General features: G+C 35.6%; 1 protein-coding gene across 1 annotated transcript; it reads right to left on the reverse strand.

The window, feature by feature from the left end:
- Positions 1–55,726: 55,726 nt before the first annotated feature.
- GPM6A (glycoprotein M6A) lies at positions 55,727–176,723 on the reverse strand. Its single transcript, XM_053976512.1, has 7 exons — positions 176,180–176,723; positions 94,278–94,470; positions 81,102–81,258; positions 67,285–67,438; positions 65,363–65,439; positions 63,985–64,050; positions 55,727–57,981 (listed from the first exon to the last, which is right to left on the reverse strand). The coding sequence occupies exons 1-7, from the start codon at positions 176,214–176,216 to the stop codon at positions 57,829–57,831; spliced, it is 837 nt and encodes a 278-aa protein (XP_053832487.1). The 5' UTR covers positions 176,217–176,723; the 3' UTR covers positions 55,727–57,828.
- Positions 176,724–228,945: the final 52,222 nt, after the last annotated feature.

Below are 228,945 nucleotides of genomic sequence, written 5' to 3' on the forward strand. Positions count from 1 at the left end.
CATCAGTTTTGTGTTCCTTACAAATCCTGTAAGTAGATTTTGTTTTACAAATTCTGTTTTAATTTATTCAATTAAAGAGGTAAAATGCTATGCAGGCAGAAAGGATTCCTTCGGCAAATTCAATGGTTTCACACAGGGGCTCTGCAAGTACAGAGGTCTGCAGAGTCATACACAGCAATCTGCAGATGAAGAGCAGTTTATTTTAGTGCTACAGGCTTCTAGAAACTGTTACCACCTCTGAAGTTGACAGCAATTCATTTTCCACATTAGCTGCAGTACAGCAGCAGCACCTACTTACAGGTGTAACTGGCAAGCACAATATCAGGCACTGTTTCTGTTTTCAAGAATTTAGCAGCTGAAATTCATGCAATATTCATATATGGCTCCAAACTCTTCTGTAAAATGACATTTTTTCTGCATTTCAAATACCTACTATATATTTGATACTTTCTATTTGAAGCTTTTGAAGTGAAATCAAAGGTGAAAAGTAAATATAAATTCTAGTACTTCTGATAGTAAGAGAAATACTACTCAGTATAAAAAAGTACTTTTGCTGTAGCACAATAAAAGATGATTATGAAAGGGGAAATGTATGTTTTTTTTTGTTTTCTTAAACTTAGTTATAACAAATTATATTCTCACAAGCTATGTTTGTTAGGACCAAGGATCAAAAGATAAATGAATTTGCCATCAAAATTCAAGAAGTTCCCCATACATTGCTTTTCAAATAGTCCTTTTTGTCTTTTATTTTAAATTAATGCAGTCCCTGAATGATAGCTGCTTAGCCGAAGTTCTTAGATATCTCCCCTAATGCAGAATTTTTCCAATAGTTTGTAATTCTTATTTTTTCTTCTGATTTGTGATGAATTTTCCATCATAAACAGTGAAATCAATTGAAAAGATTTGTTTAAACACATTAGCAATATAATGCAAAGTTGTTTCACCTACAAGAAGTCAAATCACTTGTTTCATATGCCACTTCAACCCTCTAACACATCCCTGGATGTGCTTCCAGTCCTTAAGCTAAGTTCTCAACAATACTAGAAATTGGAGCACAAAATTTGGCTTTAAGGAAGTGCTACTAAATATAAAGCTTACTGCTCTAATTTCAGAATATGTTTTTGACTAGAGAGCTTTAAAAATTCATTGAATTTTTTCCCATTTTTCTAGTAGCTTAACACCTTAATGTTATTGTAATTAACCAGAATATTACATACACAGAATGACAATACAATTGGCACTTGGGAAACAAATGAGGAGTATGAACTCAGCTGTTATGACAGTACAGAAGGCAAAAGCTCTAGTTCACCATATGCATTTTCTGTGCTACTCACAAAGCACAGAAAAACTATTGCCTACATTGCATTGTATGAATACCTCCACAGGTGTGTAAGTATTTGTTAATTAAACTTCTTTTAATCCCACAGTATATTCAAAGGCTTTCTGGACGTGGCCCAGATAAAAAAAACTCAGGAAAACAAAACTTTAAATCTGAGTGGTTTAAAGTTTTTCACTCCTGCCTGGTGCTGCCTCCCTTCACTCATGCATCCATGACCAGCGTAATAAAGGACAGCACTAAAATACCTTGAGACAAGACAAAATCATCTTTAGACATTCCAGGAAAGATACAGGGTCAGTTCTTCTTGACACACTTTTCCATCCTGTCACAGAAGCTCTAGATCATACTATCAATTATTGAAATTCTAGGCTGTCTTCACAGCCAGAGCCACAACTTGTGTCACCATTTAAATGACAAACAAAAGTAGAAAATAAACTTGAAAACCTGGTGCAGCTATTTTCTTTTATCTCAGCTCACTGTTCTCTCTGCTGGACTTATCTCCAGAATTAGCCTCAAGATGTGCATTATTTGTTCTTTTTAATTATCACTGCTGTATGCCAGGATTCAGGCAATCCAACCATTAGCACCAGTTTTCTTGGCACCCATTGGAATGGCAAATATTCCCATCCAGGCTTTTCAAGAGTAGTTGACAGATAAAGAATTTACATCCTCGCCCTGACAGTACACAGTGAGGGGTATGGGCCACACAGGGACAACCTAGAAAAAAAATTTCTTCCTGGTTGAGAATAGGTGGTTAGAAAATCCTCTCATCTAGCACATTCACCACACTTTATTGAACAAACCACTGCATATGTGGCAAGACAGGTACTACATTGTTTTAGAGAACCAATAGATCAAAACAACATTTCAGTTGTTGCAGAGACTACGCATAAAAAAAAAAAAGGAATCTATATCCGATAACTAGATTTATTTTCCACACTAAAACCTAGGCTCACTATTCCCATTCTTGCTTCTGCTCTACGAGAAGACAGAGTGAGATCTCAGGATGGCAATAATAACTTATTTGTGAGCTCCCTCTTTATGTATATTTTATTTTCTGTCTGACCTATGTTCACACTTACTTCACATTGCATTTTTCTATCAGGGTGGAGAGAAAGGATGACTCCTAATCATGCTGCTGTAAATCTATAAAAAGTCTGTGAGGATTAGTAAGGTACTTTTTTGAGGTGTCTTCAACATTTAGAATAATCAAAGTACTCTACAGATATGCTCTGTAAAGGCATTCAGAAGTGCTGAGACTATGCAAACAAGTCTTTAATCTAAAGATAAATATTCTGGCTAATATAGGCAATATCTATGAGACTGACAGACTGAGTTCTGCTTCATTTTCCTGTAAGGGTTGATGATACTGAAAATCAGGTCTCTTCCATCATACCATGGGGGGCATGAAAGGTAGAACAGGGAAGAGAACACAAGGAGGAAATGGAATTAGTGGTCCAGTACGTGAGAGCAGAAAGGCTATGTCCTAGGTCAAATTTCTAGAGATATTCTGCAATATGGGCACACCTAAAAAAGAACAGTCCCATAGTGTCTCCAAAATTATGAGATATTTGCAGTGCAGTGCTCATAGGTATCATTGATATTTGACTTTCTCCTATTTAAAAAATGTATTTTTAATGAAAATTAATGTTCTTGGAATCAAAAGCAAATATTCTGCCTCATTGCTATAGGTATATTTCCTGTATTCAGTTAGACTTTTAACAAAAGCAAAACAAAAACCAACCAAACAAATCCCTTTTACATTTAAAACTCTATAAACAGTATTAGATTACTGATTCATTGGGAGATATCTGGTGTTTGAACTATATCTAGGTTCAACAGGCAAACACTAAATTAGATTGTATAAATTTTATATTAATGATGATGAATTTTCTTGACATAAAATATCTGTGTAACAGTTAAGTTGATCTTGTTCTCATGGGAAGTCTGTTTTCCCACATAACTCCCTCTCACTGCACCTTGCCCCAGTAAACGTCTGTAAAGAACTGCTAGATTGTTCTGAAAAATTAACTCTTCTTAATGAAGCCTTCAGGCTTATTATTCATAAAAACTTCTAAAATTTGTTAGAGATAATGCTTATTTAGAAGGTCCAAGGGCTCCCTGTACATGTATGCTAATATATAAAAGTTTTGGGATTGGTAACAACGATCACATAATAGTGCTCTTGAAAAAACAGGTAAGTAACCAGTCCAGCCTGAATTTGCTCACTTGTACATGGTGTGAACAAGAGTGAAATAATTTAATTTTTTTTTAAGCAAATTCTTTAGTAGTGACACATCCATGCATTAGTATAAATCCTTTCTGCCTCCTCTCACTCTTCTGTACAGAACAGAGAAATCAAGCAGGCGGGTGTAAGGAACTCTGGGAGGCAGAGCTCTGAGGAACGGACATATTAACTATTGAGAGCCTACACCTCACTGGAACCAAAAGTTCATGGAAATTGGAAAGATGTAATAAATATTGCCTCCTCCTCTAATCTTCCACCCTCCCCCTTGTCTCTTGCTCCCCTGAACAAGGCTACAGCAGATACATTGCTTAATTTTAATGGAAACCCTCTGTTTCAGGATATCATAGTCTCAGGCCACAGAGCAGATTTTACAGTTGTTTACTCTTGTATCCTTGTTTCTGCTGGCAACATGAGTCTCACAGGTTCAAGTATGTGATGAATACCAAAAGTCTGACTCAGACTGTGAGAACTTGGAGTAACAGTGGCTAACAACACGCCATCCCCAAATGATGAAATTATGAAGTTATTAGTACTCTAGCTTTCAAAACCACAGTCAACAACAACTTTTTGTTTCAAAATCCACTCCTCTGTGTTTTGTTAATTTGCATATCCTAGTTATTTGCATACTAGTACTATATAACCTCATTTGGATAGTCTCACAACCTAATAGCTTCTGACTCACATTACTAGGTTCCAAACTGTGGTTTAGTACTGCCCAAAACCTTCTAAATCAAAATGCAATTTATGTAGAAATGTTTCATCATCAAATACTAATAAAAATCTGGCTTAATGTGGGCTGCAGTATTACCTCAACTTCCAGTAGAAATAAAGAGGGGAAAAAAAAAACCAAAGGACCTCCCTCACACCATTGTTTTCTTAAAAAATTCTTTTAAGGAAGCGGAGGAAAGGAAACTATAGAACTAAATTAGAATGACATCATTTGACCTTTCAGAAAAACGGCATTTGCTGTATTAAAAAGAAAAGAAAATTATGAGCTACTACTGACATTTTTAGAAGTAGAAACAATAGCTCTCTAAGCTTCTGATAAGCTCATTTTTTTTACTCACATGTCAGGGTCAATGATTGTTTAAAGAACCAAATCTAGCATCAAAGTAATAAGTTGTCCAACTTATGATGAATTAGAATCTTTCTACTTCACCATCTCCTTTAAATTTCAAAATATCCTTAAGCCACAGGCAGACCCCGAGCCTTTTGGAACTATTCAAAGGTCATTTCAGCTACATACTCTATCATGCATATTACTGCACTAACCAGGGGATAGGACTCATTTTAATCCAAAACTGAAGTACATGTAATGAGACGTGGCCATGGGGCCTGCACACTGAACAAAGAGTTTACATGCGTTCAGTCAGAAACTGATGTATTTGCCGGCTCAAGAAAAATGAGGAAAAAAGACACCCCAATTTCAAATTAAAACAGACAGGGATTAATAATTTCATACTGGTGCTTTACCGTATATTCTGGAATATTCTTAACATTTACTTTTAACTGGAATTTTTTTTTCTTCTGAATACCTAATCTTTATCAAGCATTTATCAAGCCAGTCTGAGGAGCAAGACTAACAAAAAGGCAAGCAGGAAAATCTGTGTTACATACACAAAAAAGTGTACAATATTTCACTCTATGGGAAGTGAACAATGCTGACATTTAAGCCAATAAAGGGAGGTTTCATTTGTCAGCTTTAAAGGAGTTAGAAATTAGGACGATGAAATAAAGCTTTTTTATTTTTTTGTTTTTGATACATTAAGATAATAACAATTATTTTAGTTAAAATTTAGAAAGAAATTGTTTAGTCAAGGCCTTCCTTTCAACATGATATTTGACACTTCAAACAGTGACAATAGCAGGCACAACAAAGTATTCAAACCAACCTTGTCAAATAAAGACTCACGATAGGTTGTGTTTTGGGGAATAAAACAGTGCCTTGCAGCGATACTCAAGAAAGTTCCGCTCTCATAAGCAGGAAGCATCTTAGAACCACACTCCTCACCGGCTAATTAGCCTTGTGTCATGGCTCACCCCCAGCCAGCAGCCAAGCCCCACGCAGTCACTTCCTCACCAGAGAGATCAGGGAGAGAACTAGAACAGTACAAGCCAAAGAACTCATGGGCTGAGATAAATACAGTTCAATAAGAAAATCAAAATCTGTACACACAAGCAAAACAAAACAAAGAATTAATTCTCTGCTTCCATGGACAGGCAGGTGTTCAGCCATTCCCAGAACAGCAGGGCCCTATTATGGGTAATGGTTACTTGGGAAGACAAAAGTCACCGCTCTAAATGTTCCCCCCTTCATCCTTCTTCCTTCCACTTTACATACTGAGCATCACGTCACAAGGTCTGGAATAGCCCTTTGGTCAGTTTGGGTCACCTGTCCTGGCTGTGTCTCCTCTCAACCTCCCAGCACAGAAGGAAGAAAAGCAGAAAAGGCCTTGGCCCTGCCCAGCAATAAGAGAAACATCCCCACATTATCAACCCTGTGTTAAGCACAAACCCAAGACACTGCCCCTACCAACCACTGGGAAGAAAATTAGCTTTACCCCAGCTGAAACCAGCATACTCTGTTGTAGCAGTTAGCTTGCTTTCAGGCATTAATGAGTATTACATTAATGGTACTATATTGACACTATATCAGCCAGCCTGTTCAGACATTGCAGTGCTCACAGCTGCAAGTTAAAAAGCAACAAGTTTAAAACAAACTTAGTTTGATATTAAAAAAACATTCACCGGGACCAAGAGTGTTTGTCTCTTTTTTGTTGTACAAAGGAGAATAAGTTCAGCAACAATGACAGATACATAGATTCCCATGGATCAAGCAAGATAGCACAACAGCTTTGACATTAGGGAAAGGCAAACTGCATTTAAATAATCCCAAAACAGAGGGAAGAAATAAACCAGAACTTTGCACTCTGCTATACTTTCTTCTAAATAATTAGATATATATGGGCATCCTTTCTTCATGTTCTCTTCAGTTCCTCACTCTGTGATTCCGGTCTGAGAAAAAAGGTGAGATCTACAGAATGAGGGGCCCTTAAGGACCCCATCTATTCAGAAGTTCCCACACAGTTCTTCGGGTGTTTTGTGGGCAATAAAAATGCATGACTAGGAACTGCATGACCAGAAGGTATGCAAATATTTAGCACTACTATTAGTCCAGTTCAATGTCCCTTTTCAGGAGAATGCTCCTGCTGAAAAAAACACCCTGCTAAAAGGAGTGGGTTTTATCACTGATTCAAGCAACAATGTTCTCCCTGGGTCCCCTAAGCATTCTTAATTCTCAGAACAAAATAATTTTTGTGCAGTATTTGATTTGGCACGCTTTAGATTAGTTAATTCAAGACATTTTTTTTGTTTCTTTTTCTCAACATGAAGGGCTCCCTGCAGGTTAAACCAAGAAAGTATGGTTGTTATCAGGCATGCAATGTCTTAATATAAAATGCCATCTATCAGCTTGGAAAAAACATTTAGCTTTTCATTATTTTTTAAATTTTTCTGAAGGATAAGTCTGATATTTACAAATAAAGTGACGAATCTCAAAAATAGCAATGAATTTCAGAAACTGTGTTTGCATTTTCAGTATAGTTCTACATTAATTAAACACACAAGGTATTTGCTGTTTTTATAATTGAGATGGGTGGTAAGTTCTGCAGGTGAAATGTTAAACAATATGAGCTATTCATATAGCTCAAACAACCACCATGCAGGTCTATTAAAAATACACTTTCCTGTTATCCTTGATGTTATAAGATGATATGTGTGCTGAGAGTACACAAAAAATAGGGGTTTATTTACAAGCTTTGTCAGTACTTATTTACAACCAGCAATAACTTTTTCCTTGATATTTGCTGTAGTTCAAGTTTGCATGGAAAGCAAACACTTAAGGCCATGCCTAACTAAATGCTACTGCTCATTCCTGTCAGGATAAGCACAATTACAAGTTGCATCTTGTAATTCCAAAAAAATCTGATGCTCTTCTCTCTTCACTTGACATTCTGCATAAATAAAATTCTGATCGTACCGCATTCCAGTCAAGACACATGAAGACTATAATTAAAACTAACATTAATGCAATTTCTTTCAAAAACAGCTGGAATCCCACTCTTAGTATCTTGAGTGGGAAAGTTTGTTGTGGCTTTTTAGTGTGCTGTACCTGGATTACAAAATGGACTGCATCGAGCCTTCAGGGATTTATTGATGACAGGATCACCTATTGAACATACATATAAACCATTTAGCTACAAGTTTACTGATATAAAAACACCTCATGAGTAAAACGTGCAGGATCAGACTATGTTATAAAAATCTATATTTACAAAATTCTACAGGGCAGAAAGTAGACCGCTTTCTATACCCAGCTCATCATGAAAACAACAAAAAAGTACACACATTCCACATAAATAACTTAAAGGTAGACCAATTAAACCTCTTAACTCTGAAAGTATTACTGATGCACTTTATTGAAATAGATTACTGATATTTGTACCTAGGTATAAAACTATTTTAAATATTTTTATGCAAACTATTTGTGTTACAACAGTTGAATAAATAGTGATAATTAAAATCTCAAACAAAGTTGGTCTAATACATATAACTATTTCTCCAGCCATTGTTGAATGATTTGGAACTCAAAATTTCAGGCTAACTACAGGTTCCAGAAGTTCACCCTTTAAATGGCAATCTGCAAAGAAACTTAAAAAAATCTTTGAGAATTTGTTCTTAGCATATACAAAAGGAAAATTATTTGTGTTTTAAATTGATTTTTCTCACATAAATAATATGCAAGATATATTCAACTTTATTTCCCTTACTATAATAGCGCAGGGAGCTTGTGAAAATCCAGTCGAAGTTCTAGAGTTACAGAGAGACCTTAGAAAAGACAAGTAAGATGAATGTCCCAAACAGCAATGGAATGCTTAGATTTAACTCAAGGACAATAAATGTGATTTACACGGTTTTCATTGAGTTTGCATTCAACCTGTGATAATTTGTATCAGCTACAGTAAGATTAATCACCTTGAAAGCTTGTTTACCTTCTCTATTTTATGTAAAAATGTCAGTTTATTGGTGCTTCTTAGTGAAACAGTATATTTATCCATATATTTTGTTTTATCAGTAGATAAATCAATATTTTGCAGTTTTAGAGGGATACTGCTTTTCATATTGCAGTCCTGGAAGGCAGTTTAAAAGCAACACACTGTGATGCAAAGGTCTTGGCCATCATGAATATCAATTGCTCAACATCCTAATATTCTGTGAAATCTTCTATGCTATAAACACTAATTTTGCACTAATGAGCACCTGTCTGTTTCTCTCACTGAAGTATAAATGACATGGGGAAACCAGAATAAACAGAAGGGAGAAACAAAGCAATTACATTTTAAAAATAAGTATTTAAACACAGTTGTATTATAAAAAAAAAAAAAATACTAATTCATCACTGATGAAAGAGAAAAGAAAATTTAGCAATGCAAAAAAGGAAGGTCATTCACTATGACATTTAAGGAAGTGGGCCAAACTTGTTTATTAAACAAGTATTGTGCCCCCAACAGCTTAATCTGCATAGCCAAAACTGGAAGGGAGTGAAGGTTAACAGTATGCTTCACCCATTTCTCCAGTAATATGGTAACTTCCCAGGGAGACTTTTAGTTAGGCTGTAGCTCTATATTAATCTTGATTAACTACCTCATTTAAGCACAAGTGAAATTCCTCACAAGAATATTCAACATTTATTCATGTCTGATAATGGCACAAGACTGAGGGTTAAGAGGTAGGTCACTGGTAGCAGCATTAGCTTTTAAAGAAAAATAGTAAATCTGGACTCTTCCTTTCTTTTCTCTTTTATCTATCCTGAAGTAAGAAGATAAAAGATCATGATCATGAAAGCAAGATCCTTTAAAGCATTCCATTTAGTCTAAAAAAATGTCAGCATTAAAAACATGAATTATCCTGGTTCTGCAAATGTAGCAACAGTTCTGGAAGTTTTTAATCTCCTTCCTTACAGCCACCAGGCAGAAAATGTGCAGCTTTACCCTCTCTGTACAGATTTCTGTTTCAGACAAAAACAGAAACATCAAGTGATTTGCTTAATTAACCAGTGAAGTCAGACTCACAAATGGTAATCCCAGTAAATTTACAAAATTAATCTGCAGTGCAAGAACTGTTTGCTGGAGAAATTAATAAATTTTTATTATTTAATAAATTTTATGTTGTTGTATTTCAGAAAACTTCCAGATGGTGAGAAGTGGGAGTACAGTTATTGAACAAATTATTCATCTCTGCCTAGCTGCAGAATGTGTCAACAGTCCTTGGATACAATACTTAGAAGCCTAACATTAAGAAAGACTATATATTCTTATAGGAGGTCAGTGTAGTTCTTTGTTACCTAAAAAAACCCCAAACCCCAACAATCTTGTTATTATTCAATCTGTAAGCGTCTTTTTCTTTTTTTTTTTCTTTTCTTTTTTTTTCTGGAGGAACATTAGGAACTTGTTTTTCCTACTGTCTGATTTTCAGGCAAAAGAAAAAGATATTTTTTTATTTTCTTTAAAGCATTATTCTGAATCATATTTGATACAGCTGGAAAGAAACAAGTGTTTTTCCTTAATCTAGAATCCAGACTTTGAAAACCACTTAAACACACAAATAAATGTGACAAATAATATGCAAACAAGTATGCATATATGTATCACTTATACAGTCATGCTTCTCACACTTCTGCCCCAGAACTAAAATATTTAATTCTTGTTTCTTTCCATTTTTTCACTATTACTCTCTTACATCTATTTCATATCACAGACTATTCTGAGATGGAAGGAACTCACAAGAATCAAGTCCAGCACTGAAGTTAGTTGTTCATATGGGGATCAAACCCACAATGCTTTAACCAAATGAGCTAATTTTTATCTCTGCTGTGACATTGAGCAGATACCATTAGTTAGGCTACTCCTACAGTGTAGTGTTAGAATCTCTGCTAAGGTTTTCCATCATAAAGGAGTTAATTGAACACTGCATGACTGGTCTATAAGGACTGGAAGTTTATCATTACTTTGCTAGCACAGAGGAAATCATGAGCTTTGCAGAAGGTTTATATCTGGTGCTTTTTCCTGAAAAAAATAATAAAAGCATGCTTTCCAATACTGCTCTTAAGTGACTTTAAATATAAACATGCATTTTTAATTTTTTTAGCAATCCTATGCCAACCAACAGGTAGCATTCATTAGCAAGTTAATAAGCAGAAAATGTCTTTTTCTTTGCCATCGGAATGGAATTGGACTTTAAAATAAGGAAGGAAGTGAACTCTTCATCCTTCACCTATTACCTAGCAGCTAACCAGTGTTTAAAATGAATTTCCAGTTTGAATCTTAGTATGGAGGAATACCACACTGATACTGGAAAATATTTCAGGGACATCTGTAGATTAGCAGGGAAAGAACTGAACACATACCAAGAAAAAAAAGGGAAGAGAAAAAGTACTGGGCAGGAAAGCATAGGTGTCATTTCCCTGGCACCAGTTGCTATAGGGTGAATGCCTTTGAAAGCAGACAGAACAGTTTTGTTGTGGTGCATGGATGAAGTATTAGGAGGAAATGAAAATATTTTCAAAGATGAGAGCCTTGGAGCAAATTAATCTTTCTTTTTCCTGAGTGAGGACTTTATTTAATGACAATTACATATGACTACAGAAATATAGAAGTTAAACTGTTCTGAGCATCATTTGATGCACTAGAATGCTCATTGCCATTTCAGTGATAGAACTGGCTTCAGTTCCCAAAAATTCTGAAGACAGCTTTGCATACTGCTGGCATTACCTATCAGGTCTGGGTATTAAACAGCTACAGGATTTGCAAGGCTAGGCAGTACATCTTAGGTAGTGAGTCTAGATAAAACATACAAATTCTCAGATTCTATATCCTTTCTCCAGATATGTTGAGACATTCTCCTAACAAACATGTTTTGATGAATGCTTAAGAATCAGATGCTTTTTAAAAATGCCTGTTTTCTACAGCACAAATGAAAACAGACAGGGAGGTCACTATGCTGAATTTGTACCAGTGACAGGTCCTCTCATCCCACAAAATTTTCCTGAAGCAGAGAAGGTTACTTGCTATACAGAAATAGAATGAGACATAGGATAGAAAGATAAATTGTTTTTAAAATTAAAATAATGTTACGAAGTTCAAAGCCTACTTTCTCTTGTTCATGCCAATCATTCTCATATTTGCTGAGGTCTGCTTCTGGTTCTCCAGTTGAGTTCTGACATGTCCTTTCCAATGTTAAAATTTTTGTTTCTGCTTAAACTACCTTTACTATATTTCTCCCAACAAGTGTTTTGTTTTCAAATGTATTTATGCAATAAAAGTCAAATTTTCAGTGCCACGGTTATGAAATTTCTTCATATAATAGCAGCCATCACTAACACAAAAATCAGTTAGACTTGTGACTGCAGGACTTTGCATGACTGGACCTAGATATCTTAAAGACCTTAAAATTGCATGCTTTGTAGGCTCACAAAGACAGATATGGATATGATTCATCATTTTTCTGTTGCAATAATTACTTTAAAATATACCATTAACAAAATACCCACTTATAGAGCAAAAATGCCTAAATGGGTTGATAATAAAAGAGTATATGTAAATTGTCCAAGATGCCCAAAAAGATCTGGTATTCTTGAGGTAGAATTAACATTTCAACAGAATGATTAAAAGACACCTTCAACTGTTTATTTTTGTTGTCATTTTAAACCAACTTGGTTTGTCATGCTACTGTTGTAGTATTTTAGCAGGTATTGAGGCACTGATCTAACTCTGCAACTTTCAAAAGCATTTCATCATTACAGTTCTATTTCTCCAAATAACATTTGAAATTCCAGATGCTGGAAAGGCAGTAAAGATGAAGAAATAATATTAAAATTTTATTTTCTTCCTTTTACATCAGTCAGAATATCAATTAGCATTTGGTGAACTATGAAACAAAAATTTAAGTATTTTTTCAAAACTACAATTCAGAGTATCACTTTGAATTCTACTGGCAAAACACAGATTCTGGAAACAGCTGTCCAACAAAATTGTCCCACACACTGCTTATAGTCTTATTTATTATGTAGTTTTCAGTGTGACTTTATAACTGAATTCCAGAGTTTTTATTTCACTTTTACTACAGATCTCATAGCAATTTCCTCAAAAATTTGCAGAGCATTGTTTTCAATAGACTGCCTATTTCAACGTATGAGATTGTAACTTTAATTTTTGACTACCAACATGAAATAAAAGCAGAGGGCTATACTTTTTTCTTTCTGAGTTTGACAGATTTAGCTTGGAACAGAAAAATAAGGATTAATTCATGCTAAAATTAAAATGACTGTCAAGAAAAAAAACTAAAATACAAGGAATCAGTAGAAGTCTAAGAAGAATATGTTAGTGTAGACTATAGAACTCAAAATTCTTTTTTAACTTCAACAGTAATTTTCTGAAGTTGAAAATTTTCTGTATTTCAGAGAATATAGCTATTGAATTTTGACCCTCTTAAAATATTAAAAAAAAAAATTCTAAACTGAAAAGTAATTTCAAAACATGAAAGACATCAAAAGTTTTATTTAAAAACTACCAGCATGTTTTTACTCTTTTAAATTAGGGTTTTTTTTCCATTTTGGAATCCTATCCCCAAATTTAGTACTTGACACTAATTCACAGACTATTGAAAAGCCACTTGAATTGGTTACTGCTGAAAATCCTTCTTTTTTAGGAATGAATCTTGATTGAAAATGAAAAAAGCTTTCAACAGTCTGAGTTAGTCTGTAAGGCATCTAGAATCTTCAGAATATTTAAATATACCCCAAGGTAGAAGTTTTTCATACTGAATTGATTTCACAAACTAAATGTATCCCAGACCATTTGTTCCCTGCTTCTTGGGAAATAAGCAGAGATAACTTCAATCATTAAGGAATTTCTCTGGAAAAAAATGAAATAGCAAATGGACTCACAGTATTGCACATTCTATTATAATTAACCTGCAGCACACAAGTACGCAAGGCATTCTACTAGCAAGCTGAAATATTTTTATTAGATAATACATCTGAGAATATAACACCAGTAAGCTTTTTAAAGCTTGCTTACTGCCCATTTCTGTAACATCATTCTCTGCCAGATTCAGTGAAATCTTAAACACATCAACCTACATGAATCCAGAGCCTGTATTCTCCTGCTGCCTCTAGCTTGACCCAATTAGTTTGAAAACCTTGGCCAAAACCTGTCCCTTGATGTTTTGTAATCAAAAGCTGCTACCACCATCACTTTATGTGTACTCAGGAAGGCTGTTTGTTTTAAAAGGCTCCAAACTGCCATGATAAGCAATTATCCTGTCATTTTCTTCACCTTCACAGAAACCCAAGACAAAGGACAGTACAGTTGCTGTACTGTCTACTTTGCAGAATACAAATAACTTGCCAGTTTATTGGAGTAGGGTTTCTTTAGACAGAATACAGCTCTATAAATCCTGAATTTTTACATCTATATGCTTTGACATTTTTTTGCATATCTGAAGGAAAAATTAAGCTAACCATGCAGTCCCTAATAGCAGAAAAGTGAGATGACATATATAAGAAGTCAAACAAAAGAAACAACAGTCCAGAATAAGAATTTGTGAAGAAGAAGCTTTCATGGAAAGTACTTACTTTCTGGAAGCATTAATGAAAAAGTGTAGTTAAAAGTGTATCTTAATTATGTGGAATATTTGCAAGTCTATATACAAACATACCATATGAACATTATTTTCCTTTTACTGCTGCTTCATAATAAAGCTCATATCCAACTACGTCCTACATTTTCTGTCTATGTTCCATCTTTCTCTGAAAATTTCCCATGATTTATGTTATAGAAACTGTATTTTGCCAGAAAGCTGCAACAGAGACACTGATGTTTCAGGTGTTAGGATGTACTTCTTCGGTCTTACTGAACAGTAACAAAATATGTTTATGCTAGCACCATAAACAATTTGTCAACAGATGTTCTGACGCAGTTATTTTTATGTCTAGTATTTTCCATTTGGGAAAGAGTTTTAATGGAAATGAGAGAAATTCTGCTTAGACTTCATATTGAAAGTTTGTTGGTTTTCCTTAGTGTGCTCTCCTTCCTGCCTCTTCCTCCCCTTTCTGAAGCCTTTTGAAGGTGTCTTATCAACAAGAAACAGCAGTTAAATAATTGCTTAATGCATACACCAATAGCTATTAAATTTTTCACATTTTACAGAAGTTTGTCTTATCAACTGCTTCTAAATTTTCAGTGAGTGATTTTAGAATTGTGGCAGGCTATGAAGATAAATTGAAAATTTTGTCTATCCGTTGCATGAAGTGAACCAAAATATTCTGCTACATCTCAATGCACTATTTCAATTTGGCACAGACAGAAGAGAACCTCATGAGCTGATATAAACAAAGTCTGTTTAAAAAGAACTGAGAGATAACCTACTTCCATTTATAAATAAACAAGCACAAAGATCTTTAAATGCTTTAGAAACCAAGAAAACCATTCCTCATAATTTGAAAGAGATCAGATTCAACCCTCCCCAAAACAGAGCAGGAAGGAATTTGCTGAGACACTAGACAAATAAATCACCTATCTCTTCTCAGTAAATACAAGGAAAAACCCATAGCAAAGGAACCTGTTTTATAAACTGCAACAGCAAATAGTACAACTGCAAATTACAGAATTAGAGTAAAATTCTCTCCTGGGTGTCCACTTAGGAAGGCACCTATTAACAATCCTGATGCATGATTAGTTAAGAAAAGATCTCACTGGCACACAGTTACTCTGGAATTGCATTATGAAACAAATACCATTGCTAAGAGAAAAGCCTTTTATTAATTAGCTTATCCCTGAGAATGTTTGATTTACAGCACTGCTTTTTTCAAAATCTATGTGGGTTACAGAAGTAGCAGCTCCTCTTCTCATCAGATAAAGATTTTTCAGAATCATACCCAGAACCTTTTGAAAACAGGCAATAAAAACTCCCCAACTCTGGGTTAGCTACCACCATTTAGCACTGCCCAAAACTGTGGCACTCTATGAAGATGGTAAATTGAAAATTTTGCCTATCCAGTGCATGAAGTGAACCAAAATATCCCTCAGTTTCCCAGCCTCTCAATGCACTATTTCATTTTGCCACAGAGAGAACATCCCAAGCTGATCTGCAGCTACCACCAGGGAGTCTTTACATTCAAAGGATTGTCCAGATTGAAACAGAAATAAAGAATCCCTTTTCTGGATAGGTGGGAAGAAGAAAGTCAAAGACTTTTGCTTCCATGAAGCTTCACCATCCACCCAAAGCCCATCTGCTCTGACAGGAGAGAATGTGGAGAGCAGCTATTCTGTATAAAGTACTTGTGGGCAGCAGGGGGGCATTGGGGGGTTGGCATGCCAAACCTTTTACTCCTCTGCAGGCTCATATGTCAGCTTTTCCTCAACAAGACAAGAACAACTACTGGAGTCAAGTTCCATGAAATAACTAAGAGGTAATAGGCAATTTCCTCTTTTCTTTCCAGTTCAGGTGCCAAATGGGACACCAAATACCAGCATCCCATACATTTACAGAGAATCTCCTTTACCATCTCTGGTTCAAGGTCCAACCCAGGCTGGAGCACACCAGAAGAGACACAGGAGGTGGCAAGACAGAGAAGGAAATGCGGGTGAGGAGAAAGCTGGAAGCAAGGAAAGGAAACTCCTGACCAGAAGAAGGACTGAAGCCATGGGAGTTCAGTGGGCAGAAGGTACATGAACAAGTGAATAAGCCAGGGCCTTTTCCCTCCTCCCATTACCCCATAGCTGACCCATCTCTCCCTGCTTTCCCTCTGGCCTAAACCATGACCTGGTGTAGCTCAAACTCCACCAGGCTGCTGGAGCTTGCCTGAAAGGCCAGCCCAGATCTTGGCCCTGGCAATCTCCCTTCCTGCAAGGGCCAGACAGCCCCACAGCTGCCACCCATCTGACCCCACTGGAGAACCTGGGCTGAGGAGACAGAGCAGGATGAAAGGAACAAGAAAGAGCCAGAGAGCCCCAAAAAATGGATGGAAAGGATCCACTAGGTATAGCTGGGGTGTTCCTGGGGAAAGGAGCAGGCAAGGGGCAGGGCTAAAGAGAGAGGAAGCCGTGAGGGAGCCAGGGAGGCTCACCCAGATATTCACCCTGCTTCACAGAGTGCAGCCACACCCAGACCCCACTGCCTGTGGGTCATTTAATCATATGTTTCCCTGAATCCCACCACACCGTAGTAACTCATTGCTCTCCTCATATTGGAAAGAAAGGGGAGAAGAGCTAAGACTTCTGAAATGCATTTCCTTTGTCTCCCCTCTTCCCAGCTGCCTTTGAAACCAGACATAAAATGATTTAGTCATTTTGAATAAAAATGGTTTCCTAGAAACAGGATTTGCAGTATTGGTCTCTGAGGAAACTCTCCTCGATGTTTTTAAGGCTTTGCCAGTTTACTAATATAGGAATAAAGGTACTCACATAATATAAATGTGATTTGTTTAAACAAGGACAAGTCTCTACTGCTTTTCGGCAACAGAGGTGTTGCAAAGGATGGTGTTAAAAGAGCTCATGTACTTGCAAAAAAGCAAGAAAATTCAGATCTTTATAGCAACTACCTAGCACACCTTCAGCACATATAATTTCATTTAATCATTCAGTGTATTATACCCTCTCCTACAAACCTACAAAATTCTATTTCAAAACACAAACTTATGAGTACCTGTAACTGAAGAACAGCTAATCAAAATTCAAATAAGTTGTAAATTAGACAAACCTTTTGATATTACAACAGAAGAGGCTACAAAAGATATTTCACTTCTTCAGCATCAAAAGAGCTAGGAAAAAAGATCTTAGCAATCAGGGAGAAAGAAACAGAGAACAGAAAATAAACAGAGCACGGAAAGGTATACATCCATTTATTTGTAATTGTTGATGTGAAGGTTTGGTTCCCCCTTACGAGAGAAGATGTTACTGCACTCGCCCAGAATCACAGGATTGGGGTTTGAAGGGACCTCCAGAGATCATCTAGTCCAACCATAATAAGCCTAACACTCTTAAGTCCACCATGAAACCATGGATCTAAGGGCCACATCTTCAGATCTTTTACCTCCAGGGTTGGTGGCTTTACCACTTTCATGGGCACACTGTTCCAATGATTTAGTACCCTTTCAGGGAAGGAAGTTTTCCTAAGATCTATTCTAAAAATAGCCAAGGTAATCAAGACTATAAAATGGTTTTCATATGAAAAGCAAGTAAGAAGACTCATCTTCCAGCACACACCACATTGTGAAGTCTGTAAGGAAATTAGAAGCTGTGTATTTTCCATAACATGTTGTAAAGGCAAGCTCATCCCTCATGTTAAAACTGGCAGCTATAGGAGCATCCTTCACAGCTCTTATCATCCATGTCAGCTTGAAGATTGGAAGGCTCTCCTGGGTACTCAGGTAAAATCTACCTACCAGGAGAATTCTCTGCTCACCTTTTAAGAGATGAGCATCTGAGACCCTTCTTCCCTGCAGCAGTCTCTGAGCCATCTGTTAATCTTGCTTGACTTCCTCTACAATTGGCCTGTACATCAGACAGCAGAGTATTACAGACTTTTACAATCTAAGTTACATTAGTTTAGAGTGTGCTGGGTGATCCCAAGCTGTTTTCAATTAGCTATTGTCAGTTATTAAGTCATTTAACCCAAATAAGCATTGCCAGAAGTAAATATTTACCACCTGGTTGTAGCTGAATGAAACACCAAATCTGAAGCTCAAAGAGGAAGAAATTGTAGACAGTATGATTAGCCATTCCCACCATGAGAGGAATTGGTCTTATGTTCATGTTTCTCTAAATTACTGCTATAGGTTTGTATATAATTTAATGGAGTTTTAATTCCCCTGATTCAGCACTCAAAATACTTTGCGGTTATAGATCTTTGCAGTTTATAGATCACTTCTGGCGTCTTGTTCACCATCTAATTAGAATACTGTAAATGGGAAGGACGTCCCAGTGTTTTGCCTTTATTTTATGAATAAGAAATGTGTTTGGCAAAATCCAAACACATTCCGGGAGATCCAACAAATAAAAGCTTATTACATGAAATAAAGTGGGTTTGCCGCTGGCAGCTATATCAGTCTGGCTAATTTTCTAAAAAATCATGGTACTGTAAGCTTCCTTCCTTTAATTATGTATTCACACTTCTTACCATTTATTATACAGGCAAGAACAGTTTCTTGCTGACCACATTTAAATTGGCCATATATTTTTTATTTATGATTCATAGAAATAATGAATTTTTATCTGAAATGCTTCACATTAAAAATTCATGATGCAAATATGGCACTTTTATATAGTTAGCCAAGTTCCTGTTCAGAATCACTGCTTCATTTTCCATGGAACAGCCGATTCCAGTTCCCATCATTTCAACTCACTGGCTCAGCTGCCAGCAATGAAACAGAACCAGCTTTGTTTAAACAGCATTAGTACCATACTGGCAGATTGACAACTGGCATAGAAAGGTGCTATGCAAAAAGCTGACTGTTCTTTTCACTGGTCATGTAGAAAACTGACTCAAAATTAAGAAAATTGCTTCTATGAACTTCTTGAAACAAGCAAACAAAATAAACAAATAAAAAACATACAAAAACTGTTTGGAGTGAACAGAAGTTGTTGCTCCTCCAAACAATGTTTCATTTTCAAGGAAGGAAGGAAGGAATCAAAAAATGTTCAACAACTTTTACTCAAATTTGCAAATACTGCTAGACATGAAAACACAATTATTGGCTAAGGTTTTGAGCAAAAAGCTTTCACATGGCATTGGGTATCATCACAGTATCAAATACTTATACTATGTTGTTCATAGAGCTGGCAATTTTTCCTGTATCTGCAGCACAGATTTGAGCATCATCATTCATAGTTAATTAGCTTTAATAATGTGATGTTGTTTTCATTAAATAAGAAAATACAGCCATTCCTTAGGAAGCTGAGACATTTTAATTCCTCATTGCTGCATGCATCTGTACCTATGAAAAAATAGAGCTTGGTTCAGTCAGGTGCAATGCACATAAACAAGAAAAAATAATAGTAAATAGCAAACACAGAGAGAGAATTCTTAAAAAGGAATGCTTAAATCCTCATTTTACAGACCATGGGTTGAGAGACTTGAGACTCAGTCTGTGTCTGAGCTATTACCTGAATACAGTGAATCCAAGAGAGGGACAGACAGGTAAGATATATTATGACATTCTGGAAGCAAGACTAGTGATCTAGAATTATATCCCCGATGTTGTGTTATGCATATTTTATATCTGCAATTTTGTTGTTGAAAACACCGTATTGCACTGTTTTTCGATATCTGTTTGAAGAACACCAATCCTTAATATTTTTACAGAATACTATATCTCAACAATGTTGCTGTCTCTGAAGACCTGTGCTTTAGTTATGCTTGCTAAATAGAATTTTAGACTCAAAAGGACATGATGTGAATGCTGTTTGCAGCTCAACTAATCAGAACAAAATAGTTGCCTCCTCTCATAAACTCCTGCAAACCTTTGCTATATTATAGTTGAAAAAATATTTGCTGGATTTCTGAAGACATGCACCTGTACATACTTGTCTAATAATGGCTGTGAGAACAGCAATTTGACATTCCAGTTAGACCTGAAGAAGAAGACTGACTCTATTCAAGACCAGGGTTAAACTGTTACACTGTTTTTACTGTTTCAGATTTATTGTTGTGCATTAATTATTCACTACAAATCCTGAAGTAACCATTTTGAATTACTTAGAAAGCAGGCAAATAGCCTTCATTCCAATATGCATGTTTCTGCAATATATGTTTACTAATATTCTGTTTATAGGACTAGATGTGATCTGAAAGAAGAAAATATTTTAAAATTATGGTTTAGGCAAAATAAAGACATATGGAACCTACTTCCCACTTATTCTTTAGTATGAAAAGAAAAAATTACATTACAAAGGGCACAGGAAGGACTTTGATCTTTTAGTAGAGCAAGTTCAGAGGAAGCCACCAAGATAATTAGAGGGATGGAGCACCTCTCCTACAAGGAAAGGCTGAGAGAGTTGGGGTTGTTCAGCATGCAGAAGAAAAAGCCCCAAAGTGACTGGATTGAAGCCTTCCAGTACCTGAAGGGAGCCTACAAGAAGGATGGAGAGACAATTTATATAAGGGCATGTAGTGACAGGACAAGGGAATGGTTTCAAACCATTGCAGAGTAGGTTTAGATTATATACTAGGAAGAAATTCTGTACTGTGAGAGTGAAGAGGCGGTGAAAACAGGTTGCCCAAAGAAGTTGTAGCTGTTCCATCCCTGAAGGTGTTCAAGGCCAGGCTGGACAGAGCTCTGAGCAGCCTGGTTTAGAGAAAATTGTCCCTGCCCAGGAACGGTTGAGACTGGGGAGGTTGGAGCTATAGGAACTTTATGATCCTTTCCAACTTAAACCATTCCAGGATTCTATGAATAAAGAACAAAACATTCAGGAAAAAAAACTCTGGATAAGATTTTATATTACTGGAAAGGATGGTAATTATTAAAGATGTGAGAGATTCTTGTAAATCTTTATTAACAGTCTTTATAAATCCATTAAATGCAAACAGTAATATTCCCACGCAAAATGTTCAGAACAAATTAATTGCATAATAACACCCTACACATCATATGAGCAAATGTGTAGACCAGTGAAACAGACAAATTGGCCTTTAGTGTCTATATACATTAAAGATGGCTGTGAAACAAGCTCTGGTTCATTGTTTTATCTTGTACTTTCTGTACTTCATGACTAGGATAGTAAGTGGGTAGGATAGTAAGTGGATCATTCCCTCTAAAAAGGTGAGGGGAAAGTAAGGGATCTTTCTATGACACTGATCACTGGATATATCCTCAAAATAAATGTTAAAATATTTATCATATCAGTTCTTACAGAACGAATGGTCTACAGGGGACTAGACTAACAGAGACAGGAGAATGGTACAGGATGGGCAGTCCTGTAGACAAAAGAAAGAAATGTTCATTTACTTCAAGGCAGCCAAGCTCCCTGTGACAGTTATGAAATGTCAACATCAAAGCTGGTATACAAATGTAATTTGCTAGATCATTGGTTTTGCTCCCCACTTAAAAGCTGAGACAGAAACAATAAAAGTTTTATACTTACCCCATGGGACATGATTTCGTGACAGTGCCTTGTTAGAAGTACACACTTTAACAGCTTATAAAGGAAGGCTGTTAGAGGCATAACTTGAAGACCATAAATCTTTGGTCTGCCATGAAGCAGCACTGTGAATATACTCCATAAGCTGCAGTTAGTGCTGTTGTCTGGCAAACACAGTGTTGTCTGACATTGCAACACTGATAACACTGATGGTTTTGCTCCTCTCATTTTAGAAGGATTTAGTTTGAAGTTCATAAATTCTATTATTGGTTTCAGTGCCTATTGAGATCAGAACTGAACACTTCTGTGGGAAGCCCACCGCTCTTGCTTGGCAAGTGAATACTTTCAAAACAACACCTTTCCTTCTCTTTTGTTTAGCATGTCTTGACAGTGAGTACAACAGTAAATTCCTAGTTGTCGGCCTGTATTACATACTGCATCACCACTTTCAGTGATTCAACTTGAAACTGCACCTCTGGGGTTTCAACTCATATACCCACTTTAGAGATGACTAAGCTATACTTACATATAAAGGCCTATGTGCACTAATTAACACACAGAAAAAAGAATATAACAGCAGGCCTCCTAAAATATCTCTATATAAAACGTTACCATGACAGTGAACAATTTCAACATCTATATAAGAAGCCTATCTTTTAAAAAAACATATCAAATTAAAAAGCTTGAGTTGAGGGTAAAGAGTAATACATATATCTGATAAAAATAAGCAATTCTATCAGCTACTTTTTTTCTGAATTATTCCTATCAAATAGCTTTAATCTTCTGAGTAATCCACTGTCTGATATACCAGGAGATCTAGAAAAAAGAAGGAACCTCATTCACTTCAGGGTTAATTATATTATCAGTTTATTTTGGAATTGCTGTATAAATTTAATTTTGCTTTGTAACTACATAAAACTTTAGAATTTGTATCAATTTATGTAGAACTATAGTAAGACTATATAAAATTTGCATTACTATATATAAACAAAAATCTAACACCAACTCTAAGCTACTGATGAAATTTTCTCATGTTTTCTGTTGATAATTAATGACCCACTTAGCTTTTGTTGGAGAACACTAGCTCATTACATTCTTTTAGGAATTGTATTTTAAATGTTATTTATGAGAAACATGCTTAATAAATTTCCTTACGTCAGGAGTAATTATATAGGGTCTGCATATTGCATAGTGTTCTGCTTTGTCCTCAGACATGTTCTCATAGATCACAACTTCCTGTATATAAAATTCTAAATATCAAATAGCTTATTCAGCTATAAAAAATAATGTATATGTCTTCCCAATGTTAGCTGAAATTTTCTTCTTTTGTTAGTTTTTAGTAAATGTAGAAAAAATACATTCCATTTTAATTCACTCTTTTCTCATATATACATAAATGTAGTAAATATGATAGAAGACGAATTAAACTGAGTTAGTCATTTTTTGAAAGTCATCTATAAAGCCCTGAATGGTTCTGGAACAACCTGGACTACTTCTAGCATATATAGAACCTAATTCCTGAGTAGTTCCTTTTGGTGTGTCCCCTGTCCTTTTTTCCTGCAGAAGCCATATTTCTCTGCAGCATAGAACTGTAGAGCTGAAGATAAATTACTATAATTTCTAATTCCTGCTTTTTTTTTTTTTATCATCATTTTCTGTGTTCTTTATACCTTGTTCTATCCAGAGAGTAGGAAAGTATACTGTATAAATTACATGAAGACAATTAGTAGTAGTTAATTATTAATAAAGAGCAAAGGGGTAACTTTCAAATTTAAAAACACTTATTTGTTTTGAGCAGCTCTGCAATTAGAAAAATCTGAAGTTATTACAAAAAATAGATAAATCCTCTAACAGTTCTTTAATGTCATTGTCACAGAATGTCTTACAATCAATTATGAAAACTCTTTATTTTTCTGTTAGCTGTATGCAGATAATGCTTTTTTAATCTTGAAATTAATGTTTCACATTAAAAATAATATGGGTTTTTTTAAAATATTAATTTGCAAAATGGATTCTGGACACCTATTATTACTTTTCTACACTTGAGTAAATGCAAATAAGGAAGGATGTTATGGTTGATTTTTGCACAGTTAGTTTTACTAAATTTCACATAGAAATTATGGTCCAGGAACTACTTCCTTCCAGGGTAAGAAACTTAGCCACTGCTTGGACACAAGTTTCTGCAATGAGGTTTTCATAGCTCCAGATTTTTTATTACTGTAGAGCTGACAGAAGCAGTTGAAATTGTGCAAGAACTGGACTCCTTTGTAGGTGCTTTAGCAAAACCATTGCTGTGGGCAAAATATTCAGTGTGTTGGCAAACTGAGTAGTCACCAAATATGTTCTAATCAACTGCAGTACAAAGTTGACCTTTTAGATGTGCAGAGGCAGAGCAGAGAGACTAGGTTACAAAGCAGGGTTTTCTTTGCACCCTTCAGCACTGTAAGGGTGCTTTTATATGAAATAACATGTTCTGTTTTGACACTCATTTAGTGTAGATTTCTGATGTCTTTTAAATGCTTACTTCTTACCACAGTAATTACAAAACCAAAACAAACCATAATTGTTATAATAAAGTACCTGGCATCCAACTCACTTAGAATCAGTAGTTGTGCCTGTTCCACACAAGCATATTCTTTCAGCCTTCTAGACTATTCAGTAATTATGTTAATCCTTTCAGGATTTTTTCCAGAATGGTTGATGGTATAGATTGCATTCCCTTCTCTACTGCTCTATGACACACATAAGCAATGAAATCACTGAAGAGCCTCCAGCTCTTTACAGATGAATAAAAAGTCTTCACATTAAACACAGCAGACATATTGATTCTTCTTAATTTTGCTTCCCTGACACTTTGTTATTTTACCATCCATGTATTTCAGACAAAATTATAAGTGTCAAGTGTAATATGCAATAACAAACTCATTCAAATAAACTCACCCCTGATTTGAAAGTTAAGGAACAAGAAAAGACAAAGGAAAAAAATGTATAAAATAAATGTTATATGTCCTTATATCATTGATGAGCAGCATATTGAAATTAGCTTTTAGGGGCATACTACAACATCTTGTCATTCATTGTTTTACCTCAATATAGAAATAAATATATATTTATATAGTGAGTTGAAAATTTCTTTTGTTTTTACATGGAAAATGTCTTATTTTTAATGCAGCATATTCAGACAAAAAAAAAAAAAAAAAAAAAAAAAAAAAGAGTGGCAGAATAACTGGAAACTAAGAGAACAAGCTGTTATTTTTCCAGGGTTGATATTATTTTGTTTGATAATGAGATATCTAGTTGTTTTTTGTTTTTTTTTTTTTTTTTCCTTTTTAGTTCACTTCAGGCAGGTAAATTGCAACCCCCTTCAAAGTTTTCATTAGAAAGCCTATTATTCCCTTGAAAGAAATCACACTCTATGCATTAATCATTAGGGGCAGCAAATCTTCAGAGCAGTCACACAGGCTGCAGTATCACAGAACTACTTAAAATTCTATGTCTTCTTCCTCCATTTCTGCTGAATGCAGTTCTGGTCTAATCTTCGTGTATAATGCAATATCTCTGGTTAATTCAGATATTGCATAGCTGAAGAAAACACATTATTTTTTATTAGTGCTGGATAAAATAATCTCACTTTTATTTATCAAATACATGTAGTTCAATCTGTGTATGACATTTTGATACCTTTATATTTTTGTTTGTTTGTTTGTTTTCTGTTTGTTTGGTTGGTTTATATTGGTGCATATTTGTACACATCCTTATGCAGTGGCTATCTAAAGAGAGTGTTTTACTGATGCTGTCCCCTGGTTACCCCTTAGAGTTTATTTTTTCCAGGAGTCTACTTTATGTGTACCTTAATAGCTTTCTGTACTAAGACTGTTTCTGTGTGCTTCCCTCACAGTTTCCTGCCAGCTGCTATTTTACACTTTATGGGGAAAACCAGTCATTTCTTCTTTCATATGTGTTAGAGGATGCCAGCTTTACAAAGTGTGTTCAAAAGGCTATTGGAGGTGAGCTAATAAAATAATTCAACTAGATTTCTTGGGTGCATGGTTTTCTCTTTATATCCTCTAGATACCTCTTCTAAACAATATAATACAAGATTAGGCAAACCATGTAAGTACATGGTACAGTACAGCAGAAAGGCCACTGCATGGAAAGGTACAGACCTTCATCCTGTTTGTGACTGGGCCATTGACCTTCCCCAAGTCCCTTCTATTTTCTGATTTTTCCCCCTCCACCCAAGACATACAAATGTCATTTCTGCTTAGCACACAAATAAGAACACCAGAGCTGTCATTTTATATCGCACATTCAAACACTAGAAAAACCCTCATCAGGGAAATTTCAGCCAGTAAAAATCCCAAATTCTAAAAATCACAAGTTGCTGATTTTTACCTCATGTTAGTCACCTCATATCAACTTCTTCTTTGCTTTTTCTCTCACTTTTCCTGTCACTGTCTTTTCTGACAACTCTCAGTTTAGCTTCTTTTAAGTGCAAAACTGTTGGGAAGAATTAGAAGGGACTCATGGCTCCTTCTAAAGCACAGTACAAAATCTGCTGATTTAACCCTTTAATACTTTTCAAATGACTGTATATGTGTTACCTAAACTGCTGACAAGGTACAGTGCATCCTTCCTGCCACTTCTGAAGCTAGCTATGTTAGCTAACACAGATGTAATTCCAAAGTACTTCTTTAGTCAAGACTAGTTTTTGCTTAAGTTATGAGATTCAGATTTTAACAACAGTCCTTTGCTTAATACTATTTTTTAAAATTTCTGATAGTATAACTTATTGCTTCTTATTGATCTCCGAATAAATAAAAACTTTGAAAAACAAGAGGATATCTATGATGCCACGTGAGCTGCTTAAAGCAAGGGATATCCTGCAAAAGATATAGAAACAAATTGTAGAGTACTATAACCCTATAAATACAAAAAAAAATCTGAGAGGGAAAAAAAGTGCAAGAAGACAGTTATGCATTAATAACTAGAAGAAAATATAGTATTATCCCTCCCCTTAAAAGAAGCAGTGATGGTTTGTGGGAGTTTTTTTCCCCAGTTTTGAATGCAAGCATGAGATGATGGCAAAATAAGTAAAGTAATTAAAACCTTCAAAATACAAATTACTCTTTCTAGCCTGAAAGCAAATCTGAAGAAGCAGAAGAAGAACTTGTGGTCTAAATTACCTCCATACATAATTTCCAAAACTAAAGCAAATAAATTCCAAATCTTATACACCAACCAGTTGTTCTGCAGATTCAAGCCATTTGCCTCAAAAAACAATTTTGTACTTTATTATCTAAGTAGACCATAATGAAGATTTTTACAATACTTACATTAAAAAATCCTATCACTATCAATACATAAACACATTTATTAAATCAAAAATTTGAATTCATATTAGAGAATTAAGAGGTTTAAAATTTAATTTTCTTCAATTGTGCATTAAAATACCAACATTATAACTTTCATCAACTACATTAATTTTGTTGCAATACTGACCAAAAATATTTCATCATTTGACATGATAAAAAGTGTCTTGAATTATATAAAAGTAAGATCATGTAGAAAAAATTTCAAAATATCAGTACAGTGGTTTTTGTTTTGTTTTGTTTTTTAATTTAGAGAACTTAAATTCTAAGTAGTATGAGGATGTGAAACAAGAATACAAGACCTTCATTTTACCCATATTTTCTGAGCGATAGAGGATTATCTACAACTCTGAGTATGGAACTGGAAGGTAAGGTCTTGAACTGAGGCAAATTATTAGTATTCATATTTTGCAGAAGATAAATTTTCACATTAAATATACAGACATTCATGTATACTGAATGTCACTAGGGATTAGCATAATATTTCTATTAGTAACGCTAGCTTATCCAACTGAGCGACACTCTGTAGTCAAGAGCAAAGTACTGGAAGGCTGAAAATGAGCTTAAGTGTTTCCAGTATGTGTTAAGGAAGGAGAGTGACCATTTCCACAGGCAATTATTCAGCTTTAACTGGACCTCCCACAAAAATTCTCTGTCCTTACAGAAATGATTGAGCTCCCTTCTTTCTGTGTATTTCAGTCATTTCTCCTTTTCTCCATCATGCTGCTCACTCCAAACTCCACCAAAGGAAATATGAAAAACTAAAATTTTATCATGGAATCAAGCAAAACTGAGACTTTTGCCTCAACCCTTGATTGTAAAAATAGCCATTGTATATGTCAGATATATCTCTTTCAATGCAATGTAATTTATAAGTCCAGCATTTTATGTTATTACTATTTGCTATTGCTACTGCAACTGAGCAATTAGCAGAAAAAATCCTTGCTTAAATGTTTTATTAAAAATTTAATTTTCATCTTTCCCACAGTTGTAATAAATATGGTGCTTCCATATAGAGATAAATAGAGATATTTAACATGGGGTATCCCCCTCTTTACCCAAACATACAAATGATATATGAACAATGTAGATTAATATACACAATGGATCACAGAAGAATCACCCTGATGTTCTCTCCTTGAAGAGAACAGTGAAAAATTTTTCTTTTTAAGCAATGGGCTTTATGTTGGAAAGATCTTTTCCAACACAAGCAAGGTATTGCTTGTATGTTTCTAAATAATGCTAACAGGCTGAAAATTTTGGTTTGAGTCAATCAGCATATTCTAAAAGCGCATTAACCTGAGTGAGAAAGGTTGAGACTAATCAGTTCAATACAGGAGGGAAACCAAAAGCAACAAAGCAAGACAAGGAGCCAGGACAGAAATAGATCAATCTTTAAAAAGTGTCTCTGAAGTGAAAAATCCTATTTGATCTCTGACTCAAAATTTTTGAGTCAAATTTTATCTGGGTTTTGTTTTTGTTTTTTTCTAAATCACATAGAGAAAAACCTTATGTCTATATACTGCTTTGTACTCTTACAGTTGAAGCAGAATAGAGAACAGTGATAAAAATACTGACAACCATAATTTTATCCATGGATATATAATACATATGCATATAGATAGAACTATCTCACTAGAGATACATATTTCAAATAAAGCTATTAGCTCATACTTGGAGAACAAGAAGTAAAAAGAACGCTTTCTCATGAGAGGAAAGAAGAGGAAATGTACTGTGTTGAAATCTGTTTCAGATAAATGTAATATTAATTATCATAGTTTATTAAACAGAGAAGTTTAAAACATGATATGTTAGATGTCAGGAGTACCCATAACAAAACAACACTTAGTTACAAATAAAATTAATTGATTCATCATATAGGTCCCATCCTGCTCCCTGACCTACACATGCTTCTGTGTCAAGTCAAATCAGATCAAATCAGAAAGAGGGAGAACCGAAACAATTTTTTAAATCATTCTCTCAAATTCCATGAACAATTCAGGAATGCAGATTTAAATTTTTTTGCAAGGCTAGAGCAGCATAATATAGCCAAACTGGTCTTCCTTGCTCAAGTAGAAAATTGTGATTAGAGCTGACAAGATATCAAAATTTCCATTCTACTTGAACTTGATGGGAAGGGCAGGGCAGGAATACTCAATTTTGTAGCAGAGAAAAAAATCCATTGGAAATTTTCTAACAACCAAGAATTTCGTTTTTTATAACTTAGCTTCATTTACAAAGTTTTCAAATAAAATTGAGCTTAAGTAAACCTGGCCTCCTTGTTCCTTACATACTCTTAGCAGATTGATGAGGACCCAGAAGACCAGCAGACAGACTTTCCAGCCCTCAGCTCTGCAACAGGTAGTATGAGGAATATGATTAATCCAGGTAGTGGATGGAAGTGTACCTCATGGAAATCCCTGTCAAGGAATAGGAACATTTTATTTTCATCAGACAATAAGCATTTGCATTGAATCAATGTTTTATGCATTATCATGAGCTCAGTAATGTGATGTCAGTCTAATGATTCATACCCTCCAGCTTCCCTTTCTCTATTTTTATTTATTATTTCATGAAGGTTTGTCCAAATAATGTATTTAATTTCTCAGCATAATCCAGGTATTTCAACCAAAAGATTTCATTCTTTCCACAATGGGAACAATCCAATACATCATTTATTTCATGGCTGACCAAGACTTACCTTATTGAGCATTCAAATGAATATTTTTATTTTGGTAGAAGTAGCTCATTATCAAACCTTCTCAACAATTAAGAGTCTTATGTGATGGATGACCAGTAATAAGCATTAGACATATTTTTCAAAAAAAAATTCATTCTATTTCTTCCTGTATTCATCTTCATGTTATCTGACAAACAGATTTTCACTTGACATCACCTCATCAAAAAACACAGGTAAACCCCATTTCCATTACTTACTTTCCTTGCTTTACCAGTGATTCAGATTCTCAGAAAACCTTATTTTTGGGAATTCCCTTCCCCACTTCCTTCACAGAAATTATTAACAATCACTGGCCTTATACATATTTTCTTCCCACTGAAAATAGCTCAAAGGCGCTACCTGTGATTTTCATTCCTTGTTTTTCTAGTGGAGATAATTCTGTTGTCAGACAACAATTCTACCAATGCCACTACTTTAAACATCTCAGCTGGTGAAATATGGGTGTCTGCCATCATTCCACATCCACATCTCATCATCCTACCAACAAGAATTCCTACCTCAACGATAGTCCCTTTGAGACTGTTATTTGAACATTCCTCCTCCTTTTCTCGGATATCTTTACTGAATAACTTTCCATAAAATCATTACTGTCTGCTGATGATTTCATTTTGATTCTGTTACATCTTGTATATGCATAGGTTTGCAGATTCTTATCATCTAGCCCAAAATATAAACAGAATTTAGCTATAAGACCCCTGCTGTGCTCCCACTGAGGTAAAAACTTTCTGTGGATGAATTTAGATGTGGGTGCAGCAAAAAAAAAAAAAAAAAAAAAAGAATGGATTTTTTCTCTAGACTCAAAAAAAAATGTATAGGGAAAATTAATTAAAAACATCCAATAACTTCTGTTTCACATATCACAGTAAAAACATTCAGGTACTTTTAATTCTAACTGTAAGTTTTTATTAAGTGCCTTACGGCTACAGTTTTCATCAGCATTCTTTCTATTTTTTTGTTTTATTAACAGATTGTAATGGTATTATACAAGAAAAGTGAGATGTCAAGGATTCTTGGCTGTTGCAAAATATTTGTCCAAAAAGCATAAAGCAACTCAATATAGTGAAAGCAGAGATACCCCTTGTTATAATGCTAAAACCATTTGTCACTCTCTGCGTAGCATTTCTATGTCGAGAAGGAATAAGTGTAACCATATCTAAATCCTATCCATGCCAAGTGATTTTTTTTTTTTTTTTTTTGCTTTTTCCTTTTCCCCACATAGCCAAAATAATTATGCTTGAAGTTTATAAAGTGTGTGAGAGGCACTGGACAAATGTGTAATTATTTAATCAGAAAAAAAGAGTTTTATTTAGAAATATGGGTCCTTTTGAAAGATCTCCTAATTATTGTCCTGGGAGTCAGACTACAGACTCTGACGATCATTCAGTTACTACGAATTTCTCTAAGATGTAACTGAAGCCTTGTTCATGAATTAACAGAACGTGGGTTAACTTAGGGAAAAACACTGAAGATTCAGCAAAGATACAGTGACCCAGGTCATGTACAGTAATTAGATCAGAAATGTCTGTGATACCAAAACAAAAATATAAACTTTACACTGCATACATTTTTGAATAAGAAAATTTATATTTTTTTATTTTTGAGTAGAAAGTTCTGATATTTCACAAATTTTATGGAATCAAAATTCTCAGAAGAGCAATATTGCAAAATCATCAAAGAATTATCTGTTCCCTTATGCGTTCCAGTTGTGGACTTTGAGCACAAGTCACTATACATCAGTGTGTTTGTGCAGGTTCATTTTCTAAATAAATATATGAAATTTACATCTGTAAGTTGATTTTGGTTCAGTTTTGCTGGTTTATTTTTCTTCTTCCAGCATTAATTTCACTGCATTTCTCAATAGTAAACTTGTTTATTGTACTTTGAAGAATGCTGACCCACAGTAATGCTGAGCTTCAAGAGTAAAGCTACATTTCTGAGTCACAGAAAAGGGCACTTCTCTCTCTATGTGGTGCAGGAACAAGTCATACATTTACTGTCATTTTATGTGTTTCAGTAATTCATCATTCACACTGAATCCCTGAATTCCTACATATCCCCCATTTCCAATCTCTGTGTTGCTTCAAAATTCTCTAACTGGTGAGACATCTAAATGTTAAATATCATAACACCTAAATTTTATTGTGGCATATTCAACATCAATTAAAGAGCCTAAGCTTCCCTCCAGATTTCTGTCTCATAATTAAATTGATCTTGAGAGTTCAACTAATAGTAATCAGATCTGAATTTTTTTATCTAATTGTACCAAAAGTAATCTTCAGTACATTTTTTAATGTTCACATTTTCGGAGAATATCATAGTCCACCACAAAAAACCTGTATTTATTACATCCTCATATTCATGAAGAACTCACCAAGAAAGAAAATCTCTGCTTTCAAGAACTTTGTGCTATATAAAATCTTAATTTTCTATGTGTGGAAATGCTCCCAAAAGAATAATGCAAATTCAAGACTGCATGAAAAGAAAGTTTAAAAACTTCTTAGCTTTCATAGTATTTCTGTAATTTTTACATTTTATTTTCTAGTATTCTATTTCTGTGTTGGTTTAACCTCATGTAACCATATGTTTCATCTCATCTAAAATAGTTTTTGCCCCAGCAGCAAATGCCTTCCAGTAGGTTGACAGTGTTAAGGTGCTGATGTGAAGAGCCCACATACTCTTCAACTACTTTGTTTTCTGTATTCCTAAGTAATGAAACAAAAACTGTGGAAAATGTTTCAAAATATTTTTTTAATATATGATAAAATAATTCTTTGTGGTTTTTGGTGTGGTTCTAATTTATACTATTTATATTTTTTCAGCCCCAACCGTGCTTATCTTAGTAGGTCCACAATGACATCTTGTGGCTATTCTGAGTTGATGACTCAATGATTAAAAAAATAAACATGTCTACTGACTTTCATGAATCTTTTAGACATGAACAGAAAAGTTATCCTCAGTGAAGATCCTGCATAAGACATCGCATGTGACAGCAGTGCCTGGTCTTTCTAACTCCTGAGCAATCGTTCCAGTTGCTCCATTTTTCTGTCACTGGAAAATTAATTAACTTTTGAAAAAAAAAAAAAAAAAAAAAAAAAAAAAACAACAAAAAAACTGTGAAAGTGGCTACGCTACACTGCATAAGTGACAACTGAAAGTCTTCAGGTTATCAAAATGTGAAAGATGAGTTTAAATCTGCAACATGAGGAAGAAGGAAACAAAACCTAAGGGAATGATTTATTAAGTCAGGTCCAGAATAAATCCTTTTGCAGAAACTTCAGAGAGTTCTGGTTTAGTTGTTTTGTTCTTTTTTTTCTTAGCTGGATGGCCATTACATTGGTTAGCCAGCTACACCTTTTTGTCAGGATCAGTCTTCAAATATTTTGGACAGATATCCATTCCAATTCTCTTCCCTTTCTTTCATACTTTCAAGTATGAATTGCAATAAACTTCTTGGGATATCTATACTTGCCTAAAGCTATGTAACAAATTTTATGTAACCACAATTGTAATGTTAATTGTCTACAGATTTCTCTGACTTAAACACCTTTGCTTCCTTGAATATTTCTTCAGTGTTTTTTTAATTTCAAGTGAACTCTTTCAGTGACAGTCTTCTTTAGATATTTATTTTCTAATAATTTGGGAAAAGGACAGTGGTCATGTTTTTTCCTGTCCTTTGCTAGCTCATAGCCTTTTAACTGAAGATTCCTGGTAAAAGTTGAGGATTCATTGCAAATGTTCATTTTAATATTTCCTCAGATCATATTTGAACATTTGCAAGGCAGTTGTCTGCTTTTGGATAGAACAGCAACTTTCTAATTTCACATATTGCAGATTGATATCTCTTCACAAAAATTATAATAATAAAAATGTCTTCATGGTTCACTGAAGAATTGTCAGCACCATAACTTGGAGTATTGGTAGATTTCAAAGTTATTTTAACTTTTTTCTCTTACTTTTGAAAGACAATTTCATAAAGGTAATGCAGAGCCCTTTCTGTATTCTCTGAAGACCAGAATTAAAGAGACAGTTCTCTTGGGAGTCCTTGCTTTTAACTTCCTGTGTTCTCAGAGGTGTGTCCATACTTTCAGTGGTCACTCTAGGTGCCAATATCTAAACCTGACTACTGATTGGTTTGACCCAACTTCTTGAAAAAAAATTCACTTCTATGTCAAACTACGACACCTTTGAACCAGATTGTAATCTATTATAAATACACACATATGCATAAGCACACACATATAGGTATATATGAGCATGCCCATATTGTATATGAGCATGTACATGCTTGAAGCCTATGTTCTTGGAGGACTGTCAGGGAATTTTGGAGGATGATCACTGCCCATCCTTTTTCAAACTTTCAAGCACAGAAGTGCTTGAGTTCCCTGAGCATTATGTGTGGCAAATCTAATTAAATGCTTACTTATTGCCTTCACTGCACACAGATAGTTTCATACAGGCTGAAGTAAGGGCTATACAAAACACAGAATTTGGGCTTGGGGGAAGCCATCATTTGGTTGAGGGGGGAAAGAAAAGCATGATAGCATTTTCAGCAGTAGAATGCAGAGTTCAGGGAAGGAGAGAAGCTGGTAAGATGGATATGAGCTGGAGAGCTCAGATTTGGCAATGGCTGAACACTCTCACTCAAGGGAATCAACTGAAAATCAGACTGAAAATAGAATAATCAGTTGCATTAAGACTTAACAGAAGCATGAGGTGAAGGATGAGACAGCAAAAGGATTTTGGCAAAAGGAGGCTGCTGGAAGGCTGCAGTACAGCAGTGAACAGTAAAAAGAAGAGGAGGCATGAGAGCACTGTTCCCTCAACTACAGTCAGCGGGGGTGGCTAAATATACCTACTACATAAAAGAGTGGGAAAGAGTGGAACGATTGGTGAACTCTCTAGGTAAACTTCTCTAAAAACCTGTTGTGCGACTTGGGTTCTAGCTCTAACATGGAATTGAACATCTGTTTTTGATAGGGAATTGAAGTTTTTCAAACATGCAGTTGATGGACTAGAAATTACCAGTTTTAATTACTTGCTGTTGTCAACAGCATTGCATTGCCTACTGGTGAGCTTTAAACTGAAAAGTACAGGCTTGAAAACCTTTGGCAAAAAAAAACCCTTCATGTGTTTGTTATGAATAATCCCATTTGTATTAGCTGCTAATGTGAGCTGATCAGTAGCATATGCAGCAATGTTATCAGATAGACACAAATCCTAGAAACAGAATCCAATATGTTGGAAGAGACCTCTGGAGGTCTTCCAATTTCAAGTTCCAGTTCAAATAAAGTCAAGTTGAAGGAGGTTGCTCCATTCTCAGTCTGAGGATGGAGATTCTACAGCCTTTCTAGGCAATCTTTGATGTTATTTCCCCAGAGTAAAAAAAAAAAAGTCACACTGCCCCTGAGTTTAGTTAACCTAAATTTCTCCATTTTTATATTTCTGCAAAAAAATTTATTAGGTCCTAAGGTAATAAATCAAAAGTCATATCTGTTTTTTACCAAATTACAGCTGTGGTATTTTTTGTTCATTTACTTAAACTCACATCCCAGCTAGAATGAAAATAGAGCAAATTTTTTCTAACTCTGCACTGGGAGATGCCTTAGACATCTGCTGGCAATCCTCACTAAGCCTTGTGCCAGAAGGTGCCACTCTTCTGGCAGAGGTGCAAATCCAGTTGCCTCAGACACTTTGAAATTCAGGAAATGAACACCTTCATTCCCTAAGGACACTGATCCAATATGCACCAACACACAAAAAGGAATTTATTTGGAATTGCCTGATTAGGCAGAAAAAGGCCGCCTTTTGCTGAACAGCCTTATACAGGGATTTCAAACTAACCCCACACTGCCACCCTCTTGTTATCCATGAACAGGCACAAGCACAGGGAGCTCTTGTGTTACAGTAATTGTTCATATGTTGTTTTGTTTTGCTGGACAATAGATTGCCACTGTCAGTTGACTGTCACTTAACATCAATCAACTCATTAGAAGCTCTTGACTTTCTCATCCAAGCTACTCACAAGGTCTGGCAAAAGAATGCAGGCAGTCCTGGGCTTGCATTCCCCCCTCAGGAAACCAGAATAGGATCCAGAGAGTACTGTGCTGGTGAGGTGGTGAAGGTTAGAAGCAATATTTAGATGAAGGCATGAGTTACCCCTGCAATCTTGAAAAACATTACTGAGGAGGAAGGAGATAGTCTGAAATTGGGTTATTGTTACTGTGAAAGAGGAGGACTAGCACCATGTATACAAACACTAAGGTACACTGCACTTGGGTACAACTCCTCCAAAAAGTGGGAAAAGGAGGAATAGAGGAAACATGGGATTTTCCTAGTCGCCAGGCCATTTGTACATCTTAGTACAGCATTATGCATTTTCCTTGTGCTACATCAGGAGTGTAGCTAACAATGTGAGTATCAGATGCCTAGGCGTGACGCCATCCCCTGCTACAGCACATACCTGAGGAGGTACAGCCTGTTTCTGGCATGTCTGTTGGAGATGAATTTTTAATTTTATTTAAATTTTAGTTAAATTTAAAAAAAAGTAGAATCTTGAGATTACAGAACAAAGCTTCAAGCCAAGTCAGTTTCTTCCCAAACCCCTGAAAAGGTTTCTTACAAAACACACAGATTTCTAAGAGATTTCCAAAACTGCTGCAACCTCCACAGGAGGCTTCCCTGTATTCTAGAATTCAAAGTCTCTCTCCAACCTAAAAATTGGCAAGTCCTTGAAAAGCACTCATGTTTGTATTTATTGTAATTCTGGTCCTAATCAGGTTCCACCATTCTTTATTACTCTAGCCATTTTCTGGAATCTTACCCAGGACACAAACTTCCAAAAGAACTGTTATAAGACATAGGTGGTTGCGAACTTGATGGGAAAGGTAGGGTTCCATAACTTTCCCTTTCTTGTGGTAAGGAACTTGTTGTGCCAAGTCAAATACCAATGGCGAATGCATACACAGGGAAAACAGGGAAACACAGAGAAAAGCTGTCAGGTTTTCTGTTGGATAAATCCAACAATTACTTTTTGGACTCCTCTTCCCCAGCAGTGGGATCTTGTGCTGTAAACACAGGCAAAGTAAAAACTAGCTGAGGTTAATCTTGCTGACTCACAATCATGTTAAAAATAAGTTCCATTTGAGACACAATATATTGTTCTCAAAGAAATACCCATGGGAATCCACTTATTTTCTATTGCTTCGTTTTAATTTCTCAAGTGCAAACTATAAATTTCATATTAGGACAGAATGGTCCCGATCTTATCTGCTTCACTCCCCAAATATTTGATATCAGAACCTAAAATCAAGCTTTCATAAGAGAGAGTGAATAATAGAATTCATTAGGCTTTATTACTATTGTAAACTGTCCTGTGGTGCACAAACTATCCTTTTATTACTTTCTTGATTACAACAAAATTGCACTTGCCTGCTGCATCAAAGTTAATGACCCAAGAGTATGAATGGAGTTGCTAGCAGCTAATAAAAATGTTATTAAGGAAGGTATGCAATTAAATAGCTTCAATTAATGTGTTTGTCTTACTGATAAAAAAAGTATTCTGCCATCCACAAAGAACTTCCGTCATGAGAAGAATTGCAGAAATTGTATGGTGATGCATCTTTTTAGAAATAGTATTGGCTGGTACAAACCATGATTCAGAAGACAAAGAGCAACACTTTTAAAATGAAATGTATAAGACAGAGCAATGATACACAGGCCTGAAAAATATGAATACTAGTTAGTAAAACCACATTATTATATGAATATTATATGAAAATATGAATACTAGTTAGTAAAACCAAGCTTGAACATATAATTTATAAGCAACTTCAGAAAAGAATATTGAAAAATATGTTTATGGGCTTAAAAACCATGAAAAGTATGCAGTGTTGTAGGGAAAGGAATAGAAAAACAAATGCAACATATCAATCTATACAGCCTGACCTAAACATATGGTGCTGGTTCATGACTGGAGTATGTCCCTAGCAACCAGATAAAATAATAAAAGCAATGAAAATGTAATGATAAAGAGAAAATGTGTAATTAATAGATGCAGGAAGAATCAATCAAGAGTCACTGGTTTAGGATTCACAGCCTCTAAATTTTTGTCACATAATAGGTCACTAGCACATGTACCAGACCTTACACTTCCTGCCTGGTCTATCATCCTAATGCAAAATAGGACCTTTGGGGTTACAAGGACATAAAAGCACAGTTGCCTGTCTCAGACACTGTTAAGGCCACAGAAAGACTTTGCCATGAGATAAGCACAGAAGGGAGGGACAGGATGGTAACAACTCCAGCCTGGAAGAGGTGAGATCTGGCTAGAACATCCTGGGTAATGCAGACAGACAAAAATTCCCACTGTGCCAAATTAGTAATGAAGTGACTGCTCGTATGCATATCACCAGTTAAACAATGACCACTCCGAGTTATGGGACAGATGGCATCTGGGACATCAATGACAACAAAACCCCCCCTGAATATTCCTCTGTGGATACCTGGAATTTGGATTTAATTTGGTAAATTAAGCCACCACAGCAGGAACTTGAGATAAGATGAAGTTGGTACTGGGTGTTATCTCAGACCTAAGGAGAGGGTAACAAAGCTGGGGGAGAAGAATGTATCACCACTCATGAACACAAAGAATGCATAATTTATGCGCCACAAAGAATATGGGCCACTAGGAAATCCAACTTAGCAACTGTGTTGAAATCAGTTCTGACTGGGTAAAAGGTAATTCCAGCAGGGGGAGATCACAACCCACCAACCCAAGAAACCCACTGACTCAAGAGAAGAGAAAGACTGAGCTTGTGTCTAACTAGCATTAGAAGTAAGGGAGTCATTTAACCAATCAAATAAGAGAACTGTATAGCCAATGAGCATTAATTTCTTTTTTTGTTAAAATGTATAGTGACCATTGCTGAGAAATCTGAGGTAAAGAAGACTCTGGATCCACAGGTAGTGACTATCTTCTAAATCTCTCTCTGTCCCCCCCCCTCCCTCCACCTCCCCATCTTTTCTCTTTTCTATTTCTTTCTGTATCTCTACATCACAATTTACTGCCAAATAAAATCTGTACTATGGACTTCAGCATATGGTCTTTTTTACACCTTAATTGAGGCTGAGGCATCTCTCAATAATCAGGTCTTAACAGATATCAAGTGGAGTTTTGCTGATGAGCCAGGCCACACCTGACCTATCAAGACCTTCAGGGGGAAGTGTTTAGTGGCTCAGCTCAACACAGAGCACCTAGCTCAACATCTGACCCATTACAAAATGATCTTTTGAAGGAGGGCCTGAGGAAACTTCAGCTTGTGTATTCCTCCCAGCAATCATGGGGATAACATTGTGAGTGTGGACATACTGACACTAGTCATGGGGATCACATTTGCAGTATGATCCAACTGTCTGTTGTAACTGTTGTGCTCGAGCTGTGACTTCAATAACTTATCCAGTCAAGTTCCTAAATCTAAATCCTGTGTAGAGTCAAGTATCTTCAAAAATGTAAATTTGGAATTAAAACATTAAACTCTTCCTATGTGAAATATCTAAGAGGTCTGTTCAGAAAGTATTGGACCATGAAATAAACTGTCACAGTTATGTATAATTAATCTAAAAACTAGAAACATGTGTGTTCAATTTGAAAACAGGTAAAAGCATGCAAGTCTCTTCTTGATCTGATTTTGGCCTATTCCTCTTAATTTAAACCATTATATGCAGTATTTCTTCAATTTCTAATTGTGTGTAACACAACATAGTTAAATTAGCATGGGTGATCAGTACTCTCATTCTGAACCCATGAAATTTCTGTTTCCTGTAGCTCTTAATTAATGGCTTAATTTTCTCCTTAACAACAAAAGCTTTTAAAATCTGTTAGAAAACAAGTGGCTGAGTTCTGAAAGAACTCAGGTCTCTGCTGAACCGAGGACTAGTCAAACTAGGGAAAACCTTCTAGTAAAAAACTTGTTAATACCCTGAATATGTAAAATCTCTTATTCTAATTATACTTAGTTCATAATTTCTCCAGATTGCATTTACATATATTATAAATTTTTGCATTTAATTTTTTCTTGTACTGTGTTGCAACAACCATTCTTATTTGGATTTAGAATTACAAGGTGAGGTTTTTATAAACCTCCATATTTTTCCATAATTATAAAACTAGAATGTTGACACTTCAATACAGGATAACAAAACATTAGGCAAAGGAAGCATAAGTTTGATAATTTTAAATCAAACAAAGTGAAAAATATTGAATTGAACCCTCTCAGGACCACTGTCAAATAATCCTTAGAATTATACTGTTCAAGTTATTTAAACAAGCCTACATTTTATCCTACAACACTCAGTGGAAACTTATTGTGCTTTCATTAATATTTTGTTTGAATCCTGAATTTGTAAGATGAAATTTCTTTTCCATAGACTTCATACAGATATGGAAACCATAAACTGAGTCTTGTAAAAGCAAACTCCTTGATATGAAACACCACTTTACCCCCACCTTGTGGAAATTTTCAGCATATGTTATTCCTTAGTTGAAAAATAAATTTGTGGGTGTGATCTGGATGATTCTAGTAATGTAGCAGAAGTACGAAGTGTATCCATAGAGATCCTCTTGCATTCACCTTGTCAAGGACTTTTATAGCTCAAAAATTAGGTTTGCAGTTAGGTAAGCCTGAGCTGAATCTGTTTATCAGACATCACCAGGAGAGAGGACACGAGGGAAAGAGAGGAGATCACAGCAGCTAAAAATTCACATTCAGGCTTTGTTCTAAAGATTGGCAATTCCAAACTTAAATCTGAAACATAGATAATAAGAGGTGAACTAAGATGGATTGATGTTGTTGGACACAGCTGTATTTCTGAGCATTAATCCCATCTATTCTAGAAACAGTTCACTGAAGCACTGAATAATTCATTTATGCAAAATGAAACTGGGAACATGGACAAATAATATAGATTAAAGAATTAAAATCTTAATTCTTACCTTGGTCTGGAATTGAGACTCACAGTGTAAAACTTCTTCAAGTGACAACTCCACTGTAAAGTCCAATTCTCCCTGTTCTCTTCTGGAAGAGAAAATATATTATCTTCTTGCATTTAATAGGCTAGAGAAATGCAGAAATGAAGAAGTGATCCCTGGCATCACTGCATTTGGTTCTCTGCTAATATTAAAAAGAGCATAGAATAATTGCAAAATTACTGCTAAATTCTGTTTAAAAAGATATTATTTATTCTCTCTCTCTCTTTTTTTTTTTTTTTTAAACTTTCGAGCCTGCACTCAAGCCGTTTAGTTTTAGGTAATTGACTGAACAATTATTTGTTGTCCGCTAGAGTTGTTCACTGTCATTCATGTTTTCTGTTAAAGGTAAGAACCAAAACCCCTCAGCCTTGGTTTTCTTGTCTGAATATGTAGTGGCTTCATGACCTCTTTTCCATTTACCTAGTCATCTTTAGAATATTTCTATGCATTTTTTTTGCAAGAATCGGCTCCTTGAATGTCAAGGTCCAGGACATCCCTCTGGCTGCCCTGGCTGTCTCGAGACCCTAGCAGGGGTCTCGGAGACTCTGGCATGAGGTCAAAAACATCTGTGACTTCGATTTTAACCTGTGGAAAGGGCTGTCAATTTTGTGTGGGGAATTGCAGGCCACAGGGGTTTAAGTAGTATGATATTTGAATTAACATAGGGTGGAAAAGTAGAATTTTGGGATTTTTAGAATGGGGTTCAAGGGGGTAGAAGATGGAGGAATTTGGGCATGTCCTAGCCTTCTTCTTTGTCTTGTCCTCCATGTCTTGCTGTGATGGTGACACTTTTCTATTGGTTTAAGGTAGAGACACACTGTCCAACATAGATGTTAGATATTGGTACATTGTTACAAACAGACTATATGTAACATTTGATATAAAAGACAAACACCGGCCAACAGGGCAGGGCAGAATGCCATGGCCTTCTTGCTAGGCAGAGCTCAGCAGGTCAGAGAAAGACTTTTATAGATAAGAAAAAATAAACAACCTTGAAAACACAATTGGACTCATTCCAGGCTCCTTCTTTGGCTGCAACGGGCTAGGGAAAGGACTCTTTATGATCTCGGGGTCACCCTGACTTTCAGAACCCCGAGAAATCGACACTTGACCTGTGCAAAGCTCCCTCACACTGTGTCTCAGCTAAGATTTTACAAAAGGCATTCTCAGCTAGTATAACAACAGAATCACAGTCCTGCAGGAATTCTGTCTACTCTATCTGTGTTCAATATGTTCAGGGAAAAAGAAAGTTTTCTTGAATTCTTTACCTTGAAGTTTTTTTCCCTCATTCTGTTGGTAAAGCTTTTCATGCGGGAGAGAAGAGAAACATTCAGCATAAAAATAAGAGAAGGAGGTTTCACATTAATTTATAGCTAAAAAATGCTGTATTTTAAATGATATATTTCCCCAATCTTCCTTTAGTGAAGTTTCAAATCCAATACATATAGTAAATAAGGTATTGCTTATTTACAAGTCCATAAAAGTGGGGCAATTTTATTAGTCATGTAAAACAAAACTCAACAAAAACAACACAGACTGAAATGTTAGACTTAATATTTTTGTAACAAATATGTTTCATTCTGCTATTCTTTACAAACTATTTTTTATTTCATCTTTCAGGCAAATAAAAAAACCTTAAAATATTAGGGTTTTTTCTAACTTTAGTGAGAGACAGTGTTTTACCTCTTGATAAAGCCTTCCAGTATGTTTTAAACATCGTGCTCCAAGCTGTATCTTAATGGAAGAATGTCAAACCTTTCAAAAGCACAGAACACAAGTTACTGACACCATAAATGCTAACAAAAGGAACATTATGTAAACACATAAACAAATAGAACAGTGCAAGGGACCATTATGTCAATATGAGTTCAAATAGTACAGACTGGCCACATCTGTGATGCACAACACTGGGCTGTGCCTCTCCTCCAGCCTGGATACGATATCTTTACAGATACAGCATAATTGGGGGTTTTTCTTGTTTTTGTTTTTTTGTTTGTTTTTTTTGGTCATTTAAACTTCAGAGTGAAAGACATAAAAAGAAAGCAATATTGCAATCCATCAGAATATTTTTACATAGGAAATTGAGGATGACTGTTATAGATTTTTATATGAAACCATGGAAAAATAACTAGCAAACTTCCTGAGGGTCTGGTCAGGGACTTCATATGATTTTTGTTTTTTTCTTTTTACAGACAAAACCTGGAACAGTCTCATCCATTTTGCTTAGTGCACAAGATCCCACAAAAACAAGCCTTGGCATTGTCAATATATCATGTGACAAACTGAATTAGCAGTTAAGCAAAATGAACAACCAGTGCTTAAGTTCACCTTTCACCTTATAGAATGCAATCTTAGGGGCAAAACACATAAATTGGCTTTCTATGGACACTGTAGTTATATTTTCAGGTATGGAAAGCAAGTACTTCTTTGGTGCACTGCTATGAGCTCAACAAAGCATCAGTGTTGGGCATAGGGCTGGTGGCAGAGGACAAAAAAACCTTGGGGCTTAGGCTTGTAATGCTTCTCTGATGCATCACAATATCAAAGATCTTTAATTCTTTTTTATCATTATATAACAGTTAGCACCTAGGTTTTATTTTATCTTTTTCTGCAATAAACTTCTAAAAGCATATTTTATATGCCTAAATCAGCAGAAAATCTGAAAGAAACTCTGACTGCATGCATCATCATGACCAGTGATCTGGAGGTATTCCTATTCAACTCTTTTATGTTTTACAGATTTAAACAGTAACCTCTTGCTTTTTATTCCTCAGTTACAAATTTTTCATTCATCCTATAAGACATTTGCAGCCTTTTGATATCCTGATAGAGAGAGGGAGAAATCCCTGCTTTCATCTCTTTGCCAAGGATATATGCTGTCCTCACTGTGGCTAAAGCAAGATTCTGACAGCTGCCTTTTGCTCTTTTTTTTTTTTTTAGTAGCACAGCTACGAAGAGGTTTTTACACGGGCATGTAAGCAAGAGATTTTGGGAGTGGCAGCTATGTAAAGCAGAGACATAAATAGACCTCCAGCTGACATTCTGGCATAGCATCTAATCCCACACTTAGTTTTTTACTCATTTGAGTATTTGCAAAGTAAAAGGACAACACAAATTGTGTATTATTGCTGTTTTTATATGTCTGTTAAATTAGTCTGAAAGTTTGGTCACTTGGGTTTTGTATTTTTTTTCAATCTCACAGAAAACTTAAACAGTGCTTGAACACTGCATCAGGTACTGAATATTTCCCCCTTGTTTACAAAGTACAATATTACAAAACATACAAAATCCTATGGGTAACTATTCCAGCTCTGTGTGACAACAGCAGGTGGCAGCAAGGGATATGGATATAGACTTTAGGAAGAAAAAAAACCATCTAGGGCAAAGCATAAACACAGGATGGGACAAGTTATTTTCCACAGGACTGACTCCTCACATGAAAATAGTTTCCTCCAACCCAAACTGCTATTTGGGAAAGTGTTGCCAAGATATTTTTGATTGAACATGAAATAAAATAGTTTGGTTTGGTTTAGTTTTACTCATCCCAAAGCTACCTGGCCTGTTTAATTCCAAATTATTTAAAAAATTCTAAGACATTAAACTGTTTCTTTCAGTAAGGACATTGGGAAAGATGCAACATGAGCTTTCCTAATCTCCTTAACGAAGCCCCTGAATGCTCTGAGAGCTGAACATCCACATTATGGAACAGCCAGCTCTGACAGCCAAATCTGCACTGTGCCAGTCCTGCAAGGAGATACTGGTGACTTCAAGTTCCATTCAAATGAGGAAAGGCAAAATAATTTGATGACTGAATAAAATACTTCAATTTCGGAAATTCTGAAACAGAATACAATAAAAATATGAAAGGACATGTTCAAACAATGCATAAGTGAATTTTTTTAGGGCTTTCTCTTTTTGATTTTTTTTTTTAATTTTTGGAATTTAAATTATTCTATTTACACACACTGAAACAGCAATATTTCTGAATTTTGCTGATTTCTGATTATAACTTTGCTCTGCCTATTTTAGTATCCTCCAGGTAATCTGAATAGAATAAACCAGAAACACTTGCAAGACACTTGGCAATGTTTCATAACTTTCATTTGCTGTGTATGCAATATTTGTGTCGCTTGGCATTCATTTTTCTGGTTGTTGCTAGACAAACATAGGATGAAAAATGCATTTCTGAGAGCTGGAAAACTACATAGAAATAAAGATGGAAAGGGCAGAAGGAAGCTAAGGGCGGTATGCACATGCTCATCTATCAGGAGCCAGATCACAGCCACCATTACCTTTTAATGAAATTCTTGCCTTTTAATGAAATTGTCTTCTCTGTTACCTGTCCACACACAGGTAACAGAGCAGATAATTCCTGTCACTTGAAACAAAAGGACAGAACAGATGCTGATAAGGGGAATTAGGATGATTATATTAAAAATAAGCAGGTATTTGAAGAAAAGTATTCCTATTGCCTTGTCCTTCACGTCCTATCAGAGAGATTTCCTGAGACTCCTGAGATGGACCTGGGACCTCCTAATGGACCTGCATTATTTCTGGCTGAAAACTAGAGAAGATTCAGCTTCCTGGGAGACCATTCGTTTCCTCCTAGCTGGACAACAGTGTAGGAAAATTAATTTTCCTTAAAGGATATGTCATAATAGAAATATGAAAGTGTAACACGTTCTGAACATAAAAGCAAATATTTGCACTATACTTGATTTCATTGGTTTTTTTTTAGGTTTATCCTTTTTAATTACTATTGTTATCCTGCTAATTAAAAACCACAAAAATAGTTTGAAGCAAGTGGTGCCAGTCAAATCACATGAGCTAGAAATCCCTTAGTGGTGTTCAGAGATACATTAAGAGTTAAGATTCAGTCATAATATAGTAAGATATTTTCCATTTCCAAAATTGTGGAGTAGAAAAGCCAACTATAGAAGACAGGGAAAACAGCAATATAAAATATGTTAGGAAATTAACATTTTTTATGGACAGAAATTCTCTTTGGGATTGTTAATTTTACTTTATGCTATGTATGCTATATACGTTTGCAATACTCTACACAACTTTTCAGAAACATGGCAGAGAAGTCCCATCACATATTTGAAATCCTTTTGCTACTTGCTATAGTTCTGATGTCACAAATAAGTTCAGAAGGAAATACCTTTATTTCATTCTCTCCTCTGGTCTCATGGGATCTTCTTGCTCAATCTCAATGACTGAGCCACTGCAAAGTTATGTACTCACAGAGGAAGATCTTGCATCTTTCTTTTCACTCTGTATTTCAGCCTTATTATAGATGTTCTTAGATGTCTGACTGTCAAGAGATATTCTATATATTTGTCTTTTAATATCTGCATTTTTTTATTTCTTATTCTTTCTATTATTATTTCAAAGTCCTGCTGAATTTATAAGTTGTGCAGAACTAATTTCTCTCTGGACTCATGTCCATGATCTTCAAATATTGCTAAATAAACTTATTTCTCTCATACCAATATGTATTTGTGAGTGTTGTTTTTTTTTGGTTTGGTTGTTTTTTTTTTTAATTCCTTCTTGCTCATTCAGATCTGTGCTGTAATCTCATATCACATTGGAAATTATCTCCATGCCTCAGTGGTTTTCCCATCCTGTGCTTGAGGTGTGACCCATCCCAGGTCTGTTTCCACTCTTGGGGCTCTCTGCTACATGGCATCGTGTTCTGAATCACTCCTTTTTCTGTTGTTACCCTGTCACCAATTTGTCATTTCTTTTCTCACATCCTCTTTGCCCCACTAGCAATACCCTTTTGTCCATTTCCCCACCAATTGCTTTGCATGTGCATCTATTCCATTGTCTGCACCAGTTCATTGGAACAGCTCTTCTCTCTCAGCACTGGCTCTGGGACAGGCACACACACACTACCAGAATGAATAACAGCCTTATGTGTGGCACACGTGGTTGTGTGGCAGTTAAGGAGAGACATTGCCACCACAAGCACAAGTATTGATATGTGGAAAATGTAGTGCATCAAATAAAATAAGTGCACCAAAATCAGATAAGTGTGTTATAAGACTGTGGGATGACAGCTCCTTTTCCTGTGTTTAGGGTCAGAAGCCAAGTTCCAGGACTCTTTCCAGACTGCAGACACTGCAGAAGTAATGATGAGATGCATGCAGGAGGATATTTCACACATTTGTCAGACGAGAGAGGGGAACTGAACAAAGTCAGTCTTTGACAGGTAACATGTTTTTAAACACTGCCAATGTTTCAACTTGAGTCAGAAATTTTACTATAGATATTCTGACTGTGCAGTCAGTTAATCTCAATGAATTACTTTTAAGAGAAAAATAAGTGATAAATACATACTTATGTACAAACAGGTTCTTGTTTTGGGGAGGAAAGTTTTTTCTGAGAAAGCTCTCAAATGAATCTTAAAAATTGGTTCAAACAAGAAAACAACATGTATTTATGCCAGCTATTATCATCCAGATTAGGTCTATATGCAAGTAAACTTAAGCATCTCCTAAAATTAAGCAGTGGCCAAGGCACATTTCCCATACTTAGCTATATCAAGAACAAATTCAGCAAGAACACTATTTAGCTTGGAATTTTCTTCCAGGGAAGGGACTATATGTTGTTAAACTGAATTAAGAAAGAACCTAGAAAGTTACATGTTTGGTAAGGCATTTAGTTCAATTATTTTTTTAAGCTTTTTCTCCTCTTATTAGAATCTCTTTTTGATAATAACTTCATTCTACATTTGGAAAAACAAAAAACAAACAAACAAACAAACAAAAACCCAGCACAAAACAAAACCACACCACAGCTGAATTGGTGTTTTTCAAAAAATATTTTCCATTTTGTCACCTTTAGGAAGGCACCAGAAAATGAAGTAACAAGGTTCTCCGCTGCCCTAATCCTACCCATTTTCTTTATTAAATCAGATATATATTTTAATTATATATTAATATATAATTAATTAAAGTTACTAATATATATATTAATGCTGTATCAAGAGAAGAGCTACACATGTGATGTATGTGCCTGTTCCTCCAGCTGGGATTGGGAAGATCCACAGGTGGATTTGAATGTGTTGTCTTCTTGCCAAGGAGCAAGACTGGAGAGTTGAGCCAGTGAGAGCTGCACAAGGCTGGCTCTGATGTCTGCCCTGTGCTGAGAAGCTCCAGCCAAAACCATGGAGATTAAGACATGCAAGACTCACCTAAGCACAGTAACTTGGTGGCATTTTGCATTCTTCAGAATGTTTGATACCCTTGACAGGGCCAGCAGGTGTGAGATGTCATGTTTGACACTCCTTCTGGCATGGTGGGTGAAGACCAGGAGCAATATCCCAAGGCCCCTAAAATTATCATAAATATCATCTGGTCTATCCCCCTCTATGTTCTAAGCTCTACTGATAACACAGCTTGGTTTTGGACTAGCTAGACATAAGGCAGCATAAAATGCAACTTCCATGTCTGCAGAGCTAGTGCCACTGACCATGGTCATCACTAGGCTGAGTGGCCCCAGGGTCCCATGGCTTTTGAACCAAACACCAAGCACAGCTCTGTTCCACAGGAATTTAGAACTCTGCTTGTCACTTTAATGCCAGAAAAGGCTTAGTTATAACTGGAAGCTGTCACTACTTAATTTTAGCACTCAGTAGTTTAATTAAAAATTAAAGATTAATTAATCATTAATTAAAAGGAATAGCTATATTAAAAATATTTATTCGAGAAAGTGACAAGTATTTCTAAAAGGTTAGTATTCCTGTTTTCCCACCAGGTAAGGTAAGTCAGCATCATAAATAGCATATTTATAAATTTTACTGTAATATGCAAAAAAAAAAATCACTGTACTACAAAAGCAAATGTCATTTGAAGTGGGGGGTGGTGGTGTGGTGATTCACACTACTATCTTGCAACGATAATTATGTACAAATGCCATTTCTAAAGTAGGTGAAAAACCCTGATAAAGATTAAAAAAAATCCTTTAGAATAATGAGCAATGCCAAAAAGTTAGGTTTCCCACTGAAATCCTTTAGTTATTCACTCCCTTTTAATTCAGTCTCACTTGTGACTGATATTTAAGGGTTGAATATATATATATATATATATATATATATATATATATATATATATATAAAGACAGAGTGTTTGAATGCTTTTAAGCTATGCTACAGAATAATTTCTGAATATACAGAAGTAGAAAAGAAACAGATTGGTCTTATGAAAGCTGTTATTTAAAAACAGACCGTCTTAAATGGACTTACTAGCCACATTCTTCTGTTTTACATAGCTTTACCACCAGATGTCGATACTCTACACCTATCAGTGTCAGATGGACCATGTCGTCATCCCCTTTAACCATTTTCCTCACCGTCATTAAAAGCTACAAAATAATACCTTACGTGAATAATCTCGTTGTGTTGTGTTTTAGGGGGTGGTGGTGGTGTTTGTAAGTAAAAGTACCTCATATTTAATGTAAAGATGTAAAGATTCATCATATTTAATGAGGAATAAGCAAGAAATCAGCATGCTTTCATTTTATCCACAATTGTGTCTATGAATAGACACTCAGTTCTGTCATATAGGCACCAAAAAAAAAAGGTTTTTCCTTCAGGATTTTCACTGATGTTTATTTAATTGTATTAGAGAGGTGTGATCATGCCCTCAGAGGGCCTGGTCATCAAAAAATAAACTTGAATACCAGAATTTTATAGGAAGATTGCTTGCAGTTATTAGTTACACATCTTGACATGCAATTCAGGACAGAAAAAAAATGTATAATATCCAATTTGTACTTGATTCTATTTTTTTTTTAAATCTAATTATTTTGGTAGAAGGAGGATTTGCTTTGAGCTTAAGGTGTTTTGAAACTTAAAACACTTCAAAAAGAAAGGATAAGTACTTTAAGTTACTTTACTTAGATTTCTCAGTCTGAACAAATTCCTAGAAAGAAATAGAGCTGAAATGATTGTGTTTTCAAAAATTCATATGGAAAAAAAATATTAAAAATAATAAAAAATTATTTTTAAATGGCCAAAAGTTTCAACACCAAACAAATTGAATGCTAATGAAAAATTATCTCTGTATGCTACACAGGAGAAATTAAGTTAGGTCACCTGTAAGTATATGAAGTCAGGATTGTACGTGCCAAAACAAAAACATAGAACAAGTAAAAATCATCTCTGAAACATTTATCAAGTTGAAATGTAGCAATAGATTATGTTGCCTCTACCTAATATCAACCCAAAACCTCACAAGGAGTAGCCAAAACAATGCTGGCTCAAACACAGATTTGTTTCCATTCCTCATTCTATAATTTTTCATCTATTTTTTTCCATTTGGATTAAAGAAAACAAACCATAGAACTGTTAGAAGGACTGTGACACTAGAAAGAGGTCCAGTCTTCTCAGTTAGCCTCCTGGGAAAACCTGTGACACAGAGTTCAACTCTAATCTTCTGGAACATAGTCAAATTGTCTGCATGTCTGTTCATAAATACCTGTTTGACAGATCTGGCCCATATACTAGTCCAGGAACTGAGTGGATTTTGTTCTCAAGAATTTAATCCAGTTAAAGAGATTAATGCAGATAACAAACTCTTACTGCTCCCCATGGCACACAGGAAAGCCTTTGGTAACAGGAGATGACTTTCACAGTGCAATGACTCCTTCAATGAATGTGGCCTTCTATAATAATTTAATAAAATTAAATAGAAATGGATATATGAATCCATGTATTTTTGCATTTTATCAAAATGCAAAAATTTTGCATTGTACACAAAGTACTAAAACATTTCTGAGTACTGTTAGTTGGTCCTGTACTTTAAAAAGGACATCCTTTTAATCTCTTCTTTTAATCAACTTTTTTCCTTGGGATTATCACCTCCTACAGTTCACTTAATTATACCCCATAAATTATGGCATGAATCACATTATTTTAATTTTTTTGTGAGCTTAGTGGATTTTGTTTTGTTTTTCATCATCAGCTTCTCTGTCACAGATGAACAACCCTCCCAGTTCAGGAATATATTACTTTGTCTAATATTGCTATTTATGATTTTGTTTGATCTAAAAGAAGAACAAAAATAAATCTTGAATATCAGTTGAAAATTATTGCATAGCACAAATTTGCTTAGCATTTACGGCAGCATGATACGTATAAATATTCTCCCACTTCCTGGTTTTCCCTTTACATTAAGAATACTGAAGGATGATAGGAATTTCTTTAAGGAGCACAGGTTTGTCTCCCTAGAGAACATCTTCTCCATAGTTCCTCCCAGGGTACCTCACATTTGGATAATGAGGCTGAGAACGTGCCAGGAGGAGCACGATGAATAACCATGTTGGGGCTTGGCTTGGCTCAGCATCCCGCTTGATCCGCACCAGGTGAGATTAATCCTAATGCCAGTCTCAGCCTCTTGCAGCTGGAGCAAAGCAGACTGGCAGAGATGAAGGAGGAAGCCAGGCCCAGTAGTGAATTGCCCAGGGGCAGTGATTGTAAAGGGAACACCGGGAAAAGGGTTAGAGGAAAGCAAGCATGAAGGCATGGCAGCTGTGGATACACTCTGGATGCTCTGCAGTGAGAGAAAGAACAGTATTGAGCTTGCTGAAGAAAGGCAGGGAAAAATATCTGCTCATGCATATATTTCCATGTGATAAATGCTGAGAATTAGGCTTAACATTTCTTAGAATGTTTAGAAGATCTGTAGGGCAAAAAAATAACACTCTGAAGGCCAGAAGCCTGCTACTACTAGAAAGCAAAACAAGCTGAATAGGCTCATGAAGAAAAGTCAAAGCTGCTATTATCTCCATAGATTATCTTATCATTTGCAATGTATCTGATAACTGTGTTAGAGTAAAATTAATGCCATTTATTGTGTGAAAAAGTTCACATAATCATTGAATTTACCATTTTTCGTTAAGGCTGTCATTATTATTACTGTAGCACACAGGTTCATTAAAAAAATCAGTTTATTGTACTATGTATTGTATGTATATGTGTATATTTAAAATACAAATACATATTTTCATATGTGTATATGAAAAATGCAAGCACTTAACATTAATTATTACATTGCAAAAACACTTGACATGTCTCACATGCAAAAATCAGATTTTCCAGACTGATCACCCTCAAATCCTTACTTTTCTTCCTTGTGTTAGTGAAAACAACCTTACTGCAGTGGAGCCAGGACTATGACTGCAGCAGAGGTCCTCTTCTGCATCATCCCCCAAGCTGCTTTAAGTGATACAAACTCTACCCTATAGCTCCATGCAGTTGCATATGTGATACAGCCGCTCTGCCACCACGTTACTCATGCTGGGAAGAGATCCTGAGAACACATGGCCAGATGACCAGTGACTAGGTCCTGCTGTGACAATTAAAGGTTTACAAGTCTCTCTCGGCCATCTGTTCCTTTCAGGAGAAGCATGGCTTTAGAGTGTCCTAAATCTCCATGTTCCAAGTAGCATTTGCTCTTTGTACCTTGTTAGAAACTCTCACTCCCCCTAAAGCCGTAGTCCTGCAAGGCATAGGTATATAATGCTTTAACTGAGGTACAGGTCTTAAGCCTGTACAGGTCTGGGGCTTACAAAGAAAGGGAAATCTTATATTTCTCTTTTTCTGCCTTCCTTTTTCCCTGTTCTCATCCCTGTTTCCAAGCATGTGGTACATCGCTACTCAGTGGCTTTGGTACATCCCCTCCTCAGTAGCAGTAAGTTTTATGTTGCTTCAGTTCCAATTCAAATCATGGCACAAGGAACAGCATGTCATGGACAAGCAAATAATGAAAGGAAAGCAGAAATATGAATTAAGTACCTTAATGAGGTATCTGTGCTCAACATGTTTCAAAAAGGCATCAATATGCAGCATTCAACACTGCCTTCTTGGGAAAGTCTCCACCTGCTCAGTCAGTTCAAACCAGGCAGCTGATGAACCTGACACTTTTCCTCTGTCTTTAATGCTGTGATTTAGTTTATTATTCCAAAAGGAATACAATGTGGTGAGGATTGTACATGCAACTAAACTAGTTGAATTGTAAAATTCCAGGAATTTATTTGCCTGCTTTAACAGGCACATTCTTTTGTTGAGGATAAATTTGTTTCCCTGTGAGATTTGTTCCAAAATTAATATTTACCCTTACAAAGAAATATATATGAGCAAAGATATTTAATAAAATACAGGACTTACAGTCTCAGAGACCAAAATATTCTCTATTAACCACAAGAATGTGATTCATGCTAAGTATCATTTTCCTGGGCAACAGAGAAGAAAAAATATTTACTCTTTGAAAATAATCTGTTTTCTGGCCTACACAGTATTTCTGTCTTGAGTAACTCAACAAGTAGAATCATAGGATATTCATGCAAGTCTCTTAGGATTTTTGTTTTGTTTTGTTTTTTAATAACTCCTAAAATAGATGCACCTGCCCTCAAACCATCCCTTTCAAACATAGGAAGCTCAGCAGTGCCAAATCAAAGACGAACTAAATGATCTTCCCTGGGGCTCACATTTATCTGACCACACTCCACTTTACACAGGGAAGGAAAGAGTCCACAGCAGCTTGTGGGCAGAACCTTTTTTGCAGGATAAATTTCTCCCTGCAGAGTAGCTGCAAATCTGGCTCAGACTACTACAAGCCAAAGATGATCCACTTCTCCTCTAGTCATCATCCCTGTTGGTGTGCCAGCAGAAACACTTACCTGTCTCCATCAATGCTAAAGCTGTTAAACACAGAAGTAACTCTGTGATGTGTTGGGATCTTCTGCAGACACCTGAAAGAACAAGAAATTATAGTTGAAAATCACAAAATTCAGAAACTGCTGCAGTTCCTCCCTTATAGAAAATACAAGTTAGAAGTTTTCACGTGGGACAGAAAGAGCCATTAAAGGCTCTGTGTGCTTTGGACTTGTTCTTCCCAATTTATATCTACCCAAAATGAAGGCAGTGATGAAATGTGAGACATAAATTGGCTTGTTGCTTAACAATATATGTGGGGTTTCTGTGCAATCCAGTGAAAATTAGATGTTGGGATTTTTTAAGAGAGAGCTTGTATAAACACCCCCTTTCCTACTGAGATGAAATTTACTATAGTCTGATCCTTTATGGTTTATAAACTAAGCCGTGCTCTTCAGAAAATCAGCTACATAAAATGCTTCTGGTAACCCAGAAGTGAAAATTTAAAAAATGCAATGAATCTTAATGATGGAAAAGACTCTATAAACTGTTGCCTTTCACTATTATAGGAAGTACAGTACAAATATATTCTGTCCTAAAATATACTACATCAACTGAAAGTGAGTTGCAATCATGGTAATGTTCAATAAATACTTAAAATCAATGCATACATATTACAATTTAAATAATTGCATTAATGTAGGACTAAAAGGACTATATATACCTGCTACTGCATACATTATTTTAAATTTATTTATATATATATATATTTCCAGTTGTAATTGAAATGCTCTTACTTTTGGTCCTGTGTGAAAAAATATAATTAACTATTTTAAAATATTAAATAGGCATATAATTTCAGTGTCTCCTGTTTTTAACTACATCACCTAACTGTATGGTGCATTGGTTTAAAAATTGCCATTCTCTCTACCAAGGTGGTAAACACTGAGCCCCACATCTGCCATGCACTGCTGTACATTGTCCAAATCATGCTGATTCAATGTTTTATCTGCTCATGCTCAAAGCAGAAAAACTGCTGCTGAGGGAAACAGTCCTGCTGAGGGATAAAATGATCTCGTGCAAAAGAAAAGGGGGTGATGTGAGTGGGAGACAGGGACTGGGAAGGATGTCTGCCTCAAATAATTTTTTTAATCTGTTTTGTAACATGCTATTAATAGTATTTATGGGGCATAGTAAACTATGATGAACATGCAAAATTAAGCATCTAGGGCTGGAATCCTCTTAAACTATACATTTTCATTTAACTGCAGCCTTTTGTCCAGCAAAAACCTGCACCAAACAGATGAACCTAAAATGTTCATTCTTGTTTCTTAAAAGCACAATAGACACAAGTTTAGATTAAGCACAGAAGAGTTTATAGAAGTCAAGATCCATGCAGCCTACCTCAGGAGAAATCAGCTTAGGCTGTCAACAAAGAGAAAAGTCTCTGGAATAAACCAAATATGCTCAGACTTTGAAGTGAATCACTTATGACTGATGTGCTGTGCTGTGGGAAGCTCCTCTACTCCCTGGCTTATGCTGCTTCTGAAAAATGATTTGCGATTATGGGCACATATTCTCACTGAGAGCACACAAAAATCTCCATAACAGCTAATTAACCGAGAAACAAACACAGTGTGAAACTGTATTTTAAATAATTTTCCTTAGTGGTATCAGGTTAGCTGGCACAGCTATAGATCTCTCTTAACCATTAAAATTACTTTACATGCATGTAAGTAATGTAGTGCTATTTTTGAGGCTTCAAAGTATTAGCTACTGTACCATCCAGAAATCAGTATCCTCAGCAATATTCGAACTGCTGTCAGATCAGTTTCTGCTGAGCTCTTCCAAATGACACTGTAGTAATGGGAATCTTTCCCATTTTTCTTTTGACTGATACGTTAAAAATATAGCAAGTATGGCTCCTGCTACCTGGCACTTCCTAGACTATGAAACTCTGCTCTTAGAAAATATTTTACTGTCTTAGTCTTAAGATATATGATTTCTGACACTAAATGCTGATTAGTAGACACATTCAAAGCAATCTGTGCAATAGCAAGGTCTGTAGGAGAAACAAGCTTCTTCCATTTCTGGTTACAGTGACCTGTCCAGTATAGGCAAAGAAAAGCTACACAAAGAATTAACAAGAACACAAAGTACACAAGTGTGTTTATTACATTTTGCAAGCACTTTGTTCTACATTTCAAAAACGCCACCATCAAGCTGTTGGCACATTTATGTACAAAACAGATTAATTGTAATGCCTGCTACAAAGCATTCTTTGTGAAAATACAAACTCTAATACCAGAGAAGAGCCAAAAGCATTAACATCATTACATGAGTTTAAAAGACATAGTTTTAAAAATCAGCACAAACATTTTAAGACACAAAACTGAAACACTACAATATAGAATCCAAAAAGAGGTTCCTAATACTTTTTGCAGAACTGTAATACCGGTACTGCACATTATCAGAAAACTTTTGACCCCGTAGGACAGCTTAAGTGTAAAAAAAAAATCCAAACCAAAACCAAAACCCCAAATCAAAAACACAACAAAAAAGCCCCAAAACAAGCAAAAGAAAAGAAAAAGAAAAAGAACTCAACCAACTAATACTACTTAATGCATTATCATGCCACAAGTAACTATAGTATTACCTTCTACTTACTACAAGAATTGTTAAAAATTACTGATGATGCATGACTAGTAATAGTACAAAGAAGAGTTTTACTCAAGAAGTTTTATTAGAAATGCACTTACACTGAGAGAGAATTCACAATGGTCCAATAAGTGCACAAAACTACCTAAGATTTTTAACACTGACAAAAATGTCTTGTCAGGCTACATCACTTTAAAAGACACTTTACAGCATTCTTGTAGCATTAGAAATAGGCAAAATAAAAAAAAAAAAAATCCAGCAAATTTGGTCCAATAATACCAACTTTTCTTAAATAGGGTTTTTTGTTCTGTTTTTGATACAGATAATTATTTCAAATTAGGATGACCTATCATTCTGATAACATTTTCATATCAAAATAAAAGTTCAAATATATTACTACACTTTGAAATAATAAGCTCTGTAGTGGTCTTTCACCTTACTTCAACGTAATACAGGTAAACCATTATGTGTAGGAAAGCTAGAAGCCAAGCTATAACATTTATGGAAGTCTCCTTTAATATATCTTTTACAGTTCAGACAGGTGCAATCCATTTAAATTTTTAAAGCAGGTAAAAAGACATCTGACTCCTATGGTCACTGCATTTTTGATATATTACTTTCATAAATGTAGCTAAGCAGTAATTTCTTACATCATCACATGGACAGCTCCAATTTAGCATAACCATCATTGAATTAAAGAGAGATTATTCTGTAGAAAACTATGAATAACTATATCACTTAATTAACAGTTGTCTATATACCATAACTCGTTAACAGGTAGCCGTGGTATTGAATTCCTTCAAAAGGCAAGTGGCCATGCATTGTTAGCACCACGGACTGCATGCTCACAATACAAACAGGAATTATCACCCATGGAACTTGAAACAAGAGAATATTCTTTAAAAACATCAATAATACAATGTTAACAAAGATAAGAAGCACTTTTTTCTTTTTTTCTTTTTTTTTCTTTTTTCACTTTTTTTTTTATTTTTTTACCCACTATTACAAATTTAGAAATTGCACCTTTGATTGTTTAAAACGTTCTTAGGACCTTCATTCAAGTTGATCAGGGTCCCTCTGGCAGGTTTTCCATATATAAAGGAAAGTCATCAGAATGTTTTCTTTATATATTGTACATCATGTACAATGGTCCCTTTGAAGTATACCTGTAGTTAAAGTAGTTACTGAACTCAAAACTAAAAAGTATAAAAAGCTACTTTTTTTTCCAAAAACATATAAGAAACAATGCAAAAGGTGTTATGCATAACACATACAAAGTGATTAAAAAAATCAAACACGTAGTTGTATTTGACAATAGTTTAGTATCCTTGACCTATCAGAACTAATTAGCCTAAAGGGATTCAGGAAAGGCTATTTAGGAGCTTTGTGGTATAGAATGGTCACACAAAGTAAGAACTAATTAAGAAACCAAGTGCTAGACAACCAAGAATTGTATGTAGGTGATATGTAAGTCACCCAAACTATCTTTTGTGAGAAGCACTTTCAATTGTTTTTAAAATGGTAGGATGGCCTTTAGTTAAACAACAAAGCATTCACGTGTTAGGAAGTAAGACAAGGTTTCTTTTATGTATAAGCATTGAGCCTCTCTTTAGAGCGAGTAGAATGAATATCATGCAGCTCTTGTTCTTCCTTTGATTTAATATCCTCATATTTTTGCATTCTGCAAGCATCTTTCACATAGGCCCAGTTGGCAGACAAGACCATGAGATAATGAACCTGAAAGAGAGGTAACACAGTGTTAAACAATAGAAGTAGTCAGAATAGAGCACATGTAAACTTGGAGGCTGTAGGACAGGGACTGGGTTCTCATCAGTAGGAGCTAGGCATTCTTGTGTCAAGAAGTAGTATAGAACCCTGATGGCAAATTCAGGCTTCATTAATTTTCAGATTACTCATCTCACAGTTGTTGCTGTCACTATAACTAGTAGTTGGTAGCAATAGATATTAAAAAAAAAAAACAAAAAAACAAAAAAAAAACAACTAAAACCTGAAAAATCCAAATTCCAAATCATCCCTGCATTATTTTTCAGCTAGTCTGCAAATGTACATGTAAAAATGCCTTCTGGTTATGTATTTATTGTACACTTTTCCCCACTGAAGAAGTTTTTGTTAAAGAAGTTCTTAAGATCGAAATATGCCAGAGACACATATTATGATTGCATATATCTAATACAATTACAGAAAGTTTTGCTTCTTAATTTTTGTTAAAGTTAGCATTTTCTTTCCATTTAGCCATGACTTCTTTCAATTACAATTCTAGCTTTATTTAACTTGCCAGTCTGGGGAAAATTGTCAATAAGGGAAAAATAAGTTTAGTTAGGCAAAATGTGACAAAACATAGTGGGAAAAAAATTGGATGCCCTGTTTACTCTGTATTCAGTCAGAAAATAAAAGTGTTCCACAAGGATATTCAACTAGTTTATGCTGGGACTCTCTAGACATTTATTACTTCCCTAGCAGGATTTCAGACACTTTCTGATGAGAGCATCTCTTTAATTTATGTTAATCCTTTTCCTCAGAAGCAATGGACAATTTTGTGAAATACAAAATATTTCACCCCTCTCTAAGAAATCAAGAAATTATACTGGGATTCAGTTCATGGAAAATAGAATAATAATACAATAAATAATAAAAAAACCACCTTGAGATTATGCAAGTTCTCTTGTTCATGTTGTACTGTTGTAGATATGAGTATCTTAGATTCATACTAAATGAACAGATCCATTCTAATTTTTTTTTTTCTTTTGGAATATTTGGACATTTTTTTGTCAGGATTGTTTGTTGGCAACTGTTGCTGATTACTACAGGCAAAACCACATTTCTTAATCTGGATAATTAAGATCAAGGAAAGCATTCTAAAGCCCTTAAAAAGACCAGATAGTTTTGCTACCTTTTTTAACCTCATGTTTTATGTCAAGTTTCCAATTAATCCTTATTTGAAGAATACTGTCTGACTTGAGGAGACATAAAGTAGAAAGGAGTTTTTCGGAGACTCTGTCCTCTAGGGAAAAAAACTAGAGAGTATTTCTACACATCTTTAGGATTTTCTTGATATCTAGAGAACAATACTAGCAAAGCAATCCGTGAGTATAGATGTTGGAGATGGCAGCATGTTGTGTGTCACTCTGGGACACTCTCTAGTCATAATTCAGTACACAGGAAAAAGAAACACCTATCCTAACTCAGCTCTTCCAAAAGCTTTCCGCTTGGGTAGTTTCTGGATCAGGCATTTGTAGATCAAATAAAAGACCCTAATCCTGGATCCCCCTTGTACTGAATGAAACACCTTAAATTCTCCACAGTAAAACTATTGAGAAAAATCAAAATAAACAGGCTGGTAATCCTAAAAGTTTTGTCATCTCAACTGCAATTTGCACCCATTGAAAACATGAATACTGGTTCATTGAGTCTGAAATTTCAGTTAAAAATACAGTCTGAACCTCAGACAGATTGCAGACATGAGAATCCTGAAAGTGGGGGCTATCTGAGCATTGTGCTCACATCTTCATGACCTTTTAAAACATATTTGCCAGAATTCCTTGCAGCTGAATAATCTTTGATAAAAATGAGATGATGTAGGCACTTTTTCTTACCCTCACAAAATATTTAGTAATGACCCAGTAAAAAAAAAAAATTAACTTAATGTCTTGCAATTTCACACAGCATTTTTCTTTGTTAAAAAAGAGACTATTTTGATGGCATATTGGTAATAGTCTGACCTTCATTAAACACCCATTCTGTGCCCATCCCTTCCTTGTGAAGTAACTGAATCAAACTACTGTAACAACTATTGAAAACACTTGGAGTTCATATTCAGTATAAGTAGGAAGACTTGCCAGGAAGACTTGCCAGGAAACACATACTTTAACTTATATAACCTCAAATGTATGTCCACGTTTATAATGACATATACATTGAAGAGTAATATCACCTTTGTTTTTTATTTTTACACTAAGTTCCTAGATAACATTGCCACACTAAGGAGGTCATTTCTAAGTGGCTGTCTAATTGCATTTCACAATTCCATGACCTGAATAGCCTGAAGCCAGTGGGGCCCTCGTGAAGGTTTATTTAAATTGAAGCCAGGCAGCTTCCACAGTCTGCCTCAGGAGGTTTCAATTACAGACATATGCAAGGCAGTGCAGGGTCTTTCCATACCTATTCCTGCTTAGATTTCTTCATAAGGTGAAAGTATGCTTCAGTGTTTAGAAATTGTGGGATTGGCTATTTGGGGTGGGGTTTTTTTTGGTTGTTTTATTTTTCCATGCAGGACATATCACTACTTCTCCAGGACCCAAGTTTAAATAACTTTAATTCCTCCCTTTACATGCATCTCACATCCGGCAGAAGAGCACAATGATGCTGGGGAGAAGAATAGACCACTTTACGCTTCCCTGGTTCCTATTTCAGGAGAACTGATTGCATCTCCACCTAACAGGACATAATTTCTGCAGCATTTAAGGCAAAAGAGTTACTAGCTCACATGGTAACTTAAGTTTTTCTACAGTGTTTTTGGGGAAACATCACAGGTAGAATGTATACTGACTTTACAATCAAATGTTGAATGCTAGAGCTTACATTTAAACCACTTCAAGTCTTCTGTTTCTGTCTAACACAACACTGACAACAGTAAAATTTATAAGTATTATTGTAATAATCTACTCCATATGCATTTGTTAGCCATTCAGACATAAGAAAGAACAGTAGTACTGCTCAGAATCATCTATAGTACAAATTAAATATGATTCAAAAGCCTGGCTATTTTTTCCATGATAAAGACTCTCAAAAAGCATTTACAACATAAATAATTCTATCAGGTTTTGGTTTTGGTTCTTTTTTTCTCCCATCTTGCATTGACATAAGAATGATAAATTTTCAAAATAAACTCTTCTACAGTGTTCTTTGCTGCAAAATGAAACTTGCCCTGACATATACTGTAAAATAGATGAGGTTTTCTATATATCAGTCCTAATACATAGGATAATTCTCCTTTTGAACCCCAAAACTAACATTCTCCTTTGCAGACTAAAGAGGTATCTAGTGAATTGTGAAAAAATTCTAACATTCATAAACAAATCTGAGACCAAGAGATATGAGGAAATTGTGATTTTGATCAAATGGTTTTGCAAGTTTTAACAAGTTTTTCAGTGGCTTTGTAAGAAATGACTACTTTTTAAAAAATATCTTATTCAAATACAGTTTTATGAAAAGTATCCTGAGTACAGATGGACTTGACAATTATGAATAAGCTGATTCTTTTGTGAATTTTGTAGAATCATATTGACATTAGAGAGTTTAAGAAATCTTCAGAAATTAAATAGTCTGGCACTTGCAAATGTTTACAAGTCCAGAAGTGAGGATATAGTGGAGTATATTGATGTTATAACTTAAAATGTCATTTCAGGAAACAGATTTTACCAATTCTGTCATTTAGCACTGATGTTGCACTACTGTTACTGGCTGGCCATAAATACAGTATACTTACCACTTTAGTCAGATGGACTATTCTGTTTTAAAATAATTGTTTGCAAGAAATCTTTTAAGAGTGCATTATATTAATAAGCTTTTTCTTTTGTAAAAGACTGGTATTTTAATCTAATTTTACTGTTGAATTTCACAAACATGTTCTGGATATACACAAAGACAAATGTCATCATTTCATATTTGTAATTATTCTTGAAGCAGCACATGCAGTGAAGAGCACTGGTTCTCCAATGACTGAAATGACTTCTGCACACTGTTTCTCTCTGCTGATGCATTATCTCTGTCTACTAATTTGAGTATAAGATCTGGAGAAAAAAAGATTTCTTCTTCATCCTGGATGAGATAGTTAGGACCCCAAATTAATTTTTCCTCCCTTAAATTACTTTTACCTTGGGAATGTAAACTACCCTTAAAGGAGAACCTTTTAATATCTGCATGTCCAACTACAAAATTCTGAATTTTCTCTCATGTCCTATCCCTTGTGTTTGGGGTACTGTGTCAAGTGTGACCACAACCTACAGATGTGGTCTGGTATGCTGGTTTTAGAAATTACATTGTCAAAGAGTGGAATGTGCTAGTCTTTAGCAGGTACCTAACAAATTGGAATGGTAGGTTAAAAACAAACAGTATAGTTACAAACTTGAAGCAACATACCAAACTGTTGCAAACATTTAATGAAACACACATCTACCAGCACTGGAACAGTATGCAATTTACTAGCAATTAGAATATCAATTTATAATTTTGTTGGAACAGTGTTATCATGTCTGCTCTTGCAGTTACAGAATTCAACAGAAATCACACTTGGATATGGCTAATCATTTAAAAATATGTGAATAAATGTGCACCATCAAAGTGAATTCAAAGGGTATTTGTGCCTGGTGTAATGCATCTATGGTATCTTTGATATACTGAGCTTCTTTTTAAAAACTTCATTGAAAGTATTATGTTTTTAAACTATGTGGCACAATGTACTTAATTTGTTTTCACTGAAGATTGTTATTTTTCATTGAATATCCTTTGGTGGCTGTTTGGATTCAAATAGCAAATTGTTTGAATTTCAAATCATTTGAAATGCAGAATTTTCATCTCAACAAAATATCTACTGAATATACTTCAAAATAATCATACAGTAGAAAACTAATGATCTTTTAGATTTCGTTTCCTAACACTAATGATGTATTATCATAATTGCTATATGGTCACCTTTTTTGGAACTATACGCAGAAAAATTTCAGTTTGAAAAAACAACTAAATTATTATTATGAATTGTATTCTACTATAGCACTTATTATTTGTGGCCTTGAAACAAAAAACTACATTGAAAATATATATTTTCCATTTAGCTATCTTTGCTGTTTGCAGGATGTCATGTAATAATGAAAAAATGGAAGAAAAAACAAAAAAAACATTGATGTAAGAGGAGTACTAACTTAATTGAACATTTTTATTGTACTTTTTTATGAATGTAATTATAAGCATAAAAATAAATCATGTCCCTATGATCCATAAAAAATTATTAGTATAAGCAGTATATAGGAATCACCACCACTAACACTAATGAATGTATCAGAACCAAGTAACAGTCACTTTTCATTTCCCATTTCAGCGTGCATAATGCAAACCTACACCAGCAGAGAATTGTGAGTCTAAAAATATCTTTATGCTTAAGCAAATGCAGCAGACAAAAGACAGAAGAGCAGGGCACTAGCTCACATACTTTTTTCTCAGTGGAACCTTCTCATTGACAAAATGTCAAAATTTAAAGCAATCTTCATTATAAAGGAGCAGAAAAAATTAGTCCTGACAGAAAAGTCAACACATTCATATATATGCACAGAACTGACAAAAAGATTCTGCTCCTAAAATAGCAGCATGGCAAGCCTATGAATACCCAGAAAGGCAGAGATCATAAAAGTATAATACTATGGTTACAACACAGACATGTGAATTCAGACACTCATCTGAATGCAGCAAGAGAACAGTAAAAATCCTTAGCATGTACTTAAAGGTGTTTTTTGAACTCAAAAAGTAATCATGATATTCTACTTTAAAGGGAATTCATCAATATATTAAAAAAAAAGGAGGAAAAAGGGAGAGTATTGGATTACAGAACTATAATTTAATAATTTAATAATAGCTTTAAGTGATAGTATGGAAATTGAACAGATGATCCTAAGTCAGAACCAGAAGGTATCAGCAATTCAGATGAGTGTAGAGTGTTGGATAGCTTACCATAGCAATGACTGCTGCTCCAGCTCCAGCAAGTGCCACAATGAACAAATGGAATGTCATGTTTAGCTGCAAAGGGAGGCAAAGAGAAGGACTTTCATGGTTGTACAGCAAATAGAAAATGAACAAAAATTCAGACTAACATAGAAAAAATAATTAACTTCCTGGTGCCACTCTTCCACAAAAGTAGTGAATAGGAATATTTTTCCAAGAGATTGATATCAATACATGTCATTGTGCTTGTGCTTGTTTTGTTACAATGTCGGGGAAAAAGCATAATTCTATTTAAATATACAGCACTTATATAATAAAAATATTAAGAAAATTAATTATTTAAAATAAACAATCCAGCACATTTTGAGGGTTTTGTTTGGGGTTTTTTATGCTACAATACTACAATACTAGTTTACAAGAATTATGTTTGTGGTGGCTTCTCCAGTGGCAGAGACAGCCTAAGAAACCCCATTTTCCCTTCATTAACTGTAGCTTTCCATCCTCCTATATTGATCCACTTTCCTCTCAAATTTCTTCATAGTGATATAATATAAACCAGGTTACTTACATAATTCAAATTAACCACCATCCTCACCTCACCTCCCCCCAAACCAAATTATTACATTTGCTTTTAATTTCAGTGAGCTGGTTTACGCAGCAGCCACAGAGAGTCAACTGCATCTCAAAAGCTGAATTTTCTTAGATGGTTTTGGTATAGGGAGGATTGTGTACCTGCCTTCTAAGATTGATTCAACAACAGTAAGACCCAGTAAAACACTTAGGAAGTATTGATCCTTCTGGCTTCAGAGGGATCAACATTTTAGCCTCTCTTTTTTTTAGGCAGATGTAATTTTGTTTGTCCTGTCTTCATCCTTTATCATTTCAAAACAAAACCAGAACCTTCAGCTGCACTGAAACAGGTGGCATTTGCCCAAAGGAAAAACTACAAAGATAAATGTACTAAGACCTACTATCCTAATGCTCAACAAGGTTTGGCCAAATCCATTTGAAATCTTTACTCTCCTGTCACAACAGTAGTCATGAGCCCTTCAATCAGTGATGCATTGTATGGACCTATCCATTGTGCAGCAGGGGCTAATGCTGCTTTCAAAAACATCTCAGTAACAAAGAAAAAGATATTGGAATTATTAAAAAACCCAAATGAACAAACCACAAGTATATTTAGAAAACAAATGGTTGGAGAAATTGCATTGACTAAATTTGGTACAAGACTAGAAAAACTACTTGCTTGACTGTATTTTTCACTGGGATTTAATTCATCACCATAGGTAGAATTAGACTGTTAACATTAAGAAAACATATATCAGCTACTTCCTACTACAACATATATTATGGATTTGTCAAAAATGCTATGATATTTATTTACCTCATTAGAGTCACACATCTTGATGAAACTTTCTGATGAGGTGCAAACCTTCTTTTCCTCTCCAATAGTTACAATACCTAGAGAAGAATAAATATTCACATTATTTGGAATTCCTGGTACAGATCAACTTCCTTTATATGAGAAAAGCTAAGAACCTATTTTAACAATGATATCTGGGTTTTGTTGACAATCAGGAGTCTGGAGCAACTCTCCTGTGAAGACAAGCTGAGGCAGTTGGGATTGCACAGCCTAGAGAAGAGAAGGTTTTGGAGAGACCTTATAGCAGCCATCCCTGGAAGTGTTGAAGGACAGGTCCTGAGCAACCTGATCTAGATTAATGTCTCCCAGCCCCGTTGCAAGGAGTTGGAACTTGTCTTTAAGGTGCCTTCCAACACAATCCTTTCTAGGATTCTATTCTATTTCAGCCAGCACACAACACAATATCTATTTTGTAAAAGCCCTAGTAAGAAACATGTAGGTAACATTTTTTCTGCCATTTTTGAAAATATCTTTATTCCCTATTTTGATCAGCACAATGGTTAAAAAAAAAAAAAAAACAGAAATTATTTGTAACCAGTTTATATACTTAAAATGTTCATAAACCTTCTCTACCCTCATGTGGAAAAATGTGCTGTATATAATCTAGTATAAAGCTTCTTCCACAAGTTATAAAAAAGCATTACACAAACTTATACTTTATTGTTTCTCTTTTCAGCAATAATAAGTAGAATCTGCTACCTTGCTTCCTTCAGCTAATGTCCAGATACTAAATGAAAGACTAGCTTGAAGAAAAAACTGCAATTAACTCAGTTACCATGAAAAATGATTCTTTCCTAACATTAATCAATTTTGAGCTGAATCTACAGGAAACAGGTACATTCACAGAATACACACTGTATATGTTAGTGTTCTATGAACATTCTAAATAGAATTAATAAAAAAGACATGGATAAAATAACAAAATAAAAGGTTATAGAAAAAAAATTAATACACTTGATGGGATCTATGCAGATAATTGCTTTTTAAACTCACCTGCCATGCTGTGTAGGGGGAAATAAAAGACAATAAAAAACCCCAACTTTCCTTCCCTCTCATGAAAGAAAAATGTCAAATATTTTATTTCAGGTTAATTGAAATGTTTACTATTATTGAAAACATTTCTTTGCCAAGAAATGCAGCATCTTTTATATTTACACATAACAATTAAAAATATACTGTGGTTTTATTTCAGGCCAAGGAAACAAAAGAAAGATAAGAAACTGTCTGTTGAGAGTATGATTATCCAAAGCTCTGTGGGTTGAGAAATTACTAAGACCATAACATGTAGAGTCAAACCAATCTTGTAGAAGGAAGGAATTGAATTACCATCACCAACACAAGAATTTTCAGGTATTTTAAGATCACAAATTCCTTTCTACCTAAATTTCACATCCTCTCAAAACACACATAGGTGCATATCCCCACATTATTCTAACTTCCACCATTCAGGCTTTAGCCCCATTCCCTCTCTATCTCTCTTTCCACCACTTTCTAAGAGTGTTACTATCAGTATTGTTGGTCCTCATCAAGGTTTTGAAAGCAATGAATCAGCAGAGACAGCTGATACTCTAGGATCTCACATCTCCAAGTCAGTGTCCTACCACAAAATTAAAAGTCATTTTCCAGATAGATGACTAATTAAGCATTTTAGACAAGTTACAGCAATTTCTGAAGAGACTAAGCCAAAGCCCATGCCAAATTTTCATTACTCTGGGGTTTATCTTTTATACACTGCCTAGACTAGTGGGTAAAAGGGCAGAGAGAGACACTTAACGATTACTTCAGAAACACTGAACAGTTCATTTCAGTTACATGGAAGCAAAGCAGTGGAATGCTTTCTTTTGTGAAATCTTACTTTCATTTAGCGCTTTTGATTTACGTACCATACTGGCGAAGATCCAAGCAGAGATTAGCTCCATCCACTACGGTGGCGTTTCGGCAAATGGTCCACAGATTAAAGTACATGTAAACAGGCAGAGAAGTGAAAGCTGTAACTCCAAGCCAGGCCAACATAAAGATGTATGTCAGCATAATAAACTGCAGCAATAAAAGGAAAACAAAACCAGTGGTAAGTCAGAACTGAACTGATTCACTATTGGAAAAAAAGGAACCTCAGAGAAGTAACAATTGCATCTATGATTGGCTTTGTCTGCTTCTGTTCTTATTTAATTTATGGTTTTGGTCAGATAATCCATTAATGATCAGGTCAAAATGATGCCAGAGCACTAATGTGACATTTTTGAAGAACAAGAATTACGTTTCCAGAAGTGCAAGCTTATTCCATGTTCCTCTCACTCTTGTGCCAACGATGGATGCAAAGCAGAGCACCTGAAGTACAGACAGCTGCACGCTCTGTGAAACATATCTGTCTCTCTCTCTCATCACCACTACTCCATAGTTAGGACAAGAGGCCCTCTGGTTCTATCTTCCACTATCAATCATGAAGTAAAAAAAATTAAAATTAAATACTGTAGGCTTTGCTTCTTTTGCTTTTAAAATTGGGCTCTTAATCAAAATGAGCCTTTATCTATGACTACCACAAAATCTCACTGGCAAATCCATTTGGCATTGAACCAATGAGACTATATTTTTGCCATTCTGTTATTGCATTCAGACAATGTTTGGGGTCTACAAGCAAATTCATCATTCAGAAAAAATAGTAAGCAAATGTCCTATAAATATGTAAACATGCTACCTTGCTGCTCCTTTGCAGGCCTGCCACCACTGGGAAACAGACTTATTAATAACAAACCATCTTTTCATTTTATGCTGTAGAAAGCATATAAAGAGGCTACATGGCAAAATGTGGAAATTCATCTCTAAATATGGAATACAAATGGCCCCAGCCTTTGGTGGCTTCACAAATGCTGATGAATCTAAAACACATTACTGGAAACAAAAACTTCCATTGCACTAATATTTTTCTAGCTGCTTGCCTCAGAAAGATATTGGCTCTGAGAATAAGAAATAAATATTTTTGAAAGCTAAATTAGCTGATCAAAAATCTGCTAAAAATTAAATCTTAAAGAGAAAATAAGGGAAAAATGGAGGATATTTTTTGGTTTTGGGTTTTTTTTTAATGTTAGATCTCTCAATTCAGGTAATACGGGGAAAAGCTTAATAGAAGTACAGATTTTAATTACGTAAATGAAATAAAGTCAGAATCTAAAACATTGTAAAATGTGCTAAAAATTGTAGCACGGTGGCTTATCCACATTGATCTGATCAGGAAAAGCAATCCAAAACAACAAAAGGTCTGCATTTTAATAGGTACCTTTATTGCTTTGAAGTTATAGAATGGATGTTCTCGAGCAATATTAAAGAGACCTTAATTTGATTTACTTTAATTCACTTCCAAATATTATTAAATAAAAGTAATTTTAATTCTGAGGAAGAATACTTACACAGGGATTTAATGTAGTTTAATTAATCCAGTTTAAAATTTAATTCAGATTAATTTTCCTGATTGTCCCTAGGTAAATGATACTTGTAGTAGTAGTTTGAAAATCTGTTTAATACTTTTGATATCAACTTTCTATCCTTTTCTTGAGTTATTACTCTGTGTTTCAATACTCATGCTTTACATCCATGCTTAGCAGCTTGAGAGTTACAAACTGTTTTAACTTTTCCCTCAACATCCAGCTAGTTTAAATGAAAAACTGGTGTGTCTAATTTATATATAAAGATTTCTAAAAATGCATTCATGCAGGTTAACAGCTGTCTTCCATACCAAATTTTCCCAATAACCCAGTTACTAGAAACCCAACTGGTAAAATAGAGAAAGTGATAGCAAAGTCCAAAATAAATACACAGCCTTGAATACTGCTGTAGACATTTCCATGCATCAGTAGCTTTATATATTGGAAATTCTATCCCATCTATTGCAGAGCAAATAGTTAACACAAGTAAATACTGCTCTGTACATGTTCCTTTTTCTGTTGTTGTTGTTATCGTTCTTCTACTGTTTTCTTTATTTCCCTTTCCATATTACAGTGTTAAAGTTAATGAAGAAATATCTGTCTCCACCCCAGGCACACACTTAAAAATAACTACTTGGAAAATTACATAGAAATGTAAATTCAGGGGTATAAATTCCCCTATAAAGTATAAAGTGCTATGTCCAATCTTAATATATTACCAATCTAAAGAGTTGCACTCATTTTTTTCTAAGGCAGGAATACTAAATAAGAAAGAAGACTGTCTTGGTATAGACTTTAAATTCTCATCTTTTCTAGAAGTGTGTTAAAAGTAAACCAGCCTCCTAGACTATATTCTCAGCTTGTCAAAACAAAATAAGTCTGAAGTCTTACTTTTGATCCTTCTAGATTTTGTTAAATAAACAATATTTAATTAATTTAATACACGTCTCGGTGTAGCACATCCACAATAATTTATTGGAGTACTAAATCTTTTGTATTAGTTACATCACTGAAACATAACAACTGTTTTTATGACTGGGCTCCATATATATTTGAGAAGCTTCCTATTTTGTGATTACCAAACGGAGAAAAAAAGACAGGTCTTACCATGAGCATACAAATTCTTTTTAATATCTATTTATTTTCTGATCTGTAGTAATGATGAAGAAGCCTACTCAAAAATTTTTACTGAGATAATACAAAGCACTAGGATAGCAAAGAGGGGGAAAACAGAGCTTATTAGCCTCTAAAAAATCTGCCTTGGGCATAAAATGGTAGAAATCTGTCAGATGATAGTTGCTGTGAGTCACAAGAGCTGCCGTCTCAGAGAGAATTGTTTGCTTGTTTGTTATGGAAAGGATTCTCTTTAAAAACATGAATCTGATTGCTTGAGTATCTCAGAAAAATTGCTCAAATGATGATTTCATTTTAAAAACATATTTTAGAAAAGGAAGAACTTCAGTTTTCCTCTGTCAGTTGCTTTCAGCTGAAGAGCCAGTGGCCAATGACATGCCTAATTTCATATCATAACAGCAAGAACACCAAGACAGAAAAAAATACAGAAGTTTCCTTTGTTTATGTAAGAATAACTAAAATACAAAACTTCAAGTTAAAGCATGTGGTAATTATTGGTTATGCCTGGAAGCTGCTATCACTGATATCAGTGAAGCAAACCACAGAAATGTGCCCAGTGATCTGGGCAGTAATATACTTCCTGCTGTAAGGACAGTAAAAAATAATTTAACCTTGTACAACAAATTAATTTTTAGCAATAGCAAGTGGTAGCTTCTTTTTTTTTTTTAAATTGAATGAAATGATGAATTATTTGATTTAAAAAAAAAAAAGCACAGGGAAGAATAAAGTCTTTTTTTAGATAATTTTCTCTGCTATTACAACCTTCTCTCTTTGCTCATGAGAACTTACAAGGAATGCTTAAGGTGCCTGTTCTCTTCAGGAATTAAATTGAGAACCCAGTCTCCTGAGATTCAAAGGGATCTTTCTCCTTTGAAGTAGCATTCTGCTACGTGACAAGCTGAAGATTTCTGAAATAGCAGTATGGCATCTTAAAGAGGTATCACAGTTTGTTCTTTAGCATCCTAGCTATTGTGTTTATAGTGAGAATTACGCTCTCTGATCAGTTCGATTTTCACTCTAAGAAGCCAAACGCATAAACTCAAAACAAATTAGAAGTGATAGTGAAATTAATCTACCAAATCATGAAGATGAAAGATCACTAATTTAAACTCACCTCACATTTGCAAAGAATAGCTGAAATGAATAATTATTTGAACAAAGAAATCTTTAACCTTTTAGTGTTTTGGTTTTTTTGGTATCATTACTGTGGTTGGCAAAATGCTCTTGCCAGATTTTGTAAGCTTTTCAGTGCCTGTAATGGATTTCTGTGCTATAAATTATCAAAGCAGGCAAATCATCAACCTTCTGGAATGATTTTTTTAATTAAAACACACCAATGTCAGGAAGCAGGTATTTCAGAGCATATTCTGGAACTGTTTGTGTGGAGCACAACTTCCCTGGTGGTCATTGCTGATTGAAATCCTTTTTCCACTGAAAACATTACTCAAATCCTATCTATTTTAATATGATCAAGATTTCAGTTACTGGTTGGTTTGGGTTTTTTTTCCCTCCTTCTTTCCTAATTTATGGGTACTTGTTCCATGAAAAGCGCATTCATTAAATTTCAAACACTCTTCTTGTTTTAGTTTTGTTATCAATAATTTAGTACCCATGAAGAAACATTGTATGATGGCTTCAATGACCCTAGGGACAGAGACAGTGAAATCTTATCTAGAAGGTACAGTTTCTACAAACAGAAATGGAATGAAAAGGAAACAAATTAAACTTCATTCATTTCATTTTATGAGGCCACTACTGCTTACAACAAGAAAAATAATACAGAAACATAACAACAAATTAAGTGCCCAAATAAAACTTAACATCAGAAAGCTCATGTTGCCATGTAGTTTTATCTTTGTTCCAAACCACTCAGTACTTACTTTTACACTTTCTCTCAATCTCATCATATATTTATTTTATATGAACTCCCTGATGTGAGCTCTCAATGCAGAGAGTTGCAAAAAGATGTGCACCTTGCTGTGTTTCCATCACATTTAGATTTATTATCCTATCACACACACAAAAAATGTTTACTTTCAGCTACATGAACTAAGAGATTCCTTCCAAACCTCTTCACAGCTTCAGAAATTCTCTTAAACAGTTTTTGGCAGAGATCAAAACCGTACCTACACAGATCATGTACATCCATCCTGCTCAAAGCCTATTATGCTTCATTATGAAACCCTGGCACTGCTGGACATGACCCAGAATAAGCCCAGGGTTAGCATGGCTGTCTCTTATGGGAATACTGGGAAGCAGCTGGCTTCTGCAGTGCAGTGTAGTCCTGGTTTTGGGTGTGTTTTCCAAACAGGAAATACCAGAATAAGGCGCTGTGTTGGATTTTTTGGCCACACAAAAGCATGAACAGAAAGATCTTTCCAATTTCCTGCTGAATTGTCCTGTCTCTCAAGTGCCTCATTCACTTTCAATTGTCCATATAAATATATGGATTTCAATACTAATAAAAACTTATTTAGTTCTAGTACTTTCCCCAACTTCAAAATCATAACTGACCTTTGCCTTTCAGGCCTTCTGCTTCATCTTGTTTATTTTACCCAGAAAAAAATTCCTCTGAGTTATTGCTACTGTCTCTGTACCCTGCACACATTCTACATAAATACATTTGCATACTCTTTTTCAATTATTCATTGCAGCTGACACATATTTTCTCAAATGATGAAATATTTCTTGATGCAGTTGTACTGGGAGAGTACTGATAGAGTGCACAGTTCTCCCTTCAGGTTACAGGAAGTCAGATTTAAAGTACTTCCCACTTCAGGCCTGTTGTTTATTTGCTTTCAATTTTCTATAATGCAGGGTTCTGACTACACCTTACATCAACAGTTCAGACTCAATAAGGGCTTTTTATCAATAAACTTTTATGATAGAGCAGTTTAATGATTAGGTATTTGTTCCTGTTCTTCACCTGTATTATTACCCCACAGGAGTTTAGTTCTTCTTTTCAGAGGTTCAGATTTAATCCAGCAGATTTTTGCAATTATTTTTTTCATTTTTAAAGAAGACTCTCTCCATAAACACTTCCACCTCTTCCCAATGTATTTTTTTTGTGACAGCATTTTACATGTATAATTCCCCATATGCAAATATGAAAGAGTAAGTAGAAAACTTGCTGAGTTCCTCTGGAAAACATTTTAACAATGCAGAAGCTCAAACAGCCTCAGCTGCTTATTTTAAAATGTTGCCTAGAACCAAAAATGCAAATAAATGACAAAATGAAAAAAAAAAAAAAATTAACAGATGTCTTTGGACATAAACATGTTTAAGAAGGACTGTTGAGTAGCTCACAAGGAAATGGTCTCTAACATTTTCATTTCTGTACTAACTAGCATCTCCAAATTCATGCCTCATTCATGGAGAGAAATAAAAAATGAAGCAAAAATATTTCAACTTGTTTCATTTTATATACAATGCTTCTGGAAGAGACTGTTGTTCTGGCATTATCACTAAATGCACTGTAAAATACAGAAAATACACACATGCAAAGTCTTTTCTATAACATCACTTCCATTGCTAACAATCACTTGTTGGACATTTATAATTGCCTCTACAAAACATGTTCATCCTCTCTCTCTCTCTCTCTCTAACATATTATCCTCCCAGGCACAGCTCCAAAAGCCTTGTGGAAACATGGATAGATTTCATGGTGTGCTTTCACTGTGATGTGGTTGATATTCCTTGGCTTGCATTCAAGTCAACTGCTTTGACAGGAAAAAAAAAAGCCAATATTGGTCCAAATTTCTCTCCATAGAGGGACAGACTTCTTAGGTTTGCCTAAGTGAAATTCATTCATATACTGAATACTACCTAATGAGAATTTCCTTTGATTATTAAAATATGTTAACATAAAAATATAAAGTACCAGAAAATTGAAATTAAATTTTGGAACAGTTTTGTTTGGCTTTTTTAAACATTTTTCTTCTACAGATAGTTTAGATGGAAGAAAAACTGATTTTGTCAAAATTAGGATAAATTCTCACTGTTGCTTTTGCTTTTCATCTGTACATATATTTTTCTAAATGTGTATTTCAAGGTTAAAATATTCCATGCATTATTTCTATTGCTTTGGAAACCATTTAGATGCATTTAAAAAACTGATTTACCTTCTGATTTATGCTGTTGATTTGTTGGTAGCAGTATTGGAGGAGATTTCCACCATCATGTCAGAAATTATTGTCTAACAAATTGATTCATTTTTTGAAATATTGCTTAATAAAAAAATTGATGAAATATCTGTTTGAAGAAGATGACTTTGCTTTGATGCAAGAAAAAAAAATACCTTAAAACGATATAATTTGTCTCTTTGGTACTTGCTTAGAAACTAAATACTCTATTTTTTTTCCTGAATTTTCTTTAGAATGTTAATGGGTTTGTAGCATTATGTTGCCTAAAGTAATCATCAGTTGTTTTATAACCTTTAGGCAAGACTATAATTTTTGTAGTTTGACAAGCTTCTGAAGCCCTACAGAAAGCATTGGATCTTTACTGCTGCTTGACAAAAGCAGAATTTCCTATTTAATTTTTTTCACAATCTTTCAAACAGGAATTATTTTTTCTCAAAATGCAGATGCTCATATTTTCACATTCACAAAGTTATCCTTTTTCTTTTGTCTTTCTTTCTGGTGGTATCTTTCTAATGCTAGGAACTACTGTCTGGGAATATAGTTAAGCTATTTGCTTTATATTTAAATGTGACTGAAGATAATGATTTGGTTTTAAAACTGGCTTTTTGAAATATGGATTAGTAGCTTTTAAAAGATGGATATCTTCATTAAATAACCTTTTTCATGTGCTCTCCTTCCTATGTTCATGCTACATAACTATTCAATTTGAAGACATTAAATAAAAAAAAAAAAATCAGTTCCATCATTACCTTTTCCCTGACAATGTAGGCTGGTCCTTGTAGTAAATTTACAAGGTTATGCTACCAAACAGCTGATACATTTTTTAGAAACCATACTCTAATGGTTTCAGTGATGACAAGTTTTCTATACACAGATGAAGATGTAACACTCAGCTGGGAAAGGATCGAACAATACAGATTATTTACATTTTTCATATTTCCAAAATTTGCAATGCAGCATTTTTTCAGGAAGTTTCCATTGTTTGTAGTTGGACACAAGGCAGTGAAGCTTAAACTAGAAAGCAGAAATAATAGTTATAAGTCTAAATAAATGTGTCACTCAAGGTTAATACTTGGCTGTCAAAAAAAAGAGTGTTTTCTTTCCTGATATATTCTTAATGGCCTTTGAGAAGCCTGTGAGAAAATGATGGGGTAGGGACCTTGATTCCTGTCTTGCCAACCATTTAAAGTCAATAACACAGCTTTTTAAGCTTTTATTGTGACCTTAAATAAATTTTAAAAATTCTCTCTTTCCTATGCAAGCAATGTCCAAAAATATTTACAAAGCTAATTATGAATTCATAAGACATCAACAGGAAGATGCAGTTCACAAGAAGAACAAAAGTATATGGTTTCTGTGGATTTTCTTTCACCATAAAAATAATGAATTTGTGATAATTCCACTGGTGTTCAAAGGCTTAAATAACTATAAAATGAGTAAGATATCTAGATGCAGTTAATAAGTTAGCCAGGTGAGAGTAAGGATCAGGGAAAACTGTCATCATCTGATGAAACATTCAAGTTAAAGCTGAGTTGGATTATCTGAACATAGGTGAAATAAACCTATCATCTTGAGCAATTTATGATGATCCATGAAAGAAAGTTAAAGCCCATGGAGAAAGTGCAAGCACTCCCAAAGTCAAGCATACCTTGGAAATGTATGACAGCAGTTTAACAAAAAATACTTATTGACTGAGCTCACATGCCAAGGAAAAAAATCTGTCATCAATGTGCAAGACACAAAGCACTATCTGAAGCAAAACCATCCAGTTTGTCCAGTTTATCACCACAGAAACAGCAAGGTTGCTGTCAGCAAGCAGCAAGACCAAGAGAAGATGAGAAGGTACTGACAAGGCACATTGCAATGTCTGGCACACCCCTCTATTAAAGGAACTAATGAATACCACAGTCAACAAAAGGGCTGCATATACAGCACATGAGAAGTTATGGGAGAAAAGAAATATCAAAGGAAAGTATGATTTTATACGTGCAATATTCCTAAGTGAGAAAATCTGGAACCTTACAATAAAGAAAAACAAAAAGGTTTTGACAGATTACAGAAATAAAACAGAAAAAAGTAGACTCAGCACATAGATATGCATAACAAAATTTCTGAGCTAATTGCAAAATATTTCTAAAAATATAACAAATAGTGAAAAAATAACTATCTTCTTTCTTCTCAAGATGCCATATGTATATTAACAATACAGTTGGGAGAGAGTGACATAAAGATGACTCTCTTAACCATTCAACTGAGTTTTGAACTGCTGCTAGGGCCTGTTCTTCCTATTTCAAGATCAAGAGCAGAAAACTACAAGGAACACAGTTCTCTAAAGAAATTCCAAGACTGGTTTAGTATCCAGGGATAAAATTAATTCCAACAACCTATAAAATTGCTGATATGTTTTCTTTCATGTACTAACTCCAGCAATGTTTAGATAGCAAATGTTATTCAGCTAAATTCCAGCTAAAGGGGCCAGGCAGCATGCATCCAACCAAATGTATATAGTTGATTGAAGAGCTTAATATAAAAGACATAACTTAAAAGACTTGAGGGTTATTCTCTTTGCATAAAATAGGATAGTAGGACTAATAAGACAAAAAATTAAATTCACCTGACAAAGTTTGCGTAATCTGCCCTCTCCTTTAACTACTGAAGGAGCATAGGCCTTTCTCTTGACAACCTTAATTAGGTGGGATATATCTGTGCCATAATATAATCCCTCTGAAGTTAACTACTCCATTAGCCTCTGGGTAATTTGTGCAAAAAAAATCATGTTTCTGGTTTTCAGTTGAGCAATCTGAAAGGTCAGAGCACTGTGAATCTCACCTTGCCCATTTCCCATATCATGGTGTGAAACTACATACAGCATACACAACTAAACATGTATGAGGAAGAGGACTTTTAGATACTTTCCCCAGTTACGATTGGTTTAGAGGATTCTGGACCCATAAGGATATCTTCTGTCTTGGAGAGAAGGTCCTGTATTTCTCACAAATATGGTATGAAGCATATTACATTCCTCACATGGAGCAGAATTTAATCAGAAGCAAGGCCTCCCTGTCTGTCAGATCAACAGTTTTCCCCCAGAATATCCATACATGGTACTTAATTTTCAGAAATGAGAGCTTCATTTCTAACATTCAGATATAATGCATCTGTTCTGGGTGGGAAAGCCAGCTGAGCCTGCACTGAACTCTTTTCCTCCTGTTACACAAATAATCAAATGTCAATATGATGCAGTTTCACTGCCTCTAGAATAACTGGTCTGGTAAGGAAAAGAAGAACTGATGAGCTCACAGATGGTTTTTCAAAGCATTTGTGCAGTTTCCACAGATTTTGCAAAAGAAAATCTGGAAATATTTTGGGAAGTTCATGTTTTAGTTTAGGCACTCAAGAAGCATATATGAAATAGCATATAGGTAATCAGGTATCCAGTTTTATTTTCAAAGGCAGAAAAATTCTTGTTAGTAATTAAATAAAATATTCCTAAAACTAAAGATACAGAAGGTATATGTAAGTGCAGTTTAGAATATAAAACATCTTTCTCTAGAGCCTTAACATGGTTCTTTGAAAAGCAAGGTACAAAGAAATAGAAATACACTGCCACTGTTTTCATATAATGTTTCCTGATGAAATAAAATGAAAACCAAACCTCCGTTCCCATTTTATAGTATAACATGAGGGGCAAAGTGTCATTGTATTTCTATTGACCCTGTGAGCAGATATTCTAAAACAAGGTGTAAACGAGGCTTTCCATGGCCAAGGGAGCTGAATATAAATAGGAAGGGTATTAAATTGCAAACACAAAAACAGTGTTACAGTTGGCTTCAGGCCTGTCTCCCATTCTTTACTAATCATGCTGCAGCACAGTTATATATGAATGTTTGTTTAATACTCTAAAAGCATGTTCAGGCATGGAAAAATGAAGCCTAGAATGAAAGCCATCCCTCCTCAAACGTGACTGGCATTGTTTTACTGCTTTTGTTTTACTTTTTGCAGTAAATTAAGTCTGCAAACGTTGCCAGTGAAAATCTTCATTGTCACTTTCACAAGGCCTCTCTCAGATGTGAGAGGCTCTACTCCATGGCAGCACTGACATGATTTGGATGCTAAGCCTCTGAATGCTCATATCAGCTGATAAGTCAACTATACATTCACTGGAAAGGTTAGGCTGAGCTATTTCTTTTTCCATTACTTCAGGCAAAAAAATTCCTTTTGCCCATTCAGAACTAGTAAGTGAGCTATTTGTGTCTAAGGAGGGAGGTCAGGAAGAGCACATGAAAAGTTCCTTCAGATCTTGGCTATCAGTGTTCTCAAAAGTCTACTTTTCAAAAATATTTCTTAAGAAAGAGAAAAAGGTGTTATTTTTCATATTTCCATATATAGAAATACAGCTTGTTCATACAAAGTTAAAATAAATTTTTCTTTCTTGAAATTTTGTATTGATTTTTTCCTACATTTTCATAGTAGGTTTAGTCACAGACATAACAAATTTGCTCCTGCAAAATATTAATGACAAACAACTGGTGGCAATGGCAAAGCTGAAGGACTTTATTTTTAGACTTTAACTGAAATGTTAAATGTTAAACTTCTATTTAGAAAGACATCAACAAATTTGATATGAAATCATAGTCACAACTGAGGTGTTTTTACAGAGGTGTTTTTAATGTGGAGCCATTTTTATAATTTTAATTTTTCAAAACAACAAATATCCTGTGTGTACATTTCTGTTAGTATTAATGCACTGCCAAAGAAATCTTTGGCAGTTTAGATTTTACAATATTTACAAAATCACTAGCTCAAAACTGTATACAAGAAAGCTTTCTTGCAACTTGTAGTATCAGCCAACCCTTTTCAATAGCATTATCTCATTTTGGCAACTGTACAGAACAAAATTTATTACAGCACTATTTTAACAATTGAACAATCTGGCCTTGACACACAATACTGATTTGGCTTCATTTACCTCTCCACTATTCTTTTTGTTGTTCTTAGGTCTTATTTCTTTATCTCATTGCATGTGTTAAGGAACTGAATAAATGCTAAACACATCTCTCTTGGATTGAAATATTTTGTAATTGCACATATATATATATTTAAATCTAATATGTTATTTTTTCCTTAATCAACCTAGTCAAAAGGATATCAAGTTTTAATTGACATATACTCTCTAGAGCACAGGCATTAAAGCCAGAATAATAATCCAAAATAACTCCAGACATTTGTATAGAATTCTTACTGACACATCATCAAAATGAGACAAGCAACCAAACATAAGGTTTGTGGGTTTTTTCACCAGGAAAAAGAAAAAACTTCCACTGACTTAAAGAATAATGACAACAAGGTATTTAACTCAAACTAACTGATGGATTATTGTACTTGTGGCCATAAAGAGTATACAGCCTTAACCTTAGCTGCACAGTGTGTATCAACCAAGGGCTTCTCAAAGTGAAACACAAATATTGCAAATTACCGATGAGGAAATTGAAGTATTGAAGGAAATAATGTCACAGATCACTAATAATTACAGTGATATTAACCATGGAATAGCTGCTTAACCGTTTGTTTCTTCCAGACACGTACTATAGAATTACAGTTATCAAAACTGTGAGAGGATGTAGCACTGCTCTGCTGCAGTACTGAGGAGCAGTACTGGCAGGCATTCATGGGAGCTGTGAAGAAAAATAGTGTTCTGCAAATCTTGCCACTCTATACAGAATTGGAACTAACCTAGTAGGTCCTCAGTGAATACAGATTAGGGACTTCTTTTCAGAAGATGAAAGCTGTGTTGGCATAAGCAATGACTGCTCTTAATTTAAAATGTTCTCAGTCTTTTTTTATATATTTATTTAAAGGTTTTAAAGCAATCTTAGTCAAAATGCCAAAATCATACAATGATAATAAGAACGAAAGAAAAGGAGACAAAACCACAGGATTACAGAGCAGGTTACATCTACATAGAGATGACATACAGACTGCATTCCCCAAATTACAAGATGCAGATCATCTGTGTCCAGTTTAACCTTAAATGTCAGGATATCCAAAATACTAGTTTTGATAGTCTTTGTGTGACTAGAAGTATCTATTGCTTATATTTGTTTAGACTGCATTCCACTTAATTAAGTGTTGACAGTTGTAGCAGAGTACAGTGGGAAACCCAACCCTGCCTACTATTTATATGTTATTTATCATTAATATAGCATAAACAATAAGTGTAACACCCAGATCTATTTAGCTGTATTTATTCATTTAGTATTGATCACAAAATACGAGGTTTTCATGCAGACTGTGTTTTCAGAAATTTCCAAATCCAACAGCTACCAGGTACACAGGCCTCTTAGCTTTGATGCAGAACAGTCAAATACCAAAAAAATTAGTTACTTACCTGACACTGAACAGAAATGTTAAAATAATCCCAGCTGAAACAGTCAGCAATTTTAGTATGATAAACTTCCATTTAAGTCCTAGTACAAATCAGAATTTTTGAATCCAAGTTTTCCAAGATCATAAGTAAATGGTCTCTCCAAACCAGAGATTAACACAGGAGTAAATAGTGGCCTGTTTGCCATTTAGAAACAAAATAGAACCCGATGTCAGGTCTCTGCTTGTTCCAAAGAGGAACAGGCAAGATTCCTAAAATAACTGAAAATATTAGTAAGAGAAATATTTAATTCCCAGTAGAGCTGGAGGCCTTACAGTTTTAGTCCTGCTCAGTACAGCTTGTGTTGCTGAGGTAACGAGCTTTCTCACTCAGCTGGTGGAATTCATTGCTCCTGAGTAGCAAGAATTACATAGCATTTAACCAATACAGAGAATATTTAAAACACTGTTCTCCTTTGCTGTAATTTGTAAACACTGAACTGAGGTAGCTCAAAATATTAAAGACTATTAATATTAATATTAAAGAAAACCAAAACCAAAAAATAAACATCACAAGGCACTAAAAATATATTTTTGACATATTGAATTTGTCATAGTACAAAAGCTTTCTTAGCCACTTACCCAGGCACTCACACATCTGCCACAAGTGGTGATTTTGAAATCTCCATAGAGATCCTTGATGGCACCAGTTGTAAAGAATCCCTCCACCATCAGCAGAATGCCATATACAAAGAATGCAGCTGCTACACCATATATCACATACTTGAAGATGTCAATCCTGTATAGGAACAGCAAAGATTAATTATCTGCATAAATATTTAAAGCTGAGTCTGAAATTTCAGGGTGAGATAATCAGACCCCCTGAGTCTCCAACTTTATGACTGACTGGAGTCAGTGTAAGTGCTGATGTGCTATAATGGCAGGTGAAGCTGAGGACAGGAATGAACTTTGAAATAAAATAGTGTTCCTATAAGAAACACTGGGTCATTTAATCCAATTAAATGTAAAAATTGATCTTTTTAGGTAAGACAGCAGAAATTGTCACATCCACTTAAAAGTTACTTTTCAGTTTTTTTTCTCTAAATGAAGTAGAAAAGAAAAAAAAGAAAAGGAAAAGGAAGCAAAAATCTGACACATCTCCTAACTCACACATTCTATCCAGCACCTAGGAGATATTTAGTTACAATCTTCAATAAAACTTTCTACACATACAAGTAGTTCTCAAATTGCAGTGTCAGTCTGTGCTAGCTTCTCATTGTTATTCTCCCACTTATTCTCCAGTGGAAAAAGTGTTTGACACAGAATAATAAAGTCATCAAGAGAGGTTCCTTACTTCAAACCAGAAATATTTTATTCCAGAAGTAATGAGGTCAGATCTGGAATTCTTCTATAACCAGGTTTTAAAACATCATTTCACAGACACACAGCTGAAGCAATGGTGGGATGGCTTGCAGTGTGACATGCAGGGTCCTAGAAGGCTCAGTTCACTACAGAGCAGATTATTTGGGTTGTATGGTTGTTCTGCCCAGCACTGTCTGTAAATTCAACATTGGCTCAAGAACACTGTGTGTTGTATTGTGTTTTTATCTCTTCGTAACAGTCCTGTAATGGTTTGTCCCTTCACCCCCCGTTGTCTCCCAATGGTTACACCCTGAGCTTTCCCGCCTTTCCCTCAATGCCAGTCTCCCTGAAAATGCTCAGTCACTCCCCTGTCCCCTCCCTGGTACCTTGTCCATCACTCAGCTCCTAATCCCACTCTCCCAAAATCTTCCATCTTGGCTATCGAGTGAGTGGACAAGGGACAGGGGTCCCTCCCGTGAACTTCCCCCATTGGTTTGTGTGTCTGTCTGTCCTTCCGCCTTCCACTCCCCTGAATCCCCCATTGGGTGGTGGGCGTCCCTTCCCCCTTGTCACCGCCCTGGTATTTAAGATGATTGTGAAAGCCACGAGAGCACTTTCAGCTGTCGGGACAATGGCATTCAGAGCTCCCCAGAGCTTGCATTAAACCTGAGACTTTTTCCCTGGCCTTGAGTCGACTCCCTCATTACCTCCTCGGATGCCGCCTCTCCTTCTTACGAGGCAAACAGCGAAGCGCTCTGTCTTAGCCGCTCCCCGAATCTCCTCGAGAAACAAGGGAGTGGCCCCGCTGCTGACCGTGCCTCGGCCGGGCAGGCGAAGCCAGGGAGCTTCAGGGTAGGCACAGTGGCAACTATGCCTCTTAAATATTCTCTCATGACCAGCATTTGGGACAAGATTTTTGATAGCACCTCGCTGCTCTGTTGTCTAAACTTGGAAACATTCCTACTGACTATAGCCTTGGATCAGCCAATTTCAAAGTTTTCTACTTCATCTTCTCTAAAAAAAACTAGCCACAGTAAATTTCCATTTTGTTGATGTGACAAGGAAGAAGCTGTGGAACTCTTTATAAAATGATAATATGCAGATTTAAGATGGTACTAAATTCCAATCTTGTTCTCCAGGTCAAGAAAGCGACACCTAACAGTGAAAGACAAAAAATAAGGCTGAGATCCATTAGGATCTGCTAGATGAATTTTGACATGCCATTACACATACTGGATATTTTCTCAAGACAATGATTAATATTTTTATTTTTATGAAAGGAAATATTTAATGATAACAATTCCTTAGGAGCACACTTTCCATCATCACTCAAAAGACAGCTCACAGTACACATTTTACATGTATAATACAATAGAAAAACTCAAAAAACTCTTAAAATGTCTTTGAGCTTGAATGGCTTTCAAAAGATTCAAAATCAGGTTCAGGTCATAAAAAAATGCAATAAAAATGCAGTTAAGCTTTTTGCATAACTGGGGATGGAAGAAGTACTAGAAATGAATGCTTCTGGAAATCAAAGAGGTTATGTTTTTCCCTAACATTCTAATACCAAAGCACTTCCAGCCTTTTTTCTTTTTTTACATTGCTTTTTGTCTCATACTCAAATGAAAACTACAGTAAGTCAATTTCTGCATGGAATAGATACTTGAACAATTCAAAATGGTGAAAAAAATTTAACACTGTAGATGGTATGAGATTATTATTTTAATATATATAATTCTGATTACATTGCAAAAATCCCATTTCCCTGATTTGACAGTAATTCAGCCATTGTAACACTTTTTTTTAACAACAAAACTGTGTTTTAAGCCTATCTTGTCAATAGTAATTTTAAAAAAAGGTTACAAAACAAATAGCAACTTTGTGGTTATTCCATAAAAACTCTTCCAATTCCTATATCATATACTTTAAACAATTTTGACCTTCATCAGCGGTTGAAGTCTGGGAGTTCTGCCAGCAGCAGCTCCCCCCAGACCTCAATGTGCTCAGTTACAAGCTCTCATTGCCCTAAAGAGATTAGGACTTTTGAGAAGTCCAGAGACTATTTCAGTCCTTACAACAGCCCTTTAAACCATCTGTGCTGAGTCTCCCACTGAGCTGCTTGTGTCAAAAAGCATACTAAGAGAGCTCTGCTTTTTCCTTAGCCTTATGTGCATCTACAGGAATGACTTTCACTTAAGCCTTCCTTTCACAAAAGGAAAAAAAAATATATATAGCCCAACAGTAGCCAAATATAGAAAACTATTTCCTCCTCATCCACTTGTTACAGAGAGGTCATAAAACCTCTATTCATCAGACTACATGGGATGAAATACTAGACTTATTCCAAGGGAAAAGGATCTCCTGTACAGCAAAGAGTAAAAAGATAAATGAAAATCATGAGACAATCACTCAACTTCCTCTTTAAAAGCCAAATAGAATTGTATTGCAGTATAGCTACATTTAGTGTCTGCGGTATTTAAAGAAAATGTATTACAAGAATAACTTTATATATATATATATATATATATATATGTATACACATACATAGTTTTGAAGATAGCATTGCTATTAAGTTATTATGCATCATCTAAAACAGTTCACATAAACTTTTATTTTCTCATTAAGTTATAATAGATAAAAGATAGACCTTATAAAATGGAGATTGCCTTTCTTTAAGATAAAATGTGATTCTTTGTGGATGAACTCATGGAGATTAATTGCCATCTGTGCTTCAGCAAATTCTCAAATGCTGCAGACAGAGCATGAGAGCAACCAGGGAGGTAGAAGAGAATGGCAGAAGGGGTAATGAACATGAGCCAATGGGCAAGATGGATAAGGACACAGAAAGAGAACAAGAAGGGCTTACATGGGATGTAAGGAAAGAGGTGGGTAATGAGCAAAGGAAGGAGACAAAACAATAAAGATAAAATTTTGTTCTTCTGACAGGATTGGAAAAATATACACTATTTTACAAAAGAATATTTATTTTATATTGGAAAAATATACATTATTATTAAAGCTACTCTGACCTAGGCTGCTGAGTAGAATGAGATGAATTATTATCTAAACAAAAAAGAATTGTGAAAAGCCTCTTGAAGTTAGTAAAAGATTTTTTTAAAAAAATACAGAATAATCTAAGCCATATATTTGTTTTAATCTGGTAGATTCTCCATGAATTATGGATCTGCTTTTCCTAACAACACTATGTTCAGAAGTGTTAAAAACATTACTGTTTTTAAATTGTGATTTAAATCAAGCTGATCCTTCAATTTTTAGTTCTTTCTCTGCTGCTAGGCCATTAATTATTCCATAATAACTACACTCCCCTGATTCATTAGTCTGAATCTGGATTCTATCCAACAAGAAGCATATTCAAAATATCTCTAGAGAAAACATTCTTCTGGCAGAAGGTATTCAGGGAAGCCATCAATGCTAACTTCTCAATGAACAGGTTGAAACTGAGAACCGAGTAGATTATCCCAGCAGAGACAAGTCAAAGGTGAGTGAAAATATTCTTAGTGAGTCAGACCAATGTTGCAGATTTCCTACTGTGTATTTTCGTGGTGTTTTGGCAAATTTTAGTGTTAAAAATTATAATAAATCAGCAAGAAATAAAATAATTTGTTAAACAAACTTGTCTATGTTCAGCAGGTTTTTGTGAAAAGTGTCTTAATATAGTTTTGGAACAATCTACATATTTGCTAGGGATATTTTTTTTTTAAGTTGGTTAATATATGAATGCAGTACAGACATTTAGTTGTAATTAACAGCTAAAGTTTACATTAATTTGCCCTGTGGCAGGATTCTTATGCTGCCCAGAAAAACATTATATTCTAAAAAATTATGTGTGCACTTCAGCCTAAACAAGTGATAAAAGCCTAATATTCCAAAGGTTTTCATTGGCCTACCCACCAGAATACCAGATATTACTGTGGGACTCATTTTCCTGAATTTATAATTCTGTCTCATGTTTCTATTCCAGAATTTATAACATAACTTCTCCAATATATATAATGATATTAAGATATAAGAGATGTTAAGTAGAACATGATTGCCAGTGAATTGTACCTATACTTTCTGAATGCGAGTAGTTTCAGGCAATTACATCTATTTCCAAGCTAAAAAACTCCCAAACATAATAAGAAAAATAAAATACCAAAGCAATCAAAGTTCTGAAATGTTAATAAGATTACCATAGTACAACATCTAATGAAAAACTGCCTTTTGTTTTTTTTTTTTGTTGGTTTTTTTTTTTTTTTTTTCAGCCTGCATAGAAAATTTAGAAGGATAAGAAATACATGCAAATGTTACCACTGGGGTAGAAGGGCTTCTCCTGTTTTGGAGGATTTTTTTTGCTTTTCAAATTTTTTTTCTCTTTCAATGACAGGGTATTTTGAATACTTGATGCTTACATCTAGAACACACAATAACCTCTGTTACTCTGTAAACCAGCAGAAATGCTGACCTCCATGCTGATCCTCTTGCCCCCTAAGGGACTGATGCTAAGAGGGTGTTAAGACACTGGATAGCAGCCTCTCCCTCATGCTGTCTCAAGCTTGTAGAAATAGTTTTGCAACTGTGTTTTTAGAAGACAGACAAGATATGAGGGGATGCTTGTAAGAGAAAAGGTCTGTTTAGGCTATGCAGAAACCAAGCCCTTGGAATTTTTGTAAAAATGTGCTCAGGCTCTCCTGCAAACCAGCTGGGAACATTTTCTTGGTGTCAGTTCATGATACTATTCACTTAAATAGATTGAGCAAAGAAGACAGCTGGTACCATAAAACAGAGGGAAATTGTTAGGAAAAGGAGGAGACAAGCAAAGACAAACTCCAGGAGGAAAACAAATAGGGAGGAAAAAGAATTTATTATAGTCATGTACTACCTGCAAAGTAAGACAAAAACCCCCAAGTAAAAACCCAAATGAGGTAAAAGAAACTGAAATATTCTCACAGTGAAGGGAAAAAAAAATGAAAGTACTAAAAAAAATTCAGCGTTAAGTCCATGAGGAATTTTTTCTAGATTTCTAATAGGGAGTCTAACTTCTAAATTTCAGGAGGGAAGAAAATAAAACTGGAGTATAGAATGTTCAACTAAAGTTCATCAGGAAATGATGAAATGATGAAATCATGAAATAATGAAAACTTTGAGTCCAAAATACTGAATTTTTAATATGACTGGCAAGACAAGGCTTCTCCTCAACATTGTTTGGGGCTTTTTTATAACCTAATTTTGTTCTGTCTAAAACTACTTAGAAACTTTTTTAGAGATGCTAATTACAGAAGAGATCAGTAGCCTTCTTTTTCTGAAGAAGGCAAAACCCCCACTGGAACTAGTGCAGAGTATTGTGCGGACTTCTGGTGGAATTACATGATGGTTGTTGTACACTATGGATACTGAATTTCCAGGCAATCTTCTGTAGCAGTAGAGTGTAAAAGATGTTGCAAAAGCATATCACAGGATTTGTGAGTGTTTCGTTAGTACAACTATAAGCTTGGAGAAATACAAAATACATACTAAAAGTGTAAGAGTGACAGCTTGCATACAGCTACTGTATGCCCAGATTGGGATCATAATAGTGAATTTACCCTCTTTAGATATCCTGTGGAACACAGAGTTAGTTTTATATGGCACATAAAGCATATTTAGAAATATGGATATTACATATAAATATATGCTTTCCATTTTATCTGTTTATGAAGTGAGCTAAGACTAAAGGGAAATAAAGGCAGTTGAAAAAGATATTTCTATGGAGATGAACCACCTATTGAGAAAGGGAAAATCACAAGGCATTAAGTGATTATAGTTAATCTAAGATTCCAGTCAACCAGGAAGGAGAGCTACTTAACGCAGTACTAAATAATACAAATGTCTGCCAAAAAGTAGGAGACTGTATTTGCACAGAAGAAGACCAATAAATTCTTTATGTAAGATCACTCTGCTGGTATTCACATTCACTGCTATGAATTTTCCAGATTATTCCTCGGGAATTTTCATATGGTACTCTGAATTTCCTTATTCAATTTCACAAAATGAGGACTACATCTTTGCAGGTAAATGCCAGATCCTGAGTTTTACTTATATAAATTCTCACTGATATTGCATTTAACAGAATACAGAAGACTGGACTACATAATATAGTTGAATAGGTGGCAAATGCGACTTTTCAGCACTGTATAATCTTGTAAAGGTCATGTTCTCAGGTGCTGATATTTTTTGCCGGATTTGATGCATCTGCCAATGATACCAGATCTAAAATCCTATGTTCTGCATCTAGTATTTAATATGCTGTATTTGCCCAGTGGTGCTATTTATATGTGACTCAATTATTCCAATGAAATAAAAACTGTTCTCCTTAAGTAACCTGAATCTTCAATGACATTGTTCTCTCTCTGGTGGTTCCTGCCAAATTATAATACTCAAAGAGGACACATGAGTCAAGGTTGGATATTCCATGCAGAGAAAACTTAATTCTTCTACACAATCTCAGTTGCTGTTTCCAAACATGCTATGGCACAGGCCTGCTTAAGTTAGCAATTATTTGATGTTTTGCTTTCCATAATAAAAATAGTATTTAAAACATAATGTATGTTCAAATTTAAGGAATACTTTTGTAAGAGATCAAAAATGTATGGGGAAAACCAGATTACTACTATTGTGTATTAAGTAGATGCCTTAAACAGAATCATCACACAGTCTAATGCAAATGTTTATAAATATCACATTTAATATCAGCTGTCCTTTACTATGGGGCACATTGTCATAACTTTCACAGTGTTCCACTAATATAAGTGTAGAAAGATTGATGATAACAGTAATATTTTAGTGCTACCAGCATTTAACTTCTGATAACAGCAAAGTCAACAACAACAACAACAAACAAACAAACAAAAAAGCATAACATCCATTTATCTACCTCTCAAAACACTGGTTTTTATCCCTAAGAGGGGAGATATAAAAGATTCTAAGCAATCTTTTTTTTTTGTTTTACTCAAAAGAAAAGTTGTGCATACATATGTATATTACATAACAATACTGTCTAATAAACCCTGACTATACACTAACAGAAAGGTCATCAGCAAGCATCAAACTTGGCCATAGCAGTACCTGAAACACAGATCTCACATCCTGAAAGGAAAGAAATTTTTAGACCTAGGAAGGTGGCACCAATACAGTGTCAATGCAACTTCCTGTAGAGAACACAGTGACAACAAAATTACAGATTGCAGCTTCATTTGGTTTACTATTTGGTTTCACACCTTTAAAGGAAGTGAATTTACAATTACCTGAATTAGCTTTGACTGTAGTAGGAAAATGGGTTTAATGTTACTATCAGGGAGATTTCTTCATTTTCCGCTCTAAGAGCATGATTCCCTTGTTCCATGGCCTATATATCACAAACATGTGACAGATGGCACTAACTGGCTTTGCGTACTAAAGAGAAAGAACTGGAAAAGGATGCTGTTGGGAAATACACAAAACATACCTTGTGCTGCTGATTTTCTAAAATCTTCTTTTGGAATTTATTCCAAACACCAGAAAAATATAAAAATCCAGCTCATGCAATACATGCTTGATAATCACGTCTCTTTCTGCTGACTTTGCAATGTTCTCAAAATCAGTGATTAAGTAAGAAAATCTAGTTATACCTGGTACTTTGCATATAGTGTTCACTGCATTTTATTAAGTTATTAGGAGAATGACTGAAAACCACATCCACCTCAAGCAGATGGCTCAGTTTTAGTGAAATCTACAGAGCTGTTAAATTGACAAAGTCAGCAACATAAAACATTCACCTCTTGCAGTTAAATATTATAAAAGTAGTTTTCAGGATAATATAAAGCATCACATGTATTTTCTTAGGCTTTGTTTGGATCACAAAATAAAATAACTACTCTACAGCCACTGAAAGTATCCACATCCCAAAAAAAAGCCTGTGACTTCTGCAAATTCCCAAACAGGCATTCCTTCACTTGGTGGAGGAGTGGGTAGAGGGAAACAGCTACCATTAGATATGGTTGATAGTGAAAAAGTCTGGAACTGTAGGGAATGAATCTTCCCAAAAGTCATTCAGAAAGCAATGTAATTAGAAGTTAGTCCCAATGAAAAGGTCACACACTGATAATTCCAAATGTCTTCATAGCCATCCAATTTATTAAAAGTTCATGGGTTTAAAAATGGTTGTCTAAAGAGAGAGGAGTCTACCATTCAGCTATGTGATTTTTGAAGGTATGTTCTCTCCATAAGGAATACCTATCTATACAGCATGTGTTCTCATGAATTTGAACACATTTGATTTATATCAGCTTTCAAGTATTTAGAGTAACTGTTTTACCTTTCTCCCCTGAAGAAACTAAAGACAAGCTATAATCCAGTGCTTTGAGACAAAATCCTTTTTAAAAAAATTATTGGCTTTTTTTAGAAATTTTTGGGTTTTGCATCTTATTACAGGCTGAATTTTGGGTTGTATTTTCCCCTTAAAAACAAGCAAGCGAAAAAGCATTCTCTCTACCCTACCCAGCATCTCTCTATGTTGCCTCCATAACTTTGGAATTATTGACCATGATCATTTTGTATTGTAACTTGGAAAGAAAATCATAAATTTGAGAAAATTTATGTAACTGACTGGTATTTATAGAATTTAAATGACAGCTACAAAACTTGCTTATCATTTTAAAATTACAAATATTTACTACGTGTCAATATTTCCACAGCAGATATGATATGCAGCTGTTATAGACTCCTTGAATTCAGACAGTAATCCAGGGAGATGGAATGAAGGACCAGTCTGCAGGACCAGCACTCAGATCACCTCTTTTATTCCACAGGGCTCTTGCTTTTGGCTGAATCCCCGAGAGGTGAATGCCCCAAGCCAACTTTGCTGCCTAATGCAGGTTCTTAATTAATTAATCTCTCCCCAAGTGTCAAGGCATCATGTGGAGTGTGGGCAGCCCAGAGCAGCCCCAACCCCGTGGCCAGGAGAGTCTGAGGTGAGGGTCTGAACCCCTCTGGCTTCACTGAGATGTGGTCCTGGACCATGGGAAGGCTGATGGGAGGCCCTAGGAGAGGCCAGGCAGGGACAATCAGGGCTGTTGATGCCTTCAGGGACATTGATATGGGTGTTTCTGGATGGCGTTTCTGGATCTAGGTATTTTGGCTTTTATTTTAGGCATTTAGAGAGTGTTTCAGATTTTGTTTATGCCCTCATTATGCCCTATTTTCCTTATAGGGCTCTGCTGCTTCTTCTAAATTATAGCCCGTAGCTGCATTGACAGAGATAAAAGATACAGGGTGGCTTGAGTTGTGTTATTTGCACAATGCAAAAAGTTAAAACAGCCTTTATCTCTTGCCACCTACATAAATAGCTCTCAGATTGGGATTGATTTTTATGCTGAATGACATTTGAAACCCAGCATGCTAATAAAAAGTATAGACAGAAACCATAAGCATGATTAAACAGAATCTAATGCACTTCACTCCAGTGCAGCATCTGCCTGGCACATTTATCACAGAAGGACAGACTCCAGGCCAGCCTGAGACACTTCACAGCACTAGAAGCATCAAGAGCCCAAATGTGTTAAATAATCTTTCAAATGTACAGTAGACTAGGGCACACTGCTATTTTTTTTTTTAAGTTCTTATAATTTTTAATCCAAAAAAAAAAAAAAAAATAGGTTTTATTTCCATTTCAATATGTATTGTTTTAAGGATGTAGGCACTACAGCATTTATTCTACTTACATATTTTTCTTTCTGGTTTTTAGTCTTTCAAAAGAATAATTACTATAGAGCTTTTGTACTGCCAGTGATTAATCAATACTTGTGAGAAAATATCAAGGATTTATTCACCCTATAAAATTATTTTAAAAGCAGTGTAATATCCACTTAAACAGGTAGAAAATTCACGTGTGCAGATTTCTTTGAGTCACACAGTTTACCCAGTTCAAAGCAATTGCTTATCTGCTTTTAATCAATATATTTGCTCCTCCTGCCTTTAAGACCTAAGTTTATATATACCTTTCACAACTGAATAAAATCAAATTTAATTTTACAATAGGTCTGCCAAAGAAAGAACTGGGTTTAATATCTCTTTAAGTAGGCAAAGAAAACAAACAGATCTAAAAGCTGCTAGCTAAGAAAAACAAATACCAGGGGGAAAAAATACAATTCCTTAACCTTTTATGGTGAAATATATGCATTTGGACTATATTCCCTGACTGATACTTTCACTTTAGTATGTGACAGAGAGAAGCTGAAAAACGTGCTATGAAGAGAAAGCATTGATTTGTGGCTGTTCTGCACTAATAGCTTCCTAGGGACTAATAAAATAAGTTAGAGCCTAATAAAATGACTGATCTTTCATTCAGGAGAACAATGAACCTTAGCCACCAAGTCAAGCCAGACTCATCATTCTAAATGACAATCCAAAAAGGCAAAGCAGAAGATACATTTTCCCCATAATCCAACATATTATTATACAAGGACATAAAAAATCCTTGATCCAAAGAAGAAATGTTAATTTAGTGTAGCAGTGACGGACTTATTTGATTCACGCTCCCTTCTGGCTACTAATCCCACAGTGAGTACACCTAAAATTTGCAGAGAAGTTTTGGAAAGGATGTTGATAACATACCCCAAGAGAAGTTAAGAAATTTCAGATTCCATTTCTAGCTCTCATGCAAATAGTGGTACCCAGTCAGATCAAATATACATGTATCTTGTTCATTTTTGTATGTCAAACAATGAATAAAAGGAAAGAGTAAGAGCAGGCAAGTCAACAGGATAACCTCCAACACTAGTCTGGCCTTTGTGACTTCCTGGGCTGCATAAGTCTGTGTGTCATTAGAAATGGATGTATTTGTTTTCCATTATTATCCAGTCTTCCCCTGGAGCCTTAAAAACTTCTGGCATCCATAATATGCAAAGAGGTTTCTAGCTTTGCTATTAAAAAATTGAAAAATTTGCTCCTGCTGAATCTGGTGCGTACTACTTTCCTCTGATACCTCAACCTTTTTATACTGGAATAGAAAGACAAAGCAATCTTGCATGTCTTATATACTATGAATTTACAGACCACTCATGAAACAGCTCTTAATTACCCCTTTTCTAGACTGAAGAATTTTCCTGTCTTCAATTTTTAACCATGTACCTCCTGTTCTATAATCATCGTTTCTTTCCGTTCTTTGAGGAACCAACATTGTATACAGTATTTATGACATAAATTAAAGATGGACTTACATAATGGCATAAGTATGTTCTCTGTTTCACTTTGATTTTTCTACTTGTTGGTACTTGGTTTTTTTGATCACTGCTAAGCCCTGAGATGTTTGTTGTAGAACTATCCATCAGAAGAGGTCAATGTTTTTGATGATCAAATCACTTCACTTTAATGAAAAATATTCATGAAAGAAAATAATTACAAATTTAAGGATAAGCTTCTTCAGCTTTAGTTAAAACCATTAGCAGCTAGGTAAGAATTTGAATTTCAAATATCTGAGAATATAATATTTTAAAGAGACAATTTTAAAGATACAATAAAATATTTCATTAAATTTCAACATACAATAAACTATTTTTTAAAATGTAATAAATTTAACAAAGATAAGTTGATGTTCAGCAAAACAAAGGTCTTCCAGAAATAGATTTTCAGGAATAGCAAAGCATGAAACCTTCAAAACAGCTTAATTCTAGAAAAACCAGAGGCAACAGAATTTTGACATTTCAGGTCTCAGGGTTCTGCACAACTCCTTGGTTACCTCTTTACTGTGTTTATTCCCAAAACTCATAATTGTTGCATAAGTCTGCTTTATCTATTCATAGTTTTGTGGCTACAGGGTTTGTTTGCTTGTTTGCTTGCTTGCTTGTTTTTTAAATGCAAGAACGCATGGAACAGATTTTTTGATATTATATGAAGTAAATTTTAGTGATAAATTAATTAAAGCTGTGGGATATTTAATAGTATTACAAATTGCTTGTAAATACTAAAAATATCAGCCTTGTCAAAACTTCATCTGCTAAGCTTATCCAAACCATTTTCTTTATGATTTTCACAAAAAAAATATATTTTCCTGAGTCAAATTTGACGTCCTGTTGAGCAGGACGGGAACAAAGAACTCCAGATCAGAAGGCTAAGAAAATGAACTCTCTCCTTTATTTCAAATGCACCGCTCTATATACAGAGAGCATCGAGAAGACTAATTTCATTGGTCTTAGAGTAAAAACATCCCACACCATTGGTAGGCAGTGAATGACTCACAGTGGCAGAACATACCTATAAACAATGTGAATAACAAGATAGATTAGAGAATTATTTACATTCTTTCCCAACTGCTTCCCAGGCTCTTGCCTGGTTAGAAAACCTTTCTCTTTCTCTCAGACTGAGCTGAGAATATCCACAAAATTTATATCTCTTGTGGAATTTTTCAGCAGTTTTAAAAGGAAACAAGTAAAAAGAACTTACAGGGTGAAGGCATCAATAACATCTCCTGCAGATCTTGTCATCTCAAAGTAGGTTTGCAGAATGTTGACAGTTCCTGAAAGTGCTTCATGTCCACAGCCACAGAACAGTGCAACTCCAGCATAGAGCAGGATGGTAGCAATCAAAGATGCGTAGGGAATGCCTCCCAGGCATTTGATGCAACACTCGAAGCATCCTACAAGAAAGAAAAAAAAAAAAAAAAAAAAAAAGGTTATATGTTACTAAATTGTATCAAAAAAGCAAAAAGAATGTTTTATTCGTGAGAAACACTTCTGAAAATTAAAGACTGTAGGCTAAAGAGAATGTAGGTCAAGTAGAACAACCCAGACTGTCAGAAAACCTGTGAAAGGTTAATCCAACTTCTGAGTTTTCTCAGTTGCTACTTGACCTATTAAATGTAGACATGCCATCTGATTAACATGAAAGGTTAAACAGTTAGTTCCTTGCAGAGCTTCATATTTTTATTCTGAGCAGGTTACAATATCAGTCCTAGGTTATATCTTTATTCACAATTCCTGCTGGTCACCTATCAGATTACTGAGGAAGACTCTTAATAACAAGAAAACCACAACAACAACAAAATCAGTCCAATTCCTTGCATCATCATATATTTATTCCAATTTTTTGGACATACACTTCTGACAAAAGAATTGCTCCTGCTCACAACACCAATTCCTTGTGCATCACTTAAATACCTCACAGGAATAAATAAAGACATCCACCAAAGAGCACAGAATTTAAATATATATATAGTTGAATTTTCTCTCAATATATTTCACTCTGTGTGATGGTTCTTAAATGAAGGTAATTGCTGTTGAGTTATAAAGGTCAGCTTCTTGTCCCACCATCACATAAAATAATGCCCAGTTCCACAAAGAAAACATTTCTTCAGTAAGTGTGCTCAAGTTTCTGGCACTACCCTGCCTAGTTTCATGAATGCAGCATCTCTGAATCTTCCAAATCTCATTAATCCCATAAGACCTATTATACCCCTGGAACCCTTCCTATTGCCTTCTGAAGGGACAGGGAAGGTGGGAACCACTGGCTGAGAGAAGAAAAACAGGCATTGACTCAGTAACCAGAAGTTGTGTTTTCTCCTAAGCACAATCAGTTCATAGCAAAAAGGACCTGGATAGAAAACAAAGTGAAGTATCTCACAGAATCACAGAATAATGAGGTTGGAAGAGACCTCTAAGATCATCAAGTCCAACCTATGCCCTAACACCTCAACTAGACTATAGCACCAAGTGCCATGTCCAGTCTTTTTTTAAACGCATCCAGAGATGGTGATTCGACCACCTCCCTAGGAAGACAATTCCAGTACTTTATTATTCTTTCGGTGAAAAAATTTTTCATAATATCCAACCTATACCTTCCCTGATGTAGCTTGAGACTGTGTCCTCTTGTTCTGTCAGTTGCTGCCTGGTGGAAGAGACTGACCCCCACCTGTCTACAACCTCCCTTCAGGAAGTTGTAAAGAGCAATAAGGTCACCTCTAAGCCTCCTCTTCTCCAGGCTAAACAACCCCAGCTCCTTCAAACATTGCTCATAGGGCTTGTGTTCCAAGCCCCTCACCAGCCTTGTTGCCCTCTTCTGGACGTGTTCAAGCATCTCAATGTCCTTCGTAAACTGAGGGTCCAGAACTGGACACAGCACTCAAGTTGGGACCTCACCAGCGCCAAGTACAGGGGAAGAATGACCTCCCTGCTCCTGCTGGTCACACAATTCCTAATGCAGGCCAGGATGCCATTGGCCTTCTTGGCCACCAAGGCACATTGCTGGCTCATATTCAAGCGGGTGTTGACCAGCACCCCCAGGTCCCTTTCCACTTGAACACTGTCCAGCCACACTGTCCCCAGCTTGTAATGTTGTAGGGGATTTTTGTGCCCAAAATGTAGAACTCGGCACTTAGACTTATTAAACTTCATGCTGTTGGACTCTGCCCATCCATCCAACCAACCTAAGTCTCTCTGCAGAGCCTTCCTTCCATCCAACAACACATCAACACAAGCTCCCAGCTTAGTGTCATCTGCAAATTTACTAATGAAGGACTCAATGCCCTCATCCATGTAATCTATAAAAATATTAAATAGAACAGGTCCCAGCACAGACCCCTGAGGGACACCACTGGTGACTGGCTGCCAGCTGGATGCAGCACCATTCACCACCACCTCTGGGCCCGGCCATCCAGCCAGTTCCTAATCCAGCAAAGAGTGCTCCTGTCCAAGCCATGGGCTGCCAGCTTCTCCAGGAGTGTGCTGTGGGAGACAGTGTCAAAGACCTCACTGAAGTCTAAATAGACAACATCCACAGCCTTTCCTGCATCTACCAGGCGGGTCACCTGGTCATAGAAGGAGACCAGGTTGGTCAGACATGACGTACCCTTTGTAAACCCATTCTGGCTGGGTCTGATACCCTGGCCATCCTGTAAGTGCTGTGTGATAGCACTCAGTATGAACTGTTCCATTTTCTTACCTGGTACTGAGGTCAGGCTAACTGGCCTGTAATTGCCAGGATCCTCCTTCCTACCTGTTTTGTAAATGGGTGTCACATTGGCCAGTTTCCAATCATCTGGGACTTCACCAGTGAGCCACGATTCCTGATAAATGATGGAGAGCGGCTTCACAAGCTCATCTGCCAGCTCCCTCATCACCCTAGGGTGGATTCCCATCTGGTCCCATTGATTTATAAATATCCAGGTGCCCCAGCAGTTCTCTAACTGCCTCTTCTCGGATAACAAGAGGACCATTCTGCTTCCTGGCACCACCTACCGACCCCTGAGGACAGTTGTCTTGAGGACAAGCTGTCTTACCTCTAAAGACCGAGGCGAAGAAGGCATTAAGCATTTCCGCCTTTTCCTCATCTTTAGTTACTAGGTTGCCTGCCTCATCCAATAAGGAACAGAGGTCAGTTATATCCTTCCTTTTACTATTAATATATTTGTAAAAACTTTTTTAATTATTATTTTTAACAGAAGTTGCCAAGTTAAGTTCAAACTGAGCTTTGGCTTCCCTAATTTTTTTTCTACATGCCCTAGCAGCTCCCTTAAATACTTCCTGAGAAATCAGTCCCTCCTTAGAAAGATGATACATCTTTTTTTTTATTTCTAAGTTCTTTCAAAACCCCATCGCTCATCCAGACTGGCCGTTTGCCTCAATCGACTCATCTTTCGGCACACAGGGACAGTCTGTTCTTGTGCCCTCAAGATCTCTGCTTTGAAGCTTGCCCATCTCTCCTGGACTCCTTTGTTTTCAAGGGCTGTTTCCCAAGGAACTCTCTGAATAAGTCTCTTAAATAGGCCAAAGTCTGCCCTCTGGAAGTCCAGTGTAGAGATCTTATTGATATTTCTCCTTATTTCACCAATTATCGAGAATTCTATAATTTCATGATCACTGTGCCCCAAGCAGCCTCCAACATCCACATCACTATTTGTGAACAACAGGTCCAACATAGTCCCTCCCCCGGTGGGCTGGCCCACCAGTTGTGACAAAAAGTTATCCTCCACACACTCTAAAAACTTTCTAGACTGCTATTTTTCTGCTGTATTAAGTTCCCAGCAGATGTCTGGTAGGTTGAAGTCACCTACAAGAACAAGGGCTAATGCTCCTGAAACATTGTTCAGTTGCTTATAGAATAAGTTGTCCACCTCTTCATCCTGGCTGGGTGGATGATAGCAGACTCCCAGTAGGATGTCAGCCTTGTTGGCCTTTCCCTTAATTCTTACCCATAGGGACTCAACTTTGTCGTCATTAGTTTCAATACCTATGGCATCCAAAACTTCCCTAATATAAAGGGCCACCTCTTCTCCCTTTTCTGTCTCTTCTGAAGAGCTTGTAGCCATCCAGTGCAGTGCTCCAGCTATGTGAGTCATCTCACCACATTTCTGTGATGGTGACTATATCATAGTTCTGCTGTTGCACCATGGCCTCCAGCTCTTCCTGTTTGTTACCCATGCTGCGTGCATTGGTATACATGCACCTCAGCTGGGCCACTGATTTCTCCCCTAACACAGTCTTGCCATCCTTGGGCCTGCTTCCAGACAGCCCAGATGCATCCCCTTCCCCCTTCAGACCTAGTTTAAAGCCCTCAACAAGGTCTGCCAGATCATGAGCTAAAAAACTTCTGCCCTTAACAGAGAGATGTATCCCATCTGATTCCAGTAGAGCAGGTGCTGTAAAGGTTACCCCATGATCAAAGAATCCGAAATTTTGCTGATGACACCAACCCTTGAGCCACTTGTTAATGATGCGAGTTCTACCATTTCTTTCAGTGTTTTTTCCTGCCACCAAAGGGACTGAACAGAACACTACCTGTGCACCTGACCTATCAACCACTTGACCCAGTGCCCTGAACTCCCTTTCAAGCGCCTTGACACTCCTCCTTTCAATTTCATCACTGCCAGCCTGGAGTATCAGCAGTGGGTAATAATCAGAGGACTGAATCAGCCTAGGAAGTCTCTCAGTGATATTTTGTACCCAGGCCCCAGGGAGGCAGCAGACTTCCCTGTGGGATGGGTCTGGTCAACATAGAGGGCCCTCAGTCCCCCTCAGAAGGGAATCACCCACTACGATTACCCTTCTTTTCTTCTTGATGTTAGAGGTAGTAATCTATTTTTCAGATGAGTCATAATTGGGTGGCTCACTGGGCAGATCATTTTTCTCTAAATCATCTGGCTGGCTCTCTAGATCCAGGGCCTCATACCTATTCTGAAGTGGCACCTGTCTAGGGGATGGGGGGCAGGAGGGATTTTTATTATTACCTCCCCGAGTGGGGATGCATTTCCACTCCCCTTCATCTACTAGGTGCCCCTCTATTGCCTGAGAGTGAGGGGCAAAGGAGTCCTCTGACTCCTGGTGGGCCTCCCTTAAAGATGTGAGGGCTGAACTCCACTAGTCTATTTCCCTTTCACTATCCCTGATACTCCTTAATCTTTCAACTTCCTCCCTAAGGTCAGCCAGTAGTGAAAGGAGGTCATTCACCTGTTCACACCATAGGCAGGCCTCCTCCACAACACTCCCTGAAGCCATTGATAAGCTCAAACACACCACACAGGAATGGGTCTGTACAGACACATCCTTTTTGAAGGGTTCCACTTGGTCACACACATTTGACCAACCACAGATTTTGACTGGGTTAAAACCATTAGTAGGAGAAAACCTGAAATCAAGCAACCAATGAAAACACCTCACCTGACTAGCAGAAACCTACAACTTTGCCTGCTTGCCCTGTCTGCGTGAACTGCTATGCAAACTGCTGTGCCCCTGTTTGCCTGCTCCTGTTCACCGCGCTCCAGGTCGCCGTGCTCCCCAGAGGTCTTTTATAATGAGTCACTCGGGAGTGAAGGAAGCTCTACCTCCTGCTCCTGAATGGCTCACAATGCCATATAGACTTTTAAATATTTATACAGACAAAGACCAATTAAAAATTACATATAAGATGTTCAACAGGTATGATTCAATATATTTTAACTTGTTCCAAAGACTTTATGCTATGGTAATCATAGTACCGAGATATATAAAAAGAAAAAAACCATTCTTTAAAGACAGTGTGTCTACTTTCATTATGTCTAAGTCTCAAATGTAGCTTCTCTATGTAATTTCATATTTTGTCCTTTAATTTGGTATATTTCTATTTCCTTTAGCGTAGATAAGCCAAGTAATGATTTCCTCTGTATGTTAAAACCTTCATTTACTGCTTTTAATGAACAAATATGAAATAGTCATATATATATATATATGTTTAGCATTTATACATATATAAATTTATACACAAGATTTCCTGAAGAGAACAGTTTAAGCCGTTTTCAAATACGTATACATTTTACCCAAATAGAAATGCCGAGCTATTTTGTAAATGTAAGTAATACTATGGAAGGCAGTATTCAAATGGCTGGATAGCTTCTGGAAAAAAATATAGTATACTAAACATTGAATATACTAAATATATAAAAGACAAAATAATACCCAAGTATGTATGCTAGTTGTATAAAAAGAGAAAGAAAGTTATAGCTTGAGACTACTTTTGTTTAATGCCAACTTACTGTATCAAAGCCAACTGTGAAATATCAGAGGTAAAATGTGCAAATCCATACATTTAAACTGCTGCCAAAGCCTTGCTGAGTAACCCGTAGTACAAGTCACCCACCTGGAGCATTCACCACACACTACCACGGGTGTAACACCTTCCAGGCTTTTAGGTGAGAGCATTCCATCTCCCTCCCACCCCCATCTCTGAGCCCATACATTACTGGGTGAAGAGCAGATTGTCCTTGCAATTCCTGCCATTCCCCTGCACTGGCAGCAGGCAGCTCTCCTCTTCAGCAGCACAAGGCTTTCCATGTCCAGGGCTGGATGACTCTTTCTCCAGTGACAGACTACAGGGGTTTTACACCCAGGGACTCTGCACTTTTCATCACTGCAAGATCTTAGGAACAGACTAGAAAAATGTATAAATGCCTTTGAAATAATTCTGCATGCAGATAACTGCAGGAATCTCTTAAAACTTCTTTGGTCCTGTTTTCTAAGATTACCCAATTGTGATTAATTCTTCAATGTTTAAAAGACTATACAAATACTAGAAAAAATAATTAGCCGGAAAATCTTTATATTAAAGGTAAAAAGCCTAAGTATATATTTGAAATAAGTTCATTGAACAAGAACTGCAGGACAATACATGACATCAGAGTTTATCACAAAATGCCCATTGCCATTTTCAGCACAGAATAACAGCAGGAAAAGCCTCAGAAAACTAATACCACTGTGTAGCTATTGACATTAGATAAGAAAGTAAAAAAGAAGGGGAGAGATGACAATAGGGTAATAACAGGAATGATGTATGAGGGCTTGTAAAGTCAATGATGAAAAAATAACATAGACCTAAATATTTTCAGGGACACGTGGACTTTAGGAAGTGTTTCTTAATATTGCAATAGCTTGGTGCAGGGAAGAGGAAGAGAGATTTTGTGAAGATTTCTTTTTCCCCTGCTGAGAAAGATGAAGTGGAAAAGCTGTTTGCACTGTTGTCTGGGAACAGCTGGCTGTGCATTACCTCCTGAAGCTGCTGCACCTCACTCTCTAGGTCCAGTGAGGGCTGAGCACACACTCAGCTGTCACAAATTCAGATATCATCAAAACCCACAGCCAGTGATATTACTTGAGCTTTATTATAGTAAAACAGTGTAAAAGTATAGTAAATAGCATAACAAAGTAAAAAGAGTATAAATGATAGATGTAATAATGTACAATCCAAGGAAAAATTTAATAAAAAATAAATCAGTTCTTTTCCCCCGTCTCTTCAAAATTTGTAAAATAACTGAAACAAATTTATAGTTTACAAAGAAGTGCTTCTATTCATCACTAGCATTAAAACTGTTCATGTTTATAAGCCTTTGAGGGAAGCTTTTCTTGGTATATTTCACCAATTCAAGATCTTTTCATTCATAAAAAAAATACTGGGAAAAAATTAATTCAACCACATGAAATTTTCAAATAATCATATATTGTCAAAGTCTTGCTCATTTATTTCAGTCTTCTATAGCCCTACTACCTTTCTCACTGCTTACCTCATGAGTAACTCCAGAGTTTTCAGTGCTGTCAAAGCAACTCAAAACTAAAGAAAACCAGTGAATCAGCACTATGATCTTTAAATGGATATTACACATCATTCATACACCACACAAGGTAATATGCTATAGGTAATATCTGCTCCAATTCTTTTCTTTCAACTGTTCAGAATGTGCAAATGGCTGTTTAATCCCAGAACAATAGAAATGCTATTTTAACCTGCTCAGTGATATTGAATCACCAGCACAGAGTGTGACTCAGCTATGAGATATGTGTGTATGTCTGTGCGAGACAGGCAGTCATTCACCTCTCCCAACACCCTCTTCACAAGGCATTTAACACATACAGTCACAGAAATAATTACTAGGAAAGATGAAAAAGATTCTATGCTCCTTTGATGTTTGTTCTCATCTCCAAATGCACTTTTCAGTACTTTTCAAACTGTTCACTCTGCACAATAAGCTTGTGCTACATAATTCAGCATCTACTGTTCTTATTTTGCTTACTTATACCAATATTTTTCCTTCAGGTAAAAAAACCAAATCTTCTGGGGCCACATATCTTTACCAAAACTGCAGGAAGTAATTGAAAACACTTCCTTTTTTGTAGTTTTTAACATGAAGGTCTGTACTGTTCTTTTTTTCTCTATTAAAATCATTCCATAGAGAAAATTTAATAATGAAATACACAGAAGATGACAAGACAAGAAATTTTATTTTATGAAGATAAATAAAACTCAAAATACTGGCTATATTCAGCTATCAAAACCCAACACATTTATGTTGCACTACATTCATCCATTTCCAGTCAACAAACTTCTCACAGACAAATACCACTTTGTTCCTCTTAGTACAATTATTACTGTCTACACCAGAAATATTCTTGGTATAGATCTCTAAACTTCCTTATACAAGCAAATCTGTGCAAATCTCTTCTATTTTTTTGGGGGTTTGGATGTAAATATTCTATTATATCTTCAATTGCATCAGCCAAAAATAAGTTGACTTTCTGTTTATACAATCTCTACATTAAAAAGGCAAAAAATTTAGATATCGAGCAGAAGAAGAAATTTTCCCTGTGATTTTGTGTAATTATGCATACAAATTGCATCACCATGATAATGTCTTTGTTCATGTGTTAATTATATGTGAACTCTTTCTCCTCATTGTAGATCATGACATATAACTAACAAATAAAATACCCAATCCATTTCTGATCAGTATATTTAAAAAAAAAAAAAAAAGATTCAGGACTTACATCTCATGCCACTTCTGTCTGTAAAAGTTAAATCAATGATATCAGAACCAGTTTCAGAATGCTGTTATGCTACTGCCTTTTACATAAATGGTTAAGAAAACCCATTCACCCCAGATATTAACATGAAGAAAATCAATATTAAAAATATACAAGAAGTAAACATAGAAATTACAGAAGGATATTCTGGGTTTCTTTTTTTTTTATCCTTTCCAACTCATTTGCAGCTGGAACACCTAAATGATTAGTCAGAGAAAACTACATCTCCAAAGAATTACTGATTAATCACAGATAATTACCTCTCCGTTGGGAACAAGTACCTCTGAAAAACATACAACATTTTAATAACATTTTTTCTTAAATTACTTTTCTTAAAGGGTTTTCTATCTAATATTAGAAGACAGGACAGCAGATTCCAAGTAAAATGGCAGAGAACTACATAAACTTGACACAGAAAAAAAAATAACAAAATCTTCTGTCTTCCATGCCTGGCTAGGCATGCATTTTCTTCATATCTAAATTTGTACCACTTGTCACACAGCTTTCATGGCCAATCAACTCAAATAGAGTTTCACAGCCCCATCATGAAACATGCAGATTCACTTATGAATTCTATTAAGCTAGACTCAACCTCAAGTCAAGCTACTGTTATGTAATATTTTAATTGATAAACACAGCCATCAAAACACAAGGTACTGAAAGAAAAGCAACACTTTTTACTTATCTCTCATTCCCTCAAATTACTTAATATGCAGCATGATTTCCTGATCTGAAACTGGACTCCAGGACTTCACAGTATAGCAGCAGGTAGAAGCAATCCAGCTCCCTCAATATTATCCCAAGAACTGAAGAAGGACAAGACATTCACAATGTGGTTTTACAAAGCTGCAAATGAGGCGCATTTGGGAATGAATCATCAAAGATCACCTCTGTACTTTGACTTGGAAAACCTTCTTAAGAAGTGCTGTAATGCACAATCCCATGTGATTTGGTCTCAGGCTTATTAATGGAATACATCCCCACTTTGCTCCACCCTCTCCCATTATACAAGATCTACTGGAAACCTGACCAGTAATGCTAACAACTAAAGCTGTTCCTTAGTCTTGTTTAGGAGATGATTTCTCATTTAAACTAACCTTCAATAAGAATGCTTACAATTACAGCATTACCTATCAAGCAACAAAAAGCAATTTTACCACAAAATTAATTCTGATATCCTGACTGCTATGACTACAGTGGAAAAGTAAATTAGACATTGAAAACCTGTAAAAAACATGATATGTAGAAAAGCAAGAATAATGCCCCAGCAAACAAAAGGATTTTAGGAAATAGGCAACTAATTGCATGACAATAAAAAAACAAATATGAAGGTATCCTTTTACACATTAAATTGTGTATCATTACTGGATCAACTTTGACTTATCTCCACAGTGTGACTGGATATTAGCTAATCAGATATCAGCTAACACTGAAAATGAAAATGTTAGTCCTGAGGCTTTTACAGTCACTCTGCTTCTGCTTCTGTTAATAGTTGCTTCAGTCACTACACTCAGTGTGGGACCAAGGCTAAGAGGAATCATAAAGACTTTTTTCTTGTTTGGATGCAAAATACCTCAAACTAAATTGACATACTTAACACTGTGCATTGTCAAAACCACTATAATGCATGTTTGTTGATGAGAATCCCGCTGGCCAAGATGACAGCTTTAAGCAGTGGAGATATAGTTTGGTTATGCTGGATCTTGGAAGCAGTTCCCACAAACCCAACCCTTCACCAGATCACTACCCTCATATTGACTTGCATTAAAAAAAAAAAAAAAAAATCCCAGAAACCACCTTTGTGGACTCGTTAGGATATCATTGCTGCCCAGGGAATTATATGGAGGATAAACATGTGCAACTTGCGGCCAGAAACTGCTCTATAACATCTCATACAACTCCTCCTTTAACTAAAAAGCAACAAAATATCACCTTTGCAACAACCATCCCACCCATGCTCTGATTCTCTAACTTAGAGAAATGTTCAGTCATAAAAAGAATATGACTTTAGATATTTGAATGACACTGGGATTATGTCACCATGGGCATATCAGGCACACAGATAGCACCCAGTGGCCCCAGGCCAACAACAAAAATTATCATTTTGCAGCATAAAACCCCACAATTTTCCATCTTCTTTACTACTACATTTTGTCTATATGTTGATACAAAGGAGTTTCACTAATATAAAAAACCCCAATAAAATCCTTCAAAGAGGTTTCAAAACAAAAATGAAAAAAAATTCAAACCTGTAATAAAGTGGTCTGAAAATGCAGCCTTAAGGGTTGAATGTGTATACCAGGAATTCTTCAGTGAAAAAAAAAAATCCCATCTTTATTGACAGCTTTAAGAGATGATGTTTTCTTATGTGGCTAAATGCTGAAATACTTGAAATTGAAGCAATAAAGGTAAAATCTTCAATACTTCAACATATTTTGAAATGCAGAAAATATTTCAAATCTTCTCTGTTGTCATTAAAGCAAAAGGAATAGTGTGGTCACAGTCTAAGGAACATAACAGTTCAGCTCAGTTTTAGCTACCATTTTTTAAAAAAATTGAAATAATCAACTGCTCTTTTACTCTGTCCTATAACAATATAAGATTGCTCAGTACTTGCACTAGGAAAATATATTGTTGTAAAAACTTTTCTAAACTGAACTTAATTCTTTGAGAAGTTTTAGTTAGAAGTTTTAGAATTCTGATACCAGTAGTCAGTAGCCAGTAGTCCAATGTAAACTCAAGGGTTTCATGGAATGCAAGCAGTTTTTATTTTTAAGTTTGTAAAACCTCCTTGTAAGCAGTACCAGTATTTTTAAAAGAGAAAATTGTGCAGCAAAATATTTTTTTCAAAAAGAAAATTACTAAGACCTTCAAAGACCTAATTTACAAATTCATTTATTAATATCTTTTGTATCCTTAGTGCATATGCAAATTTTAAAGTTCTTTCTGTCACAGTTGTTTTCATTTGAAATATGGGGAGCTGGAGATTACATGGTATTTTGATATAATACAGTACATTACACAAAATCCCTCCCTCCCTTTCTCATATGGATGCTGTCTTGATCTGAGTAACAGATAATAATTAAAGCTGAATAAGGGTAATAGAATTAGTACATTTTTGTACACTGCCTAATATTAGGTGTGATTTCATCCAGAACTGTCCCTTATTCTTGTCCCTTGTTCCTTGTTAAGCATTCAATAGTCCAGTTCAATTTGCAGTGTTTAACAAACTGCGCTCACTACAGAAAAAAAAGTAATTCAGCAAGCTCACTAATAATCATGGTACCTCCTACATCAGAAACATGGCTTAGATTTGCATTTTCATCATATGCATTGAACACATTTCTTCACTTATATTCAAGGCAAATAAATCTCAAATGGATTGCTTCTACAGGTACCTAATAATTCACTGTCCTAATGTAGAGTTAGAGTAAAATGAAACAAGCTACTTTGTCAGTGAGAAAAAATATTGCTTCAAAAAGACTTCATCTATAATACTTAGCTATTCAAATAACTACGTTTTGAAAATCCACCTTGCTAAGTGACCTATAATGTCTGTGTTACCATCAAACTGATATATCAAATTTTAAAAGCCAAATCAAAGATGTATTTATATTTGAGCTACATGGTCTTAAAAATAAGTGTTCAGCTAAGTTTAAAGACACAGCTAACGTAAAGAAACATGATTTTTATTCTCATTGAAGCCCAAAGGACGAAAAGGAAGGAAGAAGAGCAAGGAAGAAGAGATCCTCTCTTTCTCCTAGTTTAGGAGTCACATGTGTGTATTAATCCCAAGATAACAAACAAGCTTCTCTTGTTCGATCCAGCTTAACTGCTCTGAAATCTGGAGGAAAAAAAAACCCAAACAGGCTACCTACAGCCTCTTTTCCTAAATAACTGAAACATATCTTAGGATAGCTGAATGTGGATAAATACACGTATACATTTATATACACACATACAAAAATCCATTTTCCATCAAAGTGGATTGTACTCTTTTATCAATAATCAAATAGATTGTTGACTTCCCCTGTTGCACCAAAGTATTCTGCCAAAGTATTTGTTGAACTTGGATAACTCTCTAATGAATGATGAGAATCACTAGATATCACACATTAATAAAAGAGCACTGTGAAGCAATACACCTGATTAGTACTTTTTGCCAAATGCAGATCTAAGTTGTAGTGACACCAGAGAAACAGTGGCTTGGCAGTAAAGTCTCATAATGAGTCATGATCAAAGGTTTAGATTTCATGTAGTGAAGGTACATTCCAAGCTTTAGCAGAGACTGCACAACATCCTGAAAAGCTACTCTGTATTTCTTCCTGACTCTATAATTCTCAACAACAAAGGGATGCTACCTTGGATTGACTGGAAATAATTTTTAAAAGCAAAATGCCTCATTTGCTTTGCCAGTCAGAGAGGAAACTAACCTTTTCATCACTCTAGGATTGTTTTTATTTTCTTCTGTGATGGACAGATAAATGATCATTCTGCATGCTGTATGCTTCCTTTAAGGTACCAGTGCTACCTTTCCCAGCCCTGTCAATTGTAATTCTAACAAAGAACTAATTTAAGCAAAAACTCCTGGCTGCAAACCTCACCGCTTGTCAAAGAAATTGGCTCAGCTACCATTTAGGTACCTACACAAGGCTCCATTTAGTAAGGTATTGAGAATGTGCTTGGCTGAAAACCTGTGGCTTGTCCAATGCACCTAAAATCAAATTAACACCGTAACTAATAAAATCTACAGAATATGACATAGGAATCCAGAGCTAGATGACATTGCACCAGTTGATACGACACCTTCATTGTTCCACACTCATATAAAAAATATTGCATATGAGATACTTATGAATGTCCATGGTTTTGTTTATCTGTGCCCAAGGGGGTAATGCTTCTGGAGAGAAAGAAACACATTGTTAAGAAAAAATATTGGAAAAGGGATATGTACATGCTTGAGAAGATTGATTTTATCAGTATTGGTATTGCTTGCAATGTAAACCAATAGAAATTTTTCAGAAAAAGTATAAATTAAAATAATTTAATTATATATATGCGAAAATGTATATAATTGTTATTCACACCTTGGACATAAACGAATACTCATATTTTGAACGTAGATGATTACAATAATATACAGACAACTGTGTTGTGATTAGCTGTCATAGAGTCTTCAGTACATTAGGTTCATTGCTGTTTAATGCAACAGATCTCAATCTAGCAGTTAATAAGTATGAAAGTTACTGACACAGAGCAGTCACTGCCTAAAATACAAATAATTCAGGCATAACACAGTCAATCTTCATAATCTTAAAAAAAGTTTTCTGGCTGATTTAACACAGACAACATTTATCAGCTTCAAAATCGCTCTAAAGCTAAAGGGACAGGAATATTCAAACTAGCTTCACAAACATGATACAAATAATGAAGATGTGATTCAGTTAATTCAAAGACTTTATCCATTACATGTACTCCACAGATCATGTATCTAAGATATCTACATTAAATAAATTAACAATTTATTATTATTAATAAATGGGTTATAAGCATATTATATATATCAATAATACATAGACGATGGTGATTGAAAAAATTATAAGTTTTTATGGTTTGATTCAATTGAAAATAATAATTTGTAACACTAATTCCATTCAACACTTACTGCTCTAATTAGAAAGTGAATGACAGTGCCATGGATCATAAAACCAGAAAATAAGTATCCTTTTCATCTCTCTCATCTAGAGTTCATGGAATCAGTCTCTCAATTCTTTTCCTCAGCCTTGAACAAAACTCTTTCTCCCAAAGGAAAAACTTCTATGAAATATGTACTGAAATAAGATTCTGCACTATTTTTTTCTCATTCACAAACAGGTTAAATTATACTAGGCTTTAAGCTACATATTTTTTCCTTTTTTTTAGTGTATTATTCAAATCTTGAAAACCCAGAAAACATTGCTTCATTATTTTTTCTGTGCACTCATCTGTTTAAATGCAATGTTCTACAAACCTCTTAATAGGAATTTGTGACGTTTGCACACCTTCATTTTAGAGAAGGTAGCATCCTCCTTTTTTTCAGGTGTTGGAACAGAGGAACAAACAGGTTATTTGGCAAGTGACTTTTCAGTTTGGTAGTCAGAATAATATTAATATGATTTCTCAGAATACTTACATTTATATAACCAAAGCACACATTGCTGCAGTCATTTCCAATTTTTGGTGTCTAAAACTCATAAATAATAAAAATGCAAGTAGAGGTAAGATGCAAATACTTTGATCTCAGTAAATTTTCCATGAGCTGTGCAGGGCATAGTGGTAAAAAGCATATGAATAAAATACCAAATATTCAGCTTCCTTAAATGACCTTTTTTACCTCACAAGTCTTTTCACTGCTGAATAGGGTAGGGTGTGTATTTTGTACAGCCGTTAGCTGAAAGCAGTTTTCTAGAACTCAAAAAGCCCAGACTTTTGGAAATGGAATGAATTAAAACTTTAATTTAATTGGAATTACATAGACCTTTCTCTTTATTCTGCATCATACACAACTTCTGATTCTAATGACCTCATGTTTTCACATCACTTTTATCTCAAAAGCCTCCTTTTGTTTCATCTGCTCCCTTTACCCTCAGGCTGTCCTCATCTTGGCTACTCCTATTCCCTTGAACACCTATTTGCCTGGGAAACAATCAGAGCTGGTAATCTTGCTAATTCTCTTCAAAGCTGGGAGACAGAATCATCTGCTCTGGGGAATGAGCAGCAGGAACACAGCATTGCTTCCCTATTCTCTCCCCATCTTTGCTCACCACCCCACTCCAAGGCACTGAGATGTTCCTCAATGAAACAGGCATGCACAGCTTGTCATATTTACTATCCAAAAGGGTAGAACATCTTCAAATAAAGTAGTAGAAAAAGGAATTATAAAAAGCTTTAGTATGAAAGTTTGAATATTCTGAATATTTCTGTCTGGAAAGAAACCCATAATCTTTTAATGGAAGTATTTTACGACAGTCACTTTAACACATCAGAAAGGAAAAAAAAAAAAAGGAAGGGATAGATCATGATGGGGAAGATAACTGTTATCCATCAAGATATGACTACTTATGAAGACTGCTCCATTAAACTAATTAATGCCATTGTACATATTTAAAAATATTTGTATGTATAATGCTTTAAAATCTGCTACTTGAACCCTTCTATATGGTAATTAACAGCTTAATCTGATTTAAAAACACAATCCAATGAATCTATCAATAAGCAGGTTTGCAGACATAAATAAAACACAAACATAAGTATTTGTTAATAAACGTGGAATATGCAATCTGCAGATATCATTTAGTGAAAATTTACACATCCTTTTTTTTTTTTTTTTAGATAATAACTGGAAAGATACAGGTCATAAGCAAAGTCTCTGTGGACCAGTATGTTACATGATTTCCCAAGTCTACAACTAAAAATCTTAGTGATATACAACTGAAGGGTTATTTTTGGAACACTCATTAAGTTTCCTTCTACCAAGACCTCAGATTTAGTTATGTATTTCTTCTGAACGGAAACATCTGCAACTGACTTCTACTGGCTTCAAAAAGCCCATATAAATAAAATCTAAGCTATCTCCCCCTGGAGTTAAACAGCCTTTATTACTGACTCCAGAAGGAATAGAAAACTCAACAAGTATTAATGAAAAAACAACTTTTAAAGTAAAGGAATGAATAACTGTTTTGAGGAAAATGGCTCTCAACCAAACAAAATAGAATCTAGCACAAGATCAACCTGCACTAAGCATGCATTTCATTTTCACTCTCTATGTAGAGTGGAAAAGGCATTTATACTTGTACATTAAAATACTAAAAGACATTTACAAATAGTATATGGGACACAGACAGGAAAACTGAAATTATATTTCATATTACTTTAACTCACCTGCTGCTTTGCCATGAAAGACTACCTTCTTGTTTCACAGAAGTTCATTTGTAAGATACTTAGATATAATTAATTTTTTCCTCATAGAAATCTAGAGTTAGGGAACTATTTTTTAAGATGGGTACTTGAAAGCAAAGAAAGATCTGTGAAAGACCAAAGGCAATACAAGGTGGGAAATGTGTTAAAAACAAGAAGTAGAGTTGCCACATAACATTTTCATCCTAATAATGGCAAACATCTACTAACCCTTTTTTAAACCATTGGTTCCATTGATTATGAAACCAAACCAGACCAACCTAATCCTTACACAAAATTGCATTAAGACTGCAACTTACTGTTAGAGTTTTCTTTTTAAAATTTCTTTAGAAAGAAATCCATTTCAAATAATGCAGAATGAAAACTAAGTGTGACTTGCACAAAATATAAACTACAAGACTTCATGAAATTAAGCACTACCCTAACAGCTCAAATAGGTAGTTTCACCTATACCTCTAGATATAGATATCATCTGAAATCTATATATCAGTTCACCCTTCCTATGCCTTAACTTTAAAATAGGAAATGCATGCAGTTATTGAGTACAGTTTATGTTGGCTTTAGATTGTTTTATTATTATAAATTTTGTTCTTCCTAATTCCAAGGAAAGGAAAGGTTTTACATGGAACAGAAACAGACATGCCAATCCTTAAATAAGGAAGCACTGTCCAGCAGCCAGGATCCATGATGATGGCTCTATTTCTCATGCATCTCCTTTTCTGCTAGCTTGCTCTATAGCTGGAGATCTCTGTAGTTTTTATAGCTACACCACTGTAATGGAGTGCTTGCTAATCTCACATATCACAGCCAGAAATATCTACCTTCCAGTAAATGATTTCACTGAAGCAGTTCCAGAGAGAGAACTCAAACAAAGCAAAAATCAAGATGATATATCACATTTGCATAGAAACAATAGATACAATCAAACAAGCTCAAAAGACTATTTCACAGAAGTATTAGTACTTTAGCAGCAAAAACAAAGTTTTTCAAAAATTATTTGTAGTATATAAGATTTGTATTAGATTTTCCTTTTTTAAAAGATGTATAGTTATATTATTATGGTTAAACAGAAAATTTTCAAGCAGTATGTTTGCCTTTGAGATGCAAATCATTTTTCTCATACTTTCAAAAGATTTGAACTTGAAAGTTTTCTAATGTGATATATGAAATATATTGTAATATATTGCAATAAAATGTAATATATAAAGAATCTTATGAAATTTGCTGGTCATTTAAAGCAAGATCACTATAGAAAGAGAGCAACAGATACTTTAGGAACACATAGTCATTACTATTTAAATAAAAAACATTTGTCTCTCACAGACACAAATCTTTTTTTTTCCCAAAAATTACTGATATATGTCCCGTGTCGACTGTGGTCACATTTGTTGAATAAATTTATTTTCATTTTATTATCTTCAATTTGAAAGTCTTCCTACTCATTCAATAAACTTGAACAAAATAACATTAAGGCCTCTTTGAAAAAGCAGTTTAACATTATATCTAACCATTTTGAAAAAGCTTGTTTTTAGAGGAAATGAAAATATATACATTTTCTGCACTAAAATTAAAGACATGATCATTGTAAACAGCTAAATTCTTAAACTTGAAACTGTCAAAATTAATCCATTGCAGCTTTTCTGCACTAATTAAATTAGGTTTAGCACATCTATCTCCAGAAGTAAGCCATTTAGTGTTAAAAAAGGTCACAGTCTCAGGAAGTCTTACTGAGCTCCTCTACAATCTCTTCATTGCAACACTATGCTAAGAGCAATATATTTTACTCCTGGGAAATAAATAAGTACAGAAGTGAAAAGGTCAACAGAGAGGTTTAAGGCAAAAAAAAAGAAAAAAAAAAAGGATAAAACCAAGACAACTTCATTTGAGGAAAAATAATTTGCTAATGTAAAAGATATGCATATCTGTGTATCCATACCACACTTATCTGTAAGTATTTATGCAACTTAAGTTAAACTTGAAACTCAGGGTTTTCTTTGAAAAACAATTGGAGAATATGTCTTTTTTACTGTATCAATTTTTATGTCCACGGCAACTATGTCTAGGCCATTCTGTCTGGGATTTCTAGTAAGGTTTACTATGCCATTATTCTAGTCACACACCTTCACCTACATTTACATGGCAAACTCATCACTCCCATGTGAGAACAAAGCTCTGTTGTACTCCACAGCTGCTGCAGTGTGATAACAGGCCACAGTCACAGTACTCACTATGAGAATATAGAAAAAATTTTTAAAAAGGAAGAACTAGCTTCTTTGTGATTTGATATCATCCATACCAACAGCAAGTAGATAATTAATTTATTTTGACTGCCACTACACTTCTTTTTGCAGTAGTGAAGGGGCTGCACAGAGCTACACAGCCAGACAAAAGGGTTTTGACTACTTTAACAGGTATTCTGAACAATGCTTTCACTCACTTGCCCCAAACATTCCAGAAAAATGTTTCCTTAAACCAATCTGTTGGAAGGGACATTACAATTTTCACAGATTTTTAAAGTTTGGGAGATCTATTTGTTTTTAAAATGTTTTAGCATTTTCAATCATATGTGTAAATTTAAGCTACCTTTCTTTCTTTACCTGTTTTTATATAAAAGATTATAATAAAGCCAAAATTAAAATACATGTTTTTTTCATAAAGCCAAGTGATTTCTCTGAATTAACAACTAATAAAATAACTGACATTTCACAACTTTAGCTGTTTCAAAATAGAGAAGTAGCATACAGAGCGGACAAGTGATGTTCCTTGTATTTTTAGACTTTGAAGAAACAAGACAGAGGCAGGCTTTGGTTCATCGTATAATTTTCTATTTCTTTTTTTTTTTTCCATGAATTCTAAATAAAGATTAGACAGCCTTCCTACTTTGCCTCTCGCATTACCTGTTCTACCTGGAGGTATTTGAAAAGTTTTGAACTATTAATTTGAAATTACATATATTATCTGAATTCTAGACAAGCTTATTCTGATTCACTTGCCAAGTACCTGGACTTTGCCTTCTCTGAACATGCAACGCATGAAATGAAACTGAGAGTAGTAAACATCATATAGGGTGATACCCAAGGATTTGGAAGAAAGCTGTTTTGCAGACCAAATCATCAATGTATGTTAAATGAATTAGACCAAAATACTGAATTTTAAGTGAACTCCACATATTCTGATTAGATGTCAACAACATGGAGAGCCTACCAACAAGCTAAAGATTAACTTATTAACTATGCATAAGATAAATATGCAAGTTATTGGCATTTACATTTTGATGAGTGTTTACAACTAGATGTCATACATGACAGCAGAAACCAGGACACTGGATTACTATTTAATTTACTGAAAAATCATTGATTTGAGAATTTCCATTTTATGAACAGGATATAATCTAACATGGAAAGCTGCAATATTCTGTTTGCTAAGACACAAAAAACGTGAGCAAACTGCAAAACAACTCATGCATATAATGTTATAAAAGTATTGTAATTATACATATTTTGCTTCTAACGTTGCAACGCTGTTGGTATGGATTTACAACACTGTTTTCTTAGTTTACTGAAAACAAATCCTTTAGTCTTTTTCATTACACACAGCCAAATCTGACAGTGCCTGAGAGCAGATGAATGCATGAAAATTCTCTCCGTAATGAATGATCTTCCCGCCACGTGAAGATTTCAGAGCTCTGTATGCTGCAGGCAAACATCACTAGGGAGCACTATGAAAAGTATTCTAACTGCTATTGTAACAACTATAATTGACTCTAATTCCACACATTGCAGATAAATATCATGGGAAATTTCCAAAATTATGCTCAGATCACTGTTAGTCAATCCACTGCATTCTTATAAAAAATAGAATCTGACATTCTTTTCCATTTTAATGCAAGGAGCATATCAGTGTGTTACATGAGTTTTGACAATTAGCTTTCAGCCATGGGATAACAGTAACTAGGCTAGGTTACAGACACCAGCACCGGGAAAAAGAATTCAGCTGCCTCCAGGGATTTCATCTACTTCCTGGCCTAGTAGAAATTGTCAAAAGAGATGATGGGGAAAAAAAATCAGTTTACAATAAATTATTCCCTTGCATAGCTAACAAAACTCATTGAGCACTGTGAGTACAGTAGCTTTTTGAATAGCTAGAGAATTTCTGGTGGGCAAATCTCAGTGTGGATGCAGGATGCAGAGTCAGGGAGGCAGATGTGTACTTACTGAGTATATAAAAGGGTAAATATTTAGAGTTCCAGCAATGCTACAAAATTACTTTACGTATAACCCTCAAAGACTCCAAACAGACATTACTGACTAGGTTCCATAAAACAGCATGTGCAGGCACTATATACAGCACAGGCAACATCTTCCTTTTCCAGTTACATAATTTCTCATGTGTCTTTCCCTATTCTTATTCAGCATTACACACTAATGAGGTTTTACATAGAGAAATTATTTGCTTTTCTGTATTGGAAACACTAAAAAACTTTATTTAGCCAACTTGGTAGACTGAAAATTCAGGCCACTTCCAGTGGACTCAACTTTACAGACTACTGAAGAGTCTGAGTGAAGTAAAATGCTCACACTATTTACATAGACCTTTGAATAGAATTTCAATTACCAAATCAGAAATTGAAAGAGTAGTTGAATAAGCCAAGAGACTAGTTAATACAAGATACAAGGTAATGGAGATGAAATGGACACTACTTTTTTCTTTTTTATCATTTGCTAGTAATATTTGAGAGCACAAATGCTTCTCCTACAACACGATAAACTCGCTTTATAAACCAATGGCCTTCTGGATAAACTATAGTAAACATTACCTGCAATCACATACAGTGGCCTCCAGAAACCCATCTTTAGAATCAGGAAACTCACAACTAGATTTTTTTTTTTTTAAGTTCGCTTGGGCTCTGAGCCATGAAAGAATGACACATATACAGTACAAAGCAATTTGCATGATGTGAGCAAATGTACAGTTTTATGCAAATAAATTTCCATTAAAGGGCAGTTCTTCTTGGAGAGAAAAGCAAAGAAAAAAGCTGCAATTTCCATAAATTGACAAATATAACAACTAGAAACTTGTATTTGCTGCTGTTATAGAAAACACATGCTTTTTTCTAAACATTTGGTTACAAAGTAGCAAACAGTTTAATCTTGTATTTGCAAATAAATCTGACTTTCATACATTTAAAATTCTGACAAGAGAGAGCCAGCAAAACAGGGCCAAACCAGCATGATTTTTTTTCATCAGACCCTCACAGAGACTCAACTTTTCTGTAGGTTAGGATAGCACAAATACATGAAGGTTGACATTACATTTTGCCAACTAAAAAGCTCAGTAAAAAATCCTGATGAATCTTCAAATATATTCCCTCTAATGACAGAAAACTGCTCATTTTCACAAAGGACAAATGGCAATGTTTATGTGAGCTCATCTAAATGACCTTAAAAGACTTTCTTCTGTTTTCTCAAATAGTACCTTCTGAGGAAAATCACTCTAAAGAGACATGAAAAGGCCAACATAATGCTTAAGATGATGATGATAAAGAACCTAAGAATCCTTCTAAAACTTGGCCATGCCTTCAGACAGAGAGTGTACATTTCAGATGCACTCAACTAATATTTAATAAAGAAGTCAAAGACTTCAGTATCCAATATGGTGGGGCAAATAAAACAAAGGAAAACTGAAAAACACGCACCAGGGTGCACCTTCATCCAAACATACTGCATTCTAGTAAAAATCCTTTCTTTTGGAGAGCAGATGGTATTTCAGCATGGAACAATTTGCAGCTCTGGTGATGAAAGGTTTTTTTGTAGGTTTTTTTCTTTTTTTTTTCTTTTGGCCTTTTTTATTTTAAACCTTACTACAGCTTGAAAGACTCCTACCAACAAGCTTTTGAAGAGCTATGCTGGCTGAATGGGCTCCAAAATTGCACTAAAAAAAGAAGACAGTTCATTTTCTACATGATGCCCACTCCCACACACCTAAAGTTAGGATGGTAAGTGTCTGTTCATGTTCTGCTCAATGTGCAGTTTTATATCAGAGTAAAGTACAATGCCTGGGAGCCTGGTGCAACATTTATTTCTCGTGCAGCATTAAGGTACACTGTCACATATCCAGTTTCCCAGTCTTCCTGGGAAAGCTATTCCTGGCCATTATACTCGTGTTCAATGCCAGATGGGCCTCAAGAATCACTGAATATGTTCCAGTTAATTTTTTTTCAGATAAAAAATCCACTCACTTTCTTGAAAAGAAGAGGATCATAATTACTCATTAAAAACATACCTTTTTGCAAAGACAAAAAGGATTATAATTCCTCATTAGAAAGACATACAAAAATGTTATTTTCTTGGTAACATACACACACAAAATTGACTAATAGACATTTCTGGTTTCTGTTTCAAGACCTCTAGGAGCATCTACCCTGAAGGATAAAGAAAATCTCCACTTGATTACTATTCAAAAGAGCCTGGACTTTTTAAAGGTCAGCAGCAGCACATTACAGATCCTCCTGAGAGAAATAGTTCTGCAGTCATCAGTGCAGTAGTATTTCAAAGACAAGATAAATACAAATGTAGAAGCTTGTAAAAATAGGATCAGTAAAAAATGACAGCTGAACAAAAAGAAAACTAACCTGCATTAAGAAACAAGTTAGACTAGGATGCTGTTGAAATTGTAGAACCATTATTAATACTGTTATTTAAAATAATATTTCAAAGTAAATCCTTTCAAAACAATAATATCTTTCAAAGGTTCCAAATATTCAGAGCAACCAGGGCAAGTTCATGTGCTGTGAGTTCTTTACATAGGAAACTTGTAAGAATTTTAAGAATCTTCTCGCAAAAAGCATACATCTTTGTCTCAGTAAATGAGAAACAAACTTACAGTGACATTGGCAACAAGATATGAACTTACTGCTTGTAAAAATCAGTTAAAATGATAGAATCTAGTTCTATTGTGCAGTTTGCATTTCCAAATCAATAGTCTTTTTACTACGCTGTGTTTTAGCTGTAGGCATTTGTGTGACAACTGTAGGTAAGATGGAGATGTACAGTATCAAAAGTCTCTAAGAACTACATAATCTACAAGACTACTTTTTAATTCACCAGGAATAGTTTTATTCTACTACTTTATACACCCATAGGAACACAGTTTCGGATAAGATTCCCTTAAAAAAGATCCTAAAAGAAAAACACAGGCTCAATAGTTCATCATGATTTCCTCTATTAAAATGCAAATATTCACATGTTATAATGATTTATGCTATGAAAAATATTTATCACCCAACCCAGGATTATTTGTCAATATTTCCCCTGCCTGCAGAACAGGAAAGAGAGCAATACTGCTTTTTTTGACCAATCATAGACAGCTGTCAGAATATAGGTACTCTGCATTTTACCTTCTCCCAGCCCCAGCTGTTTATCACCTGCGATCCCTTCTTTCCTCTTTAGAGTCCTCATAAGTTCATTTACAAGGTCCAGTTTCTCCAATAAGCATGGTTATCTTCCCTGGAGACAGAAGCGTTTTCCATGGATAATGTACGTCCAGAGCAAATGTACTACAGAATGAAAGTAAACAGGCTGTGAAGGATCCAGGGATGGAGCAAAAAACAACTGGACTTGCATGAGAGGGTTATTCAGTGGACAGAATCAAGACAATGTAAGTTAAATTTTATGAAACTTCTTTGGCCAGTTTTTTCATTAAAACCTGTGCTTAAGATCTCATGATGTTGTTTGTGTTGCTTTAAACTTCCTTTCAGGAAGAAAAACAGTCTTAACAAGAAGACAGAACACAGGAAAAAAAATGAAGGGAAGGAAAGATTCAGAACTGATATTCCCAATACAAAGGAATATATGTTTTATTTGCACTGTACAAAATTTTTTTAGAAAATTTCAAAAACTATTTCACATTATTTGAAAAATTTTTGCACCAAGGTCAGTACCAAAATTCAATTAGGTTGAGAGACCAAATAGAGATCCTTTTGTTTGTTATTATTTCAAAATATATTTTTTATATTATGAATATGTAATATGAATGGTTTTTTTCCTCAATATTCCTTCCCCTTCATTGCCCCATATACACCTTCACGCTGTGATATCAAAGTGCTTTGGATATTCTTTTTTTTTTAATGATGCAAAATTAACCTACAGCATTCTAAGTCAAATTAAGTCTGCCCAAAACACATAATAACATAGTGTGTTTTCCCACTGCTTTGCAGATCAAGAGAAAGGATTCCAGAATGTAGAAGAAAAGGTATGCCACTATGAAGTCAATGTTAGCATGGTGCTGAAAGCTAGACACATTTCTGTCTCAAACCACTAAAGAAAATCTTACAGTCTTGCTGACATTCTGAAAAGAATGGATTTTTTTTTCCTAAAAAGGGTTGAGCTGATCAGTAATTTTTTGCTTAAAATTCATTGTAAAGAGGCAAGTTCAATGGGAACAAAATATTTCACAGGAACATATTGTTTAGATGAACTTTTATAATTTCTAGACTGCAATGTCTGTTTGAAAACACAGCAGGACACAAAGTTTTGACTAGTGGTTACATTCAAAGGAGAAATGTAAATTTATTTTAGAAAGTTGATGTTTATTTCTCACAGAACTATAGCTAATTTTTCATGATTTGATGAACTTTTATTTTGAGATAGTAAATTTCTGTAATTCTAAATCATACAGACATGAACAGCAGTAGGCTCAGGTATCTCCACCAGAGCAGTTGTGCCATCACAGAGCAAAACAAGCTCCATAATCTACCTGAGAAACCCACTCAGTTGTTGGCCTACATCCTCTCCAGTGTACACTGATAAGAATACCTAAGCTGGTTTTTTATGCATGAAGCAAGACCAGGAGTGTCCCCAAGAGCTGCAGTTATATTTTAGCTTCTTGTTTCTTCCTCCCATTAAATGCACTATCATTTTACAATATGTCCTCTGAAAACACATAGCTCATTCTTGTATCATTGTGATAAGATTCTGAATCATCACAGAAAGTCTTCAGTCCACAGAGTGGATCAACTAGGTGGCTCTAGTTGAATTTTATTTTATACCCATACTCTATAGCTTTTATAGTAATCTTATTTTCTCTCAGCAGACTTAATAATCTACAATTGTTTATTTTTCTATTGTAAGTCTGTTGAACATCTTTCAAACATTTACACTGACCATGAGATGAATAAAGATATGCATAAAACAAAGGTTTTCTGTAGCTGGTTTAATTGAGATTATCTATGCAAGGGTGAAGTAATAATTTAAAGATAAAATGCATTTACTATTTTCTAAGCAAGGGAACAGAGGTGTTGGCAATGAAAGTAAATGAAAATAGTTTACTACAGTATGAAACTCATCAAATATTTACCTCCCTCAAGTGTACAATATCCACAGAACTATACAAGCTGACAATATTTTCCTTATTATTTTGGGGGGTTTTAGCACACATTCAGTTCTCAAGCATAGTTTTGCTATCAGATCCTGTGCACGTGTTTTGCACTAAGGATGGATTTTGATCGTTTACATTATGTGTAATTAAAACAACATTGATAAAATCAAGATACTAAAAGTAAAAGAAAATAAAAGAGGCAATGTGACTTATTTTAACTAAGAATAAAACTATTGCTATGAGATACAACTATTTATGCAAATTCGATTTTTGTTATTACTGTAAGATTCCTGTCCAGACAAACCATTGCCATATTCCAGTGACAACTCCAGAATTCAGACAATTAATATGGCAGTATGTCCAGGTATAAGTCACCTTTTTTTCTAAACCAAACCATCTTCTTCACCACTTCACACTCTGCCTCTTTCTCTATTTTCTACTTCAAGCTCCAAGTGTTAAGATTTATTCCTATGGAGCTGGATCAATGAGGTCTTTTGCACTAATTCTGAATTTTATCTCATCTGCCAAGGCTGCAGAATGATGTGGAATAAATGAACACCTGCTCTTGAAAAGGAAGTTATCTGAAACACCAGGCTTTGGCAAGATCAGTACAGAGTATGCATGTCACCCAGAAAATCTGTTACAATGGCCAGCTGCCAAAGCAATTTTTCCCAGGGAAGCACAAGGTTAAAGCTGCTGTCAATAATTTGTCCTAAGAAGACAAAGAACCCAGTCAAAGTGGGAAAAAAACCACCAATATACATTAAAAAATACATTTTTCAAACAAAAATATTTGAGTTCCTTCTTTTCCACTACTTCTAAAGAGCTAGAAATATATTGTTGATACACTGAGCAATGATTCAGTCAGAATTGAGTCATAAGTTCTCCTCAGGGACAAAAAATTGCTGAACATACTTTGTAACAAACTGAATTTGATGGCATAAATCTGGTACAAAACCTCCCTTAAGTCTTTTTTTTTTTTTTCATCAATATAAAAATATTGAAATATATATCCAAAGAAGTTTTGAGTATTTAATTTTTTCTTTTGTGTGCATGTGTTCTGATAATAAGATATACAGGAAAAGAAAAAAGTGAAAGGAAAGTGAACTTCAATATCAGAAGGAAATAGAGATCAAGTTCAGAGACAGTAGGCTATAATTATATTTCCTGTCTCAAAATGTTTTCATACAGAAAAAGCTTGATACTTGTTTAAATACCAAGTCTTCTCTGTCAGCATCTTTCAGAAATGCAACTGTCTTGGGATTTTGCAAAGAATATAAACTTCTGGGACCTACTTGACATCCATAAATATGATAGACTCTTAAATTTTGTTTTGAACACATCAAAAAGATAGGCATTGTTCTTTTCTGTTTATAAAGGAAAGTATTAAATATAACAGTAGATTTCTTCTAAAGATAGTATCAAATTTTGTTCTTCCTTAGTTGAACATGGAAGACTGTTAAGGGCTGTCTTCTTTCTTCATGACAGCATTTGGCATATTTAAGACTAAAGCATGATCTTGCTTAGCTGAGCAATATTTTCTCTTCAACCAATGGTCAGATAATAAAGTTTTAACAAAATTCCATCACATATTTTCTTTGTCCTTATATTATCTCTGTGTACTGGTTTGAGTATGACACAGCTTCTTACAAGATTTCCTTTGATTTCTTCAACAAAATATCTGTGTTCTCAATGACTGCAAAGTCAGTTCATTGTGGAGTTCAATTCAGTGTAAGATGCAACACTGGCATGTAAATCTGGAACAAGGCTTTTAAAGTGAACACAAGATCTTGTACAAATAATTAAGAAAGGAATATGACTGTTTACTTCCATAGGCTTAGGGTGGCTTTTCTTCTCCTACAAATAAAGAGGTTAACAAGAATTTTAGTTCTTGATAGGACTTATTTACCTTATTGATTATTGAGTTATTTTATTTGACTTATTTGAATGTCAAATGTCAAAGCCCTGAAGTGAAGTTAAAAGTGCGACTGATTCCCCAGCCAAGGAAAAAGCTCTCAGGGACACTTCACAGAATCTCCTGCTCTTATCTCAAAATATTTGATGCTTCTAAAAAACAGCAAAGGGTTTGAGAGAGATTTATTTATATTCTTGACAAATTTGGCAAGGAAATGCCAGAGGGTTTATTGACCTTAAGTAAAGGCTTCCTCTAGTCTGCTTAAACTACTATTTGCTTTTGGGCAATTAACTACACATGTCCTTCACTACAGAAGTAGAACACTAAATTTCTCAGTAACCATGTAGAGCAGATGTCGATTTTAAAGATAATGGCCTAAAGATATTGCAGGGTTTACAACTGAGCAATTAGCTCAAATTTCAGCTTGTATGGATTTTTAGTTTCAGCAACCTCATCCCTGCCTCGTAAAACTGATTTCGTATTAATCTTTACACCACCATTTTATGAAACTGAAGATTTGAAAACTTTTTTCCTTTAATTTTCTTCTTTTCCCAAAGGATTAAACAGTTTACTGCTCAAAGCAGTTCTATTGGTCATAACATGGCCTACACAGCTGTAACTCCTAGAACTTCATAACCTGTGACAAGCAGATTATATGCTAACACTTTCCTTCTTTTCATGAAATTAAAAACACACAACATAGTGGCCCAACAAGGTGGTACAGTATATGGGTTATTTCCAGTCCTAGCTCTCTGATGACATTGTAGTGTTCTGCTAGATGACATGAGGCAAGTACAGGAGTAATATATGCTCTCTTCTTCCCCTTTATTCTTTTGTTTGCTTCCTTTAACCCAGAATGGAACAGTAGATTTGTCTAGAAGTTCTATATAAATAACAGTATACAATATTTAAGATGTGCAGATTTTAATTTCTATCATATGATATAAAATGAGAAAGAAGAGGCCTCCAAAAGCTATTTAGGCCATTTGCTACTATCAGAGAGAAACCAGTCATGCCCAATGCCCTTATATCAGCTTTCTGGTATCCTGATAAGACAATCCCTTGCCAACAGATATTCTATACCTTTGCTTTAAACAGATTTACGTGGACTAGCTTTTTCATACGTCTAACAGCCATAATTTGCATCCACTTATGTAAGAGTTAAACAAAGGTATGCCCTCTCTTTTTATTTCCAATTCAAGAAGATAAAAGAACAGAGAAAAGAAACTTCAAAGGTTTTAAGAATTAACAAGGAATAGTTGTGGCGAAGAGATTTTCAAAAAAAAAAGAGATTTTCAAAAAAAAAAGTCAAGAGAACTGAAGACCCAAGCATTACATTTGTCCCTAAGTATACTATAGGTAAATCACCATACTATAAATGATGTGTTATTTATTATAATTCCTAATTTCTTTTTAAATGTGAAAATTACTGAAATTTATTGATATTTATGTAATTTCATGAGTTATATGAAATTTAGGACATATCTGACATACTATGTAGTAAGAAATTGAAATATGAAATTCATATAGTGTGAAAACACAAAGGAAGATAAAAGCAAAGCTAGGGAGAAAACACATCACTTGTTCACACATTTCATATGGCATAATTTCATCACTAACCATTTAGGAAGCATAAATGAGTCACTAAACAACTTTTCAGGTTTAAGATATTTCTTTAGGCAGGGAAATATTTTCAATTCCCAGTATTTCTATACCCACTAACGGAGGATTTTACCAGGGTGTAAAAAATGTGTATCTGAGATCTTAAATCAGCACCAAAATACAATATTTAGGGTAACTACCCTAATAAAAAACATACTGCTTGAAATTTGAGAAGACATTTTTGATTTTAATAATCTTATATGTATGTGGATACTTATAGTATCACACAGCCTGAGCTGTTAAACAACTAATTCTACAATACAGTTGAACATAACACCAAGACATACTCCTTGATTTCGAAACGATGAAGAATGTTCCACAAAAACAAAATTTCTTTTCGGTTAAGCAAGAAATAAGGCATTGTTTGAGAGATGATTGCTCTTCTGTTATTCTTTACTCATAAGTCGTTGCTACAATAAAAAAAAAAACAAACAAACATGGTTTTCTCAAAATTTTCCCTTCTGTTACTGCAGAATGTTATTTGGGATGCCAAAATGCTCCTTCACGTGGCTGGTGCAAAATATATTAAAACCTTGAAATTATTTTGAAAAGAACCAAAGACTGGAAAGCTCTTCTCTTTTCCATAGCTGAAGTTTCATAAATAAACAGCTTCCTGACACCTGTTTCTTGATGTGTCAAATCTCCTTTTCTGCATCAGCCTAAAAGAAGATAAGTATAGGCTAAAAGAGACAAGATATTATCCATCTTTGCTTCCAAGTGGTGTACTTCTAGTTTCTGTAGGCATTAACACCAGCATTTATCTACTGTATTAAGTGAAATAACATACATTAAAAAAAGGCTCGTTTTTTAAAATCTTATTGGTAAATTTAGTTTATTCTAATCTCCAAATATTATTAATATCTTTGCCTATCAGAACAATAATATCTTGGCCTGAAAGAGATCTTCATAATGACCTTTGAAGGGGGTAGATCTAGTGCAAAAAATTCTAAAAAAAGTTATCATTATTTTAGAGTCCCAAAGTAGGCATATTTTAATAGAGGATATCAAAAGATAGCTTCTACTGCCTCCTGAAAGATCTAGGAAGTGACAGCTAAAACTTTAGCAGTTGCTTTGTTTGTTAAAAAATCACACTAAATGCACAGTGAGATCTGAAACCAACAGTCAGTTCCAGAGGAATTTTCAGAAGGCCATAGAGTGCAGACAGTTTTATTTGTACAGTCCAAGGTGATGTTCTCATGGAAGAGCTGTTTCATTAAACTCTATCTATAGCTGCAACCTAGAAAAAGGATTCACTACAAAGGACAGCTTTTTTCAGCTGTACTCTCATTGTTACTGGGAACTCTACTGGCAGCATAATGCCAAATTGTGTTGAAAAATGCTGAATGAAGAAGACAAAGAACCAGAATCCTTCAATATAAAGAAAAAGCATGGGCTGACTTTTTGGAATTGGTTGTACACACAAGTGAGGAATCTACTGAAATTCCTAGTATGATCAGAACTGTCAACAGCCACAACATAACATAAACATTATGGATTTGTACAGACTGATTTGCACTTCAGGGTATTAAAAAAACATTCTTTAGCAGGAAGAATACATGACAGAAGAAAGTTATCACATGTAAATTTCTTGAGGCTGAAAACTTCAAGCTTTACTCTGTAAAATTTAATAAACCACATAGAGACCTGCTCTACAAAAAATACACAGCAGGACTTAAGAAAACACCTCCTGAAAAGTTAGCAAAACTTCTACATAATTCCTCAGCTGTAGCAACACTAATATTTTGAACTATTTTGGTCTGAAGATTCTGAGATATTTTTTTCTTCAAAACCCATCCAGTTAAACTCCTTCATTTATTGCCACATTCATTTCTTCATGAAATCACATCATACAGAGAGGAGTTGCAACAGCCAATTTTACTCAAATCTTTTTATACTCATTAAATATCTGATGAAGGCCAAAATATCCCTTCCATTATTGGAAACCATAACTATGAGAAAGAACCCCATATTTAACACTTAGGATGCAAGGCTATTTTCTTCTAGGGATATTCAGGCTGAAAAGAAACCTCAGGGAAACCATAGAATTAAACTGTCTCCAAATATTGAGGAAGAGAGAATAGAGTCCAATGAAAACAATATGCTACTTGATGCCAGTTGCTTCACCTTCATTCACTCCATCAAATCTTCATATATTTGTCATCACTGTACTTCTGCAACAAGTATTTTTTTAATGGAAATGCCTCTTTAAAAAAAGCTTCAGAGAATATCAGGTAACAATCCCAGACACTACCAACACTACAAGTTTCCCTGATTATCCTTCTTGCCTGCTTTAGCCTTTATAACATGTGGCATTACCATGCAACGAAATACTCAATTCAAAACAAAAGAAAACCCCTCACACCAAAATAAACCTACCAGACTTGACAGGTATTTGTCTTAGGGAGCAATAGAAATTGCATTTGGGGATATGGTTTAGGGGAGATCATAGTTGTGCTAAGTTGATGGACTATGAAGACCTTTTTCAACCTTAATGATTCTGTGAACCTGACATAATGGGGGAAATGAAGAGGAACAAAATTGTAATCAGCAAACTTGGGGATTATTCTGGGTTTTATTTTGCATTCAGGAATTTGTCCAGTAATGGTAGCTGGTAGCTTTATTCTCCCATATAAACAGATGTGAGCGATCATAATGTTCATAGAAATTACTCATGGTCATATTCATTTAACTTCAATAATCAAATGGCAAGTTAGGATGCAAACCACAAAAATATAGAATATGTTTTATATTTAGCATTAATGGAGAGAAAGAAACATCAGAATCATATTTCTGCACTATACTGATTTAGTGATTAATGTATTACATAGAAATTCCATGTAAAAAATATTTAAATTTTTAGTCATATCAATAAATGTGGAACACTATGTAAATTAAACATCAGTCTGTCAGTCAGTGAACACCAGCATAGTCATAATGGACAAATTCTGGATCATCTTTAACAGAAATAAACTTTATTTAAACAGAAATAATCTTCATTTTTTAATGCTTATTTATTGAAATAAGCATTTTTCTACAATTTCTTATTGACTAAATCTGTAGACAAGCTGCAACTAGCACAGCTTTATGCCTGAAATCATTTGACTGGGTTCATTTCAGCTGTCACTGGGGATATGGCCAGAATGCAAATTCTCTTTAATACAAACTACTTGTATGAGCTTTTCCTATAAGACATTCCTTCACTTACTTTTTTGAAATTTAGAATTCAGGATGTGTGGTAGTACAGTGGTATAAAGAAAAAAAAAAAAAAAAAAAGCACTTATGAATAAATAGATTTCCAGTGAAATACTGACTGCCAGAAATACAGGCAAAGAGATTATACACTCACTTGATGTCAGTGGGCTCTTCTGTATATTCCTTTGGACATCAGAGATCTTTTGAATCCACTAAAGTATCTAGAAAGGCTCTTTATAAATGCACATTGTAAAGCATAGAAGCATGTACAGTTATAAAAGTCACAAAGGATAGCTGGACCATATAAAGACCATGTCTGAGATAAATGAAGATTTCTAAATCTAAGTCAATGAAAACCATTAAAATGCAAACAGTGTTTCATTAAGTTTTCTATTTACTACATAATATGAAAAGAGAAACCCTGACCTTTTAATTACAAGCACTTTTTTGTATTTATAAGAAACCAGAAAAAATGAGTTTCAGGCATTTTGATTATCCTTGCAAAATATGAAAAAAAATTTCTTGTTCCATCAGCTCTGGCTTAACACAGCAAAAGAGAAAAAAAATTGAAATTATAGCTTGATAATAATGTGAACTATCTTCACTGTACTTTCCAGACCAGAGGTATGTGAATGCTTGTATTTCTTCCCTAAAATGCTTCAAGAACTTCAAGGTAAGACAGTAAAACAATATATTATCACCAAGAGTATTGATGGTAGTTAATTTCTGCATAATTCAATAATGAGGGCAAAAATGTTCTTAATCATTCATAAGCAGTTGTTGGAAGTCTCATATCATCTCTTACCTTTAAAACACTACTACACTTTTAGGGTGAAGCTCAAAGGTACTTCGGAAAGTCTTGTCCCTCCTACTGACCCCCACTCACAACCCCATTCCCCATTCTCGGGAAGAACAGAGGTATAGCAAACAGTATGGGACTGGGTCAGTCTTCAGGATATCCAACTGCAGATATTTTAGGAGTATCAGAACCTGCTATAAAAAAAAAAAAAAATCTTCCATCTTAAACTGAGAACACTAACAGGTGGCAGATAATTGGGTGCATGTGGGTAGGAGGACTTCATGTCAAAAACTCAGGGTTTGAACCTTCAAGTAGAATTTTTCTATTTGCCAGCTGCATGTGCACTCTGATTGTAAATCTTTCTAACATCTGGTATAAAAGTGGTGTCTCCCAAATATTCAAATTTTTAGACAGATAAGACAAAAACACAAATTAAAATGCTGACACATACTGTGCTTAAATTGGGAAGCCTGGGGCCTTGGGGTTGTGGAAAGAAAAGGACAGAAAAAAGGGACCTGGAGAGAAGGTGGTAAAGACCTTGGCTGGAGGAAAGATCCTGGAAGTGATCCTTCTCGATTCAGGAGATCAGGTAGCTGCATGGAGACAATTGTTATGGTCATCCAGGGTCCTTGGCTAACAGTGCCCAAGATGAGTAAGTACAAACAGCAGAGGACAGTACAACTTTCTCCCCAACCCTCCTGGAAGAGCAGTAATCTCTGTGTAAAGAAAGTGTGAAAATATCCCTGTTGGGGATATCTGTTGAGGAGACAGAGATGAATGGGGCAATGTGAGTGAAATAAGTCAGGGAAAATCTGGTCTAGTTAGTTCTTAAACAAATCAGCTATAGGTTATTTATAGACTCTCACAGGTGCAAGCACTTAAAAACTTAGGCATCATATATATTTTATAATTATGGTATCAGTACAATATCTGCATATCACTTGCAAGTAAAATTCATCTCTCTTTTTTAAATGCAAGCAATTTCAACCATGCAAAGCATATACTCTGATGTGAAATACAAATGGACATAACCAGAATTTTTAAAGGATGGGGGAAAAAAAACGCTAAGACTTTTCTGCCTTACATACCAGAGAATTCTACTAAAGTATATATTGAATAATATTTTAGTCTCATACTTTAGTAGCCATTTTTTACTTACCAGCTTTTCCTCTATCTCTACATTTCAACATGAAACAAGGCAGTAACAACAGAACTTTGGGGGAAAATTCAGTTCTGAGACTTATCAGGATTCTGCTCAAGTACAATGATTGTTGGTATGCCCTCCTGCTCATGATTTGCAGATTTTCACAGCTGTAGTATTTTAGAAGTGCATAGGAATCTGCAGTGTATTGCCAGAATATATTGAGAGCCTTCTGGAAAGAACTGGCACAGGCTTCCTGAGATCACGGTTTAAAAAATATTTTTATTTCTAGTGTTTCTGGCTACTTGTTTCTGTCCACTTTCTGCTACAACAATCTTCCAAGCCTGTCAATTACAGGAATTAAAAAAATTTCTGCCTAAATGACTCATGCTTCTGCACAATCTTCAGGTAGTGACATCTGCATCTCAGATCTCCACTTTCTCTTGCTGCTGCATCCCTGCAGACACTCCAAAAACTCTCCAAACAGAAGTAACAGAGAAACTCATACTTCCTTTGGGGAATATTTTAACTGGATGAGCCTGGGGAGAAATGGTGTACCAGCTAAGAGCCCTGGTAGAAACTAGTCTACTCATTTCACCTTCTACTAATACTGATCAGTTACCATGCCCTCACTCCACTCAAACATTAGCAAATTTAATAGGGAGGCATGACCACAGACCCATCAGGTGTTGTGAAGGGTGTTGCTCAGCCCTGCATGCAAAAGACTATCTGCCCACCTGTAGATGCTTGCATAACTAGGCAAGCTTGCAACTAGACAAGCATCAAGTTGTGTTCCTTCAAAATAAAGAGTTCCTTGAAAAACATAACAAATATTACATCCAGAACCATCAAGAGAAACATGTCTTGCTCAAATACATAAATTAAAGAACAATGGCAAAAGATTTAAATACAGTTCCAAAGTTGAAACATGTCTAATACCATGTAAGCTTTCAGTCATAAGAACCTCATTTAAGTCCTAAAAGAGGTTTTCACTTTCATTGCATATCACAATTTGTGAAATCCAGGTTATATTGAATTTGTAATATTGTATATATTCACTGCAATTACAGGAATTTTTTCATAGCTTTTAGAGATAAGATTATCTTTTCAAGGTCAGATATTCCAGAAAGGCAGCTATTTTGTCCTTAAGGCTTTCCTGATGGTGTCTCTGCATGAGAGGTGTATGCCAGCTAAGGGACAGTGTTGATGCATCCAGAAGAAATCACACTGCACTGTGACTCCGTGAGCTTGACAGATGACTGCCACATAATTCAGAGAGCCAACAGTGATGCATCATGTGGTTAGGATAAACTGGAAATTCATTCTGCCACCCATAAACATCTATAAATGTAAATTATCTTTTGGGTGGTTTTTGTTTGTTTTTGTTTTGTTTGGTTGGCGTTGCTTTGTTTTGTTTTGTTTTATTTTCTGGAAATCACCTGAATCCATTAGCAGTCTTCAGTAGCATTTCAGCCTAACAAAATTTTAAGCTATTAGGTTTACACCACCTGGGTCAAATCCACTTCTGGTTTCCTGCAGCATCCATATACAGCTAACTTGAACCTCTGTTTGCCCCTGTCAAGTTACTTCATGACAACTCCTTGGAATCAGATGGACATTCAGTTCATCTCTAAGGCTTGCAGTATGTCACACACAGAACGTTAGTGGAGTGTCAGGAATGTACGAGCATCTTTGACTCCCACATTCAGTAATCAGCCTCTCTCAAACACAAATTTTTTTCTATAAACTACCAAGAAGATTTACAACAGAAGTAAAAAACAAAAAGGACAAATATTCATAAAGTATCTCATAAGCTTTGTAGAGTTACAAGATAAGCAAGAAAGTAAGGCAGACCCATTGCTGAGTATCAATTATAAATATTTGTTTAGTCTTCATTTCCCTGATTATTATGTAACCCAGTAAACAACAACAGAGATTTGTGGCATTTTTATTTCTACTGCCTAAGTTTCTTCTGCTGACAGATTTGATTGGTACAATTATTAATCTATCATGCACACAAAATGAATACTTCTTTACATATCTGGGGGGCAATAATTAGCCTTGTGAAAAGGATAAAATTACCGTTGTTTTTATTAAACTGAGCACCACTACAAAGACTCATGCCAAAAATTCTGAAATAGAACCTGAAATACATACCAGAAAGGAAGTTACCAAAACTATATGTCTATTCTATATCCCTATCTGACCAGGAAGATAAGGTTCTGTGAAACAGGAAAATTTGGTCCATTCAGGGGAGGAAAGAGATAACATATACATGAGGTAGTGGTGTAAAGACCATCAGCAGGATGTCTCACTGAGTACTAATGATCTTTCCAAATGAATATTAATATGTTTAATCCACCACGTGTCATCTTATATTACATGTCCCACATTTTACAATTATTATTTTATTAATATTAGCATAAAAAATTTATGTGTTAATATTATCCATCTGTGCCTAAAGCCAAAATCTCACCTACCACACAACATAACATACAGCCATGTGCTCAGGCACCAGGAATTTTTCCTATTCAGCAAGTCCATGGACCAATGATTTTGGGCTCCTAGCCAGCTGTGCACACCATTCACACATGACTTGTGTGCCCACAGCAATCTAAAGCCTGCTGGTGCTTTGTGGGGACATACCAAAACAGGGAAGGTAAACAACACAGAAAAATACATATGTGGGACTTTGAAAATTCCCTACTATGATAATGCTACTGGTAGTAAGATATTCACCAAATGTGGGTGGTTTTCACCAAAGGAAGAATTCAGGGAAAGTCGCTCAAGCTTGTAGTCATGCCAAATGACAATTTTCTCCCACTGTATGAAACAAATGAAGGAATTTCAGGGAAAAAGATTAAACCTGAGAAGACCTGACAGAACAGATACACAATCAAATCTAAACACGACTGAAAAGGCATGAAAAAATGCTGAAATTATCATTGTCATTTGGTCAAGAAGGAAACAAAGTCAGATGAAGAAAAAAGAGGAAGGGCTTTATGATGATAGTGCCACATTAATATCTAATAGTATTTTTGTTACCATTCTTTACCTAAGCATTTTATAATAATTTGGAACCCCACTGCCTGATTTAACTGTATAAATAATTGTGTATAGCTGCATTTTTCATCAATTTAGTTCAAGTAAAATATTATTTCAGAGAATGCATAGTAATAAGGACAAAAAGAGCATGGAAAGTTTATAATTTTTTAAGTCTTTGAGAGCCCTTAGCTATATCCCCAACATTGTGTCAAGCAGGTAACAAAGTGGGACCTCACTGGAGCTGCCCAGGCCAAATAAAAGCTGATACAGCAGGAGTCAGGAGAAGCAAAAGTGACTTGAGTAAGGTTTGAGACAGTCTGGAATCCCATAAATATTGGAGATATTCACCACAAGCGTTATGGGAACAGAATGCTGGAAGTGAAATGAAACAGTTAGGAGTCCACGAACCACCTGCCGGAGTTAAGCTGCACAGGGTACTACAGCTATTAGAGAACATATGCTTAGTCTTTTGGAAGTCTGCACATCACATTCAGACTGAGAGACAGAATATTATTATTTAATTGTAAAACCATCAACAATGAGAAGACTAACTTTCTGCAATTGTATTTCTACAGCACCTTCCCCTTTTCAGTTTCTACTGGTTTCCAGTGATTTACAAATGAAAAGCAAATGCTTGCATATAAAGAGAAATCATGACAATTTCTCACATTCATTCATGACGAACAGAAAACAAATAAACTAAATCCACCATATGAAGCTAAGGTAAGGTATCACACATGCCCTAAGAAAAGCTGATCCTGAACTCTTGCATGGGATCAAACTTTTATAACCACTTGCTGAAACGACATCTCAGGAAACAAGCAGTAGAAAATGAAATCTGTTCTCTGACACAATAAAACCAAAAAAGCAAATCTTTTGCTTAACATGTCAAAGTATTTTTTTCTTTCTTTTTAAAAAATTCTTATGAACTAGCATTCCTGTGGGAGTTAGTGGAGAAAAGAGAGAAAGAGGAAAAATCAAGGGTTAGTTTTGTTAAAAATTTCTAAAAATATATATAATTTAAAAAATTAAGTGATGTAAACCTTATGATTTGGGACTCAGGTCTTCTTATTGAAAAAAAACCCAAACAAACAAAAAAACAAATTAATTCCTTTTACCTACCTTTCCTAATATTGGTTCTATTTTCTCTTTATCTCGTTATACTGTTCCCCAAGCTTTTCATAAGTCCTCTAAACCTTTTACGAAAATGAATTAATTTTCTATTTATGCTTTTATTGTTTTCTTCCTTTCTAGTTTAACTAATGCTGACACATTGCTTCATTGCTTTCCTTTTCTTTTGGGAGCTATGTTTTTTTCTCAGCCTTACATCTTAAACTGTATCATGAAGGCACATGGCTTTTTTCCTGTTTCTTTCTTTGTGTTCACTTGGAGATGTGATCAGTCATGCCTTAACCAGTGTGTTTTTTAAGACTGTTCAGCTGTGTTCCATTTTGGCAGAATTTTCTTACTCATTTTTCACATACTAACTAAATTTCTCAGTGCATTTCAAATTTGCTTTCCCAAATTTGAAAACTCCTGTGTGGCTTTATGCGGTCTGAGCTATTCCTTCTAGGCTGAATACAAGAAGGCTGCTAACTCTGACATTAAATGCCCTAATTTCCTACAATTTCAGTTAACTCATAACATTATTTTCTGACAATCTTTAATAACCTTTCTGTCATTTACATTTTTTTGTTTTCAAATTTTCCTATGGCATTTAAACCTCCCAAAGTACTGTACCTCATGAAAACAAATGCTCAGTCCTACTACAGACTCAACCATTCTACAAAAGTTGAAAATATGATATAAACAAATCAATTTGTGCAAATGTATTTTGACAAAAATAGCCATTAGCTAAGTATGCAAATAAAGGAGAACATTATATATATATGTGTGTATGTATATAAATATATATATAATGTACAAATGGTAATTTACTTTCTATCTCACACATTATTTTTTACAGAGTTTTTGTGTTATTATTCAGATAGCACCATTATTATGCTTGGCACTTTACAGATGTCTCCAAAAATGAGGTCACTGCCTTGAAGAGCTTATAATTAACCCTCCTGTGAATTATATACTAAGTAATCTGCCTGTGAGCTATACAGACAACATTATTCAGGGTTGTATATTACATATTTGTATTACTTTAGGTTCCAGTTTGTATGTTAACTAACACAAAAATAAAAATAAGCGAGTGGTGGAAGATTTGAGAAAAAATTCAAGCCAGATAACTGTTTTTTCACTTGTTTTTTTTTTTTTTTTGTAGATGGAAGCAAAGTGAATGGGTTACCAAGACAACCATTTCATAAAATCAGATTGTCAAAATCTGTAAGGAAAAAGTAGTCTATAATATGAGCCTTTGGCTAAATGAAATCATCTGATAGGTTGGAACTCTAAAATTACCTTACAATTTCAATTAAAACAAGTTGCACCCATTCAGTCTTGAATGCTGACCACTATGATAGTCTGCAATTGTTATTCTTCAAATAAATAGTCAAAGTTTAGGGAGCAGATCTACTTATCCTTTTCACTTCCCTGTTCTTCAATAATCATTTTCTTTATGCTGACCACCATAACTGAAAGAATATTTTTGCAAAGCTAACAGAAAAAGGTTTATATCTTCCCAGCCAAAAAGCTGTACTGAAGAAATTGTTTAGTATTCAAAATATCACTTCTATCCTTCTTTGCCCTGTCTAGGCAACTAGGGAGTTAGATCCTGTGTATATAAACCAAAGAGAAGAGTGTGAGAAGAATAAAGGCTTTGCAATTTCCATTTATTTTTGTCACTCCATTTTTGCTTCTCTTTTTCAAATTCTCTGATCTAAAAACAGCAGATATTTTTCACTTGCCAATACTACAAACTTGCAGTAGGTATTAGTATCAAATTAATGGTGTAGTGAGAACATCACAATCTCCCAGGGAATATATGCCATTTTTATGACATTAGTCCTGTGTATTAATCTCTCTACAAATGGAAGGGGAAAAAAAAAAATAAGCTACAGTTTATTTCTCTTTGTTTATACATTGAATATATGCATTTTACATGTGTAAAGAGCATTTTTTATATTAAAACATAGAAATATACACACAGGTCTTTAAAATTATATGCTGCTTGTTTCACAATGCTTTTCCTATAAAAGATTTATAAGCTTAACTATAGCTTCTGAAATGTTCTGATTTTTCTCTTGGTAGGTTTCTAGAATCTCTGGAAAACACTAAGAGCTCCAGATGGAAGAATTTTTGAAAAGCTTGATTCAAGAGACTTCTGAAATTTGGCAGATAAATGCTGCATATGTTGTGTGGAGGTGATCTCCTGTGGGGGACAGGAAGATGATCTCTTAATGCACATTCACCAACTGTCACAAGGCTGAAAAGAGTATGCATGTATTGTGCAAAGATACTTATCAAAATTTCAAACCCCTGTTTTTCAGTGCAAAAGCTAAAATAAATCTTAAAAGTGAACTGTCATGTTCTTCAGGGGATGAATTAAACATGCTGTTAAGTGTATACACCATTGGGAAAAAAAGAAGTCCTTTCTAACCCATATTTATATAACTCTCTTAAAAAAAACAGACTTCCAACAGCATGTATTATTGAGGGGGAAAAAAAAACCAACCCAACTCTGAACATGCCAGCATCACATACAACAATCCAGTTATATCTTCAGACTAAGTGAAGGTACAATAAACTAAAATAACTATAATAAACTAAAATAACAATAAACTAAAATAACAGACTAAAGTAAATAATTAACTAGGACAAAAAGTTAATTCTGTTTAAACAGTGGCAGTACAGTAACCTTTCCACTTAAAATGTTTACTGATTTACATGGTTTAAGAAGATTTTCAGATCTGTGGCCTAAATATGTGGGAAAAAAAAAAAATAAAACAGGAAGAAAATTAATTCATCATTTCCCACGGGACTTTTCTACTGCAAAAACCACAGAGCTTGCACTGGGATAAAAATAGGTTTAGAAATAATTCAGTTGTGCCACTTTTTGTTGACCATATAAATAAAATTCCCTCTTTATCCAACAGGTGAAATCTTTATACCAGGCAGCAGTGGCATAGCCCATAGGACTGTTTTGGAGAATATTAATAAATGTGGTCTTCCTTAGAAACTAATGAACTCAGTTTGAGGATGTGGGACAAGGAGAATCCTTACTGCAAATGTGGATCTCAGCATTCACAGGAAGATCTAACTCTCACTACTCTTCTAAAACTCTTTTATTGCATATTAGATATAATCTAATCTGCTAAATTCTGGCAAAAGTTTATTTTTCAATAATTATCACATTTTAGTTCAGAAAGGAATTGTTCCACAATTCAGTTGAAAATGCAGCCTTCCTCAGGCAATTCTCTCAGCCTTAGGCTACTGGTGTGTTATCTAGCAATGATCTTTTTTTTTTTTTTTTAACTTAGAAGATTATGGTTTAGTGATATAAGACTTTATAGAATGGCCTGGGTTGCAAGATCATCTTAGATATAATTAAAGTTCCAAACCCTCTGCTCTGGGCAACCTGTTACAGTGTCTCACCACCTTTGCAGTAAAGAATTTCTTATGAACATCTAATATAAACCTACTCCCAAGTTTAATCCATTCCCTCTTCTCCTGTCACTACATGCACTTGTAACAAGTCCCTCTCTGGCTCTACTGTAGGCTCGTTTCAGGGACTGAAACACCACAATTAGGTCACCTCAAAGTCTTCTATTCTATAGCCTGAACAATCTCAGTTCTCTCAGTCTTTCCTCACAGGAGAGGTGCTCCATGTCTCTAATTATCTTGGTGGTCTCCTCTAGGCTCATTCCAACAGGTCCATGTCCTTCCTGGGGCCCCAGGGCTGGATGCAGCACTGCAGGTAGGGTCTCACCAGAACAGAGCAGAGCAGAGGGGCAGAATCCCCTCCCTCACCCTGCTGGCCATGCTGCTTTTTGTGCAGCCCAGGACATGTTTGGCTTTCTGGGCTGTGAGTGCACATGGCCAGATCATGTCCAGCCTCTCATCCATCACCAACCACAAGTCCCTCTCAGCAGAGCTGCTCTCAATCTGTCCATCCCCCCAGTCTGTGTTGACACCAGGGCTTGCCCCAACCCAAGTGCAGCACAATCCCTGTACTCCATGTGCCTTAGCATAGTTTCTTGGAGAATCTGTTCCGTCATCTTCCCAGGCACAGAGGTGGGGCTGACAGGTCAATAATTCCCAGGGACCCCTTTCTACCCCTTTTGGAGATGAGTACAATGTTTCCCTTTTTCCAGTCATGTGGGACTTCACCTGACTGCTATGACTATTCAGATAATGTGAAGAGTGGCTTGGCAAGTGTATCAGCCAATTCTCTCAGGACTCTGGGATGCATCTTATCAGATCCTATAGACAGATAGTTCAAGTTCCTCAGGTGGTCATAAACCTGATCTTACAGTGGGAAATGCTTTGCTCCCACAATCCTCAGAGACACACAGACAGCAATGTCTTCTGATACCTCAACAAGCACTAAAATTCTGAACCACCTACTATTGTGCATTTTAGGAATAATTTACATACTTATAAAAACAAAGTTTCTCATTCAAGAGGGCATATTTAAATTTCAATAAAGCACTGGACAGTTTCCCTTGCAAAATTCAAACTTAATAAAAAAAAAGCTACCGTAAAAGCAGCAAGAAGTACACATAAGTCTTTGTTTCAAAAGATTAAAAAAAAATTAAGGTTATATGACAGTCTTAGAACAGAATTGTAAATCTGGGTATCATTGCGTATAACTTGTGTATTTACCTAAAGTACAAATATACTCTTTCTATTCTCTAAGGAATTTTTACTTTCCATTGCCAAATACTTAGTTGTCTTAAGTAATACTACACTATATATATATATTTTTTTTTTTTTTTTTTTAATTATCCACACCATATTGTGCCAGTTGACATATAAAAGAAGTGAGAAAATTGTGTCACGACTTTTTCATGTAGCTCATACAAACTAGGTATTTATCATGACATTTGCCATGCAAAACAGTGACTTGGCTGGTTAGGAATACTAAGGAGGTAAATCCAGATGGGAAAAAGATTGAATGATTTGGACTAATTAACACAGTTCAGAAAACTTAACCAATTTGGATGGGTTCCAAAAAAAGACAGATGTGAAAAATGTCTCTACAATGCCTTAGTTTAGTTTGTTTATTGCTTACTCAGGTACACATGCTGGAAAGATTACAAGAATAAGGTTTAAAAAATAATAAAGAACTGTCTTTGAATAAATTATCTTCTCTGTTATACTACAGACAGACTTTCCTTCCGGGCTGAAAAATTAAGTTACCTTTTCTTCCTCATGCATTTCACTCTGAAAAGTGAAAATGAATATCTTAGGAGTACCTCTAAAAGAGTATGACTAGATGAGGAGTACTATCATCCAGCTGCAATTTGGTGTGTTCACATTTAGATAAGAATTACACACACTGGAACATCTAGTGTCCTAGTATGGTATAAACACCACAGCTGAATTTCTTACTGCAATGTACAGCTCTCTCATTTGGAAAGTCAAAGGCAGACTTTTATCTTCCTCGCAATATATTTATACCTACTTATGTCTATGTTTTCCACATAGAGATAATTAATGTCAGGGGCAGACACTTTATCACACACTTCATTCTAGTCACTCAGTTACCACTGCCACACCATTCCATCAGGATACAACTGCTCTTTGTTAATAAAAAAATTATAAAATAATAGAACCATATAAAAGCTGATTCTAGCAAAAAACTGCTGGCGAGTACTGTAGTTTTAAGAAGTAGCACCCAGAGTAGCAAAGATGCATCTTAAAATGTTTTCTAATGTGTCTAAAAGAGCTGCCCAAGTACATAACAGAAAAGTAGCCAATCTGGAGTTGTATAGCACCAATAGTACTTGTACAGTAGTACTTGCAGAGACACGTAATCTTTCTGGGTCTCAGCAGAATCACTGTAAGGATTATTGACATGAAGAGAATGTGAAGAGGTAGCTCTTAAAGTATAAGCCATAAATGCAAATTAGTTTTGTCTTGAATGTGCTGCTGCCCATATGAAGCTGAAATATATGCAGAATAGTAGCTTTATCACATGCAAATGCAGACAGAATACCAGACATCCTAATGCACGAGACCTGCCTAGTGCTTGACTTTACAGTTCAAACAAAATAGACAGGATTTAAGTGGATTATATCACAAGTACTTTGTGCATATGTAATGCCTTCAAAACCTTCCTAGCATGAAGCCACTTTTAGGTAAAAAATATTCCATTTTACTAGTAAGCCCTGAAAAGTCAATCCATATAAATATATTCAATAATTTATCATGCCAGACATTTCAAATACCGACAAATTTAGCATGCACACACTGAGAAGCTTTGTGTTAGTCCTGAATGTTTTAATAAGGGCAAAGTCACATACCTACAAATGCAATATAAAGCATTTGAAAGCGTTAAGTAAATCATTGTGTATTATAAATAACTACTACATGTACTTAACCACAACTCATATAAAAAACAAAACACCAGGGCTCGATCAATAGATTGAATAACCAGCTGTCTCCCAGTCAGAAGACGAAATACATATCTAACAACTGTATGCATACATTCACTGATTGTCTGATAATTGTGATCAAAAAGGCATGCTGACAGGCTCACCACCAAATGTTTCACAATGTTGTTTTACCTAGAATATTTCTAAGGGGAAGGCAGTGAACAAACAGAAAATAATGGGGAAAGAAAAGGGTTAGATATTTGTAACGGTAATATTTTTCATAAACATTATTTTGCATCTTTGAATCTCCTCTGCCTCACATCCAGCATGTGTGTATTCTTCTTCTCCATTATCAAATTATTTCCTCCAACATATTTGTAGGACAAACACTTATGTTTTTCTGTGACCACAACACTTGATACACCTGTTGAGCAGAGGAGGGATGCCTGGCTACATGCAGCAGAGCATGGTACAGCCAAGGCTATCACAGTCTGACATATGGCTGTATCTGGTTAGACAGCTTCCTGTCACCTCAAGGCTCAGAGATCTATATTCTACTTCAGTATATACAAATTACTAAATGAAAATAAGATTGACAGATTTTTCAAATCTTGCTTGCCTAGACTGTTTACTTTAGCTTTCACATTTAAAATTATGGCAAAATATGACTCTCCAGGAAGGAGGAATGCATAGCAGGGTGTACAAGAGTCTCAGATGACAGCACTCACTACCTGAGTACACTGGGGACTTCAGAAGTCCTCCCTAATCTCCCTAATGTTGGGGAGTCACTAACCACATCATGCCATTCCAGCAGATATGCATCCCTAGAAAACAAAGTACCTCCTTTTGTTGGCCAGCTTGATTCAGCACAACTTTGTTTCCAAGATAAACAATTTCAACAATTATATTAATAGATTTAAATACACAAGTGAAACTTTAAAAATTCACCAAAAACACAAGTGTTAAAATGTAATGTGTTTCATATTCTATGCCATGATTATACAGGATTTCCATGTTATCAACATTTTTATGTTCCCAAATAAGGTGGGTATAGCAAACTGAGAGATATTTCAATACAATACAGACCTCAGGTAAAAAATAATGTGATGAAAGTGAGACTAAATCCTCCACAAATATATGTTAATGCTGCAGAACGAAAGGAGCAAGCTCACGCTAAATGTGGCTTAAGAAACTTAAGTAAAATGTAACTAGTCAGGTGTTTTACTGAAAATTAATTGGTGGCCATGACTTCAAAACTACAGCAATTTGGAACCTAGAAGTAACCACTAGCAGTTTAAACTACTGTACAGCCATGATGTAAAAGTATGGTATAGAATATTCTTCATGGAGAAGACTGTAGGAAGAGAAAAAGCAGCTTAAACAACTGTATTTGATTCTTTCTCTGTGTAAGTACCAGTCACCAGTGTCATCACCTCATGAAGCAGCTTTGTTTCAGTACAGACAAGAAAGGTTATCAGTTTAAAAAAAAAAAACAAAACAAAACAAAACAAAAACAACAAACAAACAAACAAACAAACAAAAAACAAACAAACAAAAAAAAAACCCAAACCTCCTTAGGAAAAAATTCAAACATGGAAGTTAGTATGACATTCTCTCTATCAATCACCATGCAACCATGTCCATTTAGGTGTCAATACATCTATCACAATTCTGTGCCGCATTTACAGAAATTTAAATTTGATCATATACAATGAGAAGGACAGAAAGCCAAATATTAAAAGAAATATAAATCATTACAGATAAAGAAAAAATCAGGGGCCAACCAGTTTGAGCAAAGTATTTTTGAGTAGAAAACCAGTTTTTACTACATCCTGCTGTACAGGACAAATAAAAAGTTAATGGACTTGTCTTTGACCTTACATAGCTTTTGCATAGCCAAAAATTAATGGAAACAAAATGCTCTTTTGCTCATTTTTGTTGCACAATTTAGAAAAAATAAAAAGCAAAATACTTCATTAAGCCAGAGATTTTTGTCTAAACTCTTCCAGAAAATCAGTTACCAATATCCCTATTAGCCTGCTGCAGAGTGATTTAAGTCTATGTCCACAGCTTTGTAATGTAGCAAAGATTAAGGTTTTTTGGCTGCTGGCTTTTTTAAGTCAATAAAGACAGACAAATCAAGGCCCTCTCATGGCACGATTCTCATCAGACTAATAGACTGGGTTAAGGAACAGGTTTGAGGCTTCGATGCTCTGATGGAGCAGAGATTAAATCAATTAGGAAAGTGCTAGGATGGGCACGGCAGGAAGTGTTTTTCTGTATTAGCTTCTCCTATCAGTTAACAGAGGCAACCAAGCACACTGAACTGAGTACAAAAGCAGTGCTATGGTGCAATAATCAAGGGCAAGAAAATAAAACTGAAATTCATTTCAAATTAACAAAAGAAACCCCCACAAAAAACCCTAAGTTTTCCTTACTGCTCATTCTCTCAGTTCTGCTCAATAAAATAACAGGAGAGTAAGCAAAACACCACTGCAATGCTAAAGCTATAATACTGAAGCTGCAGTACAAATCTATCAGCAAAGATGAAATTGAAAATTTCTTATGAGTTTCTGAAAAGCAGTGATATATTACCAGAACTTCTTTGATTATCATTACTGGTTATTTGTTTGCTTAAAAGGATGACTTTTCAACAGACTTTATTGAACCCTTTTGTATGTACATAGAGGAACCCCTCCATAGAGGAACTCCATTATATACACAAAAGAAAAACAAGGAAGTACATTTATAATATGTTCATACCACTCTTTTTGAATGGGTAAAAACAATTTAGTCTTCTTTATTACCACAAAATTTCCTTCTTTTCTTTTTCTATATCAAAACCATACTATAAACATTATAAAGATGATTTAATAATGTAAACCCAAAACAGTTTGAAAATGTGTGAAGATTACAAAGATGTAAATAAGAAATAAGAGAGGACAACTAGTTTTTATTTCCAACAATTGGATAAAGTCTACAGCAGGCAAATCATTCTTGTAGCATGCTCACATCAGAAAATTCAAATAATGTAAGAGCAAAGACCCAATAGCCCATAGCATAGCCCAATGAAGAATTGCATAAAATAGCTATGCAATTGCCATATGGTCCAGCAGCCAAAAAGGAGGCACAATCCCATTCAAGCCCATACTACATAGTTATGATTCAACTTAGACAATTAAATGTTAGGTAGACTGAGAATTGATAACTAGTTTGAATTAATATTGTTCCTGCTGGATTAGGCTAAGATCATAGAATCCTAGAATGGCTTGTGTTGGAAGGTACCATCTAAAGATCATCTAGTTCCACGCCCTATACCATGGGCAGGGACATTCTTCACTACATCAGGTCATTCAAAGCCCCATCCAACCTGGCCTTTAACACTTCCAGAGATGAGGCATCCTCAGACTCTCTGGGCAACCTGTTCCTTTGCCTCACCACACTCACAGTAAAGAATTTTTCCCCTAATATTTAATTTAAACCTACTCTTTTCCAGCTTAAAGCTATTCCTCCTAGTTCCGACACTACATGCCCTTGTAAAAAATTCCATCTCCACCTTTCTAGTAGGCTGTCTTCAGGTACTGGAAGGCTGATTTATGATCTCCCCAAAGCCTTCTCTTCAGGTTGAACCACCCCAGACTTGCCTCATAGGAAAGTAGCTTCAGCCCTCTGATCAACTTTGTGGCCCTCATCTGGACTTGTTCCAACAGGTTCACATTTTTCTTGTGTTGGGGTCCCAGAGCTGGACAGTTTTTCAGATGGGCTCTCATGGCAGCAGAGTGGAGGGCCAGACTCACCTCCCCTGACTTGCTGGCCAAACTCCTTTTGATGCACACAGGATGTAGTTTGCTTTCTGGGCCGCAAGTGCACATTGCTGAGACACACTGAAATTCCCACCTGTGCAACATTTGTCTTCAACACATTAAATAAGTTATTCTACTCTTGGAAAAGCTTCTGTGCCATCTTAATAATGTATTTTTTTACTTGAAAACTAAGCATCTTCAATTAACTTAGGGTGCTTCATATTTTTTTGGCATGGAGTAAAATGAAGGTATATTTTAAATATTAGTATATCAAATAATATTTAATTTGATCCTTGCATCTGAAGTACTCTAGACAGGCAGAAAATTAATTCTGACCACCTGGGACAGGGCAGCTCGAGATATACCTACAGACTGGAGAACAAAAGACTGGAGAGCAGTATTGTGAAAAGGGTCCTGGGTGTCCTAGCTGAGAGAAAGTTGGATATGAGCCTGCAGCCAGGAGGGCCAACTCTGTCCTGGGATGAAGTAAGCAAAATATCACCAGTCAAGGGAGGGGATTGTCCTGTTTTGCTCTGTATTGGTGCACCTCATCTTGAATAGTGCAATTTTGAGGGCAGACCTCAACACAATCTACAGCTTCCTAACGAGGAGAAATGGAGGGGCACGTACTGATCTCTTCCCTCTGGTGACCACAGGTAGTACCTGAGGGAATGTCATGAAGTTGTGTCAGGGAAGGTTTAAGCTGGATATTAGAAAAAGGTTCTTCACCCAGAGGGTGATTGGGCACTGGAACAGCTCTCCAGGGAAGTGACCACAGCACCAAGCCTGACAGATTTCAAGTGTTTGAACAATGCTTTCTGGTGCATGGTGTGACCCTTGGGGCTGTTCTGTGCAGGCTAGGAGTTGCATTTCAATGATCCTTGTGGGTCACTTCCACCTCAGGGTGTTCTATGATTTCATGAAAAATTATACACAGTGGTATGAAACTGGGTGACAAGAATTATACAAGAATAATATGTGTAAACAAATAAATATCCCTTCCATCAGAAAACTATTAAATGTAGTTGCAATAATACAGATTAGGCATTTAAGATATTCTCCTTTTTCATGTTGGTTTGCTTCTTTGGTAGGCTCAGTATGAGTTATTCTGGTGGTTACCTAAGCCATTTTCAGTCCGGATTTTTTTCCTGTCCTATTTAATACTGGTTACTGGAAATGTATTACAAAGTGATCTGGAATGTACTCATAAAAAAACCAAACTAGCTAGACAATGAGACAACAGACAAGAAAAATTTAAAATCTATAACTTTATTAGTATAACTTTGTTACTTTATCACATTTCACAGGATAATTCAAGCATTTTTATGAATACTTCATTTACTAATGATATATAAATACAACAACTTCAAACATGGAAGATATCAGAACAAAGAATTTCACTGTTTCCTTTGTGATGTCTCACTCATTATATAAGCTTCATTTTCCTCCCAGCACATTCTTCCTAAATTATCTTCCATTAACTACTTTGAGCTAGCACTTTTTCTTTCAAATAGCTCAATGGAAAAAAAAATATATAAAATTCTAAAATACCTAATATTTGCATAGAAACACATCAGCTATGTGCTTTATCTTCATCTTTCATACTTCATTTGCAACAACATATAATATTTAAGCTGCTTAGGCCAAAGGCTCCTTTTATTCATAGAATCCAATAGATTCTAAGTGCTTTATTTATGTATACAAAATGTATACCATTAAGATCTTGAATTTGGTGTCCCATGTATCCTAATGTTATAGAAAAGGCAAAAAACAAGCATGTGTGCTAAACTGAAGCACTCTTTGAAGACTCCAAAAGACCATTAGCCCCAGAATCTCAGCAACTGGGAGTATCAGCTGAATTTTTAGAAATATTTTTACATTCTTATATTGCATTTCCAGCTCTGGGGCTCCCATCATAAGAAGAACAGGGACTTTTTGGAGCAAGTCCAGAGGAGAGTCATGAAGATGAAGTCATTGTATCCTGTGGAGTCAGGCTGAGACAGTTTTTCAGCCTAGAGAAGGCTCTGGGGAGGCTTTTAGCAGCCTTCCAGTACCTAAAAAGGGCATACAAGACAGCTGGAGAGGGGCTTTTTACAGGGACATGTAGTGATGAACAAGGGAGAATGGCTTTAAACTGTTAGAGGCTAGGCTCATACTAGATGTAAGAAAGAAATTTTTTACTTTAAGAGTGCTGAGTCACATACAATCTGTTCCAAAGAGGTTTCCCAGAAAATTCATGGATGTCCCATCCCTAGAAGTGCTGAAGGCCAGGTTGGATGAAGTTTTAAGCAATTTGGTGTAAAGGAAAGTGTCCCTGCCCATGCTGGGTGTGGCAGGGTTGGAACTACATCATCTTTAAAGTTTGCTTCCAAATCAAAGTATTATATGATTTAAAAAACAAAAAAAAATTACTGCCACAAAAAGTTTTATTTGACACCCTTATTATGATACAAAGTGGCTGCTGTTCCTATATTAAGACTGGAGGTGTTTTTTCATTCAGGTGTCTAGAATTACACAAATTAAGCTACAAGTCCAACATTACCTTGGCTTCATATCTCTTTTGCAGAACATGAAATTTTCTTGTAAGATGCACAATTTTCCTAGCTGGGGCAAGGGCAAGAATTTAAAATGGAAGGACAAGAATTACAAGAAAGGCAACTGCGATAGTACCACACAATCAGTAAACCTTCAAATTCTTATTTCAATAATTTATTTAGTGACAGCCTATTTAAAATATGCATGCAAACACTAGACTTCCTCATCATGTTCTCTTTTATCCCTCATCCTCTCTCTTTTCTACTCAATCTATAATTATTTTCAGTTATATTCAACAGTTTTAGCAGAGATTGAATGGCCCCATTTTAACCCAACATACAGATCAATTGTCAGAATACACTCAGGGATATAGTAAATGTAGGTGAGAAGGGACTTGATCCCAAGCATATGCTGTAACCATTAACATAGCACTCTTTATCTCTGATGCATTTTCAGATCACACTTCTCAAGAATGAAACCTGGAAGTCAGCACAGGCAAAGCAATGCTCTACACATAGATGAACTGCACAAAGATGTGAAATTCACTAAGCCAGTTACTGGCAGCTCCACTTCCAGGATGTCTTTAATGCATCTTAAGGTGTTTTGGTGCATACACATTTTAGAAGCCACCAGGATTAGGCAAAACGTCATGAGGTTTAGTGAGAATCAGATTAAAATGCATATACCTAAACTCTAACTCCTTTTTGGATGACTCCTAAGTCTTCCACTCCTTTTGTACAGATAACTGCAGGAGATTCAGGTTGGGAACCTGAAAATATAGTGCTACTGTCCATCACACCCTACATGAAACTACTGCCACAGGAAGTCTCCCTGCCAATCCAATCCAATCCAACCCAATCCAAAACTGAGTTGTGGGAGGTTCTCTGGGGACAAGCACCTAGGAAACTTTGGAGGAAGGGGAAGGGGGATGAATGAAAGCCCACAAAAAAAAAAAAAAAACACAAACCCAAACACCATGATGAGAAGATTTTAGATCTTTCTGTTGGTATTAGATAGATTTTATCCCCACAATTTATTTTGCAAGGAGTAGAGCATTTTTCTTTATTTTAAAGAACAGATGCACTTTAAGACAAGCCTCTTTAGAAGTTCACGATGTAGACACTTGATGCAAACCCTTGATTGCTGAATTGAAGGATTGCTGCATACTTTGTGGCAGTAAATGTCAAAATGTACAGCTAATGTATCTGTGCATACATGTTGTATACATGTTGAAATAAAGGCATTCATATTTTGTTCTGCATAAGAACCGGGATAAAGTTATGCTCAGGTCCCAGCATTTCTACTGCAAAACATATCACAATAAGAATTGTGCTCCATTCCATTCCATTCCATTCCAATGTTTATTGACTTCAGCTTTTCTTCCATCCCACTACTGTAGAAAAATAAAGGGGAAGGAAGAGACCTGAGTCCCCAAAAAAACTTTAAAATAAAAAAGAGCAGTGAGATATGTTACAATAACATTGCATACTATGCAAATACGAAACATGGAGAGAGATGCTTTAGTAGCATTCTGTTAACTCTGCAAGATCCTAAAATGCAGAAAATTGTAAATATTCTCTGTGATGTTTCAATCTATTAGGCTATGTTCTATGTCCCTAAGAATGAAGTAAATATCACTTTCAAAGCCACCAATCAAAGAAATAAGATTGGAAAAGATACTAGAAGAAGCCCCACCTAGTTGGATCCCAGCAAAAAGATCTTCACATCTCTGTACACTAAATTACATATATGTTTTACCTTTCAGTTCTAGTAGGCTACTCAAAAGACATGCCAGCTGGGCCAGGAAAGAGGTGCACCTTCATCTTGAGTCACAAGTAAAATATTTAATCAAAATCATTTCAAAATGAAAATGCATTTCTCCTCTTTCTGGAAAATTATATGTTATTTTAGTTATGCAGTAAATCACTTTTCAAAAATCAAAGTTACAGGATTTTTAGGCTTATTTCATCTGGGGGATCTGGGCATTTTTGGTGCAGGGGGAAGTTATTTTTCCTTAACACCTTAAAGACATCTTCATCCCTGACACACTGCTGTCTGAAAGTTGGCAGCAGCTTCCTGTATTCTCACTGCAGTCTATCTGTTAAAGAGATCCAGTAAGTGTTTAACATATACTTTGCTACAGGTACTAGCTGTCTCGATATACACCGTCTAAAGGAGAAAAAGGCATCACTGAAGATGAGCAAAATTAATTCTCATGTCTTTTGACATGAAAGTTCATTTTGGAAAATATGGACCACATTGAAAATAACAGTGCTACAAATGGTAAATAAAAGCAGAGGAAGCTGTTAGATTTAAGACTGTGCCATATGTCCTCCACTGTCCTGTGCACCCACTTGAAAACAAACTCCTTAAGCACAGACTCTAGAAATCTGAGTCCCCAGTGCCAGTGACAGGCGTTATGGCCATTTTATTTACTGTCCCTGGCTTTTTTTGCAGCTCCGTCTCTCACATTCTTAACATTTTCCGATGAAATATAAAGTATATATTTGTGAACTTGAAGAGATTTAAAGCCCTGCAGAGGTAAATAATTTAAGATCTGACTATACATCAGTGGGGTTTGTGCAGTTTTATCAATTTCTGTAAAAGCAGCACAGTTATAATCACATGACTACTTGGGTCAAACTGAACAGCAATATGTCTAGCTATTTTGCTCAGAAGAGAAACAAACAGCAGGGAAGTATTAAAGAAATAAACTACAAGAAACTGGAAACTTCCTAAAGGAAACAAAAAGAGAAGATTCTTTTATAAAAGTAGTCCTAAAAGGCTGAATAATTTTTTGCACAACATTATTTCCCATTTATCAAGGAACAAGAAATATTTTCAAAAGCCATGGAGTTTCTCCAAATTTGAACAGAAAATGAATGAAAAGGAAAATTTTCTCTGCTCTTTTCTTGAAGAACAAAATATAGAATTGATACTAGATTGCCAGCCTTTAAAAGTGATTATATACTGTTGGTTTTACTTAACTTTCTTATTAAAAACATACCTTCAATTGCCTACATAATAATTTGGCAAAAAAAGGTGAAAGGTTAAAACAGTCAACTATTTCAGAAACTGTAATAACATTTAAAAAAAAATTCAAAACCTACTGTCCTTGCCCCTTTTATTTTTTTTTTTTATTATTAGTAGGATAATAATCAATGAATATTTTTAGTTCCGTTCAAAGTTTGGTTTAGTTAAACTATAGAGGGAAATAATTAAGTCAGACAAGGATGGTTTGTGAGAAAAGGAGAAAAGAGAAAGATAAGCTACAAGGGACATTGGGAGAACTAAGACTTCTTAGTTCCACATTTTTTCCCTTTTGCTTAAAATCTTTAGAGGGCATTAGAAGGCATTGCACCAGACCATGACTCAGTGTTCATCTAGCCTCAGTTTTAAACTTGAATAACTTCTATAACTAATTTGCCCACCTTCTACCTTCAGCTATGTTGAGTTGGAGTTTGCCTACTTCTTATTTGTCCAGGGTGCCATTTTTTATTAGACCATTTACTTAGAAATACCTTCAAAACACTTTCTGAGATTACCAAGTAGTTTGAATTTTTGTTTGTGTATCAGATAGTTTCCAAACTGTATTTTTTCTGGTGCTTGTGAAACACCTGCAGGCCCAGAACATCAAGTATGAAATACTTATCATGCAATGTGAGTTTACTCTCCAGAAGAAGTAATTTCTGTTGATCAGCCAAGGATGAGAAGCATACAAGTTGTGAAGGTGACAAAAGCTATGTCCTATTTCAAGTCCACATGTGCAGCATTGTAACACTGGCATTCTTAGGGATTTTATTGATTAGCTCAAACCTCTGTGAAAGATACAGTGAAGCCTGGCTCCCTACGTTAGCTTAGCATGAATGGCAAAAGAGAGCTGGCTATTGTGACTGCTCCCACTTCTATAGCTGCTTTCAGGAGAAAACTACTCGTAGGAATTCCTACCTGAATTTAGTTTTTTAGAAAAAAAGCTTTGTAACTACAGAACATTACATGCCCTCAGCTCTGTACAACTCTTTTATTTTACAGAAATAGATGGTTTTGCCAAAGTCCATACTACTTCCAGTCATCAGCTGCTCGACTGAAGCAAATGAACACATAGTCCATGGCATTGTAAGTAACAATGTTTTCTCCAGATGCAGGGCTTTCGTTGATGGGGTGATGTGGTCAGTGGGAAAGATTTGAATCTCCCTACAATAACAAAATTCCTTCCTTTTCCCTTCACATCCCTTTTCTTCTAATTTATTGGTAACATATTGGTGGTCAGTGTCAACTGTAGAAATCAGTTCATTAGATCAAAAATTACTATGAACTTGTGGATGTTCAGATTCAAGTTTTCTCTGTATTCAGACTACTTTTCAAAAACTGTTATAAATTTAATTATCACATTTGTTTTTTGAATGTTAGCATACATGAGGATTACAACACATGAAATTCTGCTTCTTTATAGATTCATGGAAAAAAGCACCTTGTCAGTTGTTTTTCAATAGGGAGCTGTGGAAGCAGGGAGGAGAGAATGGCAAACCATAGCAAGATCTAAAGCAGTTATGAAATATTTATCTTTCTTGTGTTATAGATTAGAACAACTAGGTCTGACTGATGTATAATGTATTCAATCCCACCAAACTAAAATAATATCCAAAGACTTTAGAACAAAGCAACACAGAAGATAGAACATAAAGTGCTGTGCATTGCTTCATTTTATTTGTAAGTTTCCATTTCTGTCCCTCCCACCACCACTCTAAGACAACAGACACATTAGAAAAGGGGGGAAGAATCCGCTGCCTGTTCCAGCATCCAAGGGATTCTTCCTCCCTGCCCTCCAGCAAGACCCCGTGAGAGCAGCAGGCTGGGAGCCTGCTCTGCGCATGATTCCTGGACCACTGCCGTTGCCTTGCCAACGCAAAGAGAGAACTCGGGGCTTACATTGGGCATTTCAATGCAGTGACCCACTTACTGTCTGTCAACAAATTCACTGGGACAATAGTGAGTGTAACACATTACAGAGATTAAATCCCAGGGACTGAACTACAAAGATGTCTGGAAAAAAATCTTTGTCAGTTTGAAAAGCCAGAACACTATAAACAGAGTTAACGGTAATATGTTTTAATCCTCCCATGTATTTGTTGCTTTAAAGGAGAAATTTCTACCATGATAATCTGTATTCATTATTTGTGTATTTATTTTTTTAACTAGGTTCACAAAACTAAGTCAATATTGCCATAAGAGTAATGGGAATGAAATAGCTTTTGTGTATTGCATTCTTGGCTAGAGCTGAGCAGAATTAAGACCTGAAAACCTTCTTTCAAGCTATAAGAATGCAATGGTTAATTTGGAATATATTTGTACAGATGGCTATCGTAGGAGCAAATCATTACAGAAACCCCCACAGTGATTTCTGTAAGACAGTTAGATCATGAATTTATATTTAAAAATTAACTATGTGCAGGCTAGTTACAGGTTTCCCATTCAATTCTTCCCCTTTACAAATATATTATTGCAGGCATGCTCAAAATCTTCCCCCTTCCTTCAATTCCCAGTTTCCTTCTGTTCTTTTAATTCTCTGCAAATAGATTATTCAAATATAAATAATTTGCTTAAAGAGGCTGGCAACTACCAAGAGAACTAAATATACACAATGGCATATTACCAGATGCAAAAAAATGTATGTTTAACACATGTTTACCTACATTCTTCAGTTTCTTAGCAATATTACCCTGTCACTTTAAATGAAAGTCAGCAATTTTTTTAAACGCATGTGTCACCAGTTACCAAATGGAATTATCTGAGGAACCATGCAGTGAGCAAAAAATAGCTGCAGCCTTCTGCAGTATCTGTAGAAAAGGCTATTTTTTTAATCCAATGAAAGTTTATTTATATGTTTGCTCTTAATATTGTGTATATTCCTATTAGTTGCCTGGCTATATGAGCCATATTGCAACAATTAGATACTACCAAAATTCTTGGTTTAGATTGTTTCTCTATCACCTACCCCCAGCACAAATACCTTTCTAATTAACATCTAAGAGTGGGTATTGCTTCATATCCTAAAACTGATATTTCCAAACCTTTGTGGCTTGCAGAGTTCCATAGTTTCTGTATGACATTTTTAAAAATATTATTTTCAGGAGGTGTGGGGGAAAGCAAATGTTCCTTATGCCTACATGAGATTATTGATACCAGACGAACTTAAAGGTGAAAACTTTAGTCTAAAAAAGTCAGCATCAGTGTGTGGTAAAAATTGCAATTCTAGATTATATATAATATCCCTGCAGTATTGTCTAATAATTTAGCTAGTTTGGCGATATGGTGAACCACACACTACCTTTTTACTTCCAATCACCTATCCCATGCACATTCTTTATATTCCACACTACTAATCACTCAGTCCTTCCTCTAGGCTCTTCCAGCTTTGTCTCTTTCCACAAAATTAAATCCCAAATTTCTCACATCGTTAAAAGGCTCCCTAGGCTCATGCCACTATGTCATGCAAAAGGAACACAAGGGTTCTCCTTTCTATCTCCCAGGAGGGTTATCTTTGTTTATAATGGTGTCTTATTCCTTACACAGTCTAATTAATGTCTGCACATGCTGTTTAAAATATCAGAAAACCACACCAGTTAAATTCTTTAAACAATACATATTTTATCAAATCCATAAACTCTCATTCTTCACAGATACTACATACCAGTAATAGAGATACACAGCTGTGCTGATTTTCTCGTTCCATTCCTTTCCCCTCTTCCTTACAGTCAACTTCTCTCATATGTAGGAACTTGCATTACTATGCCAATATTTTCCAATGTAAAACACTGTTTTCATTTACTAATTTTCCAAAATCAATTATTAAGGATGCATTTGGCTATACATGGTGTCCCTCCAGGCTGCAATCTCTAAAGTTGCAGCCAAAACATCTCACACTATTCCAAAGAGTGAAGTTAAAGGAAAATATATTCATTTTCCCTTGGGGGTGGGAAATACAGCAAGCTTTTCTTTGAACAACTTTAAGATATCTTTTAGGATTTACAGGAGAGACTTGAAAATGGCAATGGGACAGGCATACTCTCAGATATGTGCTCTTTGAAGCATTTTCAAAAATTCCTTCAGACTTGCTCCATGAAATTTGTGATACACACACATACACTCAGAGATTTGCTGCGTCTGTGGAACAAATGCTGTCAGGAATAGAGTCCAGGTCTGCTGGGCCATAGCAGAGATTCTCCTATATCTCTGCAAACCAGGACAGAAAGAATCATCCTGAACTGACTGCATCTTATGGAAACTCTATGGTGTCCTTGTGAAGAGGGAATATCTGCTGGTTTACTAAATGCTTTCCATGATTTCCAGTTCCTGGATACTCTATAAGAATTCTTACAGCCCAATCTGCTTCTCTTGATTGCAAGACACATGAACCTTCCAGCTCCCTCTGCTCCCCACACCAGGTAATCTGCTTTGCATCTGCCAGTGATTAAAAGTACCTAGATTTCTCCTCAACACAGCCTTAAATGGGATTCGTGGTGAGAGAATGATTTCAGCATTCTTGCCTCTCTGGAAGTGAAGTTTTCCAAATGTTGTCAATTCAAACTGGGAGAAAGTACTACTTCAGCTTTCTCTCCACTTTTCAAACCACATCTGCAAGGGAAAAAAAACCAGACTCTACTGTATGCTGTCAGGTAGTCCTCCCTTCCACAATTCTGGCCTTTCCTCCTAGTTATTAGCTTAGGGAAATCTCCCAGCAGATCTCAGCCCAATGCCTTCCATCTCCATGAGAAACCACTGCAAAATGCATTTCACAAAGCCAAAGACTGAGGGCAGCAAAAATGAGAGAATTCAGTCATTTGTCATTAGAGGAACATTCTATGATTCATTGCACATGTTCCACTGAGCTTTTGGCAAGTATCACCAAAGAGCAGCCTTAGCAGTGGACTATGCTAAAGCTGCTGATCAAAGTAAATCAATATTAATGTGCACACCCTATGCAGCACTGCAGCCTTGATGGTGATACTAGATAGCTAGAGAACCATGACTGTGAGAATGATCAGCTCCCAGCTGACCCTGAAATGGTGCAGGATCTGCTTCTCCAGCTCGATCCCTGCAAATCTAAGGAGTCTGATGGGATTCATACCATAATCCTGGCAGAGCTGGCTGATTTCTTCACAAAACCTCTCTGGATGATTTTGAGCAGTGTTGGCAATCCAGAAAGGTCCCAGCTGACTGGAACTGGCAAACATTGTCCCAGTTTTCAAGAAGGGAGAGAAAGAGACCCCCACTACAGGCCTGCCAGTCTCACTTCAGTGGCTGGCAAAGTTTTGGAGAGGATTATTCTGGGAGGTATTGAAAAACACCTGAAAGACAACACAGTCCTCAGTTACAGCCAGCACAGCTTCATAAGAGGAAGTCCTGCTTATCAAACCTTATTTCCTTTTATGATAAGGTAACCCACCAGCTGATGAAGGGAAGCCAGCTGTTGTGAACATTTTGGATTTCGGTAAGGCTTTAGATACCATCTCTCACAGGAGCCTTCTGGACAAAAGTCCAGCACACAGCTGGATAGACACATCCTGTGGTTGGTGAGCAACTGGCTCATGGGTCAGGCACAAAGAGTTACAGTGAATGGGGTGACATCAGACTGGGGACCTGTCACTAGTGGGGTTCTGCAGGGGTTCTGCAGGACTCCATCCTCAGCCCTGTGCTCTTCAAATTCTTCATAAATTACTTGGATGCAGAAGGGATGCTAAACAAATTCACAGATTATAGAAAACTGGGAGGAGCTGTTGGGTCCCTTGAAGGTAGGGACACCCTGCAAAGAGGCCTTAGTAAAGGAGAAGGCTGGGTAATCACCAACCACAGGAAGTTCAACAAGGGAAAGTGCCAGATTCTGCCCCTGGGATGAGGCAGCCCTGTATGTACAGTACAGACTCGGGGATGAGACACTGGAAAGCAGAACTGTAGAAAGTAACTGAGGGCTCTTGGTTGATGACTTATTGTGCTCTGGCAGCCAAGTGGGCCAACCATGTCCTGGGGTGCATCAGGCACAGCATCGCCAGTTGGGCACTGGAACAGGGTCCCCAGGGAAGTGGTCACAGCACCAAGCCTGACAGAGCTCAAGAAACATTTGGTCAATGCTCTCAGGCACATGGTGTGACTCTTGGGGCTGTTCTGTGCAGGGCGATGAGTTGGACTTGATGATCCTTGAGGGTCCCTTCCAACTCAGCTTATTCTGTGATTCTGTGATAAAGAGCTAAGAGTTTATGGGAATTCTGCAGCTAGCATTTTCTGTCTTTTCCTCTGTTGCCTGGGGGAATTGTTACAGTCCTTGAAGCTTCCTCTGGCTAAAGTCTCAGTGCCAATGCCGCCCCCGACAGCTTTGCACAGATCCAACGTAACTGCTACAGAAACTTCTTCTAGCTAAAAAGTGATTTTGGTTTTCTTCTCTCGGCTTATTGCTTCAATAGCAAGTAGGAGGAGTAAAATATTATGTAGGTATGATATCATATTCCCTAAACACAAAATAAAAGATGGAGACACTCCTGTCTTAACAACTCCCTCTGTAATTAAACCCTTGCAACTTGTATAGTTAGCTAATTTGCCGGCCATTGGCAATTCCAGCAGCTATCCACCCTCTCACTCCAAGACCATACAGTCCTGTATGTGGCCCATCAGATGTACTCCACTATCCAGCTGCTGCAAGTGCAGATCTTCACCTAACACTACTCACTAAGTCTCCACCCACCTACTGCATTCTACTACACTCCTAGATACAGAAACTCTAATTACACATCCTGAGTAGCCCTCTTATTATCTGCTTCAGGAGCCAGGAAATCTATTATTCAAATGAAAGGAACTGCTAAAGGACAGCTAGCCTTACTATCATAAAATAGTTAACTGTATAGGACTATATTAATTGTCATCATCTGCAAATGAGGCCTGACTTGAAAATCAGACCTCCACATGACACTTAAAACAAGTTTGGGGCCTTTTTTTTTTGCCTTTGTATGTAGATGTTTGTGTTTTGTTTATTTGTTTTCTGGTTTGTTTTTCTTTTTGTTAGTTTTTTTTAAGAGGTCTTCTTTCACTTTTTTATTTTGGTTCCAGAGCTTTCAGAATGCATCCACTTCACATTTTCAAGATGTCTCATTTTTTATGACATTAAGACTGATATTTTCATTTAATCATTATTACTTAGTCCTTGGAAACTTTGAACATCTAAGCAGATGTGGCACACAACTTCAGGCAACAGACGCCTTATGTACTGCATAGCTGTTCAAAATCCTGTCATGCTGAAAGTCCTCTTTATTCTCTTGTTGTTCTTTCATCTTCCACAGGTAATGAATATTGGTAATCATTCATTTCTTCCAGACTAGTTCACCCTCAGATCTATCTGGCTTTTCTGAACAATGGAGCATGAGAAAGCTGCAATTGCTTTCCATTTTCCTCTTTCCTAATTTCCCTTGGTGAGGAATACCAACATACAATTGTGCTCTACCCCTGCTGCTAGCACAGGAAACTTTATGGGTCTGTTTTGCTTCATGACTCTGAATGATGGCCTAATGCTTGCTGCACAGCAAAAGTAAATATTCTACAAAATGCTTTTTTTTTCCTCAAAATATATTCTTAAAGGTCTGTTCCTCATCATTTACAGTAATTAGTGTCATAGAACTGAGAAAACAAAACCATTTTTCAAAAAATTACATACTCTGCTCTTCTAACAACTACAGTATAGTTATATTAAGAAAATAAAATAGTTATTGCACACTAGTACAACCTACTATGATCATAAGCCCCAGATTGTAGGCCCAAATTACTTTCATTTCCTAATCTTTTGGTACCACTTCACCTGTCTCTAAAGGCGACTCAGAAAAGCACTGTTTCATTACTAAACCAAGCCACTTTAAATTTACTGCCTTTTCCACCAGTATAACTCTCTCCCACAAATAGCAGTGTTTATTATGGGCATAAAGTTTTCTATACATTTATTCTAGTCAGAGCTAATATTCTTAAGCTGGCATGGGCTGTGTTTTGGATTTGTGCTGAACACAGGGTTGATACTGGGGAGATGTTTTTGTTTTTGCACAGAGCCAAGGCCTTTTCTGCTTTTCATTCTGCTACGGTGGGGAGGAAAGAGGGGATGAATGGGAGGATGGCAGGGGACACAGCCAGGAAAGGTGACCCAAACTGACCAAAGGGATACTCCAGACCATATGCTCAGTATCATGCTCAGTATATAAAGCAGGGAAAATAAAGGACGGGAGGGATGTTTGGAATTATGATGTTTGTCTTTCCAAGTCACTGCTATGCATGTTCTCCTGGAGATGGCTGAATGTCTGCCCATGGGAAATAATGAATTAATTTCTTGTTTTGTTTTCCTTGTGTACATGCCTTTTGCTTTCCCTATTAAACTGTCTTCATCTCAACCCACGAGTTCTCTGGTTTTTACTTTCCCTGATCCCACTGGTGGGGGAGTGAGTGAACAGCTGTGTGGGGCTTGGCTGCTGGACGGGTTAAAACACAACAACATGTCACAATATAAAGAAAGTACTACACTTATTAACAGAAATTAAAAAAAAAAAAAAACAAACTTCAGTCCTGTTAAGAAACTGCCATAAGATTAGCTAGAAATATGAAGAGAAAAATCTTTTTCTAAAATGTTTGAATTCATAAATGCATTTTCATAGGTTAATATCAAATTTGTAAACAATGCAAATCTTTCTTTTGAATACTTCATGTTTGAAAAAAATGACTGGGAGTAATTGGAAATATGCTTCCATGGACTGACCTAGTATTATCATTAATCCCCTCTAGCAAGCTAACTGTACTACTACAATTTCTGACTGGATGTTGAAGATAAAGTTCCATCCACTTTTTCCCAACCTACATACTAGACAGTCTATACTTCAGAAAACTTTATATTCTACACTGCATCTGTTTAAATTGCAATAAGTCCTTTCTGCCTACTTTTATATATCTAGGGAGGCCTGTAATAGTTTGACATTGCTTTCAGTCATTCTAAATGCAACATTTGTTGTCTGAGGGCAGAACTGCTCTTCAATGTTATTTAATGCATTAGTGGTAAACACTAGGTCCATCATGTGCTTTGACATTAAAACTAAAATACCAAAGGCTGAGGAATACTCGTATTTATCACAAGAAAGAAAAATTAAAACCAACCAACCTTTCAAATTCTTTGCAAACAAGTAAATGTAAACAAGAATAGGGCCCATGCATGCTGAAAGTATCACCAGCATTGTCAGAGCCTCCACATAATCCATTTGCTATTGATGAAATAAATAACAAATGTACTTTTAAGGATAATTTTTTATTGAAGCAAGTAAGGCCAGAAATTTGCTTCTGTAATGAAACTGCTGAGATTTTGTTCATATTGCAAGATTTTTGGAGCTGCTGTTAAAGAGGACTTCAAACTTTCAACAAAGCAAGGGACGCAGAAGACTGGTTATTGCTACAACTAATATAATGGTATATCTTTTTAACAGACAGCAGTCTTAAAGAAGGGATTATAAAAAAAATTAAACAAGATAGCCTGAATAGCAGACATAAATCTTGCTATAACAGTGTAAAGCTCCCCACATTGCATTCTTCCCACTAAGACAAATTAGATGGTGGTGCTTACTGTTTCGGGGAGAGACTGGATGTGACGGGACCACAGGAAGGAAGGAAGATGCTCAGAGGCTTTCTTTGCATGGGCTGTACACCAAATATATTCAAGAAAGCAGACACATTTAAGAAACAGTATTTTGAGTATATTTCTGTTAAGAGTTAGGCCTGTTAATTTTCAGCCTGAAATTTTTTTCATATTTGGGTTTATACTCCATCATGCACTGATAAAACAAAGTCTGTATTTTTTGTTTCCAAAGACAGAACAAATTTTGTCATCATTTCAGTAGCTGAAAATGTTGCAATCGCCTTCCTAAAGAAAAATAGCGATTCATCAGAAGAAAATGCATTTTTTTTAAACAAGCAAGCAAACACAGGCTAATTTTTCTCTATTGGGTACCACATCTGTAAAATGAGTTTAAAAAGGCACTAATGACTCGTAGAGACATATCCATTCTGAACTTTCCATATCACATATTATAATCACTAAGAAATTCAAATTTTTTGAAGGGAATGAAGTTAGCAACTTTCTGAACTGTTCCTTCCTTTGGCATGCTGTACAGACATCCACCATATGTATATCGCAGCACGCTGACTTAGATTATGTCTCTGTTAAAAATCAAAGGTCTGTCACTCTTCATTTTAACAACACATATGCTATATGCATAATGAATGCGACTCCTTTAGATTTGTTCATTTAAATAAAATGTTTGATTAGGAATTAAGGCGGGACAGGAAAGAATCTTCAATTACACTGCATTTCACCCTTAATAGCAAAGAAAGTTGAATGCCTGAAATTTATTTATTTATTTACAAACTAGTAAGTATTCCCTAGCATACTTCATCTTGCTTTAATACCTAGATGACTCAACTGAGATTGCATTGTAGAATTGTAAATACTACAATTAAAGTGATAACCAAATCAGAATAAGTGGAATAAATGAAAGTTTATGTATGTTCTGTATTGCTTTTCACAAATGGGAAATCAAGACACAGTGAATTACAGCAAGATTTTTCAGGGTATTTTTTTCAGGGTAAATTCTGTAGTAATTTCTGCAAGTCAAATTGGAAATTGTAAATTATACAAATAATCTGTTTCAGATATTTCATATCTCGATCCAGAATCTTAGATGATGTCCCAGTAATTTCAGAAAACATTATCTCTAAAGGAGTAACTTACGAATTACTGGCTGAAACAAGAGCTTACTTTTTAATCCAATAACAAACATAACTTTTAATACCTTCACTATTTCATAACAATTTAATTCCACAGAATAACCAAGCATGATGGAAATTATTGCTATGACATATTTTCTTTTTGTAATTGTGTACTTTTACTGAGAATCATAAAATCATAGAGTATCCAGAGTTGGAAGGGACCCACAGGGACCTTCAAAGTCCAACTTCTGTCCCCAAGAGTCACACCATGTACCAGACAGCATTGTTCAAATGCCTTTTGAACTGTGTCAAGCTTTGTGCTGTGACAACTCCCCTGGGGAGCCTGTTCCAGTGCCCAGCCAACCTCTGGGTGAAGAACCTTTCCTAATATCCCCATACAAAGAGAATTCATGGTTATACCTACTGAAGAGGCACACTGCTGAAACTACCTGAAGGATTTTGATTTGATTTTTGGGGGTTTTTCCCATTATCCCATTTGTTGAAAGGCAGTATTTTGTAAAGTTAGTACACTAAAAAGATTACTTTGGCAACCAGTTTATCCAAGTAAATGTTCTGCCTCGTGGAGAGCCAGGGATATGGAGTATATTCATTAAGAAATTAATTTCATTTTCCCTAGAGGTTTGCTTTCACTCACATTAACATTTTCATGCTTCTGTTGAAGGAGTTTCATAACCCAGTTCCACAAACTATCATCTCAGTACTGCTTTCTTTAAATGTTAAAATAGATTAAGATGAGTTGGGAGAGTTCACTGATATAATCTTATTCATTTTAGCTGTATACTCCACCTCTCATTTACAAAAACAGAGACAGTCTCAAAAGTATGTATTGAATACAAACCAGCCAACCTTTTGCTTTCAGTGTCCATTACCATTACAGTTACAAGTATTCTGGCTAACTACCCATCTTATAAGCTCAAATATAACAAAAAAACTGAACAAAACCACTTTTTTCTGTGAGGAATATAGTTCAGTGATCTAATTTTTTCTTCCTATGTCCTTTCGAAAAAAAGCTTAAAATACTTTTAATTGTGTGGTTTTTGAAATTTGTTTTCTCTCAAATCCAATTAGAAAGCTCAAAAATAGCATGGTATTATTGCTTACATTACCACCATTAGGTGATAATTAAAGTTGCAAGATAGCAACTGGGAGATTTTTCTAAAGTTTTTTGTATTAATATATACTGAAAGACTGTGTATTAAATACAAAACCATTAAAATATACAGTATTCCCAGTCTTGATTAAATAGTATGCCTTTGTGAACTGGACTTAGAATTTAGTGTTTTGATGGCCACAAACTATATAGATAAACCAAATCAGTTGTGGTCTTTAGCACACTAACTGCACAAAAAAGGTGGCCACTCTCAGGAATACAAGTGTAAGATAAACTAAAGGAAAATAAATAGCAAATAAGCATGCAGAATGATGTTCTATGCTAAAGAAGTTGAACTGATAAACCTTGAAGCAATGTCAGAAGGCCAGAGAATACTAGGGTACACCACTGGCTGTCAGACCCACAGAATCCTTTGTTCTTCTACAGAAGAGGGTGGGTTCCATTCATTTTTAAGCTGTGCAGCTTCCCGACATGGAGACAGAGGAGTGAAATGGAGATAACAAGCTAAAAGGCAGTATTTCAGCAGATGATAGCTCAGAATAAATGAAAGCATAGCTGGTAGCAACAAAATGAAAGAGACCTGCACTTCTGCAGTACCCTGATATAGAGGAGCCTAAGAAGCTTCATTTAAAGCTCTTTTTCCTACATATTTGTCATTAAATAGGAATAGCATTGAAATAGCAGAAAATAATATTCTAAAGTGTAAAGAAACTGTCCTCAGACTTTATGTTTTTCAGTATGAAAAACCTCCAGAATGATCTGTTGCATCCCGGGTTGCGTTCAGATTAGGGTTTTTATAACGTTAGTTAGCCAGTTCTGTGTACCCCCCCTCCTTTCCCCCCACAATAGTTCGCTCTGGGTCACTTACCATTGGAGCTTCCCCATGTCAGTCCTGTAACCACCCCCCCTGTTCATTCCTGAAACTTCTGTGCCAGTCACCCCATCCCCGCAATCCCATTCGTCCCGGAACCCTGTACACACCCCTGTCGCGTTCCCATTCATTGCCATGGCCCACGTCACTGCCACGTTGCCTGTCCCCATTGGGCGGGAGGGCTTCTGCCTTGGTCGGCCCACCCCCTATAAAATCCCGTGCACCCCTTTGTTCCCCACCATCTTATCCACGCTGGCGCTGGGGACAGACACCGCTCTCCACCGCCGCGGCTACCACACAACATAAAAACTCTCCAGCCAATCCACAGGACAGGGTGTGCCTTCCTTTGCCTCTTTACCTCGTCCCAGTGCTGGTTACAGAGCGTGGCCAGCCCCCACCGGTGCACTAAGCCAGAGCGCCCGGACCACACGGCACCCCGGTGCGGCCGAGAAGTCGGGCCTTGAGCCGGGCTCCCCAGAGCTGCCCGGGACAAGGGAAAAGAATGTAACGCCACAATAATCAACTGCTGAGAGGTTTTCTTTAATAATATGGCTATTATTACTTTGAATATTCACATCTAATTTGAACTTCCATATACTGCTAATAAGCAGTATATGCTGAATACATCTATAAGCTGAGTAACTGAGATACAGAGCATTTATTAATTACACCACTGCCATTGAAGACGTAGAAAGACTTAACTGATACCATATCTAAATACATACTAGAGAACCATCTCCATAAGATGCCTTAAAAAATTTCCAAAATGTTAGACCTTAGGGCAGGTGTTTGCCCTCTATATATATATGTAAAATCCAAATTCTCCCTCTTTTGAGTACTTTATATTTACAGCAGTTTTGTTGGATTGTACAAGAAATACAGGGCTGGATAACAGAAATTTGAATTTTTGTTCACTAAAGTAATAAAATTGTATACTGACAGGAGTATTTGTCAAACATTATGTCATAGAGAAACCTAGTTTCACTTTTAATGCAAACGATTGCCTATTATGAAATGAGAGCACACTGAATTAGTCATTTCCATTAAATCTATGAAGTAGAATTGCCTAGCAACCAAGAAAATTAATTCAGAGATTAAAATAAACACTGTGACACTGACAGAGCAACTGCTATTCTACCTCAATAACCATAAAGACACTAAGAAAAGAGATGTTTTCTTAATTCCTCTTAACAAAGGTAAAACAAACAATTTCATCAAATGAGTCATAATGGACAAAGAATAAAAACAAAGAGTCAAAGCAACTGCACAAAGCAAATGCAAATAATTACCCTCTTTTTACATAACATCATTGAAATGAAAAAAAATTAAGTTTTTCATATTCTGACAATGGTGAATGAATTGTTGTGGAAGTTTCTAATATGTTTTCCCACTTACAAAGGAGAAGTTTGTTTCATTATATTCATTCTATGCAAGTATTCTATATTTTAGCAGTTTCTAGTTTATTTAACTTATAGAATTTATGACTATGCTTACCTGAAAAAATTCTGCATCACTACTACCCACTTCTACCCCCAGTCAAATTATTCCTAATCACACTTCGGTAGGAAAGCTTTTAAATTATACAGTTTATCACACTGAGATGGTTATGGGAAAAAAAAAAAAAAAAAAAAAAAAAAAATGTTATCAGATTAAGGACAGTGAGGATGAGTGCAATAATTTAGTTTAATGACTGCTACATATTGCTTGTTACATCTGGGCCATTGTGTAATTCATTGTCCCTGAAGGACCACAAAAAGCCTAGTAAAATTATCCCTTTAGAAATAAAACAACCGCATTCTATAACAACATCGAAGTCTATCACCTTGTCAGGGTATTAGATTAGAGGAATGATTACAGATAAGCAATTCTGGAGTGGCAGTACTTTCATACCTCTAGTAGGAGACAGTCCATCTTTCTAGCTTGAGATACAGAGTTAGTATGGAGTGAAGAAAAAAAACCAAAAAAACAAAACAGAGTGATTAAGGCAAGAATAACACAAAGGAGAAAAAACTATACCCCAGAGGATATGACAAGACAGCATCTGCAGCAGCTACATCACATGTAGTTGAGTCTACATTAAAAGATAATAATAAAAATAAAACAGTAAAAGGAATAAATCAAGACAGACAAGCTGGAATAACTGTGTATTAGAAGGTAAGACTTATCTAGTCTGCTCTCAGGAAAGTGTATTTCGGCCCTTTGGTTGTGTATAATATTCAAAAAACACACCCACAGCCAGCTACAGGTTCTTTAAAGTCTTGAAATCCACATATTACAATCACTACATCCAGTTCTGTGGTGCCCAAACTGGACTTTAAAAGTTCATACTGTGAATAATTATGTAATAAAGTAAATGTATTCATCTAGAAGGGGATATGACATGTAATAAAGGAAGGATATCTGCTGGAAGTACAGACAATATAGATGGCATAGACATGTAATAGATCAAAATGAAAAAATATTAACAGAAAAATCCCCATTAGATAAACACACCCATAAAGCAGATAAAAGAGCCCAAATGTCCTTAACAGGTTCCCCTGTGTCTTAAATATTTGATGAATGTACCAGATGGGGAAGGGGGAGAAAAATATCTTGTCTGAACCACAAGCATAAACACAGCTGACCTAAAAGACCTACCCACGACTAGGTTATAATTACTCCAGTGTATTAACTAGTGAACAATGTTCATAAATCTAGAATAATTTGGTGAAACTGAAAGATAACATCTTTGAGAAATGGTAGCCTCCATATGCTGCCAAACAGCTGAAACTAATTTTCATTTTCTGGCCTTTGTGCCACATGTCATGAGTGTGGTTGAACTATACATGTTTTACTGAATTCTTAAGATAGTCACAATGATGAGCATCCTTTTTTATTAATTTTATCTATATTAATAAAGTGGTATCATAAAAATAGAAGATACACAAATTCTATATGTAGCTGAAAATAGTATCTTTTCTCCCTTTAAAAATTTTAACAGCACAGTTCATATGGTAAAAATCTTGGGAAAAAATGCATAGTGCTCAGACTAGACATTGTCAGAGTCCAGAACCTTTTAATAAAATAAAACCTTGTAATAGACATCCAGTTCAAAAAGACTTATTGAACCTTCTCCAGTCTAGCCCAAAAATACAGGCAAATAGCCAACATCCTGGTCCAGACCTACATTCAAAGATCATCTATAGTTTGTTAGAAGAGGACAGCAAGAAGGAAAACACCAGTGTTAGTCTTGCACTAGAAGGAAGAATTTAATGAAAATAAACTTCCAGATAATCTTAGAAAGCAGACCATGACCATGTTGCAGAAAAAAAAGGCAAAAAGAAGGTCACTAGAAGCCTGCCTTGGGAAAAATTCCATCTGCACAGCAAATTTGATGATCATCTTGGTTAAAGTATGTGAACAAGACACACTAGCAAAATTGTTCAATACCACAGGAAGGTCCAGTATACTCTGTCTGGAAGTAAATCCAAATTCCACCAATTCAAAAGAAAACTACAAACAAAAACCTTTAAGAAGGTTTATCTAAGAAGAATATTATTTTTAGAAACCGCCACAGGAGAGAGAGCCACAGGAGACCCAAAGCATATTAATCACTGTAATACCATGTGATACAAACAAAAAAAAAAAAAACCTCAGCTGATAAACAAATTCCATTTAACCTTCCTTCCAGTCTCCTCTCAAACCCTTTTAAATTGCATCATCATGTCTTCTCACAGATATCCTGCCAAAAACCTGACAGTAACATGCAAATTACTCCATGGCATTGTTAGGTCTTAATCTTAGACGTTTATGTGCTTCCTTTTTGCTTATATTGGCATAAAATCAATGGGATTTCTCACAGTCCATGACATCAAAGATGTATATTCAGATGCACAGAATAATCTCAGTTGGAAGGGACACACAAGGATCATCGAGTCCAGCTCTTGAGTAAATGACTCATAGGGATTGAACCCACAACCTCAGTGACCATCTTTACAAGATCAGAGCTTTGGTCATTGATTTTTCAGATTTCCAAATTACTGATGTCTATAATTTTTGGAAGTATTCAAGGGCCATATATGCACTTACAAGTAAATCTTAGTCTTTTCTACAACATTGGTAGACAGTGTGGATAAAAGGGGTCCTTAATGCTCTATGAGAACTATGATTTTTCCAGCAAAAAGAGTGTATTAGGTAGAAAATATAAGTCAAGACTAAATAGTAGACATGTTTTGTGACTCAGAAGAGTAGCTGTCAAGCTGATTATGAACACCTGGAAAACAAGACACTTTCATTTTAATCTAGTTCAGCCATCTAATTAAGTAGCATGACTATAAGGTGCCTGACTACCATGAGAGCTGCAAAGAGAACCTGCAGATCTTTCCAAGGAACTGCAATCTGCTACTAAGAGGAAAGATGGGGGAAATCATGGTTATGTTAATTTATAATGCCAAAAGTGTATATTGGTCAAAAGCAGTGGTTAGTGTGTCAGTAAAAAATTAGAAGGCTGAGAAATTCTCTGAAGATAATTGTGCTGCTATATTGAAACACCACAACAAATTGGAAAAGCATTTTATACATCTAATATACTCAGAGTCATTCACAATAAAGTGAATCATTGTATTTGTGTCAATCAGCTAGAAATGTAAATTCGTTTTTTATACAGGACTGGTTTATCAACAAGTCATGAACAAAGGCAAACTATTTTAAGCAGGAAGCATTTCACACTAAAGCTACTCAGTTTAAAAATCAATAATACAGCGTTCAATAATATAATTGAATACCTTCATGACCAACACAGTGGCTAGTAGTCAATGGTCCCTTTCTCAAGGCAATTTCAGACATTTACTTTCATCCTCAGTTATGCATATTGAGTTACTATTTACAATGATTTCTCAACCTGTTACCCCCATTAGTTCAAGCACAGGTTCATTATTCATTATAATGTTTTTGATAAACACTATCTTTTTAGTGTTTGTAAGTTCTTTCATTCCATATGGAGATTTCAAAATATTATTTTATTTTACTATCTTCATCATTATCAGTAAAATTAAAAATGATTTCATGGACATCTGGTCAGTTATGGTTTTCCACATTGGGCTAATCCAGCAGCCAGAGAGGCTGTATTTGGGCTCACTGCACCCAGTAGCAGATACTGCATCCTCTTCTACTGCAGCTGCCTGGCCTGTTTAACACTGTACTCAGTTAGGGCACAGAAGCATTTGTCTGGTCCAAGTGACAGCAGCACATTCGTCTCAGCCATTCCCAGCCTCCTCCATTGGAAAGGGAGCAAATCAAACGTAAGCATCACAGAGAACCACTCCAAGTTGTGTCATGAACATGGTAAATAAATTATGCAGAAAAATGTGGCTGGAAATAAATTTTCATCACAGAGGTTGCAGAACAAGCAGACCTGTAAAGAGCAAGGAGTTGCTGAATATATATCACTTAGTACATATGAACTAAGACACATTATGGTATTTAAGTGGCAAAAGCCAAGGATTAATTTACTGGACAGGTTAAGGTAGCTTTACCTTGTCTATTGCCATTCACTAATAAAGAAAGCAATCCTCAACCAAATTACTTCACTGTTACTTAGATAACTCACAAATGCTCCCAAAGCATTCATGTTACTGACAGTAACTTTCCCTGTCTAAGAGCCGAAAATCTTTTGATCTTTGTCTGGTGTGAGATGAGTAAAAAAATGGTAAAAGAGACTAGGAACAAACAATGTGGCAGATGGAAGTAGAACACAACATGGTGTATGTAACAGTTTTCTTCAGGAGAGATGAGAGTCAGAGCTTTGTGCCATCCAAGCATGGGGATAAGTACTCAGTTTGGATGGGTTTCCTCATCTCACCCTGCAGTACCAATCAAAACCATGACATCAGAACCTCAGGATCTACTCCAGCATAAAAATATGCAAACCTAAACTCTTAGCAATGGTCAAACATCCTCACTTGAGAACTGCAAAGATATACCCCAAGCTCTTCCCATAGTTGTTTTCTAAATGCTTTTAAATAGATTCAAAGTTATGCCAGGTGCTTACAATTACATGTATCTTAGTAGAGTAAGAGATGATTTGGTGGGAAAGCGGAGGGTGGGAGGCTTTGATGAGCTACACAAAGAAAGCTAAGCTGATTCACCAGTAGCAGAGGGTGCCACTACACTGTGGAGCCTCCCACACTGGCTACGTTACCTTGCTAAGCAAAGGGGTGCAATACCAGCTTCCTTCACCAGAGAAACTAGGCCAACAGGTCAATTGTGATAACTCTTTCCCACAAATGAGAAGTGATATACTTTCCTTTTCCAACTAACAGAATCTTTCCTATCTCTCATCACTTTAAGATAAAACCAGACTTACTCTCCCTTTGCCCTCACCTGTAGCCTCAAACAGCTAGAAACTGCCCACAGTTACAATATTACCATAGTAATTTTATGGTATTATTAGTAGCCATGAAAATAGTTGCTGTTCTACTTGGGGGGAAAATGTGATTAAATTAAATGTTCACTATATTAAAAAGATAATTCAAATGTATGCTTCTATTAACTTTTTATGTAAAACTCAAATGTTCTTTCAACTCTAATATTGTCTTCTACCATAGTTTAGTGGTGGACTTGGCAGTGCTAGGTTTATGGTTGGTCCTGATGACCTCAGAGGTTTTGACATAAATGATCATATGATTCCCCTATTTCCATATAAATTTTAGACTTCTGAAGCCCTCCAAAGGTATTGCATATTCTACTGCTTATTCCTTTCTTCTTTAATTCATATTGCCTCTCTTGAACCTCTATCAGCACAATAATCAATCATCTCTATTTTTCTCTCATTGTGCCTTAGTGCAGAGCAATCCCTGCCTAATCACTTAGCTATGCTACTACTCTCTTCCTTCAAATTCCTCCTTAATGTCCAATTTTGCCTGTATAAAATCATTCTTCTGCAACCTGAGAAGTAGGATGTGACCAGCTATGACTTAATTAATAAACATGCAGCACATGTCATCTTCTATTACATGTTCCCAGAAGAGATTTTAAAATGTTGCTGAATTTAATTTCCATGTCTTCCAGGCATGGAAAAAGTAAAAGCAAAAGAAAGTAAAAAAAGTGCTTCCAAAGAAAAACGAAAAACAGGACAACACTCAAAAGAATTACATTTTTTTTCTTTTTTTTTTTTTTTTTAAGAGAAATTTAAAAAAACTTGCAGTCTTGGGGTACAAATAGGAAGATACTGACAGATGAGGGGGAAAAATATTTTTGCCTTAAGTTTTTTTTTAAATTATGGCAGTAGTACCTTTCTACTATAAAGTGCAACAAATGCATTTTTGTTAGTCTAGTTTTATACCACAACCTCAGCAAATGCACTGTTCAATTTAAAAATTGATACTAAATTTATTGTGATATTCCTTTCCTGAATAATTGTATTGTTATTGCTACTGTGGAAAGAAAATGAAACTTTCCCAATGTGAACCAAATAAAAAAGTCCTCAGAAACTGTCCAAGTGCATATGTCAGGGGCATTTTAACTGTAAAAAGCAGAGTAATGCTTGCATTTAGTAGTTGTATTTCAGCAACTGTTATTTGGAAAAAAGTTGCTCCAGATGGCTGAAGTATAAATTTTGGAAGGAGTACTGAACTCCTACATGATAACTAGTAAAAAGGAGATGAAAATTTTAGAGGGAAAAAAAAATAAAAGATAAAAATTAGCCTTCTTGAGAGTAATGCATTGAAGCATATGAGTTACCATGGACAAGCAAAGAGCCATTTTTTTTGTGTCAGTAGTGTTCCTTCATAAAATCCTAGAGCATACATAGACAATAGTTCCCAGTTTTGTTAATTCCTGCTTGGTAGGAATTTTGATGCTCTGAGTTTGATCCCTCTGCAGCTGAGAAAATGACAAGACTTACTTCTCATTCCTTGCACGGTGCAACTGAAGCCTCTCTAACTCCCCACTCCCACATGAGAAAGATTTGTGACAACACATCAATGTGGGACTTGCTGCCTGTCTCAGAAATTGGCCATGTGATAAGATATTAGCAGCAATTTTGCGTTTTAGTCACTTGAATTGGCTGAAAATTCTCCTGAAATAGAATTGCCAAACAGAATACTAACTGGCAAAGTATTTCATATAAGATCAATATTAACCTTTGCCTTTTTTATATTCTGTTTTTTAATGGCTATTAGTTGCCTATATTCTTCATGGGTTTTATAAAATCATTCGCAGTGTTTAAAATATGAGGCAAAACAGCCTAAAAACGTGGGGGTTTTTTTATAATTTTCTACTCAGTCCTCCATATAAAGCTACTAGGAGGAAATAGTACACTCTCACCTATGTATATGGAGAGAATTAATTGGTAAAAACTATTTTATCAAGAGAGCAAACATCATCGTTATGTGAGGCAAGTAGCATTTCCTCCATTCTTCCATGTTGAATTTTAGTGCTGTGGCAAGTTACTTAAAACAGGTTACAAAGACAGATTGCCAAATTGTTGAAGGTACTTAGCAGACATGAATGCACAGTCACAATCTAAAATGAAAATAATTTGGATATTAGGTAAAACAATGTCTCAATTCTGCTCCATAAAGAACCTAAGCACTCAGCTGAATCAAATTTAATTTTACTGCCTCTATAGTATTGTTCTTCCTATTTCCTATTTTTAGAGTAATTGTAAACCCAGAATAGCCCCTTTTTCCCAAAGGTGAGCCTTTATTTTCACAAAGTGTCAAAAAAGCTTTTTAGAAATCCATATTTCTATTTTGATACAGTATTTTTTCACTAATTAGTGTAAATCAATAATTTAAAATGCATTCGACACTTTTTTCCTAAGCATTTACATCTCCTATGAAAAATCTTTTTAATATAGCTGATTTATGAAATTGACATCCAAGTGTCAAAATAACCATGAAGACTTAAATTTTCACACATTGAATTGAGGATTCAATCTGCCTTGGGGCAGCTGGAATGTTTTTTGCCCTGAAAGAGTGTATATAAAATTATAATTAAGTCCTATTAATGCTGGATTTTCATGCCTAGGACTAGTAGAATGTTAAGCCTGTAAGAAATACAAAGTTTTCTACTATTAACAGAGACATTTCAATGTTAAAAATTAAATAAGCAAGCAAGACTAAATTTATTTACATCATTATCTTAGAATAAAAGCTTAATGTATTGAATAATAACATATTCAAATTACACCTCTACGAGTCAGTGCTCCTTATGTAAGAATATTAAGTAAGGTAGCCAGTAGTTACTACATACAGGAGAATAACTCTTACTGTGTTAGAGCAATTAATTTCAAATTCATATTGACTGTTATTGCATTTTTCTTTAATATACCATATTGATTAACTACTAAGGAGTATTAAGTAGGAAATACAGTGAGATAGTTTGCCAGATGCTAAAATTTATTTCCATATTTAGCATTGATTTCAAAGGAAATTTATTTACTCTGTTAGTGACTTTGAAACTGTTAAGTGAGTATTTTAGCTGATACTCTTATAATAACATGCATACCTTTAAGGACAGGAAACAATAAACGTGATGAAAGTTAAGACCATTCTACTCTGAAGCAACTTGCAAAAATCCAATCTGAGCACAAGCTTGGGAACTAAGCCTACTAAACTGAAAAGGTATTCCCAAAGTAAATAGAGATTGACCTCTGCCCACCATGTTTTCTTTAAGAATCAAGCACTACAAATCCAGATTTGGGATGAAGAATATTAGCCAGCAAATGTCTGCTACTTGCTACTCATAAGGCCAAATTTAAATGCTATTCCCAAGTTCCTTTTGAATACTAACAACATAAAAAGTATCTAACTGGAGATACAAGCATGACTGTCACTCAGTGTGGCATTTACACTAAGGAACAAAAAATAACTCCTCTGCTTTATTTACAAGTATTGTCACCAAACAAATCAAAGTGCAAAAAAATAGGGATTTCCTCACTCTTATTTTAATCAACTTTGCAACAATAGTCAAAAGAGAAAGAAAATTCTTCTCTCTTAGAAGTAAATAAGATTTAGAAGACTAACTTAGAAAGGATGTCAGCAGTGTTTGGACTGTTTGGCTGTTGGTATTTCTTAATATGAAATTAAACACATAATTTTCATTCATAATTTTCATTTCACTACTCTGTACTATCCTACTAAGTCAGTCTGCCATTTTCCAGAAAGTACTGAAGTAGGAGGAAACAATTTACCATCTCATGGCTGAAGAAGCAGAGGCTGTGTGTACATTTTACTGATAGCATCCTAGTCTCCTTATGATTTTCTTCCAAAACTCTGCTTAAAGCTCTCCTTTACTGGTAGGCTGTGACAACAAGTGAAAAAGCTCTGATAATAGGCTGCAGATCCACTTATATTGCTAATGCAGGCCAAACACTATCTTCTGCATTCAATAATTTCTAGTCACAATAATGCTACTTTTTTTTTTTTTTTTTTTTTTGCTATCCTACTGGTGAAATCTTAACTGCATTGGGTATACTACAGCCAAGAGAGCTTAAGTAAAATTAGGTTCTTCCTCACATTTGCTGTTCTACAAACACATGATGCTCCATTCATTCCCAAGAGTTTATTTTATATAGGAATTCAAACTGCAAAATGCAGTTATGGATGAATCATTAGAAAAGTCAAATTCATCTTCCATTTAGTGCAAATGGTATGATTTACTGTGCTCCAGAACATTTCTCTTTTTTTCTGAAACAGATAGTGGTGAGAATTATCTAGCACTCCCCTGTACCAAGTTCCTTACAGTGAAAAAAATTACCGTGCCTGCCCTCTGGAAAGTTCTTTATTGGGATGAATAACTGGGGCTGGGGACACCATTGCAATCTTAGTGCTGTCACAGAGGGAAGACTTGAAATGCAGGAACTAGACATATACCTTTTTCCACATCACAAAGCTATCAGTTTGACATCTTTGTCTTTCAAACACTGGCAGCTGAGACCTACCACTGCCACATGCAATTTATGCATGAGGTCTTCAAAATTAGCATGCATCCCTAAAGACATCAGTGAAATTTCTGCCTTTTAGTGGACCTGATATTTTTTGAAAAATAAACCTAGTTTAGTTATCCTGGGTTTTCCAGACAGCAAATCTGCAGCCAAATGTCTTACTGTGTTAGAGGGCTAGGATGTAGCAAAATGTCAGTGTTACAGAAATTGTAAACAAGTTGGCATTTCTGAGATGTTATGACTTTTTACCTTTCTAGAATATATTTTAGTGTTAATTTACTTCGTATTTGAGACAGACTTCCTACACACTTTCAGTTCTTGGACAGCTAGAGATAGCTGTATAGCAAATACCTTTGAAACCTCCTCCCCAACCTGCACTGAGTTCCTAGCAAAGGAAATGGGATATCAAGGGGAAAAAAACAGGGTGGAGGAGGCACAAGTCTTCCAGTACTTTAAAAAAAGGAAATGGATTAATAGAAATGATTCTTGGTTTCAATTTTTACAGCTTTATACATTAAAACTGCTGGACAACAGCCTTATCTCATTTAACTATATTAAGGGTAGTGATGCCAGTATGAAAGCACACTTTCTGTGGCCAATAGAAAGAAAATGGGGAGGGGAGATGTCCCTTACTTTGAAGTGAGCTTCTAATAATTCATTACTTTCAGAGAAAAAAAAAAAAAAAGGAATGTATTTCCCTGCTTATAATTTTCCAAGATACAGACATAAAGAAATCATAAGTATTAAACATTAGCATGTTGAGATACTGTGGCAAAAGGTCATTATTTGGAGCTACTGTGTTAAGAATTATGTTTGCACTTAATTGTATCTTATTTAATAAAATTCTCAGAAATAAAAAGACTTCCAAATCTTCTAGAGCTATCTTGATCATATTTATGAAATGCATCAATATGAAGTTATTCACTTCCATCATGGCTGCTAGCAAGACGTAATGCTGTTCAGTGGGAGGTTCAAAGCATCTGCTGTGAAAAGCACAGGAGCTGATAAGCAGTGACAATTTATACTCCCATTGATTTTGTATAAATCAGAAAAGAGAAAGAAAGTAACATTTTCATTCGAGATGCCAGGAGGATGAAAAATAGACTATGTGAATTACCATTACTGTTTCTGAAACACTACAATTAGGAAAATTGGTCTAAATGATCTGGAACTATCCTGTGGATATCAATTAAACACACAGTAGATAGATCACACTAAATGAAAGCAAAAAAACCTCAGAAACTATGAAAGAGAACTATCATGTCATACTAGTACCAGTCAATATTTTTCAAGCGCAAAATGCAAAACTTAAGGAGATCCAGGATTTCATAATCATCCCTATACTTCCCTATCATACAGTCAAGCACCTCCAAAAATTCAAAACTGAAAATATTTTTTAATATTTTCCTCCTGAATTGCAAATTTTCTTGAAACTCCAAATATATTCTAAAAGTTGTTATAACCCAACAAGGGAACACAACATCTTGAAATGACAAGTTCACAGGTATGGTAACAGAAACTAAGCAGCATCCTCTTTCACACCAATAAGGAAAAATACATATGATTTGTGAGCTCTTAACATTCTTGTGCCACTATCTGTGACAACAGCTGGGTACCACTAAAGGGGAAAAAGGCTGAACACATGGCATTTTAAATGGGGGTGGGGGGGTAAGTAGTGTTAGCTGTTGTAATCACACTATTAATCACACCATTTTGAGTGGCTATTGGTCATTCAACTGCTTATCATATGAACAATGAGGATACAGTTTATCAGTAACAAATTCTTTCAATATACAAAAATTATTCACTTTTGTCTCCGTGTTTTTTTTTTTTTTTACCTCTCTAATAAGAATTGAGGGATTTTGAATTTCACACTGTTTTTTCAGGCAACATCATTTGGTAACAATGACGTATTTTGATTTCTTGGTCAAACAGTTCATTTTACTAGTTTTAAGAAGCTAACGAATGCATTTCAGAATTTTTTAAAAAGCATGTCTTCAATTTCTAAGTGTAAAGCAACATAAACAATTTGAATCATACAGTAAAAGTATTGATTTTACCTTCAGGAAAAAAAAAAACAACACACCAAAACAAAACAGAAAAACTGACCTGTCTTGTACTTTCCAATTCTATCTTTCATTTACAAGTAATAAAATTCAACTGAAGAAACTGCTGTAATCATATACTAATCTACTTATCTATAAAAATGAGTGTGTATACACATGGAGCATACATCCTCTTTTAATGTTGTCATGACTATATACTGTGCATCTAGATCAAGTCAAGACCATAAACAATTCAAAGCTGCATTCTGTCTAAATGGGTCACTTATAATGAGAAAGCACAACATTTACATGTAGGAAGCAGATTGATCAGGGAGCAGAAAAACAGAATATGGCATCAGTGGAGAAAAATATGCCTTTACAGGCAATTAATGCTAAATTATTTGGCAACTTCCTATATCCTCCTCAAAAATGGAAGTGAGTTCAAAAAATGTGAAATGAATAAAAATTTAACATAGCAAATATTCACTAGGATTACCCTTTGTGCTTGCAGTAAAGAAAAATGAAAAAAAGCCTTGGTTCCTTTCAGTACTGTTATGTCGCTAGTACAGAATAACACTTCAGTGAAAAGACTGAAAACACTGTCTCCTAAAGATCCACATATTAATTAATTGTCCACAATCACTTTAAATTGGACTTTTAAGTGCTAGCATACCCCACAACATTCAGCTGTTTTCAACCAGAAGCTGTGGAACAGAAATGCTCTGAACATGCTGTGTACATCTTGCTAAAGCAATTTCAGCTGCAGCCTGCAAAATTAATTTCTGCAAAATGCAAATCTGTGCCATGCGAATATTAGAACGATAGAAAGTCTGCTGCAACACATTACAAAACCAAAGTGGCAAAAAGGCAGAGGGAAATTTCAATACTGCCTAATATATAGAAAATATATCCCATGTCTTTGTTCAGTCTGGATTCTCATTCAAGGTGCAAATACTGGTTACATTGTTAGATATCCAACTGAAACCAGCTCCAAATATTGTGTGAGTAGCTCTCTCATAGTTCACGCTAGACTCCCTTGACCCAGCTAGACAAGCGTGGAAACGTGAAATAAATGAACATTAACAAAGACTAGTCTGGAAAGCAGGCTGCATTAATGCTTGCAACATTATTCATATAGATGCAAAATTTGCTACCTAGATTCTTTTTATACTAGATATCAGCTGACAGTCACTCTTTTAATGGTATGTGCTACTGCAGAGAGAAAAATGAAGCAAATTATATGAAAATAATATGTCTTTCCCCATCTGCCACATACAGATATTCCCCAACCTTACAGTACGCTGCTAAGGCAAATAAAGAACAGCAAAATAATTATCTCCATGCAAAGAAAAAGCAATTTTAACACAATACCTTTCTGTGTTTGTCCCTCTTCCATATTCTCTTCCATGGCTACCTTTCTTCACTAGAAACAGCTACAGAGAATTAATCAAAAGCTTCAGTCAGATGTAGGAAAAAGTGTGGATTTTTTTTTCCCTGGGAAGCTCCAACAGCAGAGGCTTAGGCAAGTCCTCAGAGCTTAGCTAAGGCTCCCTCACTCTCCTTGTTTGCTTGGAGACAGGCTGTCAAGTGTAATTTCATTCAAATTACTCTTCCGTGAAGATTATCAATTTTTCTTCTCAAAGCTGCCCATTGTGTACCACTGTAAGCAGGTATTCAAATGAACAGCCTGTGAATTTTGGGGGGAAATTTGGTCTGAGCCCTTATGGCAATGACACCGATTCATAAGCCTCACTTTGCATATAAAATGGAGTAAAGAAATTGAGGTTTGTATTGAAATCTGTGTTTAAATTGGAAACAGGCTGTACTGAAAACAGATGGAGGAGTGTCCTCCTAAGGGGAAGCAGACCACCAACCCATAATTCCCCCTATTTGCTACTGAAGTGGGAAAGCCCAAATGCCTGTGGGTTCTTTATGCCGTATTACTTGTCTTTCTCTCTCTCTCTCTCTCTCGCTCCCCCCGCCTCTCCCCCTCCTCCTGTATCAGCACATTTAAGAATAATATGACTCTTCATTTCTCTTCTTCTCATACATCTGTATCATCAGGAACTAACAACAAATATACACTATTGCCCTTACAGTATTCTAAAAAATATCTTTATTGCAATACAATTTTGTGTGCATGTATATGTGTTTACACACAGAAGCACAATTCAACACAAGACATTAATCACTGCAAATTTTATGCACTGTACATATCCTCATTGTCACAGTAAACAGGAATTTAGAGGCAGTCCAGAGGTTTAAAACAGTTCTTGCATCAATTCTTTTTCTGATTCCTCATATCTCAAATTAGCTCTCTTCAAAGCTCTTCTAAAATAACTGGATCTTAAAATGGTGAAGCACCACATGTGGGTACATACACGAGGAAGCACATACAGACACATACACTGCTAGGAGTTTGCTCTGGAAAAACATAGGTTAAATACACTGTGAGGGCACCTACTAATTTGGGGAGCTCTGCAGTCTGATTTGGAATGCAAATTGGACGCTGCAGTCTAGCAATAAATTAGCATTTTTGTACCTTTGTCTACAGAGCAATATCTCATCATTTTAAGACTTCCATTATTTCACCAAAAGTGCAAACTGAACACAATTCCAATTGTTCTTTGCATGTTTAGGTTCTCATCCTTCTGGAGGAAGTGACTAAAACTTAAACATAAAAACTACTATGGTTGAAAATTCCTATTAACATATGATAAATAGCTCATCCATTTACTTTATGCTATCTGAATTGGTTTAGTTCTGCCTTCTGAGTCACCACCAAAAAAAAAAAAAAAAGTTGTTTACTTTCCCCGGTTGGTTTTTTGGGGGGTTTTGTTTAGGGAGGGGCTTTTTGAGGGGGGGTTATTGTTGGGTTTTTTGCTCTTTTTTTTACCCTGTTTGCATATAAATCTGTTCAAATCAGGTTCACATCAGAATAATTATCATGTAAGAAGTTAAATGCATATGTATAATTAAATAACTGAATCATTATTTATAAGTCAACACATTTCCTACCTTTTTTTCCCCTTTTATTTCATGTTTCTAGGGCTCCATTTTCTGGAATAACTGAAAAAAAAAATTATCAGTTGTTTTACTTCTCAGATCTAATTATCATTTACAAATCAACACATTGAGAAGGTCTATACATATAGAAGTGCTGCAAACACCATAGGATCTAAGCAGCTTCCATCTTTTTAGAAATTATTCTTTTAGACAGTTTTTTAGGAGAGGCATATTTCCTTTAAAACAGATCTCCTGCATAAGTCTTCTCTGCTATTCTTTCTCTTAAAAATCTTTTCTTAGATAAGCATTAACAAATCTTCATATTTCAAAGACGGTCTGGCAAATATTTTAACTAGGCTGGCAAATTGTTTCTAAGTCGCATTTCTCAATAGCACCAAATATTTGAGGTGACTGACATCTTCAACAGGGATGTTGGCAACAATAGGATATATAGGCCACTGATGAAACCAAATTACCTTGTTCCTTGAAACAAACATACAAACATTTTTCAAATATAACAGAAAACAAAAAGAAAAAGTGTTGGAAAGAGATAACTGTGAGAAGATAAAATAAAGATGGCACAATCTTGAGTGACATAAAAAGGTCAGGAAGAAACAACTTGCTCAATAAAGGGATGGGACTGCAAAGAAAGTAGGCCCAGAAGTAAACAAAGTTATATTACACAACACGTATTTAAGCTGTGGAAACTTGCTGTAGCAGGCTGTTGTAGAGGGGGAAAGGAACCCAACAAAATAACAAGGAGAATCTGAATCACAAGGATTCATGGATATAAAATCACTGAGCTGCAAATTACTGGGGAGTAGAGGAATATTTTGTGAAAAAGTTTTAGCCATTTGTTATACTACTTCCAAGGCAGACTGCTTTTGGCACAAATATATGAGATGCTGACCTGAATGAATCCTTGATCTACTTCCCACTATGGCCATTTTCACATCAGGTTCACATACACCTTAATTTTAATGACAGGATTTTTAACTTCCTAAACAGCTTACTACACTCACATGCCAAAGGTTAAGATGAAATCACTGTAATTGATAAAACAAAGCATAGCATTGACAAAAAATGGCTTTAAGTTTTACCCCCACCCCTACAATAATCTATTTTTCATTGTAAATATTATTGTTATGAAGTGCCATATTTCCTTCTTCAGAGACCTCTGCTTAGTTTCAGGTGCTATTAACTGGTCATCCACACAGCTTGTGTGAGAGTGAGCAACAGAGAGAATGTGAAAGAGATTTCATGTAAGCTTCTTTCATATTTAACTGCGCTTTATTAACAAGGTTGAAACATAAATCTGCCTCCTGAATGTTTCTTTAGAACTGCTCCGAGGACCTTTCAAGATTAAATTATGAATAGATGTTAATCCTAAAGCCAAAGAACAGAAAAGCTCTGCAAGTCTTCCACAGAATAACAAACCAAAGCAGAAAATGCCAATTGTATGTGACTTTCTAAGCAGCAACCACAGACACTGTCTTTCTTCAGCATACTGGGAAACATATTTACCACCAGTGATACATAAGCTACTTTAAAACTGTACAGAGAAACTACACAAGCTTCTGTTTCTGGAAACACTTCTAGCACAGAAAAGAGCTATGTTAGTGGGAACTACATTCGACTGCCTAAAATTCTCTTTTAATGTGAAATGAGATTATTGGTGCAAGTGATCATTGGACAACCATGCCAATTGTAAATGGCAAGGCAAGACAGAACATCCAACTGTATAATGAGACTAAATAAACAGTTAATCAAGAGAATAATTGGAAGCTGATGACATTAAGGGATCCCCTGGTGTCCATTATGATATTATGAAATGTAGCTGAGCACTTACAGCTTTAAACAGCATGACAAACACACACCTGACTTTTACTCCCAGTTTTGTATGGCCTTCAAATCAGTTTACCATTCCATCCTTCAGTCCTATTGATTTTCAACTACATAATAATAATAATGTTGTGGTGCAGTGATGTCTTGATTATGACAACATAATAAACTTGATTAATTAATACATAATTTTAAAGCACAAAATTATTTATGTTGCTAATACTACTACCTCAATAACCAAGCAAGAAAAATCAAAAGCCAGTTCAGATTACTTCAGCTATTTTGCCTCTGACTACAGGAGGAAGTTGTGATGGATATGGGGAGTGAAGCAATACGTGTTCTTTGTGCTTCGAGGGAATTCACTTTGGACTAATGCCAGTAAGGTCCCACAGACACACTGCCCTTCATGAGTTGGAGCGGTGTACAGCTCACTCCTGGAAAGCATGTTCTGGTTTCATTATATGAAAAAATACAATGCATATATAAAAACATTTATGAAAACATAAATTATAAAAACAATTTATGTTCTTAGAGAATATTCTATGATGCAAAAAATGCAGTAGGTGAGGAAAAGTGGGACATATATTTTAAAAGTTCACTCCTAAATTCACCTAAACACTAATGTAGATGCACAGGTAGTAATTATGTTATGTAAATTAGGCAGCAGAGTATAGAAATCTGGAAAACACATGGAGAAAAATTAAAACTGGTGCTCCAATTTTCTATTTAGAGTGCTCCACAATTTATATTTCATATTTAAAATAGAAATGTGACTATAAAATAACGGCACATCATATTTCGTCTTTGGAATATCCCAACAGAGGGGTGTTGAAGGAAACATTGGGAAGCTTTAAGACTTCCAAAATGTCTCTAAATGTCTGCTCTGGGATATGTATTTCATATCTACAACTTTATGAGATACTTACAGAATAATAAAACAAGAGCACATGGCCCTGAGTTTAACTCATAGCAGACACTTACACAAGTGTCCAGGGAAAGGAGAAATGCCTAATGACATGAAAAAATATCAGAATTAGTGGGGAAATGGAATGTTAAGAGAGGAAGGAAGAAAGTAGAAGGCAAAATGCAACATTAGCAGAATACTGTTGCTTATGCCATTGATGGGATTTGCATAGTTCCACTAATTCCCAATAATTATTTTTTCTGAGGAAATTACATTCTTCTAGAGGAACAAACTACCAGTTAAAAAAAAAAAACAAAAAAAAAAAAACCAAACCAAAACAAAAAAAAAAACCCTACCAATTTAAAACTGGCAGCTATCAAGAGATGGCAGGATGGTCATATAACCTAAAGAAATTTCAGTACAGGGCTTCACCTGATAGAAATAATCTCTTACTATTTTTTGTGCTCAAGTCTGGATGTTACATTTGATAGAAGAATAATGGACATCCTTTCCTTGATGACCTTAATTTAGTCTCATTTCTTTCTGCATTCTTCTATATTCTAACACGTCTAGAAACAGAAATTTTATTGAAGAGGACAGTGAGAAGACAACCTCCTTGCATATATTCTCATTATGTTTCATACTAATAAACACTAACACCATTATCATATTCAGAAAATTAACCTCTTTGTGAAAGTCTCATCTGGTTAAAGAATTTCCTTCACTGAGAAGATCTTTCACCACTGCATATGATATCCAGACTTAAAACACAAGAGATAAGTAGTAACCTGCTCATATCAGTATTCAAATATATATTTCATATACGCTATATCGATCAAGAGGAGAAAGATAATAAAAAATGATTAACAGTATCTCTGATTCAGAATACCAATCTTAATATATTTCCAGACTATTATCTGGAGCTATTGTAAGTATCATCTGTAATTTAAAACCTTCTGCCTGACTGGATATGTTTCATGATTCTTACTGGTTTTACTTTTGAAAACAAGTAAAATTTTCCAAAGTAAAATTAGTTAATTGTCAATATAATTACTCTAAAATTCTAAAGAACTTCAATCATTTTGATACCTAAGACTAAGAAAATTATGCCTTTTATATCTTGGGACCAAAATTGTCCATATTCCCAAAGGAATATGCTACTCATTTGCTAAAGTTTAACTCTGAAAAGATGCTCCTGGTTGACAGATTGATGAAGAACAATGAACTGAACATGAATGCCAGTATAATTGAGGGAGATGCTCAATAATACATTTCTACATACAGATTTCTAAATACTATGGTAAGATTCTCCACATGGATACTCTAGACCTCAGCAATAAGCTTGTAAGTATATTTAAAGCCCAACTTCAGCTTTCACATCCTCTTTCAAATGTGATAGCTGTTCACATCCCCTTTCAAAACTGGACACCAAGACATAAGTACAGCATTGTGATCATCCAACAGAGCCTTTTTCACCCCAGAGAGTCTTATAGGAAGTGGATATACTAATAAATACTCATACAGATATATATTAGATCAAGTAATTATAAAAAGAACATTTCGTCGGGTAGCATACTCAACACATACAATTCTAGCAGACTCTGCTTTTATCAGGGGACTTGAACTGCGCTATTGTCAGAGGTGTTCTCCAAACTAAATCACTCTGATTGTATTCTAATATTTCCTACTGATATAACTATCAGTGAAATATTCCATATAGTTTTTGATGCCCTAAATGTAAAGTTGCTGCTGAAAACTGGAAGTGCTTCAAAACTGGCCACAGGCACCCCTTCAATTTAAAAATGTACAGTGTTAGTATGGTAAGTTTAAGAATAAAGGTAAGGGGCACCTGCATTACACCAGAGTATCTACAAGAAAACAGATCTAATAGGAAGTTGTTAAAGTCGATGTTTGTGGCATTTGTAACTAGACACTGGAGAACAGAAACAATACTCAAATTATTTCTTCCAAACACTAGGGAAATTATCCAAGACTGGATTCTTGGACACACACACACACACAAAACTAAATCTTAATCTGTATTTTCTTAGTTTATTAATTCTTAAAATTTATTTATATAAACTTTATTTTATATGTATTTTTAAAATACAAACTTTAATTTAATTAGGTCACAGGAATTCTCTGATTAATACCTGCATTATGCAGGAGTTTGGACTAAATGACCACATTAGACTTTTCTAGGTTTTAATCACTTAATTATTTAAAGCTGTAATCATGTTTGCTAAGAGATTTCACACCTTAATGTGTTCTGAGATTCTCTTGAATTTTGTGGTCTTTGTACACCAAAGTGCTTATTCAAATATCATCACAATTTTGGGGTCTGGTAAATGGAAGAATTATTTACAGCCAAAACCTGTTTTCTCTTCCCTTCCCAGCAGTCTTATGGAGCCAAAAAACTGTGATTAAAAATATTATCCATCCAACATGCAACGGTTATGTGTATTTTTCTGTGTGCCTCTGATCCATTGGAGGTTATTGGTCTATTAAAGCTTTCAAGTTTCTCTTTGGCTCCATTGAATTTCTGTCTTGTCTTCAAAGTTTGAGGAATGTCTGAAAGCACCTTCTGATGATTTCAAAAGGTGATACATGGTATAGTCCTTCGTTTTGACAAGGACTCCTAAGTTAGTAGCTAAGAAGGCAGCTGGGCACAGAAAAATACACAACACACATATAACATACAATAACTGTAACAAGAAAAAAATAATATAACAGTATGGAAATAAAGTAAGAGAGGGACTAAAGATAAAAAGGCACCGACAAGAATGCTTCAAAGCAGTTCTCGCTATCAGTCATATCTTACTCCTACTTCATAGAAAGAAAGAGCTTGACCATTCCTGTTGGGAAACACAAGCATCACATAGGATGACTGAATTCATGACACCTCACTTCTATCACAGTTAACCATGTGCAAGTGTAAGGGATTAAATTCAAGGCATCATTAAAACAAAATTATGCTTAAATCTTACCTAAGATTCACTATTTTGTTACCCATGCCCTGCCTACAAGGTGCAGATGAAGGAGTTGATTTACGGTTCATGAGAGGCACGTCTATAATTCCTCCATTTCTTCTGCTTTTCACTTCAGATTCCACAGTTTCTCCACACAAAACACAACACAGAACAAATAGTCAAATTCCTGCACAGGTACAGCACACAAACCACAAAATAATAACCTATCCAACTGTCTACCTGCAATTCCCAAGCTGGTTAATATAAAGTTATCCCTCCACTATTCTAGTTTAGATATTGGCTTTGTTCATTATTTGACACAAAACAATCTTTGTAGTTAAGACTTTTAGACAACACAAGACATAGGATCAGAATATATTTTGTTGGAAAGGATCCAAAAAAGATCATCAAGTCCTTTTCCTGTCCCTGTACACAACAGCCCCATTACACACACCATGTGTCTGAGAGTATTGTTCAAATGCTTCTTGAAGTCTGTCAGGTTTGCGCTGTGACCACTTCCCTAGCAAGACAGTTCCAGTGCCCAACCACCCTCTGGGTGAAGAATCTTTTCCTAATTCCTACCTAAAATGCCTGTGACACAACTTCAGACCATTTCCTCAGGTTCCATCACTGGTCACAAGGAAGTTACAAACTGCAATGAGGTCTCCCCTCAGTCTTCTGTTATCTAAGTTGAACAGAGCAAGTGACCTCAGCTGCTTCTCATAAGGCTTCCCCTCAAGTCCCTTCACCATCTTTGTAGCTCTCCTTTGAATGCTTTCTAATAGCTTTATACACTTCTTACATTGTGGTGCCCAAAACTTCTCCCAGCACTTGGTGAGGTCACCCCAGTGCAGAGCAGAGCAGGACAATCTCCTCCCTTGCCCAGCTGGCCACTGCTGTGCCTGATGCTCCTCAGGACAGGGTTGCCCTCCTGGTTGGTAGGGCACAGCTGACTCAGCTTCAGCTTGTCATTGATGATGACCCTCAGATGTCTCTCCACAGTGCTGCTCTCCAGCCTCTCATTTCCCAGTTTGTATGTACATCTACAGTTGACACTTCCAAGGTGCAGGATCTGGCTTTGCCTTCCTTAAAATCCCAATTTACTAGCATCTGCACATTTAGTACTCTTTTGAGTCGTAAATCCAAGGCATTAATGAAGATGTCCCCAGTCTGATGTCACCCTGTTCCCTGTAACCCTTTGCGCTGGATCCATGAGCCAGTTGTTTATCGGTTGCATTGATGTCCTTATCCAGCTGTGTGCTGGACATTTTGTCCAGAAGGATCCTGTGAGAGACATTATCAAAAGCCTTGCTGAAATCCAAACATATTATATCCACTGACTTCCCTTCTTCAGTTGGTGGGCTACCTTGTCATAATAGCATGTCATCAGGTTTGATAAGCAGAACTTTCCCCTTGTGAACCTGTACTGGCTGTGATGATGACTGCAATGTTTTTCAGTAAGGCTCAGAATGATCTCCTCCATGATTTTACCAGGCACTGAAGTGAGACAGAGGGATCCATTACAGTAGATTCTTTGTGTAGATGCCAACGTTTTTGCTAACACTTGACTTTTCTCCAACTGCATCCATGTCATCCAAGCTCTGAAAGGAATAAGAAAGGGAAAAAACAACCCAAAAAAGGGAGATTAACAGTTGAGTGAAAAAAAAAAAGATAAATAAGCAAAAGGCTGCTGGGTGGGTCCTCCCATTGTCATAGAAAACTTATGATTTATGGAGAATTGTCAAGCTGAAAAATCATAGATGTTTAATGATTATTATAATGGAAATTTTAGTTGTCTTCTTTTTTAAAACTTGAGAGATCACAAATATACAATTTGTAATATAATAGAAGTTAGACTCTGCTTACAACAGTTTACCAGCAAGCTTTTTACCCCTTACTATACCCCATAATGAGCAAGGCATGCCTGTCTCTTATAGCTTCAATGTAACAAATGTAAGCAATCTATGTTCTAGTTTCTAGAGAAATTGTCATGCCAAAGAAAAACCCCAAAATTATTTTTAAGAGAAAAATTGCAGACTTCTAACATTGTTTGGAGCTCTAGAGATGAAGTGCCCCTATGTGTACATATATATGCACGTATGTGTATATGCGTATGTATATATATATATGTAGATTTATGCATATAAACACACCCATACACATATATACTCCTATGTAGTTCTATTCAGGCACAAAGTGTCCAACAAATGAGACCTTTATGCAATATGCATGCCCCTCAACAAAAGGCATGTAAATCATGTCCTGACAGAACATACACTGAGTGATCCACTACATCCCTCATCCCACCCCTTTATCATTCCTAGGAAATCAGACAAAGAGATTTAAAAACCATAACTGAAACTGAGTGTTCAATTACAGGCTACAAAAGAACAGTTTATAAATATCTTCCATGAGCACTGGTTTAATGATGCTGGTTCAGTGAACTCCCTGGATCCTGTAATCCCTTTTTTAATCTCTGTTACTTACTTACTGCCTTTGAAAGACTCAAAGTAATATTCAATATTCTTATTACAGAGCAACATTACAACAGGACAAGTTGGGGAAAATAAAGATTAGCAAAACATTTTTTCTTTTTTTGAAGCAACACATTTTGGGTAGTATTCAAGCTAAGATTCCATTACAAATTCTAATTGCAATCTCTTAATACAACATAATTAGAGGATCTTCCTAATCTGGGAAACTAAATCACATAAATGGATTACAGATCAGTTTTCAGATGACCAAAAGGAAAAAAAAAAAAAGGTTCCCACAAGGAGTAAAAGCTGTCAGATGGTTAAAACTTGGCAAACCACACCATATTTCCTGAATTATCATTTTTACTCTAACAGGAGTAAACTGATAACTGGTTTAGATATGTTTTAAACATCAGATTTCTCTAAACCTTCTTTGCACTTATTAAAACATACACCTTACGCTGTAGATATTTTAGCAAATAAAAGTATCACAAAATATTTTTTCCACTAAACCTTGTATAAATATAATTGTAAAGCCAGCACTTACTCTGGTAATGGATTTTCAGGAAGTTTACTAGTCTGTCTCTCAGACTATGGTCCAAATAATGGAAAAATCTGGGCTGAATTAAATCAGCACTTTTTTAATGTTATGATGCTCATGACAGTTATTCTACTATTATTTTACCATTAAGAGTTCAAGTGTGCATCACAGTAAAATGAACTCTCTTCTTTGAACTATTTAATGCCTTATAACCATGAAGATTCTTTATATTTCTAAATCAATCTGCTAACAATGTAGATTATAAGAATGCATATCTACTTCAAAAACTATATTCTTATCACTTAAAAAATATTAATTTTTTTTACACTAAACCTAAAAGAAGTAATTTTAGATGTTCAGGTGTGAATTAACCACATGCATAATTTTTTGAAGAATATGTTTAAAAAAGTACTAACTTGCTATGTGCCTTTTTTAATTATCCTGCACTAACAAGATTTTTTTCCTTTTTTTAAACATTTTGTTAATACCTTTAATAATAATAACCATCAAAATATCATTTTGTTTAGTTTGTTTTTAAAGAGAAAGAGAAATTTACACATATAAAAATGTACATATAGTTTTGCCCCAAGTGAAGACACTGATGAACTGAGTACATCAATACAGAAGGAAAACAATCAGTGAGACACTGAGACATTAGATTTCAAAATATAAAGGAACACACAGAAAAACTATGACAAAACAGAGAAAAAGAACTTTACTAAAGTTCATATGGGGAACCCTAAAAATAAGGAACCTTGTTTAAAAAGAAATGACCACAACAGCTAAAAAATAAAGTACTCAGAGAAGGCATAAAAACCCTGAAAGTGACGATACCGGAGGCACAGCGTGCAACTAAAGATTTGAGAAAGCATGGAAGTTAGCATGGGTTTTGCAGATTTTTTCCCCACATTTTTCATGCCCTAAGCAGACTATAGTAACTTATAATAGTTTGCATGATCTACCTCTTAGGAACCTAGCTGCAGCTGTTATTCACTGCATACCTATTTCATTATAATATGAACTTTGGATAGAAGGATAAAATATCATATCAGAGCAAAACCAATGGGAGATGTAAAATGAAGATTCTCCCTTGGTAAAAGACACTATGCAAAAGAGATCATACTTGCTTCTCAAGTATCATCTCTTTTAACCTTTCCCACATTTTCTTGGAAGCAAGGAACTTGTGTCTTCCGAGCAGAGGCTCGAATTATTCACAACCTGAATCATGCTTTCTCTCTGTCTCTGAACCAGTACAAAAATGTTTATGCACTTATTTTTACAGATATCACTTGCTTACAGCGCTTCAGCTCATTTGAATACATACTTACAGAAAAACTGCTATGGGGGAACCATTCTGAAGACATAATGAGGAATTAGTGATCCTGAGGTATATGCTGAGCCAGCTAAGTCTCCCCAGCTAGCACCCATATGTCATCCCAAGTGGCCGCTGAATGACCCCTCGCTCTGTCCTGTCATGGTAGCTCGCAGGTGTTACGGGAGGAGGTACAGATGGTCCTGTCTGATGTTCTGACATGTATTACATGTCCTTCGTGGACATTTCACACTCATTAGATCATAAATTATTGGTTTTATTGTGATGAAACAGACCATCTTTAACTGATAAATTTAATGGTGAGGAAGAAAAATATAAAAGCATGGCAGGTGGTGAGATATGTTGAACCTCACCACTGAGGGAAATTCTGTGCAATGTGTCATGGACATCTTGAAGAAGTCTGTCTGATGCTGACAGGTCTCAGGGGTTCCTGGCATCAGAATTGACATAGGATTAACTCATTAAAGTCACTTTCTAATTATTCTGTAAATAGCATTAACCACATTTATGTTTGAATCATTTTTCTTATCATCAAGACCCAGAAAAAATAAGTATGAAAGAACTGTAAAAAACATGACACTGTATTTAAGCCCAAAGGAAAAAAAAAAAAATCCTGTTCAGTCAATGATAGCAAACAGAAACAGTAAAAATTGAATTGCTTTCATGGCCTCCATCAGTAACTTTGCAACTCACATCTGTATGAGATGGAAAGTGTTAACAATATCTAGTATTTAGTCCAATCCAATTTTTAACTTTACCATTGCATGCTTTATTGCAATGATGCCTTCTTTTTCCTGCCAGATTGAGACTGTGTTCTATAAGATGAAGTACACACCCAGTATCTTCTTATCTCCCAATATTTGCTTCTTCTTCAGCCTTTTAGCCATCAAACTCTAGTGGACATAAAAGGGAAGTAAAAAGATGTATAGGAAGGAAGTATAACTTTTCTTTTATGAAGCACAACACTGCCAGTACAACGCTAAACTTATAAAAGGAAGGTTATAAAAAGCAAAAGCAGAAAAAATAAAACTAGCAAAAAAAAAAAAAAATCTCATTTCCATGACAACAGAAATATATCATTGAGGGCCACTAAACTTCAGAAGAACAGCACATTAACGGTATTTTATTTTTTTAAGCAGAGAAGTTCTTCCTCTGGAGTCTTTACATAAACAAACTGGTAAGGGAACACAAGACAAATGGTTACACTTGATATGTAAGAAGGAAAACCTCACTAAGTGGTACCTGTAGGAAAGAAACAGAGTTATTTTGTGCAATGCTGAATATATTTTCTCTCAGAAGTCCAAAAATTAGTTATAAAACTATCACAAAGCTACGAAATTCTCACACACACATTTTATTTGGCTTTATGAAGTTCATTTACAAAACAAATCCATATAATTTTGCTCTTCAGAGACTGATCTACATTGTTATTTGTGTATGTATGTGCATATATGTTATTTATATTTATATATGTGTATGTATGTATATATATATAAAATTCCTCCCTCTTTGTTGATTATATGTAAGCAGCCACAAACTGGCAGCCCTCCAATATTCTACACATTTATTCAAGTACACACTTATGCCATAAAGACAGAACCAGAATCAGTCTCTCCTAACAAGCAAAATATACCAGTCTTCTTATGTCACTATAACTGTATCTAAACTGTCCCTTTACAGAGATCCCTGTTCTGAAAAAAATTATCATTTTAGCTTTATCTATTAAATACATGATCCCTTACGTAACACTGTTTAGAAAAATACAGTAAATAAATAAAATCAACTTCTTCCTAATGTTATCTCCATCTTGTTATTCTCCCCAGCTTTTCCCAGCTTAAAAAAATTCCAGCCTTTCAGCTATATCTCAGGTTCATTAGGCTGGACAACATTACCTGGACTTAAGCTTTCTGCTATATCTTTCCAATATCACAAGTTCAGGACCCAATCCAACTTCAGCATTGACAGCACCTCTTTAAAACTTATCAATGTCCTCCACAAAAAAAAACTTATCCCATTTCACAACTTTCTAATTTCTTGCTCTTTCATTTTCTATCCTATTAACTAGTATTTCCAGAATTCATGTCTATCTCTGCCTTGAGAGGTGACCACTTTAAATCATTTCCCCCTTTCTTGATTTTTGTCCCAATTTCAAAAATAAAATTCACTTCTTCAGCCACTATAAAGTACTAAAAAATGATCATAAAATGCAGAAACTTTAAAAAAATGCTGACACTGCTAAACTTGAAAAATTATGTACTCTAGGTCAGAGTTGTTATCATGCTCTATTTGAATAGATGATCAGCAATGATTTGATGCATGATAATTTTCAGAAACAAGGCAACTTATTGTGACATAATTATAATATATTGCTATGTTATATTAAAAAAAATCTCTACTCAAGCCTTAACAAAGCATCAGAGTCATTAGATGAATATTTTTCAGCTGACTATTTTTTCTATCTAATTAGAAAAAAAGTCATACCTCATCTTTCCAAATGGCCTCTGAACAGGGACGATAGGCAATGCTACCGCAGAATAAAGACTGAAATAGCTTCCTAGCTAAATTATAATTAAGAGATTCAGAGACAGTTAAAGAAAATGATGTTTTTGAAACTGATTATTAAGCCAAAATTATTTTGGAACATAATAAAAAGACAACATGTTCAAATAAGCATGCCATTCCATAAAGACAACCAGAAGATACAGGGCTGCTGAAGAACTGGATCCTCAACCTGAAAACTTAGGCATCTAATAGCATATCAGCTATTACTGTAGGAAAGTAATTTCTATAGCTGATCCAACTGAGATATACATAACTCTGTTATAACTGGTTCAATGTCTGGATAAATGTTGCAAATCCCTATTTAGATGTTTAACAATTTGATTATTTCACTATTTTTACTTTTCAAAACCATTCTTTTATTTTATACGTATGTGTTTTATTTTTTTACACATATGTAACCAACCTAGTTTTAAACCAAGATAAAAGAAACTACAGACCTCCTTCTTTATTATCTCTTATTTAAAGTGTTTGTGTAAGTGAGTTATGGGAGTTTCTTCAGGGCATTTTTTCTGCTTCACATTTGTATGGACAGTCCAATATCTGCTTCTTTTTTTTTCTCTCTAAAACACAGTCCCAATTTTGTTGACTGACTAGCACAGCGCCTGCAGCTATCTTTACTGAAAAATTGTCAGAACAAGCTATCTGGTGACTCTGAAAAACCTCTTTGTAATGCAGTATTTTGTGAAATGCTCATAGCAATACAATTTTAGTAGCAATCTTCCTTGCTAACTTTCCAGCTTGCCCTGGTTCTTGGGCAAAACAGGTCTCTCCCTACATGCTCAATGTCCAGAGTTGTGTTGTTTCTAAGCAACTGTTCATTTTCAATAATGTCCTGTTGGGCCCAATGACATCCCATTCTGGAAGCTTCTGTCCTGTTTAGGACACCATCATGAACTGTGATGGACGCATGCCCTTCATTTTTGTGTTTATCACTTAGTACCTGTAAGCTGTATTTTTGTGAGTATGCCTGAGCTGCTAAGGAAAGGCAATTTGCCTTGCTTGGGCTACTGCTAATGAGGACAGATGCAAGTTTTTGGGGAGCAAAAAAATTGTTTTGAAGAGCAACTCCTCACCTTCATTTGGAAAAAGCTTACAGAAGGCAGCAAGGAAGAAAAAAAAAATACCACACACCATAAACCACACAAACTTTTCCCAAAGAACCTATCAAGGACTGTATTGATTACTACTATCAAGAATGCTGATGAAAGATGTTGGACTAAAAAGTGAAGAGGAAGAAAGAATTAATCACCTTAACATTTTACAGACAGGAAATCTGAATTTCTATTTTAAAAGAAACGATATTTCAGTTTTGTCCCAGAAAATTATATATTTAATTTCATAAAGCATCCAAACTTTAAGAAGTGGTACAGTGGTACTCTGGTAGAAGCCTGTCAAATGAACAAAACGGGAATACACGATGCAAAGATGTGCCAATCTCCCACACTCAAGTAAAGCCTGAATACACACACACTTTTCTCTGCAAGAAGTGGAGGAGGGAATGGGGCTACTGGGAGAAAATACCAAAACAAAAACAAACAAAAGCCCCAAACAAAACAAACAAAAAACGAACAAAAACCAAACAAAACCAACCAAACAAAAAAGCCCACAAAAACCATAGAATAAATATTTTCAAGACAAATATTTCTGTTTGATTTTCTTATTAAGCTTCAAATAAACAAAAAAAATTCAAACATTTTCTATAGAACTTATTTTAATTCTTAAATGATAATGATATCAGTTTTCTACTAATAGTATTTTTTTCTAACTGTTGCAAAAATAAAAGCAATAGCAAATCCTGTAGCTTTATGAATTCCAAAAGTGTCAAGACCAAGATATTTGTTTAACTAAGACAGGACAGTAACTTGATGTCGTCCCACAAATTTTTCATAAAGCTTACATCAAAAGAAATAGAAGACTATACTAGAAAACACATAGGTTTAACCTGAGACCAAAAAAAAAAATATTAGAAATGAAGTTTTGGTTCCATCAGCACATTATTCCTCCATTTGGTCACTTTCTGAAGGGAGTGCCAGTGTGGATGATTACCTCCCACAGTCCTGTCATTGCCCTGCTAACTACTTCTTTCCAGTGATATATTCCACTATAATTGTCATATTTTCTGTTACACTTCCACCATGGAGGAAAAGATGTCAGTAAAAGTGGTGTAACATCTTGCAAATACACTGAGAGAGAACTGCTGAACCTTTGGCAATTGTTACATTAAGAAACACAACTCTGAAGACGTATGTTGGGGAGCATTGCTGTGAGAAATGGATAAACATCCTTTCACCTTGACATCAAGCAGAAACGAGAAAGGGAAGTTGACAGAGGTCACACACAAAAGTGAAGAGCTCTGTAGAAACATCTTTGGATTCTAATCTGGACTGACAGCTATCCTATTTGTTACTAGTGTTATGTATAATGGACACATAACTCCTGCTTCACAGTCAGAATAACCCTCTGTTTGAATGTTTTAAAGACAAAACTAGTAGGCCTCATTCCAGCCTCCTGAACCAAAGTACACAAGAATTAACAATCTACTTGGGCAAGTAGTGGCTCAAGACAACATGCCAAAAAAATGCAGCAAAAATTTCACAAAGTAAATTGAATTATTTATAAAGTTCTAAGAGAATTACCACATCTATTACATTAATGACCTTAGGGAAATTATTAATATTAATATTAATATTAATATTAATATTAATGCATACGTTTATATTGTTGAGACACTGTAATATATGGATCACAAAGAAAAGTAAGGCAACCTTTCACCAAATGGAGAAACTGTTTCCTATACATGTTTCATTGGCTTGGATATATAATTTAACTGTAATTGATATAATCACACTTTCACAATATAATTAGATGTGTATTTATCTATTTCTAAAGCTGATTTTTTTCATGCCTTTTCAGTTGTAAAATTGCTCAGATATTAATTCTTTTATCCATATCCTTCCCCAATTAAGCATACATGTCAGACCTCAAGGTTAATTTTTTGCAACAGAAATTTAGACATCATTTATTATCTGGTATATTTTTTCTCTATTAGCTCTTGGAGAAGAACACTGCCACTAATCCAATAAGAGGTAAGATTTCTAAAACAGCATCTAGGTAATGCTGCAGAACCCTTAAAATAGATAGAAAAGCACTGTGTTTTCTTGGGTCTCAGATGGAGATAGGTCTCCAGGCCCTTTCCCACTAGAGCTGGAGAAAGAAATGGCAAAAATGGTCCTCCTGGAGAAAGAAGAAAGGCATCATTGCAAGATTAACATTTCTAGGGGTTCTAAACTCTGTTTTGGTGGTGTCCTATGTTGGTATAAATCTTGTGCAAAGGGGAGAGAAACAATGAGTAATAGTTGAAGCAAGGGACAATTTACATTCAAGGAATATGGTTGAAACATTTAGAATTCCCATGAAGTTTCTTTTCAATGGCCACTGAATATTTGCAGAACAATGCACCATAACACAATCCTGCTCCTGCAAACAGTCTGCTGCTACTGCAGACCAAGGTATTAAAAGCCAAAACGCCAATGGCTGAGCTTGGATGGCACAGACACCCCAGCATTGCAGAGGCTCACACACAGTACAGCTTATGCATTTTAAAGTCCCACAGGTTTTAACTCTTCTGATTTCAAATTTTTAACCATACATGCAAAGCAGTTTGAATCGGCATGGTAACCAAAGGCGAAGTCTTGGCTCTGACATAGTCCTGAGACAGGATTCCAATATACCAGTCATGTCACCCATTTTCAACTCATACCAGTTCTACAACATGTATGCACAGTAGGCTAATAAAATGTTGACAAACCTCAACATTCTAAGATTTGAAAAGCATTGGGTTTTCCTGATGTGTAATCAATCCCACTTATGCATACCCATCCATGGAGGCTGCATCATTGCAAGGTCAGAGAACCACCACAACAGCCACTAGGAAGTTGTCCCAGCACAAGATTACCTGAACCATTAAAGCTCTGCCTGGTAAACATTGGCCTGAAAAACATTTTTAGCTTTCAGCTGTATGTTATATTGATGAGACTAAACAGTTTTCTAGCATCAGGTTTTTGTTTATCCTATCATACTTCAGAATGTAACCATCTCAGAACTTTTCTTTTAGGCTAAAAGATGCACTGCATTCTCCGGGTGTTTCATGATTACCAGTGATTTCATATTTCGTTCCAGATCTCTGAAAAAAACCTTAAACATTTTATAATCAATGCCCTCAGAGTATCACTTAGAATACACCCTATAGGTGCCTATATATCCCTTAAAATGAATTTGGGAACCATCAACCAACTTCTATTCTAGGCTGTATCACTTTAAAATTGTATCACATTTTTAAGGACACTGATTTCCAGCACCCCTTGTCTGCTTTTAAATACATCATTGCATATAATTTTGTCAGGCAAGATCTATTTTCCTTTAACCCCACTTGACTGCATTAAATATTTTCAGTTCCTGATTAACAAAGTCTCATAAGAAATATTTAATCTCCTGACTGAGTTCAGAATCATACTGATAAGAATAGAAATAATTATTTCTTTTACCCCATTCTTTTCCAATATTAGAATTCTTATGCCAATTTTCAGGAGCTACTACTTCTGTTTTACAAGGTTTTTTTTTAAAAACCTAATGAAGTTGGTTCTTTAAACTAAAAGGCTTTTGCAGACTGTTCTTATATCTCTTCAGGATACGACAGAAGTTACAAAAGGCACATAAACAGAATGATGTTTTGACAGTTAGGAGGGTATCTAAGTATTGCTTCTTCCAAACATGGAGAATGAGGCTAGAATCATAGAACGAATTCAGAAAAGCTGAAAATTATTAATGTGGTTTGAATAAAGCACATCATTTGCCGAGCCCACTCATCAACTAAAAGATACAGTTTTGATAGCATATGAAATAGACTAAAGCCAAAGTGTTGGACTTTCAGAGATATCTGACTACACAAAACATACCATAATCTGTGACACTAACCCTGCTGCCAACCAATATTTATAAACTTTTAGGATCTAGTTCAGCATTTGGAAGCTACATTTATTTCATGGTCAGTTCACTTAGTGAAATTCACAGAATCATGTAATGGGTAATGCTGGAAGGGACCACAGTGGGTCATCTTGCCCAACCTCCCTCATCCAGCAGGATCATCCTAGAGCACAATGGCACAGGATTGTGTCCAAACAGTTCTGGAATATCTTCAATGAGGGAGACTTCACAACCTCTCTGAGCAATCTGCTCCAGTGCTCAGTCACCCACACAGTAAAGAAGTTCTTCCTCATGTTCAGTTGGAACTTCCTGTGCATCAGTTTCTGCCCGTTGCCTCTTGTCCTATTGCTTGGAACCGCTGAGCAGAGCCTGGCTCCATCCTCTGAAACCCTCCCTTCAAATACTGACAGACATTGATGAGGTCCCCTTCAGTTGTCCCTTCACTGGACTTGCTTCAGGAGTTCCATGTCTTTTGTACTGAGAAGCCCAGAACTGGACACAGCACTCCAGATTCAGCTTCACCAGGGCTGCAACTACTCATCCTGACAACTTAAGTTCAGCATGTAGAAATCAGTCTTGAAGTATCAAGGTATATAAAGCACATCTGTATTTTCAAGTCTATGGTCAAGCCAATTGTTTCTGGAGGAACTATTCAATTCATACAATTCACATTATCTTACTGAGTTGGAGACACAATGGGGAGAAAAATAGCTTTTCTGTGACCATTCCATTGAATTAATAATGCAATAAAAGCTATTTTGATAAAAAAAATCATCACATGCACATCTAGTATTATCTGCAAAAGCAAAAACTAATTAAATAATATAGTCATTGGAAAGAAATTAATTTTGAGAACTGATCTCATAAACCTGGGAGGCTTTGGATTTAAATTTCAAAAGCACATATACACTATCTTATATTTCCCCAAATAAAATTACATACTACAGTAACAGAAAATCGTCTTTCTGAAGAAGGTCCAACTTTGTATTATGCAGCTGATACTTCATCAAAGAAAAGAGATTGGAAGTAATATAAACATGAAGAAAGTTAAAATTCCATCACTGAATACTGATGCCACATATTTAACTCCATAGTAATACTGGGTGATGAGATCATGAGATCTGCTGATAATTCAGTGAATTTAGATATCATGAATAGAAACACTATGGAAGTTCCACGTGTTGAAGTGTTACAGTGTTATTTTATTCTAATAAATTGGCATGTTAGTGAAAGAGGCCATGTGATTAATATGCAATATTCTGCTAAGTGAGCTCTTAATTAGACTAACAATTTAGAAGACACAGGAAATAAAGGAATTAATTTAGCACTTTGTACATGATAAAAATTAAAAAGTTAATGCTGTTCATGCACTGAATAAAAGTGGAGCCAGATGGCATAACCTATGAAAAAAAGGAGACACAAAATTTTCATTTTCATTAAACTGTAATGTGAGCAGCATCTTGTCTACTAATTAGCAGAACCTGATGATCCCACTTTCAGTATATCTAACATATGTAACATATGCACTTCAACATATGTAGAACTTTCTATAATAAATATTGATAAAAATACCATACTATTTATTTGATCTTTTTTTCCCTTGGAGTTCTTATACAGAATTTGAAGAAGTATACAATATTGAGTTTCTATTCAGCCGGGAATATTAATTACATGGAAAGTGGAAGCAAACCACAACATTTTTCCAGTTAAAATGTGGCACTGCCTAGAAATTCAGTGAAGTAGCACAGACCTGCAGAGTCATGCACTGTTAAAAGAAAAAATCAGAGACATGGGCCATGCCCTAAAGTACTTTTATTTCAACCATTAAAAAGAATCCGCTATCACAAAAAGGAGCAAAACAGCAATGCATTAACATATCCCCTGAAACAGGCACAAAAATAAAAATCTAAGGAGGGGTGTGTGGCATCAGTGCAACAGAATGATAAGAAAGAAAGAAGAATTATAAATGTCTGAAGATTAGTAACAGAGGTTTGATATTCATAACTTTAGTATGATAGACACTTGGTGACCTCAGACCCAGAACAAGTTGCTACTATAACACAAAACCCAGTGCAAGACCAAACCTCAGTAATTTGTGTTACTTTATTTGCATCTCTATTTTCAAAATAAATTACTGTACTTAATCACTTAATAATTACTACCTGTCCAAACCCTCACTTCTCACCTTCTACACCTTCTGTAAGCAAGAAATAAATTATCTGGACTTAAACACTTGTTATGGTGTTAATTAGAGTTGTTTTATATCAACCTACACTCATTTGTAATTTGGTGAGTTTGCCTAACAGAAATAACACTGAAATTACAGGCTCCAAATCCATATCTCCTTATATCTCTATTCTAAGTAAAACTACATGAGGAATTTTCTCTCATAAATTATGGCATGAATTATATGTTATCTAAATAGATATTTGTCATTCTATTGCCTCTCATAAGGATATGTCCATAATACTTGTCACATTGAAGTACAATAATTTGCACTAACAAGTAGGAGTCAAAAAATTCAACTGGAATCCAAATCACATCCTTGTGATGGAGATGGTTGGACCACATCTGCAGTAGTGAAAAATATCAGTTACAATTTATTGGTGTGAATGTTGTGACACACAAGCCCTGAGTCTACTACAGAAAGTCTAGAAAATCAAACATTTAGACATTTCTATCACTGTTCTACCCCTAGGACTTCTCTAAGATTACCATAAGCAAAGGTTAGAAAAATATGAAATTTTCTATTAAATGTGTATGATTAGGTTTCAACATCACCATTTCTAAAAATCACAACCATTATGAAATAAGATGTTTTGAACACTCTCATTCAGCAAATGTACATTTTCCCATATTTCTCAAACCTCAAAAGACGATTTACTTACTCACAACATTAAAAAAAAAAAAAAAAAAAAAAAAATTACGAGACAAATCTGGATCCAGAAATTTAATTAGAGACATCAAACTTCAGACTGAAAATAAATACTCATGTTCAAGGTAGATGTCCGTGAGCCACAATACAGGAGGCAGATAAATCCACATCATCTTTTTAATAAGGATTTCTGACACTCTTTCTACAGGGTGCTGCAAATGCTAACCTAAAGAGACTATAAAGCAATGAATTAAGACAAATTATGACTGTATTATGAATTGTAGCTTTTTGCAGCTTGTATTTCCTTGTTGACTTCATGACTTTGGTAAGCTTAAGAAAAATAGAAAAACCTTTTGCAAAAGTGAAATAAAGTTGGAATACAGAAAAAAAGTCATTATGGTTCCAACAACCAATCTGAACCCTAAAGAGTCACATCTTTATTTAGTTATTGTCATAGCAATTATCCCTTCTAATTCAGTGTGCTCTATTGTATTATTTCTACCAGAGATGATTACATAATCACTGAATGAGTCTATGTTAGTTGGTGTAGCAAAAGATATTATGAACTGTTTTCAACTGATTTGCAACATTAGTTGTGTTTATGTTATTATTATTTAAATTCATCTATTATTGAACAGTTTATTAGAATATTATGCAGCAAACCTTGCTTTGGTGGATATATGAAAATAGCATTTTACCATTAAATTCCAGTGTAAATTAGATGCTTAATTTAAGTGTCTATCTGCTGATCTACTTCCATCACTGTATATCAGTACTGGGAAAAACAATCAGCTCACATTCCAGTTTCAGTTATATCCATTATATCCCCTTACATCCCCACATTTTGGAAGCCAAAGTAAGGAACTGACTTTAATCCACAGTAATGGTCTCACTGTGTTTTAAGACTAACATCATTATGCCATTTTCCAATCCAGAAGATGAGGTGCAAATAAAATTACATTATTTAAGATTAAATCTTGAAAAACAGATTATTATTTTATTATTTATTAATATTTAATTCAAATGCATGTAACTGCTATATATATATGCATACAAACACACATGTACCGGTATCATCCAAACAGATGCACACACAAGTAATGTTCATTCTTTGAACAGAAATATTTATTATGATTTTAAAATATTTATTATTGCATTTATTAAGCCCAGTGATATAATATAGAGCACTTTTTGGAATCACAAACACAGCTTTCAAAAAGCACTAAATGAACTGAGTAAGAACAGAAGCATACCCTTTATCATCTTAATTTTCATTAAGACATTAGCTGCCAAAGAAAATAGCTGAATGATTCCAGAAGACAGAAATATTTTCAAGGTCTATTAATAACTAGATGAATGCTATTCATCTAGTTAATGTCATTCAACTAATTTTCATTCACGCTGTCACCAGACTAATTGTAAAAAGAAATGGTATAAGCCAAAACTCATGGAATAATTATTCAGATGCATGGCTCTATGGCTAAGTAGCCTATCTTACACAATAGGGTAGGCCTTAAGTATTGAAAATGCATCTATTATCTATACATTTTCTGAAAACAAAATTCATTATAGTGCATTTCAGGACGCTCCACAGAATAGCACAAAGGAATTTTATTTGCATGAGAAATCTGTGATTTTTTTTGTGTTAGTGTTGAATTATTCTGTGGTAACATAAAACTACCACACCAGACACCCAGTGACAGGTTTTGGGCATTGAGGATCACTATGGCTAGACACAGTGTTAGTAAGATGGGATATTTTATTTCTTTAGATGTACAATATTTGCCTATCTCATATACTGTGCAATTCATTTCTTTTGTACGGGCTATTCACTTAAGAGTTGGACTTGACAATCCTTGTGGATCCTTCCAACCCAGAATATTCTGTGAAATCTTTGGAATCTGGATTTAACTCCTGTGACATCCCCACTGACTATGTCTGAGTTTTAGGTCAGAGTGCAGGTACACATTGTCAGCTTGCCGGATTCAAACTTGTAAAAACGGTAAAGGTATTTTCAGGACTTTAGAGATCACTTAGTTTGCCCTTGCACACTATGGGGTGCACAGACCTGGGTTCATCACAGCACCTTATGTCCTCAGTAACACAGATCTACCAGGGAGCAGATGCTCAGTTTTGTTCCAGTTACAGTACTTCCCTATGTCAATCCAGACTGGCACTATTCTCCTCCCCCACTAGCCTTCTGTCCAAACTGAATGTGTAACAAAAAAAAAAGCACCTTTCACAGGGGAATTTCACATTTGAAGAAGTTAGATTTAGGAAAGATCCATGGAAAAGCACTGGAACACAGAAGAGGATTGCTTAGTGTTCTGTATTACTATTACCATGAGTAAAAGGATACAAAAAGAACTGTCTTTTCGGGATCATACCCTATGACTAAAAAGTTATTGCTCACACTTACACTAAGAAAACCTAATGAAATCCATAAAAGAAGAATGCAAAAAAAAAAAAAAATGCATTAAATATTAACCACGTCAGTGCAGACTGCCTTTGAAACTCATACTTTAATTAAATCTTTAGAATGCAAATCTCATCCCCAGTCAGAAAAAGACTGGACTGACTTCAGCACTGACCAACATGCAACAATTAAGGTCTAATGCTTACTTCACAGTTTGGCTAAGCAACAGCTGCTTGAACTGCCTCTGTAAACAAAGTGGACAGAATTGACTGCAGACTAAGTGGGCAGCTATGTGATAAGAAGTCAGCAGGAAAGAAAGAAACAGTGCATGCACAATCCAGACTTGTGGAAAAGGTGAATAAAATGAGGAGCGAGAAACATCTCAAAATAAGTCAAATCTCCTCCATAACAGCTTCAGTCAATCCCTTCTATAAAGCCCTCTTCTGTAAAAGAAGGGTTCAAAGAAAAGGGTGAAAAGAATAATGAATCAGAGAAGCAAATGAGATGAGAAATAGCAGAACAACAGACTTGAAATGAAATATAGGAAAGATAGCTCTTGTAAACTAAAATTCCCACTCATATAACCATTCCAATACCAGGGGGAAATATCACTGGTCTGATGCTTTTATTATATAACCAGATATAGCTAGAATACCCATTCAAATTATTTCAGTTTGAGATCAGCTTACTTCATAAAAGTTTAAACAATTTCTTGAGTTTCATTATAGCTAAAAGGTTTTTCATGTTAGTTGTTTTATTATGCTACAGTAAAGTCCCTAAGGAACTGAAGCAAAAGGTTGTAATTCTGTTTACTGATATGAATGATACAATGGTCTTTAAAAAATACTGAAATTAAAATAATATGTATAGGTAGCAGATAGTGCTTTATTGGTTTATTCTTCTTTTATGCTATATGACTTCAGTAGATTATCTAAGGTAAGACTGCTTGGGAAAAAAAAAAAACTTAAAAAATGAATGGATGGCAGGGGAAGGCTGCTCTTTCCCAAGGAGAAGCTGAGCGTGCTTATGGTGGAGATACTACACAAAGAAGCAAGTAAGAGTGGCATCCAAGAGCTTCAAGCTGAATTTCAAGCAAAGAGAATAAGATTAGTGCAGAGCAGCGTATGAAGCAGGCAACCAAGTCTCAGAGAACAAACACTCCACATAGGAGTCCACAGACTTTCCTGTAGAACAGAAAGCCACTGAACTAACTTTAGTAAGACCCCACATGTTAGAGCATTGTGGGCAGAATTTTACAATTGTTCTCTTTTATTTCTGCTCTCCCTGACATAATAATTTTGAGTTTCCTATATTTAATAAGGTAATAATTCCAATTTTATTCTTATAAATCCTGGATTTTGTGAATCATTAAAAAAAAAACAACAAAAAAACAAAACACCAAAACTCCACAACTTTAGCCCTCTAGGACCCATTACATAATAATCTTTCCTATTGCATTAGTATATTCAATGTAAGTTATCATAGCACCACAACAACATAATATTAAGCAAGTATTATAGGTAAGATCTGAAATAAATTCTTAAACAAGAAACTGACTTTTTGAAAATTTATGAGTGCTCCATCAGTAGCAGTTATTCAATCACACCTGAGACACTGCCACACAGAAATAAATCTGACTGTTAATAGTTCATTTTGAAAATATGTCAGGTAATAAAATTCTCAGTTGTTATGCATACACTTGTTATGCAAGTTTTCTTCCCACAAAAGATAAAAGAAAATTATTCAAAGAACTATAGACAGGTTTGTCTATGATAAAAAAAAATAAAGGAAAAAGAAAAGATAAAAATGAAAAGAGAGACTGCAAGGAGGCAATGGGGATCCAGCAGAGAGCACAGAATCTTTCTTGAAGTTACTGAGTTTCAGGTCACCGTTGGACATCCATGAATGAGAACAGAGAAAATGGTGTTTAGAAGCATCTAAAGCTTTTTTTAGCAGTCTATATTACCCAGAAAAGTTTTCTCTGTAACACAAGAAATATTTTGGTGTATTTCAATTCTCAGTTTTCACTATGCTTTTCTAAAGCCTGTCTAATTCTCAGTTCATTAAATCTACCGTTATCCTCACCATACAGCCTCCACTGATGCAGAGTTCTAATTTGACTATTTTTCCTCTATTTTAAACATCTAAATATGTCATCTGAATTCTTTATCTTCATGACTAGTCCCATATTTCTCAGTATCAGCCCTTATATTTGAACACAAAGAACTAGAGCCATTGATGCCAAAGGAAAGGTCCATTAACATTGAAAACAGACAGTGGTCAAGCAACTGTTTCCACCAGTAGACTAAATAGAATTTGGTACAGTTATTTCCAGAATTTTTATTTGAAGTTTTATGCAAATTTCATGTATGCACAGGAATTTTACAGGCATGTATGCAACATATGTAAAAGGAAATTGAGATCTGTTATTAAGCCTTCTACTTATAGTTGTGAATTACTCACTCCCTGCAGAGTAACAGTTCCTTCACTCAAATAGTTTATTGTACTCAGCATTTATTGCTAAGGCATGATCAAAAGTATATTTTAGAAGAAACTTAGATGACATAGTAAAATAATATTGAACTATAGTCCAGATGGCATCAAGATGTGAGGATTAAAGGACATCTCTTTCATCAGAAAGAGCTGTACATTAAGTTCTCAGTTTATTCTCTACTTAACTCTATCTAAAGTCTTGTTCCTATAGCAACTGAATATACAGATATGCCTGAAAGAATTATATACCAGCAAGCACTCCCATCTCCAAAGTGTATATTGCAAATTAACACATCTTTGGGCAGAAGCTTCCATTTAGTAACTGCAATAAAATCCTCTTGTCCTTCCATTTGGGGGGATTATAGTCCCTGTCTTCTAACATCCCAGGAGTTTTACTGATATTCACAAGCATCTCTAGCTCTGCCTCACCAGAGGCTACTTCATTATTTAAAACACAGTCATCAAATTCATTTGGAAATAAAAACAACTACTTGGTCACAATATTAAAAATGAAAGACCTGATTACATTTTCCAAGGTCCTTAGAACCATTACTTTTTCATGGAACATCTAATATATATTTACATCATGAAAATATTGTGACAGAAAAAGTGATTGAAAATTCAGAAATGAAATTATTGTCTTGTCTTTAAGAATAACCTTCTCATCAGATTGAAGTAATTAATCTCCCTTGCTTCATTATACTTCCTCAATGCTTTAAGATATTGATATTAAGAAGCATTTAGATATAATACATGGAGAAATTAAGGATTTATGGAAGTGAAAATCAAGGTCACACATACTAAGCCTAGAGGTTACAAGAGATGCTGGAATAATCACATGTTCCTTGAGTTAATTTTTAATTCTTTCTGAATAGTACACATGTACCACAATATCAGTGATTATACATAAATTGAGTCAGTATGGGTTGACCTTTATTGTTCTCTCTGAAAGCCATAGAACTCCTGACAGATTTCCAAAAATTAAATCCCAATTAAAAATTAGTTCTTTTAACATTCAAAATCTTTAAACTACCTTCTCCAGAACATCTAGCAGATCTTCAAGTAGAATAAATATTTTGCAGCTAGGAAATTGGCAATAGGCTCTGAAAAAGTAACTACTTTTTCTCTGCTAAACAGGAGAATTATATTCTAAAGAAGTTTTAGATCAATGAAGCTATAAAAGTCTCACAAGTGCAACAGACATTCTTTCATCTATTCCTTGAGACTGCTTGAAAGGTTGGCATTTAATCTACCAATCCAGGCCCTCAATGAGCTTTCTGCAAACTTAGCTTTGTAATTTCTAAGACCACAAAAAGTAAATAAATAAAGTATTAAAACTTGATCTTGAACTTTTCTCAAGAGAGTTTTAGTCCACTTTGAGATGGTCTTTCTGGAAACATAGCAGTTAGATGAGAGTTCTTGTCTTATTTCTAAGCAAAACTATTCTGAAGCAGCACCACCACTTACCTGCTGTTTGAGGGAAATTTTATCAAATTTGCACTGTCATGGAAGTCTGAAACAGTTAAAATGTAAGCTATCAAAAATTGTTTTTAAAAAAGCCTTGTCTTCATTGTTCATATATCATACAAGAAATAATGCCAGTTAAGAAAAAGAAAGGCAAAGTCAGCAAATATGCCACAGGCAGACAGAGAGAAGGTGGGTTATTTATAGGTTTGGTTTAAGTAGGTGGAATAGGGCTTATGAACAGGGTCTTCTGTCAACTCCTTCTCAAAATGATTGAGTTAGAATTTAGCCAGGCAAAGAGGTCCTATGTAAGTCTTTGTGGAGACTGCAGTGATGATCCATGTGATAGTAAAAGACAAAATAAAATACTAGGCTTTAGGAAATGATATTGATTGTGCTCAGTTCTAAAAATTGTTAACTTTAATTTGGCACGTACTCAACACTGATTTTATGCTACTCTATCCACATTGATTACAGTAGGGTTAGTCGATTGATTTGGAGCAAGTCAGATAAGCCCTAACCATTTTACTTTATTCCCTGAACTACAGAGCAAAATATCAGTATTTACTGCCTTCAATTTCAAATATAGAACTCAAATTTGAGACTCAGCTAAACCCAAAAAACCAAGTGAAATCAGCCACAATGAAAGTTCCTTATTTTGCCATATTCTCCATTACCCAAGGAAGAGTAGAAGCCTGTCTAACAAAAACTACTGATGAAAGTAGTACAGTCTTCAAAACAAAATACCAAGAATCTGGAACACCGCAGACTTCAAATTATTCTCAGGTGAGTATATCAGGAGATGCACAGGTCTTAGAAGATGAGACGCCAAGCATACTACCTGATAAACAGGAATAAGTATTATTATGTAGTAGACATCTTTTATTCTATTCAGTGCAGCAGTGGGCTCATCAGTCTTCCACTGACTCCTCTTTTCAACTGATAATCTAGCATGCAAATAATCCATCTGAATAATATTTTAAAACAAAAACAGATCAGGATACCCAGGGTTAAAACAAAGGATGATAATCAGAGGAAAAGTGAAAAAGGAAAACACTATCAGACTACAAAGTTCTGCATCCTCCATGGTTAAACTAAAAAACACCGTGGACCACAGGCAGAAATAATTTTTCAAGCTAAGAAATTCATGCACTACTGCTTGAAAAACCTAACTAATCAATTAAGCACAAAGATCGTCAAGCTCATTAAAAGTAAGAACTCTATCCCTTAAGGATCAAAAAAAGCTGGGTCACCCCAAACTAGTAAACAGCTTTCAAGGATGATAAACCTCTAGTCTGAATATCAACACATGCTACATCTACTGCGTAGAAGAGATTTTATTCAAAATCCACCGATTTTAACTCATCCGCTAAATCAAGACAGAATTAAAATAGCATGTTGTTTAATCAGAAGCTGTTGATCTTTCTTTTTTAGGCTTTCCTGGTTTCCTTCTGCCTCTGTGGACTTCATGTTAATGTTCTAACTTGCATGAGGATTATTCAATCTTTCATCAGGCCATTAAGGGTGGGGAATTAAGAGTTTTACAACCCACAGCACATTTTTGTCTTCAGGAAGGATTTGGACAGGAAAAAATCACAAAATGACCTTGTGTTAAACAAGACGAGAAGCAGTAGAGCATTTAGAATATTTCTATGCAGTTTTATATTCTCTTTTGCAACCAGCCATCTGTTTCATCTTAATCCAGCTACAAAAAAGCAGGTATAGGTCAAAGACCATTCCTGGAAAGGATAAGGCCTTCAGGCCAGAGATACAGATGCTAGAACTCTAGTGAAGCTATGAAGATAAAACATTAGCCTGCTATATGGTAAAAAGGAGCATCTCTTAGGAGATAGTCTGGGTTTTGCTTATGATTTTTGATTAATATTTATCTATAGAAGATATCTAAAGAAGAATACAATTTCACTCTTTTGCTCTGGTAGCTCTTTGCACTTGGAATTATGAGAAAATTAATGAGATTGATATGCAAGTATTGTCAAAATCATGAGAATGCCTGTACTGAGAATTCCCAGCAGATTGTGATACTTTGCCTGCTCCCCTTTACCTGTTCACCACTACTGCCTGCCTGGCAGCATGCAGTACCTTCTCCATAAGACTCTTGCATCAAGGAAACATAGGATTAAATTAAAATAGTGCCTATTTTAAGATGTCTCTATCACAAAGAGCCAGTAATGACAAAAGAACAGGGCATAGCCTGAAAGTGGCATCTTCTAGCAGCAGACTATCAGGCTAGTATATGCCACCAAATTTTGAAATGTGGGCATTTGACACTTGTGTCCAGTTGGACTCCTGACAAAGTTGTCCAATTCTCAGATGATCTATGAGCAAATTCAAAGTATAAATACAGTAGTAAGATTAGTAAGAATTGAATTTATTTATTTCAGGTGCTATACCTGAAAAAAATCATCATGAGCACAAACAATTTACCAGAACATACAAATAACTGAAACTTAGATTAAGCTAAAGATACAAGAAAGACTCTCATCTGTTATTACTCTGTGGGAGACCAAAGAAAATTCCAGATTCCACATACCTGACAAATCAATTCTGCTCTCATTTACCAACACTTCCAGATCCTTTTCTGCCAGACAGCTTTCCAGCCACTCATTCCCAAGCCTGTAGTGCTGCAGGGAGTTGCTGTAACCCAAGTGCAGGACGCAGAACCTGGCCTTGTTAAACCTTGTACAACTGGCCTTAACCCATCGATCCAACCTGCAAACTTACTGAGGATGCACTTAATCCTCTTGTCCAGATCACTGATAAAAGTATTAAACAGGACTGATATTGAATATATGACTGCTGTTGGAATACCTTTTAATTTCAGATATCCATTGGAGAGTGAAATAGAAATACCTGAACATGCAGCATTCTCCTGCTAACAGTTCTATCAGGCAATGCAGAGATGGAAAGAAATACTGTAACAAATTTAACAGTTAACTAAAATATTTTGCCAGTGTGGATCAGATATAAATACCAACCATAATGATCTTGCAGTTCGCACATACACAAAGAAAAAAACCCCAAACATTTGCTAGTATCTATGTCAGCCTACCTGCTCCAAAGAATTTTTCCAGCTATATATTTAAAAAGAAAATAAGCTGTTGCATATTTCCAAACAAATACAATTCAATACTGACAAAGCCATAGCATACACATATACAGATACCATAATATCAATTACCATATGCTAAAGCCATTTCATCATCCTTCCTTAAAATAGCAAATATATATGTCTGTATTTTAAAATAGTGGATCAATGAATCCTAGAGGAAATCTTTGTAGATTTTCTTAGGATTCAGAATGCAATGGTAGTAGTAATTTCAAAATAGGAAGGAACAAAATTATTCTAGTTTGCCTGGAAGGCAGCAAATAGTACAGTAATAAACAAAAATTTCTATTTTACTTTTGGAACAAACTTAGCTGACTGTGACTAGTTAAAATTAACATGCTTATTCTTTCGAGCCATGGTGTTTCTGAAACAAATTTTCTATTATAAATACAAATCCAACTCAACACTTAATTGAATTTCACTAGGGAAAAAAAAGTAATCTTTACACTCTGGGGCATACAAAGTAAAATTTGCAAGTAAACACACCACTTATGTTAAAGATGCATATTTTGACACACTCTTACTATTACTTCTGTAGTGTAGAAAAGTACATGACATTTTTAGATGCTTCACAGTATAAACCACATCAAAAGAACTGTATTCAGTTCCAAAGCAACTGTTGCATTCAGTGTCACTTGGCAGTATGACTGCTTTCTGTTTGCAGTACTGTTCTAGTGACAGGAATATTAATTTTCAAAAACCTCTATTTAAAGAACAAAGCATTTAAGACTCTAAAAATTTTGTTAGCCTTTAAATAAAATGAAAAAAACAGAAAGCATCTATACAAAAAGATTTCTAAAGTCACCTGAGAACTGCTGCCACAGACTTTGTTTTAATGTTACATATTTATAGTAGTAGCCACAGAATATTCTTCTATTTAAATACCTAAACTCCTTTCCAAAGGCATGTCAGAATTAGACCCTCTAGAGAGCATCCCAGGTTAAGCCAGGTAACAATCCAGAACTTGCCTACAAAAACAGTGAATATAAGGACCTGCTTTTCTCCAGAGGTCTGGGAAATAAACAATTCCTCAGTACCTCAAGGCAGGCTTTGTACCATATGACTGTATTTTGCATATTCTGTGGCTCAAATTCACAGATTACTAATACATAAGCAATATCTGGATTATGCAGTCAAAACCACAATCATACCCAGCAAAGAAAATGTGTATGAAACAAGCAAGGAAGCTAAGTTGTCCCTGTATATAAAGTAAAAAGACAGAAAAGAGGACCTGGAATGCAGTCTAAATCTCTTGGCACAAGCTTGGATAAGCTTTAACTTTTCTACTCTTTTAAAGAGCTTACTGCAATGTCTGTTTAGAAAAGCAGTGAGGTTTGCTATGCTCCTGGCTGTTGCAAATATATCTTGTTTGTTCCAGAAAAATACAGGGTATGATTCAAGATAAATCATGCATCAGACTTTTCAGTCACATGACTGGGGATGTGTTCAGCATGATGGTCCCTATATGCTCTGTGCAGAAATGACTCAGAAGAAAGTTACACATTTGTCAATCCAAGCAAGGGACACTAACAGTCACTAACAGTTGGGTGAGGCTCAATACATCCATCTAGATCTGATGTGTGTAATAGAGTAATAGGTGATGTGTGTAATAGAGTAATAGGTGGTGATTGATCAATATCATATTATAGTAACATATCATAATATCTAAAAAAGATCTGATGAAAACAGTGTATTAAAAAATAACAAGAAAAGGAGAAATTGGCCTAGTTAGTTAATTCATGGAAGTGTGTCCTTCTTATTGCCTCCTATCCTGGCAATAGCAAGGATTCTTATTAAATAGTTCTTTCTTTGAAGCTTGAATACTTTCCCAAGAAACAGCACTAGAATAAGAAAAAACTATTTACACAAGTAAATACTCCCATGTCTCCTGCTTCTTGCTGATTTGAGATCAGTGTGCAGTTAAATTTTTTTGTATGCTTTCAGATCTTTTCAATACTTTGATAAGAATTAGATATAAGAAAATATTCAGGCATCTATAAGTTACCTTAATTTTATCTGTTTGCTCACAAGTCTGAAAGTTAGGCTCCTATGAGAGGACTCTAGGAACAAAGCTCGATATTTTAAAGGCTATAAATAATATCATGTTCATCAATCAGAAAGATGCCTAGGATTAACCAAGAGGAAGACTAAGAAATGAAGAATATATAAAAACCTCTCCCTTTTCTGGCATACCTTCAGTAAAGTAGGTATCAGGAGGAGGATAAATGCCAACTGCTTCTCTTTCAATAATTAGAAGATAAATATTCTATTGTAAAATGCAGACAGAGAAAAAAGAAAGCATATTTTATACCACAGGACAATCCAAGAACACTCACCTGTGAAATGGAAGATGCAAATTAATATTACTTTTCTGCCTGAGGCAATTTAAATACTGTTTTAATGATGCATCCCCATCACCAAATTGTAGCATTCTCTGGGTAGGACATTCCTCATTCCTGAGGATTAATTTCTGAACATCCAGCTGATGTTCAGAAAAAAACAGATACCCCACCCACATCCCAAGCCCTATCAACTACTCAGACTGTATTTTGATCTCTGTCTTCTGACTTTTCCCCAAGAAGATCAGTGTCTCAGCTGCTATGCTTTTAGACACCCTGTACACAATGATCCTCTCTATACTTTCCATGGCCAAGTTAATCCAAAGGGGTTTTTTTTACATTTCTCTACCAATCCAGTGGCTAGTAAAATGACCGTTTCGAACCTCAATCTCCTTTTGCTACTACAAGTATTTAAGAACCAAAATTAGCAATTTATTTTCTTCCTTACAAATTTTTAAATTCTTTCACAACTGCTACTAAGCTATAATGCTATATATGTATATATATATACATATATATGTATATATATACATATATATATGTATATATATATGTACACATATATATGTATACATATATATATGTATACATATATGTATATATACATATATATATGTACATATATATATATATGTATATATACAGTAGCTGTATGCTACTGCTATACAGCTTATAATGAACTTCCTGAAAGACTATAAAGATACACATGTTGAGAACTATGCAAAATCTGAATTCACTAGATGTTAGTGGACACATTTTATAGAAAATTAGACATATCCTTTGCTAGTCTAAATTTTATAGGCTCTTTCAATCTTTAAAATGCCTTTCTACCCTTGAACAGAAAAGTTTAGTTAAAATTCAATCAAGATAATAAAACACAAACCCGCTCAAAATAGTCTTAGTGGATCAAACCAAAATATCTTAATAGCCCAATACTCACCTTTCAAAAAAGAGTTTATTAATAGACTCCTCTAGAAGTAAAATGAGGACTGTACCTTACTATAGCCTGAATTTTCAAAAAAATTTAATCTGTAGCACTCTGAAAAATTTCTGGGAGCCCTCTTACCTCCTTTTAAAGAAAAACAACCCAAATACTCCTTTGCTATCTGCCACTTACCTAGTACCACCAAGGCTGGCTTCAGTTGTAGATTGAACACCAGAGTTACCAGTTAAACAATTTCAGGTTTCAGCAGTCTCAGACTAATGCTATGATTGTCACAATCAATTACTATCTTCATTATTAAAGACCTATTAAATGTTATTTGATGTAATGCTTTAGGTTTGTTCCTCACTGAGTGGAATCTTGCTCCTGTAGATTAAGAAACAATGGAGCTAGCAATGACCACAACGTTTTAGCTCTGTGCGCTATGGCTGTGTCTTATTATATCATAAAATATCCTGAACTAGAAGGGACCCACAAGGATCATCAAAGTCCAGGTCCTGACCCTGCAGAGTACAGCCCTAAGAACACCGCTACGTGCCTGATAATGTCTAAACACTTCTCAAACTCCGTCAAGTTTGGTGCTGTGACCACTTCCTCAGGGAAGTTCCAGTGCCTGACCATCCTCTAGGGGAAAAAACTTTTCTTAATACCCAATCTAAACCTTCCCTGACACATCTTCATACCATTCCTTAGGGTCACTTATCACCAGGGAGAATAGATGAGAACCTGTCTTGCCGCTTCCTATTGTGAGGAAGCTATAGATGACAATGAGGTCTCCCCTCAGTCTCCTCCACCCCAGGCTGAACAGACCAAGTGATCTCAGCTGCTCCTCTTTTTGTTTCCCCTCAAGACCTTTCATCATTTTTGTTGCCCTCCTTTGGACACTCTAATAGCTTAATATCTTACGTTGTGGTGCCCAAAACTGCACGCAGGATTCAAGACGAGGCCACCCCAGTGCAGAGCAGAGCAGGACAATCCCCTCCCTTGCCTGGCTGGCAATGCCATGTCTACTGTCCCCCAGGACACAGACGGCCCACCTGGCAGCCAGGGCAGAGACTCAACCTGTCGTTGATCAGGACCCTCAGATTTCTTTCTGCAGTGCTGCTCTCTAGACTCTCATTCTCAAGTCTATCTGTATATCCAGGGTTGCCCCTTCTCAGGTGCAGAATCCAGCACTTGCCCTTGTTAAACCTTATACAACTGGTGATTTTCCAGCCCTCTATTTTATCCAGGTTCTCTTCAGGGCCTCCCTACCTTTGAGGGAGTCAACAACCCCTCCAAATTTACTATGATCTGCAAATTTACTTGGTATTCCTTCAAGTCCTGTGTTGTAGGTTGGGTTGATTTAGTTAGGGATTTTATTGATGTTAGCTAGGTTGGTTCCTTGTACTCCCCTATTTTTCCCCTCACAGTGGTTTGCTCCAAGTTGTTTACCTGGAAAGTTCCTGCCGCTCAGACCTGTCAATCTTCTCACCTCTCCCAGTTTTCTCCTTGTTTGGTTCTGTCAGTCAGGGGTTATCACTCCCTGTCGGAGTGTCAATCTTGTAACCACCCCCAGCTTCTTCATTAAAGTTCTGTATCAATCACCCCACCTTAGCCTTCCTATTCGTCCCAGAACACTGCACCCACCTCTGTTATGTTACCATTGGTTGTTATGATCTATGTCACTCCCCTATTATTTGTCCCCATGGGCAAGCCAGGTTTCCACCCCTGTCCGCCCACCCCCTACTTAACCTGTTGTCATACTTTGTTCTCTGGCATTTTGCACTGCATTGCACTGGGAGCGTTTTGTTCCAACCATGCATGGGGGAATAAAAGTTCTTAGGGCTCGCAAGCAAAGTGTCCTTCTCTCGTCCCTTTGTCTCCTCTCAGCGTGTGAAGCTACCAAAGCTGCATTACCCACGCCACAGCACTCAGCACTACCAGGGAGGCAGACACCATTACCCTGGAGTGCCCGCATATACGTGGCGGCCACCCAGCCTCACACAGGTAGTGCTAGCTGGCGCTTCTCGACTGCTTGAAGTTGTGGCAGGAAGCTGCTGCAGTCCTGCATCCAAATTTTTTATGAAGATGTTGAAGAGTACTGGCCCTACAGTGGAGCCCAGCAGCAACTGGTTGCTGACCTGATGTTTTCACATCAAAGTAACCCCCTTTGTGCCCAACCCATGAGATAGTTGCTCACCCATCAGAAGATGTGTTTACCCAGCTGAATAATTTTGTTCAGAGGGATACTATGAGAAACAGTACAGAAAGCTTTAGTGGAATACTAAAAGATCACAGCAGCAGGTTTCCTTTGGTCAGCTGCATGGGTTACATTTTCATTAAAAGAAAATCAGGTCTGAAAAACAGGACTTTAAAGAAGCCATGTTGGCTGTAACCAATGATTGTGTTGTCTTTTAGATGATTTCCAATACCTCCCAGAATAATCTTCTCTGTAATTTTACCAGTCATTGAAATGAGTCTGACAGGCCTGAAATATCCAGGGTCATTTTTTTTGCCCTTCTTGAAAACTGGGACAACTGTCTCCAGTTTCCAGTGAACTGGGACCTCTCCAGATTCCAATACCATTCAAAAATCATGCAGAGGCGCCTTGTAATGATATCAGCCATCTCTTTGAGTATTCTCAGATTAATCCTATCAGGCCCCATAGATTTACAGGGATCCAGCTGGAGCAGCAAATCCCACAAAATTTCAGTGTCAACTGAGAGTTTATCAGTCTCACAGCCATGATCCTCCTGCTCAGGATGCTGGGATGCCCATAGCCTAGGAATGATGTTGAAGAGTCAAAGAAAGCATTAAACACCTCTGCCTTGTCAATGTCCCTGATGGGTTGATGGAATTTCTGCACTGCCTTTTGACATTAATATATTTTTAAAACTTTTTTATTGTCCCCATAATTCTTGCCAGCTTCAACTCCAGTTGAGCTGTGGTCACATAAATTTTCTCCCTAGACTGTCAAGCAGTAAGTTTGTGTGCCTTACATGTCACCTGTATTTGCTTCCATTGGCCATATTCCTTCCTTTTTTTGCCTTATCTCCAAAATAAGATTCTAGTCAGCTAAGCTGGCCTTCTGCATCTCACCTGCTTGATTGCTGACAGTTTGGAATTGCCAGGTCTCATGCCTTTAGAAGGCAGTGCTTATAAACTGACCAGCACTGATGGATCTCAGCATCTTCAGAAGCACTTTCCCAGAGAACCTCATTTCCTAGTTCCCTAAGAAGCCTCAAGTCTGCTCTCATATCCAGTACTGAAATTTTGTTGGAACTGGCACTTTTTCTTCTGTCAACAGAGCTTTTAAACTCGATTGCTTTGTGGTTACTGTGGACAAGACAGCCATCAATATCTATTTCACTCATCAGACCCATTCTGTTAACATCAACAAATCAATGAGGGCATTTTTCCTAGTTTGCTCCCTTGGTACCTGGACCATAAGTTATCATCCAAATGCCTTAGGAATCTTCCAGACCTGTTTGTGCCAGCTGTGTGATGCTCCCAGTTAATTTCTGGCAAGTTGAAGTCTTCCATAAGGACAAGGGCAGTTGATTTGGAGGTGTCTCTTAGTTCCTTGAAGAATAACTCCTTGGTGTCATCATCCTGGCTAAGTGGTCTATAATCGACTCCCACAATGACATCTGCATTACTTGTTTGTCCCTTAATTCTTACCTAGAGACTCTCAAATGTGCCATTGCCAACTCCATTTTTGCTAAGTTCAAATTTTATACTCTAGTGATCTATGAGTTCCCTCCTGGTGTCATCCCTATGACTTAAATAACTTGGGAGAGAGAGGGGACATTGTGCACATAGTAAACCTCAAACTCTTTTCATTTGAATTAAACATAGAACTGCAATATTCTGTCTGAGCTTTTCCTCTTTCATGTGTTTAGACTTTTCACTTTCAAAAATACTATCCTTTTACTTTCAACAGGAACTTGCTTAGGAATGCTCAACTTATTTCTCTTCACATTCTAAATGTTCTCTGCTATCTACAAGCATGTTAGCTATTTATTGGCCCTTCTAATTCCCACTTCAAAAATTTTAATCCCTATATAACCACTACTAAATTGAATGGGTGGATTATTTCTATGAAGATTTTGAATGGAAATATGTTACTTTAACATATATATAACTCCTCATAGAACTCTTTTCCTAACTGCTTCTCAGACTAGATCTTGTGTACCGCTTAAGGCTAAAATAGAGAGATACTGATATTTTTCAGTTCCATTAACAGTGATTCGGAAAAGCAACCATTTATGAAATTTAAATGTCTGCATCATCATCCATCGGAACACTCATTGAGTCAAAATAAGCACTTTGCATAATTTTAAGCATCTGCATTTCATGCTTTTTTAAACAGTAATTTTTTTTGCTTATAAAGAATACACTGTATTTCAAAGCCATTATATAATAAAAAAAAAAATAACACTACTGCAGTTTACATTGAGAACAAAGCCCCAAACCCTAAATGAGTCACATAGAATATTTTTAAAGCCTTTAGAATAAAATTTTTAACCAATGTTTCACTTAAAGGGCTGATAAAACATGAACTAGAACATGAACAATCCTGTTGTTACCAAAGTTTGTTTCCATTGTTAAGGCAACTGCCTATTTCCTCCAATTAGCAACAATAGAATAGCATACACCATTTTAGACAAAACAATATTAATTGTTTGCCCAGATAGATGAAAAAAATTGCTTGATTTTACAAAATAGAGAGTGCAAAGCCAGTGGTGCCTAGGTACAATGACGACCCATTGGGTAGAAGTAATTACATAAAAATTGTTGATTTGGGGAAGACAAGGATAGAGATGAGGGGGGAACAAGATGAATCAACAAGAAACAAGACCAGCAAAATGGAGAAAAGTCAGGGAATAAAAGAGACCTGATACATTAGGTTTTTCTGGCTCATCTTGTTCATGTTTATGAATGCTCTGTGTGTTTTTGCAGGTGTCTGCCACGGCTGGCTGTCCCTGCAATACATGTGGCTGTGTCTGTATATGTGTGTGCCCACTGGGAAGTAACCTGGCTAGAGACTGCCTGCAAACAGAGAAAAGCTGCCACCTTGAATGTAGCAAGGTTCATTGGATTCACCTACCATCAAAGCAAGTCATGTTATCTCAACTCTGAACTGGCTAACACTAACTTCTTTAATTTTGTGTGATCAATTCACACTTCCTCTATCACTAAATATGATGAAAAATGAAACCACATGATCATATAATCCATTGGTTCTTGTGTATCTTCTATATTATTTTTCTCCCTCATCAATTTACCAGAAAAATATTTAGCAATTATTTGGTTATTTAAACACACAAGGATAGCTACCAGATCATTCAAAAACAGAAATAAAAAAAGTGTATTTTCAAGACATTTAAAACAAATGGATGTAAGCAGTACTCTATGCTGTATCAATTAGGCTTGAAGAATCAGGACAGAACAAGGTTTGAGTTGATTATAATCTATAACACAGAGCTATCAATTCCATCTGCCAATAATAAATGATGGCAAATCATTTTGCTCAAATAACACACCAATCTACTTGAATATGTCAATACACTTTGAAGCAAGCATCCACAATCCTTTTGGAAAATCTACAAGGAAAAAGTTAATTCCAATGATATAAGCAAACTATTTTTTATTATCAGTACAGCCCCATAGTTTCTGAAACAAATATATGTATATCAACTTTAAAACAGTGTTCATGGGAATATATAAGAATTTAATGAGTAGTGAGAGTTTTTAGGTTGGGTTTTGTTTGAGTGTGCTGTGCTATAGGCCAGCTTCTATTGATTACTCTTTCTAATTTACTCAGACAGCACTTTTTAATCACAACAGGATGAGAATGCCCAACAGCTAAGAGAGCATAAAAAGAAACATTCCAAGCATTCTGCATCAAACTTAGCAAGTCTACTTTGATTATTTATTGGGTTTGTTTGTTTGGTTGGTTGGTTGGTTTGGTTTTTCAAACTTTGTTTCTTTTTTTTGCCAGGTCAATTTAAATTGGTAGCCCTACCAGTACTGGTGGAACAGACAAGTTTTTACAAAGTGCTTACAGAATGGTATTTTAACTACACTAGTATTTACCCTCAAAAAAAAAAAAAAAATTACAGATGGGAAAGTGAAATTGTCATACATTTTTCAGTAAAATCATGTTCTAATTTGGAGCAATGCAAGTCCAGAATTAAGGTACCTGGAAAAAGCATATATATAAAATGTTAAAAGATACCTTTAAAGTCTAGACCAGCCATCTCATGCAGGTAAAATTCTACATAAAAAAAACTTAGAAAGTTTGGAGATGAAGGCTAAAGATGAAGCAAGATGGATTTAGCTAAAAAAAACCTAATTAAAACCCTCAATCTATAGATAGTTTTTCAAGTGATGAGAAACTAATGATTATCTTACAATGAGTGCAGCATCTTTTGATGTACATGTGAAAACTCATCTAGAAGTGATTGAATCAATAAAGTTTGGCAAAGTTTTCTAAGAAATACAAATATATAATGTACATTGTATAAAAACACAGAGTTCACTATACAATATAGCAAGGATGTTTATGGAAGAAGCAAATGAGAGAAGTAAAGAGAACAAAACCAGAGAGCACTGGTTATTGTATTCCATGATCGAAATTCTCTTGAAGAGAAATATGCACATAAGCTTTTCCAACTAATTAAACATTGCTAAAACTCATAAATCAAGCAAAGTCAGTGTATCATTTTAGAAGTTTAAAATTCTAGAACTTATTTAGAAATGTATTCAGATCTGGATTCACATTCTTTACTCACAGAAATATTTTAACTCAATTTAAAGGAAGATTAATTTTTGACCTAGTCTGCAATCATGGCACTTGAATAACTTCTCACTGAACTGTATGTCTGGTTCACCTGTACTCAGTTGTAAAACCTGACTCCAAGCAAGTTCTTCAAGACAGAAGATACATCTATTTAATTCTCTTTATTTTGGAAGGAAAAATCATGTATTTGCCTAAGAGGAATTTAAAGATGTCGCAGAAACTTCACATTGACAAAAGACAGAGAACAGAACTAGATGACATTGGATGTTCAGTATGACAAGTTTTTTCTCTAATAGCCACTGATCATTTACGAGTGCTATATAATTTGAAATTAATGCAGCAGACTAGGGTATAATACAGTCCTTTTGTAACCTGTCTCCCTTGACACAGATCTAAGCAGGTATGTATTTAAAAACTTCTTTTTTTTTTTTAATAAAATTGAACAGACTGAATATGATGTGCTAGTATGCTACTTCAGTATTTGCGATAATAAAATGTCAAAGAACAAGCTGCAAGCTGTTTTTTTTTTTTTTTTTTTTTGCTTGAGATATTCAAAGAATTAATTTTATGCTGGCATATACTGTAATTAGAAATAGCTCTGTGCATCATGATTAAACTAGTAGCTATGGAAACGAAAGCAGACTAGAATAAGTGTAAAAGGAGAATAGTAAAGAAGCCAATCATAAAATTCCTTTAATCTGTTTATTTTTAATCTTTCTTGTAATGCAAATTGGAATACTAAGGGTCAATACTACTTTCTTGCTTTTTTTTAACCTTTGTATGTTTGGAAAGAACAGTATTCTTTCCAAACTACTTCCTAGGTATTAGATTTTTTCACTCCAGAACTTCTCTACCCACACAATCTTAGGTGTTAAAAGCACACCAGTTTTAAAGATCCATTCTGTATTAAATAATTGTATATATTTTTCCCTTTATGAAATGAGAACTCCATGTTTTCAACCACTGAAAATCTCTATGGTGCCCTATCCCCTTAACTATTCCGATAGCCATCTGCTGAACATGTTCCAGTTTAGCGATCTCCTGATGGGTGTGGGGGAAGGATGGACATATCTCTGAGCCATACTCACCTGATGCAATCTCGAGTACTGAATGAGGGGGAAGAATCACTTCCCTTGCTATGCAGGCTACACCTACGGTGACCATCAAGCAGGCAGACAGCCTTTGTGACACAGTGCTGACTCAGGTTTAAATTCTCACTCATCCTTGGGTCTTTTATGAAAGAGCTGATTTGTGGTAAATCACTCACCAGCCCATGCTGCTGCATGGGGTTATGACAGCCCAGGTATGTCTGTTCTTACCAAAATTCACCAGGTACCTTACAGTCAGGTTAGCTGAGGTCCTTTTGAATGTTATCCCTGTGCACAGCCTGGTGTATATAGGCTGAATTGCTTTGCCACCCATATTGCTGTCATTCACAAACAAAAGGGCACTTTCCCTGCCATTATCCAGGTCAATGATGAAAATGTTAAGCAATATTTCCATCAGTATCAGCCTCTAAAGTGCAGCCACTCCTTAGACATCATGCTGTACACCTCTGTCCTTTGAGACATATAGTGGAGCTGCTTTCCCACCTGTGTTCTGGCCACTAATCCCTAAATGCTTTAAGAAACCATGTCAAAATACTTGGTTTAGTCAAGGTAAACAAAATTGTTTACCTCTTGTACCCTCATCTACAGAGGCAGGTGCCTCATTAGAGAATGTAATCAGGTTAGTCAGACATGGTTTGTCCTCAGTAAAACCACGATGGCTGTTATGAATCACATTATTTACCTTGCTGTGCCTAATAATGGCTTCCAGAAAGATTTATTTCATCATCTTCCCAGGAACTGAGATGAGACTGTGCTGTATACAGCTCTTTGGATATTTTCCTTTCCCTATTGAAAGTGGACATAGCTTTCTCCAGTTAATGAAGACCTCTCATAATCACCATAATCTTTAAAGAAAGATAAGAAATAGCAATATTGGATGCACATTCAGCAGTCTCAGTTTGCTTATATGAACCCTTAACTCAGTCTTCCTCTCACACAGTTAGCATTCCTCTCCACCAGACTTTCCCAGGAGGCACAAATGTCTGGGAGGCTAGTGACCAGAGGCCCAAAGATAGTACCTGAAGATTTTAAAATCTTAAAATGGAAAAACAGTAGGTGCATTAGCTATATTATATACAAACAAATTGTATACCTGCGTTCAGATAGGGACAATTTATGACACTCAGTGCCAATATTTGGTACATTATTGGGCCATTAATATAAGAGAACTGTTCAAAAATTACACTTTTCTCAGAAGATGACTATGGAAGGGGATCTGGTTCAAGCCATTCCCTGGGCTACGGCAAAGCATGAATAAACATTTCAGATATCACGCTTAATATCAGTACTTCCACACAGACTTAAGCAGTTTCCTGGTATGAAAGATCTGACATTGATCTGGTCAGAAAGTATTTAATTGTTGATCAGTATCATGCTTTGAAATGAAAAAATCCTATAGATAAAACTAAAACCTTTTCCCCTCATTGCCCAAGTAATACAAAAGCAGATAAATCTTATACTTCTAACTCTTTTTTCAAGAAAACGCTTGGTCTAATAAGTTCAATTTCATCATTCTCAGTTAAATTTTCCTGGGCTACTCCTCCTGTTGCCTCTAACACCAGTGCAAATATTCATAAAACAAAATATGAAGAGCAATACTGAAGGACAGAGACTTTTTTTCTCCTGCTACTTCTGTCTGGAGTTTTTGCTTCAAAATATGCTTCCTACTATTGTATCTCCTGTATTGCACAGGGTCTAACAGCTTCTAAAGGAAGAAAATCTAGTAGAACCAGCAACAGGATCTCATCAATACTCATCATACTAGCATCACTTGGGTGAGGAAAACTCTCATTATAATCATCTTTAAATTCAGTGCATGTGTCCTGCATGGTGATTATATTCACCAATTTTTGCTGCATTTGAAGTCGCACCTTCATCAGTAGAGATAGGTAATAATTTCTTTGTAACTTTAGGAAAAGAAGGTTACTAACATTAACTGGATTTAGTTTTGCAACTGTATTTTCACAACTGGAAGAGAAGAGAATGCAGAAGTACACACCTACAAAAATATCCTGACTAGCCATGTCCCATGACCTATACAACTTTTACACTGAAAGATGTGGAAGAATCTCAAATTACTATCTTCACTATGTTATTGAAATGATTACAATTTTAAAAGTCAGCTGAAAATTTTTTCCTCTCAGAATACAGGGATTCTGTCAATGAATCAAAGTGATTTGGTGGAGAAAAGCAAACCAAAAAGGCTTCAGTAAAATGAATTAGTATTCAGGATAAAGAAATCATGTCTACCTAGGATACCTGTGAATTTTTTTTTCTGTTTTGTTAATAAAAGCCAGGAGTTCTCAACACACAAGTCATCAGCAAAGTATTTTCAGTATTATCAGTATTTTTCCTATTCCAATATCAGTCCCTTCATTCATTTATGTTATTATCATCCTCTTTTTCCTCATGCTAATAATTTCAGTGATTGCACTAGCTTTCTCATACAGTATCAAAGCACATCTGACAATACCCTAATCGGTTTCACTACTAGCAACAGGATTCTCACAAAACACAAAATTTCTCAGGATGATATTACAAAAAGGCTTTGAGGTTTTTTTTTGACACTCGAGAGCATTCTTCTTTTCAAAGAGCAGCAAAATATTGCATATTTCACAAGCAACATTTTGGAACAAGCCTTCTTCAACATGCTCCCTATACCCCCCTTACTGGCAGTATATTTATTTTCTTTACCAGAAAATTGATTACTGCAACTTTGTTGAGCCACTGTCTATCCAGCTCTGAAGCAACTACTGGACTGTTTCATGTGCTTATAAAGACAGAAACAATCACCTCCCAGGACTATTTGTTTTGGCAATTGTATTGGGTTTATGCGGAAAGGTTTTGTAACAGGGAAGGGGGGCTAGCGGGGGACTTCTCTGAGAAGCTGATAGAGGCTTAGGCTTTGTCCAATGGAAGCACTGTTTTTCATTCGAACTTCATTCCTCTGTGAACCGAAACAGCTCTAATCAATTAGGAAAAAAAAAAAAAAAAAAAGGAAAAATAGGCTGTTTTTATGATGGGGCGGCGACTTGAATCAAGATCGACAAGTCTAACTTCAAGAAATTCCTGAGATTAGGAACTGCGTTATCTTCTGCGTTATCCTCCAGCTCTCCACCTGCAGGAGGCTGGGGGAAAAACAGTCACCCTTCACTCCTCAAGGGAAAAGGATTTCCACTCACTTTAAAAACAAATGACGTAATCCCTGCTTCTTTTTTTTTTTTTTTTTTTTTTTTTTTTTTTTTTTTTTTTTTTTTTAGAAGTGGGTGGTATGGGTGGGGCGCTGTTTTGTTTTGTTTTTTTCCCGAGAACAGAGATAATTACCACACGGCTTAAGAGCAGCCCCCCGGCTGCCAGCCGTGCCCCCGCTCCCCGCACCCCTGGCGCAGCCGCCGCTGCGGGGGGACAGCGCTCGCCGCCAGCGGGGACAGAGCGGCGTCCCCTGCTGGGCGCGCTCCGCGGCAGCGCCTTCTGCATGATGTCACCGCTGCAGCGGCTCCGCTCCGCCAGCCACCCACCGGCACAGCGGGGAAATGTTCCGGCAGGTTTTCACCCTGCTCTTGCTTGGTTTTGTTTTTTGGTGGGGTTTTTTTTGGGTTTTTGTTTTGTTGTTGTTGTTGTTGTTTTTTGGTTTGGTTTGGTTTGGTTTTTTTTCCTCTCTCTTTTCTTTTTTTGATACATCTTTTAAATAGCTGGTCTGAATTTTTTTGGCATCAGAACGTGACCAGATTGTAAAGAAAGCCTTAAAGAAACACCTTGCATTGGACAGCCATCAGCTCAGGTTATTCAGCAGAGCCAAATCGGTGATGTCACTGGCATACGCTGTAAACCAAATGTGAATTACCTTTCTGTTGTGCAATAAATAAACAAGCCTGAATGAGGTGCAGAGCTGGTGAGGCAGTCAGCAATACTACCACTCCTCCGTGTTTTACAGCGCCAAGCACCATTTCTCAGAAAAAAGCACAACATCCTGCCATGCAGGTAACATGAACAATTTATAGACCATCCCTCCCCCATTAGAAAAAAAAAACGAGGCCAAAACCAAACATAGACAAACAACAACAAAAAAAGCACAGAAAACAAACAAACAAAACCCTGAAAACCAGCCCACCACTCTCTGTGGTGGGTTGATTCTTCTACAAAGAGGATAACATTACTCTTCCAGATCCCCCAGTAAATACTCCTGAAAAAGCACATCTCCATCCACAAATGCTATTTGCTGTATTTCTCAGCAGTGTTGAATGAAACTGTCAAGTTCCACAAGCAGAGCTTGCAGGGTCATGAGATGGGGTGTCTCAGCAACAAGGCAAATGCTTTGAGATGGTTACAAGAGACAAGTGCTCTGAAAGTTGCAGGGTTTGCAGTCAGAGGGAAAAACACTTATTTTTTTTCCAGATCTACAGGTAAGAATAGCACAGAATAAGAACATAAAAAAAAAAGTGAAAAGAAGGGTGTGGGTGGGGGGAAGAGTAAAAACAGCAGGGAATTGAAAAATATCCTTAACTACTTCAAGATAAAAGGGAAAATTAGAATGCTCTACCTGCTTTTAAGCTTCAGTTATGCAGCAAAGGGGACATTATAATTTATTACAATCATAAGTTTGTAAATTATCTGGTACAGAATAAGTACTAGATTTTGCTTCTATTGAATGTACTGATGTATCCACTGACACTGGATTATGAAATGTTCAGCATTATGAAAGGAAAAAATTAGCTATTTTGTTGAAGGGTACATTACTCTTATGTTTAGTTCATTTCGGCAAGTCAAGCATATATTTGCCATTATTTAACAAGTGTGGCAGACTAAAAAAAAAAGGGTTTGACCATTTTTCACTGTTGCATTATATTTTATGAATCATACAATACATTTATCTACTATAGTTGCACTGCTGTACTTTCCTAGCGCTATGTTTGATGTTTCAGTGCATTCTATCATGTTGAAAGTATGCTGAAAACAGACCTTATCTTTCCATTTCAAGTATGTCCAAGCACAACCTTCCCCCCATTGAAATCAGGGACAAAACTTTTGTTTGATATCATGAAAGGTGAGATTCATTACTCTTGCATCTTACTACTATAAAGTTCTCTAAAAAAATGCATTGCTTCTATAAAAGTAGTTATAGTATTATCCTTATTTTATGTAGATGCCATGATGCTCCAAATTTGAAAGCAACAAGATCTCAGTTCTGCAACTTGGTCCTGTTCCTGTTACATCTGCTGTGTTGCTTTCTTGCAAATGACTGATTTAGCCTCCAGAGATGAATAAGAAAGCATTAAGAAATTATACCTGCATGAAAGCACTCAACAAGAAACATAATATCCTACTTTATTCAATGAAAACTGAAGAATTTGAATGGCATCAGGGAGCAAGCAGGAGGGAAGGATAAGGAAAAAAGATTGAAAGAAAACCTAAATAAGTAGAATTGTTCTTTAATCTTCCATTTTTTTTGCATATGAAGGATTAATGTTCATAACATCTTTCTATAGGAAAAAAAAAAAAGTGTGTGTGAACTCTAACTTTTTAATTCTTCAGCAGAACTGTCATAATCTGACATAATTTTACTGTGTATTAACTGTATTACCATCCTTTATTTAAGCTGTCATATTTTACTTATAATCAAGAGATAATGGTAGAAGAAGATAAAAGCAGAGAGAACTCCTGCTAAGGAGAAGCTACATTGAGGTAGATTTAAACACTCTGAAAAGTACAGTAAGAAGAGGGCTAAGAACAAAATTAACTATGGACCTCATCACTAAAAGGCTTCTCAAGGATAAAAGGTGAAGATGAGGGACGGAAGGAAGTAAGAAGGAGGCAGAATAGAAGGGGGGAGGATATGGTAAGAACTCTAAAGAAGTTATTTCATAAACCCATGAGGGAAGAGATCAGATTGTAGGTATACAATTTAATGTACTGACAATGAACAGGACTACCACAAAATTGAAGTTACAGCAAAACCAGAAAACCCTGACTTCAACCAATTTCTAGTCTCCACCTCCTGAAGTGATGTCTGGCCCATGCAAGCCATGTGCTTTGTAGTATCACCCTACAGCATCATTGCACCGCCCCTGCCCACAGCACACAGTTCTACTACACATCCCTGTTCTGTGGCCCACGCACCTGCTGGCACTGGACACAGCAATGTATTTGAAATCACCTAATCCCACCTCATCTGGATCCAGCCACTGCTGTTTGAGCATGACAGACTTTCCTAGCCAAAGGGGTGATTTCAGTCTCTGTGTCTGATGATAGATCTGGTTCCTCTCCTGGCAGATCTGGGTGTCACAATATCAAAGTTCATTGGAAGTGTTAAGAGCTTGCAGCATGAGTAACGATAGATTTAAAACAACACAAAATTATGATACAGCTGGCATCTATTGTTACTTTTGACCTATTGTTCCTATTGAAGCAGTTGTACTGCTTCTTCCTTTCTACCAGAAGACTTACTAATAATGAGTAGAAAAGTTGTCCATCATTAAAGACCTGATACTAGCTCAGCTTTTGCAGTTATCCAAAAAAAAAAAAAAATTTCCTAGTTGCTATAAAACAGTAGCTTCTCATATGCAATTTATTAGTTCAAAATAGTGTCAAAATATTCAGAAAAAAAAGAAAGCAACCTAGTTCACAGGATTTAATGTGAGATGTGTTCACAGGATAAATGTTAGATGGGAAAGTTTAATTAGAATGCATGAAGTAAAGTATTTGAGACAAAATATGATTGCTACCTGTGAAATAAGAGGTGCTGTTAGTGGGGTTGAATGATTGAACAGTTTATACCCATCCTTCTCTCTCCCTTTCTTCCTTATCTCTGAAGAAGAATATGCAGGAGAAGAAGGAAGCAATCAAGAGGGAGAACACACTGTACTTCTACATCAAAGGGTCCATTGAGTACATCCTATAATATCTAGCAGAGCTAAAAAAGTTAATTCTTGGGTTTATAATTTTAGGTTTATGCATTTGATATTTAATGATGCAAAATTGATGGTTGGACCCGATGACCTTGAAGTTCTCTTCCAACCCTGATGATTCTGTTATTCTTTGAAAAGGTTATAGTGGGCCACTACAGAAGACATTGTAAAAAGGAAATCATGATTTCAAGTAGAATCCCAATGGTTTAATCATAGATCTTGATTGTAGAGTCCCATACATAGACATAAGTTACTGATGTAGTGCCTGAGCACATATCATTACATTAGTAGCTACTGCCTTTAACAAAAAGGCTTGTATGTACTGTTGCCAAGACCTTGTTCTAATACAGATGTGTAAGAGCATAAAGTTCTCAGGGAACCTGAATTCCAGTGCATCAAATTTATCTATTCTGATCTATAATAAAAGGAGTTACATATAATTACATTTGCCAGTTCCTTGCATTTTCTATGTCAAAGGAATTCTGCCAAGCCAATTGGAATGGTACAAAACCTGAAGAAACCTAAAGAAGGGAACCAGAGAAGCCTCAACACTTTTATGATTCTAAAATATTTGCCTCTAGGTTACTTTTTTTCCTCTTCTCTGTAGACTAGAAATCTCGCCAGTATTTTTGAAAAAAAAAAAAAAAAAAGAAAAAAATCAGAAAAGGAAGTGTTTTGCATTACGAGATACTTGTCCATTATGTTCCCATTTAGAAAGGCACTTGAACACTGCAAAGTCAAAATGCTCTTTATAATAGCTAAAAGGATAAAGAAATAGAGAATAGTGCAGGTAATCTTACCTTTCTTTAGATGCTTAGAGCTCAAAGCTGTGCAGCATTGAACAGGCCCCTGGTCAGTGTGCAGCACAACATGCAGACCCCGTCTGTAGAAAAGGCTATGCCATGTTGGTCACTTGAGCTACTATGGGATTTTTTTACATATATATAACTATATTCATCATTTCTACTCCTGGACAGGAAAGATATCCACAGGAAAACTTCCTATTGCACTTGTACATAATGGCAAAGCTACCAAGTGCCAAGTGGGAGAAGGCTTGCAGTCTCCTCTGTCAAAATGGGCTGGCTGATAGTGTTCTACAGCCACAGGCTTGAGAGCCTGGTGGGATGTGTGGCACAGCACGGCACAGCACAGCACAGCACAGACCTGAGCCTCCTCAGGTTCCATGTTATCTGGGCCAGTAGTTCTGCAATATGCAAGGGTCTTATGGTGAGTATCACTCCAGGACAGAGATGCTCCCGAGCCTAAACATCTGCTTCTACTAAAACTCTGGAGATGGTTTAAATTTAGGTGTTTAAAACTCCCATTATAGTCAGTAATGATTTGATCAATACATTCCATAGATTAAAGCAAACAACTACTTTTATCCTAAACTCCTAGTCTCTAGGAAACTGAGTTACTGAGCACTTCCACAGTGCAAAACTGTGGAAGATCTTGTAGGACTCCTGTGAGAAAAAACAGTAATGATGTACTGGTGCAGCACTTCAAAGCAAATCTCATCCAAGTGCTAGATTTGGTAACCAGAGCCTGTCTGCCAGCCTGTTCAGAGTAGTGATTATCCCTGGTTACTGCTTTTTGAAAACTACCACTAATCATCAGCCAGGAAGGTTCTGTCACCTTCTTCTTCCTCACATCCTGCAGTGGCTGTTCAAAGTCTACATTGTGCAAGTCACTAAGGACAAGAGGGACTTTCTGATTTGGCCTGATCTCATTTGCCAAAGGTTGGACTCATTGCATTTCATTTCCTGAAATGAATTCTAGGCAATCCCAATGCTGTAACTACCAACAAACATCAACATCACTGCCAAGGCGGTAATTCCTCTGCTTAAAATAGTTTATGAAATGTTACTGATTTTAATCACAGCAGAGACTGTATGCACCTAATAAAAAAAACTGCATGAAGACAATGAATTAAGCTTCTTTCAAGGATTTTCTCATTTTGACACCTTTCATTCAGGACTTCTAGAAAAAAATGGGAGAAGATAGCTACCAGCCTGAGTCCCCCATGAAATAAGTTTCTGGATATAATTTCTACCTCAATTAACATGAGGTAGAAAGGCATATGCTCCCTGCCAGGCAGCAAGTGAATAGGATCATTAGTGGGGAAAAAAAATATTCTTAGTAAGAAATTAAAAGAATATTTACATATTCCCACCAGAGGTCACTCATATCACAGGAATAAAATGAAAGTTACCAATATTTTAAGTACTTGTTGATTCAACATATGATGGAAATTGAAATTGCATTTTCATTTAAATTTCTATTTCTACTGGTTTTATTGAATATACATAACTGAGATAAATGTATCCTCCTTTAATAACAGGAGTGCAGGAGAAAATACAGAGCTCTAGTAAGAATAAGAAACAACTAGCTGAATAAACTTCTGCTTAGCTTTCAGTGACTGAGTAAAACCAAAAAAAATTCTGCAAAAACTTAAGGCTGTAGTAACTGTAATGCTGTAGATAAGACTGTGTATGATAACATGGATGACAATAAGCTACTGCATTTCAGCTTGATACCTTTACTTCTTGAGCCGAAAGTCACAGAAAAGCTAGAAAAAGTAGGAGTTAGTCGTGGTAGAGCTAGACACCTTGTATAAAGGAGTTATTAGGTATGCCTATGTTAATCAAGACTCCTAATAGTAAAAATTATATTTCTTATCTGAGTAGGCAAAATAAAACACAACATAACAGAGATTGCAGTGCTAAATATAATCTCAGAATCCAGAGAAAATTATTTTATGCACTCAAGTGTGATTAGGTCTATTTAAGGAAAAGGTTTCTATCCTTAGCATGTAAAAGAGAAAGTATTAAAATTGTTTTCTGTTTTACATCTTTAACTTCTTTCTCTCTAAGCACTTCTTAGACCACATCTGTCCTACTGCTTCCAGTTTTGGGCCTCCAACACAAGAAAGGCATCAACAAAAGGGAGTAAATTCAGTGGAGGACTGCCAAAATAAAGCCATGAGCGATCTGTCCTGTCCTCATAGCTCACCCTGCTTTGAATAGGAGGTTTGACTAGATTGTCTCACAAGGTCCTTCTAATCT

This window comes from Vidua macroura, chromosome 4 (genome assembly GCF_024509145.1).
Source record: "Vidua macroura isolate BioBank_ID:100142 chromosome 4, ASM2450914v1, whole genome shotgun sequence".
Classification (NCBI taxonomy): Eukaryota; Metazoa; Chordata; class Aves; order Passeriformes; family Viduidae; genus Vidua; species Vidua macroura.

What these genes read in the sequence shown, in the direction of transcription:
- GPM6A (XM_053976512.1), bottom strand. Translation starts at nt 176,216, where the DNA reads ATGGAAGAGAATATGGAAGAGGGACAAACACAGAAAG. An exon ending in AGAGGGACAAACACAGAAAG is followed by an intron (nt 94,471 to 176,179) that starts GTATTGTGTTAA and finishes TCTTTCTTGTAG; the next exon opens with GATGCTTCGAGTGTTGCATC. An exon ending in GAGCAGCAGTCATTGCTATG is followed by an intron (nt 57,982 to 63,984) that starts GTAAGCTATCCA and finishes CCTCTCTTTCAG; the next exon opens with GTTCATTATCTCATGGTCTT.